Source organism: Cyprinus carpio, chromosome B5 (genome assembly GCF_018340385.1).
Source record: "Cyprinus carpio isolate SPL01 chromosome B5, ASM1834038v1, whole genome shotgun sequence".
Taxonomy (NCBI): Eukaryota; Metazoa; Chordata; class Actinopteri; order Cypriniformes; family Cyprinidae; genus Cyprinus; species Cyprinus carpio.
This window is the reverse complement of record NC_056601.1, coordinates 6,659,649-6,919,981: the sequence shown is the minus strand read 5'-3', so window position 1 is coordinate 6,919,981 and position 260,333 is coordinate 6,659,649. Positions and strand designations below refer to the sequence as shown.

Genomic DNA, 260,333 nt, shown 5'->3' with positions numbered 1-260,333 from the left:
TCACTTTAATTAACCAAATTATTATTTTTTAATTAGTTCATATGTAAAAAGTTAGATAATGCTTTGTTAACAACTTATTAACAATAAATAGTTGTATGATGTAGATGAGGTCATGGAAAATGGGAAAATGTCATTGATTAAGTCCTGTACACCAACCTTTAGCTACTTTTACATAGGCCTACAGTACAGTTTGTACATAATGGTTTTTGCAGTTTATAAACTATATTCTGTCCCTTAACCCTACCCATAACAGAAAGTTGTATACAGTTTGTACTGTATAAAAACACCTATGAAGAGTCCCTGTAAACCACATATGCAAATGTGTGTGTGTCCTAAATGAATTTGTAAACATTTTAAGGAACACTGAATATGAATGCAACTAATGTTCAATAAAGGTTGGTTTATAGCACTTAATTAAAGTAATTTCCCATTTTCCGTGACCTAATCTAAAATAAGAACTACTCACTCTTTATTAGCAATTAACAATTCCTTTACTATTAATAATAAGAAAATTTGTAATAATAATTTTGTTAATTACAATGATAATACATGAAGAACTTACAGCAGCACTTTAATATAGGGACCAATTCTCACTATTAACTATTTGCTTATTAGCGTGCCTATTACTAACATATTTGCTATTTATTAGTTCTTATAAAGCACATATTCTGCATGACCATATTCTACATCCCTAATCCTACCCAATACCTAAACTTAACAAATACCTTACTAACTATGGTTACACTTTATTTTAAGGTGTCCTTTTTACAGTGTAACTATACATTAAAGTACTGGTTAAATACAACCCTGTGTTGGGTAAACTATGGACAAACCCAGCGACTGGGTTGTTTTGACCCAGCATTTGGGTTTTTACCCAATCGCTGGGTTTGTCCATTTAACCCAGTATTTTTTAGAGTAATTAATTAACTACATGTACTTACTATATGGTTAGGGTTAGGATTAGGGTTTGGTTTAGGGTTACTTGCATGTAATTATGCCTAATTTATTGTTATTGTAATAATGAGTACATGTAACAGGTGTAACAAGGACACCTTAAAATAAAGTCCTAATAAGCAGCAAATTAGGAGTTTATAGTTCATGGTATGTTAATGGTGGGAATTGGACCTGAAAATAAAGTGACCGAACTTACTATTTGTATAGAGTCTATTAATGTATTAACTACAGTTTATAAACTATGAATAAACTATAAAACAATAGTTTGTTAATTTATTATTGTATACTTAATAGTGTTACCCATTACATAACTTGCTTACCAATGGATCTTGGGAATGTGTGCCTTCATACTGTTCATACATCTGCTAAAAGCCATCATTTAGACATTTTTAACTGTTGATTCCAGCCTATCCACACTTACATTTACATTTACATTTAGTCATTTAGCAGACGCTTTTATCCAAAGCGACTTACAAATGAGGACAATGGAAGCAATCAAAAACAACAAAAGAGCAATGATATATAAGTGCTATAACAAGTCTCAGTAAGCCTAAACACAATATATGTAGCAAGGGCTTTTAAATAATATAATAAATAAAAAGAAAGATAGAATAGAAAAAGAATAGAGCAAGCTAGTGTCTTTTTTTATAATTGTATAATAAATAAAAAGAAAATAGATAGAATATTTTTAAGATTAAAAAGGTAGTTAATTTTTTTTTTTTTTTTTTAAATAGAATTAGAATAGTGAGTGAAAAAGTTAGAGGGTCAAATAAAGATGGAAGAGATGTGTTTTAAGCCGATTCTTAAAGATGGCGAAGACTCAGCTGCTCGGATTGAGTTGGGCAGGTCATTCCACCAGGAGGGAACATTTAATTTAAAAGTCCGTAAAATTGACTTTGTGCTTCTTTGGGATGGCACAATCAAGCGATGTTCACTTGCAGAACGCAAGCTTCTAGAGGGCACATAAGTCTGAAGTAATGAATTTAGGTAAAAGGGTGCAGAGCCAGTGGTGGTTTTGTATGCAAACATCAATGCCTTGAATTTTTATGCCAGCAGCTATTGGTAGCCAGTGCCAATTGATAAATAGAGGTGTGACGTGTATTCTTTTCGGCTCATTAAAAATTCATCTTGCTGCCGCGTTCTGGATTAATTGTAAAGGTTTGATAGAACTGGCTGGAAGACCTGCCAAGAGAGCGTTGCAATGTTCAGAGCAATGTTTGAGGCTAAGCGTATCAAATCATTTATCATGTTCAGGAACTCATGTTTCCCAAAAGTGCAAGATTTTGAGGAAACCTTTCTAGTTTATGTTAAATTAATTGGATAGTATTGGTAGTAAAATGTAAAGTGTGCATATTGTATTGGAGTAGAGATGAGTCTGTGTATTTTGTTATACTCAGGGCTGGCCCTGGCCAATTTGCTCCCCTAGGCAAGATTTTACCTAGTGCCCCTTGCCTCAGCCCATTCCACCAATAATCATTGTATTTAAACATTCACAGAAACTGCAAGGCTCGATATTTTAAAAATGCATATGAAGAGAGAAATGCAGGAGTATATGTTACTATTGTGTGTTACATTTTCTTATTTAAAAAAAGCTGATGATAGTGAAACGGTAAAACTTACAATAAGGTATCATTTGTTAACATTATTGAATGTATTAACAAACTACTAACAATGTACAATACATTTAAGCCCAGTTATATACAAACATTACTAAATTAGCCAATTCAAATTAAAAATACCATAAATACCCAAATACTACACAACTATAGCATAAAAATATTATTAAAACATGTTATCATGTGACACAAAATATTTCTGATCTCTGGAACTCCAGACCCTTTTTTAAACTTTTAGACTAGGCTTTCTATAAAGTTTGTTCACAAACTTTTACCTCATGTAGTTTATATATATGATCATTATTTATTACATCACATTTCCTCTGTCTTTGGCCCATATTTTTTCTTTCTTCACTGGGCACCAGAGGGTTTCGGTCTTTTTGACATAGTTATTTATTCATGAACATCTATCACAATCAGGTAACTGATGTATGTAGAAGTGCAGCTGTGAGGGGGAATATTGATCATGCATCGAACCGGGGTGTCGGGAGAGCAATAAAATAGTTATGTTTTTGTGGGACGATCGCGTTTTTGTCATATTTTAAATAAGGCCTTACATCTCTGTAATTTATTTATTTATTTATTTTGTGAAGTGGACTATTTTTTAGTAGAATATTTAAGATAATATTTAGGTAAGATCATTCAAAATCAATTCAAATCAATATTTAACTGAATAAATCAATATGCCCACTTATTTATTTATTTGCTGATCACCTTGTTGCAATTATTTAGCAATTTTATTTATTATTTATTATTATCATACATCATTCGTCTCTGTAGTTTTTATGGTGAATTTCTGGGAACTACTGTTTGTTGTTGAGCCTTTTTCTTTTAATTGAACATGATTTTTTTTTACAGCATGGGCCTATGAATGAAGTCCTTTTCATATCTGATAACAGACTAAAAAAATAATGTATACCCTGCATTTTTGTGTAAATGTTTACCTTGAAAAGGTTCTAAAGAAAAATTACTGCATCTTTTAACTCTGAAAAATCTATTGACCTTAGAGTGAATTTTGATTATGATTTGAAGTGATGCCAGGCTGTGTGGGGAGCAGTTCATCAGAATGACACTAAAGAGGATGTGGCCTTAGGCTAAACTCGACTTTGAGATCCTCTGCAAAACAGCAAATATTCCCTTTTCATCAGATAGACGGCCACACATCTGTTCACGTCAAATTAAAATTCCTTTTTAAATAAAAGGAAAAAGATTCATATTGTGACATAATATACCCATCCACATTTAAACATGCCCAACTGATTTTGTCCCTTCTGCTCAACATTGTTTATGTTATGATGTCTACTCATTATTGACATAATTATCTCAATGAACAGTATTCTGTCACTAGTGTTTCTTGATTTATTAAAGCATAAATGCCTGAAAGGCTGCTTTATCCTTGGGTTTTCATAAATGAATGAAAACTGCTCCACTCACTTCCTGTGTCTATAGAGTCACTCAGCCTCAAATCTCATTTTCAGGTCACCATGTCTGGTAACAAGCCAATCCAGACTTTACATGAGCTGTCACACTCTGAAAATGTGTGAGCATTCACTCAACAAGCTTCAAAACCCCACATAAACTGGGTTTGAAAGGCTGTGCTCCAAATTTGTGAGGTGTATAATGTAGGCAAAAGTATGATAGAATAAATGGTGTGTGGCCTCTAAATAAAATGTATTTTTATCCTTCCCATAGTCTGCTAGTTCCCAACTATTGTTGTGTATATACACATATGAACCTGGTATATCTGGACCTTATTTCTTGCCTTTATTGGCAACAATGCTTCCGTTTGAATAAATGGTTTGACCATTTAAAGGGATACTCCAGCCCAAAATGAAAATTTTGTCATTAATCACTTACCCCCATGTCGTTCCAAACCCGTAAAAGCTTTGATCGTCTTCGGAACACAATTAAAGATATTTTGGATGAAAACCGGGAGGCCTGTGACAATAAAATAAACTTACAAGTAAATAACAGTGTCAAGGTCCATAAAAGACGAATAAAAGTCATCGTCAGAATACTCCATCTGCCATCAGACGTGCAATCTGGGTTATATGAAGCAAGTGGAACACTTTTTGTAAGCTAAGAAAACAAAAATAACAACTTTATTCAACAATTCCTTTGTCAACAGTCTCCTCTGTGTCTCTCCATATCACTGTATGCTCTTCTGTATCATCCGCGCCATAAGGACGTGCTGTTTCTATGTGTATTTAGCTTTGACAAAAAGGACAAAATTTTCATTTTGGGGTGGAGTATCCCTTTAAAAAGAACAGACAACTGTCTGCATGGATGAGGAGTGACAAATGTCTTGAGGATTCATTTGTGGACAGATTAGGAGCACAAAACCGTTTGCAACTGACCAGCTGTTATTGCTGTGGTCTGAGTCTCAGACATATTGTTCAAGAACTGAGGCATATACTGTAATAATTGAAAGAGCTGCATATCTAATTTGGTTAAACTTTCCAAAAATCAAAAGGGCTTAGCCATTACTTTTAAAAGATGTTATGTGGGGTTGTTCATGTTCAGTTCAGTCTACACCAGAATACTTTGCAGTACAAATCCCCCATGTTAAATATAATAATAGAAGGTTCTTATATCAACCCAATCATAGCGCCAATAGATTCCTTTATTACAGTAAAAAGGCTAAATCTGAGTTCTAAACCTACTTCTCATTCTCAAAGAAAAAAAAAATATTGTGAGATTCTGGGGAAGGCCTTGGAGAAAAATCTCCTGTGGATTGTATATTCTATTCTTCCTTTCTTTTTCCACTCTTTTTTAGTCTCATAGCGGGCTATATTCAAATTCCCATTGGCTCATTTACATTCTCTACAGGAAATCTAGGTAAATAGGCATCTAGAATTCAAAAGTAGAAGCTGGTGGTTACTGTGTGACTTTCACTGTTCAATGGCCATCTCACAATAAATCACAAAGGCAATCAAAGCATTCACGGTAGATTGAAACGGCAGTGCAGTTTTTGTCGGTTTTTTTATTTTTTATTTTTTTTTCTTCTTCTCTCTGACGTTTCTAGACTGCAATACTTTTCCAGTCCGCTAGGGGCTGTGAGAGCGTATGTGGAACGGCTGAAAAGAGGGGAGACTGAGAAGCAATAAATAAGAATGGCTATGTCCCTTGATTTGTTTTATTACCGTGAAAGCATTATAGTGTGTAGGCTACAGAGTGTGAGAAGGCCTAAACGGTTGAAGCAATTAAAAACTATTTTTTAAATAGAGAAAATAGAGAATGTGGCATAATGTGGTTCATAAATTACGCTAAAATAAATATCCATTATATGTGAAAGGAGATGGCATACAATTTTGTTAACTATTCATCCCACATCTGGTCCATGTTCTGGAGCTGGAGTGAGAAACAGTTTCTTAAAGCCGAAAATTAGTTTGTCCATGCCTCTGCCAGATCCAAATGTGACATGTCAGGACATAGACTTTAGACCCAGCCTGTGGTCCTTACTTTTCATTTTGTCATTTGGGGGTCATTAAAAAGCCAAGCCCACTGTAAAAAAAAAAAAAAAGAAAGACAGAAAAAAATCTACCGATAATTTCCTGCTAATACATCATCCATTACCTTTATAGACATTACTCTAAAACAGCTTGCAATACAAACAAAAGATAAAATAAAAATCATATTAATGCAGTGCATTGTGCCATATTTTTTTACAGATTTTTTTAGAGTGCATCTTGACTCAGTATTGACTAGTTTTGGATCAGGAAAATCTGGTTTTGAGCAATTAAATATTAATTTTATTGAATGTAATTTATTATTTATTTGCTAATTTTAAATGTAAAAGCTGTTAAGCAGGGATAAGGGACTATAACATTTTTTTAAAGCATTTGATATATTGAAGCATAAAAGGTTATAAGAAGATTTTCAGATAAAGTTTTTTTTTTTTTTTTTTTTTTTTTTTTTTTTTTTTTATGAAAATAGAGGTTTTGCCCATTGCACTGACAATGTGGTTACTAAGCTCAGTACCCAGGCATTTATGTCAATTTTAAAAGTAGTTATCTTATGATACAGGTTACAGTTTTCTTGATAAGAACAAGAAAAGAGAAGATAACATGTGAAGAACAGGTTTGCTCTTTCATTCAGGCTTTAGGCAAATGCACCTCAAAAGTTAAGCTAATGTTCTGCTTCACAGCCACTGCACAGCTCACCGCCTGAGCACACACATGCACACGTTTTTACACATGCATGCATATGCACACACTCATACCAGTTTCCATACGGCTGTGGCTGACAGGGAACCAAGGTCACCTACAGTGATGTCACAGCTTCTTCCTTAGGCAACTCCAATCCCCCAACACAAACACAGAGAGAAAAAGAGGAGAAATGGGGGATGGGAACTGATGGGCTATCAGTCCACTGGGGAAATTTTCTATATGGTACATACAGATGGACATGCAGTGTGACAACTGATACAGCAACGGATTTGATCCCATTTTCATCCTTCATGCTTTGTAACTTAGGATGTAATGCAGGATTAAGCAGACTGTTCCAGTGAATATAATAAAGCAGTCAATAATAAAGACACATTCAGCAAACTGTCATTTTACACTTACTTTGACACAAAGGTGTTTCCTATGGAAGGTTAATGAGAAAAAGTGTCACAATTCTTAGTTTATATCTCGCAATTCTAAATTTTTTCCTCACAATTCTAATATATATAAATATATATATATCACCAGTTTTCTGCTGTATATATATATATATATAGGGCCTATATATATATATATATATATATATATATATATATATTCTGAATATAAAAGTGGAAATGTCATACAGGGCACTTTATTTATATACAGCAGAAAACTGGTGAGTGCTGTGACCTCAGGCTAAAACATTGACAGTGATGTCATGTTCAGTGTACCCGCAGGTGTTAATACCTCTTCTTGGTGATGCTTGAAGTGTTTCGGGCTGAACCCAGACCAATTTTGCTGTTTCCTTTTGAACGGTTAATGTCTGGATAAGGAAAGCTAGTCTAAGATAAGCACATGAAGGCAGAATCAACCTGGAGTCTAAAGTGAAATTAATTTAGTTTTCAATTTAATGGTAAGATGTCTTATAGTTGATTCCGCTGGGCTGTCAGTCACTTATGCACAGGTATTTTTAAAGTTTGATAAGTAGTAAGGGTGAATAAATACACCCAAGGAAATGATGTGAGGAGATGTGATTTTTTCCCTTCTGACACCATTCCAAGTGTGCATCAGTAGTGTAGTAGAATCAGGCCCTTGTGAAATTGAGGTCACGCAGCTGCAAGCTCTTGTGTGCCACCACTGGTGATGCTGAGGGTTCTAAAGGGCAAGGACAGCCTGTAGTGCTCTGTGCGTGTGTGTTCAATGCTAATTTAATAAACATATTCCTGTGTTCTTACTGTTAAAAAGAGCATTCATTACTTCCTTTGTCTTTTTACTGACATGAACCGCTTCTAGACATTCTGTTGTATTTTTGTGGTTGAGCACATGTTCAGAGGTGTATTTAGAATTTACCACAAAAATTCCTTTTCTTATAAAATGCAAAAATCTGGGTTATAGTGAGGCACTTACAATGGAATTGAATGGGGACACTCTGTAAATGTTAAAATACTCAAAAGAATAGCCAAATAGCCCTGGATTTTCCCCCTAAGATTTATTCAGAAGTATTCTATGCTATACTTTAAAAATAACAATATAAATATATAGTTCAGTCATGAAACTCTAGATGGCGCAGGCTGACGGGTTGTTAATGTAACTGATGATATTCAGAGAGTTAAACGACTTGGCACAAGGTGATTGGTTCATGCTGCATATGCAGCCAATGAGCTTACTGCCTTGCTGGCTAGCATTCACTTAAGATTCCTGCAGCGCACTTTCAGAGTTTCTCTGAAACCCTCATCCTTCCCAAGCTCCACCTGTATAGAACTGCTATGGGGTTATTTTATATGCAATTTGTGCAGCAGCAGTATGTCTTAAGTACTCATGGCACCATATCGCCATATGCACTGGCAGTAGCAATTCCTGTACTTGCTTGCAGGAGCAGTAGCAATAATCTACAACTACAGCAATAACCAACAGCAGCAGCAATTCAGCAGCAGCATAGAAGATCTATTCCACCAAGACCAAATCCATTAACATTGTCATATCCATCACCATGCTAAAATCTTTAGAGAGTTGTCTTGATTTGTCACTTTTTGCTTGACAATGTCACCCGATCTACTTTTATTATCAGAAAAAAATAAATAAATAATGTTTGCAGGGCCTGCAAATGAGGCAAAAATCCTCCTCTAATCTTGATAATAGCCTAAAACATACCATATGTGTTTTGTATTATGTAGGCCTACTGTATACAGCACATCAACAATACAGTGTGTTCGTATACAGACATCTTTTCTTATAGCAGTATATCTCATCATTGTCTCCATAAAGTTATAAAGAGCATAAGAGAATTGAAAACACTGTGGGCAGAGAGGACCAGTGATATTCGTACAATCTGCCCACAAACACCCACAGATCAATGTGCCCAAGAGCAAATACAGCATCCATCAAACTGCACACATGAGGATGTGCTGGCTACGGTGGAGATAGATTGTGTGTATAGAGATCAAGTACTATTTACAAATTATTATTTTAATTCCTTTATTAAAATGTTACCTGGAAACTGTAAGTTCTTATCTAACTTGATAAACTAAATGTAAAAATTCAGGGCCTTTTCGTTACAATCAAAGTGGGCTGTTGCAAACGATTTTGTCTCCCTCTTGTGGTGGTCTGGAAAAATATTGATTAACTACAGAAAGTAATGACTAATGGTGGTAGTCAGGGGATGAGAGGAGGAAATCTGGAAGGAAGAGAGTAGTTATTGTGGATTACCACAGCTAAGTATAAAGGACTTCCCACTTCGCACTTCATTTCATATAATTTCATTCCAAATAAAAGCTCTCACTTTCCCGAAACCACATTTCTAATCTGACTCCATTTAAAGAAAATCTGGAAAAAAAAATATGAGCTGGAAAACTGAGTGAGGCATTCTGGGAATGCGTGGTGCTTGCAATTAGAGAAGGCAGTCAGAGCCAATGAGGTGCTGGCAGAGAAGTGCATGATGGGAGCCAGCCTTGCCCAGAGGGATGGAGAAGAGCCAGTGACTGTGCTGTTAGTCTTGGAATCCCTCTTCATCACATACTTGAGCTCAGAGCAGCGAGAAGTCCCCATCTTCCTCTAAAAGGGAGTATCAGGTTGGGGTGTAAATTTCCAACAACGTCTCACCTCCTTGCTCACTGGAGATCACAGTAAGTGAATCATAGTGAACAATGACTGCCTCGCCCGTCATTGCCAGACAAGACAATTTTCTGTTCCCAAGTAAGGCAAGTTTGTTCATGGCCTGGTTGATTTTTGAAAATACAGTTTACAACAATATAAATAATCTACACCCATGGGGGTGTAGAAACATTTTTGATGTATCACTAAGTTAAACAGATGTCTCTGCTCACAGATAGACTTGATCTATACAGTCAGTAAATTCTGTTGTAGAAAATTTGAACCTTGAGGCAATTTTGTTCCACAATGAATGTTTTTTTTTTTTTTTTTTTTTTTTTTTTGCATTACTGCAATTCTACGGAATTTTCTATAGAAAGACCATGTATAAAAGTGCACAATGAACTCTATAGTGATGCTGAGCTCGGCTTTTAAGAGTGATATTAAGAGACAAAAGATCTTAATTTTCCTCAGGCTATCTGCATTCTGTGATCTGCTGAAAAGCCATGTCAATCTCCACTTTTCTCCAACAGGGGGAGACTTGAGGCAGACACTACTGTGGGAGTTCTGGCAAGCTTAGGAGAAACTTATATTCTCCAACAGATAAAATCTCCCTAACATTATGGGGTTTTTTTATTTGTTTTTTTAAGCAAGCTAATGTTCTGTCAATTTTAGAAAAATAAGATTTTCTGTGATGGGTTTCTTTCCTCAGTCTCTCTCTGACTAGCCATAGGCACTTGGAAAGATGATAGTTCTCCATCTCCAAGTTGAACACAAAGAAACATTGTCCTGGAGAAAAACGCAGGTATGACTCTAGCTGCTGCTCATTAGTTTGAATGTATTCTGTCCATTCTTTAATAAGAAGGTAATTTTTGGGGTGCTTCACATAAGATGTGTGTTCAGAAATCCTGTTTCATTATGTTCTGGATCCAGCTGGAACTTTGCATGCACAATGAAAAGAAGAAGCAAATTCATAAATTACAGCATAGCTGACCTCATAAAGGGATAGTTCACCCAAAAATCATCCCATCAGTTTAAACCTGTATGACTTTCTTCTGATTAATACTAAAACAGATGTTAGGCAGGACACCCATGATGCTATTTGTGATACAGTTATATGTTAAAATGACCAGGGGCTGTCAAGCTCCAAATACGAAAAAAAAAAAAATATTTAGAATCTTAAACTTAAAATATACAGTAGCAAAGGAGTCACCATTCTCTTCAAGTTATCTCCGTTTGTGTTCCATGGAAGAAAGAAAACCATACCATGGTATTTTACTAAGAAAGAAAAAACGTGAAACTCGATGTGTATAATGCATTAAAATTTCTCAAGCAAACATTTGCATTTCGCGTGTACTGGCAAAACATACATTTTCAATATTTAAATCACAGAAATGATTCATTAATTTTGACAGTCATGAAGATGCATAGTCCTCTATCTGACCCAAAAAGCTATGTAAAAGTAGCCTTTCAAAAGGACCTGTCCATCATTTTTTACCAAAAAAAAAAAACTACACATTACCTACAGTGATTCTTGTGAAAGTGCTGTAGTTACATTACTGGCTCTATACACACAAACTTATGATGACTGAATGATGGAATGAGCAGTTTGTAGAGCATGTACATTTATGGCTCTGTGTGCGCTGTAGTCCGAGTGGGTTTAAGTGTGTTTACAATATGAATAAATGTGTGTGCTGTATTTGCCTTGTATAAAACACATTCTAACCATGACTCACCTCCCAGGCTCCACACTAAAATGAAAAATCGAGCCACAAGTGTGTTTCTGGTCAACGTTTTGTAGTCAGTTGTAAGTGGGAGCTGGGGGAGAATAATAAACAATAGTGGTCTGAGGTACCCCAGGAGTAAAGCTCCCCTTGGCAGATCTGGGAGGCGCTTTATAAATTAGAAATGAGTCTTGTGGCCAGGTGCACCAACAATAGCTGCCTGAGCTGCTTAGCTGGCAAACCCTGTCCTCCCACACCCCCACCCTGACACTCTGAGCACCCCCTCTTTTTGCTGTGTGAGGGGTCCAGGACAGCTTTGCACACTTGCGTTCATCTTAGTCCCGTCAGGAGACACCTCAAAGACAGAAGGGAGAAGTATGTCAGTAAGATATTTAAACCAGGATCAAGCTGATTTTGTATGGACAAGTTTTGTTCAAGCAAAGCATAAATTATATGGCATATATGTAATGTACAATTACTGCACATTTCCCTCAGACTGAAAGCTTTAGTGTGACTCGTTTCAATAAAACACTCAACTAACCTGTACATTTATGTCTCTGCAGTAATGCTACCATTTTAATTTCCCTGGTCACTTAACACTTCATTACTCAATGTAATGTTTATGGCTAATTTCAAGAGACTTCAACCCCTTAACCTTCATTCCCTGTCTGGTTTTTGGGAGGCTTAAAAGGTGAACGTTTCAGGCTGTAAATTACTTTTACTTTTAGGGTTTTGGTATGCCCAAAGGAATCCAACAATAGCAACACAGAACACTGAACTTTCAACTGAAAATCCTGCAATGAGGATATTTCATTTTTTCTTTCTCTTGCAAACTCTACGTCAGTACACAGGAACCTGTTAAATAAAACCCTGGGTTTGCCAAATTGCGTCCTTTTTTCCAGCAACAAGAGACTAGACTGTAACAAATAATGGAACATTATGAACTACTAAAACAATATTAAATAGGTATTTTTTCCACAATCTATAGGATTTAAGGTGGTTTTAAATGAAGTGTCTAATTTTTAAGTATGAAATGCTTTTGTTATGAGGATTTTATATTATATATTACAAGATTGAGATGTTTATCCATTTATTCGTTTTAATTTACACTCTTTCTTTTCACTCATTTTTTTCTTCATATTATCAGTAAGTGACCTACACTGAAAAGTAAAGACCCCCCCCCCCCATCCCAAATCATTTGACTGTGATGTTTCTTCTGTTTAAGCTATACCAATAAGCTGCAGTTTGGATATATATTTTATTCCTATCAAGCAACAATGAACATTTAACATAAAAGTGATTGCCTAAAATATTTTTCACTAGCTAATATGTATTGTGATTAATGGCAATGTTACAGATAGTTTCATGAGTTACATTATTATTTATTCAAGTCAGGAATTAGCAATACAATTTATGAATGTCACAGAAATGGCAACACTTTTAAGACTGACATTTTGTTGGGATCCTCATATTTGGCTTGTCATGGGTTGTTTACCTTTGCTTTATGTGCTTCACCACAAAACTATCATTGCTAATCTGTTCGTAGGCTCCAAAGATTGTCTACATAATTTGATTTAACAAATATGTTGAACTCTTGTCAAAGAAACCGAATGAATGATATACACAAGAGAACACTTTTTTTTTCTTTTTCTTTTCTTTTCTCAGGTCAACTGTACCAAGGCATGACCAAAATCTTCACATCTACAAGAATTCAGTCGGGTCAAATGAGTGCGTCCACTTATCAGATATCAGAGTTGCTGGAAAGATGAGACCTCCCACGTAGCGCCAGAACTCTGTTTTGGATCCATCTTAGCCACTGCATGAAGATAAGTAGCACTTACCGTTTATATTATGTCTTTAAAAATTTGTAGATGGCTTTTCCCAGCTTTATCAGCATTTATTTAATCAAGATGTTGCCTGTTATCTATTCCTGGACATTATGAAGCAAATTCCTATGAGAGGAGTCAGGTACCAAATGGAGATAAAGGTGACTGGGAGATGAAAAGCACCTTAGCATTTTTTGATGCAAACATTTTACAGAAAGCAATCATAACATAATTTCTGTAAGGAATCTAAACCATCATCCTCAGACTGCTTCATGAAAGCACTTACTTTAAAGTATCATTTTGGTTTTGTAAGTTAAGGCGGTACAAGCAGGGGCATATGAACGTATACCTAAAAAGTGTTTAAATTGAAGTTTTTTTTTTTGTTTCAAATTCCATCAGCCTTTCTTCACTACATGACGCCATTTATACAGTTAAATTCATATTTTTCATATGTTAAACATCTGTCAATCAAGCGTCATGAATTAAAATGCATGTTTTTCATATTAAACTGAACATGGGCTGATAGTGGTGTTTGAGACATTATTGGTCATTCTGTGTTTCTTAAGGAGAAAAAGTAATAATGAGACCCACTTACAACAATAGTCGAAGACATCTCTATTTTGCTCATGCCTTTTTCCTCAGGTAGCTCACAAACTGTCAGCAAGCCTGGCTCATGAATATTTAACACGTTGTTCATCAAGCTGACATCAAAACGCGGATGGTAAAATGTGAGCAGTAGCCAATGGGATTACCGTTTGTGCGTTAGTCCCGCCCTCAAACGAGGCAATGCACCTTAGTAGTCTATGTAAGTAAAACTTGTTGCAATAACTTCAAATGACAAAATGACAAAAATTTAACTCTAACGTACCATGTTTTTTATGGTATGTCGAGCATTTTGTATAGTATATAACAACAAGGTAGTTTATCATAATACAAATAATTTAGACGAGAATAAATGTTAAACATACTACACAGCCTGTTTTATGGATTGTGCATCTTGCCCACGTTATTTTTCCATGATGTTTGTCTTAGCATATTTTCATAGCATTCATTATTATTCAAACTCATCTTGCTGATGTTTTGCAATTGTAAACTCTAATAAACCCCACTTGGAGTATGCATATATGGTCTGTTAACAAAATTAATGAAAAGCAGAATGATGTTGTCTGACCTTTGGAAACAGAGAGAAAGTTTTAATCAAAGATTGTTTCCTAACAAGGCAAAGCTGCATCCTGGCTTTTGAAGACAGCTGCAGTAACTATGACGGGGATGGAACCACATCTGAAATACATTTTGCAATACTAGGTCATTTACTAAAACCATATGTCCAAAGATTGGTCTTGGTATTATTCCTGCATTTTTCATTCTTGTATATTTTTCTATTGAGATGCACACCAAAGTAATCTGCTTTTTATTTCTTACCGGCATTAACAGGAACTCTGCATTTATTGCTATTTTAATAATAGTTCTGCGATTGAACATCACACCAATCAGTTTGAGGTTATGTAGTTGTTTTGCTGATTGATTTAACACGTTAGTTGATCGGTTGATGTGGTTTACTGTTACCTTAAAAAGTGAGTCATTGTGGGGCAAGAGTGCTAGGCTAGACCACAAAGAAAGACTATTAAAATGTATTACTTATTTTCAGAGCATGCATTATCAACATTAAAACGCATCACTTCTTATGCCATTATTAAAACTGCTCTGTCAGCACCGCCCGACGTGCGTATAGCTGGTATGGATATGCCATCATCCAAGACCAACTCTGTGAAATCAGTTTGACAGTTGAAACATAAGAGATTTGTTAGAGTTAGCGTTTCATATCACAACCATATTGAAACAAATAAGAAAAGCATGCCTAGGTTGGGATTCTTCTCAAAACACTACATAGATAAAATGAAGCATAAAAACAACAATTAGCTGTATTTGGCAGTCATGTCTGAGGATGCAGACAGTTTGATTAACTCTGACAGTCTATTGTACTCATCCATGCAATCGTTTCCAGAGCATGGCCCATAAATCATCTGTAACACGGCAGTGAAACTGGCGTTTATTGAACTTGTGCTCATTGTTGATATAAGACTGTTGCAACATTCCAGACAGGATTAACATGCTCAAAAAACATGCAGTAAGAATGAATACTGCATTCTATTATATATTTATATATTTTGAAGTAATTTCAGTTCGTGAATAATTTATCTTGGCCACAGTACATGTAGTCTTTTCACTGTAATTATGTACCAGTCTGTGTCTTTGGCCTGAACTTTCCAGCTGCTACCTGTCACGGCATAGCCATCATTATGAAAAGTCCCTCTTGCATCATAGTTCACAAAATTCACAGATCAACTAATATCAACTAACTGACCAACTATACTGACCACTTAAATTCTCTGCATTGGACAATGACTGTAAATGACCATGACATATACAGTATATTCACAACATGTTTTCTGCCTAAAACTTTGAATTACTAGTTTAATAAAGACTGGTGTGCAAAAGACATTAACATTTTTATAGTCTTTATTTTATATTTGTGCTAGAATTTTATGTTCAAAATGATTGCCAACATAAAAATGGGAATTGAGAAACAATCAAACTAATAGTGCTATGCCACAACAAGATTCTAACTTTAAGGAAAACAGGAAGCAACACTTCACACAATTCGCACTATGCATTCTCAAATGAGTGGTGACATGCACTTCAGACAAAACTGTGGACTAAAATATCAAGAGTTTGTAAAACCTCCTTTCACCTGCAACGCTAACAGCGTTATGCACTAATAACAGTAGCAAGTTGTGAGATTACATGGAAAAATGTCTTGTAGCAATGAATATTGTTATCATTATTGTTTATGGTAAATGTTATTGAGTACTGTTCTTTTATAATAATTTTACTAGTCAGAAAACAGTTTGTTCTACAGCAGATAAAGTATAGGCCTATGTATACAAAACTCTATTATCAAGCATGTCTATAATCAACTCAGTTATATTGGATTGGGCAGCTCAATTTGTCATAAACATGGCTTTAGCAGTGCAATAAATGTTATGCATATATATCTTGCCAGTAATTAAGCAAAGCAGACCTCTTATACTTTTACCAGAGTTAACAGAGAACTCCCAAACATGTTTGATGACTGAATGGTTCAGGTCACAGAAAGGCCTGAGACCGATGCACATTGCAAAATAATGTTGTCTGTTCAACTTGGAGTAACTCTAGCAAAATAGACTCAATATGCCTAAAGAAATGGCTTATGTGGTATGTACTTTCACAGTGTGTACAAAATTGTATCAATACATTGCGAAGATGTTTGGCAGAGAACTATGCATCGGAAATCTATTGTAATATTTTTCTTAATTTAAAAGAAATTCAACAATCAATTGCAGGTGAATTCTGATAATTTTACAACATATTATCAACAGTTTTAGATATATACAAAAGTGATTAGTTGGTTGTGGTGGAGAGATTGTCTACTGTATGTTTCATTCATCTTTTCAGTCTTAAACTGCACAGATCCAAGACAAAACACCTCAAGTGTTTGATCTATAAAATACATGGGAAATATATATATATATATAGTACATGAACAATGAAATAAAACAATACTATGCATTGCCTGGATGTGCAAGTTCATAAAGTAAGTGGGCGCTCTAAGAATGTTTATTTGAAGACATTCTCAAAGGTGGGGCACTTGTGGCTTTTGAGATTTTTCATGGCCTTTTTGAACTCCTTGTTGGATTTGTCCCACTTGTGAATGCCGGTGAGAAGGTACTGTTTGTCCACCTTGCGTCCCATGAGAAGGTATGTGTTTCCGAGATTTTCTAGCTGTGTGCAGGGGCAGTCGGCTCCGTTCTTCAGGTACAAAGTGAGTTTCTTCAGCTCCTTCTTCTTCAAAACGCCCAGCTTTACAGGTTTTCTCTTCTTTTGCAGGATCACCTTGCGATCCGAGTTTTCCCGTTGGACTTCCTTGATCTTGGTCCTTATGGCTAAAGAAAACAGAGATATGGATAAGGTTGAGAAATGAATAAAGAAAATAGTGAGAATGGGATCAGCTTTCTGAAATCTTCTCCAGTGGGTGGAGAGGAGACTGAAGATTAACAATCATCCTGCCTATGTTTTTTATGGTAATGTCGAAGCATTTAGTATAGTATAAAAACAAGGTATGGTTATCATAATACAAATAATTTAGACGAGAATAAGGGGTGTTTCAGCATACTACACAGCCTGTTTTATGGATGGATGGCATCTAACTTATTTGCCCAGGCGTTATTTTTCCATGATGTTGTGTCTAGCATATTTTCATAGGATTTATTTATGATGCAAACTCATCTTGCTGAATGTTTTGCAATTGTGTAAACTCTAATAAACCCCACCTTGGAGGTATGCCTATAATGGTCTGGTTAACAAAATAATGAAAAAGCAGAATGATGTTGTCTGACCTTTGGAAACAGAGAGAAAGTTTTAAATCAAAGATTGTTTCCTAACAAGGCAAAGCTGCATCCTGGCTTTTTGGAAGACAGCTGCAGTAACTATGACGGGGATGGAAACCACATCTGAAATGACATTTTGCAATTACTAGGTCATTTACTAAAACCATAATGTCCAAAAGATTGGGCATGAATGAGTTATTCCTGCCTGGTTTTCATTCGCTTGTATGTTTTTTTCTATTGAGATGCCACACAAAGTAATCTGCTTTTTATTTTCTTACCGGCATTAAACAGGAACTCTGCATTTATTGCTATATTTAATAATAGTTCTGCGATGGAGAACATCACACCAATCAGTTTGAGGTTATGTAGTTTTTTTTTGCTGATTGATTTAACACTGTTAGTTGATCGGTTGACTGTTGTTTACTGTTACCCGAAAAAAAAAAAGAAAAACGTTAAAAAGTGAGTCATTGTGGGGCAAGAGTTGCTAGGCTAGACCACAAGGGTGGAAACATACTATGAAATAAGTATTACTTATTTTCAGAGCATGCATTATCAACATAAAACGCATCACTTCTTATGCCATTATTAAACTGCTCTGTCAGCACCGCCGCGACGTGCGTATAGTCTGGTAATGGAGTATGCCATCATCCAAGGACCAATCTGTGAAATCAGATTTGACAGTTGAAACAATAAGAGATTTGTTAGAGTTAGCGTTTCATATCACAAACCATATTGAAACAATAAGAAAAGCATATGCCTAGGTTGGGATTCTTCTCAAAACACTACATAGATAAAATGAAGCATAAAAACAACAAATTAGCTGTAGTTTGGCAGTCCATGTCTGAGGATGCAGACAGTTTGATTAACTCTGCACAGTCATATTGTACTCATCCATGCAATCGTTTCCAGAGCATGGCCCATAAATCATCTGCTAACACGGCAGTGAAACTGGCGTTTTATTGAACTTGTGCTCATTGTTGATATAAGACTGTTGCAAAACATGTCCAGACAGGATTAACATGCTCAAAAAACATGCAGTAAGAATGGAATACTGCATTCTATTATATATTTATATATTTTGAAGTAATTTCAGTTCGTGAATAATTTATCTTGGGCCACAGTACATGTAGGTCTTTTCACTGTAATTATGTACCAGTCTGTGTCTGTGGCCTGAACTTTCCACTGCTACCTGTCACACGGCAATAGCCATCATTATGAAAAGTCCCTCTTGCATCATAGTTTTCACAAAATTCACAGATCAAATAATTCATCAACTGACTGACCCAACTATACTGACCACTTAAATTCTCTGCATTGGACAATGACTGTAAATGACCATGACATATACAGTATATTCACAACATGTTTTCTGCCTAAAACTTTGAATTACTAGTTTAATAAAGACTGGTGTGCAAAAGACATTAACATTTTTATAGTCTTTATTTTATATTTGTGCTAGAATTTTATGTTCAAAATGATTGCCAACATAAAAATGGGAATTGAGAAACATCAAACCCCTAATAGTGCTATGCCACAACAAGATTTCTAACTTTAAGGAAAACAGGAAGCAACACTTCACACAATTCGCACTATGCATTCTCAAGTGAGTGGTGACATGCACATTCAGACAAAACTGTGGGACTAAAATATCAAGAGTTTGTAAAAACCTCACTTTCACCTGCAACGCTAACAGCATTATGCACTAATAACAGTAGAAAGTTGTGAGATTACATGGAAAAATGTCTTTGTAGCAATGAATATTGTTATCAGTATTGTTTTATGGTAAATGTTATTGAGTACTGTTCTTTTATAATAATTTTACTAGTCAGAAAACGAGTTTGTTCTACAGCAGATAAAGGTATAGGCCTATGTATACAAAACTCTATTATCAAGCATGTCTATAAATCAATCACTCAGTTATATTGGATTGGGCAGCTCAATTTGTCATAAACATGGACTTTAAGCAGTGCAATAAATGTTTATGCATATATATCTTGCCAGTAATAAGCCAAAGCACAGACCTCTTATACTTTTACCAGAGTTAACAGAACTCCCAAACATGTTTGATGACTGAATGGTTCAGGTCACAGAAAGGCCTGTGACCGATGCACATTGCAAAATAATGTTGTCTGTTCAACTTGGAGTAACTCTAGCAAAATAGACTCAATATGCCTAAAGAAATGGCTTATACAACAATCAATTGCTTCACAAGTGTGTACAAAATTGTATCAATACATTGCGAAGATGTTTGGCAGAGAACTATGCATCGGAAATCTATTGTAATATTTTTCTTAATTTAAAAGAAATTCAACAATCAATTGCAGGTGAATTCTGATAATTTTTTACAAACAATATTATCAACAGTTTTAGATATATACAAAAGTGATTAGTTGGTTGTGGTGGAGAGATTGTCTACTGTATGTTTCATTCATCCTCGTTTCAGTCTTAAACTGCACAGATCCAAGACAAAACACCTCAAGTGTTTGATCTATAAAATACATGGGAAATATATATATATATATATATAGTACATGAACAATGAAAAAAAACAATACTATGCATTGCCTGGATGTGCAAGTTCATAAAGTAAGTGGGCGCTCTAAGAATGTTTATTTGAAGACATTCTCAAAGGTGGGGCACTTGTGGCTTTTGAGATTTTTTCATGGCCTTTTTGAATCCTTGTTGGATTTGTCCCACTTTGTGAATGCCGGTGAGAAGGTACTGTTTGTCCAACCTTGGCTCGTCCCATGAGAAGGTATGTGGTTTCCGAGATTTTCTAGCTGTGTGCAGGGGCAGTCGGCTCCGTTCTTCAGGTACAAAGTGAGTTTTCTTCAGCTCCTTCTTCTTCAAAACGCCCAGCTTTACAGGTTTTTTCTCTTCTTTTGCAGGATCACCTTGCGATCCGAGTTTTCCCGTTGGACTTCCTTGATCTTGGTCCTTATGGCTAAAGAAAACAGAGATATGGATAAGGTTGAGAATATGAATAAAGAAAATAGTGAGAACTGTGATCAGCTTTCTGAATCTTCTCCAGTGGGTGGAGAGGAGACTGAAGATTACATCATCCTGCCAGTAAATATTAGTTTTTGGTATTTCTTCAAATTAAGCCTTTTGTTTATTTCCATAATGACATGTAGATTTTGAGCTGCCTGGAAAAGCCCCCATAATGTTTTTAAACACTGCTCCCACCTACTGCCTCTGTTGTGGTCTATGATATTGCAAAGCTTTGTTCAATCTTGCATCGTATCCCTGAACTGTGCAGCGCTCTCTGATCTACACAAAGTCATCTAATCCCTCAGGCCATGTGCTAGGTTCAGAGAGGCCAAGAAGGGTTTGGGTTGCAAGGGGTATCGCTGGCGGTTTCCAAATGTCCAAGGCCATAAAAGAGAGATTAGGCTGCTAAGTAATGCAGAGAACAAAAAGAGATGAAGGAGAAAAAAAAATGAGGAGAAGGTGTAATCAATATCAGGCCCGTCTTCTCTGCCAATGGTCTCAGGGCAAAGCCATCATGATACTGGTCTCTCTGTCATGAACTCCGTCAAGTTCAAGAAAAAGCATTGATATCCTTGCAAACCAAAACTGCTCTCATTGCCATATTCTTTTCCCAGGGGGGCAAGAATGTCCCAAGTTGCAGCTTCACTGCCCTCTGCCCCTCTAGATGTAACTGGATACTAGGTTTTGTTCCTTTGAATACCTCTCTTATAAGCTTAGGGCAATTAGTCAAAGGTCAGAATTTTTCTAGATGGATATATTGGCCATAGGTGAAATGGTTCCCCATTCAACTGCAACTCCACTGGAAAAAAGCACTAAAATAACCAGGGATGCACTGATAATTAAAATTTGGGTCGACAAGCTGAAAAAAAATAAAAATTAACAATAAAAACAAAAATAACTCATTTTAACTGCTAGAAATGAATTTAGGCATCACAACTTAATGCAATATGAAAACAGATGTTCATTTTGAGATATGCTAAAGATCAATTATATATAAATAATTAATCTTAAATTTTAAGATTACTTTTAAGTGACCGTTGTTGGATTGCAAAGGTAATCTAAATGTTAAAAAAAAGGAAAATGAGCATGAACAATTAAATCTTTAATACCAATTGATTCTGCTGAATAAAAAACAATGTCTAATATCAACCTACACAGTTAAATACAAAAATATGGCTAATAACTCATATGGTGTATTCATAAATGTAACAGAAAATGGTTGTAAAAACCTCTGCAAAGATTTCATAAAATGATGTACCTTATCAGACTCCTGACTTTGGGGAAAACATGAGGAAATTCTGTCTGACCATTTAACTCCTGGTTTAATCTTACTCCACATTCTTAGATTGGCCTTAATCTGTCTGATCTGTCAGTAAACTCTCTTTAACCTGTTAATCTTTTCATTTCCTTAACCTTCCTATGCACGAGTCAGCTCCATGGTGGTCTTGCCAGAGTGAAACTTCAATGGCTGTTCCTCCCTCACACCGCCTCGCAGGTGATTTTTTTTTCTTCTGGGTTAACGATGGAGAAACATGCAGAGCGTAACATCTTATCAACTTCAACGGTCTAACATCAGTGACCCACCAGTGAACTTCAGGCAGTCTGCCACCTACAGAAGAATTTGGTCCAATTAGCAGGCCAATCCTGAAGACCCGTGGAAATGAGCAGACATCGGGTTTGAGATTTACTGCTAATTATGTTTTAACAACCTGATCAGTCTCCATTGGCTGTCATTGAGCAGACCACAATGAAACTAAATCCTCCTCATATCCTCTTGAACCTTGACATATATATATATCCTCTGTGGCCTGGAACATGAAAAATATAATGCTTGATCATTGCCAAGGAAAGTTAAAGTCCCCCATGGGGACCCCGTTTAAGTCATGAGAGCAGCTCTTCACACTGTTACACTGTTATTCAAAGAGCTACATGATGAAATTTGTTTTAGACCGCAACCTATAACCTCATATCTCACACCTCCTCACTTCTAATTGACTCTTGCAGAAATAAGGCAGTCTTCCCAGTATTATTAGTGCACATGGAAGGGATTACAGCTTGATCTGAAGTCTATAAAGGAGCTTAGTGTTTGATGAAATAAAAAATGGTCTGAAGGTTAAAGAATTATCAAGTCAGGCTGAGTCTTGCCTACCTCCCACAACCACTTTATCTTAGTCCAAATCCCACTTTAACTCCACCGTGAACTCCATTTGCACCTTGTGTTTGTGAATGTAATCCTTACAAATGCAGGTACATGGGTACAGTTGAAAACTTTCAGATGTGGCTTTACAGCTAATACGTGTAAGACCACACTTTCCGAACAATAACAATGGGAAAGCTATAACAGGGTTAGTCTCTCTTGTTCTCTGTAATCCTGAGATTCTGTCTCGAAAAGGGCAAGCCACAATAAAGCACCATATAAATCAAGCCGTTTGAGATGCCTTTCCAATCTCCCTCAAAGTGATAAGACAATATCAGTAAACGAGGGGGTGTTGACTATATGCATACCACATTGCAAATACTTCACAGATAGATCTGCATCAGTAAAACCAGTTTACTGAACCATGTGAGGATAGTAAGCAAATACTGTGCGCCAAGATCGCACATAATTACTGCATTCATACTACAAAAACATGAAGCAGCCACCATTTCCAAGCACAGGCGGTGGATCAGATTCTAAACACAAGCCCAGGGCAGATAATGTTTCAATCTCAGATGGTCCAAATAACTACTTCACACTTGAAAGATCTGGTAAATATTTGATAAATAAGATATAAACAAAGAGAGCATATCTCAGAAATTGTGTGGTCACAATCAGTGTTCTTTCCAAACTGAAATGAATCATTTTGATGAAAAGCTATGAAAGTATTTACATTTCATATGTGATAAACTAAGCTTTAAAAAACCTTTTAACCTTTATCCCTGATCTTTGACCTGGCTTCCTCTGTCATTTTGGAGACATGTCCGCAGCCAGATGTAACGATGCCATAAACCCAGTAGGGAGAGTTTGGGCTGAAACAATTCACAAACATGGCACCTGTGGCTCGGGGTGAGCTCCAGTTAAAATGGTGCTTTTACTACAGTTTTACTACAGGGAAGCTGAGCATGCATCACTGACCACGGGATAGACAGCCAACTAAAGTGTGTTAATACGGTACTGTTTTGCAGAGACAGAAAAACAAAGTTTTTCTTCTGTTTCCATATTCTTCAAATATCTGGGATTCAAACATCTGGAGGGAAACTAAAGTTTCATAGGATTTTCTGAGTATCCAGGAGAGTTTGAAATAATAAAAATATAATAAAATACACTTAAAGCAATACTTCACAGCGTGAACCCTGTCTTCCTTCACTGTCTGTCTCTGGCAATATCCCGGAGAAGTAATGTAGTGCTGAGGTCACAGAGAGAGTGTCAGTGGGGTCGGTTTACAAAAAGCTGACCAGAGAAAGACGGCAGCTTTCCAGAGATAGCTTACCCATTTCAAACACTGAATGAAACTTTACGGTTTTGTCAGAGGCTAACCAAAACCAGCTTTTGTTTTCCTCTTCAGAAGAAAGCAGGAAGTCACTCTCGCACTGCTCTCCTTTTGTTGAGGTAACTCCTGCTGTGATTGGCCTTAATGGCTGCAGTTATAGGCTCATTTAACAGTCATTGTTGTTAACCATCTTCAAATATAAATGTGCAGTCACACTGAAAATCCAATAACAAGAAATTAAACTCGACTTCCTTAAGATTAGGGAAGAAAAGACCACCAATGTAACAAAAGTTTGGGGCAGCATTTATATGATCAGTAACAACATCAATATTGTCAAATATTAATAATATTATTTAAGAAAACATTTTTTATTTTAATATATTCTAAAATATAATTTATGTACGTTTTATAAAAAACAGCATTTATTTTTGAAATATTTTGTAATGTGATGAATTTCTTTACTTGACTTTTGATCAATTTAATGCATGTTAAATGCATGTATTAATTTCTTTTAAAAAAATGTACTGACCTTCTGAATATATTATATAAGAAAAAGCGCTACGCAATGCCAGACAAGTAACGTGATATATATAGAATGGACAAAATCCAGTAATAACGAGAAGGACGCTGTTGGAAATGACAACAAATATATACTGGACACCAGTTTACTCCAGTGACCAAAGACTAAACTCAGACACTGTCAGTCTCTGCCCAGAGGTCAACCCCTGGGCTGTTGTCACATCCAGACAGGAGAGCAAACATCCCAATTTAGAGCTGTTAGTAACAGCCAAATAAAGACTTTAGGGCCTATGTGAATTACCTCAATTCATTAGTTAAACAGTCGTGGCCTCTCAAAGGGTAATCCAAGCCATGACATAGATTTACAAGGGTTAAAACATTCTGCTGCTGTTTTAAGTGTTTAAAACCATTGCATTGTTCTATTAAAAGTGGATTTGGCAGTCAAGACAGTCAAATATGTGCAAAATAACAAAATCGTGATCCAGTGATTCTAAAAGTGCTTGAATCTGTCCCAAAAGCAGCGTTAATGGCTGTGAAATAAAATATAATTCTGGCACTCAACATTCACGGCTAAAGAAAGTTATGACTCAACATGATGACTTAACACTGGTGAAAGGTTAAAACTAAACGAAAATGAAAGATTTAATATACCGGTAAGCAAGTCATTATAAAAAAATGAATTGCTGTGGTTTCCGCTCCTGGAAGAATAAAGTTTTCCCTCATTATTCTAACACAAGACCATGAGAACTAAATTTAAGATGAGCAAAACATTAAACTACAGGCATCTGTATGAGGCTGCTGCTGGGGAGGCTTAAGGAATAGGTGAATACCTTTGGTCCAAGACTGTGTGGTTTTGGCTGTTCTTTCAAACTAATATATATCAGTCTTGGATCTCTTACATGCCTACTCCATTTCCAGAATACAGAAGATGAGAGGGGAAGATGGGCTGCAGTCTTGGCACTTTCAGTGAGCGCAAAATACAATGAATGTGCATTTTTTCGGTGTGTAGGCATGTGTGATGTATGCACTGATGGTCTTACCAAATTCACTGGCGCACATGTGCTCCAGAATCACATCCATTTTCATTTCATTGTCACAAGGAGGACAAACTGGAGAGTATCCTAAAACAGAGAAAATGCTGTCAGGGAAATGCACCATCGATATCAAAATCCAGAGTAATTGTGACCAAATGTTTTTGTCTTTCGTCTACTTTGGTGTTTGTCCCAAATTGTTTTTGTGTGCAACTCTTTGGAAGGTTTGCAACTGGCTTTTAACAGCGGGGAACCAATCACAGTGCAGTTTTCTTTCAAAAAGAAGAGAATCCAAACTTGTTCAACTTTCTTTAATTATCTCCCCTTCAGGCAGGCTACGGGATTTTCTCCTGGCTTTCTTCTATTTTTGAAAGGGCCTGTAAGATACTCTGTGCTTTGAACTGTTAGAATACTTCTTTTGTTTGGCTCGCTTTTCTCACAGCACTAAAACATTAGAATCAAGCCTTTTTACATAGACATACAATTGTTTGCATGTTTCTTTCTCTGCCTGTCACATGGTAATTTGACGTAACCAAATTTGATCTGTAGACTTTACATTTGTATATAAACCATTGTTACAAGTTATGCAGCTTAGAAAAAGGAGGCACAGGACAACACCCCAATAACTGGGGCTGTCTGTAATTAGGACAACTATTGTTACACAGATGCCTTCCTATAGTCATGGAAACAGAGAAATTAACCCTTGAAAGTAAATTCTCTTAGTACCTTTTAAGATTTAAAATGAAATACTATTAAAATTCAAACATTTTAATCTACTTTTCTAAAACTTCCGTCTGTCTTTATTTACGCTATTTGACAAGACTTTTACTATTTTAAAGCAATGCTGCATTTTTGTATGGTGATATCGGCAGTAAACTTAAACTACCATGCGGAGAGTTTAAATTTCAGTGGCTCTTGTTGAGTGTTATTTCTCCACAGGCATTATTACCACAGAATCACAAGAAAAGAGCGGACAAATGGTTGGGGCTTAATCCCTTGTAGAGAGTAGGAAGAGAGGAAATCCTTTCTTCTCTTGAACCCGGCACTGCTTGAAGCTTACAGTGAGTCGATATGCGAGGGAGGGTCTAATGTATCTGTGGCATTGGGTTCATTTGAACGTGATGCTGACAGCATGTGATAACAGCTGACGGGATCTCTGTGGGGTGCTTATTAATTGAACTTCTCTGGTATTCCGACTTCCAAGCCACCATGCTAGTGATCTCTCACTCAGGACTGTGCGTCACTAACAGCAGGCTAGGGCAGATGGCTGAAGTCACAAAAGTATCTTCTCTCAGTGTGGTACATCGTTCTGGTACAGTCTGTTCATTATAAAACACCATGTTGTAACTTTTGAAATGGAAATTCCCTTGTAATTTATGAGCCATCTACATAAGCTAGTTGTACTTTCCCTTGTCTGGGATATACAACTATAGGGCTTGAGTGTTTCCACAGGGAAAGTCTGACTGGTGCCAGATGCCCTGACTTACCTGGTAAAACAGTCCGCATGACTACAAGAAGATACACTATAACATACCTAATTTGCTTTCAATTACAGGGGAGGTTTTTTTTTTTACAGGAGTCTTTTTAAGAGTATGGAAATGAATTTATTTATTTATTTTCTAACCACGGAAAATTTAAATTTTCTGCTTTGGTGCCACCAGTAAATAAAAGCAGCTGTTCAAATCTCTGTCTTTGTTTGAACAAAAGTACTATCCTCCTACATTACCTTACGAAAAAAAAAAAAAAAAGTGTTATCAGGCACAGTGGGGAAGCCTGACAAAATTTTTGCTGGTGTCGTATTGAAATAGCATTACATTAACAGAAATAATAGGCTTACTCATGAATACAGTGACTCATTTTAAGTAATTTTTGCTGTCTGTCTACAGTGTCTTTTTTTCAAAGAGAAACTGCACTAAAGAAAAGTATCTATTCTCCAAATTAGGGGCTGCAGTTGCGAAATAACACCAACTAAATAGATATGTAATGGTCTGTTGTTGGAACACATCCCAGTGTTGTCCTGGAACTCAACTAACACCCTGAAATCAATTGCTACCAGCTGTTAAACAAGCAAAAACTCAGATATTTATTCATACCGAGAAGCCACATCCCCTGCATCCTCTACAGATGTTATTGTAAGGAACATGTTACCTAGACATTTTCCCAAAACTGGATCATTTGTCAAATCAGACACAAACGTGAGGTATTTGAGGGGCTAAGAAGCAAACAAAAGGTGTGATAAGTCTAGATGAAAACCCCCAAATGGACACCAGTCCCTGAAATAACATTGCAACTGCCTTTAAAAAGTCTAGGTGTTACTTCTCACACACAGCAAACGGTGAAAGGTTGTAAAGTAGGTAAAATTATACTAAATGTATACAGTATATATTGTAACAGTCAGTATAACCTTACATGTTTATCAAGATAAAAAAAAAGAATCAGTATTTGCAAAATAATTACAAGTTTTTGCATATCACAATATTCATCTTGGTACATTTTTTTGACAGGTTTTTGATTAGCTACACATTTATTTTAGTGAAATCACAATTGATTTAAATGTATAAGTTTTTGTGTTAAGTCATTTGGACTTACCAGTGGGCTTGGGGGCATCTGTGGCATTGGGCGCACTGATGCACACCTCATCTTGCGGAATCTTCTCGCAAGCGAGCATCTCAGGCCAGGGGAACCCAAACGCTTCCATGATGGGTGTGCAGCCATCACGCACATTTTCGCAGAGCCAGCGGCATGGGTAGATGGGCCTATCCAGGCACACGGGCGCAAAAAGCGAGCACAGGAACAACCGAGTTCCCGGGTGGCAGTTCTTGTGCACCAGGGGCACCCAACTCCCAGCCTGCTGCTTGACCTCAGCCATACTCTCGTGCTCCAGCAAGTTGGGCAGCAGCATCTGGTCGTAGCCCACTCCGTGACAGAGCTTCAGGTCAACTGGGATGGCCACACAATGTGGAGGCTTGTCGTAGGCACGGCTGGTAGGCTTCCAGATCTCATACAAATCCTCAGTTGTCTGGCCCAATGAGATCACTGGCATTATCAAGATGAGGATCCTCCAAAGCAACAAAGATGCAAGGGACTTCATTGTGAACTCCTGGTCAGGATCCTCAGTCAATGCAGCCCCCCAAAGCGGTGAGCCTTGAGTGAAATGAAGTCCTCTTTGTCTAGAAAATGAGGAGGGAGAGCCAAATACCTTTGAATTTTTATAAGACTTCGCAGTCAAAGTATTGAAGTTGTGGAAACTCCACCTCTGAAGCCCCGTAGCTGTTGCTGACTCACACGGCTGAGTTGCTTGAAATGCGCTGCGCTCGAGACCAGGGGAGACCGAGACCGCCTCGGCGACCAATAGGAAACTTTCTGCACCTTTTGCTTCTCATGTGTCAATCAAAGTATTCAATGACCCAATGAATGAGCCAATATCCCCGCCCGCCTGCGTTTCTCTCACTCGCCTTCTGTGGAAACAGATCCTTAATAACTTAATTTCGATAAAATTATTAGAAGCATTGAAATGCATGAGGAGTTACTCGCTGAAGGCTCGAGATAATTGCATTTACCATATTCTGAAAAACCGACAAGAGCCATTACCTGAGTAAAACGTGCACGCATTCACGGAACTATGTGGCTTGCCGTGCATTTTTAATTCCATGCAAGGTAGTCTGCGCGGAATAATCTAGGCTACGTAATACTGATTTTCTTGGTAACCGTCATATAGGTAAATTCTGTTCAAGAAGCGAGCGTTTAAAGGTGTATATAATTTAATAAGACTTTAATTGCTCTATTTTCGATGTCTCATTTGTATTTCAACGAGCCAAAATAAGTTAAAATGTCAGGTGTGAAATTGCCCGACGCATGTTAGCTCTCCTCTGTGCCGTTGTTTTGCTAATCACATTGGTGAGATAATGAAGTCTGAAGATAGCTAAGGGCTCATTACCACCAAACTCCCGTTGTCAAGACATTTTTAAAGCAAGACGGTCATTATAATGTGCTCAGCACCGTTTTAACGTTTTAACATAAACTTAGTGTAAGAAAATGTAAGAATACACTCAAAATATTTTCTCAACTCTCTTTAGAAAATTAGGAAGCTGTCAGGATATATAAAATGTGTATACTTTAAAACACATTCAGTCAAAGGTTATTTTTCCTTAGTTTATTTTTAAAAGACGATTAAATCACCACAAAGCGGGTGATAGTCCTGGTAATTTTTTTTTTTTTAAACAGCAATTAATTGGCGATAACTTAATTTACTTCACACAGCACCATGTTAACCATATAAAGCACACTGTATCGTTTGTTACATGAATTTCTAAGCCCTCTTACATACTTTCTACATATCTTCTGCTTTGTGACTGATAGTTCATAATTTTTTTCTTGAAGTATAATATAAAAATGTCCACCTTAAGGTTGTGGCATGTGTGTTTTTGATGAAAAATCTTTAATAATTTTAATAAAGTAAATGCAAAATAGCTTTTATATTATTTATCAGTATTTCAAGATAAACACAAAACTAAACATTTAGATATCATCTTACTAAGATATATTATTGAGAAATATAAAGTGACAACTTATATTTATATGCATTTTATGCAAGTAATCAGAATTCTCTTCTAAATCTTTTTAGTCATATACAACAACCTCTGCACCAAATTGTATTTTTTTTTTTTTAATGAATTTTTATTATTATTTTAATTTGGGCCTCTGAATATAACTGATTTTTACAACCATGACTGTTATTATTTTATTGTTATTATATGTAACAGTTACTGCTACCAGAATAAGTTCAACTGGTGACACTTTTGATTTTCAACGTTTGACAAACTAATGTATTTGATTAAATATGCTGACTCCATATTTATTTACTTCAACAGGCTTCAGGGAAAAAAAAAAAAGATAAATAAAGATAACAGATATCTAGTTTGCCTAAATGAATGAGAGAAACACCATAGGCTTCATTTCCACAAACACCTCTTATGAATAATCTCTTATAGCCTGAAATAATATATGTTTCAATGAATTTGGTTAAACTTATATCAGCTGAGATTGCACTTCATCTGTGCTAAACTAAATAACATGACATGGGCTACATGAGGGTGAACATATATGAAAGATATGGGGCTAAAACAGCAAAAGTGTCAGGAAAAGGGAGTGCTGCCTTATCGGAAGAATCAACGTGAAGCTCTCAACAGCTTTTCGACTGAAGCATTTTTCAGCCAGCACCTTTCCAAGAGAATTTATTGGCCGGCGGGTTGGCTGGCCTGGGAGTTTAGGGAGTCTCTTAAGCTGAATAAATGAATGCCTTTTCTGTTTGTATAGCCTCTGGTATAGAGGGAAAAGGGCTTGATCAAGCTAATATCACACTGAGAGATGCCTGCATGAATGCTAATTGAATGGCTGTGAGTGGAAAAGTGACCTAACAGTAGGCCTCTTAACATAACATTTAAACTAACAAAGCAAAACTGTGGTGGTTGTATTGAGTGCCCATCGGACCTTATGCAAAGTGGTTTCCTCAGCCACAATAGAGATCATTATCAGTAAAATGCGCATGCGTGTACACGAAAGGTCTAATCTTATACTTACCCCAGCACCTAAACACAGCAACTTTCCTAATTTAAAGGAGAATAGATGGCTAAATGCAGGAATGTGATAATGCATAATGGGAGGTCTTTGTCTTCCGTTTGTAGAGTTCCACACCCATGTGTGAAAAGGAAGAATTCTTAATTAAGTTACTCAACAAATCGCATCAGGACTAATTAAACCTGTGTCGCATGAATTCCAGAGTAGCTCATGTGTTCTGATAAAGTGAAAATACGCATGCCATTTCATTTACTCACAGCTTATCCCACTTTAATATAATTGAAGACTAACGCCTCATTTAAAATAATGTTGTCCTGACACCTCCTGGGGGAATTCACAAGATTGTATACCACATTTCCACATTTTACATCAACCTGTGAGTGCTTGTCTGCATGTGTTGCAAAGCCAATGACTAACATTTACAGATAGCTTAAACTTTCATGTCGGGCTGAGGAAAGAGAGCGAGAGAGAAAAGGAAATAGCTGGTCTTACACTCCTGTTGATTCAAGCTGAGAGATTCATTTTTTATATGTCACATGTCAAGTTATAAAACATGTTCACAGTCCATAATCACTCAGGAGGGAGAAAGCCGTCAGCTTTACCGTAGAGAAACGGATTCTGGTTTATTGCTCGTCTCTCAAGGCTCAGCTGGACTTGAATCGGTTGCTTAATTTGTCTTTGTTAAGGCTTGTCAAATGAGTTGAAGCAGAGTGTCATCCTTGTGCCTTTTGGGGGTTGGCTGCTCTGTAAATCTTTAATTTTATGGTTTAAACTAGGCCCAAATTACAAATTAATTATAGCCAACTCTTTCTTTGTCACATTGATTGCCAAGGTGGATCATAGCAACCATTATATTTACAAACAAACAACTAGTTTATGTGGGAGCTTTGTGGGAGTAGGAAAAAGTAACTGCATAGTGAAAAGGAAATTATGACAGCTGAGTGTTAGTGCTCAAAAACCCCTTGCATGTGAAGCCATATGAATCTTATGAAGAGGTCTCCGGACCCTCAAGCTGCTTTGGGTGATGTATTTTAAGTTGATCTTTGCAGGAGACAGCATTTAAAATATTCGTTTTTAATTGGGCATAGCAATTGAATCCTTTTTCTGTAGCCCACCATAACATCTCCAGGGCTTTTCGGGATAAAAAGACAATATATTCACCACACTGCACCGCAGTCCTTCAGAAAGTTTGGCAAAAAGTAAAAGATGGACTCTCAGACATTCGCAGTGTTCTCTCCAGCCGCCGGCAAGGATGACAGATTGATTTGCACTGAGGAGAAAAGAGGAAAAAGTGAGGAGCAATAAAACAAACATGCTGTTACTTTTCTTTCACAGCTCAACGCCAAGGAAAGCAGAGAAAATCCCTTTGCCTCTGAAAGTACATTAAGGAGCCTGTCCTATGACGGTAGTAACATTGCAACTGATAACTGCTCTAGTCTACCAACCCCGTTTTTTTTTTTTACACAGCAATGATATCATATCTAACCTCACAGGCATGATTCCCAGCTTGCGTTTTATTAAATCAGCTCAGATTAGATGTTGGCGTTTTCTAAATTTTATGTCTGTTTATAATCATAATGCAATGACAGCATGCATTATAAACCACTTTTTACAAATACAAGCCAAATGGAGCAAAACAATATGACTGCATTTTATCTTCTAAGCAACTTGCAAGCCTTACCATCCATTTATTATGATTTTGAATATTTATTTCTAAAACAGCAGTTTTCAGTAAATGGGTTGTATATTGTTAAAAAAGGGTCACAGACAATGGGGTTTAAACAATGTTAAATGCAAATAATAAAATTCAACCAACCAGTCAGGATAGCTAAGCTTATCATAAATAAAGGACTTATCTGAGTTTTGAGTTATTAGCCTACATCTCTCGATCACAGGAGGCACTCATATTGTTCCAAAGAGGAACACCGCAAACTGAGTCTTTACCAAATCCATGTCAGAACATCTTAATAAATATGGGGAATGAGTTTGTGACTGGGAGGGAATGCTGGAGCTCAGAGCCATTTTGACATCCATCTGTTTATAATTACAGGAACCTCATGCCACCAAAGAACACACTTTTTCCTCCTCTGTATTTTACCACCGAAACATATTTTCATCTGTAAATCATATTCAGCTGGTTTGTTGTTTTATTTTCTTCTTCCATATAAGTGCTTCAATATTCCTGAGGGATTTTTTGTTTAATTTGATTTTAATGGGACAAACTTTCAAAAGAGTTTATGTGGTTATTCATATTAAAAAAATAGACCTCCACAATTAGTTTGTCTTTCTTAATTTCCTTCAAAAACTCCGTTTTGATCCATTACATGTTCATACAGTGCTGTCGGCTGTAAAAAAAAAAAAAAAAAAAAAAAAACCTAAATAATCATTATGATCTATAAATGAACAGTATAATTATAAGGCTTACAAATCAAAACCACAATAGCTTTTTCACCCATGGCTGTGAGACCTCCTGCACAAAGAAGGACTTAAGTAAAAAGGGTCAGCTGATGCATGACATTCACCAGACATAGAAACATGTGTTGCAGTGGCTCTGTGACTTCATGCATGAGCAGAGACATTTGCCTCAGGGCTCTCATCTTTCTTTTGCACGCTACTCAGAATAGAGGCTAAACAGGGCTCTTGGGACACCCTGTTTAACATCAACACATATAAACCATCACATAAACAGCATTTCACAGCAATGCTAGCTTAAATGAGTGCCAGACATATCAGCTGTCATTTCAGCGCATTTAATTGTGAATCACTGGTCGCCTGAGACTATTAGCAAGTAAGTAAATTACTACAAATCTCCCCCTGCTAACTACAAGCGCTCAGTAGATTTATTTTCTAATCAGTTGAGATTTGCTGTGAAAGTAGTGCCTTTAATTAAATCAATTATAACCCTTAATGGCCCTCAAATTTAGTGGCTGCTGATTATTGCAGATAAGGCTATTTGTGTGGCAGTTCTTCATTGTCCAATGAACTGAACGGAATGTAACTGGCACTGTGTTCTTTACAACAAAGAGTTAAGTCATTGCCACTGAAAGCAACACCTCACTGGTGACCATTTGTAAACAAAATGGGAATCTGTCCAGCTCTATGCATTTCTTTTTTCACAAAGCAGCCTTAATGTGGTCTCATCAGGAACTCATTGCATTTTAACGAGGAAGGCATGGTGTGTTGCATTTAGTTATTCCAACCACTGAATAATCTGTCCTTCCAGAACCTCCACATTTTACCCACAAGTCCTTCCCCTGTTTACTGCAACATGGCTTTACTTTCTGGCATATGTGCAATAGTTTTTGTACATTAAATTATATCTATATCCCAACAAGAATATTCTCAGATTATCAGGCTTGATAAACATTCACTAAAGTTTAGAATGAAAACATTACTCTTGTTATTGTAAAGTTCTTTAGACATTACTATCGGTCAGTTTGACCATTTTTGTTTTAAATACCTCCATGACTTAATGAACAAACATCAATTTAATAGGTTAAAGACAATTAAATTAATTATTACATTATGCTTAAAAGTTGCAAGACACTTTCATTATTGTCAGAGTAAAACACTCTAAGCATAAATTCAGGGGACCTATTACCAAACTTAAATGCATGGTTGTAAGTGAATTAAAATTTATTTATTTAATTAAACCTTTTAAGTTGCAACTATTTTGATGAGTTCTGCTGACATGATTATTGTTGTGTAATGCATTAATTGAGATTTAATAATAATAATAAATAAGCTGTAGTAAAAAAAGAAAAAAAACAGTTTTGTGAATTTAATATTTTGTCATGCCATTACATTATTTAGAGCATAAGAAAAAATTATGAAAAATGAAAATCTATATTTTATTCATATGTTATGCCATGTCCTCTGTAGAGGACATCAGGACTTTAAAAAGTCCTGTTTTTAAAAAAATAAAAAGACATGAATAGCCATGAAAAGGCAAAACCGGGGGGATTTTTGTTTTAATCACAAATCAATTTTAATTTTTTATACCAAACTTTTTATAAAGATGATTCTTAACTATGTTATGAAAGATATTTTTTAAAAACATTTTTCTTTATGCAAATTGTGTGTAAAATGGCCATAAACGAGTGTTTCCATATACAATTTATCTATATATCGTATCTAATTTGCATATTAATGTGTTTTTGGGGCAACATTGAATGAACAAATAAGTGCAATAATGGGAGTAATAACTAGCGAGATTTTCATAATAATATCTAATATTTCATAGAAATATTGATATATTTTTTTATCTATTCATTTGTTGTGCCTCCCAAAATGTGTAATAAACAAGTTTTAAGTCCTGTTGTCCTCTACAGTGGATGTCCTGTTTCATAACAGAAAGTCATATTTTGATTTGAACCCCATAACATAACAGATGTTGATTAATGATTGATGATTACAAAATATTATCATATTTCCATAAGGGTCTTACACTTGATCACTAATGTCAGCCATTTTTAAAGACCAAGGAGAGGGAGTGGTCATGGTGAAACACCCAATCATTTGCTATCTCTGAAAAGCCCTGAATGTGCTCTGTATACAGGACATCCAGACTTGAAACTGTGACATGTAATGTCTCGCTAAAAAATTATATCCTCTACAGAGGACAAAACTCCATAGCTGGTATCAGGAGGATATGACTGAATAAAGAGTATAAATGTTGAAATAATCAAATCCTCAATGTAGTTTGTTGGTGTTAGATGATGCTCTTAAATATGGATGCAAACTGTTGTGTTATTTCTTTTTTCGTATTGAGCCAATAGATTTAACTAGAAGGCTATCAAGCTAACACATTTGTTTTAAGAATGTTTTCCTAGCATTCTCATATAGTAGTAAAAACATAACTTCTAAAAGTCAATGATTAAATATCCACTTGTTTTTTCTTTAAAGAACATTTTAGTTGGTAACACGAATGTGCAGGACACATAGCCGCGTTTCCACCGCTGGAACTTTACCCAGGAACTAGGAACTTTGGGCTGGTACCCGGTGTGTTTCTACAGCAGGAACCAGGATCTAAATAAAGTTCCAGGTAAAAAAAAAAATGACCCTCAGAAAGTTCCTGCTCGCAAGGTAGTACTTTTTCAAAGGTCCGGAACTTTCGGGGCGGGACTTGGGCGCTAAACATGCTGGTTGATTGAGTTTACACAGCATTGTGATTTCAACCACCATTTATTCAGATAATTTTCTAAATATTACATTTATTGTGGCATGAAATGTAGATATAAAAGTATTTCAGGCAAGAATGTAGTTGTTTAAAACTAAAATCTGTGGTTTATTTATAAAGACAGCGCCTATTTAAAAATGTGTTTCACCGATTTCGGAGACTGTCAGCTCCACACCATCAGCGGGAGCTCAGTGCTCATGTATCCACCTAGAGCAGTCTCAACTCGGCTAGCCCTTCTGACATTTGCCGCTGGCTCTGATGTCTCTTTAGTGGTTAAACATAAAATATAATTTGTTTTGGGTAAATCTAACAGGTAATGTTTGGTCTGTATTCAACTTATCTATATGTTAAAATAAAAATAAAAAGAGGCAATTGATATAATATTTCGTTTCATTGTAATGGTTATATATACATATTTCCCTGAACTAAGTACATTTCTGTGACTATTATTGTTTAAATGAAAACGAAAGGAGGCAGTGGTATTTGATATCCTATTTTGTTTTATTGTAAATATACAGTGAGGAAAATTGCAGTAGCCAAGGCGAGCTGACTGATGTTCAAGTACGTTGCTGTTTGCAGAATTACTGGACTTGCGTCGTCCCGTTCGCAGGAGATCACATTCCCGAGTCGAACTCATTAAGTCTGAACAGTACTTTGTTGTATTGAGAAACGCGTGCAGACCTACGCCACCAGACTATTTGCCTAATCTTCACGGTACTTTAGACCGCGGTGGAAACACAGAAAGCAACAGGTCTGGGGGGAAAATAGTTCCTGGGGAAAAAGTTCCTGGTACAATTGTCCCGGGTAATTTCGGAGGAAACGCGGTAAAAGTTTGAACATAAAGTCGTTAGCTGGGTAGGGGATGCAATGTCTAATGTGCAAAACAAAAGCTAGCAATATAGTGGATCGAACTTTAACAATTTGTTCATATATGTTTCTGATTTCTGGCTTACGTGTATGGTATACCAGTGTGCACGTATGATTAATGATAGGTCCAGGTGCTGCTAAGAGTGAAGGAGAGGCCAGGAAGAGGGAGGTCACCTGCCTGGTGGCAAAGTTCCCAGAGAAAACAGCTCCAGATTCTTGCTTAAGGAGACAGGCTGGATGTGACAGGAAAAGGGAGGGTTTTCCAGCCCACGAGCTTCATGGGAGTGCTGCCTCCACCAGTGCGCAGTAGGTCATCCTGTCGTCTCAACTCACTGTCAAAATAATGTGAGTTTTGGCAGCCCATGGGCAACTTGATGCCATTAAGTGCGGTTCTAATCGGACCTGTCTGGTCAAGAGCGTTCCAATGATTACACTTTACCATGGTCTCTAAATCTATAGGCTACAAGGGAACCTAAAACCATTAGGATATAAAATGTTTGGCAGTGATTTCAAATATTTCTCTCGCCCCCGAGAGCTTAGTCCAGGGAGAGCATTTCAAGGCACTGGAAAAGCAATTAAATCAAACATGGATGAGTGATTACAGGACAAATGCCTTGTCAGCACTTCTCAACATAGCAAGAGAAAGATAGTCTGCTTTTTGAGGGAAGGGGTACCGAAGGAAACCCAAACAAAGAGAAGGAGAGAGAGAAAAAGAGAAAAGGAGAGAGTACGAAGAGGCAGACAAGAGGTCAGTTACATGCTGCCTCGGTTTGAGGACCCCCTTCAAATTTGGGGTCAGGCACAGAGTTTGACCTTTGATCTCACTGTTCATATCAACCCATAATTGCCTTTTTGCAGCAACCCTGCTGCCATCCATGGCCAAAGACAATGTAACAATTTGTCTTTTCAGTTGTCTGTCACTCATTCGAGCCTAGAGTCTTTCAGGGGGTGTATGTGGTTTCTTTCTCCATTCCTATTTATTTATTTTGAATGTTGAATGGCAAAAGTGGGGGTCGTCTGGACCCTGGAAAAATGGGCTCTTTGTCTAAGTTGGTTTCACATCTACCCCCTCCGCTGTTCACTACCACTCTATATTCAGTCCTCCTCGCTTTATGCTTAGGGGTCTTTAAGAGGACTACATAGGCTCTGCCCTTGGGTCATTTAAAGGTGGATTTCAAACTCATCAATAAGGCTTTTCTTTCCCTTAAATCCCAACCTGTGTATTGTAATGGTTTTGATTTTAGGATATACCCTTTTTTTTCTTAGCATTATCTAAACAGACAAACACATTTGTCAGTTTGTTTTCTTCCCCTTCTTGTATCTTCCTCTTCTTGTATACAATCAAACTGTCTTGATTGTGTCATTTGAAGCATTAGGACACCCTGTGCCAAATATATCATTTAAAACTGTGAGGAAAGTTCCTTTGCTTGTTGTTTCAGTCTAAACATGTACTGGAGTTCATAAATCTTCAGATGGTTACATTCATCTCACTTGATGATAAAATGAAGGAATTCTAAAGAGGCAAAATTATATTCATTATTGCTTCACAAGAAAAATATACCTGTCACCCAGTGAGTTGAGATGAAAAAGAAAAAAAAAATGTGTTATTCCATTTTCTTTGCTTATATCAATATAAGTGTTTTCAAGTGAAAGTAATTAGAAGAGAATGAAAGACAACATGATTGTTTGCTTGCTTAGGAACAGCTTGACATGCTGGTAATTGAAACAAAATATTTATCAAGAAATTTCAGCTGGTATTGAAATGGTAGGATAATAAAACACGGATCTGGAGAAATCTGAAAAGTTCTGGCTTCTTTCTTTCTCTTATATAATCACTCATGCAAAGATGAGCTATTTATCTTCAGATATCAGAAGCATGATATCGCTTTTTCCTTTTTACTTTGCTTTGTTTCTTCCCTGTGCTGCTTGTTAAAATCTCTAAGTTCTGTTCTTACCCACATCCTTCCATTTATGGAGATCAGATCTTATTGTAAATATAATCAGAAGATTAAAAGGCCTTGGAAACATGCTACATTCCTTTTACACTACCTACCAAAGTTATACATCAGATAGAATGATGTAGCTTGTCTCTTAAATTCAAATTTGGAAAGGCTGTTTGTATTTTTAGATATGAAACTTCGGTTTTATCTCGGTGTCATCAAATTTATTCTAAAAAATAAATCCTTGTAAAACTACTTATAAGTTACCAATTCAGCATAAATCAGAACAGGGAATATATTTTTGGAAAAAGCATGCATAGATATTTCCTAAAAGAGCCTTATTCTTGATGAAAAATGAATCTTTTTTTTATGACCCTGATGAAGAGGTCTTGACAATGAGCAGGCAGAAAAATGTTGTGTCCTTGTTTGGAGAAGAAATGGCTTTAAGGAATATAAAGGCATTCCAGAGAAATATCTGGTACAGATACTGTTACAGCTGAGATAGAGTGATAAATGCACTCTGAGACACAAAGTCTCTTTGCTAGATACCTCAATGTTTAAACACAGCATATTCCAAATGAAATGAATGTGACTCTACTGAACATATCTACAACCCTAATGCCTTCAGTAATCAAATCCAGAGGACAGAAAATATGTTTTGAATTTGGACTGTTTAATATTTATTAGTTCTGGAGGGGGAAAAAACACACTTTTTATTGAGCAAGCAATATATTTTCAATACCTTCAGCCTTGTTTCTCATAAATCATAACATTCTGAGAAGAACAAATAATATAAATATGATCATTTTTTGAATGTATGGGAGAAAATGGGCCAATAATGTACAAAACCGCGTAAACAACCCTGATTAACAAGTAGTCTGAATTGTCTATATTCTAAGGAATATAACAGTGTGTTACATAGTCTGAAGAATTGTGTCAAACATCAATGTCGGAGGACACATTCAAGGATCCATATTAATGTCTCTCATTAATCATACTGCATCTATCACTGTTTGCCATTTACAAAGCATATATATGATGATTTTATAATTTGCAGCATTGGTCTCACCATGTACAGTTGTAAGGGTCAAAGACAAAAAGGGGTTGTCAAGCATCAAAAACAATAAAAGTTTAATACATCTTTTTTTTCTGAACATAAGACTGTGTCCTATTTGTTTGTTTATTTATTTATTTTTTCCTGAGCAAAGAATAATGACTATCATACATTTTTATCAAGACACCCACTAAAATATCATTCGGTATAACAATAGTTGATACCAAACAAATCTTGTCAGCCATATTTAGAACAAGAGCAAAAAATCACATTGCAGTAATTTGAAATCTTGAAAAATCTTTGCCACTATCCTTCAAACCACTAGGTTTTACCTGTATTGTCAGCAATATGTTTTTAATAATTTAAAATGTAATGAAAATTATTATCATCCCTTTTTCTTTTATATAATATAATAAGTACAGGTAAGAATACATATGTTGTTTCATTTTTAGATAAATACTGTATATATTATGCTGAATGACAATGGAATATTATTTCACCCATATTTTGACGTTTATTTTCAAAGCTAGTTAAAGTTATTTTAAACATTAGAGCAGAAACTTTACTTGCATTTAAAATGCTTTCTATGTATATAAAATCACTTTTGCAAATTGAATTTGATGCAGACACAAAAAGGTACTCAGTCAAGCAGTTTACGCACATGCACACACGCACAAACATGCAGTTTGTGAGAGAGAATAATGAAACTGTCAGATTTCACAGTAACTGTTTGATTAACAGCTTTTATAGAGATGAGTGCAACATGAAGTAATTCACCTCTGGTTCAAACATGCAACTTCAATTAAATTCACTTGTTGGGGTACAACTAGACATGATCCCGGAGTGCCAATGAATGTCATCAGCAGCATGCAAATGCTTTACCTCAAGGTGTGAAACCTTATACTCCATTTCTAGTAAAGATTAGAGAAGTTTTGTTTTGAAGGACAAGGGTCATTATACAGTAAATCAATTTTGATGGTGGCAAGACTTTGACCACAAGTTCATTGTCACAGCTTAAGTTAGAATAACAAGACTTAATGTTACACTTGGTTGTAGGAAATGGAGAGCAAAAGGAGCTAGTGGGTTAAAACTGGAATATAATGACTAAAGAGGGATCAAATGTAACCAAATGATAAAAGAGACTCAAAGCAGGATATTAAACAGCTAATAAACATTAAGAGACATGCTTTGCATCTCTTTAATGCTTACCAGCTTGACAAAACAACATGGCTCACTAGTACAATTAACGTGTTTAGGGAACTTTTTCTAGTAGCCTTCCATGTGTTGCAAAAACAAGGCCTCATTAGTTCCAAACCAATGGTTGAGACTAGCTAAATGCAGGATATGTTAAACACATGTTATTACTTTCTTTTTATATATATATATATATATATATATATATATATATATATATATATATATATATATATATATATATATATATATATAAATAAAACTTCGTCTTCTATAATATTCTATAAACTTCTTCTTCTAGAATTTCTATTTTCTATAACTGTCTGGTTCAGCTCACCTACCAAATCTGACCTCAGAAGACTACATCAGATAGTCCGGACTGCTGAGCGAATCATTGGTACAACCCTCCCTACTCTCCAAGGACTGTACTTATCCAGAGTGAGCAAAAGGGCTGGCAAAATCACTCTGGACCCCTCACATCCAGCACACTCCCTCTTTGAACTGTTGCCGTCTGGTCGGCACTACAGAGCACTGTGCAGCAGAACGGCCACACACATGAACAGTTTTTTCCCGCAGGCAATCCATCTTATGTACACTTGACAATAATTGTGGAACACACAACACTATTTATACACTTGTATACTTATTTATCTAACACACATACTTATTTTACATTTTGAATTTGCACATAATATACCTGTACATACAAAACTGTCTATTGTAATATACCTGTAAATACAATTGTCAATCTGTATATTGTTATTCCCTATTTATTTGTTCTTTTTTTATTATTATTTTATGATCTGTGTTTTTTGTCCTGTCACTGTCATTCTGTTGCACTGTGAAAGCTTCTGACACAAAAACAAATTCCTAGTATGTGTGAACATAGCTCATTCTGATTCTGATTCTGATTATTTTGTGCCAAGTACTGTGCGGTTGCACAGACAGTTGTAAAAATATGATTTATTGAATATAATTTCTGTTACCACTGGACGGCATGCTTGCCGTGTTAACACATGTCATACATCAGAAGATGCAGCTTAAAACAATTTATCAAAACACAAATTTGGTTTGTCAGAAAAAGCCAGGAAGACATTGAAATCCATCAGAACATAAAACAGACTTTTGGTTTATATTCTGGTAAATAAAAGTAAAAATGTGTTCCAGTTGTGTGTCTATATTTATTAGTCTCACAGTTATAAATCGCATTTTAAAAGGAACCAGCTGGCACATCTACAAGGCCACAGGGCAGCAGCCAAAAACCTTGTCTAGAAATCTATCTATACTCACTCCAAATGAAGTCGTCTATAAACAGTTGGATGGCAAGTTTAATACATGGCTTATTCAAGTGTGAAAAATGCTGGGCAGGGAAGCGCTCGAAGGTTACTTTTGTCAGTATTGCACGCACAACTGGATGAGATAGATTGACCTGAGATTCTACTCTATTTGGGTCCAGACCATAATATGAGCAAAAACAAAGGCTGTATTGAAGGTTTACACATTGTTCTGAAATTGTGAGTTATTTGTCTTAGACCAAAATATGTTTTTACTGTTAAAGTTAATGCTCAGTATTTGGCTTTCTGTGAAGCTGACTGGCCTCAGGTAACTCTTTTCTCGCTTTCCAATTAATGGTGGAAAAGACCTCATTTCTGTCACGAGCATTTTATTCTTTTCTTTTCCAGCTTGTACACTGAGCCATCCTGACGTTTGGCATATTGAAGTTTGCTGTTGGACTGGATCCAGATACGGTTGAAGGGAGCTTTCTCTGTGCCCTAAATTCACTACATCTGTTGCCGATTGTTTTTGTGTTTTTTATTTCGCCTGTAAAGCTACCATTTTAAGCGCTCGTACTCATCACTGTGTTACTATGATGTACTGTAACAGTAAGTTGCCTGCCTTTGAGTTACCCAGATCTGAGAGACAGCATAACTTATTTAGATTATTTTAGATATATTTACTATTACTCATTATAATCCAAGCCCAAATATGTTGTTATAGTCTTTCATGGTCACTCTAACATCTGTTGTTTACACCATAAACCAGTCAGCTAAAATGGAAAATGGAGTGGAAGGGTTTTGGTGTGTAAATGGGTGCTTGAATTGAGACATGTGGAGCTGCAAATGTGCTACAAATAAAATATGAGTCACAGTGCAATAAAATTATTTAAAATCCCATTTTGATTTACATCACCGCACTGCATTATTGCCACTATTTCACTTATTTTTGCACATCTCTCAAACATTTACATTGCACTTAGTGCCATCTGTAGCATAAATAAGGTACTGCTTCAATAGAGCAGTCACATCCGCTTGGAAAATGTTGCATTATTACCAGATTGTTGTGTGTTGCCATAATTATGTCATGCCTACCTTAAGTTTGTATTGCAAACTGCAGCTTGAACTCCACTGTAGGGTCATGGACTGTTACTTGGAAAATTCTATACATGTTGATTTACACTTTATTATCTGAAACTTCACTATTGCATTCATTCCGATTCCTCAAACATGCAGGCTTGATATAATAAGGCTTTATGAGTAGGTCATAAAGTACACATACACACATTCACATGCCATAATAATACTTGGATTTCTCATGAAGCTGTAGTTCACATTAAACACTTGAAGTTCTAGAGTGCATTTGGTTGCATAGCTTGTAATATTTTTATATTCCTCCAATAACAAAAACACATGAGCCATTTTGCAATCTAACAAATGTAAGTGAACTGATTTTGAAAGGGGTATATCAGGACAACAGTACTGTCCTTGTCTTCAATTCCATCAGGGCTTGTGGTGGAAGGGGCTGGTGAAAAGCTGAATACATTTACTTGTTTCTCTGTGTTTTCCATTGGCACATCACATCAAAGCAAGAGTTTTATTTCCTTTGCAATTTCATTCATGTTTAAATTTCATTCAGTCTGAACGTTATCCACTCATTCAGACTGGATTTTACTTGCTGGTTGTATCAGTCAGTTCCCTTGATCCTCTTAACATCTCCAAAAACATGCTGTTCCATTTAAATATTGTTACCATTTGATCTAAACTATATGCACAATCCCAAGATATGAAATGTTACCTATTTTTAATTGACTATATTTTCTGTCAAAACTGTAACAAGATCAGATTTTGCTATTTCATTACATTAATAAGAAAAGTGCTGAGCAACCATTAGAAAAGCACCTTTAATTAAGCTACTGCATCTCATAATTATTGATCCAAATGACTTTATCTGGCTACTCCCCAAATAAATACATACATGCACGTGAAAAAAAATGTTGATTTTGAAATCAAAAATTTTTAAATTTGATTTGAAATTTTGAAAGATTTGAAATCATTTAAGTAATTTGAACTGTATATTATGATAAAGCTTCCACTAAGAAAAAAATAATAATCCACTTCAACATACAAAACAATTAGACGAAACCTGCCAATAATAGTAGTAATACTTAAGTCTTTCTACAAACAAAAAAATTTGATACGACACGGTTTCAGTTGGATGTGTGTACTGATTTAATCAAATTTATGTTTTATAGACATTTTCACAATCCACATTCACATTGATTCAAAGCTAACTTACATAAATTTATACTGTATGGACTGATATACAGCATTGTCATGGACGACAAAATATGTCTGACCACTGAATGCTGTGACTGACCAATCAGAATCAGGTATTCTAGAGAACAGTGTAATAAGTGACTCAACAAGTAAAAGATCTGGATATAGAATATGCCTCATCATCCTCCCTGTCCTATAAATATGGCCTTTCATTACCTCTCTCAGGGCTTATTTGTCCTCTGTGCATGGCCTTCTCCAGGATCAAAGCATCATTTGGGATAGCCATTAACATGCCTTGCTGCTTAATGGCTGGTTTTATTGCTCAACCCGTATTAATGCTCTTTCATGGAGGCAGCATATAACACAGACTGACCAGTGTGGCACATGGCCTCGATTTATGCTGGGACGACACAAGTGTATAGCACAGTACAACCTACTTCTCAGTGGTCATTAAGATCTGTCCTCATTGTACTTTTTTATGGATGGGTGCTTAGAGCTTAGAAAAAAAAAACTGAAATGCACAATAAATCCACAGTCTGAGGGCAGTTTTTACATTTGAAATACTAATTCATGGGAGCTGTGCTAAAGTCACACTGTAAATGTAGTATATGCATATACTCAAACCGAATTACAAATCAAAATTAATTTAAAAAGTAGAAAATCTAGGTTTAATTTTAAGATAAAAAAACAGTCAATAAACTGTTATTGTTAAAAAAATATTTTGTAAAAAAGGTACTGAAAGACTATCATTAAAACAACATGACAAAATTGATGTAAATGTGGACTCTTTTCCTTGGATGTTACAATAAATGACATCTTATATTAATTTATATTACATTCTCCCTTATGCAGTAGACAAAAAGCAAAACACTTCTCTTTTCTGACATTTTAAAAATGTCTCCCTTTTATTAATTATATGAACTGCAGTTTCAATTCTGCAATACAAATGTATTTCAATACAAATGTATTTTCAAGACAAAAAAAAAATGAATGTGCATATTTACCACTTTGCCAAAAACAAAATCTAATATTTGAATTTGATGACGATTAAGTTCTAGCATGTTATTATCATTTCTAAACAAAATCTGATATTGTGTAACAAGCTATTGACATGTTATTTCAAGTTGATTTTAGAATGGCCTGCTGTTTATTTTCTCTCAATTTGTCTGTCATTGCCTACTAAAGGCAAATACTCCACTGAGACATTTAGTAATTGTCTGGATTAGGCAGAATGGTTGCTCAATCAGTTGAAATATGTCAAACATCTTTAGGAAATCACTCATCCAAGCAGAGTAACAGTAAAGTCTGCATGATAAAACACCTTGTCTTATTTAGCTGAGACATAATTAATCTTATCAAGTCTATCGCCCATGTTATGCAATGCTACACTGTCCAGCCTTCCTCTCCTAATCAGTGTGGTAGACCACTGTTTATCTATGTTATATAACTTCATTTCTGCAAATAAAATCATTATCTATCATTGTCTTTTCATTTAGGCCCCTATGACTTAATTATGCTTTATGTAACAATAACTCACCATTAATTATACATCTGTCTGTGGTAAAGTTCAGTGAGGACAGAGGATAAAACCCATAGAGGAGTCAAATTGATTATCCATTTTAATGAAGTTTTTTTTGTTTGTTTGTTTTTTTATTTGGAGTCAGTGTGAGGCAGTGAGGCAGTGTGGGGCTACCTAATATCCCTTATTATGTATAATCAAATCTAATTTAATTATATATACACACGTAAGTGCTTATTCTTCAGGAAATTAATAAATAATAGAGAATTAAGTATTCTGTTTTTTTTTTCTTTTCTGTCCTATAATGACTGCTATATTGTCAACAGTTTTATTCATTTAGTCCCCAGCCATTTCATCCTATATTATAATATACATTATATATTATACATTGGTCCACAAATTCCAAAAGAGAAGAAGAAAAGAACAAATGCTCCTTGAGATGAGTAAGCACACAAAGAGATGTTCTGATTGATGATCGCATTGAGAAGTTTTCAAACTTCTTAAATCATTAGACAGAGAAGCATAACTTTGAGTTAGCCTGGCTACTTACACTGCACAAATTCCACATTTCTGCACGCTCTGGTTTTTTTCTCTCCCTACAGACCAAAGCCTCAGCTAACACTTCATCAAAAACAATATTGATTCTCAGTCTGTCTGGCCATCATCTATCCTGCACAAAGTTGGCATGCAGATTTTTCGGAGTGGTTTTAATTTGACTTGCTCTTTTCTTCGTGTGGGATTTGTTTGTTTAAGCTCTGTAAGAGACATGGTGTTCTTCTTTCTTCAACTGTTAAAGGGATACTCCACCCCAAAATGAAAATGTTGTCATTAATCACTTACCCCCATTTTGTTCCAAACCCGTACAAGCTTCGTTCGTCTTCGGAACACAATTTAATATATTTTGGATGAAAAACGGGAGGCTTGTTACTGTCCCATAGACTGCCAAGTAAAATACACTGTCAAGGTCCAGAAAAGTATGAAAAGCATCGTCGGAATAGTCCATCTGCCATCAGCTTTGCCACAAGAATGCACTGTTTTCTTTCAAATCAAAGCGTAAATACACATAGAAAATGTATCTATGTGGCGTGGTTGACACAGAAGAGTGTATGCTGCTTGTGTTCAGCTCATATTCTCCAAAATGTCGCTACGGTGATGTGGAGAGACACAGAGGAGACAAATTGTTGAATAAAGTCATTATTTTTGTTTTATTCGTGTACAAAAAGTATTCTCGTCACTTCATAACATTACAGTTGAACTAATGATGGCAGATGGACTATTCTGACAATGCTTTTCATACTTTTCTAGACCTTGACACTATTTATTTGACAGTCAATGGGACAGTCACAACCCACAAGCAAGTTTTCATCCAAAATATTTTAAATTGTGTTCCGAAGACAAAAGAAGCTTTTATGGGTTTGGAACGACGTGGGGATAAGTGATTAATAACAAAATTTTCTTTTTGGGGTGGGGTAACATGACAGCGAACATGAAATTCTAATATATAATAAAAAAAAAAAAACAGACACTAAGATATTCCTGTCCTACCCAAACTGAGCAATTGGACAAGGATAATTGGCAGAATAGTGACAGATTATAACACTCTGAGAATTTTAGAGGATTTGGCTGAAGTGAAGCCTTGAAGAAGCAAACATTAAATCACGTCAAAAGTTTTCTAGATTCCAAAACATGAAACCTTTTGGAAGAAACTTTTGGTGGTCTAGTGAGATTTAAATTGAGCTCCTTGGCTTGAAAGTAAAGTTCTCCATTTGGTGCAAACCGAATACAGCGCACAGTGATAGAAGAATCTCGATCTGAGGTTCAACAGGAGAAACTGAAAACCTTGCTACCATCAAACCAATGCAGATTGAAACCACTGGCGATGTAATGCAATTTCTTGGCAAAGGTTTTTAGAAGACAGTGGGCCTTTTTCATAAATAATTTTGTACAATTTGCATATTTATGTGCCCAGATAAAAATCTCTTTAAAAAAATTCCTCCAGATTCACAACAGGTGCATGCATAGCTCCAGCATTGGTGCGTCTGGATGAATCCTGAGAAAGAGCATGCCTGCAGCTAGTAATTTGCCTGGAACATGCCAAAAAAGACCCATAAGACATATGCTTTGTGCGTTTTATTTTTCTGTTAAGTAATTATAATTTATTGTTCATGTTCATTCTTGAAATGAAAAAAAAGTATTCTGTTTCCATTCTTTCATTCCATTTCTCCTGGTTGTGTTCTCACAATTATTGTGTGCATGAATGATGAAGCCTTACATTTATTGTAATTATTCTATAAACAGACAACAAACAGTACCACATTAAAACAACAGACTGTGTTACTGGTTCCAGAGAGAGTGCATATGAGGTTGAGAGTGAAGGTCTGTAGCCAGTCTCCATTGTCCTGGAAATCTGATTCAGTAATTAATATACTTACCTCATTCACTGTTGTTTGTGAACATTTAAGCCACTTGTTTTCATACTGTGTGGGTGGTCTTTCTACATTTACCGCTTGAGGTGAAACCAATAAGAACAATGAGCATACTCACTGTCACTTTAAATAGACCTCCAACATAAAATAGGAAAATCAAGGAAAATTATCTGTCATCGAGAGGAAATGGCTCTGTTCCCATATCCCCTACAGCGAAAAACATTAATCTCAAAACTAGCCCTTATTACAAGAATTTTAATACGTTAAACCGAACAGAAATTAAATATGCTCAAATTCAGTGACACCGGTGTATAAGTTTACCCTATGTTATGTATGTTGTTTTTGTAAAAACAAATATGTAATTAATCATCTGAAGCACATATAAGCCTGTTAAATAAACTACTCAATGCTTTAACAAGCAAAGTACAAACAGACATTAATCTTCACATAAGCTGAGTTATATGGTGTCCAAGTAAAACACAAGTTTCAGGTTGCAAGGAGTTTTGTTGTTCCGAATGAAATACTCCTGTACTGCAAACCGGGTGTACAGTATATTGCATTCTGCCTACTAGTATGTGAAACAGTATACATTGTTATATGTTATATGTATACATAGTATATATTGTTCTTTTGATACATACTGCATACTGCACAAAAACAGTACTTAAGTACGGAAGAGTCCAAAATTCCACCTTTTTAATTTTGTTAGAGCACCATTTAGTGGATAAAGTGAATATGGCATTAAATACAACGTGTTTGCCATATTGCAATACACCACAAGAGGGTGCAATACAAAATATCTTCACACTGGAAAACAGCTAAGCGAATTCACCATATATTGTTTTTCTTTGCCAAATAATGCATGTTTATTACGCTACATCGCATACATCCATGATTTTTACATCCATTCAAGTAAGCATAATGTAAAATTAGCTGATATGGTCCCTCAAAAAACAGAGGATAACACTATGTTAGCACCACTGACAGACAACAAATGAAAGACATTCCACATCGAAAAACAAAGAAATGATGAAATAGCATCTGAAATCCCTGTCTTAAAATAAGTTATGTAATGCTAATGAATATTCCCGTATGAATAGTTGGAATGGATCAGACCGCTTGTGATGTTTGCAGTCAGTTTCAATTGAGTTCCCTTACGAAAAAGAAGTTTATTCAAGTGTGCTATTAGTATACTTCTTTTAAACTAAAAATAGGAAAGTATGCTTTTAGTTTACTTTTTATGTAGTTCTCAGAAATGGGCTTTAAGTACTCCTCAGAAATATACTTAAAATGACATTTAAGTATACTTGACTTATACTTACAAAAAGTCTAAATATACTTGAACTTTACTTAAGTATACTTAATAAAATAAACTTGAAGTATACTACTTTTTGGTAAGGGTTAGCATAAATAATTCATGAAGATCCTCCACTGTCGGTTCAAAATAACAATGAGAACAGGGTCTGGAAAAATCCAAAACTAAACTAATATTAGAGTTTTCACAGGTTCACCTGCTCCTAGGATGCCAGTGTTTATGAACCGCTGATCTGAACTGGTAGGCTTAAGGTTACTGGGAATATTCAAAGTTTTCTTACACTGCAATTCATCATGTAACAATATATCATTTCTGAAAATACTTTTGAAATTGGACATAGATAGAAAATATTGTAAGGCTCATTATATCTTTCTAATGCATTGGTTGTTTCCACTACAAACCCATAAAGTACTTAAATAATAACCAATAATATCTATAAGCCGAAGTCATCAGCTTAGTTTTCGAAATGCCAAAGTATATAGCTGAAATGCATGACACTAAAAAAGGAAATGGTCTCTCTTCAGGCCTTTATTTTTGTGTAGATTTGTGTAATATTCTTTTAGGAGACTCATCTGAGAAAAGTCCTCTCACCTTATCAAAACACCTAAACCACAAGTCCTGTCAAGTTAAAAAATATCAAATAAAAAGTGCACCAGAGTTCCTTTCATGTCTGAAGTGAGCTCACTTGAGAGTTATCCACAGTTTCATCTTCAACACCAGCAGCAAACAGAGAAAGAATGAGGTTTCAGAATTGCTACTGGCTCAGCGGTGAGAGGGAATTTCAGTCTGTAAATCTCAGCCAAAGAGCTGTTTTCAGAGTCAGTTCCTGTCTCAAATCTGAGTTCTCAATTTAAAAAAGGGATGTTTAGTCCTGTGATACAGTAGAGGACTGTGCTGGCTATGTGGTGACACTGAGCATAGTAGAAAGAGTACCATGGAATTACTGCTGAGAGATGAAAGGTCCTCTAGAGAGGTGTAGTGGTTCAGGGCTCTTGATGATCTAACTGGTTGGCCGCAGTTTCTGGATGTTCTTCAGCGCCCCTCTTTTACCTATGGGTCACCTGGTTGTTGATCAGACCAGGAAAGGTGTCTTCTGTCTCTGCACTAAAGGAGCCCCCTAAAAGAGACACAGAATCAAAATGATGTTCAATAAACCACTATACCAGGGTACTATACTTTACAAACATTTGCATTATATAACTTCACATTTTTTTAAGGTGTTTCCAAGATTTTCAATGTTTTTGAAAGAAAATCTACAAGGCTGCATTTATTTGATAAAAATTAAAGTACAGTATAATACAGTAAAACCAGCAATGTTGTGAAATATTATTACAATTCAAAATAAATACATTTTAAAATGTAATTTATTCCTGTGATGGCAAAAGCTGAATTTTTAGCAGCCATTACCCCTGTCTTCAGTGTCACATGATCCAAATATGATTGATTTCTTATTATTATCAATGTTAAAAACAGCTGTGCTGTTTATTATATTTTGGTGAAAATTCTTTGTGAACATTCTTGGAAAGTTCAATACAACAGAAATTATTTGAAATTTAAAGCAAACTTCTTGATTAAAAGTATTTCTTAAAAAAAAAAAAAAAACTCCCAAAATATTTCAATGGTAATGTACATTTTACATTTACAAAAAAAAAAAAAAATAGAAGTTTCAAATAATAAAATGTTTAAAATAGTATTTAAACACTTTCTGGTAGTTAAACCTCACAGGAAATATTCATAGTTAAGATGAGGGGACTAGTCACATCCAAAATGAATCCTGCATGTCGAAAAAGTAATTTTCATAACAAGACAATGTGAAGAGACATAAGTCATAAATGTTTGTTTACCTATATGGCAATTATACATCCATATACGGTGACCATCATATCGACATCTGCATTTGACGATGTTATTGGTGTAATCCGACTCAGCAACCTCATAATTGGGGTTAATTACGATCTGTCAGAAAGAGTGAATACAGTTAGTAAAAACAATAAATCACAATGTCCGTTTCCAAGAGCCAGGGTAATACGATTCAAAAGAATTTCTTTGGTACTAAAATGACTACTTCTTTGGAAATGACATTATTACCTGGAATATGTAGTCTCCTGGTTTAACATCTGTAATGTCCACCCACTGGCAGTCAATATCATGTCTGTATGTATCCCAGCATCCCACTGTGATCCCCTGCTCACCAAAGTTTGCACACTCGTACCTCTTTTCAATTCCTAATAAAGATAACAATACAAAGGGCATATCATCGCACTACTGTAATGTAATACCAAATTCAATCCAAAAAAATACACAGTTAGAGTGAGGTGAAATTCTTTTCAGTTGTGAACTACAAAAACTGCCACATGCTTTCATACCTTCATCACATTCCGAGTCCTCCAGACAAAAGCTTGCTTTGTGTCCCTCTGCCACCTTGGTGCCATTGTTGCTAAGTAGGTCATAGTGGGTGAATACTTCCATGCTATGATAGTGCCTGTAACAGTAAAAAAAAAAAAGTTTGTGGTGGGTAACCTTATTTTATGTTTTTGAATGAACTCTTTTGTGCTTAAAAGGCTGCATTTATTTGATCAAGAATACAGTTTACTGTCTAAAAATATATTTCGAAATGTAATTTACTTCTGTGATGCTGAACTTTCAGTAGCCTGAATTTACTCTATTCTTCAATGCCACATGATGCTTTAGAAATCATATTAATATGGTTTCAGTTATCAGTTATCTGACCCATCACCTGTGGCAGTCATGCCAAACCCAGGTCTCTCTGGAGGCTTTGGGTCTGAAGTCAGATTGTCCATTGTTGTGGATCTGGGAGGAGAACCGGAGGAGCCGGCGATAGGAGTTGGCTGGGGTGGAACTGGAAGTGGAGCCCAGGCAGTTCTCTTCATAGGCGCACTGTAACATGAACATAGGACGGTCCTCTAAGTATGTGGTCTGCTCCACCACCTGGGGGTTGAGCACTAGATCTGGGGCAGCTGCAGGGCACAAAAAAAAACACTTAGCTGAAGGTTTAAAACAGATGTTGAAAGTTGTCAGTGCTTTTAAAAAATATTGGTTCATGCATGTTTCTTCATTATTTTTAAGACATTCCATTAATGAAACAATTCAGTTCACATTTATTTGTATAGTGCTTTTCATGATACAAATCTTTGCAAAGCAGCTTGACAGAAAATGAGTGTTTCTCAGAATGTTTATCAGGGGTGACTATGTCAAGGTGATGTCTATATGTCAGAAATGTACAGTAAAAATCATGCAGTTAGTTAATGAAATACAATATACATATTTAAAAACATTTGCATTTTGTTTCTTCCTTTAACATCTCACAGATTAAAGATTTAAAACTAGCCTTGTCAATTCATTTTACAAAGTATCCCATACCAAAAACTTGTTTCCCTAATGTAGTTTGTAAAATGCTGTATAGTTCGTTAGTGTTAATACAACGCAAACACATAACAGGCTTGTATGTTATTTTTAAAGTGACCAGTAGAGGTCAGTGTTTCTCCAGAAACAAATAAGCTGTACATTAGTCACAAGAATTATGGAGCCACTGAATCACTCTCAAAGTCAAGACATAAAAATGTATAGAAGTACTTAAAATATAACAGTAACTGGATCTGAGTATTTGAATATGATGATAATAATCTTACTCTCAGAGCAGGAAACTCCAGCAGCAAAGCGTCCTCCACCTTTAGGGCAGCTGAGATATTCTCCATGGTGCAGACAGTGGGAGAGAGACATCTCTGTTCCTGCACACCTCACCCCACTCATTACCACTGAATCTGCATTCACTGCACCGGGCCAGATCCATGTCTCCTATATAAACACATAATTACACCTCAGTACATTCAGCCAATCCACAGGGGAAATTAAAGGAGGTGCAGATACACTGAATATAAACACAGTGTTTATCATTAGACAGATTGTTACATTATTAAAGATGTACCCAGTCATTTTTACTCATTCAAAAATGTATGTTTAAAACTTATACATTTTTTAACCACAAAGCACTTTTGAATTATCATATTATCATACTATAACTGAAAAAAGGTACACAGCAAAATTACAAAAACTACACTTAAAATGAAAACTTAAAATCTAAAAATAAAAGGTAATTCAACATAAATACTCATCTTCATCTGTTATTGGTAATATTACGTAAATTAAGCTGATTGTGAATATCACTTTCCAATGCTTTTTCTGTGAAATTACATTCAAGTCACTAGGCGTCGTTGTAAGACAAGCAAGCAGAAAAAAATCCATGCAATGAATGTAGCCTTACAAAGGAGCAGATGTTAAAAAACTAAACGGAGGGAAAAAGTCAACAGAGGAAGACGGAATATAACCACAAGATGGCGCTATTGCATGTCACCCTATCAGAACCTAAGGGACGTGTTTGTTCTAACGGAGAAAAGACCTAGACCTAGCTTAGCAAATCAGTGGAAAAGTCAAAACGCTAAATAGTACCCATCGGATAGTTAAACTCAATACCCAGGGTGACAAAATATTTTCTTTGATATTATATTTTACAGGAAGTTATTTACACTTTCAAGTCGTGAGCCTATCCCAACTATTTAATTTTTTAAAAGAAACACAAACACAGTCTACATTTTTTAACCATTTCCAGTCATGAATCACTCATCAACAGTAACAGGAATATCTTCACAAGCAAACCTCTCCTTCTTTTTCCAACCCTGCGGCAGTCAACATTTCATTCTTGCTTATCATCTATTTAAGATCCATTTGATAAGATCTATAATTTCCTCTTGGAACAGAGAGTCTTGAACTCTCTTAAACGCTTCCCAGGTGTAACAGTTTAACACTTTCAAACCAGAAGGGAGAAATGGTTTCTCATGGCAACCGTAAACACAGACACAGACATCAGAAAGCATGTATTTAAGAAGGTTAATCTGAGGAAAACAGACATGTCTTAAACAGCTGGCTGTTCTACTAATTTCCGTTGTTCTCTATCAGAACCAGCATTCTCACAAGCAGAGCTGTGCATAACGGATCAAAGCAACGTGAAAACACATCATACTCTGACAGAACTGGGATTCATTTCAGACTTCAGAGATACAAGTACATAAGTTTTCTTGCAGTAACTCATTTGTCCCAGGCTGTAAAAAGAAAGAATTTCATCTTGGACTCAGAACAAGTCAGTAGAGAGAGTTCACTGCTGGGAGAAACACTGAAAAACAGTTTCTTTATGGACATATTTGACAAACAGAGTCAGGGGACATTCTTTAGAAGGCACACTGGTCGGCTCTGTTTATAAAATCCCATCTGTGAATTGACAGAAACGATGTCATAGACAACGTGCCTGAGCAATGGAACGCTGCGATTTCTTATTTACAACCAGCAGGAAAAGTTAATGTGCACAAAAGAAATCACGTTGACACAAGACGATCAATAAAGGCCTTGAAACATTCCAGAACTGATATGATCTGGTTTTGATAAACCTACTCAAGTAGTGATCTCTCAAGCTTTTGCTTACACGGAAATCACAGTAGGGCGTCACTGAAAATCCCTCAGCCCACACAGAGCTTTGATTTCACTAACAGCAGTCTTCCACCATCCCTGCTTATAAAAAAAGAGCTGAATAGTAGTGTGGAGTTGGAAAACCCTGAAGGACCAACATCCAATTTACTAAGATCAAGGGATGATCTGGTAAGAGGGATAGACATGCCTTACTGTAACCCAGGGTTAAACACAGTGTGTGTTAATCCGTAATGTGAGACAAAAATCTCCATTTCTGATGAGGTTTTGAGAGTAAAAATACCTGGAAAGCATGGCTTGCGAAGCCCAGGCCGAGCTGTCTGCAGACCACCATGGCCTCCATAGTGCCCCAGCCCTCACCGCACACAGTCCCCCACACCAGAGAACCGTTGCGCTCCATTAGAACCTCCACACGGCCTTCAAAGGGGTTACGACCTCCACTCAAACGCAGCTGCAATAATGAAGAGCACAGTGGCTATGTTATGCTATGACAGTAAAAATGCATTTCAATATTTAGTCATTTAAAGGTACCACAGACGCAGTTCTTACCCTCTGTTGGAAGCCCATGGCAGGAACATTGCATCTGACGCCTGCGTCTTCCTCATGACTGCAGCCTTCAGAATCTTTGTCCATATTGAAGGGGCACTCAGTGACAGACTTCTCAAAGCCAGAACATTTAACTTCATTCATATGTACAGGGCCCATTCCTGGAAAAATGTTTTCATACAGAGACACACCCATAAATAGTCATAAACACATATTTAGTCATAAAAACTTCCTAAAGCTCAAACAGTAAAGCATGTTTAAAGGTATGACAAGAATCTTAAAAACCAAAAACAAACATGAAACCATGCAATTTGTCAAACCCAAACACCTTTAACTGCCATAGCATGGTGGGTGGGTGGTACTGCTACAAAATAATGTATTAATTATTTAGGCCAGGGGTCTGAAAACCCCTAAACATAATGATCATATAAATATAAAACATATTCCTAATATATAAAGTCATCTATATATGTTCAAGAACCATTTGTGTGGGAAAAATAGTGTACTTGTTCATACAGGAATGTGTCAAAATGTTAATACAATATGGAATCATAAAAACAAATTTTTGCAGATTTTTTACAAATAAGAGGTCATTGTGCAATAAAAACATACTTTAATTTTCAGAACTCAAAACAACTTGTTTTCTACTAATAGTAAAAACATAAAAGAGTTCATCATGTAATGCTTGTTTCATATGCAAAAATGTTAAACAATCCTTTTAAGTAGTTCAAGAACCCTTTACATTTACATTTATCAGAAGCTTTTATCTAAAGCGACTTACAGTGCATTCAGGCTATACATTTTTTTTTATCTAACATGTGTTCCCTGGGAATTGAACCAACAACCTTTTGCGCTGCTAACGCAAAACTCTACTAAAATGCTCTGTAAATGTTAAAACTGAATAGCGATGTCAAAACTGAAGAGTAGTTCTAACGCCACGTAAAAAAAATCTATATGAAAAAAATAAGATTTTATATATATATATATATATATATATATATATATATATATATATATATATATATATATAATTTTGAGCCTATTTTGACTTTATTCTTAAAATATTTTGATTTTAATCTTGTATTGCTACAACTTTATTGCAAAAATACCTGAAGCAAATGCACGGAAGTCAGAGAGTTTGTAATGTTCTGTCTAGAACCTTCTGATCAGTTCAACTATATTATGCACCTTGTCCAAGTAGACCTCCAGAAAGCGCCTCTTTGGCACTCCCAAATCCAAGCTCACGGCACACCACAGTAGCTGCTACGAGATTCCAGTTGTCATCACAGATCGTGCCCCATTCTCCATTTTTCAACACCTCCACACGCCCCTCTCCAATTACAGCGCCACCTCTGAGGCGCACCAGGTGTTGCTGTGAAGGAAGAGGAAGAGAATAATTCCTCTTAGCAGAAGAGCTGAAATTCTTTGGTTATAACTAACTGAAGGAAATTCATATGTGAGAAGTTTTCCAGAAATTCAGGCAACTCTTATGGCAGATGTACATGGCAAGCTTCAAGAAATCACAAACCTAACATCATTAAAAGCATAACAAAAGTTAATAAAACCATTTCTGTCCCGCAAAACAGTTGTTATGTAAATATTTTTTGTGGAAACCATGGTACACTGTTTTCAGGATTCTTTGATAAATAGTTAAAAAATAGAAAGAATTTATTTTAAATACATTTTTTGGAACATTATAATAGTCATGTAATATTTCATCTTTAAATGGATTGTTCATCCACAAATGATTAATTACTCACTCGCATGTCGTTCCAAAGCCATAAGACCTTTGATCATCTTCAGAACACAAGTTTAGCTTTGCAAAATTATGGCTGAACCACTGATGTCACACTGACTATTTTAACGATGTTCTTACTTCGTTTCTGGGTCTGGGAACATTTGAGTTACATTGCTGTCTATGGAGGGTCAGAAAGCTCTTGGATTTCATCAAAAATATCTTTATTTGTGTTCTGAAGGTGAACAAAGGTCTCACGGGTTTGGAACAACATTAGGAGGAGTTATTAATGACAGAATGTTCATTTTTGTATGTATTATTCCTTTAACCATAAAATCAATGTATATGTTCTGCAGGAATTCTTTCAGGGATATACAACAGGCACCTAAATAGTGCAGATCTGCAGCATGCTAATAAACTCACTGACCTCACTGAATGATATGTAACGGGCAAGCTTCCACATGGACTACTTAAATATATAATTTGGAAAGAGTGATGTCATTTTCGGCTAGAATGTCTGTCATCACAGTGCTTTAGGGATTCAAAAATATCCTCGTCTTCGCTTTCTATCATTAGTATTCATATAATCACAGTTTGCGGCAACTTAAACTCGAAAACTACCACTTTTGCCATATAAACATCTTTAAATAAGTAAGAAATTATTCATTTTAAATTATCCGCTTAGTCTAGCTCAAGATTCACTATCACCATGTTGATAAATTGTGCTGAGCTGAGCTCCGTTCACTTAATAGTCTCCTTAAAGGTGAGAGTCAGAAGTTCAGCACAAAGCAATACCTCATGTGGACATGTGGCTTCTTGTATTTTTGGAAGAAATGCATAATCTGGCCTCACCTCCTGTCTGAAGGCCTTCCTGTATCCTGCCATGGGAGTCGGGGCGAAAGCTCTGCCAGGGACGCAGCTGACTACCACAGGAGTGCCCTGCTCACACGTGCTATTGGTTTTGATGGCGAGCATGTGGCCCAGCTTACAGCTAGACAAATGAGCTTCATTTCCGGTGCAATTTATGGAGTAATCCCAGTATGCTGGCTTTCTCCGGCGGGCAAACATCCTGAGAAATAAAGCACAGAGAACTTAAGAATTAAACTGAACAAACATAACACATAACACAAAACCCATGTATAGGCCCAAGTGGAAGATTCTAATCATAATATGGCTAGTAATGATCCATCACTGCAATGAAGATCTGATGCATATTGAACAGTAAAAAGATGAAGCACTGCTGAAGTGACGTCAAATATTCCTGCAGGAAAAATGGTGATCATCCTACAAACAGAATATTTAACAAGCTTCATGTGAAGTGCCATGATGATTACAGTTCGCTGTTAGAAGTACACTGGCCCTCATTTACAAAAATACACAATCCACATTTGTTTTTTGTTTAGACTAAAGTCTGTTTCAGATCCCTACTGCAACCCCATTGGGAAAACAAATGTGGACACAAACACACACATAGGCTTTGGTAGACACAAAGGAAATGCTAGACATAGCATTTAACTCAAAGATTTTATCTAAAGATGGAAAAAAAGAAGTCTGAACATATAACCAGGCAGTTGATTTATTTTGTTTGCGAGAACAGCTGTAGGGAAAGCTGTTATACTTCCACGCCAGTGCTTTATCATCTGAGAACATCGCCTGCTTGTTCCAGCCAGGGAAAGAGCCGTGTTATTTACAGGGGCCATTCATGCACGGTACTCTGAAAGGATAGTCCAAGTTTTCTTATAAAAGCACAGTTTAAAGCCACAGGACAGACAGAGATACTTGAAAAGAAGCCCTTTTTGGCTCCACGCTGAAAAAACTACTGCCTTTGGCTACGTGTCCCCCCCTCCCCCCAACATCAAGCACCGGTTTAAAAAAACAGACAGCGCCTGCACATTTCATAAGGCAAAGCATGTGCGGGGAAGCACGTAGCTTAGCCGAAGAGTGAGATCATACAAGCAACTATAAAGCTTTAATTTCCATTGAGCCTATGTGATTCCTCATATAGCAGATTAATTACTAACTAGGCGTTTTAGTCCTGATTTCCACATAGTTATGAAAGTGCTCATGAAGATTTATGCAACTCTTGCAATACTCATACAATACGAACACAGTATGGAATGTAATAGCTTTGCAGAAAGTATAAGTTTGATTTGCCCTCTGCAGATTTTCTTATTTATTTGCAGATTTTCTAACAGGAGTACTGCAGAGATTCATCTGCATCTTCAAGGTGTGATTCAGATAGGGTCAATTTGCCTAGTCTTGCTTGAGAAGCAACCAGTGGTTTCTCTGACCAGTGCTGTTGGAAATGCAGCATGTCTATTTTTGTTATTTCCAAAGGAAGGTATTTTCTTTCAGGCTTCCTACCAACAGCTAACAGATTAAGATTAATGTCTGTCAAACAAAAAATGACTGTTATGGTATGACAGTGTCAAGCACTTTTTGGATATAAGCAAGATAGCAAATTAGATAAAGGAAGTTTTATTTAAATTTTTTTAAATTAATCAAAATGTTTTTGGGAAAACAAATTGGAATTGCTGATCAACAGAATCAAACGGAAAAAGTTTTCAGCGATACCTTACTTAAAGCCTTTATGTATAATGCATTATAAAGGGTTATTAAAGTATATAATGCATTATAATTATTCATAATGTGCATTGTAATACATTATATCTTGTTGTAAATAATTATAACCAAATTTAAAACACATAGTGTAACAATGAACTGATAACTGTTATAATGTATAAATTGTGGTTACAATTATTCATGAGACTGTACAATGCATTATAAGGTCCATTAGAAGGCATTATTAATGCATTAAAATTAATTTCATAATGCATAAAGGCTTTAAGTAAAGTTTTCCTCTACTGTATTGTCCAAAAAAGAAATATATTCACATTAAAAAAAGGGAAAAATTACAGCTACATTTAGAAACACTACTAAAAGTGTGAAAATGCACACTTGGACATTCTCTCAACCAATATCATAAGGTATGTCCTGTTTTTTAGACAGTATTTTACAGTCATATTTACAGTCCATCATCATTCAGAAAAAAAAATAGTTTAGTGATAAAACTCTTATATTGGATAACTTAGTTCACTTGTCCACAAAACTAAAACATGTATGAGTCCCTAGAACTATAAAACACTCAATGTGTACTTTCCATTTTGCTGTCGTGGGAGTTGACTGGAGTACGATATTTATTACCACAAAGGGAGTACCTCCATGTAAAATATTACAATTCTACATTTCTCTGAGGTCACCAAAGTTACTTTTGCTTTTATGTAGAAAAAAATGTATATTCTAAAGGAAGATAAACTGAGAACTCACTTGTACAGACGGGTATTGTATCTCTTGATTCCAGGAAAGCCGAACATGCCACAGATAACCCTGCTGTTCATGTCTGTCCACTCATCATCACAAATCTGCTTCCACTTGCCTCCATCTTTCACCTCCACATAGCCCTGTGTCACTGGGATGCGCTTACGATATGATGACAGGACGGGGCGTATACGAACATCCTCCACCTGAATGTTTAGAATCTACGAAAGAAAACAAGTATTTTTACTGTAAAACTTGAGTCGATTTATGATATACAATGATTCTTGTTTTTGCAATAAAAAAATAAAATAAAAAATATTGCAGGGTGACAAACTTCAGGCCAGATTGACATATCAGACATATTTAACAAGGTTCCCTCTGAACGCATAAAGTTTCAATTTGTTCTAAGTCAGCATTATTTAATATACCCACATTGTGAAACTTTTAACTGGACATTTTATCCACAGCTACTATAAAACTATGAATGGGTTTTACAGTTCTTCACTTCATTATAAACATCCTATCAGCAGGACTTGTTGACCTGCTCCACCTGTGAAAAAAAACTTCCAGCCGCGTTTACCATTAAGCCAACTACAATTCACTTCTGTAGCCAGACTGTAAAAATGCACTTAATGGGTTTCTGACGTATATAGTAGACGGAGAAAAAGGCAAAGAAGAGGTTACTGCTTTCAAGCTCACATCAAATAATCCCAGACACCTTGATAATCAGGCAAAGGTGTGTGGTTGAAATTCTTTTCTCAAATTTACTGGAGAGTCTGGAAAATTGTAGCACATGGAGGACATCTTATGCAACACTGAATATCAGATGGTACTTCATCATATAATGACATTAGATTTGTATAACAGTTTTTTTTATTTATCATTAACTATATGGACTAACACCAAATTCTTCCAGGGAGTATAAGGTTTTACAACAACTTTGATGAAAGGTTTTGATCCAATTCAAATGTTGATCAGTGTAGGCCTACATGAACTGTAAACATGTCAGAAGGAATAAAGCTAAATCATTTATGTAGACTCTAAGACTACATGAAGAGCTTTAGCAGTAGATTCCTATGCAATGAGAGCATGTGGGTTGAGTTGAGAAAGACTGTATGAGATGCTGAACTCAGCAAATATAGGGGCCTAAACATTTCAGTGACTTTTTAACCTTATGATGTAGAACAAGAGTCTTCATCAGAGGTTTGCCAAAAATGGTTTGACCTAATATTTGTGCATTTTAAGCACCAAATCAACATATTACTATGATTTTCTGAAAGATCATGTGACAATGAAGACTGGAGTAGTGACTGTGAGAATTCAGCCTTTTACCATCACAGGAATAAATTATATTAAATTAAATTAAAACAATAAACATATTAAAATAAAAAACAGTTATATTTAATTGTAATGATTTTTGACAATATTACAGCTTTTACTTTATTTGTGATCAAATAAATACAGCATTGGAAAGCGCAAGAGACTTTTGCTAACATCAACAACCACAAAAAGATCGTACCGACCCCAAAATCTTGAACAGTAGTACATGTGTAATAACGTTAACTAGAACCAAAGCTAAAGTTGTCTTTTATTGTCTCGAACTATAAAAGACTCAATGTGCACTGTGTTTCCATTTTGCTGTCGTGGTGGGAGTTGACTGGAGTACGATATTTATTACCACAAAGGGAGTACCTCCATGTAAAATATTACAATTCTACATTTCTCTGAGGTCACCAAAGTTACTTTTGCTTTTATGTAGAAAAAAATGTATATTCTAAAGGAAGAGAAACTGAGAACTCACTTGTACACACGGGTATTGTATCTCTTGATTCCAGGAAAGCCGAACATGCCACAGATAACCCTACTGTTCATGTCTGTCCACTCATCATCACAAATCTGCTTCCATTTGCCTCCATCTTTCACCTCCACATAGCCCTGTGTCACTGGGATGCGCTTACGATATGATGACAGGACGGGGCGTATACGAACATCCTCCACCTGAATGTTTAGACTCTAAGGGGCGAAAGAAAACAAGTATTTTTACTGTAAAACTTGAGTCGATTTATGATATACAATGATTCTTGTTTTTGCAATAAAAAAATAAATAAAAAATATTCCAGGGTGACAAACTTCAGGCCAGATTGACATATCAGACATATTTAACAAGGTTCCCTCTGAACGCATAAAGTTTCAATTTGTTCTAAGTCAGCATTATTTAATATACCCACATTGTGAAACTTTTAACTGGACATTTTATCCACAGCTACTATAAAACTAAATGGGTTTTACAGTTCTTCACTTCATTATAAACATCCTATCAGCAGGACTTGTTGACCTGCTCCACCTGTGAAAAAAAACTTCCAGCCGCGTTTACCCTTAAGCCAACTACAATTCACTTCTGTAGCCAGACTGTAAAAATGCACTTAATGGGTTCTGACGTATATAGTAGACGGAGAAAAAGGCAAAGAAGAGGTTACTGCTTTCAAGCTCACATCAAATAATCCCAGACACCTTGATAATCAGGCAAAGGTGTGTGGTTGAAATTCTTTCCCCAAATTTACTGGAGAGTCTGGAAAATTGTAGCACATGGAGGACATCTTATGCAACACTGAATATCAGACGGTACTTCATCATATAATGACATTAGATTTGTATAACAGTTTTTTTTTTATTTATCATTAACTATATGGACTAACACCAAATTCTTCCAGGGAGTATAAGGTTTTAGGACAACTTTGATGAAAGGTTTTGATCCAATTCAAATGTTGATCATTGTAGGCCTACATGAACTGTAAACATGTCAGAAGGAATAAAGCTAAATCATTTATGTAGACTCTAAGACTACATGAAGAGCTTTAGCAGTAGATTCCTATGCAATGAGAGCATGTGGGTTGAGTTGAGAAAGACTGTATGAGATGCTGAACTCAGCAAATATAGGGGCCTAAACATTCCAGTGACCTTTTAACCTTATGATGTAGAACAAGAGTCTTCATCGGAGGTTTGCCAAAAATGGTTTGACCTAATATTTGTGCATTTTAAGCACCAAATCAGCATATTACTATGATTTCTGAAAGATCATGTGACAATGAAGACTGGAGTAGTGACTGTGAGAATTCAGCCTTTTACCATCACAGGAATAAATTATATTAAATTAAATTAAAACAATAAACATATTAAAATAAAAAAACAGTTATATTCAATTGTAATGATTTTTGACAATATTACAGCTTTTACTTTATTTGTGATCAAATAAATACAGCATTGGAAAGCGCAAAAGACTTTTGCTAACATCAACAACCACAAATAAATCGTACCGACCCCAAAATCTTAAACAGTAGTACATGTGTAATAAAGTTAACTAGAACCAAAGCTAAAGATGCTAAAGTTGTCTTGTATTGTCTCTCACACAATACAATTGTAATAAGTAAAATTAAAAAGAAAACAGAATTACTTTGCTATGGCCAGGCGTAAAAGGGCTCCTTGGCCTGAAAAATGTTTAAGAACCATTGCTGTAGAACATCATTTTTCTTTAAATGTATAGAAGAATATGAAGTGGTGACCACTTATCCCCCAACAACATAATGTTTTAGATGAAAAAATAAAAAAAATCAAGCAGTTAATGCAAGCTGAAGTCTGTATTGGATGAACGTGGCAAAACAAAACGGACAACTGAACAACCAAACACTCAAAAACATCAAATGGTATTTCTATAAATGAAGAGAAATGCTTTTTTTGTGAATGGAATGGTTAGTCTTTTTTTCTAATGTCTCTGACCAAGGAGTTACAGCTGTAGATTGAATGGATTTAATGAAGAACTGTGCGTTTCCAAAATCTAAATAGGACTCTCTGGTCAGCAAAAGGCATCAAAATATAGAAGCGGTTTCCATGACTTGGCGCAAAACCAAGTAAACTTTTCATAAACAGTTTTTGTTATCTAAGCTACAGTGTGATGCAACAAAGCATTCCCATCAAAGGCTGAAATAAAACAGCTACAGGAAAACATCAACTAAAATGGCATATAAAGGCAACAAAAATCATCCCAACAAAGCATCATGAATTTTTATATATGTTACATAACACACTGTTTGATGAATAATGCAAAAAGTGATTTTCCATATGTTGTAAGAAAGTAACTTTGTAGTTTTTTGAGGGATTTTGTGACTTGACCAGCGAGTTCAAAGACCAGTGCACATATCCGAGCTACATGGGGTTTTAATTGACTCTTTTCTAAACAGGCAGTGTGGAAGGTTTCAAAACAGGTTGGGAGAAAAAAACACCTGATGTGTGATTTATTAGCACAAAAGAGGAAGAAAAAGATTTCCTAAACACGTGTGGCTGGCTTCCATGGTAACTGGAAGAGGAGGGGATTTTGTAGCTAGGAAAGAAAAATACAGCAGCTGGGATATCGATTTGTGAGGGCTTGTCCTTCTGTGGATGTAAGTAAGCGTCTCAGGAGGCTAGTCTGTCTTTCAAAAAGAAAAAAAGAGAACCCTCCTACTGCTCATACAGGAGAAGGAGTCAGAGGCGCAAGTGGTGAACTGACAGGCGTTCTTCCACTGGCCGGTAGACGGATTGTGAAAAAGAAAATGTTACACAGCCCACATTGTTTTCCCTTTAAATGAGAAGAAGAGTGAGACAGCATGTTCTCCGCATCTAAACAGAATGCAAATAACAAAACTATTCCACAATTGTCATTCAAAAAAGCTACTAAAAAGCTACTAAAATGTAAAACTTTAACATTAAAAAACTTGCAGCAATGATTTTTGCGTCTTTTTGCATCTTTAACTACTTTGAATAACTTTACTGAAGAAGAACATTTTAATGAATCCCGAAAAATCCATAAAAGGAGTACAAATGGTAGATATTATTGGTATAAGCTAAATGGATGAAAGGCATTGTTATAACAAAAAAAGTGTATCCTGAACATGGTGTCTGTCTTAGAAAAAACCCTTTTGTTGTTAAAAGATGGCTATTGTTTTTTTTGTTTGTTTGTTTTTTTCAACTCTTTGCAAAAACATGTTAAAGAATGCCTCCTCTGCAGATGGAGCCCATTTCCTATTAGCAGTTTCCCTCCCCTGACTTATAACAGAACAGTTTGTTAACAAAATGCTTTTACATATACTTGTCTGTTATTGAGCATTTCAAAACAGGGTAGATGGACAGCAGTTAACAAACAACACTTGGACTTTGCTGGACAACTGCCCTGGTCTGTCTTGTTAGACAGACTGAGAGCCAAAGCACAAGTGATGATTATCTGTTTCCTAAAATAGCAAGATTAAAGTAGCATGGTCCATTCCACTGATCTGGTGCCCATGTTTAATTGGCTTTCTATTCTTTTACTGACTGCAACTCTGTGAGCAATTCATGGAGACCTAACAGTCTCCTAAGAACTCTGAGGAAAAAACAACATTGAAATTTGGTGTCGGTTTTCAAGGAAAACTTTTACATCTACAGAAATCTTGGAATCCTCAGGAATGTAAAAAATTTGTTTTTCCACTTGGGTCAAAATCAAAATGTTCTACAAAAAGCCACAAACAACAGCCGCATGCTATACTGAATGAAAGACGACAAAGTATTGAATGCTAGGCTTAAGACTGAAAGAACAACTCTTCTCACTGTAAATGACACTGTTAGTCACATAGCTGTGGTTTGATTTTCAATTTCAGAGATGACACATGCTACTTAAGAGATAAACATCCTACTTAATGGGGAGAGTCATTCCCTTTAAGTACGGAAATTGTAGGGGAGGAGAAGCAGATCAATAAACAATGAAAATTGACTTAAAGAGACAGAAACTAAACTGTTTATGATAGCAATGAAACTGCTAACTGAGCAAATGACAGATCATTGAAATGTAGCATAGTTTGAGGAATATTAAGTTTTTTGTTTTTCAATATGACACACATCGAGCATCTACAGCATGCTGCTCATTACCTCAAATGTGGTTTAGACTCCTTTTAACCAAGAATATTACCCTTTATCTACCCAAAGGTAAGGAATGACATGGTCACATTTTGGACCTTGTGCAGGAAATGTATAGGGAATATACTGCATAACATTTACATAATAGACATGCTTATAGACAGATTAAGAATATCTGTTAAGTATAGGTTGGAAAAAAGGTTGTGGATTCATGGAACCTGCAGAGTAAGAATAATTGTACATGCTGGACCAGACTCCACAGATGAGGAACATATTAGTCACTAGAAAAAACAATGGCTTAGAGTTTCCGAGCTGATCAGCAGCATCTGTCTAAGATTAAGTAGTGGTGACCATTTTTATCTTCAACTGCTGTAAAAGTTTTAACAAAACTTAATGATTTCTAAAAAGCATTTCTTACCTTAAAAATACTAGAATTTTATGTTGTATCACTGTGGATGTTCTATAATCCTCGATAGCTGAAAGAAACACAGTCATCAACTCTTCAACAAATAAATAATGCAACTTCTCCTGAGCTCTGTTGAACCCCATAAATGCGCAAACTCCCTGTGAGTGTAATCAAGGTATTGCATAACAAATGTCTGCATAGTACAGGCTTCCAGCTGCTTCTGCGTGTCCTACTCTTACATGATAATGGTGGACAAGAGCATTGGTTCTGATTTATACAGGGCTTGGACTGCCTGGATTTATCAGAATTAACAAAATGGATTCATATAGTTTTGGTGTATACAGCTAAATAAATGGAGTAAAGGCATCAACACAATAACTGGCTAACCATCCAAAGTTCTGCCATGAAACTCTAGATGGAGCAGTCCGATAGGTCTAACTCAGTCTGACATAGTGACATCATCACATGGCACAGTTGACTGGTTCTTTTTTATCAGCAGCCAATGGGATTGCTGCTCAACATTCAAATACTTGGCTAAAGCTTGCTGTAGCAGTTGCAGCACGCTTCAGAAACCCTCCACCTTCCCCAGCTCCACCTGTATAGATCTGCTATGGGGTGATTCATGTATGCTATGAGGATTATTTCATATATGTTGTATGTGAAGCAGCAGTATTTCTTACATGCTCACAGCAGCATGTTGTGGATGTATTGGCAGACACAAGTCTCGGTACTTGCTCTGCCTCAGCAGCAGCAGCAGCGTAGCAGATCTATTCCTCCAAGACGAAACACATTAACATTGTCATGTACATCACCATGCCAAACCATCCAAGAGTGGTTAAGACAGAAATGTGTTTCTTTCCAAACAGGGAGAGCATCTTGTTTATTCAAAATAAAATTAGGTTGTAAAAAAATATTCACAGATTTGACCAGCCAATCCTCTTAGTCTTACTGTAAACAAGTCTTGTAATGCCATGATTTACAGGATGTTCACAGGGTCACTGGATATTTGAGGCACATAAATATTTGCAGCTTTTTTGGATGGGTTCAGAAAAGTACATTGAATATTTGATCAGGTTTTTTGGTCTAAAACAAATGGACAAGATAATTTGATCTGTGCCATCTGATAAAGTGGATCCGTGTATTATTACACATACTGTAAAAATAGTACACTTTTTATGACAACAGTTATTCCATACCACTACCTGGAAAATGTAGTGTTCATGTATTCCCCCCAAGACTAGTCTGCCTGTTCTTTTGAAGTCTCAACTTTGGACTCTCCTCCACCATTTCTCCACCACACTTACACATTACATCATTTTTCCCATTTTAACCCGAGGAAGGCCACAGTGGGCTGCCTATGAACATTCCCAGATGACTTGAATACGGCTGGCATTATGGTAAACCTCCCTGTGATTTAACTGCCTTAATGTGGAGCCTGTGCAGGCTATCAGTAGATGGAAAAGCTGACTCTGGCTTTCTCTTTAGGTTTCTCAGCTGGAGACCAAATAGAAGCTGATCTAAGATGTCTAGACTTCCCCCTAGCCCTTCCTTGACTCATATATTTCTGATAATACTTTGAAATGAAATTCAGGCACAAAAGGTAACTTTTTAAAAACTGCATTGTAAGTATATTAAAATATTTTCTTGCTGCAAATTAGAGTGGTGATGAATGTTCAGAATGGCATTCATTAAGGTTTCCATTTGGCTTTGACTAAGAATTACAATCAGACTTTCTGAAATCTTATTTGTCACATCTTCTAGAGTCTGTGGCTGGAATTACAATTGTCTTTGTTTACAAGAGCGACTATTATGAAATATTTCACTGCAAGCTTAATGCATTCTTTCAAGATGACACTGCCGGCTCTGAGCAGCTTGTGCATGGAAAGACACAGAGGATGGGGACAAATCCTGTTATTACTCTTAACTGGACACAGAAATGATTTTAGACAGCATAAATCTGGGTATCATAAAAAATGTGCAAAAAAGGCGTTGGAACATTCCATTGTCTCATGACTAGCAACCAAGCTACTTAGCTCTGGGTGAGAAAATAAATGGAAAAAAATTGGAAAAGTGATAAAAGGAAAAAAGCAACAATAGTTTAAGAGGCATCCCACACCTAGTTCCCTCTGCCTGGAAAATGATTTCTTGAGGGGCCCATAGCAAAAACCTGCACCTGGGCCCAGATTGAAAACTTGAATGCCAATAAGACCCAATTATGAATTATGAACCAAATTAAAAACACACATTATTAACACATTTGTTGTTGCTATTCTAGAATATTATGACTTTTAGGCCTATAAGTTCTGCATCGATTCATTCCTCCATGTATTCTATAGTTTACAGAATCAAACTAATTTAAACCTTCAGGACTGAACACAGCAAGGTTAAACTACAACTTATTTTGGTATTTTACAGTGCATTTGTGAATCAGAGGTTGTGTAGCACCTACGAAAGACATCCTAGAATGCAGTTCAGCTGCAAAAGTCATTTTCACAAAAGGGTGACACTTAATTAGATATAAAATACATTTCTCATTAAATGCTGAAACTGGTTGTGTTGTGTTGACAAAGTAATATTTTGAACAATTTTGCACAGATTCTCCTAACCACACACACACTCAATAAGTGACATATTTTGGCCTCAAAACAAGTGAAATTCACCAAAAAGCTTTGGGCCACTATTAATTTTGTACCTACAATAATCGTGTCACATAACTGTAAAAATATCTGTGTCTTTTGGAAGCTGCATTCACAATCCATTTGCCTTAAAAAAATGAAATGGGCATGACGCCTCTGAATAGTTTTTGACAATAACAGAAGAAACACATCTATACTGAATTCACTTACATTGATGTTGTTGGTAAGGGTGTTAACAAACTTGAATCCTGGGATTCTCTTGTCGCTGCAAACCACCCCGACATCCTCAGTATGCTTACAATCAGACACGCCTATGCCATTAGACTCACACTGGGCCAAGCTCTTCTCATTCCCCGTGCAGTGGACGTTGTCAAACCAGATACGGCCTAAAAACAAATAAATTGTCATTGCTGACATTCACTGTTTTGCTAATTCTTTCATAATTATTATGCATGCAGCTTTTATTACCTAAGAGTCTACACAATGTTTGTTCATTAAAAAATTAATTTGTCACAACACTGGTTCGGTTAAAACTATTTAATGAAGTCAAAAAGGTGTCCATGGACATGTTGTACTAACCTGTACTATCATAAAAATAGTTCACCCAAAAATGAAATTTTGCTAAAATGTACTCAACTGTCAGGCTTTTTAAAATGTAGATGAGTTTGTTTCATTTCTTCATTGGAACAGATTTGAATAAATTCAGTATTATGTTACTTGCTCACCAATGGATCCTCTGCAGTGAATGGGTTCCATCAAAATAAGACTGCAAACATCTGACAGAAACACCACAGTAATTCACACGAATCTGAATTATTGTGACGCTTTATCAGCTATTTGGACCCTTGTTCTGATGGCACCCATTCACTTTGTTGGTGAGCAAGCCATATAAAGCAAAATTTTTACAAATCTTTTCTGAAGTAAACTCATCCACATCTTATGTGGCTTGAGAGTGAGTACATTTTGGTGAACTAGCCTATTTCTTAAACTGCAAGTCATTTTAATTGCGAAAAATGCATCATTTTCACATTATATCATTCTGAACACTAGCTTACCTTCTCCCTTTCCATATTTAGATGATGGAGACCAGGAGACTGCTTCAGAATAACCCAGTTCTCTGCATACAACTTGGGCTGTGTGAATGGTGAAATCATCATCACACACAGTCCCCCACTCCCCTTCATAGAAGACCTCAACACGCCCTTCATTGTGCTTGCGTTTCTCTCCTGCCAGACGTAGCTGTATCCTGGGTATATCTTTAGGAAGCTCTGGAGCAGTATAAAGGTCCTGTGCGGGGTCTTGGTAGCCAGGGAGGTAACCCAAGTGCTCATACTGTGCATAACTGAATCTCCATACGCACAATAGTACAAATGACACAGACCAGAGGGTCATCATAATGTTAGAGACTCAGAAGGTTTTTATGGCCTGCAAAAAAAAAAAAAAAAAAAAAAAAAAATTAAAATAAATAATAAAAGAAGTAAAAGTGAAGCAATGGAAGTAGTTTCTATTGTTGTTATTATTTAAAAGGCAGCACAGAAAGACATTATTGATGCTAACAGATGTGATTCATGCATTTTAAGATTTCCAGCTGGTCATTTATCTTTACTTTTTTAATCAAAAGCCCTTTTATCAAAGTCATGAGCTCAAGGGGAATAGCATGGGAATTCTCATCAATCACCAAATCAGCCTACATCAAATATAAAATTCCCTTTGAATATCAAGGAAAAGAATCACGTTCTTATCAGAAAATACAGTTTAATTGCACATAAAAGTTTGACAGATGACACTTTGATTGGGATGTTAGATATTCTCTTTCAGCGACACAAGAGGATGTGCTGATGGAAGTATGGTAAGCATGCGTAGATGAAGTAATTGGTTTCCTGAATGGGGTGACAAACACTTTATGCAAAGTGGAGAACAAAATTCAAATTGAAAAATTAAAAATTAAATTTAGAAACATAGAGTGTTTTAGGATGTTAATTGGATCATAATTATTTAGGATTCTACACTAGTTTTACATCTTAAATCAAGTAAGCAAATTTGTGGCATTGTGAAGTCTTTTGTACAAAAGGCCATTTTCAAATATATACATATATACATACATGTCTTATCAGGTTTTGCATGAGCATGTGCAATGCTTGTTTTCCAATTCATTTAACTCTAATTCTAATGCTGATAATATAATTTGACAATAAATATTATTAATATATTATTACATTTAAAAAGCTAAATACATGCCATAGTTCTCAAATATTTGAACCCAACTGTGCAGAAAAAATGATTAAAAGTGAATCTTCAAGACATTTTGGTTCTACGGTACCCAATGGAACATAAGCATCTGTCTTAAAAGCCAAAAGAGTAACATGCTTCCAAGGGTTCCCTTAAGATTGCCACTCCAAGATAAAAGAGGCACATCTACAAAAGCACTTTTTAAGACTTCCGCTCACTTTCTCAAACATGCTCAAAAGTTATTGCCCAAAAATACATCAAAATGGTGAAGCCTGTAACATAAACTAAAACTAAATGCTTAAACTAAATTACACAAGCATAAATAAATCTTTCAAAATATTTTCAGGGTCTCAGGATTGTCCAAATGCATGTGGCAAACAGACACGGACCCCAGAAGTCCCAATGAATTAGCCCAAATTTCCATCTTCTTATCTATAGCAGCCTATGTGGCAGTTCTTTTAAAAACGTGATTGGTCTAAAGTGAATTTATGTAAAGCCCATCACACAGACAAAGGGGCATGTTCAGAAGTGTATTCTTTTATCTTGTATGTATATATACATCTTGCATCCTATCCCACTGACTCTAGCATGACGTCATATGTAACCATTAAAATCATTGTTTTTCTCTTTTCTATCTTACAAGGAAACGTGCCGTATGTCAGGTAACGCATTTAAAGCATAATATTCAGTACAACGACGATTTTCTTTGAAGTAAGCAAAAATTCGATTATACAATATAGCTTAATAAAGCAAAGCAGAAGCAGTTGTAAACTTACTTTTTCTGCGAGTGCAAGTTTCACAGTAGAATAGTCCTCCGAATGTGAATGTCTGCTTCTCTCAGCTGTTGCACATCCCCTAAACTTTCACTGGTTGATCTCCTACAATTTCAGGAAAGTCGAAACAAAGTTACGCCTTGTTGAACTGCCCCCTCACGCCCACCACTGTGGGCTGGTGACCTCATGGACCTCCACATAACTGCAATTATTGAGGAAACAGACATTATGTACGTGCCTAAAAGAAGTCTGTTGTGTTAAATAAAAAATAATAATTGTGATGGATTAAATAATTTCCTAGCCCGACAAGAGCACTTCGGGTTACTGTGGAGAGTTTTCTGGAGGAAGGGAGGCAAACAATATTTCACTAATACTTCTGTAGGTTGGTGTTGTTGCTTGTATGTTAAAAATACATACAAATAAGTTTTGGTGTATACAAACAATTTTGGCTGGGATGAATGTATTCCAGTAGTCAGTGAACCTCATAGTTATGCTAAATTCTTGAACAAATCCTTTTTAATGCGATCTTCAATGAATCAGTTGAACCGGTTCACAAAACCGGACTGAATGATTCGTTCTGGACTCATGGCTGAATTCGGCATAGCATAGGCCTGCTACTATCCTTCCATGTATTCGTTCTAATATTTCTGCCATATAAAAATAATGCAGCAAAATAAACTATGGTATTTTCCCGTTTTAGCTCACATACGAAACATATTTCAGCAAAGAAATTTGGGCTAAATAAATTGTGTACGATTGCTTATTGCCAATGCAATAAAATTATTTTTGATTCTGTGAACTGAATCATGGCTGTAAACTGATCTGAATAAATAAAAGCTGATCAGGGAGCACGCGATGACCTAATTACGCAATGACGTAAAACAACAGCTGAACATAACAGCTTTTTAAAACTGGTCCTCTGAAACGAACAGTTCAAAAGAATCGTTTCAGTTGAGTCAGACCTCTCATCACTAGAACAGCTGTCTGTTCTCTTGTGGGATATTAATGTATGTATACTGCCATCTTGTGGATAACGGTCCACTTAGGGGGACATTACTGTAAATTAATCCATAAATGCTAATTAGACTTCACTGGTCGGATAGCAGAAGTGTCCTGTGAGAAACACGATTTTCCACCTGCCTTATTTGTTTAATAATAACTGTTAGAATGGTTTCTAAAAGGCCTGATGATTGAAAACAAAATATATCAAAAATAAATAAATAATACATATCCCATAATATACATGACAGCAGTCACAGTCTCCCTCTCTCCTGTATTTCCTTAGGCTCCTCCCCCTAGTCCTACTTCCAAGATCATTAGTCTCACCCTCTGCACTGTATCCTCACGCACTTCTCTGGTTGAAAGAAGGAGGGAAGGTTATTTGAAAAATGTTCAATTACAGGCAACTCTCTCATTAATGGATGAATTCCTGAAGTCTTTGGATATTAAACTCTCTGCAAATGTACCCCGAAGAACGGATGCTTGATCAAAAGCCTTCATTTTTCAGGTTGCAGCCAGAGTAATAGGGACATCCCGGAAGATGGTAAACCAGACTGAAGGTTATGTCTCAGAGCTAATAACTCGCTCCACGACTGCTTGTCTGCTTTTCATTTTTGTGCTCTCCACCTTTCTAGGGAATGCTCTGGTGTGCACCGCAGTGGTACGGTTCCGTCATCTGCGCTCCAAAGTGGCGTATGTGTTTGTTGTATCTTTGGCTGTCTCAGATCTCTTAGTTGCCTCTCTTGTAATGCCATGGAAGGCAGCCGCAGAGATTGTGGGTTTCTGGCCATTCGGCAGTTTCTGTGAAGTATGGATAGCCTTTGACATCATGTGCTCCACCGCCTCCATTCTTAACCTGTGCATCATAAGTGTGGATCGTTACTGGGCTATTGCTATCCCACTGAGCTACGAGCAGAAAATGACAAGAAGAGTGGCATTTGTCATGATTGGAGTGGCATGGGCGCTGTCTGTTCTGATCTCATTCATTCCTGTGCGGCTGAGTTGGCATAAGAGTCTCCGCCATAAAGAAGACCTTGGAGAAATGGCTGAGAAATGCGATGCCAGTTTAAACCGCACTTATGCCATCACTTCATCTCTAATCAGCTTCTACATCCCTGTCTCCATAATGATTGTCACTTACACTCGCATCTTCCTCATAGCGCAAAGGCAGATCCGAAGGATATCAATGCAAGAGTGCACCATTAAGCATGTTCAGTCCTGCCAGAGCTGCAGCAAAGCACCTGAAGAGAAGTTAAAAAGCTCATTTAAGAGGGAAACCAAAGTCCTGAAAACCCTGTCGATGATCATGGGTGTGTTCGTCTGCTGTTGGCTCCCTTTCTTCATTCTCAACTGCATGGTGCCGTTTTGTGACCCTGGCCTCCACAATGCCGGGCAGATCCCATGTGTCAATAAGACGACTTTCGATGTGTTTGTGTGGTGTGGGTGGGCGAACTCTACCTTGAATCCTGTAGTTTATGCATTTAATGCGGAATTCCGCAAAGCGTTCTCCAGCCTCTTGGGATGTGGGAAGCTGTGCTCTCGGAATACGGTTCAAACGGTTGACTTCAGTAATGAGCTGGTGTCTTACCATCGTGACTCCACAAACCTTCGAGATGCTCACCTCTTCGGTCAACCCTGTCTGCATCCACACGCTGTCAAGGAGGAAAGTGATAAAGACGTGTGCTTTGATACAGTGTCACAGATGGCTGAAGTCACTTATGAGGCTGAATGCAACTTTGTATATGGGGAAAGGCCTCCTATGCTAAGTCATGGAGAAACAGAACTATCATTGGATAAAATCTTACCATTTACAAAAGATGTGTTAGTGTCTCTTGAACGTGTGGCTCATAATGAAAGCGAATTTCCTAGTATCTCTGGAATATTGTAATCTGTAAATATGTGGTGTGTTTTGAAAATAATTATACTTTTATGTATTAAACAAACTGAGTCAGAATATGAGTAATTGAACTTGCTTAGACAACTCTTTTTGAGTGCTGTTTCTACACTACTCTGCTCATGAAACTCACTGTGAGGTATCTATAGAGAGATTCCATAAAGAGCTTTACATATAAAGCTCATGATACAGTATCAACTAATTTCCACATGAATAATGTGCAGTCTTTTTCAGTTAAATGTGTTAATGGAGGAAATAATAATAATCATATGTCTGTCAGCTTGAAGATTTGACTGAAAATGAGTAACAGTTGACTTTGAGATGTCCTCTATTCACTCCAGAAGGGAAAATGCACTGACAGACTGACAGGATGTTTTTATTTTTTTCCCCTCCTTTTATTTCTGAGCATGGCATATGAGATCAAATGAAAATATGAGATCAAGTGATTTCATGTAATTATTCTGAGAATTGACAATCTTTACTTATCGGTCTGTCATAACAGTCACATTTTGTTTGAAAAAAAGATTTTGTTCATTGAATGGATTTGTCCACATTAAGTCTTCTCTGTTGGAGGTTGGGAAATTATTAAAGATAATGTAAGTGATACTGAAAAAATGTTAATGTATAAAAGGATAGTTGACACAAAATACAAAAGGGAAGTTGTTGTCGTGCAATACTTTATCTTAAGCTTTTTAAGCAGCATTATGATTGTTCCTTTACTAGCTCATAATATTTGTTGGACTACTTGTAATATTTGTACATTTGCCACCCCACAGGACCATTTAAAGTGAATTAGTAAAGGCAAAAAAAAAAAAAAAAAAAATTTATGAATTGCAAAAAACAAATCAAAATGGTGAAGTCGTCAAATTTCCATATATATTAATATAAATTTTAAGCTAAAATCTTCAAGTTGATTATATATATATATAGCCTATATATATATATATATATATATATATATATATATATATATATATATATATATATATATATAAGGGTCAACCCAAAATATTGAATAGCTTTTAATAAGAAAATAAATTTCTCCTTAATTTGAAACATTAAAATGAACACTAGTGTACATTCTCTTAAGCAGACAAAGAAAACAAATGATCTTCTGATAGCATATTTGTTTTTATTGGGAATTTTGTACTAAAACAGGTTTTGGACAAAATATAGGTTTATGAGTAAATGTTTAGAACAATGGTATACAAAAAAAAAAAAAAAGATGGAATGTATATTGCCTTCGCTAGCAACATTCAACAAACCATTAACAACGAATAAATTAAATGTTTGTTCTGTATTGCTGTATTTACAGGAAAGTCTAGTATAATCCAATACAAAATATAAATAAAACCTGAATCATAGTGACAGTGATAAAACACACTCATCCGATTTAGTCACACACAAACTTTAAACAAACTGTACTTATATGTTAATGTATGCAAATTTTGGACACTTGCCAACCAGCGGACACTTCTGTCTAATCTGTGAAGGATTGAACATCTACACCAAGTAATCGGCTTTGTGCAACAGGTACAGAGGTAGAGACTGTCATGTGTTTATACAAACCGATCTTGATAAAAGTCTTTCATGGCAATATTTGTGCTGCTCGTTCGCGCTGGTGATAATTAGAAGTTAGACTCCATACAAGACAGCTCAAAAAGTGTCACATCCACCCCCAAAACCATTTTCTCAGTCTATCAAAAAGGCATTAACCTTCTCACATGCATCAGGAACATTTGCACTTCTGTGAAGATGGGGTGGCTCTTACAAGAGCCTTTGGTTTATGGAGTGAAGTCTGGCAGTTTACTTCTTCTTAGCGGAGTCTTCTTCACTTTGGCAGCCTTGGGCTTTGCGGCTTTGGGCTTTGCGGCTTTAGGCTTCGCTGCTTTAGGTTTCACTGCTTTGACCTTCTTAGGACTCTTAGCCACTTTCTTCACAGCCGGTTTCTTCGCTTTCTTCGGGCTTTTGGCGGCTTTCTTGGGCGCAGCCGCTTTCTTTACTTTCTTGGGAGACTTCTTCGGGGCAGGTTTCTTTACTGCTGCCTTTTTGGGCTTCGCTGCCTTGGCCGCCGCCTTCTTCACGGCTGGTTTCTTCGGTTTCGCCACAACTTTCTTGACGGGCTTCTTGGCGGCTGGTTTCTTGCTCACCTTGAAAGATCCAGACGCTCCGGTGCCTTTAGTTTGAACAAGCGCCCCCTTTTTCACCAGAGATTTCAAAGCAATCTTGACGCGAGAGTTGTTTTTCTCAACGTCATATCCACCACCTGACAAAGCTTTCTTCAGAGCCGCCAGGGAAACTCCTTTGCGCTCGTTGGAAGCGGCGACCGCCTTCACGATAAGGTCGGACACGCTTGGTCCAGGCTTTTTCGCCTTTGCTGCCTTCTTCTTCGGGGCTTTAGCCGGAGCAGCCGCGGGAGCAGGAGCAGTTTCTGCCATAGTTTCAGCAAACTTGGAGCCGATGTCACGTAGTATAGAGCTGTCAAACAAACAATGTTTACATCCAGCCGAGGGCGGGATTTAAACGGGAGATGAGAACCATATAGACTCAACCGCCTCAACCGACGCTCTCAACAGGACAGAGTCGTTCGTAGATGTGTTTTCTGATCTTGAAAAACACAAGGTTTTCCGCGATAGAGAGCGATGGATTTTAGAGTTTAAACCACGTACCGATAGCTGAGTCTTTCCTCTTTGTGGGCAGCTTGTGTTTTGTGCAAAACATCGCTTGGTTTATTGTAAAATAATAAAAACGCGTCCAAATTTAGTGCGAGTCGCAGCGGGAAATATCGCACTTCCTCTGTTCTTTTGTAGATTATATATTAAAATTCGAAAAGCACAACTAAAATGATGGACATTTTGCATAGAGAAGACCCTAATCTACACATCTGCTGTGGTTTTAGACTAAGAAAGCTCACGGAATAAAAAACTGAAGCGTTTTTCTTTAGTGAAGGTAACACAGATCAGCGCTGTCGCCATTTCAGCCTCCCCTAATCTCACGGCGATTCTTTCGACAAAGATCTATTAATAATCATATCTGTACATCCAGTACATGATTCGAGTAACTTATATATAAGCAACTTTGCCAACATTAAACATTTCAAGACGTTGCCTGTTAGTAATAAAACGGGTGCTTGTGTTGTCTAAAGGGAAAGTGTTCTCCTCAGTCGAGAAGTGCCATAACAGAGGGAAGCTATCTTAGAGTATATAATGTTATATTGATTAATTTATAGCCATTAATGCAACAATTTAATACGTACAAACACCTTACTATTCTTATAATTATATTTAGTGGTTGTAAAAAGGCCACTTAGTCACTTTAATCCGAACAGGCTTAATAACGTCGAGGATTTGATCCACATTCCTTCATTGAGCAGCGGGGAACAATTGCTGCACGTAATTTGTGCACTGTGATGTTGATCGACATAAAACAATAAAACTATTGCTTTTAACTGTCACACGTATGAAATATTTTATAAATTTCATAAATTCGTGTGACAGAATCTTCACTCTTGTTTTAGGTGAAATTTGAAGATTGCGTTTTGTATGTAGCTAGTTATACTTATTCTGATCACTAATGTAGCCTACCTGAAAGCTTGTGGACTCGTGGCTAAATTCATTAGTACGAAATATTAAACATCGACCAGGGCACAAAAAGCTAATTTCTGTGATAAATACTACTTAATAGTTAACTTGCCGTAAAAACAAATTACAATACGGATGGTGATCGAAGTAGTTCCTTCGACTCCTTCATGCCCAGCGATTATTTTTGTTTGCTTTCTGTTACGTCTGCCTGCGAAAGAATGGTATAGGCTACTTAATGAGTTTCCTAAATAAAATGGTGTTTTAATTAAAATTTGTCTTCTTAATTATTATATTAGGCCTATGTGGTACCATTTGTGAATACGGTCAATCCGCTGTGTGTTGTGCCTAACAACGCCATTTAAGCCATGGACACAATTTAGCAAGCCTACACTTTGTTTGTGTATTGAAATGCACAAATTAGGCTATACAGGCCGGTACTTTTGATTATCCAAACTGAATGACTCTTGTTGTGCTTAATCGAGTGTGTTGTTTGAAATTTTATTGAACAATTTTGCTAAGCAAATTCAGTAAACGCAATTCCTCCGCTTGAAGATCAAGTCCAGGATATTACAAAACATTGTTATGCAATTAAATAACCATCCGCTCTCGGTCCTCTGTGCAGTGATATCGGACAGTGTTGTATAATGTAACATGATAGGCAATATAAACCGATAAGCACAGATAGGAACGGCACGCTTTATGATATCAGGCACTATTTTAGAACACAGGGACTTTCTTAATATTCTTTATGGTGCAATCGTTTTATAAAGGCAATAACAAAAACAAGTCACTCGAGATTGTGCCATGTGACAACCGCTTTAGCCATAAATATTAGCAATACGGCACAACTTTTAGTGCCTTATTGCTTATTTATGGTTAAGGACATGTTCATACTTCTTATTAAAAATCTATATCTTATTAAATGACACTAAATATAATTAGTAGTTTAGGTACATTTACGAGAGAAAATATGAAAATATCAAAAGGTTTACTGTCATTTTTTTTTTTACAAATTAATTCATGAACAATCAAATGATAAAGTTTGTTACTAGAACAAGTACTAATTCATGTAACATAATTGACAATTATTACATGACCATAAACGGCTTGCTTTTTTTGTTTTGCTCTTTTGATATTTGAGTAGTGATCGAATTAAAACACGACTTAATGTATTGTGGGGAGCATATTGTATAAAGTAACAATGCATTAAGACACATTAATTTGCCCTTTTAATTGAACCTTTGGGCGGCCCTTAAAAGAGCCTTTTTTGTTTTTGTTTTGAAAATCCGGTCCAGGTGAAATTTAACCGCCAAAACCATACAGCGTACGGCCTTGGCGCTTCAGAGCGTACACTACGTCCATAGCAGTCACGGTCTTGCGCTTGGCGTGCTCGGTGTACGTCACAGCGTCGCGAATGACATTTTCAAGAAACACTTTTAGTACACCTCGCGTCTCTTCATAGATCAGACCGGAAATACGCTTCACACCACCACGGCGCGCTAAACGGCGAATAGCTGGCTTTGTGATTCCTTGAATGTTGTCTCTCAAAACTTTGCGGTGACGTTTTGCACCACCTTTCCCAAGCCCCTTACCGCCTTTTCCTCGACCAGACATGATAGCAAACAGAGATTCAGAGAACGCGAATAGAAACAAAATGGAAGGGTCATTTAGGGAAGTATGGCATTTATATCCTTCAAGCGGACCTAGTGGAAACCACGCTTGCCACAACCCCACTGCGGGTGGGGCTGATGTAATAATGCAGAACAACTATGAAATAGGTCCGTTGAGCGTCAATTTTTAGTACTTAATTATAGATCATGTAATCGAATAAAAGATAGAACAAATATACACGTATCAAGTGCGCTATTCTTTATGTTGTGGTATTTCAGTAATTAGGATTGACCTGCTTATGTCTTATGTTCTAGTATGGTTGTTTGTGAAGGTTTTCTGAATACTCAAGTTACATTACTTTTGGAAAATTGTGCAGTGTGGATTTGCGCTACATCTGTGTTTTAGTGCGTAAATTTCAAACAATCAAAGAATAACTGACTGACTTCGAGCGAAGATATGTAAATTTCAGACACCCCAGCCAAGTGTTCTGATTGGTGCGAGACACCCTCGATTTCTATTGGTTATTCGCTGATGATACACGCGTGGTGATTTGCCCTGGTTTGAATGCCCTTCCCAGTACTGTTACCAAGTCCGTGTTTTTTCCGCGGAATTGGGCTACTTTAACACTGCTGCCGCAGGTGGTTTTTCATGTCCGTGGGTTTAAGCGACACCAATAACGTGATATTTAGCCCCTAAAATTTGCATTTTACAAGGGGAACCCCACCAAAAACGTGTATTTTACCCCACCGGAACGCGATTTTTACCGAGGATCCCCCTCAAAACGGGATCAGAAAACCACTGCAGCGGAGCTCGTGAAACTTAATTCCAAAAACCTAGCAACACACCATCCCAGCCAGTTTGAACCGGTTTAACGAACAAAGAGGAAATACCTGGCTTCGAGTCTTCGACTGACTTCATTCACAGAGGCAAACAGCTTGTTTGATGAAATGATTTTAATCATTTATTATAGAAGTCTTCTCAAATAATAAATAAGCACAAACCACTGACAGCCAAGCAGTGATTTTACATCCGATAATTTGTCTTATGCTTTACAACATCAACAACAGCAGCAGCACAATCAAATCACACATAAAACATAAATTTGCAGCGCTCTGTATAATTTGGAATAGGAAGACGAGCAGTTGTTACATCGGGGGACTTTGATTCCATTGAGTGCAGATCAGTCAGAAAGCTGATCATATTTAGCTTTCAGTCATTTCAGCTTCCATCATACCCCAGTGGCTGAAAATAAGAGCAAAGGAACCATATCAAACCAATCCTGTCAGAAAAAAAAACATCACTCTTTGCATACTTTCTTGACTACTAATTTATGAAAATAGTGAGGTTTGTACTAAAACATTATTATTAGCATTACTTTGTCACCATATTAAGCACACTAAACTCAAAGAATAAAGACATCATGAAATCCTCTGTCTTTTACCTGGTAAACTCCCTCTTCATAGCCTGGCTCAGGACGCTGCCATATCTGATTGGATAAGATTTTCAAAACAACCAATCCAAATGCTACAATGATGACTCCCAATGCATTTGCAGTTATTGCCTCTGGTGGTAATGCGGAATAAGGCAGCGTCCCATTGGTGTTTCCTTTTCTGAGGAAAGAACCAATCAAACAACATATTTGCTGTGACGTGACACTAAATCTATTTTGAGTTTTACATTTACCAGTATGTGTTTTTAACCCTCTTCTTTCTACCTCATACCTCAAAACTTAAAACATACTGATTAAAGCATAATGATCAGATCTAGTCAACACAGCACTGAACACTCCATGAAGATTAATAGCCATGTATAATGAAGTTAAATACAAGTTCTTCAATTCTTCACTGCAATAGCTAATGCATACCACTCAGTTTATGTAGTGTGATCACTTACAGTGCAAAAAAGAGTTTTTCATTTATCCCTGAGATACAGGACACAATGCCTAGTACCAAGATGATTCCTCCCATCCAAACATGAGCTGGCTTTACAAGAGCACGAACCGTCGTTGGAGTACAGGGTAAGAGAAACGCAGTAAAACCCATGACCCACTAGAAAAGAATCAGAAAAAAAGAGATTTTTTTAATACTTGCATCACTGCTGTCCTCTATCTACATATGAAATATGTTAAACTTCATTCCCAGTATCCAAAATGTTTTAAGGAACAGTTTCTTGCAAATATTTGGGATAAAACAATATAGTTTAACATATTCATGTAAATGGTTCATTGTTTATCCACTATTACATTCCTTATTTACAGAAACAACTGTACAACTACACTGTACATGAACAATTTTTAACATGATACTCACCTGTGCAGTAAAAAGCGCAGTGGTACAAATCCCCACCCAGCTGTGGAGGGAATAGAGGTTGGCTGTGTGGTTTGTGTTGTGGTAATCGAACACTGCACAAAGCCCGACAACAGAGAGAACGAAAGAAAGGAGCAGAACCCCAGCGTGTAACAGCTTCCATGGTAGCTTATTGTGACCCCACGTCAGAGGAATACGGTACACTACGGCCGCTGGTTAATAGAGGAAAAAAGACACTGATGACAACTGTCATATAAAAGTCTGTTAAAAGGACAAAAAATAAGCTAAATATTAGAATATTTCAATGTAACATGCCAAACTTAAATCTAACAATAAAGCAACCATAGACTTTTTACAACATATCAACTTTGCAATGTTGTGTTATCATATTACAGCTACAGTAGCATGACACACAAGCCATGACAATACTGAAATCAAACATACCATTCCCATAAAGCACCACCATGCCAGTGACCATGAAGACCGGGTGCCAGTTGAACTGCTTGATTGAGCCGTCCCATGCAAATCCACCTCTATAGCTGTAATTCCAGTAAGCTACTAATGCCACACAGGCGATCCCCAACATCAGGCACAGCAGATAGGTTAGGTAAAATGTAACTATTCCTCTCATCCTGTGAGTGTAACAGAAACAATGCACATGAAAATCTTTAAGCTATTTAGTTTGAGAAATTACCTTTACCTGACACGTTTTACTTACAGAGGTGTTTACAAAGACATTAATAGCCATTTTCTAATATTTGACTTACCTTACAAAATGTCTCAGAATCAAAGTCTAGTGATTTTCAACTTTAATTTTAAAAAGAACAGCCGTTTTTGGAAGAGCAGCACATCTGAACGTACAGTACCTTTATCTGATGCCCTACAAATTTCAAACAACCTCGTGACAGCGTTTTTGGTTGATCTCAGTTCCTCTTTCCATGATTCCCCAAAATGATTTTCGATTTCACCTGCCAGCAGACCAGATGGCAAGCAAACAATAGTAGAAATGAGGAACAGCAAAACGGGACTAGCAATGATAAGGATTAGGTGCCTCAACACTACAAATACCGTACAAATAGAGAACTTTATAAATAGAGAACTGTTCAAAATACTTCCATTACGCAAGGAAACAAATGTAACCAAAATTATTTTCTAAAAATAAGACCCATGGTTTTAATGCAGATGCTAACGGAGTGCTTGATTTTTTTTTTTTTTAAGTTTTGTAGTTTTACATTATTGTCGTTTGTATCGTAAATGTTTTTTTTTTTTCTTTCTTTCTGTGACGTAATACCGGTATGAGGACACTCACAAACAGACCTGCGCAAACTACTTCAATATTGCCTGTTAAAATAATAATATTGACTGTTAACACAAAATAATGTGATTTTACTTGATATCATGCTAGAGACAAAACCAATGTATACAAACTATAACGACGGACGAAGCTCACGATGTTTTTGAGAAAAGCAGCCCTGCTTGCCGACACAATTTCCTGTTTAACCGCAATGCGGTATGGGAACTGTAGTGAATAGCACCTAATTCACGAATGAAAGCTTGTGTATTTGTTAGATTATATTTCGATTACTTTTCTACAAAACAACCCAAACAATTACGACATAAGTATTTAAAAACACAAAAAGTGATATTCTTTGCTCATGAGAATCATGAGATCTGTCTTTAAACTGAAATTAAACTTTGCTGCAGAGTTAGTAGTTGCATTCCAAAGAACCTGCATAATGCAGAAAAAGATCGAGTTTTAAAAGCGACGAAAGCCTTTCAACCACTGCCAACAAACTTGAGAAAAAGACGAAAAACCTGCATTTATTTTAACAGGAGTTAGAATCGTCATTTAGCATCTTGTATTTTCTTTTGCATTGCTGTGGTTTGAAACTTTTCAGAGGATTATATTGTATTGTCTCTGATCGGTTTCATCCACTCAATTCCCTATTTGTAAAGTTTGAGCTTGAAATCCCTATTTTCCAGGAGTTCAGGTGACCTCTGGTGGCGAGCAGGCTGAAATGCAGTTTTTAGAGACTCGTTCTTTTAAAAAACACCCTAGTAACAGACATTTGTGCGCTTTATATTTAGAACGTTAATGTAAAATCAGAATCATTAAAGGAAAAACGAATATACAAATTAATTGCTTTTATTAGTTCACAAAATAATCATTTAAACTTCTTATTCAAGAGCATTAAATGCATCACAATTTTGTATACAAAACGGGAAATAATGCATTTAAACATGTAGTAAGACTACACATTTCATAATATTAGGAGTCTTAAATATATATTTTCCCCAAATGTAACTAACGTTTGTAAACAGCAGCATAGCATCTTATCTAAAGAATTTGCACACAATTGGCCAACCTAATAAATATTATGTCAGTGTAACACTTTCCATTTTGGAATTGTTGGGGAATAATACTGCATAAGGTAAGCCATGAACAAGAAAAATCAAAACAATACCTTTGCCCACTGAGAACATAAGGTGGTGACAATATTTGCATGCTTCCAATCACTCATCTTCATATTTAAAGTAACCATTAATAATTGCCTTTGAAATGATATTTTCTGCTGACATCCTTTGGTCTAAATAGATTAATGCTTCAATTAGACTGTTGAAATCTGCCTTCAGTCCCTCCTTTTCCATCCAGATTTTTAACAGTTCATAAACTCGGTCTTCCGGGAAGAGAGACTCTGCACTTTTGATTGAATTATCACTCAGTCCAATGAACCTGAAAAATCTGCTATGATAGTGGACATCCATTTCTTCAAAGAAATCAAAGCTTTTCTTCAACGATTCTTCTCCTGAAAAGGTGAGACAGAGTGAAAACACTGCAACTCATCATTTTTAGGAATGCTAATTTAAGGAACAGTTCACCCCAAAATGAAAGCTCTGTCTCACCCTCAAGTTGTTCCAAACCTGTATGAGTTTCTTTCTGCTACTGCATTAAAAAAAAAAACTATTTTGAAGAATGTTGGTAACCAAACAGTTGCCAGTAGCCATTGACTTCTATAGTATTTTTATAGTACACTATGGAAGTCAATGGCAACTGCTTGGTTGCCAACATTCTTCAGAATATCTCCTTTTATGTTCAACAGAAGAAAGAAACTCACTGATGTTTGGAACAACTTAAGGATAAGTAAATGACAGGCTTCTTATTTTTGGGTGAAGTCTCCCTATAAGTTCATGTGAAAGTTAACAACATAAAAACTATGTAAGGAAAAAGGTATGGCCTTACCATTTAAAGGAACAAGTCTTCTTATTGGCTCTCTTTCCTAAAAGAGATAGAAGAATTTAACATCTTAAAGGCACAGTGAGACGGTTACAACAGAGATTATTCCAGGCCATTTTAACTAGGAGAAATGTTGTTAAACATTCAGAGCAATTTGATGATGACCAAGATGACACTCAAAGATTGACAAACCAACAGAGCAAAGGTTTATATCTGAGGCTTATAACACGTTTTAATCAATTAACTGTTGTCTACCAAACTTGCCCCATCTACAACAACTACCATCTATGAACTATTAATAAATAGTATTATGAAAAATGTCAGATGCATTGTAGAGAAAAATCTTACTTTAGTATTGTATCCCTCATTCGGTTAAATAATTAAAACAGAACAAATAACAGTTGGGCTCAGGAGATACATTCAGAATTTATAGTTTCTAAATCAAAATCAACATATGGTGTTCATTAATAAATAAAGCAACACCTATTTTCCAAACCAGCACACAGATCACTTTTCACTAAAGTGCTTCAGGAGTTACAAGAGACATTAGGTCCAAAAGAGCTTAACCAAGACAAAAACGATCACCAGTATCTACAGGAGCTCGTCTCCTCAACAAGTGTGGAAAAAAATATTGCGACACATGAACACAGCATGTAAATTTCATGTTAAGAAAGCCTGAAAGTGAAAATACTTAAACTTGGAATGAAAGCAAGCTTTGTTATCTTGCCCCCACACACCACCCAAGGCAAAGTATTTAGGCTTAGGGGCAGAGACGGTTTGAGATGGTTATGACAGTAGAAATGGTGTTAAGACAAAGAAAGCTGCAGGGCAGTGGCAGAGCTTGGAGGCTGGTTAGTGTGGGAGAACTGGAGATCCCTAGGCACAGCAGACATAACCAGGCTAATTTGTGAAGAGTTGGTGGTGTTGGGGAGGACGTCCCCTAGTCCCCTGTCTTTCTCCATCTCCACTGAAGCAGGAATGTTGGTACCCACCACATAGTTTTGCTCAAGGAACGGCTGGAGCTGAGAGGAGTCATCCATCTTAGAGTTGTGGGCATTCTGGCTCTCCTCTTTCACCTCCTCACTGTCACCCTGCAGGACAAGAAAGATCTCGTCTGGTCGGTCACATGCACAGTTTAGTTACATCCAAATGTATATGAGTTTCTGTGATTTCTGTGAATCTGAGAAGTGCACTAGCTACGTTTTGTTGACCTACCATACAGATCCTAACCATTTCCCTTGGACTTCTTGATGTTACTGTAATTGAAGAAGACTGTGTGATAAGCAATTAAGAAACAACTGAAATAAGAAAAAATATTGAAAGAACTGAGGAAAGACTTCAGGATTTGTCTACCTGCTTTTTTACTTGGTTTTGATTTTGTCCAGTACGCGATACCCAAAGTGAATCCAAGCATTGCAATGAATGCAGGAACAGCAACAACAACAACAACAACAACGAAAGTCGCTGTAGGACAAATAAGATGTAATCACTATGTGAAACAGAGTATGGATGTTTTTATACAGAACTCAAAAGAAAATGTTGGGATTAAGGTCCTGGTGAACAATTATAATATCCTTTACTTGTGCAAATACTACATTTGATCAGCTGTAATCATCTAGTACAGTATAAAAGTTAATTTCATTGGGCTATGGGTTAGAAAGGGTTTTCTACTACCTGAGTTAGAGCTGCCTGAAGAGCTTCTCTTTCTACAAACTGTGTTGGAAATGTTTGTACAGCTTTTTACAGCCTCTTCATCCACTTTGCATCTGGTTGTAAAAAAAGAAATGATCTTGAGTTCACCCAAAAATTAAAAACTGGTCATTAAGTACTCAGCCTCGTGTTGTTCCAAACCGTTTATTCATCTTTGAAACACAAAGAAAGATATTTTAATGAAACCTGAAAAATTTCTGTTCTTCCACTAAAGTATGTGACATTTTAAAAGCTTCCTAAGACATCATAAAATAAATCCATGTGAATCGGGCTGTTTAATTCAATTTAATTCTGAAGAGACATGTTTGCTTTATTTGATGAACAGATTTAACCTTTATTCACACTAAAACATTGATAAACACACATATATAAGTAAAATACATCAAATATGGTGGAAACTCAAAAATGAACCAGTGAGATTTCTTGCACATTTTACTTTTTTTTGGTGAACCATCCCTTAAACATTCATGGACAACTAGTGATCCAGCTTGATTAACACATTTTTGACCAAATCCTAAAGTGTTAATGAAATGGTACATTTAGAACATACCCACTGCATTTCTTGCACACCTCACATGCTTGGTCAGGTAAACAAAATGAACCCTGTTTGCACTTGCACTGTGTGTCCTGGGTATTTGTGCATTTCTCTGTGGTTTCCTGATCTGCAGAAGTAATGGAGTTTAAATTTAGAATTAAATATGCTTAATGGAAGTCAAACATTGTGTGAACACAATATTGATTTGGCTTGCATAACCTTAGAGGTTGTCTGTTATAAGAATTTGCATAAAACTGTGAGACAAACTATGGGACAATATTGATTGTTCCAAATAACAAAATTACCTATACGGCACTTGGTGCATGATAAACACTTCCGCAGTCCATTGTCATGCTCAGTGTACTGGTCAAACTCGCACGGCTCACACACTCCTTTTTCTGAAGGAGCAAGACAGGCCTTTTTCACATATGTTCCTGCAAAAGATGAGACAGTGGAATGTGAGTACACATACAAGAAAACATCATCTAATCAGAATAAAAGGATTTAAAAAAAATTGTCATCCACCAGCAGGGCAGTTCAGGCAGCAGATGTTATCATGTTCATACTCAATGCCCTCTCTGCAGGAAACATCCCGGCTTGATCTGTTTTTGATGGATCCTTGAGCCCAGGCCAGATCCAAGTGACTTTTGGCAGCATGTACGGCATTTAGTAACAACAAAATCTACACACGGAAGAAACATAAAAAAAAGATACATGCAACACACAGAGTTTCAATAAACACTGGCTTTTTGGTTAATAATTGTGGTCTGGGATGAACTGGTGTTGGATTTTATACTGACGCCTAAAATGTATGTCTCCGGCATAAATTTGTTTATATTTGTTAGAAAACTAAAGGCTTGGTTTCTATGGGTCTATAGTTGAAGGTTTTGCTTTTGTTTTATGAAGACATGTTCATATACTTTTGGTATAGAATAGACATGTGCCGGTGTTCGGTATTGCGATATATCACGGTAATGAATATGCATGATATTGTTACAGTTTGCACTTCTAAATACCGTGAATAATTATATATTACAAATTATTCAGAATTTGGGATGCATTTTAAGAATACTATTCCCATCAACTGGTCAAAATGCATAACACTGCTGTATGCTGCTTGAAAGACGTGTGTGCGCTCTGATGTAAACAAGTCCATGAGAAGCACATGGGGGAACCATAGACTGTATAAAAACATGGACGTAGTGTCCGTGACGTCATCCATAGACTCCTGAAGAGCGCTTTTGAAGCTCAAAGTGTGCAGAGCGGGCAGTCGCCATCTTGGCAGCGCGTCACCGCGCGACTCTCCCGGGTAATCGAAAATGGGCAAAAAGGTGGGAGATGGTTGCTGAAGCCACACCCACCTAGCTCAACGGCAGTGTCAGCAGCGGCAATCCACCTGTCACTCAAGTGGCCACGCCCTTAATTATGTAGAACTTTAAGGCTTAATATAATTTAAACGGATGAGTTATAAAAAAAATTCACCCCCTCACAGTTGTCACGAAGGGCAAAATCAGCTATATAGACCAAAATCCTTTTTTGAACCAGGCTGTAAACATGTTTTTTTCTGCTGTAAAGTTGGGCATTTTAACATGGGGAGTCTATGAGACTGACTCCCTTTTGCAGCCAGCCTCTAGCGGCCAGTCGATGAATTGCAGTTTTAGTCACTTCCTTTTTCATTGTGCATGTTAATGCATTAACTAAGATTAACTAATGAGGTCTTATTGTAAAGTGATACCTATGGTTCTTTATAGTTCTTTTGCACTTTAATCAGTGTAAAACTTTTAACTTTATATATTTTTCTGCATTGCTTTATTGTATTTAAATATTCAGTTATTTTTGTTATAAGAAAAAGTTATTTAACCTGTTATACTGTATTATGACAACAGTTTTTGAAACTAAATTTCGATACCGTGATAATACCGTACATTAGCAATTAATCACAACAGGAAAATTTGATACCAACATATCCCTAGTATAGAGATGTTTTGGAAATTATCCTCAGTATTTAAGTACTTCAGTATATTCAGACATGAACGGTCCAATTATTTCTAGGTAAATGAGATTTTATTGCCATTTTATGTCAAAACACTGTATCTATAATTGGTCGAATCTTATTTTTTATAATTTTATTATACACATTTAAATAATTTTGTTAAATAAAATCAATGTCATTCTATGTTAAAACAGTATAATCTGTGGAGATAGAAGTTTCTCTAAATCTGGATCCAGAGATACTGGTCTGAATGTAATTTATATTTTAAATAATTGTCTAATTATTTAAAAGTTACATTTTTTTTCCTATCGACAAGGATCTGTAGTGCCAGGTCGTTTATCGCCATCGACTAGTCAAACACGTCTCAATTTAAAGCAAACTAAATAATTAAACTTTCTCTACCGACATTCACGGAAGTACACTGTATAAAACAAATGAAATAAATTTTATATTCACTTACCAAGAAACTTATGTATCTCATAGTAGTCAAATTATTGAGTCACGTCCTCCGGAAAAACTGAAAGGAGCTCATGTCCCATCCTACTGATAGCGCACCTCTGAGGATTTAACTGTTTAAAACTTCCGGTCTTATACCATGGAACTGAGCGCTTGTTTCAACTAGAACAAACCACAAGCGAAGTTACGAATCCTACTATGGTCGAGGCCTAGCTTATGAGTATTAATTAGTTTCTGGTGACGTTGTTTTTATAAGTTTCTTAGCGTCCAGTCACGTGACCTATTGCTATAGTGGGATTCATAAATTCGCAAAACAACCTGTTGGCACATGAATCGCCTACAAGCTTCACTTTGTGTTGATTAGCTCCTTAAAATGTTTCAGTATTTTCTTTTTTATTTCTTATGAGGTAATTAGTGCCATATAATCTTTCTCCGCGTAAACTTTGGTGTCAGTCAGATAACCCAGTGTGAGTGAATCTCCCAACAACCACGCGTCTGAATTTAGGATGTCTCACTCGCGCTTTGCTCTCTGAACGCACACACATTCGTAAACATTATTATCAATTTCCGAAATGCGAGGGCATTTCTGTCAGTTTGGCGCTATCTAGCAGACAGTTGACTGTGACAGCGCGATACTATGACTGCTGAGTGACACTGTAAAACAGGAAACTGGCAGATACTCCGGTAATGCGCGCGGAAGAAGGTGGGACTCCTGTTTGTTTATTCGTTTACCAAGTCTAAGGGGAATTTCATACGGCTGCTTCAGAACGCGGACAGAGTTGAACTCCTTGACTTCCAGCAAATACGCTCAACCACGTGATCCATTCATTAGCTGTATTAGATTACACTGATTTTCAACAGAGTTTTAATTGTTTGTTTGTAAAATATTTGTATGGTCTGTTGTAAGGCATTACTGTTTCTCATTGAAAGCATCTTTCTCTCAGTCTTTGCTTTCAATAAATCTAGTCACTACGTTGTTTTGTTGCTTCCTGGCAGCTGATTTAGTTTAATTTCCCCCATCCTTTTTCAGCTAGAGAAGCCAGACAGCCAATTATGTATACATTTACTGACAAAAGCACTTTTCTATAATGTAATTGCCTGACAAGACTATAACTATACAGCATATTACAATACCTGGTTGTATAATCTTTGAAATTGGATTCATTAAGATGTATTTTTGATTCAGATTTCTGAATGTTGCTCTTAGAATTGATTGCGCATTAATAACAAACAAACATTTTTGTTACCATGGTTATGAGGGCTGAATCGTTAGTCACTCATGTGTCCTTTGATAAGAAAGTTGTGAAGGAGGAGGGGCTGGTTGAGATAAGACCAACTGTGGACTTTGCATCAGCCATTTATGATCCTTAAATAACTGCATTTCATTTGAGACTTTCAAGCATTGCTGAAATTAACATATTTATCATTAAATGTGTATTAAATTAAGTTTTGTGAGAAGAGTCGGCTGATTCTTTTCTCACACGCAGCAGTGCATAATCACATTGCTTTTGTTAGGAAACATCAGGATATTAGTTTAATTTGTAAGAACTATACATTTACAACAAAGCAAAGCAAAAAATAAAATAAATAAATTGCAGATATTCTATGCTAGTTTTGTAAGGGACAGAAAAAGTCAGGCATGCAGTGTATAACTGTCCCATAAGAGTGCCTGCCTGACACTAAATGAAAATAAAGAAAACCATCAGCACTTGGAAATAAAATAAAGCCATGAGGCATGTTTGCTAGAGTTGCAGCTCTCTTCAGCTGTACATTTATTTCCAAAAGACTGCATATACATCAGCAAACTCTACTGTACAGAAAACATCCAAAATGTTCATAATCATAGATACAGTATACCACAAAGCTGGCCTGGCGATACCAAACAAGTATATTTAGCACTAGAAAAGCTCTTAACCCCTGCATATCAGTGTAATATAGTGTTTTTTTTCTTGTTTTTTTTTTTTTCCGTTTTTTTTTTTTTTTCCGTTTACTGATATCTTACAGTACATTTGCATGATTCAGAACCATCTTAACCTGTACAACATTCATCATTCACAGAAGTTATACAAGGCACAAGAATCATAATTTGAAGCAAAGGCCTAAATATAACATGAATGTGGGACAGATAAACATTGTTGACTTAACCGTTCAAAGGCTTGAACGTATCGCTATAAATGCAGTCCACAATAATAGGGCAAAATCTTAAGTTTGGTTTGTAGCCATTTCTAGAATTATGTTTTTTTCTTTTCTTTTTTCTAGAATTATCTCTGTAAGTTTAACATCATGTTCCAATATTTGGACATAAATGTGAACATTAAAGTTTAATGAGCACCAAAGTGATTTTTTAAAAAAATCATTAACATGACAACACAATTACCTGTTTGAATTAAATTTTAGAGGAGTGACAGCAAATCTGCTAATAAATTAAAATAAAGGAAATATAATAAAACATTTTGGGGGCTATTTAATATAGTTGTGGACAACTACAGTAATAAAAACAGCAAACAGGCTGCTGTTCTCAGTGCTTCTCAACATAAAGTGATCAGCAAATCATTATATCTTTCATTAAACTTATATTAAAAATACTAAAAAGAAATATTTATATGAACAGAATATCCAGAGTAAGAGATAAAGCTTAACATTTTAAGCCAGTGGCAAGCATTGTAGTGGCTAGAACACTGGAAACCAACTAAAATTAGCTCTTGGAGGCATTTCTGTTTGAGAGAGAGAAGGTTAATGAAGTAGATGACTTGGAAAAGGAGGACAACTTTTTTTCCCTGCACTTCTGACAGCATTTTTCCACACAGCTCTTTTTCATTTATCAGACCTTAATTATAACTCTCACTGCTCACCCATTGTGTTTTCCACCGCACGGTGGAATTTGGTCAGAGGAGATAAGAGAGGCTTCATTTCACAGAGGTCTCTTGGAGCTCTTCCTTTTCAGATGCATTTCAAAAGAAAGCTATAAGTTTTAACAAAAGGGATGTGCTGCCGTTTGCATGGCTTAAGTAAACGCTTCTTCTGGTCAATAATAGTCTCAGGCCTAACACTCTATAAAAGGCATGATACCATCCTGCTGTCTGCCCTGATGACTCAAACACGGTCACAGGAACAGAGTAATGCATTTGAGCGAGCAGGTTATGCATTGAGGTTTTTTTTAAGCAAAAAACTTAATGGATTTTTATCCTCCTAACCTGCATAAATTAGGTTCTTCTCTAATACACAGTGCTCTGCCATAGCCGAAAACAAGGTTAGAATCTTTATATTACCATATATTATTCAGAATTATTCTTCAACCGATCCCATTAAGAAGGAGATAAAAGAATATTGTGAGTCACAACCACAATGTGTGATGAGCAAAAAAGGCAGTTTGCAGGAGTGTATTTTCCTCTCTTCCCTTCTCTAAACGTCATACAGTGCAAACAAAGCACACGTCAGTAGTAACATGCAGAAGGAATATAAATAATTTGCCAGTCTGGAACACTAGTGAAAAAAAGGAAAAGAATGAATCAATAGTTCAGCCAAAAATAAATAGATTCTTCAAACAAAAGAAGATATTTTCACAGTTACGGATTCCATTGTATTTTTTGTCCATATAATAGAAATAGAAATACTGAAACTGTTTGCATACCAACATTTTTCATAATATCTTCTTTTATGTTCCTAATAGTGCTGTCAAATGATTAATCGTGATTAATCGCATCCAAAATAAACGTTTTTGTTTACATAATATATGTGTGTGTCCTGTGTATATTTATTATGTACTGTATATATATAAATACATACACATGCATGTATATATTTAAGAAAAATATGTTTACATATTAACGATATTTAGATATAATATAAATGATATGAATATAAATGAATACATGTAAATATTTTCAAAATATATACTGCATGTGTATGTATTTATATATGCATAATAAATATACACAGTACACACACATATATTATGTAAACAAAAACTTTTATATTGGATGTGATTAATTGCAATTAATCATTTGACAGCACTAGTTCCAAAGTCATACGGTTTTGGAACAACATGAGGGTGAGTAAATGATGATAGAATTTTCATTTTTGGATGGACTATTCCTTTAATTATGACGCTGACACAAGGAATGCTCAAGAAAAGCCCAGTCTGGCCACCAATTAATCCCACACAATAATAATAGTACTTATAATAAAATCATAAACACCAAGGAAAGGCTAAGGCGGAATTTTAGGAAAGTTGTGATGGCTTGGCACTTTTAGAAAAGCATTTTGAAGCTGTTGAATCCGTGCCAAATTAATACCAATCATCCTTCCTTCGCACATGTACAGATATGTGAAACCTTCTGATTGGTCGCATCTTGTCTGAGTCTTCTGTCAGACTGGATATGCCTCAACTGGCTCCGCTTGGACTCTAAATTGAAGATGCTAGGGAATTGCACCGGGTGGAGTACATGTTGTCTTCAGTAGTCCCTCAAAACGTAAAGTCTGTTTCTTTGTCATCTGGACTCTGAGGCAGACTTTTACAGTGGATCTTTCCGATCTCCTCCAAAGCACTTGCAAGGGAGTCAAGATCTCCACTGTCCTGATGCCTGGCCTCCCAGAGACTGAGAATGACAGCAGAGGGACTCTTCTGCTTGGTAAAGTAGGACAGGTTCCTGTGCCAAAAGGAAATGCAGGTTTCACAAGAGAAGATGACATTATTTGAGTACATAGCAAGATCATATTATATATGTCAACTTTCTATCCCATAGACAATGTTTGCAAACACATCTGGATAACCTTTAATGATATTTTCATTAAATTATATGTGCATTATAGCCTGACTCTGACAATCCTTATGTATCCTTCAGCTGTTTTTAAGGACTACAGCTGAAATGAATACATGACGTGTGTGCTGTTACTTGTAATGTGCCAGTAGATGGCAGTGTTGTAATATAATTCTAAACTCAAATGGTCATGTGACATAGGTTCAAGAAAAGGTAACAAGATGTTTGCTTTCTAAATAAATATGAATTGTCAATTATGTGCATTTATGTATTAGTAGCACAAATGTATTAGTAGGAATGAAAAACGTCTTCAATTTTAACAGTTCTCTTTTTATTTGCATGGTTTCTTTTTGTAGAGTTACTTGGATGCAAATCTTGTTAAAATAAAAAAAAATAATATAATGAAAACTAAATAGACCCATTTTAGACCCATCTGACAAATAAAATGTTCAGATTTAAAAGTAAAGTTTAGGGTTTGTATTACATTCAGCTCATAGATCATCTACACATAAAAAAAAAAATCTGTATAAACTATCAATGTGCCATACAGTGGCTTCATAGATAAAGGGAAGGTGGTGGCTCTTATATCTCTCAAATCTCTAGTGGTTCTTTAACTTCTAACCATTGTAGAATCTGAATTCAATAAAGATGAAAAGCCTGAGGAGTATGAGTTCTGAGTGAAATGATTGAGCAAAGTGGAGTGCAGTCTCAGCTTATTATTCAAGGGCATTGTTAAAGTGAGCACTGCTGCAATAAGTTTCAATCAGTCCTGTTGCCTTGGCTACATCTCTCTCCGGCGCTCACCTTTGAATGTGGAGTTTCTGAGCTAAGAGCTGCCAGTCCTTGCCCTTGGTGTTGGCAGTATCGAAGGTGGTGCATATCCGCTGACGTATGGACAGGGGGATTTTGAAGGCTTTGGCCCCCGTCTGTGAAGTCACTGTGCAGTCTGCCTGCATAAAAAATGGGACCGTCTCTTTCTCACTCTGAAAGAAAAAAAAAAAAACATGGTTTTGACATGTAATTTTTTCACCTACAAAGCAACTTGAAAAAACACTTTTTACCCATGTACTAAAAAATTGTGGTTGATCTACTGACAAGGAGCATGCGATGGTGCAAATTAGCTATTATTGCAGCCATGGCAGGCGCAAAATGGGTTGAAACAAATTTTGGGGGGGCATTTAATAATGGCAGTAAATTGACTACTGAAAACCTTAGTATATCACACTGCATGACTGCATAAATACTCTCTTCCCATATATTTTGCAACTAAAAGGGAATCTCTTACAAATACATGTGCAATAAGTCAGCTGCAAAAATAACTGTCCACACCTTTTCATCACAAATTTTTTTTTATTAAATCCTGACAGTAGTTTTTTTTTTTTAGGCCAAAAGCTCACTGGCACAAGCTTTAAGTAAATCTGGCCCCAAATGACAGTAACTTTTAGGGGAAGAGTTAAATAAAATGAAAACTGCCATTTTAACTCATTGCGTTATTTCAAACCTGTACACTGTTTTTTTTTTTTTTTTTTTGGAACAACTGTAAATTCATTAAAAGCACAATAGAACACTACAAAAATAGTCCACACAACTCGTGCACTATATTTCAAACTTTGAGTGAGTAGGAACTGAATTTAAAGTCATTATTCACATTATTCTTTAACTGTACTGTGATTCTGAATCCAAATAGGCACCTTCTCAAGCACTGATGCCATAGAAGAACTATTCTTGCTCCCCAAATAACTTTTCAGTGAGCAGTTCTTGGCATGAGCATTTCAATAAACTAAAGAAACTTTTTCCACTGTAAGAATCTTCTGCACAATGGAACGTTTCCATGGATGTTAAACGTTCCTCATGGAACCATAGATGCCAATAAAGAACCTTTATTTTTAAGAGTGTATGGTACAGGCTAGATATCAATAGCAGCATATTTGATATGAGAGCTGCACTGAAATCATTAATAATTTGTTCATGGTGCTCCTTTTTAGAGCTTGACAGCCTTTCACTAAAAACTGTCTTTGTTTGTAAGATGTCAAGACTCTTTAAAATTCCTTTTTCGTTCCAAAGAAAAAAATAAACATGAGGCTGAGACACAGACAGACCGAGATGTTATTAGACCCAGTGACATTATCAGTCTGACCTCTCCCACTGTGGTGTAGACCTGCAGGATCTGCTCGTGACCTTTGACCTGCCGCACACTGATCTTGCAGGAGAGCTGGGTGGTTGAGGTGCTATGTCTCTGCAGTGAGAAGGCACAGTGCACAGGCTGCTGGTTACTATACCACACTTGGGTGAAGGAGAATTCCTGCAGCAGGATGAGGACACCAGAAATAAAGAGAAGAAGAAGAAAGAGAGAGATCAGAGAGCTGAGTCAGCGAAAGTGTCTGATCCATGAAAAATGTGGAAGCATGCGTGTTAAGAGACTCGTCTTTGAGACCATCAGTACAAAAGAGACACCAACTCTAATCCCTGTTAATTCTGATGATAGGGGTCGGTGCTGGGTTATGTACAACACACCGTATCTGGAAGCAGGACAGCAGAAGGGAAAGCAATTGCCTTTGATGTATAATTAATTTCTGTGAAGCAGCACGTCTGCAGGGAGTGTCCTTGACCTCTTCTGTACTGTTTCTCCAGCACTGCATATTGAAATGACCTGCGAGATGCTCCATGTCAACAGTGATAGGAACCCTGAGCAGAAGAGATGCTTGATGGGACAGCAGATGCCTTAATGCCGGGATTAATTTCTCCCTCAAGTAGGCATACTTAAAGCATGTTCCAGGAGGCAGAAGCACCTCTGAACTGATGAAACCTAGAACCAAACACTTGTCACTCTGTATGTGCACGCTAGGTAGGACAGTGTCGGTCTTCAGAGTTGAAACTTGTAGTGCTGTATGAATGAAAACTAAAACTATTACTCTATGCTTCCTATAAGAAGTTCACATATGCAGACTAGATTTTTTTATTTAAATTTATGGCTTACTGCTCTTATCATAAAAGCACAGAAAAGTCAGGAAAGTGTATTTAAAACCCTGTATTTTTGTCTTATTTTGCATTGGAAATTAGAAAAATGTTGAAACATGACACAATTACTTTGCAAAATTGAAGCATAATTGCATATTAAGACTTGTTTTCAGAGAATAGTTTATTTTTCCTTACCTCACTTGCTAATTGTTTTTATTAAATAATAAAAATGAATAAAATAATATTAGCCAGTAAATACATCTAACATCAAGATGGCAGTTTAATGCTTAAAAAAAGAGAAATATTTAATTGAATTTATGTTCTCAAAAAACAAGCTTTAATATCTTGCTAAATGACTGAAAAAAAACCAGAAGAAAAAAAAACAGAAAAAAAAAAAAACAGAACAAAAATCTTGATTGCATAAAATTACCTCATATTATGTGTACTCTACAAAAGTTCTGGGTTATTTTTTCCCTTAACCCAAATGCTGGGTACAGCCCTTCAGGTCATTTCATTGGGTGATTTGATTGTTTTTTACCCAAGTGCTGGATAGTTTTTGGTTAACTCCGTTGCTGTGTAACACAGTGTTGGGTAGCCAAACTGGTCAAAACCAGACAAATTTTGTGAGGAATCTTCTTAAATGAAATTATGGTTTATATTACATTGTTTTCCTATCAAACTATTACTGTAGAAACAGGAAAATGCATTTAGTCTCACATGATACCTTTTTTGTTTATATTTGCTTTGCAGCTAATGTCTGCGGGCTTCTACAAATGCAGCATACACTAGAGCTACGAAGAACTAAGGCTGGACGATTTATCAAAAAGTAATTGAAAGCGAAATTAAGAACCTGTAACCGATGTAATTTTCCAATGTCGGTTATTTCAGTTTTTTAATCCTATTAATACTTTCCCCTTGAAAACATACTACCGCGTCAGCGCTATACAGATGTGTATGACCAGTGTGTTTTGCAGTGTCTCACACGTAAGTTGCACGTTAAAAGAATTTAAACTTTTAGACGCAGTCACGCAGCACCGCTCATCAATGTCAGTTCCTAAACAGTGGACCAATCAGAAGACCCCGGAGGCAGGCAAGCATTGCGAGCTTTTGTTTACAGTAGCAGGTTGACATAACACAATGGTGTAGGCATTCTGCGCTGTGCTTTTTTAAAAACCATTCCTGAGCACTGTCTTGCAGTTTTAGACACAAAGACGTGTTCTGTGTAAACAGTCAGTTGGAACCTAAAGTATACACATATAGATTGAGAGGACAAGATCAATGAGATGGTGCCATGCTTTTTCTCTCAAACAGCAGTTTTCTATTTGCATGCATCCATTATTAAAAACATTTGTACTTTTCACATTGCATTATTTAAAATAATATTAATTTACAAGAGAAGTTCTGTTTTTTTTTTTTTTTTTAGGAAACTTGCTTTTTAAAATAAAACTGAAATGTCTCTTTTTTTTCATAAGACGTCTTCTTTTCAAGCCAGCATTGATTTCAATTGTTCGAAATATTCAATAAATAACCATAAATAGTTTGTTTCCTTCAATTATTTTAAAATCACAAAGATAAGAAATGCACTCTTTCATTAGAAAAAAAATCCCACATTTAATAGTGGAGTATTTTTACGCTACAACCCTTTAATGAACCATGAGGACAAAAGAATAATACATTTTTATTTTTTTAGAAAAATAATCAAAACTGAGGTAAAGTGTTCAATTAATCGAGGTTTTGATTTTATGTCAAATCGCCCAGCCCTACGAAGAGCCACCATATGTAAGCTTCACTTCCTGCCAAACAAATGGTGCAACCACTGATGTTGATCTAGTATGCTATTTGTTTGACATATTGAAATGTATGAACTGCCCCTGTCCATAACAGAGAACAGATTACATTAATATTATTTGAAATGATTAACCTTCAGCATCAGGTTGTTTAACCCAGCACTGTCAAAATACAACCCTGAAACTGTGTATAAAACCCGAGAAAATGAGAAAACTCATGTATAAAACGAGTTGGTTCAAAACAACCCAACATGTGTTCTGTCCATTTTTTACCCAACACTGGGTTGCCAAATAGCCTGGCAGCGGTCATTTTTTAATCCATCATTTTAGAAAAAATTTTTTTTAGAGTGTATAAACTAGCTTTACCTCGGATGTCTACAACACAGTTGTGTACATTACAGTACTGGTCAGGGCAGGTTACCAATTTTAGCATGTTACCTGACAGGTGGTGAATGGTTTGATGCTCCACAGAAACTGGGGGATATCCTGGATAGACACCTGCAGACTGAGGCAGTTTCCTTTGAAGAACAGCATCTTGGGCTCCTCAAGAAGCTGACCTCCTCTACTGGTTTCAGCAGTAACCACTCTCTGTATAAAATGGAAGTACAGGAAAAACAGAGTGAGAACACTGGGGGAAAACATAGGGAAGGGCAGAAAGTGGTATAGAAAGAAAATGTGGACAGACTAGACAACCATAAGCAAGAACCACACTATTGGAGCTACTCCGCTTAGGAGGTGCTAAATGTTTAACCAGTTCAGAAGAGAAATACTGCAATGGCTAAAAAGGCTAAAACACTAAAGCCAAGTTAAAGTGTAAAACATCTTGTCAATCCATTATAGTTCAAATTCAATATAAGAAATATTATCTGAACTTGATTTTGAGTAGCTAAAAAAAGGTACAGTGTTTGGAAGGAACAAAAGCTCTACAGCTAATAAACATTCAGAAATATAAAAAAAGAGCTTTCAAACAAAGTGCTGGTTAAAGCTTTGAAAAGAAAATTGAATTTAAATTGATTACTGGCTTCTTTGATTTCATGCGTGGCAGTGTTCATCTGTCAAAACTGCTTTGTGTTTCACTGCATTGCAAAGATGAGTGTTCTCTTTGTGTGTGTATGTGTGTGTGTATCACAGGAATCCGAGCACTCATGCAAGACAACAATAATTGACTTTGACTTTTGTATCCTCTGGTTGTGTGTCTGAAAATAGCACTGACCAAAGCAGACATTCTGATCACACAATTAAACCATAATTCTAAACCCACTCTTTCACCAGTGGTCTCAGACTTTTGGACCCTACTGCAAATGCAGTCCAGCATTACTATGATCTTCTTGTGATGCACCACAGATTTACATTAAAATACATAAATGTTCTTATAGATATTTAAATATAGAATGCTACAGTACCTGCCTACTTTTTCAGCAGCCAAGTTTTCCCCATAGGGGAAAAAAAACGTCTTTAAGAGTTATAAGCCATGAACCAAACCACCCTTGCTACAAGGTGAAGCACAATTTAGAAACTTTGATTTGAAGCAAAAAAGTATTTGAAAAGTATTTTAAATGATTTTGGATGGCCTCAGGATAAGTATATTCTCATAAAATTGGTATTTTTGGGTGAACTACAATCCCAAGAAGCATTTTCAATGATATCCATATTAAAAACAACGGAGCACTATATAAAACTAGAATCATGGATAAATGTGGTTTTCACTAAGAAATCAGTTGATAACATGATGAATAATAAATAAATTAAATTAAATATGTTTAACAAATGTGGCCTAACAAAAGCCTACATTACTGACTATCTTGGGGGAAGTTGTGGCCTAGTGGTTAGAGAGTTTGACTCCTAACCCTAAGGTTGTGGGTTTGAGTCTCGGGATGGCAATACCACGACTGAGGTGCCCTTGAGCAAGGCACCGAACCCCCAACTGCTCCCCGGGCGCCGCATCATAAATGGCTGCCCACTGCTCCGGGTGTGTGTTCACGGTGTGTGTCTGTTCACTGCTGTGTGTGTGCACTTTGGATGGGTTAAAGGCAAAGCATGAATTATGGGTCACCATACTTGGCTGTATATCACGTCACATTTTCACTTATTGTAGCTCAGTAAGTTATCATTAATAATCAGTTCCCCTACAGAAATGAATGGGATTTTTACTTTCAGATTGTTGCACTCTATTAAAGTAATGTGATTACAACCACATTCACTGTCCTGCTGTCACCTGAAAGGCATGCGGTGTGTCGTCTACACAGTGCACTCGCAAGCTGTAGTCAATGGAGGAGGCCTCCACACTGCCGAACACAGCAATCCTTAGTCTCTTTATGGCAGCATCAGTGATGGGTTCCCCCACTAGTGCATAACAGCCCGGCTGATCCAGCAACAAGTGACAGCTATGCGAGTCCATCAGGCAATAGCAGGAGGTTGATTCATCGTCTACTGACATTATTTCCTGTGAACCAAGAAAGAGGTGATCAAATCATGGTAAAGTGACTCTTTCAAAATATTGACCTTTTTATAAACTTTCTAATGAATACTTGTATTCATTGTATGAAATATATAGTTCACAAGATGTATGAACTTTAAAGGGACAAGTTATAAGTTAAAAAATAATTAAATATCTTTTTTTTTTAATTCTCCGACCATCATGCATTATAACCTGCATAATTTTTTTTTTTGGTCCATACAATGCAAGTCAATGGTAACCTTCTTCAAACACAAGACAACAAGATTTTAAGTAACTTGAGGATGTAAATGATAATAGAAGTAAATGATGATAGAATTTTCATTTCTGGGTGAAATATCCCTTTAAGGAGATTTTATGCCAGTTTTGAAGCTTGAGGCTTGAAGCTTATCGTAATTCCATGGAGAAGAGCCACCAGTACATTATTTAAAATATACCCTTTTTTGTTCCATAAAGGGGAAATTCATCCTGGTGAACTATCCCTTTAACTGAGCAGCCTTTTCTTTCTGTCACAATAAAAACGTAGTAAACATTAGCAATAAAAGTTAATTAACCTTGTCAGTTCTTTATCAGTTAACAAGATTATCAGACGCTGAGCACGTCAAAGAGCTGTCTACAAAGTCTAATTCTAACATAGTAAATGAGACTATAATATGTAATGGTACATATGATTTTTTATTTTAATGATAATTTCACCAAGATGTAGGATGCAGTGAATTTGTTTTGGTGCCCAGTGCTATGAAAAAGTTCAAAGTGAAATGATACTCCCCAGAAAACATCTCATAAATGTAGCTTTAAATTCTAAGAGGTTTCTCATTGGAATGAAAGCCTTCAAAGAAACCATCTTCATACAGACTACTGCAAGATTTTTTTCTCACCTCAGCATGTGAAATAATCTCAGCTCAGCCCATATTTTTGCCAGTGATCAGTGGAAAAAGCTAAATTCATTCTGCCACACTGACTTAGAATCACTCACAAATCACGCATCAGCGAGGTCACCTCTGTATTTCTTTGACAAGGTTAGGCTAACATCAAGTCAAGCACAGACATTCATACAATACAGGTTCTTTTCATTTTTCTGACAGACGACCATTTATTTATGTGACTGCAGCTCTTCAAAGCAACATAAATATCAAACAGAATGACATCATCAGAAAAAAAACACTCTTTGTCAACTGATAAAGTATGTGGCGCATGTGGAAGGGATAGAAATTCGTACTACTGCAGTCTTTCTTTGACAAGTGTGTGATTTAACCAGCAGTTTTTATGTAATTACTTCAGTCATCACCGACACTGGAGCTGTCACTGGTTCAAATAAAACTGTTAAAAGCCAGGGAAAAACTGTCAGCAAATGCATTTTCGTGAGGACTGCTGGTTGTAATCTCAAGGATAAGTACCATGCTTTGGAACAATGTGAAATTCATCTAAATAATGACTCAGGCTGGTGGTCTGACACAAAAAGAAGGTTATTATCTAATCACCTTCAATAATGCTAGTGGCTCACAATAAACAAACTCTGTGCCGCTACGGTAAGCTTTCATTAATACATCAACTTTCAAACCGTGATGACAGTTTTAGGTTTTCAGAGGCTGACACCAGAGTAAAACACATGAGACTAGGACAAATGTGAGTGATTGTAGTCGGGTCAGGAGGGAGGTCCCGTCCATGACTCCTGTCCTGATTGCCTCGTGTCAGCTCTTATTTCAGGTGGTCCTCTAGCACAACCAGATCGATATATCTTGGGTCTGATGGGACGCCTTGTCCCGATGCTCCTGCTGTTTGACTGCCATGAACTGTGTGTCTCCCCAGCTATTACAGACTGTAATTGTTTTTTCCTTGAGCACTTCACTGCCGTAGCCTCCTCTGAGGAACTGCTGTCCCTGGATCTCTTGTTGTCAAGAGCGCACAATCGCCCTAATCAACACATTTTAAAACATGCACGCCTCAAAGGCTCCCATGAGCTTTTACAGGATGTGGTTCAAATGAATTTCACTCATAATTGGTTCATGGCACATGTTGCCAGGTTAACTGTATCAAACGACTTCATAAATGTATCTAAATGGCAACATAAACGTTTAATCATCAGGGGGTGGCGGTATATATTTAACTGAGTAAATTGTCAAATCATTTTTTAAATGTTATTTTGACAAAGGTTGCCAGTGCATTGTACTATATTGGCCCATCGCTAATAATTAAGAATGTTTTCAATCTGGCATGCTTATGACAGGCTATCACACAGAAAAGTATTTAAAATAAATTTGCTGTAAAAAAACACAGAAGTCATGTCTTTGTTCCTACCTCCCACTTGTTGTCCTTGGTTTGTCTCTTGAGTTTAATGTTCCAGTTTTCAGCGCTGACTTCAGCACAATGAGCTATCGTCATGGCAACAGGATAGGACAGGTTTAGCCCCGGAGGTCCATACGTGATCTCTGGCCCTAACAGAATCTCACACCTTTCCTCTGATTGGGCACTAGTAGACAAAATGAAAAACCAAAAAGATAAAAATGTATATATCATTGATAACTGCAAGAGAAACCACACCATTATTTATTTTGATACAAATAAAATATATTTAGGGTCAGTAGATGTATATATATATTTTTATATATATACTTTTATTTTATCAGCAAGGATGAATTAAAATTGATGCATGTGACAGTATGTACAATTATTTTACAAAATATATATTCTATTACTATTTCAAATAAATTTTCTACTAATCAAAAAATCTTAAAAAAGTGTTTTCACAAAAATATATTAAGCAGCAAATCCGTTTTCAACAAAAATTATAATAAAAAAAATGTTTCTTGAGCACAAAACCAACATATGAGAATGATTTTCTAAAGGATCATGGCACTGTGACACGAGTGTAAAGGCTGTTGAAAATTTAGCTTTGCCATCACAAGAATAAATAACATTTTGAAATATATTATTTATTATTATTTAAAGAAAACTGGGTAACCCTTTAGAATAAGGTTCCATTAGTTAATGTTAGTTAATGTATTAATTAACATGAACAAACAATGAACAATACATTTATTACTGTATTTATTAATCTTTATCAATGTTAGTTAATGAAAATACATTGTTAGTTCATGCTAATTCACAATGCATTAACTAATGTTAACAAGCACAACTTTTGATTTGAATAATGCATTAGTAAATGTTGAAATTAACATTAATTAAGATTAATAAATGCTGTAGAAGGATTGTTCTTGCTTAGTTCATGTTAACTAAAATAGTTAACTAACATTAACTAATAGAACCTTATTCTAAGGAGTTACCGAATACTGTTATTTTAAATTGTAATACATTTTCATAATATTATTTTAACTCTTTTTGATTAAATAAATGCAGCCTTGGTTAGATACTTCTTTCAGAAATATTTTTAGTGGTAGTGTGAATAAATAAATAAATAAATTTAAACAAATGCATGCATTTGGCAGATGCTTTACTCAAAGCAGGTTACACTGCATTCTAAGTTATCAATGCATGCCATTCTTGAGAATCAAAAAATGATATCATTAGCATTACACTAGACTGCTTGAGATATACACTAGACCCCTTTGGCCAACAATTAAAATAGTCAACACATTTAGCTAAATCAAATAAAAATGAATACAAAACAATAAAAAATACACTGACAGAAAAATGTGCTCACAACTCTTTTTATACTGCATAAATAATACAATGATGAAAACTGTCACGTCTGCAGTCTACCGAATCATTAAAAACACGACTCAGAGAACCTTGATTTAGGGGAAGCTACTGATTCTCTGAGGACACTGGAGTCATTTAGCAGCTCCTGCATATTCATTAGTCATTGCTTATGATCTTCTGGCCATTATCTCTACCTTCCATCTTTTGCTTGTGGTGGTAAACCATAACATAAAATGCATTAATGAGAAAGAGTTAATGAAGGTTTTGGCCTTTTATGCAAATTTAGGAAGGGGAAGTCTTTCGGCTATCGGCTATCAACACTGCATAGTTTGTACAACATGAAAAAATTTATACATATTGTTGACCTTTTGATTTTATTTTCTAGCAATAAACATTGGATAGACATCAACATTTAATAGGAACAACTGAGCCAATTAAAGCTGTGAACCGTGAACAAAAGTTGTATATTTAGCCAACACTGAGTTAGATAATATTAATAAATAATTCTGTTAGGTAAATAGTTTATCAAACTTATCTGATAAAATAAAAAAGCTAAAAAAAGTGCCTCTCATACTTTAAATAAAGCATTAAAATTGCCATGCATATCCAAAGTTTTGTTCTTTTTGTCTTTCTAACCACTTTGTAATAGAAAATTCACTCCAAATTGAAAATCTAGGAGCACCACAGCAGCAGAACTCGCTTTAAGGACTTTTGCATGCCCAAAGGACGCCATAAGCTTTTACAGTTTATCTGAATTTTTATTAATTCAGCTTTGCTGAAGAGGGAATAAGCACTAAAACACTCTTTACAGCCAATCAGTCTGTCCTCTTCCAAACTCTCTTCAAGTGTTCTTCTATTTACATCTAATTACTATTCAGGCATGTCAGGTCTGTAGGAACTTCAGTGTGATTCAAAACTCATTCAGGTTTAACTAAAAGAGGCTGTATGAAGGACAATGCATGATGAATGTCTGAAACATCCTTGAGACACAAACATTGTCCTTCAGTTATTTTTTCATTTCCAGGGTGTATTTGAACATCAAGCAAAAAACACAACCACTCAAGCGAATGGTTTATTATCTTTACATAATTCAAATGATGTTCTACATACACAAATATATATATATATATATATATATATATATATATATATATATATATATATATATATATATATACACACTCACCGGCCACTTTATTAGGTACACCTTACTAGCACCGGGTTGGACCCCCTTTTGCCTTCAGAACTGCCTTACTTCTTCGTGGCATAGATTCAACAAGGTGTTGGAAACATTCCTCAGAGATTTTGATCCATATTGACATGATAGCATCATGCAGTTGCTGCAGATTTGTCGGCTGCACATCCATGATACGAATCTCCCACTCCACCACATCCCAAAGCTGCTCTATTGGATTGAGATCTGGTGACTGTGGAGGCCCTTTGAGTAAAGTGAACTCATTGTCATGTTCAAGAAACCAGTCAGAGATGATTTGAGCTTTGTGACATTGCATTATCCTGCTGGAAGTAGCCATCAGAAGATGGGTACACTGTAGTCATAAAGGGATGGATATGGTCAGCAACAATACTCAGGTAGTACAAGGCAGGAAGGAAACACTCAATCACTACTAAAGGGCCCAAAGTGTGCCAAGAAAATATCCCCCACATCATTACACCATCACCACCAGCCTGAGCCGTTGAGACAAGGCAGGATGGATCCATGCTTTCATGTTCTTTACGTCAAATTCTGACCCTACCATTTCAGCAGAAATCGAGACTCATCAGACCAGGCAATGTTTTTCCAATCTTTTATTGTCCAATTTTGGTGAGCCTGTGCAAATTGTAGCCTCCGTTTCCTGTTCTTATGACAGGAGCAGCACCCGGTTTGGTCTTCTGCAGCTGTAGCCCATCTGCTTCAGGGTTGGACGTGTTGTGCGTTCATAGATGGTATTCTACATACCTTGGTTGTAACGAGTGGTTATTTGAGTTATTGTTGCCTTTCTATCATCTCTAACCAGTCTGCCCATTCTCCTCTGACCTCTGACATCAACAAGGCATTTTCGTCCACACAACTGCTGCTCACTGGATATTTTCTCTTTTTCGGACCATTCTCTGTAAACCCTAGAGATTGTTGTGCATGAAAATCTCAGTAGATCAGCAGTTTTTTATATACAAAGACCAGCACATCTGGCACCAACAACCATTCCACGTTCAAAGTCGCTTAAATCCCCTTTCTTCCCCATTCTGATGCACGGTTTGAACTTCAGCATGTTGTCTTCACCACATTTAGATGCCTAAATGCATTGAGTTTCTGACATGTGATTGGCTGATTAGCAATTTGTGTTACCAAGCAATTGAATAGGTGTACCTATTAAGTGGCCGGTAAATGTATATATATAGAGAGAGAGAGAGAAAATAAAGGTAAAATGGCAATGCGAGGTAAGACCTCTCTGGTATTCACATTACAAAAGATCAAATTTCTCTATGTAAACAGTTCTTCATTGTAACAAAACACTGGTTTGCATTTTTGAGTCAAGGATGGGGGCAGATGGGGCTTGCATAAGGAACTGCACTTTTTAATGAGTTTCCACTCTAGTACCTTAAGTAGCTTGTCATGTTTTTTACTACTCTCCTCCTCATCATCAAGGGTCTTACCCTGCAAGCTTCTAGGCCTATATTGAGAAGCATTATTCAAAAAGACTGATGAGTCACTGCTAGAGGGTCAGACGGCAGAGTGCTGGAGCAATTGCAGACACTGTAGGAGGCAACAGGCAAACTTAATACTTCCATTATGTATTAATTCTTTCATTTGGGCATCTGATCGTGACTTCAGTGTGGCACATTGATCAGTAACTTGACTTTCAAGGAATAGTTTCACAAAAACGAAAAGTCCATAATCACATACTCATCCTTATGTCATTTGAAACATGAACACAAAAGGCGTTGTATCACAATGTCCAAACTGCTCTTCAAGCAAGATGTCTGTGAATAATGACCCAAACTGGCATGACTTACACAGGCTTTGACTTAGCCATGACTTACACAGGCTTTGAAATACAGTGCATTCATTTTACAGTGAACTAATTTTTCGATGTTTTTATAATGCTTTTTGTCCTTTTGGGAGCCTGATTATCCTGATCCACTAGCACTGAAAAAAAAGAGCAGCTACATGATCAGTTTCTCTATCTGTCATCCACAGAAGAAAATCATACAGGTTTGGAAGCAGCGCTGGTTTGTCATTTTAGACTGAACCCTTTTAAGATACAATTTTACAATGCTGCTATTATCATTAATCACAAGAATCTTATAAAATAGTATTCAATACTGTGCAAATCTATGCAAAATCGCATATGCAAAATTCCAAGATAAAATCATTGTAGATGATTTTATAGACCAAAAACCAAAAATAAGCAGACCTAAAAACACAAAGACACATTAAAAATGTCATATAAAATATTGAGCTCAAACATGAGATAAAAATGCATATGCTAAAGCAATCATGCCATTTTGCTTCTACAAGTCTTTATAGGAAAGGCCATACAAATGCTGCTCATGTGATGCAAATGTGAAAATGTGTTAGTTTACAAATCACACACTATGTTAAGTGTTTTAAAGTCATAAAGAATTATTTAAGGAATTGTGCAAAAATAAGTCTTGATAAATCGATAATCTGTCCACATACTCATAATTTGTGTGAAAAGAAAAGGGAAGATGTTGTAGCTATACTGCAGTTAATTGTATATGCAAGTTTTTGGAGTTTTGCAAAAACAGGTAATGACGCGCATTTACAATAAGCTTATGTTGCACACCTAAAGTGATCTCATTAAGTCACAACCCATTCCATGTAGGTCACTGATAATATCTGAAGCCTTCACCTCGTGTGCATCATTTAACATAATTTGTAAAGAGTGTTATACATTTTATTTATTTATAAGTAAAACATTTTTAGTGAGGATAAAATTACTGAGTGCACCTTGAACTCAAGGCTCCAGGCTAAATCAGTGTTCTGCCACAGACTCATAATGTCCTCATTTTGCAATCATCATTTGTTTCCTCCATTATCCGGTGTCATTATGAAGATGTATTCAGTCTGAGCAATGACAGGAAGTTGTGTTGGATCTCCTTCAGGTTTTGGCAGAGTGCAACAGTCATATTGTCTCCAGAGACACATCAAGGCTCACGCAGGGTCATTACCTTTTACATGCTGAGAATACATAATACACAACGTGTCAAAATCTAAGACCTTCAGAAACTCTCAAGAAAGTTTTATGGGGAAAGATTCGGGTGGGGTTGTAGACCGTGACCTGTAAATGCCAAAACAACGCACATAAAATGATCACTCAATGATCAGGATAAAAAAGACTCACATCTGTGAACCATGTTCTATGTGATAAAAGAAAATCAAGTCACAGCTGGTGACATAATCAGACTTCAGCTTTTCAACTAAAAGAGTTCAATAACTCATAAAGTCAGAATTCTGCTTGTTTGACAGTGCTTTTATAGCATTACATGTTCCAGTGTGAAGTCAGAATCCATCTCTAATATTTATAATCAGGCGAGATCAATTTAAGGCAAGACAGTCTTGATGATAAGAGTAAATTCTGATATCAGAATTCTATATTCATTTGTTCCAACTAATGGAATTTCTTCCCCTAAAACAGACAACCATACCCATATACCACAACCACTTATAAAAACTTATAATGCCAATGTATCTGACATTTTCATTTACCTAATTAGAATCTATTTCATCTAATGTGTAACTAAAGCAGAAGCATCTGACTTTAAATATGTAACCTTTCAAAGCAGTACTGTTAATAAACCACTGTATAAACTAGACTTCATATTGATTTAATGATACACAGTTAAGTGCATTAACAATATAGTCACATTCTAGCAACACTCTACCACATATTTAGCTATTCTATCTGAACTTACTTTCATCACTGGTGTAAGTAGCAGTGTCATTTTCATTTGTGCTACAGCGAGAACTACCCTACAGCTGTATAAAGGTATGTCCTTGAAAGACAAAAATTTAATGGTGGAAGCTGAAATTAAATGCATAAAAAAAAAAAAAATTACACATTACACATTCTTTTTATCAATACTGTATTTTTCAATATCAAAACCAAAGTATGGAGACACTATAGCCTGAAAATTTTTAACGATTCAAATTTTTTAAACCTGGATCTCTCTTTTGGCATGATATGCAGGTTATGTGAATGAAACATTTTATGAAATGAGTCCATCATTTTGTTGTGATGGCTGGCTGTTTATTGTATAATGCCGGGTCTAGTATAAAGGTTTTTGAATAATAGAAATTTGAAGTGTTTTAATATATATTTTATATATATACATATATATATATATATATATATATATATATATATATATATATATATATATATATATATGAAATAGTAAGTTTACGATGGCACATGAAGACAGCAGAAAAGCGCTCTCGCTCAGCACAGTGGAGTGCATCGTTGTGTTAACTTTGTGGTTTATTTTGAGTCGTTTGGGACACTGTAACACACAGCCCTATAACAATATATTGCTTTATAGATCATTCACTTTTTCCGCTCAAAAATGTTAATGCAATCATGCTGCACGTATTAGAATTTCTGCACTCCGGCACTCGGGCACGGTTAAGATTGCCTAGTGTGAGTTAGGGCTGTGCAATATGGACAAAAAAAACCTATCACGATTTTTTGATCAATATTGCGATTTCGATTTTAATCACGATTTTGACACACACAGACATGCTTTAGTCATAAATGCATTCAGTATAAATTTGAAACATATTTCCAAAAGAAAACCAATGAGAGCTTTATCAAAAAGTTGTGACATGCCTCTAGAACAGACAGAAGTCAAAATAATCACGAAGTAAAGATGTCAAACAAAATGTCTAGACATATGGCAAAAAAATAAATAAAAAAATAAAACCCGTGTCCAGAGCGTTTTTTTTTTTTTTTTTTTTTTGCCATGCATTGTTCATAGAGCTCATTGTAGCAGTGCCTCAGGTGCTGAAATAAGATTTATTGCCCAAGGTTCACACGTACTCCGTCAGCAGTGGGTATACAGTATGTGTATGCGGTTCAGAAGCAGCAGCGAGAACGCATTATTGTAACGCGAAAGCACATTAAAATAATGCGCGAGCGCAAATCTCTCCGCTCGCACGCAGATTTCCTTTGCTTTGTCACAAAACCAGACACGCGTGCTCAGATACACACTGCTCTCGTCCGGAGAGAGTGCGCACACTTAAAACATGTCTCCTCTCACTCACTCACTCACTCACTCACTCACAACTCTCTCTATGCTCATGCGCTAGATATTCATTCTTTTCGCACCTCTCGATTTCTAACCTTTTGTGTTCACATCTTTTACCGCGTGCAATGTGAACGTTCTGATCCATTAACATGGGCTCGCAAAAAATACGCATCACAGACAGAGTGTGTGAACCTGGAGTTAGGCATATGCCCAGTCTGTTCTGTTCTCACGCTCCACTTAGGTGCGCTGCATTCTGATTGGATCGGATAGCATACTGCGGGAGGTCGGGACCGTGGAAAATCGTGCAATAAAGCGATTTAGAAATCGCGCACGCTCAAATCGTGATTTTATTATGATTTCGATTAATCGCACAGCCCTAGTGTGAGTTCACCCTTATTCTCCCTCATCCCTCACACACGCGTCTCTGTTGCGTTGGGTCCCACGAGGGTCTCGGAAGGTGCCTGTTATAATATTATGATCAAGGCTCTGGACTCTGAGCATAACTTGTTCTATAACAAACTATAAAATATTTTCTATAAAAACGTTAATGCCCTGGCAGTGGCAAATAGCGTTGGTTTTATATATAATTTGATTACATTAATGTTTAAGTTAAGATTTACAAGAAATATTTTAACTGCTACTTTGTAAAAGGAATACTGCTGCAAAAAAACAACTTATTTGTTTAAAGTGTTTGCAAACCAAATATTATTGCACCTTTGTTCATATACCAGTACTTTTAAATGAAAAAGTGTGCATAAAAATGTGATTAATCACAGAAAAATCATGCGATTAATCACAATTAAAAATTTTAATCATTGCCCAGCACTAGTGAATATATATATATTTTTCTTTTCTTTTTTGCCTGAACCTTTGAGAAGAAACGCTAATGCTTATCCAACAATATGAAAGTGATACAGATGTCACCTACAGTCTTACCTAGACTCTTCTTGATTTATGAGCATGTACATTTCCCAAGAGGTGTCATCAGCAATCGCCCCGTGAGGTACCAGCAAGCTTACTCCTAGAAAATCAACATCAACATTAACAGTGAGATATTATTTATGTGTAGCTACACAATACGCATTGATTCCTATGCCCCATGAAATATTTACCAATATGAGCATTCATTAAAACAGTAAAAGGCTTAAAAAATGATTCCATGTTCTTATATTTACATATTAAGTGCTTATATATTATATATGACTACAATCTTGCGAAAAGTTAATATGTACACAATACCCTCAGCAGCAGATATTTTTAATGTGTTTAGAAGACAAATACTTTGTAATCCCCCTCTTCGTCTTTACTAATTTATTCAAGTCAGTCTACAGATAATAACAGTACTTGTGTATTTTAATAACAATAGTTGTTTTATGTAGTCTGCCTTTATTTTCCTCACTTCCTCTTGCCCACTCAAAAGTAAAAATAACAATAATTGTGTTTTATGTAAACTAATAAAATCCTCTTGTTCTCTGTAGTTTCTCTGAATCTGACATGAAACAAAGTGTTTTTCTTTGGCCCTAAGAACCCTTCAACACAAGGACCTCAGAGAGTGGGTTCAGTGAATTGTTGACCTTTACAAGCATCAGCCAAAGAGAACATTTGGTTTTAGTGCACTTATTAGATGCAAACAGATGATTAGAGATATTTTGCATACTGTTCACAGATACCAAAGCTACTGTTTAAGGGTGTGGAAGGAAATGAGGGTGAACAAATGACAGCATTTTCATTTTTATTAGGTGATCTCCATCTAATCCAATTGCTAACAGAATACAAATGACTACAGCTGTACTGTACCTTAAGATTAAATCCATTCATGCTCATGACTGAATAAAAATAACTTAATATAAAATACTTAATACCTAATACGAACACATACTTTCTCTCACCTGCATTTGGAATGACCAAACGGCCACCCAGGTGCCCAAACACAGCGCTTGTCTTAAACTGAGTCTTCCTGAGTGTGTGAATGCCATTAGGAGCAATCATAGTGGTCTTCTTTCCTTCCACAGTGCTGTACTTTGGGTGAAGGTTAGCTGGAAGGGTCTCCTGATGGGCTTTCACATGGTACTCGGCCCGGTCCGCCACACCTAGTGAAACCATAAAGGAGCTCTGAACTTTGACCTTGTCTGGCAGGGGGTCAAAGAGCTCTTTGTCTATGGAGTCCTGAAAGCAGATCGGGCTGCTGAACGTCTGGCCAACAGTTATATCGGGCTGCATGGAGGAATTCAGCAGAAGTGGATTGCCTGGGAAGATGAAAACACAGTCTGTGATATTTTGGGGGTTTTATAGGAGTTGTCGATACAGCTAAAAAGAGACGAATACAGTTAGATGTGGTCTTGACAGACCAGCTCCAGTGCAGCAGACCATGGCCTGAAAATCAAGGCGTGCAAGTAGAAAAGGATTAAATATTTAATTTGCTGTTTTGGCTAAAATATTAATCTAAAGAGTGCTGGAAAAAGGAAAAAAATGTCTAATCTTGAAAAATACAACAGTGAAAAGGACAATTTTAAGTATGTGAGATAAGAAAGTGCCTTGGCACCCACTAAATTATTTATTTAGGATTATTTTTACTATTAAATCATTGGCCCTTCAAAATCTAACTACCTGACATATGGTTTTGAATAGGTGTTAGATTAGTATAGAGTTCTAAATCCAATTTATTTTTATTTATTTTTTTGGTAGTATATTACATTTTAACTGAAACAAAGTCAGTGAACTGGTTTATTAGCGAACTGCAGAGGGTTCAAGAGTTTAAGAAAAGCTATTATAATATTTTTTTTATTTTATGGTACAAATGTAATTTACAATAGTAATATATTTATGTCTACATTTTTATAATAAGAGCTAAAAACTAATACTAATAAAGACCATGAAAAAGGTCCTATTTGGTTTCAGCAGCAGAAATATGAGACCTTTCATATGAAAAGTCATTGCTGTTAAAATCACGATATATGACAAAATAACTAATTATTTCTTTACCTGCATGCCATTTGACAATGCAAATATGTGTCACTGGCATATGTTTTGTATATGATTGAAATATTATTTCAAGTAGTATATAGTTTAAGAGGTTTGGATGATGAAAAAAAAGTTGGGTACACTGCATTATTCCCTTCAAAATGGACGCATTGTTAGCTGGCATTTTAGATTAAGCAAGCGGACACAGGCAGCAAATGTACTTCTTTTTATAAATGTTTATCAAAGATACACTGCAGACACTTTTGACAGCATTCAGCTTAGTTTCTCCCATGTTACTGTTTTTTTTTTATTCACAGTAGATTGTTTGTGGATTGACTCATTCTAATAGTCACATCCTTAAATTGCTCATCATTACCCATAAACACAGTTAGCATTAGTTCTCCAGTGACATCATGAGAGATTTATGCTTTCCTGTAAAATGAATTAATTTAGCTACTCAGGAGGACATACATATATGAACTACGTCTAAATGACCTTTTTGTTTTTCAAGTTTTTAAATCTGTCACCTCCCAGCTTGAACTCAGTACAGCTCTTGGAAGGGGGTCTTCATCCCTCGCTGTTGCTCTCTCACCTTTTCCTGTCTGAAGCAGGCACACACGGTCACCGAGCCCCCACGAATCATCCCGGTGCCAAAGTAGCTCTAACACTCGAGTCACTTAGTCCTTGCTGGCCAGCTGCTGCACAGTGAGCGGTGGGAGGCAGGAGGCTAATGGGTCTTTATTTTTAGGAAAATCGTTAATTACCCCAGGCTGGGCTGATCGGTGTCAGGCGTTTGGGATATTTCTAGTCGCCATGCTTGGGCAGGTCAAGGTTTTGCAATAGGGTGATGACATGTGTGCCTTTAGAATTTGAACGGTCCCACAAAGTTCTAAGGTGTCAGAATGGAACAGATTCTGTTTGAAAAATGCTGATGCAAATGCATGTTTGGAATTATCAACTTCACCATTATCCTTTTAATATATATTCAGCCCAAACTTAAAGTTTTGTCATTGTTTACTTTATTTCTTCTGCAGAATATTTTAGATATTGTGGAGAACATTTCAACTGTTTTTGTCCATACACAAAAAAAGTCAATGGGGTCCAAAGCTATTTTTACATCCACTGTATGGACAAAAATAAAAAAATAAAAATAGTATGAGACATTTCTCAAAATATATTATTCTGTGTTCCACAAAAGAAACTAACTCAAGTTTAGAATGACATGAGGTGAATTAACCACTACTTATAGCACAGAATTGAAACTGATTTAGTTTCACCAGACATATAAAGAAATTAAAGCACATTAAATGGTTTAACTTCTTAAATTCCCATCCACAACAAAATGGTTTTTCCCCTCTTCAGAAGCAGGATATGATCACTGTGGGACAGAAAATCAAAAAAAAAAAAAAAAAAAGACAGAAAAATGAAAGGAAGAGGCAGCAGGATGATAGGAGTTAATGAAACAGTCATGTAGTGGGCACCTTACGGGGAAAGATCTGGAATTAGAGTTGTGATTAAAATGACTCAGTGGCTCAGATTTCAAGAGCCGACTGGCGGGCAAAGGTCTGGAGTGTCATGCTGTTACCTGTGATTTAGAAAGTCAGCTGGAATACTTCAGAAACTTATCATAATTACATACTGAGAAAAACTGCAATAGATATAATGCAGCGAATTAAAAAGAAAAGTGATAGAAAATATAATGAATAACACAAAACCTACCTTAATAAAAAGAAAAGCAATCCAAAAAAACTGACATCAAATGCATTCAAATTTGGAACTTCTGAACTTTTAAAACAAACAACTCTTTAGAGAAGCTTCTATTGTCTCATTCTACATCCCACATCCTTTAATGAACATCCAACATGTTCTCGTTTCCATTGCATGGGGTTTGGTCTTTCCCATGAGCTCTGATGGGAACCGGATTGGCTGTTGAAATAAGGCACAGCGGGAGTCTGCAAGAAAGTTGGCCTTTTTAAATAGGATTGATGACTTGACAGATGCGGCTCAGCTGAGCCTTGATCCCCTCTTTCCTGTTGCATGCAAGTGTCGGGGACGGGAGGGGGGTTTCACCATCCCAAGCCTTGAGCACAGTAAACACAATCTGCTAGTCGCAGCCTTTCACTGTGCTGTCACAAGCAGGCAGGATTGATTACCCCTCGAGGCGATGGCTATCACTTTCTCTGACCCAGAAGTGTCTGCGATGGTAATATGGACGCATGTAGCAGAACCAAATGTGGGTCATGTGACTATAGTCGTGGTCTTATCAACAAAAGTTATCTGCACAGCTGACTAAAAGACAGAATTGAAGTCAACGTAGCATGCCTTCCACATTTACTCGTCAAAGGATTTGGAGTTCTTTGTGTGCGAATGTGTGTTTGCTCAGGGGAGGCTGTTTGTCTGAGTGAAATATGTTAGTGTCTTACTGTGGAATAAATGACTCTTATGGAATGTTTGTCTGTATGCTTTTACAAGCAATTAATTTATTTGGGATTGTCTAAATGTTTATTGTGGCCTGGCCTGTTATTGTGACAAGCGGCACATAAACTTCAGTAACACAATAAATCAATTAATCCAACCGAACCACTTCATCTACAGTGAACTCTTACCCTGTCTGGTGGTTTTGAAGTTGAAGGACTGGAAGCCCCCAGCAAGAGCAGATGAGTCAATGACGTCCACTCCATACTCACTTTGACTCTTCCTGTAGAGGGTGATGGCCACTATGAGGACGACCACAGCGATCACCCCCGCAGCCAGACCAGAGTACAGCGCAACATCAATAGAGTTCTCCAAGCCTGGGACACAACCATAAACATACACATACACACACGCACATGCACACACACACACACACACACACACTTAGGCTTCATCATTTATTGTGGAAAAATGTAAGAAAAATATGCCAAATAGCACATACATGCTTTGATAAAATACCATTGTAATAATAATTATTAGTAGTAGTATTAGTATTTCAAAATATAAAATATAACTTCAAAGATAACTAATCTTTTATACTGTCATAACACTAATATTATTACTACTATTATATTGTGTATGCATTTATATTATTATTATTATTATTATTATTATTATTATAAGGTGTGATGCAATAATATAAATACATTTATATATTTATTATATAAAATATATTTGATATTTTTATAAAATATATTTATATATTATAGTTTTATATCATTATTTAATTATTTATTATTATTATGATTGCTGCTGTTGTTGTTGTTGCGCTATGAAATAGTAAAACAAGATATGGTTCATGTGATAGTTTTGATTTGTGCAACTGTAATGTTTTCACAGTGCCAGATAATAAAAGACATATTAATATAATAATAAGAAGAATTGTATAGTTGTAAATTAAATATGTTATATTTAATATAATATCATATAATATAATAATATTGTTATGAAATAGTAGTGTTAAGAAATCATTTAAAACACTAATTATTACTAATAACACTAAAATACTAATATTATTACTGTCATTATTATTACTATTATTTTATGAAATACTATATTTAATTATTACTAGAATACTATATAATACTATATAATAATTATTATTATTATTATTAATGATGATAATATCAACATCATCACTACTGTTACTACTATTATAACCATTATTATTGTTGCTATTACATTGTGTTAAGAAAATCACAAAAAAAGATAGTAAAATAAGATAATGAAGATAAGATAAATTAGATATAGTTCTTCTAACAGTTTTGTAGCTGCATGCAAGTTAAATGTTTTCACAGTGCAAAAAAAAAAAAAAAACTTTTGGTGACAGGGAACCATTTAAAGACATCATGCCTGCATGCCTGGTCATTGCGGTTAGACTTGCAAATCTTTTAGACACCTGTGTAAATGGAACAGGTGCAATATGCACATGTTTAGCAGTGTATAAAGATATGCTTGGCACGTGAGGGCAGTTTGGGAGGTGTGAATTCCAGGGCTCTTACTACTTTAATAACTGGCAGGGTGGTGTGCCAACACCCCACGCAATGATGCATCTGTTCAGCTGGCATCTACAGCACTGGCCCAAGTGACCTCTGCAGCAGGAGGGTTGGGCAGACAGAACTCGCCAGATCACAAAGGACACAGAGGACATTAATCATGCCATGAGAGGAAGAATATGCTTATAAAACTACAGCACTGCATTTCAAATATCCTGACGCACTACAGAAAGTTGAACAGGATTACATGCTGCAAGCTGGAAACAAGTTTCTGTCCAAGGGTAAAGGTGAATTAATTGCATGTCCATCATGGAACAGATTTAATAGATTAAATTAGAAACATTATAACCCAGCTCACACATCAATGCACACGGAGGAGTCACATCACTGTAACAATGCAGAAGCACCTGGTACTAATACATATTTAAAATCATGTTTTGCAAAGTGCCTCAATATGGTTAAAATAATACATGGGGAGAAATTAAGACATAATATGCTTGACGAGGTGAGTTAATATCTAATGATTACACCTCGTTGCTTCCTCTAAATATAGCACGTTCAAATGCCACATCCAATCACTCACTCTCTATAATCATAAAAAAAGGACACAATACATTGACTAGCAATTCTCTGAAATGGATACGCAGAAAATCTTGATAAGGACACCAAAATAATATTTAGGAATATACTGAGAATCATCATATTTTGTTCCACTGGCAGAGAAAAATTGGTAAGATAATATCAAATTTATTTTATTGTTTCACTGCCAATGAAAATATAATGTTTTTAGAGAAAATTTGGTAAAATAGTTTTTTTCTTATTCTTTTTCTCTAATTATTTTATGTTTTTATACTTTAAATTTATAATATAAATGTATTATTTGATTTTATATTTTCAAAGAACTATTTTTGCATAGTAAAATTTACTTGCTGTGGATGCTTCAGTTGGCTTGCAATTTCCATACTAAAATTCAAATTGAGAGACAGATTGGATACTTGCTAATTAATCTTCTGCATCTTTTTTCCACTTTGTTGAAAATGACACCTGCTGTCAGCATAATGATACAGGTAACCAAGCGTAGAAGTGAAGACATACGAGGGGTTTGAGCTTATCTTAATCAAGGAGGAAGAGAAAAAAATAGCTATCACAAATTCTCACAAATATTCAAAAAAAAGGATATTTAAGATAAAATAACTCAAACAGAAGTTCACTCGACATTAGCAACAGCTTATTTCGTTAATTTATTCCCTAATCTGTATGGCAATTATGAATTCACATGGAGGAGGGACTCACTCTGTGGCTTAACATCATGCATCAGCTTCCCATCTGCAGGGAAAAAAAAAACAGAACAAGAGAGAGAGGGAAAAAAGAAAGGGAGAGAGAATTACAGTCCATCTCTGTAATACTTATTACAAATCTGCTCTCTGATTCACATCACGGGTAGATGTCCAACTGCTGGCTATGCCAACATCATTTGTGGATACTGTTGCTTGGCATTGTTGCCACGGGAAGATACTGGCAGATGGTTTTAGATCACTTAGGCTGCAGGATGTTTCCATCCTTCATTAAGGAGGAGAAATCAGAGAGGGTTCTCATCATAACAGCTACGAGGGAGATATTGAGAGGGACACGGGGCATGATGCCGTCTCTTTCATCCACTTTTAGCAGACAATTATAACAGTACCCGAAATGCGCAATTCACACACTTGAGCTTTGTGTCAAGTACCAAGTGAGCAACATCATGACCAACATGTGATGATGACGATGCTGTTGTCATCGATGAAATGACTGTGTTTATGATGTATCACGGCAGTTGCACATACTCACTTTGCGTACACAGTCCTCCTGTGCAGTTCTCCGTGCTTTGACCTTCTCCCTCACACATCTTGCCTCTGTGACGGGGCGGTGGCGAGTTGCACTCCCTCCATCGCTGCCTCTCACACTGTGCACTACACATCGTCCACTCGCTCCACTCCTCCCAGACTCCATCCACTGCAGAGCACACAACGGGGTTGCCGTTTAAAGAAGGTGAACAGCTGCTCTGTGCATTAACTGCACTCAGCGATGAACTTACAAGATTCCTAGAGACTTCATAAACTTAATTAAAAGTGTTGTAATGGTCCAACTCTTGACCACACTGGTGGGATTGCATACATTACATTAGCATATTTTTAGCCAACTGATCAAATTCTCAATTTTATCTATAACTTGGACAGTTTCAATCTGTTCTACATCTTATTTTTAAGACAGAAAAAAAAGTGTTCAGGGTCAGTAAGTTTTTGTTTTTTTTAAGAAATAATACATTTATTTAGCAAAGATGCATTAAACTGATCAAAAGTGACATACAATGTTACAAATAGTTTCTATTTCAAATAAATGCTATTCTTTTGAACCTTCTAAGAAAACTGAAAAAAATAAAATAAATTATAATAATCATGGTTTCCACAAAAATGTTAGTTTTCAACTGTGATGAAAAGAAATGAGAAATGTTTAAGAACCAAAGCATTTTATAATGATTTCTGATGCCAGGCTCAAAAACAAAAACATTCAATTCAGAATGAAATCCATACCAAAAATGTATGTGGTGAAGAAGCAGCATGGACTCATTGTGGTTTCACACAGGACGCATTTTTATTCCACTCCTGATCCATGGATGTTTACCACAAGCAAAGCATTTACCTATTATTTTGATTTCAAATCCAAATCTTGTTATTGAAAATGCTTTTTCAGCATTGTGATTTTTTTTTACACAGTACAGTAATACAATCATTCATAGACGTATTCATGTTTAAATGCAATAAATATAAGCTACGTATTATTCAATGCGTTTTACTTCTAGATTTATATATTACGTTGTTCAAGCAAGTGGCAAAACATTTAAACAGCCTATAGTCTACTTTTCTTATGTTATCCCAAACATTTCAAATTAAAACTTACCACTGACAGAAACAGTCAGCTCTCCTGCCTCTTCTTTTGCATTTAAAACCAGCAATCCTGCAGTTCATAAAGAACTTTGTTTTCTACCTTCACCAGTGTCATCTATTATTGCCTTGTTTATCTAAAAGTGCTCTTTTCCTCTATTTAAACCTAGCCAAAAAGCCATACGTGTTGACTGTGAAACACAGAATACTAATTATGCGTTTAAGGTGTAAAAAGTACATTTTTGTGTCAATCCATGTTTATTTTTACCAAAAACAATGCACTGTCACTTTAATTCAGCATGTGTAGCACAGCAAAAATACACTTGGTGCAGAAATGATCACTGCACTGCTGCAGACCCACCACTCTTGGAAAGCAACCTTGTGCAGTGTAAATGTTCTAATCCATTAACATGCATACAGAAAAAAATAAGCACCCCATATGCACTGCAAACAAAGTATGTGTGAACCTGGTGTGAATGATCATGTGGCACTGTGTAATGGCTGCTGAAAATTCAGCTTTGTCATCAAATGAATAAATGACATTTTAAAATACATTAAAATAAAATAATAATAATAAAAACATTTATTTAAAATTGCAATAATATTTCACAATGTTACTGTTTTTACAGTATTTGTGATCAAGGATTTGTGAGCGCAAAAGACTTTGAAAACATTAAAAAATCTTATGAAACATTAAACTTTTGCATGGTAGCGTAATACTGTCAAGCTGAATATGCAAAGGCACTTGTGTTGCTGATATTGTTTTGCTGCTTATACAGATGCATTTCCACAATATGTGAAGAAAATAAATACTGTGAGATTTAACTCTAATTGGACAGATGCTTAAGAGGTTTTAGAAATTAATCAACATGGTATTTTGTGTCATTCAATTAACATTTGATAAATAAATTACCTATATAACAGTAACAACAAATTTCATACATTCTCTACTAATAACTGACAGGATTTTTAATCAAAAGAATGATTTTTTGCACCACAACCTAACAGCCAATTGAGAATACTATGAACATGTTTTCCTATTTAATTTAATTTCTACAAATAATTACTTGATTGTAATCACATACCATATATAAACTCAACGCGTGATTAATTAAGAATTAAGCCAATTAAATGTGTTTCACTCATTTGAAGCTTAATTGTGAACAAATTGTTAAAAAAATGAAACTATTAAAACTTATAATGCAAACCAACAGTAATCATGCGTGGTCAGATAAAAAAATTCTGCTTCGCAAATTGATTTAAATATCATGAAGACAAGAAAACAACTGAGAATAACATGAATAACTCCTCTAATAAAATTACACTAGCTAGAGATTATTTCTTCATTCTCATAAGAGAACAAAAGGTCTCATTTACATACATGAAGTAAAGCCTCAGTAATACCCATAATGATACTCTTACATTGAATTATTTCAGAATGGAAAATGCACTACGATGTCTGATGTGTTCTGAATGTAAAACATGGCTGTGACGTGCTACAATGAAACTAATAACTATGGTGAGTTTGGATGTAGGAGGACAAGCTGCACCTCAGGGGTGTGCTGCGGTTGATGAGGATCTGACCTGGGCAGAGTGCACTGCAGGTGATCTTCTGCACAGACATGCCCTCACAGAACGCTCCCCCGTTCAGAGGAGCCGGGTTAGTGCAGGTCCGAGATCGCTTCTGAACTCCTCTCCCACAGTTCACGCTGCAAGGAGACCACTCTGTCCACAGAGACCATCCACCATTCACTGCAGAGACAAAGAGATACTCCGCTGAATAAGACAACAACAGACCTTGAGAGACAACCTTTCACTCACCCTGCCAGAAAAAAAAAAAAAAAAACACCCAGAGGTCAGGATGACTAACCGGCTAGAGGAAAATCTTCTCTTACATCTCTGGTGTGACTTTTTGTAGTCTAGCTTTGATATGTCTTATCTGTATAACCCGTAATACTGTCGATATTTTAACACCAATTTTATAACAAATTTGTTGCAATAAGGTCATGTAGCAGGGAAAATAGAATGCTAAATGCAATTAATAAAATATAGCTAATCATAAACACTACCGGTCAAAAGTTTGAAATCATTAAGGGTTTTTTTTTAAAAGAAGTGTCTTATGCTCCCCAAAGTTGTATTGATACAGTGAATACAATACAACAAAATACAATAATTTGTAAAATATTTAATTATTGTTTTCTAATGTATTCCTGTGATGGCATAGTTGAATTTTCAGCATACAGTACCATTTAAAAATGTAGGGTGTGTAAGATTTTCCAAAGAGACATTTCAAAAAAATTTTAAAATTTGAGCTTTTGACCAGTTGTTTAATCATGCATAGTTATAGAGGCAAAATTAACAGGCTTATCGACTTTTTGTTTATGTCAAAAGTCTCTCATTCTAATCAAATTCAACTGCACTCTGGCAAAAAAAATTATCTGCCACTTTCATACAAGCTAGCCAAATACCAACATGGACCGTTTGAGTGGCACACACTCATGCTCAAAAACCATAACAAAACTACTTAAGATAAAAGAAAATAGGACCTGCTGCAAAGAATACATACTTCCTAATATCAGATTGACGTTTCCAACCTTGTCCTCACTGACTGTCTACCTCAAAAACCAACACTGGAATAGTAGATAATTACATATCTGTCTCACTGCATCCTTTCCTCTACTAAAGTCTCGAAAGATCTAACTTCAATCATCTTTCTGTGTTCCTTTTACAGAACATCCTAATGGATACTGGGCTTCAAGAGTGGGCATTTCCCTAAGGCTGCTTCACTGGTGAGAACTTTCTCAAGATTGTCTTCGACCAGGTGAATCATCTGATCCTCCTATCAGCACTTTCGGAACGGGGTATCGCTATTAGTGTTTTGCACTAGTTTGAATCATTTTGTGGTATGTATGAATCTCAGCAAGCCTCTTAAAGTAAACTAAAGCTTCTTTAGGTGAAAATGTCTTAGCTTGTATCTTTAAATGTCTAGTTTTTCTGAAACAATGCTTCAACTGTTTTTGTCCATACAATCAAAATTGATGGGATCCATAAAAACCAGTTGAACCCCAAAATTACATTAAAGTCATGAGAGTAAGTAAATAGTTCACCCAAAAGTGAAAATGATCATAAAGAGGTACATAACCTAATGAGTTAACAGGTAAAATGTGATAATTAATGACTTCACTTGCAGAGAGCTATTCAGAAGTATTTTTAGCAAAAATGAGGAGACACCACATAAAGTCAATGAAGCATATCAATGTTATCTTACCAAACACAACTACAGTAGCTGTAGCACTGCGTCTTTTTGCGACTACGTTACTGGCGAGGCAGGTGTAGTTGCCGGAGTCAGAGAGTCTGGCTTCATTGATGATCAGATTGTGGTCAGCACGAGTGTCAATGTTATCGTCTTCAAAGGAGCCAACCAATTCTTCATTTTTCAGCCACTCCACCTGACAAAGAGAGAATCATTTATTAACCAATGCTGAAAATAGCAAAAGAGATATCAGTTTCTACACTCATTCTACAATTATCTTTGTCACTGCACTGCACAGTGTGCTTATTCAAAGAAGAAACAGTTCCTATCCCACACAACTTGGGTCTGTTTGTAATTCATTAATTCATAACCACGGAAGCAACACAAGGGCTTTTTTAGGTAAATTACCACCTTAAATCCAGCTGATTTGGTTATTGCTTTCAACAGAATATGGTTACTAAAATATAAAATTACAGTTACATTTATGCTGAGCAGTTGCTGCAGTGATGCCCTCTTCGCCCTCTCTTCCTCTGCTTTCATCACAGCACTTTAAACTTTGCTCTATTCACAGATTATTTCTCAGAATCACATTAGCCCTCATGTTCATAGCTCATAACATGCTTTAATTATTTTGTGAGCCACATGACTAACCCACATGCATAATTAGAGTGACTGAGTTCGTGATGCTGCACTATAAATCTGTAAAATACAGTCTGTGAAGTCTAAAGTCAAATGGTAAACTATAAAAAAATTACAGTTTTAATTCCCTTACTTTTCTAATTCCCTTACTTTTTTAGTTTCCCTTACTTTACATGCTGAAAAAATTGTAACAGATCAAATGGGACAATTTGTGTAATCTTTCAGTAAAATACTTTATATATATACTTAAATGTATATATTTTTAGAAGTGAAAAAGAACAAAGCATTCTTACGATTTACGGTGAAAAACATTCACATTTGATGATTTTTCACAGAATTTTTTTCCTTTCTTTCCCTCTCTCTCTCTCTCTCTCTCTCTCTTGTGCGTTTTTTTTTTTAACCAGCATCACACATCTCAGATTTGTACATTAGGTTTTTATGTCATTTTATTTTAAGTTAATGCTTATTGCATTATGTGTCTGTGACAACATATACCTTCTATATTTTAGAATTTAACTCGGCTTGTGAAAAAGCTATTGATAAAAAGCTTTCATTTACAATTTGACTTTTTCATTATCGCCCTTTGTTTCTCAGGCATTTGTCAACATATTATAAAGGGAAAAAATGTGTATTAGTAATTTGATATATTATCATCTAAGTGAAATATATGTTTTTTAACTGTACATGTTTAATCTGTAAAACCTAAAAATGTGGCTACAGTATTTTCTGGGCAAGTTTTGACAACAACAGCTGCCTTTTTTCTGCCGCAAATGTACTGTATTACTAAAAAAAAATCTTAGCTGGTCTCCCAACTTGGACAGCCTTATTAGCATGGTATATTTGGCTAGTATAACAGGGATTTGGGGCGCTTTACAGTTAGTCAGACTGCGAAGACAGCTGGCCAACCAGTTTAACCCAGCTAAGAACAACAAATCAAGCAGTTTAAGCTGCTTTTTCAGCAGGGAATAATACTACTTGTGCATGGAAGTGAAGAGCACACTTCTCCTCTAATGTATTTACTCAAGTTTTCTGGGAAACTTGGGAGTTGAAATAGGCAATTAGCACACAGTGAAAGCAGACCTCTCTTTTGAGACGTTTGCCATGCTCTGCATTCTTGAGCACCACTTCCCCTCAGCCTTTGAAAAGGTGTAGAGCACAGACATGAAGAGGGGAGGGAGAAAGAGAGAAAGGGGGAAAAACAGGATAGAAGTAGAGAGGGAGTGAGAGGAGGAAAGGTAGGGGACAAATACAAATTAGCTGTGTAAATGTGCGGCAGACAGTGTGAGAAATGAATGGCCTAATTGGCACATTTGTTTCAATTACAGCGTGGCTAACGGTGGCAGGGCTGACGGAGGAGGTTCCACAGTCTCAAGAGGATCCCATGATTTCATTAGTGCCTCCATCCTGCCTGATTAAGGTCCTTTTGACAGGAAGAGATCAGTCGAAGTGAAGACCTCGCTGTTATCGCAAACACAGGGGCTATTTGGCTGTCGGGACAGGAGGTCAGAGCCGCATAAAAACTCAGTACACTTTTGAACTCAGTAAAACAAGGTATCAGAAAATGTTTGGATCAGTTTTGATCACGCGGTGTTAGATTAGGTTTTTACCTGTGAAGTGTGTGTATGGTGGAGAAGAGGCCGTTGAAACTGCTTCATATTTCAGCAGGGTAATTACTAAGATTAAACAGCTCTGATAGACGGCCCTCAGGGAGCAGAAATATAACGCCACCTCACTGACTGTGAATTCAATCAAACCCACACGTGCACAACACAATGACAAGACCAACACCAGCAGACACATCTACAATCGCTTTGAAAATGCTTTCGACACGAACCTTTGATAGCACAGACAGGTAATTCAAAATTTATGCAACTACTTTAGTTTTCATCTTTGCTAAATAATGAGCATAAAACTCAAACAACTTTCAAATAGTACTCAGTTTAAACAAAACACTGCAGTTTCATCTCTAGAATATGTTTGTGTAAAATAATTCACATAATTAAAATGAATGCATTAATGCATATTCTTGATAGTTCTTGATAGCTGCCCAAATATACTACAGGTCTACTAATAACAAGGTTTCTTTCAACATAGGGAGTGATTTACACACTGTTTTTGCAACTGTACCTTTAAGACTTCCATGTGTAAAAGATGTCTGATTGGATCATCTCGTCACATGTAAAATTATATCTTTATTAGATGAAAATGAACCGACATACTGTGGTTTATTTATGGCAACAGAATCTTGCTTGGGGACCCTTGCAAGAGTTTGGCAGAAAGGGCTTACTCCAGTCTTGAGAATAACAGACAATGAGCTGGAGAGTGTGGGCAACACAAAGTGTCTGCTTTTGTGGAAAATGGTCCAATTTTTCAAGTAATTCAAGGGCTGTCAAGTTCTCAGGGTGAGTAAACTGCTGTAACGCTACAGTGAGTTGTGATTCTAATGTTATTAAGCTCAAGTACTCAACTGCAGAAATCCCACGGCTGTGGAATCATTTTTCTGACCCCTAACCCTTCTCTATGCCTCAACATATGCAAGAGAAATCACTATTAACTTACAGGATTAGTTCACCCAAAAATTAAAATTCTGTCATTAATTACTCGCCCTCATGTCATTCCAAACCTGCAATACCTCTGTTCATCTTCAGAACACAAATTAAGTGTTTTTGATGAAATCCAAAAGCTTTCTGACCCTCCACAGACAGCAATGCATCTACCACATTCAAGGCCCAGAAAGATAGTAAGGACACTGTTAAAATCATCCATGTGACATCAGTGGTTAAACCTTAATTTTATAAAGCGACAAGAATAATTTTTGTGCACAAAGAAAACAAAAATAACGACTTTATTCAACAATTTCTTCTCTTCTGTGTCAGTCTTCGACGCGTGTTTACAAGAGCGCCATGATGCATGCGTGTGGTTTTACAGGTTTGGAACGACATGAAGGTGAGTAATTAATGACAGAATTTTTGGGTGAACTATACCTTTAACATCATCCCTGTAAGTGGTCAGTTTCTCTTTTAATCAAACTTTTTTATTACATTTTGGATATCAAGCCCTACTTAGTTCAAGCTATTTAAATTATATTTGTATTTGGGATTTACATTTTGGTACATATACAATTTCTTTGCAGCATCTTGACACTACCAATTTTACATTATTTTACTCTTGTCTTGATATTACTATAGTGTAAACTATGGTTTGAGTAATATAATTATCCGATTTTGCAATTCCCATTGCCAACATAAAAAAAATCACTAGCATAGATTAGCTTTACATCATGCAGGACAATTTTATTTATTTTTTTGTAAGAGTGTGATTAATAAATGTAATTCCAGTGTTTCTATAATAAATGAAAACATGGCTGATTTTCTTTTTAGTTGTACTATATCTAAATATTTAAAAATTTAAAAGTTTAACATGGTTGGCCTTTCACATGCCAGTATATGTGACCCTGGAACACAAAACTTAAGTTTCTTAAGTGTCCATTTTTGGAAATTGAGATTTATACATCATCTGAAAGCTGAATAAATAATCTTTCCATTGTTGTATTGTTTGTTAGGATAGGATAATATTTTGCCGAGATACAACTATTTGAAAATCTGAAATCTGAGGGTGCAAAAAAATTCTAAATACTGAGAAACTCACCTTTAAAGTTGTCCAAATTAAGTCCTTAGCAATGCATGTTAATAATCAAAAATTAAGTTTTGATATATTTACAGTAGGAAATTTACAAAATATCTTAATGGAACATGATCTTTACTTAATATACTAATGATTTTTGGCATAAAAGAAAAATCTATAATTTTGACCCATACAATGTATTTTTGGCTATTGCTACAAATATACCCCAGTGACTTAAGACTTAAGTGGTCCAGGGTTACATATGATTTCAAAATCAATATACATTAACAATACATCTATCAACATATAATAAACAATACATCTATGAACTGGATATGTGAAGAAAATATGCAACATAAATAGTCTTACCACTCAGCCATTATATCTGCAATATTATGCAGTATAGACAGACACTTTTTTCTAATGAAAAGAAATATCAGTGGGCAAGTTAAGTGATCCCTGTAATCCAAGCCATGTATGTTAAATTACTTCCTGCAGCCTCAAACACCAAAAAAATAAATTCTGACACACTGTTTTAATATTCTCATCAACTCAATTTCCAAAGTTAGAATTCCGTTTGATTCCCAATTCTCGAGCATTAATATCCCTTGACACACTATGAATTCGAATAACAATCCTAAAATAAAAAAGAAAGAAAACACACACACACACACACACACACACACACACACACACACACACACACACACACACACACACACACACACACACACACACACACACAAGGAATTAACCCCATACCTGGCAAACCAAACAGAGGGAAAAAGGCAAACACTTCTATGACTATTATGGTGTTGGTCAATCACGCAGAAGTAAAGGCAAACGAAAGCATAAAGCACAGGGCTGTCATCCTCTCCTCTCCTGAACACACAACCACATTACCATTCTTCCCAGATCAGTCTTATCACAGCTAAACACATAGAAACAGGATACCACCCAGCTTCAACAGGCCTGTAATTGGCTTGTTAGATCATGAAGATCATCACTCACTTTCATGGCGGCTGGAAAAGGACAGGAGAGAGAGGGGAAAAAAACAGAAAAAACAGGTAGGAACACACATGAAGTGAGCACTGAGCAATGGCTTTTTGAATGGATAATCTCCTGATGCATATTAAAAAGTAATTTATTTTAAAAAAGTCAAAGAAAAGCTAAAGAAAACAATTTAATTCAAGTTTCAACTTTGTGTTCAGATGTTTCTCCAAAAATCCTTACAAAAAACTTTAGACGATGATTGTCAGGCAGTTAGGGTATAGAGCTATAAAAATGGAGTCAGCTCAGATCATTTGGCCTTGGTGGAATTGATTTGAGCTCTATCAGATTTTGCAATTCCCATTGCCAACATAAATACACATCACTAGCATAGATTAGCTTTACATCATGCAGGGGACATTTTTATTTTTATTTTGTAAGAGTGTGATTAATAAATGTAATTCCAGTGTTTCTATAATAAATGAAAACATGGCTGATTTTCTTTTTAGTTGTACTATATCTAAACATTTCAAAATTCAAAAGTTTAACATGGTTGGCCTTTCACATGCCAGTATATGTGACCCTGGAACACAAAACTTAAGTGTCTTAAGTGTCCATTTTTGGAAATTGAGATTTATACATCATCTGAAAGCTGAATAAATAATCTTTCCATTGATGTATTGTTTGTTAGGATAGGATAAAATTTTGCCGAGATACAACTATTTGAAAATCTGGAATCTGAGGGTGCAAAAAAATCTAAATACTGAGAAACTCACCTTTAAGTTGTCCAATTAAGTCCTTAGCAATGCATGTTCAATAATCAAAAATTAAGTTTTGATATATTTACAGTAGGAAATGTACAAAATATCTTAATGGAACCTGATCTTTACTTAATATACTAATGATTTTTGGCACAAAAGAAAAAAATTATCAATTTGTCCCATACAATGTATTGTTGGCTATTTCTACAAATATACCCCAGCGACTTAAGACTTAAGTGGTCCAGGGTTACATATGATTTCAAAATCAATATACATTAACAATACATCTATCAACATATAATAAACAATACATCTATGAACTGGATATCTGAAGAAAATATGCAACCTAAATAGTCTTACCACTCAGCTATTATATCTGCAATATTATGCAGTATAGACAGACACTTTTTTCTAATGAAAAGAATATCAGTGGGCAAGTTAAGTGATCCCTGTAATCCAAGCCATGTATGTTAAATTACTTCCTGCAGCCTCAAACACCAAAAAAATAAATTCTGACATACTGTTTTAATATTCTCATCAACCTCAATTTCCAAAGTTAGAATTCCGTTTGATTCCCAATTCTAGAGCATTAATATCCCTTGACACACTATGAATTCGAATACACACACACACACACACAGAGAAAGAAAAACACACACACACACACACACACACACACACACACACACACACACACACACACACACACACACACACACACACACACACACACAAGGAATTAACCCCATACCTGGCAAACAAACAGAGGGAAAAAGGCAAACACTTCTATGACTATTATGGTGTTGGTCAATCACGCAGAAGTAAAGGCAAACGAAAGCATAAAGCACAGGGCTGTCATCCTCTCCTCTCCTGAACACACACAACCACATTACCATTCTTCCCAGATCAGTCTTATCACAGCTAAACACATAGAAACAGGATACCACCCAGCTTCAACAGGCCTGTAATTGGCTTGTTAGATCATGAAGATCATCACTCACTTTCATGGTGGCTGGAAAAGGACAGGAGAGAGAGGGGAAAAAACAGAAAACAGGTAGGAACACATGAAGTGAGCACTGAGCAATGGCTTTTTGAATGGATAATCTCCTGATGCATATTAAAAGTAATTTATTTTAAAAAAGTCAAAGAAAGCTAAAGAAACAATTTAATTCAAGTTTCAACTTTTGTCTCAGATGTTTCTCCAAAAATTCCTTACAAAAAAATTTAGACGATGATTGTCAGGCAGTTAGGGTATAGAGCTATAAAAATGGATCAGCTCAGATCATTTGGCCTTGGTTGAATTTGATTTGAGCTCATGATGAAATATTTGCCTTTTGACTACAAAGGCTGGTGTTTGACAAATCTAAGCACACCCCAAGACATTTTAAGTGTCCATATAAACCTTTAGATGAAGAGATCCATGTGAAGGAGATTTAAATCTCCATTTACACAACTAAGATACAGAAGAGATCTTATTTGTTATTTTTCTTTCCACTTAAAGCTTTACAAGTCAATAGCTAGAAAAGAAAACCCAATAAAAGGGAAGGTGAAAATATTTCACAGAAAGTTTTGGGAGCAAAATCTCCCTCCAAATGAAGACTGTGCCTCAGTAGCATAACTCAGAGTGCATAATCTCATTAAAAAGATTTTTATGATAACACAGTTTAGACCAACTATGCAGAAAGACTTGAGAGGCTCTCTGGGGAAACTCGTTTACATTTTCAGTTTCGCCCTAAAACAGGAAAATTGTTCTTTTCTAAAAGGTCATTTCACTGTTGTGCTGAGAAGCCCCCCTGCATAGACACAGTATCATGTCACTGTATAACTCACCATTTAGATTCAACACATCAATACTGCTAATATTCGAAAGGACAACACGCAATTTTAAGGTAACAGATTCCCCCTAAATTAAAGTTATTACTATTTATGTAATTCCATGCAATTCTTACCCAATGATATTTTCTTTCTTACATAATATTAGCAACTGCACCAAATTGCAGATTTTTGCTCACTTTGGGCCTCTGAGTTTTTTTTTTTTTTTACTACACGAGTATGAGCTCCACATAATATACTATATAAGCCATAAAAGCATGATGCATCAAATACATCATACACACACACACATATTTTTTTTCAGTTTGTTTAAAAGGGTCAATCGACTGTTCAATTCCAAAAAAGTATGATTTTTCATACTATTAATTTATGTATCAGGCTGGATAAAAAAACTATGAAAGTTAGACGTATGATTTGTGTGCTCTATTACTTCTATATACAGGTGCATCTCAATAAATTAGAATGTCGTGGAAAAGTTCATTTATTTCAGTAATTCAATTCAAACTGTGAAACTCGTGTATTAAAAAAATTCAATGCACACAGACTGAAGTAGTTTTTGGATCTTTTAATTGTGATGATTTTGGCTCACATTTAACAAAAACCCACCAATTCACTATCTCAAAAAAATAGAATACTTCATGAGGCCAATAAAAAAAAAAAAACATTTTTAGTGAATTGTTGGCCTTCTGGAAAGTATGTTCATTTACTGTACTCAATACTTGGTAGGGGCTCCTTTTGCTTTAATTACTGCCTCAATTCGGCGTGGCACGGAGGTGATCAGTTTGTGGCACTGCTGAGGTGGTATGGAAGCCCAGGTTTCTTTGACAGTGGCCTTCAGCTCATTTTTTTTTCAGTATTTTTTGGTCTCTTGTTTCTCATTTTCCTCTTGACAATACCCCATAGATTCTCTATGGCTCAACAAGAGGAATACAACAACTGTAGCCAAATTCCTTGACATGTCTGTGTGTGGTGGCTCTTGATGCCTTGACAAGAGCCTCAGTCCATTCCTTGTGAAGTTCACTCAAATTCTTGGATCGATTTTGCTTGACAATCCTCATAAGGCTGTGTTTCTCTCGGTTGGTTGTGCATCTTTTTCTTCCACACTTTTTCCTTCCACTCAACTTTCTGTTAACATACAGCACTCTGTGAACAGCCAGCTTCTTTGGCAATGAATGTTTGTGGCTTACCCTCCTTGTGAAGCGTGTCAATGATTGTCTTCTGGACAACTGTCAGACCAGCAGTCTTCCCCATGATTGTGTATTCTAGTGAACCAAACTGAGAGACCATTTTGAAGGCTCAGGAAATCTTTGCAGGTGTTTTGAGTTGATTAGCTGATTGGCATGTCACCATATTCTAATTTGTTGGTGGGTTTTTGTTAAATGTGAGCCAAAATCATCACAATTAAAAGAACCAAAGACTTAAACTACTTCAGTCTGTGTGCATTGAATTTATTTAATACACGAGTTTCACAATTTGAGTTGAATTACTGAAATAAATGAACTTTTATGTCTTTTTAAGTCATACAATAGCTTTGTATGAAGAAAACTGAGATAAATTAAGCTATCATATGAACAGAACATAGTACAAAACACTTAGATTATATTACACACATCATTTCGATCACTTTTATAGTTTTTTTTATCTGTTTTGAAACTGGGCTGTATAAAACATCATATACTTTTGTTGTATAAGAGAGCAGCTCAATAAGAATGCATGTAAATTAACAATGACCAACAGCATTTATTCCAAACCATGATGGTATATGCTTATTCATTAAAACAGAGATCAGGCTGGTTAATTATCCAACAGTGATGACAAACTGAATGTATCTAGAAACACGTGAGTTTCATTAGCTTTGTGACCACAGAAATCTTACAGAGCATTTCTCAGAGGGGGTGTTTATGACCATTAAAAACCACAAACACATTCTACTAGGACAGACAAAGCAAGAGAGAGAGTCAGCATCCAGCATGCTGGTAAAATGATGCCGTATAAATCTTTGCACTCTCCCTCTCACAGCTTGGATTTAAATTTTTTATGACGGAGGTGTGCTGAAATGGACCTTATCGCCAATTGCTGGTCTGCACTCTACATTATTCACTAGCCCCTCTTATAGCTGACTTCATTTATGTTGACAAAGTACTTGAAGGGAGATTCTTGTCTTCCAGTACTTCCCAGATTTCCTGTGTTTCTGTCAACTGCACTCTCCAAGAGACAGACGCTGACAGAGCTCTTCCATTTCATCACTGAATCATTCATAAAGCATGGTGGCGGCCAAGAACCAAACCCTACTATAATAACAAACACATGTACACGGCATATACTGCCTGCTCATAATCTATGATATATGGACCTGTCATTTTTGTCCCTTACTTGACCCTTGACTACACGCGAATACATATTAAACTGAAATCAGTTTAATCAAATTTGATGACAGCAGTCAGTGCTCAGTCAGTTGCAGTTCTGTTTAAAGGGACAGTTCTCTCAAAAATGAAATCCGGCCATCATTCACTCTTCTTATCTTCCATTGTGTTTTACACAAGACATATTCTGAAAAATGTCCATACACTGGAAGCCAAAATGGTTCCATGTTCTGACCTTCATTACATGGATCAAAATGATTTTCATTTGTATGTGGAACACTTTGTATGTGTTACACTTTGTAACACTACTTTGGAAAAATATCTCAGTTGTGTTTTTTGTTTATATAGTAAAAATAGAAGAAAGAAAGTGATACTGGTTTGTAACAACATGAGACTGAGGTTGAACTATCCCTTTAAGCACAGAATTAGTATAGATGTTATACACAGCACTGATGTTCTTTTCCAGTCAGCAGAGAGCATGCACTGCCCTTCCCTGATATCCTCCCTGTGGCAATGATGTCAGAGGCTGAGAGGACAGGTCTTACCTCTGCCATGGGCACTCCCTCCGGGGGACGGCAATGCAGCACAATCATGCCCTTGATTGGCACTTCCTTCCCTTGAGGATCCTGCTCGAAGTTCTTGCGGAGGTCTGTTTGAAAAGATAAGAGGCAGCTGTCACAGCGGGCAGAGTCCGAGCCGATATTTGGCCTATCTACGCCAATCGCTTTCATCACTCCATATCCTGCTCTCTCTATGCCCCCTGCCCTTCGTTTTGGCGACCTTGGAAAGGCAGGGCAAGAGAGCAGGAGAGTGCAGGCATTCTCAACGGTGCTCCAGCCATCTGCTAGAGTTGCAGGTGTCATGGGTTCAGTTCATTTGGACAGTTCTGTCTCATCCCCACTGTGCTTGTACAGCAATGGATTTTTTTTCTTCTGCGCACTGAAAATTCATTCAATTCGAAGAAAGAAAGAAATACAAAATGTCCAAAAATGAATAAAATCAATGTTCCCTGTATTAAAGTGGAACAAAAAAAGTTGTTATTTGATAACAAATACTAATGATAAAATAATAAAGCTTAATAATAACTTAATAATGATAATGAATGATAATTATAATGATAGCAAATGCTAATCAAAAAACAAGCTGTCAATAAACTATGAAATGTATTATATATATATAATATTATATAGATATATATATATATATATATATATATATATATATATATATATATAATATATATATATATATATAATATATATATATATATATATATATATATATATATATATATATATATATTGGTAATAATATTAATAATTAAAACTTTTAATATGCTTTCAGATTTAAATCATTTAGTGCACTGTTTAAGGAAAGGAATTAAGAAAAGTAAATACATAAATGGACTTCTCACAGCAGTCCAGCTGTGTTTATATCATGTATTTCAATTGTAGGTCATGTTTCATGTAATTCAATGTTTGTTTTTTTCTAAATCATTTTTAAAAATGTTAAAAGAGAAAGAAAAGTGCAGATAATTTTAAAAAGTTTAAGTAAAAAACAGATATTTTTGATGCCCATGACCCCAAATATGTTGATCCCGTTGTGAGGGACTCTTTTAGTAAAATATAAGGACATCTATAAAAAGAACCACTGACACTTTGTGTAAAAGTATACAAAAAAATTATCCAAAAAAAAAATAAAAAACTATTTCAAATTATTAACATATTATATGGAATATGTATATTTTTATTTACCATAACTTTTTTCTGCACAGATGTTAGGTGCATAAACCTTTAAAAAATGATTATTATTATTTAACAATTAGGGCTTTCAATACAAGAAAATAACAAAAATAACCATAATACAATAAAATAACCAATGAATATTCTCATAATTTCCAAAAGCAGTCTTTGCAAATTTTATAATACAGTATTTTAAATTTGGTTTGACAGCCTTAAAAATACATTTAGTATTTTTTTTCCCACTCGCAGACCACTAGGCTTACTCATTAGCTAGCATACTCACAGGCTATCCTCACTGTGGCCTTACGGCTCTTTGAGGTTCCTAGGTGACTCCAGGCCACACACAGGCACCAGTAGTCTTCTGGACCATGGAAATCCTCCACCTGCTGCCTGGTAACATTGATCGTCACTTCACGGATTTTCAGCCCTATATAGCAAGAAACACAAAGCACGAACATCTGAATTCACTTCAGGTCAATGCCCATTAAGTATTGATTTTCAGTGTTTGGTCTCTTCAGTCAGGGTCCTTAATGGCAATTGACTGTAAGAATATACACTGGGTGTAAGGATGAAGGATGAAGGATGAAAGGGTACCATAGCTCAGTCAATTCTGAGACTGAAGTTTAAAAATATCTCATGCATTGTTATATAAAAAAAAATCTCCACGACCAGTGAAAAATTTAATGGCCTCGGGTTGCGTTTAACTTCACGAGCTGCCCTACATAACTCGAGTTTCATGTCTCTCTGCTCAAAGTTTTTGAGTGCATTACTGATAAAAACCTTTTTTTTCTCTCCCTCTCCCAGGAGGTCCTTCCTTGTTGTCTGTGCCACAGATCATTAGCAAGATGAAAATAGCAAGCTTAAGTCGCAATAGCCTAAAAGCACAAGAGCCAGGAACACTTGTTACCCCTGAGGCTTTATTTAAGACAAATATCTTCAGATGAGATGGTCACAACCCTAACCTTTCAAACTCTCAAATCTACGATCATTAAAACTGTAGAGATGCAATTTAATGTTCATAGATTTTCAAAATGTCTGACTTCCCTGCTGTGAGCCAAAGTCACTTTTTGCAGGTTTGTTGCATCAGTAAACGCTTTCACTGTTTAATCGGATTCATCTTCTGTTTCTTCAGAATCTCTACCTTACAAACTTAAAAAAAAAAAAAAAAAAAAAAAAAATATGAGGATTAGAAGCAATATATTGAGAACCATAATAAACAATTCATATTGTTTGCTCCTCCACTTGAACATTCTCTCAGACACATACTCTGTAATCTGGATTGCTCCTGTACCGTGAGTCTCCTAACAGCAGTGCCAGGAACCATATCTGAACACTTTTATCAGATAAATATAAAATAAACCTGAACGTGCCTGGTAACGATATAGGGATTATTATTGCGGCTCCAAGGTAAAACGATGGCATGAATTTTATGTAAACAGATCAGTTCTAGAAGGCACAGCTCATTTTGAAACAATTTTTTTCTTGTGAGATTAGGATGAGCCCCATTGTGGTGGGATAAACAGAAGAACTGATGCTGACACTGTATTTTGAATTTCGCTCTGGAAAATGGCTGCAAAGCCCAAACAAACATGATAGTTCTTGTTTGAAAGTGTTCCGTTTCGTATCCTTAGTTTTACTCTCATAAACTATAGGGCGTAATGCGGCGCAAAGCACGGTGCAAGTGTTTTTGATAGTTTCAGCCCAATGGAGTTCTCATTTTCCCGTCCTGTGCCGCATTGTTTAAATAGCAAATGCATTTGCGCCCATGGGTGTGCTGGTCTAAAAAAGAGGCGTGTTCAGTCACATCGTTTGCGCGTTGCTTTTTTGAGGAACTGAAAATAGACTGCACCATAGACCAACTCAAACTTGGTCTAAAGTCTAAAGTCAATGGCGCAATATTTATTTATTTTTTTTGTTATTTAAAGAGCACATTAGTAGAAAATGCGCCGCTACAACACGCGTTCCCTTTGCTTATTACAAACAGGAACACGCAGCAGCACACAAACATGCCAAATATTACAAATTAAAGGATTACAGTGTAAAAGAATATTACTGTTTAGGCTACATAAATATAAAAATGTCATACATGTCATAATGGATAGTCATTGCATGTATCAGAATAAGCCTACCTATTTGTTTGCGCATGAGCAGATACGTTTGCTCTCTGGAGCTAGCAAAAGTGGATTAAAATGGGGCCCTTGAAGTGGACATTGTGGTTCTCCATAAAATCTACAATACTGTTTGAAAGTTTTGGGAAGGTATGATTTTGTTGTTGCTGTTGTAAAATAAATTAATATTTGTATTCAGAGAGTTTTTAAAACACTAAATTGATGTTCATATTGTTACAAAAGATTTCTATGTGAAACAAATGCATCTTATATTCTCAAAGTATCTTGGAGGAAAAAATGTATCAATGTGTATATATATATATATGATTCAATTCTATGATATAGAAATGTAGCCTTAGTGAGCATGAGACTTTAAAAAAAACATATATGAAGTATATATATATATATATATATATATATATATATATAAATATATATATATATATATATATATATGTACACACACACACATAAAAAAAAAATAATCTTACTGACCTTAAAATTTTGAACATTAAGGAATCCAATGAAGAGGATTTCAGATCTGATAAACCATAGTGTGACTGCTAAGGAGAAATTAAGCAGTTACTGAGGCAACTAAAACAATGCAAATTAGAAAGGACCTCTGCCTCTTTGCTAGTGACTTTTCGGCACATCTCGGGGTCACTTTGAACAGTTAAATGCTGTTGCAAAAATCATTATATGGTTGGTTGTTTTGGGAATAAATATTGCAATATTAATGGGTCAGAATGGTTGACTAGTCTGTTAGACAAGAAGAAAGTTTTAAGAAAGAAATCTTTTTTTCTTTTTGGAAGAGATGCAGCATTTCAGAGAGCATGCTGACAGAGTGCTGTGCTTCAGGGTTCAGTAACAGTATCTGTTGGACTGTCAGCGCACAGAAACCATCTCTGAACAGCCATCTCTAGATCCATCCCTTTTAAAACACCACTGCTCTAGCCATCAAAGCACCACTTTTTCAACAAATTCGCCACCTTCAGCAAAAACGGAGATAATTACTATTTGATTATAACTGTTTTTTTGTTTTGTTTTTTACCTGCTCAAATGATGGCTACTGGATCGTCTATTGTTGTTTTTCAATGTCTCACACTGTGTTTTCAACCATTTAATGCATACAGTGAGGAAAACAAATATTATTATTTTTTTCTTCTTGTTGCTCCTTGGGGCAATAGCCACAAAATTAATCAAGTTGTGTATTGATTCTTAACTGGTTTGGTAAATATATTGTCTGTGATGTATTGATCCAGAGATCCATCATGTATATAGAGAATATCTGTTCATACAATCTGCTAAACAAATAATTTATTGATTAAAAATAAAATGTGCAAAATTATGCAACAATTGCAATAGCATATTTTAAAAGATAAAACCAAGTTTGTCAATCAATTCAAGAGCACTTGAATTACAATGTCAATCATGGCCTGTTGTAGTTATTAACATATACAAACTAATTAATAAATGTAATTTATAAATATGAAAAAACAGGCATTTTTCAAAAAAACACATTCTTTTGTGTTCCATAGAACAAACTCTTGCTCAGAAGAAAGAAGAAAATCAAGTAAATCTCTTTTAAAAAGCAACTAGTCATATAGTCATTCAGTCTAACCATTTTTTTTAATTATGTAGTTTACTGCATTCCTATAATTACTCTGTAGGTTTTCCAAAATTCACCTTCTGTCATTATGTGGTTAACAAAATAAAGTTTCGCTAATGATCACAAATCTTTAAAGACAGAGCCTGCTGAGTGATGACACAAAATGAATGTTGTTCAGACCACATACAGCACTTATGTCTGCTTTAGTAGAATTGGATGTGATGCTACCCTTAATAAATGAGCAGCTCTCAGCCACTGCGGAAAGGAGTCATGGGAGAGCAGGAAGGCGAAACACTAACATCTCATTTAATCAAGTGCCCTCTTGAATTGGTTTTCTCCCAAAAATGAATGACACCGCAGAGAAAAAAGCAGAAAAGAACAGTGTGGTGCATCCTGCCTGTACCACAGGTTTATTGATCATGAAAGCAGACTGTCTTCACTTCTGAGCTGACTCTACATGGTCCTGTTAGTCAGGGGTAAACAAAGCAAGACAGACGCCTGTGTTTCATGGACACTCTGAGAGACACAGACATTATTCATTATTCCCCAGCTGAGATGTTCCATCGACAGCATAGTGTGGGGGGTAAAATTCAGCAGCAGGCAAGAAAATCATGACTAATGATGGCACATAATCCAGCCTGATAGATGAAAATATGAGTAATATGTTAATAGGTGGTGGTCTTTCTCTCTGTTATAAAGTCAAATTTCTGGCAGGAATGTTGACAGCTGACGCCTGACAGGTGATAGTCCTGAGAGACACAGCTGACATGCTTTCATCTGTCACATCATTTTTTACAAAGAAAATACTGTTGACAGCAGAGTGGTAAAGTGGTCGTCACTTAAATTCACACATCTTTGCTTAAATTTTCATAGGTGGGCCCCCTTATCACTAGGCTCTGGTGGGGAATCAGCAGGCACCTGGAAATACAATGTTGATTTGATATCTGGCATAATACAATTATATCAAGACTATTTAATTAGTGGGCATTCAAAACATATATATGCTGCAATTTATTACTCTAAGTTTCTAATTCATCTACAATTGATTGATTTCCTCAACCTACACAACTTTCAAAAAATGTAGGATCTGATTATTCTTGAAGGAAGATTCTTATTTTGAAAAAATAATGTTTGCATTTGAATACAAAAATGCAAGTTATTCAAGCCAAATTTTAAGAAGTCTTTAGTGTCACATGATCCTTCTTAAATCATCCTAAAATGTTAATTTGGTGCTGAAGAAACAATTCTTACTATTATCATTGTTCAAAACAGTTGTGCTGCTTAATATATTTGTGGAATCCGTAATGCATTTTTTCATGATTCTTTGATGAAAAGACAGTTCAAAAGAACACTGTTTATTTGAAATCATAATCTTTTGAAAGTTTTAAGGTAATCTTTTAAAATGTCAAACATTATAAATGTTCTGTCGCTTTTGATCTTTCCTTTCTGATCTTTTCATCAGTCCATGTGTTCAATGGAAATCATACCCAGGACTTTGACTGTTCTTAACACCTTGCTCTAGGAGTTGAACTACAGGAATTGAAGTCACCCCTAGTGGAATAGTGTGATTTCTACACTTCAGAATCTCATCTGCCTTTTGGCAATGACCAAGATGATCAGGAGGAGGCCTAACTGTGTCAGTAATGTAAAAAACATGCAGCAGCAGATTTTGGGTCTTCTCAAAGCTTTATTTAGAGTTAGTTAATCCAGTTTGCCTCAGCTACAACATGTGGCACTGCCATGACACAATTTAGGGGCCAGAAACTGAAGGGACACAGCAACCTTTTGAAGCTTTGGCTCAACCAGTATTAGATTTACTAAATGGAGGCTTCTGTTGCTCTGTGTGCAATGGACTGCTAGAGGAAAGTCTTAAAAGAACTGAGTGAGCAGCACCAAGACAATAGGTGTGCTCCATCAACAAGACATTAAGCATAAGTTGATGCTAAAATAAATGCACCTCAGAGCTTAATAGGACATTTAGATTGGTGACACATAGTTGTGACAGCAGAGAATATGGAAAGCAGTACTCAAGAAGAATCACACTTTCAAGTTCACAATAGCTTCACATCAATCAACAACATTTGCAAGGCACTTTTAATGCGCTTTGATTTACACCGGTTCATTTCGTAACACTTCACTAGCTAGATTTAAAGAAAGCTGCTTACATTACATGGCAGCAGCCACGGGGAATGACTGTAGTAGTATTTTAGTGTTTGAACAGACATAGAACAGAACATGGCACAGCGGAAACAGTGTAATGTTTCATTCCATGTGATTCCTGCAAAGGCTTCCAGCAATTGATTTTGCAGCTTTTGTCTCCCCTGCTGTAGCAGAGAGAGATTATTTCAGCACCATGGAGAGCGACAACCACTGGAGAACCAGCAAGTCAGATTTTCCAGTTTTTGCTTAGGTGAGAATTTGGACAAGACAGTAAATTCAATTAAAGTACTTATAATAACTAACGGCAGCTTAGCACCTAAACAACCAACGGAACTGAAAGTAAACAAGATTTTTACCTCATTATCCTTTTCCTGAATGACTGGATCTCAAAATAGTTTCAACTGTAACATTAGTGTGACATGCTATACTCTAAATTACACTTGAGTCTAAACTTGAGCTTATATGAATTAACAGATCTAAAATTTTACTAGTAGGGCCAGATTTACTAAACATGTCAAATTAGCTTTAGAGCGTAATTCCATAAAAGCGCCAATGAGAGGGGAAAAATCTGTGTGATTTACTGACAATGTGCACATTAAAGAACACAGACGCAGCCAGATCATTTCCATAATGACCAGCGCATTCTACCAAGAGCAGCGCATATTACTGCCTGCTTTAAGACATGCTTTTTTTGGGCGTTAAATAATGATGCAAATACCAGTAATTTGATGTTCACAAACATTAGTAAATCGCGTTGCTTTATTCATACTCTCCTTTGCGTCTGAAAGGGAAACTCCTACAAATGCATATTCTAAAAGGTCAGGTGCAAAATAACTGTGACCAGGCCTTTTCAGTGCTAATTATTCACTGTGTGTCTAGTAAATCCTGACAGTACTATTTTAATGCCAAAAGAAATCTATTTGTCATATACAGAAGTACAATGCCCATTCAAAATAGAAGAAGCCTTAGACACATTCATTTAACCAATTTTCTCATTATCAGCAGATATTCAAACTAGGAGCTACAACCCGTTGTGCTCTTGAACAGAGTATTTAACCCCAGCTTGCTCTAGGGGGATTGTCCACATAATAAGAGTTGCTTTGAAAAAAAAAAAAGAAAAACATCTGTTAAATGACTACTTGCATTCATTACTAATGTGGAATTTAAATGCTGCATTCTTCCTATCAGGTCATTTCTCAACTAACTTACACAACATTGGTATGACCTCATCCAAATGGCTCATCTCATTATGTGCATCTGTGCGTTCTTGAGCTCACAGTGGCAAATGTGACACTTTGCTCAAGGGGTAGAAACTTAATCACACATTAATGTCATCCTTCATCACACGCTCATGTACACCCCACCCGCTCTGCAATGTAGCTCCCTCCAGCATAACTCCAAATAAATAATTATCATAAGAGACCACGGCACAAAGTGCTATTACACAGATGAAGGAAAGACTTACTTCCTAAAAATTCAAAAATAAAAAATTAACTGAAAGACATATATATGCACAAATTCAATGATGTTTCTGTAAAAGCACTATTGTATTCAAGGTTTGAACAATTATACAGTAGGTCTTTGAACTGTTATACCACTTTTTCATGGTCAACATTTTTTTTATTCTCTTTAATTATGTATACTGCACTCTGTTTGGCAATTGTACCTAAAGAGGTCACTTTCAACACCTTTTTTTCCTGCAGCAATATAAACCATAATCTAGTTTTACATAACCACTAGACACACTGTTTTTCCATTCATAGAATTAAATAGACTGATTTTGTTATTGTACCTTTAAAGTCGCGATAAAGTGAAAGTACTGTCAGGTGTTTTCTTCTATATTTTAACATACATCCAAGTGAAACTTTGTCAAAAGAAAAAAAAATTAGGGAAGAGTCAGATCTACCTCCATCCAATTAAAGGGATAGTTTACCCAAAAATTTATTGTATTAAATTATTGTACATTTAAATGCTTTAAATACATCAATATTATACGTTTTAGTGTCTGTAAAAATGTAAGTAAATGTTTTGTAGAACCATTTTTTTCATTTTACATAAAATACATACAAATTCTCATGAGATCACATTGGATATCTTGATAAAAGCTAAAAAAAAAGTTTATTGAAAAACTACATTTCCATTTCTTGCTGAATTTAATAATAATGTTTTAAATAATTTTTAATTAACCTCATATTCTTAACCAGTGCTTCTGATTAAAATATTAGTTGTTTATTGTAAAACAACCATGGAAGCTAAATTAATGGTTTCTGCATATGTACTTTATACATGAGGACAATAAAATATGTTGATTATTTCTTCTCAGTCTTTTAAGAAAGATCAGAAACTATAAAAAGCACACTGTGTGACAAAAAATAAATAAAATGTTTGTTGGGTCACGGTTTTAAAGCTTGTCAATTAACAACATTTAAAAATTCAATAGTTTTAATGACACATTGTTTAGTCCTAAATGATTTGCTAAAAGGTAGACATCAATAAGCAGTTGCAAGATTTACTTGGTCTCAAAGTTGTCTTTTCCAAAAACAAAACTCTTAAAACACAATGATTACCTCACAAAAAAGTGGGAACTAACTTAAACATTAAAACAATATATGTCAGGGACATGTTCCTTCCAGTTACATGCTTGCTTTTGCTAAAACTTTAAAGGCACAGGTTTAGCAAATCCTATTTACACATGTAATTTTGCATAATATCCTTCTTTTAAAAAAAAAAAAAAAAAGCTACTGCCCCCTGTTGTGCTCTAGACATGTATGTTGCAGTGCGGATGTTGAGTGTGCAGTTGTCTGTGATAATGCTTTTATAGGCCCAGAGAAAGGAACATCAACACTAAAATGCATCTGTTAGTGAAATGAAGGGTGATGCCCTGTACTTGTATTCTTTCTTTGCCCTTGGCTTGCAGTCAGTTTCCATTTGTTGTATTGCAAAAGTCCTCTCTCTTTCTCTTTCCTTCATTTGCAGTCAGTTTCCATCTACTGTAGTGTAAAGGCAAAGAAGCTTTTTTTTCTGAGAAGCTGTCGCTAGCAGATGTCAACACCACATCACATGTCAGCTCTGACATATCATAACTATACTCGTAGTGGTCAGCTGGCTGCCTCTTCCATGACAGAAAGCTGGACTGAGCCACAAGAGCTACAAGTGCCCTGAAGCTTTGCTGTGCAGTCAGTGGAAACTGATTCCATCAATCTGAGACAGAAGAGAAGAAATGAGTATAAATAACAGAAGTGACAGAGTAACAGGACTTTACTCTAAGATTGTTGTTTAAGAGCACTAGTAGCACTAAAAGAAAAAAGTAATGGGTACAATCAAACATGTTTTTAAAATATGTAAATCAGACAAATCAGAAAAAGAATAATGTAACAACGAGTAAATGCAGTGCACTTTAACAATTTAAATATAATATATTTATGTACAAGCAGGCAACAACACAGAAAGATCATCTAAAATATGTGACCTGGCATATGATAAAGGATATCTTTTAGTGCACATAAATGACTTAAACTTTTTTTATTGGATACAATTTACTAAGATGAAAAATTGCTAATAAATATTTAAATATGTTATGTGAAGTTACCTAACGACAACATAAATAAATATGGCTAAAAGGCAAAAGATGTTAAGTGAGCGCTAATAAACAGGCAAATGAACGAATCCATATGGTGAATTCTACTAAGGTTACCAAGCCACTTTATATTTTAGTAATAATCATACTAAATATAAAGTAAATATGAACATACCAATATATGTAATATTAATATTCATCATATAATTATGTATAATTCTAGACAATTCATATTTATATGCCTCAATTTGCCAAGCTTTTGCAGGCTTTCTCTGTTGACTTGGAAAGGAACAAAACTAGGGATGCATGAAATTGGATTTTAGCCGATATCTGATATGCCGATACCGATATGTAATTATTTTTATTTGAACTTATTTGTTAGAATTAAATAAACAATAATGAAGTTCTTTTATAATGACAGTACATTGATGATTTGAAAATAACTATAAAAAACTATATATTAATCACTTTTTCAGAAAGATGCATTGGTAACCTTAAAATTTTAATTTATTATTTAGCATTTGAAAATGGTCTAAAGCAAAAGAGTTGCAAAAATTCTGAAAATCTTTCAGAGCTCATAATTTGTTTAAAAATATAACATATTACACATGATTACTCATAATGAATAAATCAATATATATAAAATTATTTCATTTAGGTGTCATGTTTGTGATTTTTTTCCATGCAAGCTATGGCTTCTGACCATTTAAATCATGGCATTAATTACAGCTTTATTTAATCCGAAACACATTCTAAATATTATTTGTGTATTTTGCTTTTATTTTATTAGAAGTAGGCCAACAGCGCCCCCTAGGAATTAAAACTTCTTACAGAATTGGCATTAGGATCCGGGTGTGGCTGCCGCTGCTGCCACTGCACATGTGATTACGGTTTACTCTATCACATACCGAACACATCATTCTGTACGTGCATTCTCAGTTTAAATGCAGCGATCCAAAACAGTGAATCCAATCACCATTCAGGCAAAACTTTGCTTTAAGAATGAGCCACAATACTGACATGATCTAATCATACTGTTTATGTGATCTAATAACTAGCACACACTGATCACATATGAGTTAATGTATTCCTCATATTGGCATAGTTTTTCATATAAGGCCGATGCCAATATTTACATTTAAAGCCATTATTGGTCGATTCCGATATTGGTCCGATAATATTGTGCATCCCTAAACAAAACCTCAGCCAATCGCAGTGTGAAACAGTGTAGTCAATCTACAATGAAAGTGAACAGCATGACACAACTGAATCACTCTCTTTATAATCAGTTAGGCCACACACTGCAAGAGCGGCAAAACATACTATATATATATATATATGTATATATATATGTGTATATATATATACATACATATATATATATATATATATAATTTCACATGTTTTGACTGGGTGAAAGCTCTCAAAAATGCAGTTTTGAGCAGGTAACAATCATTTCTGTTTGACAGGTGCATGATGATATTCATGTGGTGAGGAAAACAAATAGCAAAATAAAAAATAATGACTATGACCAAAACCAAGACCAAAATGGTTTGAAGGTTTAGTTCACCAATAAAATGAAAATTTACAGAAAATGTACTCACCGTCATTCCATCCAAGATGTAGAGTTTCTTTCTTCATTGGAACATATTTTGATCAATTTGGATTTGGATTATTATTATTATGACATTAATTTTCATTAAGGACTCATTTTGGCCAGAAGTGATGTTTAAAGTTAAAATGCCTTGATGTTTTTATCAGGTGTTAGACTGTCATTCTGACGGCACCCATTCACTGCAGAGAATCTACTGGTGAGTGAGTGACATAATCCTCAATTTCTCCAAATCTGTTCTTATTAAGAAATAAACTCATCTACTTCTTGGATAGCCTGAGGAGTAGTAAAATGTACATTTTTGGGTGAACTATGCCTTTAAAAATTTTATTTTAAAACTTTTAAGTGGCAAACACCACAAATTGTATTCTAGTTCCTAGTTAACTCTCACTCATTCAAATCACAATACTCCAGGAACATACTGACTTAATTCCTGATGATAGCAGCCATTAGAATGTGACACTCCATAGCAGAGAAAAAAAGCATGCAGACACAGTGCCAGAGGAAAGATCTTGTCATTGTTAGTTTGTCACTGCTGCCTGGTAGCGAGGAATCAAGGCCTTCACTTCAGGTATGACGGAGACACAGAGCTCATTATCGGGTGTAGGCAGCATCTGCACCCCCTATAGTGTTTGAAACGTGTCTGGATCTGCCTCTTTCTATTTGCCTCTAATCTGTAGACAGAAAGCAAAAGCACCATCTGGTTTTAGGTCACAATCAATATGATTCCCTCTCCACCGACACCTACAGTACACTATAGCAGAGACTTCTTTTTTTAACCACAATCTACAGGTTATAATCCTAAATGGAGCAGTCTGTGGGGCTTATTTGTGTGCTGCTGCATAGAAGTTTCAGCTTGTCATTTATCAGTAAAGGACAATAATAGAGCCACAGTGAGCAGCACGGCAGTCGTTTCTTCCTCCTTTGGCAAAACCGTGATAAATGACTTAGTGGAGGATGATTTTTCATATAATGGTTATGCTCTATAACTGTCCTCATGGGCTGATATTGCAGAGCTTGGAACCAATAAAACCTGAGGTAGTGCTCCAGGATGGGGTTCGACAAACACCGTTGAAAATTTCAGATCTCTTCCCCAGTCAACACTGAAGAATAAAAGGAAAAACATTACAAGCATTTATATATTGTTTCCGAAAGCAGTGTTAATGCTTACAGTATGTCGGAAGGAAAGCATGCATCTTGCTGTTTTATCAGTCGCTGAAAGACCAGCATAAATGAGGTGCTTTTCAACTCCTGCTGAGCTACAATTCAACTGAGCAAATTATTGAAGCACCAGGGATGCTCAGTAACTAGTTATCATAAACCACATTCATCACCTTAAAGGTTGGATTATTAAGGCATTCAGTTCATCAGCAACTGATTTACTGAGGCAAAAACCGTAAGAGAGCATATAATAAGCTGATGTATTAAACATGTTTCTATAACTGATTATGACACTAATGTGCAAGATATTACAAAGCATAGATAAATCCATCCATTCATGGAATTTCGGCAATCATGGAAATCGCAGCAAATTCTCAAGCACCCTCAATCACACTGTTTGCCTATAAGTAGGAATAGATGAAGGCATAAACACTTCGCTTCACATTATTAAAGAGAGAGAGAGAGAGAGAGAGAGAAAATGATAAAATATATAAAAAAGGAAAGAGACATTTTGGCATAGGACGTTTTTAAAAGAAGTCTCTTTTGCTTACCAAGGCTGCATCTATTTGATCCAAAATTCTGTAAAATCATTTTGAAACAACATATTGTGAAATATTTATATAATTTTACTAACTTTTGAATGGTAGTTTTGCCCGTGTGATCGGGGAAGCTGCTTTGACACCATCCATAGTGTATAAAACAACTATCTACCTTTTTTTTTTCAACACGGAAGTAAGCCATTTTCTGTGAATGTGTGAGATTTTTGGTTCATTAGCCACTGTCAGGAAATAACGAGAAGAATAACAAGGTGAAGTAAATGGTAAACCTGTTTGCACTACAAACCAGTGTGTTCATATTTAAAATAATACATTTAAAAAAATGGTAAGAAACACCAGCAATATCAAGCAGTAAAATATATATATATAGCCTTGACAAGCATAAGAGACTCCATTAAAAAAAACAGTACAAATCTTACTGATCCCAAACTTTTGAAAGGCAGTGTACATATAGGAAATCTGTTGCTTGGAACTATAGTCAATTACACAGTTTTATGGTCATTATTCAAAATCTGACTGCAATCAGAATCAAGTATTTCATAGACCCATTTAAGAATGATTATTATAGTAAGATGGATTGGTCTATATGTGTACATGTGGTCTATAAAACTGACACTAATAGAGGACAGTTTTCAGGATTCTTCTCATTAAATTGTCTAATTTTTAGAGTGTCTTAATATAATGGCTTCTGTAGGCATCTTAACTGTTCCAACCAATTCTAAAACAGACACTGAAAACGGTTTGACAGCCAAAGTGTCTGCAGTATGATTGTGTTGTAATATGATCTTTATCTGCAATAAAACACTGACATTTATGACAAGAGTAAATTAATAATAAAGTAAACTTTCTGCCATTAAAAACATTTTCTGTCACATCCCTATTGGTGCCTGAACCAATTTGAGAACAGTTTTAGAGAAATATCCATTGATGCACCATGGGAAAACTTTAAATGAATTAGATAAAGATACGCATTTCAGCTGATCAACAGTGTCACCCATTTGTTTATTCATGAAGGAGAAAATCAGCTATATTTATCAGCTATAAACATGACAGCCCCTTCTGCTGCCCTTCTGTCGACTGTTTTCTGTTCCCAACATAATAAAAAACAAAACTGACTCCATGATCTTAATTTGTTGCCATGACGGCAAACAAAATAAAAAAAAAATAAAGTAAGAAATTATAAGTCCAACAGGTTTGGACTGGTACCTCTCGATCTTCACCTGGTCTAAACTCAAGGGCAAATGTGTTGCTGCTTATCTGGATGCCTGGTAAATAAGAGATCTTATCTTTTGCTCACGATGACATTGAAGACCCAGGCTCTAATCGATAAAATCCAATTCTTTGTAGATCTGTGGCTCTGATTAGCGTCCCTCTAATCCAATCCCCGTTTTTGTCATCCATTATGGTGGCATGGTGGGGCGCTATAAAGGATGTCGTTATCGCTGCTTATGAGTTTAGCACTGATGTAAAGAAGGCAATGCGATTGGCCGAACGGAGACTTCCTCTGGCTCTTCTAATTGCAAATTCACTTGGGCCCAGACTGATACATTTCATCGCCTTGGCAACACTGCAGGCAGTAAACCTGGTAATGGGGGAAGTATATTCTCAGGGGTGGAAATTACTGCTTTCCATATTGTAGCTGGACAGAGCAAAAGGGGAGCAGGGAATGGTGAGCAACCTGTCCTAAAAATCTGTTGTAAATCTATTGTACAACAGATAGCAAGCTAGATAAAGGAACAAAATATTCAGTGGAATGAGGAGGAGACATCCAGAACCTTAATTTCTGACCACTAAACCTGACTTATATTTGTAATGATGATGTGTCCTTGGAGGCCTATTGTATGATGAATCTGTGTACAAGAATATGTGAAATGCAAATGCTCAAGGGTGCAGAAATAGGCACAAGAAGACATGTTGCGAAGTCTTTAAGCATGCATGTACAGTATTGAGATCCACATGCAGATAATCTGTGACAAATCGGTCTGGCAGATCACCAGATAAAATCACCACCTAAATTAGAAGTCACCTCATTCTTTACTGTGGATAAAAGACAGGAGAGATGCATGGTGCAGCTTTTCAGACCAATTTAGGAACATATGATCAACACATCCAATAAATCTGTTATTAAAGCAATTTTGTATACATTTGGTTTGGCAATGCATCTACAGAATGTGACAAGTGACAGGCAAGTTTGCCTAAACTTCTCTAACTCTTCCTATACATAGACAGGAAAATAATTTGCTGTGATTTTTCATTTTCCCATTATCATGCCCACAACAATTTCACAGCACAGCAATCACACAATAATGAACTTCCAGAAGCAATTAAGAGGCTCTTTCTGGCACATAGCCTTCATGTGAGGAAAACACCTATGTGGACTAATCATACTGTTCTTCTGAGAGGCTGGTGGATTAGGTTTTAATTTTTTTGGTAATACAAAAGCTGAAATCATCTAATCAATGCACAGTCAAGTGTGTACCTCTGACAGTTCCTGTAATTCAGCCTAATTGTGCTGGACATTAAGGAAACATGAAATGAATGTCACAGAACTTCACTGCTCTGGGTGTGTGTTCACAGTGTGTGTGTGTTCACTGCTGTGTGTGTGCACTTTGGATGGGTTAAATGCAGAGCACGAATTCTGAGTATGGGTCACCATACTTGGCTGTATGTCATTTCACTTCAAGTAGAGTTGGGGAAGAAAAAAACTCAAAAGGTGATATTTTAGCTATATTTTGATTCATTTTATTCATATTTTAGGAAAAGAAAAGATTTTTGCCATATTTTAGTACTGGTCAGTGGACACTCAACTATTTAAATTCAACCAAAATCTAGGCTCAGAACAGGCTAAAAAATACAATTGGGCAAATCACTGACACCTAGTGAAGTGGAATGAGAAAGAAGTGATCAAAAAGACTGCAACACATCACAGTTCCGAATCACAACAGCCATGGTGACAAGAATCTCCATGTTATTGTATCATGACAGATGTTGTTATAATATCGCAATGCCAAATCACCCCAACCGTGAACTTATTTATTCATGAGAATATCACAATGGGCATCTAAATCTCTTGTGTAACACAGTCTAACTGGGAAATAACCATCTGTAGTGTGAAGATGGCGATAAATACTGAAGCAATTTATGGAATAAACTTCTATATAACAGTGAATACAGTTTACCAACTGGCCAATTTTATCATATTCATTCCTGACTTTTTTAGATGGTATTTTCATAATAGAACAAAAACAGAATATCTAAAGGAGGCAAAGAGGAAAAGGATCCATTAGGGATCTAATAGGTAACAGATTTCAGTGAATTTGAACTACAGAAGAAACAATAGCCTTGTATGGACATACATAAATTATTTATTGAAAAGAAATGATTAGGTGAACAGCAGTAGCAAGATCATACACGTCTTACCAGTGTTTTGGTCCATGTACTCTTGTGAGGTATGTTGGTTCTGATGCACCCATTCCCCATTACATTTGAAGAAGATCTGTAGGGCAGGAGTTGCTCGACAGCGCAATTTGATTGGGTTGTTTTTGATTATGTAAGCATCCTCAGGCTCTTGCAGGAAGTGAGGTAATGTCCCACCAACTGATGACAGAGAATCAGCAAGGGCGTCACTGACGGTTCCTGTGAAATCAATTAACACACGTAAGAAACGAGCACACTTCTCTAGCACATTTACTCAGAATTTAAACTCATAAAATCTTAATTTTACGGCCAATTGTTAGATCCATGAACACCCCAGATACATAATTTTCACATGTAACTTGTACGTACAATTATTTGCTAAAAAAATAAAATACTGTCACAATCATATCTAAATGTGGTCTGCATTTAATACAGCTTCAGGTTTGTAAATATGGTGCTTTTCCTCTGGGAATGTTCTGAGCTTCCCATTGATTTTAAACTGTGTGCCAAAGAGACAATTCCACTAAAACAATTCAAGCCATTTTCTACTTTAAAAACGCATTAGCTTTCCCTGAGTGCTTTTGTGATGAAAAGAATAAAAGAATTAGCAATGGAAGAGAGTTCGACTGATTGCTTTGTGTTTGACTGATGAGCTAAAATGCATCTCAGTGCAGAAAACAAGTGAGAATGCTCTTCCTTGGGCCTAGTGTGTTTTATTTTTCTTTCTTTCTGCCATCTTTCTTTTAAACGGAAGGAAGAATAAAATAGCAGACAGGTCAACAGAGACAGAGGGAGGAGAAATAAGACAGATAAAGAGGTGTAAAGGATGAAGGGAATTAAGAAAGATTTTATTTGGAGATATTCACATGAATACCATTTTAATAATTGCAATTGCCTACACCATCTCTGACACTCTGGAATAAAACACTCCACCCATGAGAGACCGGCCATATACTGCAAAGTCTGTCAGATGTGTAAAATCCCATGAAAGCCATTAAACTAGCAGCTAATTCAGCTCTGCCCACTGAAATCTAATAGACTTTCATTTTTTACCACCTCCCACATTTGCTGTCATGTGAAATGAATAAAGAATGTATGCATACACACACTGAAAGCAGTTCACTGCTTTAAAAAAAAAAACCTCATACTCACTTCATATTCTCTTTTAACTGAACTATACGAAGTCTATAGAATCTAGCGAACGTGTTGGGAGTCGCCCATCCCACAGCTCTACAAATATCTGTCAGCGAGGTGCCACGAGCCAGCGCCCAGGATTATGCAACACTTCTAGCTGAGTGAGCCTGCAACCTGAATGGGCAGGGCATACCCTATGCCTGATAAGTCAGGGTGATGGCATCTCATATCGGCTCTACTGATTCCTTCGCCAGTAGGACTGCGTTCTCTGCCCGCAGAACATGAGCATCGGCCGCCTTCACTGTAGTGAAGTGGATGGCGCTGAACTTGGGGGGACGCCGGGTGAACTGAACCACATATCCGAGGCTGATGGTCCCCAGAAGCCAGCGAGATGGGCCGGGTAGCGCCGACCAGACGCCCAGAAAAAGTGGCCATAGGCCACAGCCATTGGGGCAGCGAGGGGGAGGGGCCCAATCGGGTGGATGGCGCTGAGACTTGTGTGGAGTGTGGGTTGTAAGGACCCACATATCCGGGTTGAGGGTGCCCGAACCACATTGATGGGCCTGGAATACCCGCCGATGGGGCCAGCGCCGGGGGCCCAGAAAAAGTGGGACCAGTAGAACCACAGCCATACCCGCAGTGGGGCAGCGAGGTGGAACACAGGGGCCCAATCGGGTGGCTGGTGAGCGGGCCAGAGAAGGGTGTGAGTGTGGGGTGTAAGGCTCACCTGGTTCCACAGGTTGGCATAGGGTGCGTGAGTAGGGCCTTTGTTGATGCTCTCGAACCACCCGCTGCTGCCATCTGGCGAAGGAAGAGGAAGAGTGCGGTCTGGTGTTTGGCCGTCCACAACTATTCGAGCCCTCCTGGGACCCAGAGATAAAGGAAACTGCTGTTTCATTGAGAATTTGGGTAGCGTCGGCTGTGAGGAAAAACGAAACAAAAGATTCTCCACCCGGCCCTCCTCCGGGGGAGGGAGTGGTGCGTTCACCATCTCCCAAAGAGCAGAACCCTCCATCTCTGGGTCACCTGTTTTAGGCTGCTGCGGCACTCAAGAGGAGTGATGGTCCCCCGAGGGTTGGTTCCCTGAGGGGTTTGCCACCACTGTAACCCTCAAACCGCCCGCGCCACTGCTGGAAGTGATTCTCGTCTGTCGGCCGCCAGAACAGGCCCCAGATTGCATCAGCGGCAATGGGACTCTGCCCCCCTGGAGGTAGCGGAGCCTGGTTCGCAGCTCAGAGATGGTGATCTTCCCGCAGTGGGAACATGACTCATCCACAAATGCCACCTCAGCATGCTTAATGCCCAGACATGTGAGGCAGCGATCTTGACCATCACCCAGAAACGCACAGGTGAAATGATCTTTAAAAAGACGATTCCATCATCTTTACAAAGATGCACCTGTGGAGCTCTTTTAGAGAAAATTGCTCTTTAGGAACTGCTGTTTTAGTACTGAGGCGCACAGGGGAGATCAGCGGGTAGTGCAGCCTGAAGAGCGCAACCCACTCGACTCTGGAATGACCACCACTGAAGCGCCGTCTCACCAACACACAAAGCTTCCGAGAGCTAGGGCTGGGCGATATATCGCATGCAATTGTCACGCGCATTTCGTCAGTAAAGCCGGTTCCTTGAATACCGCTAAATTGCCATCACCTGCTTTCAAATGGAGCGGCATTTAATAGACAGAGCGGTAATCAGGGAACCGGCTTTACTGACGAAATGCACGTGACATTGTACCTAAAGTATACATATTACCACACAGAGAGTGCGCTGAACTCGTTGTTCTCGAAGACACAGTAGTGCAGAACGATGTTGTTGCTCGGCTCCGAAGTGAAAAGCTGGTATGCATTATTACTGGTATATCCTTATTATACTCACACTCTGATCAGAGGCAGCTGGTTGCAATAATTGCATGCCAGTGTGCATTGGCTCGTTTAGTTTACACTCGAAGTAGATTGGTATATCTCAATCCCAAAAGGGAACAGGACAGTAGGCCTACTGCTATTAAATTATGTTTTTTGATGTAAAAATCTTGATAACATAACTGGACCTCAGAGAACAGTACAAAATAAAAAAGGCAGTTCATGAGCCCTTTAAATAAAGTAATACTTTGATTTAGCAAGGATGCATGAAATTGATCAAAAGTGACAGTAAAGAAGACACTTATAATGTTACAAAACTTTCTAATCAAAGATGTTTTCACAAAAATATTAAGCAGCTTAATGGTTTTCCACGTTGATGATGATAATAATGAGAAATGTTTCTTGAGCACCAAATCAGCATATTCGACTAAATTTCTGAAGGGTCATGTGACACTGAGGACTGGCGTAATGGCTAATGAAAATTCAGCGTTGCCATCACAGGAATAATTGACATTTTAAAATATATAATACACAACAATAAAACAGTCATGTAATATCCCACAATTAAAAATCTTACTGTATTTTTGATCAAATAAATGCAGCCTTGGTGGGCATAAATGACTTTTTAAAAACACTAAATAATACCCTAAACTGAATCCAAACTTAATTATAACATGAGACAGACAGTACATTTAAAAAATCTAAAAAAACAACAGAAATGATCAGACTATCATTGGCAGTGCAGACAGTAACCCACTATTTCATATTTAAAAAAACTAGAAAACAACCAATAGTAATCCAGGAAGTGCATACAATAACCCGCTATTTCATACAGCTGGATACTACCGCATAGTCAGGTCAGCTGCTAAGTAAATCACTGCAGAGTGACCTGGTGACCTCCAGCAATTTAATTGCCATCACTGTGCACTCAAGTATAATCTGTCTAGCTTGTTTGTAAGTGTTACAGTTGCCTCTGGTCTTCCCTACTCAGCTACTATCTTTAGACAAATGCACTGTGATTAAGAGAATAGCAAAGAGCACCATTCTCCTCATCTTACATGATTTTCTTGACAAGCTTTTAAGAGGGGCAAAATTGCTGAAGAGTGGACATGTTAATGATGCATAAAACAAAACATGCCAACAGCACTTTGACCTCTAATTAAAAATCATTCGTTGTTGAATGCTCTATTTCTGGGTATAGAAAAACAGCTTTGAAGAAGCACCAAAGAAACAAATGTTATCATTAAGAGTTATATTCCCAGGTGTGTGATACCTAGTTCACGGAGAAGTGCATTCTGGGCTGTTTGCAGAATCACCAAGTGGAAAAGCAAAATCACACTAGGGATGTCAGGAGAATGTCACAGATCACCCCATGGGTAAGGAGGCAAAAGCAGGAAATCTTAGATGCACGATATTACACTGGGTTTCAAAGTTCAAGGTACAAAACATGGAGCTCACTCTAAATAATTCAAAATGAAATGTTATTCTGCCTCTGCAGGTGTTTGCTGGCAGTCTCAATGTGGACAAGAATTTGTCTTGGTTGCACAGAGCACCACAGATTCCCAGGAAAACAACACAGAATTACATCAGCATATTTAACTTCCGTTTTTTCACGAATTCTGGTTATTTTGTCACCTTTGACTAAAATCTCAGCTTCCTTATGGAGAGGGCGATAAGACCTTGGGTGATCATCTTTGGTGTAAAAATCAGTTCTCAGCTATTTTCTCGGTTCAGTATAGGGGCAAAAACAGCGCACAATTTTAGAAAGTATCACAGCTCAACCCTTTTTCTGTTCATTCTATGCATAAGCACTTCCAAAAGTTTGGTTGGGAAAACAAATGGATTTTAACAAAACAGGCATGCAGCTTCAATCCCATGCCATCAGGTCGCTTCCATTGTGCAAAACCATGAATATCCTGTTTTCTACTCCCAAGACAAAGGGAGAAAGAAGGACACAATCCTGCTGTGAAGTGTTGCAGATAGGTGGGTGACAAGATGAAAATTGTATCATGAGCTGAATACGACGACATTACTTCCCTCTGCTACAGAGGGTCAATGGGAAAAAGGCAGCTGCAACCTTTTGGACAGAACTCATTATTCTTCCTTGTAGATCTGCCAGTCTTTAAACCCCATGTTCAATACATGCATTGCCCTGCTGAATTTGCTTGTTTTCCATTCATGCAGATGTCCAACCTTAACATTGCATGGTATTTCTCTAATTTGAATTGTAGTATTAGAAGTACAGTTCCCTATGAGTAGTCTGGTCCTTCCTTTACCAGCAAAAATTCCCAACATCCTTTGCACAAATTTCAGTGATGAATAGAAGGAACAACCTGAAATGACTCCAGATCCATCTGCCATCTGTTGCTGTGAAGAGAGCCTAAACTTTATTTCACCCAAATTGCGTTGAAATGAATTAAACATGAATCAGACACAGCATCGTACTAAACTTCAGTAACGATAAGAATATATATATATATATATATATATATATATATATATATATATATATATATATATATATATATATATATATATATATATATATATATATATTAATTTACAAGCCATTAGCAGCAATTATGCTGGAAAGAACAGACAGTTGCAAATAGGAATTATTATAATAGAGTAAATGGAACACAAGGTGAAGGTTAAAGCTAATTCTTATCAGTATGTTTATGTTTCTGACCTCATGCTCTGTTATCTAAATGCAAACCTGTATTGATCTGTACAAAACTGATACCATCAATATATTAGTTCAGCAGAGTGGCTTAAAAATGCCCTTTTACATTACGGGCCAATAGGTGAACAAGCAAGATCACTTTGTACTTTGACTTTGTCAGCGTATATAAGCAATTGCATGACTAGTGACTGCTGCTGGTTCTGTATTGAAGGAAAAGGCATTTAAGGGTGTTTTCACACCCAGTTCGCTTGAGCTCTGCAAACGCTCTCGGAGCGGATCAGCTCGTATATGTGAACAAACAAGTGATCTCAGACCCCACTAAAAGGACTCAAAAGTGAACCGTTTGGTTTGTTTGTGGGTCCGTTTGTGGTTCGATTTACTCATGATTTGTGAAAGCAATGAGAACCCAGTATGCTTTGTATGGACCAACATAACAGTAATGCTTGAGGTTGAACTAAGCAGTTTCATACTTGTATAATTATATATAGGCTATATTTATTATTATTTTATTGATGTCATTTCAGATTTTTCAAAAATCAATAAACGAGTAAATAAATAGACCAACTGTTAACTAGTACAATACAAAATATTTCTGTTGTCATTTATGTAATCTACGGCTAACTGTGCATTAAATTATTTAATGCATGCATCAGTAAGTATTCTTGTCATGACAGAGTCAAAGAACCACCTGAAGAGCAGTGGAGATCTAGCATCCTGCCCACATTAAATCAGACACAGAGATGAAGTAGTGTGGTAAGATCATGTGTATTTGAATGCATGAATTATATTATTGATTTAAATTAATTATCGAGAGAGAGAGAGAGAAAGAGAGAGAGAGAGATAGAGATGAAAATTGCATGTGTGAATTGTGTCTGTGCATCTCATTCTGCAAAAGTGAAGCTGTGAATTTTGTTACTTCAAAATATAAATTTTACCCCCTAGCTGCTAAGAAATATAATGTAGCGATTCAGTTTTAAAGCTACTATATTAATACAACTTGCATTGCAGCGTTGACAACAAGTGTCCATGCTTGTGAATATTTCCATGTGTGAGCACGATCTCCGATCTGTATGTCTCTGTGAGTAATGTGTGTGTGTGTATGTGTGTGCGTGCGTGCGTACGGCGTCTCATGTGTCAATGGAAGCAGCAAAACAATATAGTACCAATATTAAGTTGGAGAGAAACATTTTAATACTATCTTATCTGAGAGAAAAAAACAAGATGAATTAACTTTATACATAATATTCCCTTGTAATTTTAAATTTGACTTAAAGCCATTGTTAAAGTTCTGCAAATGTCTTGACTGGTGTCATGAACAGGGATTGCTAGCTCTTTCTCACCCGCTTCCCTGTCCACTTCATCTTCCAAAATTTCCAGTAGGTCAGACTCCAGAATTTCACTGCTGCACAAAATGCTGGAGTCTGTGTTCTTATGAAGTTGTGGTGTGAACAAGAAAGGGTCTGAGATCACTTAAGTGCTGAAAAGGACCAAGAAAAGAACTGGGTTCTCTTTTGAGTCCACTATATTGTGAACACTAAAAGGACTGAGGTCACTTTTGACTGGTTCCTTTCTGGTTCACTTTAAGGGTGTTTTCACACTTGAGTTAGTGATGTTTAGGTTGTGAACGAATTATTCTTTTTGAACGAATATTTTAGGTGAACGAATCGTTCTCGTTCACGTAATCCAGTGACTCATATTTTTCATTCACTGAAATTCCTCCCTCCACAGCAGCTATTTAACACTATTACCAGTGCATGTGCAGCTCGGTGAACCGGGTAGCTCTGTGAACTATTTAATCCTGTCAAAGAATTACTCAACCTCGAGTCAATAGCCTTTGAGTATGAGATGTGAAGGAGCATGTGATTTGTTGAATACAGTGAACGAATATGCCCTTCACTGAACGAGTTTCGTTTGAGTCTGAATGAGATCGAGAGATCTTCTCGTTCGTGAACGAAATGACTGAACTAGTACATGTAGTTCGTAAATGAGCTGAATGAACTGGTACATCTCAATTGTGAATGAAATAACTGAACTGGTACATGTCGTTCGTGAACGAGTTGAATGAACTGATACATCTCATTCGTGACTTAAATGAACAAGGACATAGCCTATCTCGTTCGTGAATGAAATGAATGAGAGTATACCGGATCAGTCGGCCATTTAGCATGTCAATCTCAATCAGCAATCAGCAGATACAAAGCACAGTTATAGGTACTAGTATGCACATACGCTTGTTTTCATATTTAGCATACAGAACATAACTACTCGATTAATCCCCGATTTATGAATGTGAATATATTATATATGAACTGTCTGACCAAACAATTAAAATGTTAATTATGCAAGAAAACATTGTGCTTTGTTCATCTGAACAACGATTATGTACTCATTTTAATAAAGCCACATCAGTTTTTGTAACCAGTGAACATGAACGTTTGTACGTTCGTTGACTTGAGACATAACACATAAGACACTCTTTTTCGCCACCTACTGGTGTATTTGTGTAATATGAAGAAATGGTCACTGAACGAATCAGTGAACGAATCTGAATAAATCATTTTGGTGAACGAACTGAAAATGAACAAATCTCTTGAAAGAATCAAAATTTCCACCATTAATTTGAGTCCTCTTTAAAAGAACCAACCCCAGACCCCTTAAAGTGGACCAAGAGGTGGACCAAGTGAAAATGGACCCAGTTTTCTTTGTGTTCACACTATCGAAGTTCCTGAGAGAGGACTCAGATCCTTTTCTGGTCCACTAAGCAGTAATGGTGTCTCAGACCTCTTTGTGTTCAGACTGTTGCTTTTTGGATCTAGTCCAGTTCAGTGTTTAATGGCTGACATTATGGCCTCCAAAACTGGAATATTCTTTTTCTTTTGCACAAAAAAATATAAGTTTTGTACACCTTTGTAATATTTATTTTGAATTGTTTTCCTTGTCTATGGAATCATGTTTATTTTATAGCACACAGGGTTTCTGCAGGAGTTTTAAGCCCCAATTTAAGACTTTTTAAGACTGTTTTTAAGACCTGCACAGATAGAATGTATGTCATATGAGTGGGGTGGGGCAATGACTGTAAAATGATTTACAGGTTTTCACAAAAAAAAGGAAGAAAATGTCAGCCTTTCAAATTTCAAACCATTTTTAAGAAAAGAGTAAAAAATCAAATGTATCAATAATTATATTAATGGTTTAATGGCTGGTCTAATATAAATTATTTTAAACCAGCAGAAGGGCTGTTCAAAAATGCAAATTCATTCTCTGCCAGCAGGTGGAGATTTCAGAACTGCATAAAGATAGACTTTGAAACCTGCAGCACTCATATTTATCCAATAAAATCATAGCCTCCTTTTTTTTTTCATTTTAATCATAGCATTAAGCTATATGACAATTGTCTTTCCGTTCCATTGTACTTTTTATGGCCTTAAAATTGATACAATAAAATTTAAGACTTTTAAAAGACCAGTGGAAAAGGCATGCTGACATTGAGAAAAAAAAATTTATTGGACAAATAAAATAAAATAAAATATAATAAACTGCTTCACATTTTTCAGGTACAGTACATGTATCCTTAAATGCAGCAGTTAAGTAATAAACATATTGCATAATATGCATATTATTAATTGATTGAATAATAGATTCTACTGATTCTCATATTAGGCTGCTGTACTAGAACTACATACTGCACAGATCAGTTACACATGCTATTTCTTTCCCAGATGTTTACATTCGATTGAGACAAAACCAACTTTGTTTATGTGAACCATGGTTTTTTTTTGACTTGAAACAATAAACGCTAAAGAGAGTGTAGTTTAGCCCCTGCTGGTATGTGCGCGTTCGTAGCCTATGTCAAAAAAGTTTAAACTGGCAAGGCGCACAGCCGTATCTCTCTTACACAGTTTGGAAGCAGCAGAAATTAAAATGAGTGTACATTGTGAATGAACAATTTGTAGTGATCTGCCAGAAGAAGCAAACACTATGAACAGCTGATTAGTACAGAAAATTCTGATGGCCAAACTACATTAGAATTCGCAAATGGAAAAATCAAGTGAGCCCGGGCCTATTTGTGTTCACAATACACGCTTTTAGCGAACCGTACCTTTAGCCGAAAGCGAACTGTACTCAGACCACCTCCTGAGATGGTCTCGGTTCAGTTCGCTTCTGAGGAGTCTGAGATCATTTGGAGTGTTCAAATATGGGCCAAAAATCATGCGAACTGATCTCAGACTCCTGAAAAGGACCAAGTGTGAAAAGTGAACTGGGGTTGGTTCCTTTAAAATGAACTATATGTAAAAACACCCTTAAAGTGACAATTCACCCATAAATGAAAAACTTCATTATCTACCTATTCACCCTCAATGTTGTTGCTGTCTTTTTTTTTTCTTCAATGAAAAACAAAATAAATTATTTGTTTAAGTAAATTTCAGTCTATTTCTCACACAAAACTTTTCATCGACTTCGGTGCATTTTTGTAATTTGTATGGGAAAAACCACATGAGGATGGGTAAATAATGTGTAACTATCCCATCTTCTAGGATTTAATCCACACCAAGTTTAATCCAACAGGAAAACAACAATACAGTCGACCATCATAAAACACATCCAATTATTAACACCTTGCCATGTGCAAATTCAATGAGGAACAGCAATGAAGTATAAAAGAATGAGAGGGGGTTGTAGAGGTTAATGGGTCTGTGGACATCTCTAATTGGTTTTGAGGTCACACTAATTCCTAGATTGCTAATTGTTAGCCTTATCCTTTTAGCAGTGCCTGCACACTTACTGCAATAAAAAGTAATGGATAATTGGAACAATCCATGCTCTATAAAAACAGCAGAGCCAATTCTTTCTGCTCCTCCTATGATAGATGAGCATAAATGCAAGTCCTAATGACTCTAACAAGCAAGCCACCAATAAGTCATTCATTTTCTCATTATGCTAGTTAATTTTAATACAGCCGCTGCAATGAAGGTCCACAGCCAGTCCAATAGTTAGCAGACAGAGAAGAGGTAGAGTTATATAATATACCAATATACTAACCCTAAGGTTGTGGGTTCAAGTCTCAGGACGGCAATACCACGATTGAGGTGCCCTTGAGCAAGGCACCGAACCCCCAACTGCTCCCCGGGTGCCGCTGCATAAATGGCTGCCCACTGCTCCGGGTGTGTGTTCATTGCTGTGTGTGTGCACTTGGATGGGTTAAATGCAGAGCACGAATTCTGAGTCACCATACTTGACTGTATGTCACATCACTTCACTTAATCCAGGTGTTTCAATGATTTACTTTTCAGTAAAGACTGTAAAAAAACTGCATAATGATGTGTATCACACTCTTACAAAAACTGCGAACCATGAGGTGAGACTGCATCACGCCAGCTCCCTAGAGCTCTAGGTGTTGTTTCTTTAGTGATGTTTATTTTGTGTGTTTTTTTTTCACTTTCAGCTCATTAATCAGTTCATTAAAACACATCTCTTCCTTCTTTATTTGACCCTGTAACTCTAGCAATCTCTATTCTAATTGTATTCTTTAAAAAAAACTGGCCCCTGTTAGACTTCCATTCTATTCATTTACTAACTGCTTGTTTTCTTTTCTTTTTATTTATTGTACAATTAACAAAACCAAAAAGGCCTCTAACACTAACTTGCTCTATTATTTTTCTATTATATCTGTTTTATTTTTATTTATTATATAATTAAAAAAACTTTGCTAAATATACTACGTTAAGCTAACTGAGACGTGTTATAGCACTTGCGAATCATTGCTCTTTTGTTGATTTTGATTGCTTCCATTATCCTCATTTGCAAGTCACTTTGGATAAAAGCACCTGGTAAATAACTAAATGTAAATGTAATGATATCCTGTATTATGATTGTTAAATGGCAGCGGTGGCTTTCCCTTTGTTATCTTTCCTTGATTAGCTGGATTTCTGTTTAAACTCTGCCCTATTCTCCATGACATAATCAAGGTTGGGCTTGATTCTTGTTTTAGGCTGATTCATAAAACTCATAATATTTACCAACCAGTTACTTTATCTTAATTTATTTCATCCACCAAAATAGGCTAATTATTATTAAAAAATGTTAAAATACTGTTAAATATGTAATATTCACGTGTGTGTGTGTGTGTGTGTGTGTGTGTGTGTGTGTGTGTGTGTGTGTGTGTGTGTGTGTGTCATTTCTTATGTTTGTTTTTTCTAATGTTCATGTTTTTCTTTACCCAAATTAGCATATAAGAATGATTTCTGAAAATCATGTGCCATTAGATATGGCTGAGATATAGCAAGAATAAATTCTTTAAAAATTTATTTTAAATTTAAATGTGTAGCAAATAGCTCAAAAGGGAAATATATATAAATAATTACAATTAATTATAGTAACTGTAGCAGAATTAACATTGTCATCAACTACTCTGTTTGTCCAGCGAACACTCAGTGTAAGTTCATATCAACTCTAAGAAAGGATATTTTTGTGGCTACAGAAAATATCTTTCCTACAGTATTAATGCATTAAAGCATGTAGCTGGATCAGAATCGTAAAGGGACATTATTTAGAAGCAGAACCAGAAACTCATGTAATTTGTGCACCCAAGTTTTAACTAAATGCTAACACACATAAATACACTAAACAAACAAACATACAATCACTCATACATAGGGAAAGGGCAAGTGAGACTGGAAGAACCATTAGAGAAACAAGAAAATGCAGCTATGGAAAAGGAGTCAGTTAACGTTTGAGTGAAACCATCAGCGCCGTTTTACAACAGTCTATAGCTTATAGTAAACCTCTGTTTTGTTTAGTTAAATGTATGATAATTGCATTGCCTTGGTCATTGACGAGAGTCCAGATGCAGTCTTGGATTAAAGTCTTGATGGTTTCAAGGTTTGGACTTACGATCACGGTCTTCATGGGTTTGAAAAGTGATGAACTCCAAAGATGTTTTAGAGAGAATTGAGTAGTGAGGAAGATTCTCTCTACATACTTTTATGTCATACAGTTTATCTGATCTGGCTGAGGTGTCCTGACCTGGAGATCGTTCACAGACATATACTGTAGGCACCAAGTCTGGTGTTGGGTGAGGGGTCTGTGATTGTTTGTTAATCTAATGAATAACTGATTTGTTAAATCTAATGAACAATTGTTTGTCTGATTGGTCCAAATGCTACAAATGTTTCACAATACTACTGTTTGGCTGTATTTTTGATCAGATAAATGTATATTTTAAAAACATTAAAAGAAAAACAAAATCTTACTAACCCCAAACTTTTGAATGGAATATACAGGCATAGCAAAATCCTTTATACATCTATGTATGGTAACCTAAATTTTTCGCAGTTTTTCTTCTGTATAAGCAAACTCAAAATGTTGATCAATCATGCTTGAATTCAGTCATTATATTTCAGTGCAACACTAAACCTCCAGTTCTAATAATCTCATAAAGCACATTTCCAAATAGCTCATAATGTGTCAGCAATTCCCATGTCAGCTATTTTGGCCTCTCCGGCTTCCTGTAATGAAAGTGCATGGAAAGCAGCTTGGCTTGTGAAAGTGGGTTACATGGAAATGCATTTGACACATCAGTCCTCATCACCAAGTAGCCACTTGATGTAGTTACACATCACTGTCAAGTTTCAGCACATGCACCAAAAGCTCCTGTCCTTTAAAACCATGTACTTTACTTTCACACCAAAGCCTCTCATGGATTTCTGAAGAGGGTTTGACATGGGAGGAGGAGAGTGTGTGTACAAGTGAGCATGTGGGGGTTACATGGTGAGCACTCTGTTGGATTTCAGCAAGCTGAGAATTTTAAGCCAGAAGTGTCAGAAAGTGTCAAGATAATCCCAGCTAAGGTGAAGGGATGAGTGAGAGAAAGAGAAAGGAAGTGTGAGAGAGAGGAAGTGAGAAAGAGTTGGAAAGGAAGGGAGGCTTTTGGGTTATAATTGATGTCTCATATATCCCTCCTTCTGTTCACTCAATCATGTACACACACGTTTTCTGCAGGGAGCAAGGAAAATATGGAAAAGAGTTTTGCTACCTTTAATTAACAGTTAAGAAAAAAATACTATTAAAATGATTAAACCAGACTAAAATAAAATTTTAGAATCACTTACTGAAGCCCTAAATTTTTTAAACCTAAATTCAACCTATAATTTTAGCCTGCACATGCTCTTCTTAGATAGTGTTATTATGGTTCTGTAACATACAACAAAAATACAATATTGGTATATTTTAAAGAACACATATTATGCCACATTTTACAGGCCCCGCCCTGAGTGAGCCGAACATAATCTACCATGTTTATCTTCACACTAGAGCATTCAAGTAAGAAATGTCTTATTATTAGAGCTACAGAAATTATTCAAGAAAAATGAGACATTCTGGTTTTATTTTATTGTTTGGGTCATGTTAACAGCGTAGACAGGAATATAGGTACTGTATATTACGCTGTTGTTACTTATACACAGATCTAATATAAACATGCGATTTCTTTTCCAGCTGATTACCTTCACAGACATAACCAACTGTTTTCTGTAACTTATATGTGTTTTTAACATAAATTTGTGTATTTTTTGAGCTTCAAAGCTTTGGTAGTAATCAACACCGAATATTCGAAGCTTCGAAGGGAGGGGGCTGGACATATTCTTCTCTCTAACACTGTGTCTACACCGGACGCCGCGCCGCGACAAAAAACAATAGAACCCATTATGCTATCTACACTGGATGCGGCGCGGCTGACAAATTCCGGACAGTAAACTGCTGCTGGGTTCTATTTATGACGTACTGACACAAATTTCAAATCATTTTCAATGGTCACTTTGTCGCGTCCCTTATAGACAGACTTTAGCTGTCGCATCCGATGTAGACACGGTGTAATAAAGGCAGGAATCTCTGTGTGTCTGTCTGTCTGTTCGCATTTTATTATGTCGAGAACCATTCATTCAATCGACTTCACGTGTGGCGGGTGTGGCGCTGCAGATCAAAGGGAGTGCAATGTCACATTTTGGTGCAATATGGACATGGGACATGTTCAGAATGAATAAACTTTAAGAAACAGAGGTGGGCAGTAACAAGTTACATTCACTTCGTTACATTTACTTGAATAAATTTTTTGGGTAACTAATACTTTTGGAGTATATTTAAAGATGGGTACTTTTACTCTTACTTAAGTAAATTTTGGAAAAAAAAAAACAAAAAAAACATTTTTTTGTACTTTTACTTTGTTACTGTGGGTGGCGCTCCTTTCGTTACTTCATCTTAATGCAATATAAGTTATAAATGCTTCAGTTTATTCCAAACGCGCCGTCTACTTTTCTCTGGGCAATGAGCGATGCTCATTCGCGAATTATTCATTCTTTTGAGTCAATTCTATTCAAAGGCTTGATCAAACCAGTTGGCTAACCAGTGAATTGGTTCGTGAATCAGTTTGAATGATTTGTTCAGTTCCCTGCCATGCGCGCCGTCTGAAGCGGTTCTCACTCAGAGTTGTAACAGAAAGTTTAAGAACATCAAGAGCGTTGAAAACGTGGCTTTGGATCTGCACTGAATTGAAATCAAACATGCAAAGGCTATTGTTTGCTTGTGATGAAGATCTTTATTAGATGAACACCCCCTCAGGCACGTGCCCCCTCAGATTTTTGAGCCAAGTGGATTTTGAATGCAGCTTCCAAAAGACAAAAAAATAGCCGATTAATATTTTCTATATTTGATACAATCACACCGGCGTGAGAACGTTCAGCGAGTCATATCATCAGCTGCTAAATTCAGATCTGCGTTCGCTGACTGGCGCTGAGCCAGAGACAGACGCGTTTTTACAGCGCTGCGCATTATAACCAATCACACAAGATTCTGTTGAGCTTAAGAAAGCAATGACCAATCAAAGGTGTTCCGATGAGTCATCGCTAAAATGCTGGTGCTTCCTTCACTTGCTCGCTTACTGAATACCTCTTTCTGGCGAATTCTCTCATCAGTAACAACAAAGTGCAGATGAGTGTACGAATCTATAAATAAGATATTGATTTCACACTGTTAACAGTTTCAGTGATTTTAATAGGAGTTTTTGAGAGTGATTGAACTCTAGACTGTCAGTGAAAATGTTCTTTGATAATGTAAATGTTCTTTGCTCTCTTTCTGTACAATGAAAGATTAGTAGCCTAACTTACAAAGTTTTTATATCAAATTAACTTTAAATGTTATATTCACATTTAATATAAAGATATGCAATATTTAAATATGTTATGGCATGACACCCATATCTGTTACTTAAGTAAACAGACAGGTTTTTATGCATGGTTAATAGATTACATTATTAGGCTACTTTGAAATATCTTGATTCTCACCATCATAGATTATGTTAGATAATATGCGATCTTATCTAACATAATCTATGACAGTGAGAATCGAGATATTTCACGATATAGTTCATGCTTCTGGAAATGTTTCTAATAAAAAAATAAAAAAAAATAAATAAATAATGCTTAATAATAATTTGCCAATATGCTGTTGTAGCTCCTGTGTCACATGACCACCCCCCCAACAGAGCACCAAAAAAAAAAACTACAAAACCACACTACCTCTTATACATTAAATAAAATATTATTTTTACATTTAATAAGCTGTCACAGAGTATGAAATAAATACCCTCCAAACCCGCATTAGCTCTGTTCCAGAAGGAATGCCTTTGCCTAGACACAATTAACATTGATATTTCCACAATATTTACGCTTGCATAAATATACATATGTTTACATTTTGCAGAACAGACAGAAGAAGATCCGTCAATGTGCATTTGGTTCATTAAGTTCGGTAACTTAGCGGTCATGTGAGGAGTTTTCACTCTTCTCCGTGTCAGAGGTTATTTATACATATATAATACATTCTTTAAAATATAATTTATTTCAGTGATGCAAATCAGAATTTTCATCAGCTGTTACTCCAGTTTTCAGAGTAATGATCCTTCAAAAAATAATTCTAATATATTGATTTATTACCAGTGCTGGAAACCGTTTTGCTGCTTAATATTTTTTGAAACATGTGGCATTTTGTTCTGAAGGATTATGTGACACTGATGACTGGAGTAAAGGCTGATGAAATATATATGTAAATATTTCTATTTCTTTTACTTGAGTACAGATTTTGGGGATTCTACCCACCTCTTTTAATAAACTACAGAACAGCGCAAGCTGGAAGCAGCTCACCTCATGCGGGCAGTGCTTATATGCTCCGAGAACGGACACTGCACTAGTGACACAAAACACACAGGTCTGTTAAGAGCAATACTTTTAATAAAGACAAATTATTATTAGGCTGGGCTACTATAAATTTTTTTAGACTGCCGTATTCGCAAGTATTTTCCAAGCAAATTAAGTGCACATTTTTATCATGTGTAAAATTACTGATTAACATGCCGGATAAAAGCAGTTAATTTTTTTTTACACCAACAATATACTATAGGCGTACTACTTACAGAACTGAGGTGATTTTTCAAACTTGATGTGCTGTTGTGGTAGGCAGTTTTAAATCGCATATTTGGCACACTGCCTTTGTCTTGTCCTCACTCAATTTAAAGTGCTCCCACACAGCTGAGGTCTTCGGCATTGTTGTCTTCTCTTCCATATGAACTGAATCATTAATGGACGATTCATATTCAAGTGCGAATCAGAACCGTTTCGTGGGGGATGCCAGGTGTTAAAAAAAAAAAAAAAAAAGAATATTCGAATCTCAAAATTTTAAATCAAATGCCAACCCACCAAACGAATATTTGAATAATCCAATATTCTGGTCCAGCTCTATTAAACATAAGTTTAGTACTTACAAGCCATGTGACATCTGCTTTCTGTGTGTATGCTTCGGATGTGTGCGCTCAGAAAACCGTATATCAGAACTTTAAACTGATATGGCTTTAAAATGCATGATTTCAGCTTGATAGACATCAAAACCAAACTGATGTCATTTGATAGAGTATCTGAGGTATTGGCTGTAAAGGCACAGCCCTCTTCTAAAAAGTGGGCAGGAAACAGCAGCTCATTTGCATTTAAAAAAGACATGCAGGAAAACATCATAATGGTTCTTTTCCACTCAAAATAGGCATTTTCAAAATGTTATTAAATAATCTGTGGGGTATTTTGAACTGAAACTTCACAGACACATTCTGGTGACACCTGAGACTTATAATACATACTGTAAAAAGGGGCACAATAGGTGCCTTTTAAACTTTTCAGCTAGTCTTCACTGTTACAGCAGTGATGTAAATTAAATCTAGGCATAAGGTGAAAATAAGGTAGTTACACACAGAAACTGCATTGAATTATGAGTAAACTACACCTTTAAAATATAAACATACATTTAATTTTAGGCGATTTTTTGGTAGCAAGACGTGCTGTTCCCAAACTTGCTCAGGACTGGACAAAAATGACAAATCCAAGATGCCTTTTCATTCCCAAATGGCACCCTTAACCATCAAATTCGTTGACGTGCTACATGTGAAGGGCTTGGTAAAGCTAAAATCTTAACTGACAAGATCAGATGAATGCTGTAGGGCATGTCAAAAGGTATGTATTTAAAAAATTTCAAAACTGTGAAAATCTAGCTGGGCAGACATTGACCATAGCTATAGTAGCTGGGTGAAAATCCCACAAATCAGGGGAAAAGTTGTCTTTTTTGCTTTGATATTTGCTAAAATATATACATTAAAGTGTCCACATCAGGAGATAAAAATCAGGGTTGGGAAATACTTATGGAAGAAAGGGTATAGAATCATCTTGTTTTGAAAACAGAGATCATGTTATAATGAATTAATCGAGGGACCCAGTGGATTCTCTCAGTATTTGATGAAGATCTTTAGAGCACACAATATTTCAAGTTACTCTATGCATCTAAGTGCAACAAACTTTTAGACTTATTAACATTAAGGAAATATGCTTTCATGGCAATTAACATCATACTCATGCTGAGATGGTGATCCTCTCATAGATGAGAGACACTCCATTTCCATTTAGATAAGTATCAATATTTTCAGCTGGTTTCTGGCCAGGCCGTGACAAGCTGTATAATTTCAACATCTTAGGAAACAGAACTATAATTATCAAAAGCACTGCAGTCAAACTAAACAGTACAAATTAGGATTAAACAAGAGTTAATTTGAGCAAAAGATGGAATGGACCACTAATGTCCACCAAAAAAAATTTATCAGCTCAGACAGGGACTTCAGAAAGGACTGACTAACTTCTGATGCAATTTCATCTGTGAGTTTGGAAGATAAGTAAGTGTAAAAGTTCTGTCAAACAGCTACTGTTCTGCATCCTTCACTAATGTGACAAGGAGCAAAAAGGTTGCCACTGCAATAAAATGACTGTGATGAACATATGGACCTAGTGGACGAAACTGACATGCTGTCTCTAAGTTACTGACAGTAAAAGCAGGAAATTGTGGAATGCTACTAAGATGTCACTGTTTTCACCACATACTTTCTGTAGGGCCTTTGATTTCCACGATGCAATAAACACGGATGGAATCGTGGAATCCAGTCATAAAAACAGAATTTACAGTTTAACGTGGAATGTCACGGAATTTGTCAAATTTTGTGTGAATTAATCAAAAGTAGGTAATTACATTTAAATCAAATCGCAATACGGACTAATACCTGTAAATATTAAGCCGGAAAAGTCTATTTAAATATGAATCCTGCATGTTCTGCGTGTCTCTGTTAATGAATGGCGCAGAAGCGTGACTTCTTTTATTACACACATATGGAAGTGCGTGTGATGCTGGCGGTGATTTCAGCGTCTGCCATCTCGCTAAATGAGAACGTAAACACATGAACAACAATCCCAGAACTGCTCTGAGAGTGACTTCATGAGCTTTTGACCATTTGATTTGAGTAAAAGTAGCGTCATATCCATAGACTGTATAAAAACATGGACGTAGTGTCCGTGACGTTACCTGTAGATTTCCGAAGTTTGTTTTTGAAGCCTAAAGTACGCGCAGGCGGCCGTTGCCATCTTGGCAGCGCATCACTCCTGGATAATCGAAAATGGGCAAAAAGGCGGGAGCTGGTTGCTGAAACCACACCCACCTAGCGCGACGGCAGTGTCAGCAGCCACCAATCCACCTGTCACTCAAGTGGCCACGCCCTTAATTATCCAGAACTTAAATGAGATCAGGCTTAATATAATTTAAACCGATGAGTTATAAAAAGTATGCACCCCCCTCACAGTTGTCAATAAACCAAAAACAATCTATAAACAACAAAACAAACATTTTAACCATTCTGCAAACAAAATTTGGTTTTACCTCTATAATTATTGGGCAGTTTAACATGCAGAGTCTATGGGATTGACTCCCTTTTGCAGCCAGCCTCTAGCGGCCAGTTGACGAATTACAGTTTAAGTCACTTTCTTGTTAGCCTCATGAGAGAGAGCGGGAGGTTGCCACTTGGTCATATCACATACACAGAACTGTAAATGGTATTCAAAGCAACCCATCAAAATAAAAGTCTGTTTTAATTTAAAGACAAGTATTTGCCAGAAATTTATTACTATTGTTCAGCAGAATGTACATAGCCTACTACTACTACTACTACTACTACTACTACTACTACTACTACTACTACTACTACTACTAAAAAGAAACAAACATTATTTTTTAAGGAATAATCACAGAACATTTCTTCCATGTTTTAATTTTAATAGTAAATCCCGTTTTAACTTTTAATAAATTGATGTGAAAATGCATAAGTTTTATGATTTTAATTAATTAGACATGCTTTTTGATTAATACAATTTAATTTAACCAATAAATTGGAGTCGAGAAAAATTAAAATGGAAAAAACGGAATTTGGAAAAAAATAAACATTTCATACGGCCCTATTTTTGTATAGAAAGCAACAGCCAAATGACAGGATGAATTTTCCAGTACCTGTTGGTGAAGGTACATGATTGGTGAAGGGCATGATAGGTTTTAATGAAGGACAGAGACTTAGAGCCTGATAGGAAGAGACAAACCAGGCTCAGCTCTTGAACACTCTACAACTAAAATGACCAAGACAAATGCCTGCTCGCTTCTAAGCTTTAATACAGATTCTGATGACACACACACACACACACACACACACACAAAACAATTAGGCCTAACTTATATTATATTATAACTCTCGTACTGTATAATGACAGCAGACCTTTCTTAGCCGCTCCAGCAATGGATGCAACCCAAAAAATGATCAGTATGGATTTTTTCTGCTGATGACTAATCAAACGGCTATTGGCAAAAGCAATTAATCAGTCAACCACTGTATCTTACTACAACATCAGCTTTGTATTTGTACAAACATTCACTTTCTCTATTCCTCAGTGGTGAAGCTTTTGACCACTGACGAAGTCTAAAACGAAAATTGTAACATCCAATGACTCCTTTTTAAACCAAATAACAACAATATGTGAAAGAGTAAGTGAAAATGTGAGCAAGACAAAGACTGTTGCATAAATTAACAGCTTTATAATGAGTCTTTATATACTGCATGAATGTTCCACTACCATTCAAATTGTCAAACATAATTTTTCTTTGAAAAAAAAAATTGTTAATTCAAAATACAAAATAACAAAATGTATAATTACAAAATATTTAACCCTATAATAATTACTTTTTTAATCATACACATATATATAGGACCAATTTAAACTTGCAATTGCTGCTTTAAAGTGTGGCACTGCATGTTATGCAATAGGTTAAACTCCCAATCACTTAGAAGGCTTTGATGAGAACTACAAACTAAACCTGTTGTCATTTCAAGTTGTACAAGTACAACCCACAGGAACCACAAGCAGTTCTACACTTTCAAATGAGCCTGGCAGACAACATTTCCTCCACAGAATGGGTTTAGAACTCCTTTTATGACTTGAAGATCTTTGTAGAAGGAGTTTTTGTTATAGTTCCAGTTTTGGCTCATTTAAAGATGTGGACTGCATGTTAAGGAAGTTGTTTCACTAGCTGAACGTATGGTCAAAAAAAGTGTGAAAAGCAGCCTGTACTTAAAGCTCACACAAAAGCGTTCTCCTTCACACACTTGTTTTCTCTCTCTCCACTTCACAGATCTGACTCTATTCTCAATTCCACACATTCAGCACTCCGGTCACACTTTTTCATTGTTGGGCATTCATTACAGGTGTCATTTTACCTTATCAGCAACATTAGCTCTCAGATTTGTCTGCAGTGACAGAGAGGAGGATGCTGGCTCCCTCAGCCCATCTCACATATACCTTAGATGGCACTGATGCCCATCTGCTCTCCAGACGCTAGAAGCCATCAAAACAGGCTAGCAGAAGAGATCTGGGAGAAAAAACTCTGCTGCATCAACAAAAAGCACAGTTAAGCCAGTGTTGGATGTGCCTTTAGTGCATTGGTTCTCAATTTCAGTCCTCGCGCCACCCAGCTCTGCATATTTTGCATGTCTCTCTTTGTTAACACACCTAATTCAGATAATCAGCTTGTTAGAAGTGAGCTCTGTGCATGAACTGTGTTCCGATTGATATGGTCCCTACACAGTGTTCATTGCTCCCTACTCCCTGAGCAGGGGAAATCTGTTGAAGTTTACTTCACTTCGGAACATTCATTCACAGATTTGCGCTGCGCAATGTCTTTACACACGGGCAAGTGTGACATCATATACCTCTGTAAATAAATACAATTTAAATTAACGTCTAAATAACTGCTGTTCCATTAGTGCCACCTGCTGTCAGAGAGTGAAATTTGCGTATCATTCACAAAGCTAAAATCAGACCATTCAGTTTATGCTTCAAATTTTGAAATGATACAATCCAAATAACATGTATTTAGCATCTTTTTTGGATAGTAATTTAAATACAGTGGTTGCCTCTGATTTTAAATAGAGCACAGGCAAAGCCTTTGTTTATATGGAGAGATTTCTTTTAGTTGTATAACTTTTATTTGATTTGGGATTTGTTTTAAAATTTCAAGCTGTTTTATTTAACAGTTCAGTTTCACAAAGAAACATGCAGCATTTTGTCTGAGAAATAATAAAAGCACACCTTTTCATTTATAATTTGTCTTAAATCTCATTTTGTAATATATATATATATATATACCAATATATATATATATATATAAATAAATTGTAAGAAAATTGAATTGTGTAATCTGTATCATGAATTTAATTGCATCGTAAGTTGAGTGAATCATTACATCCCTATATGCTACTAGTTTTTGCTGATCATGCTGATTTGTCCACAGTAAAGTTCAGCCGATGTCTTTTTTTATTCGGGCTAGTTAAATTAATTTTGGGCTACCAAAACCTGAAGAATGCCTGCCCAAAGGGCTACAAGGGATTTTAAAATTTTGCGAGCCCTGAAGGCATTCCAGCAGATGGAAGCACTACAGGAGGCCACCCTCTATTTCTCTAACTAATAAAAATATTACGTCAAGAGTGTAATTTAAAGTTTATCTGTGGTATTCCTACACAGGTGATTACAAGGAATAAGTGGGGCCTGAGAACTCTCAAAGTGGGGCTAGATTAATTAAATTTTTGAATGAGAAATATCTGATGATTGAATTTGCGTTCTGCTTCATGTTGCATACTGATATATCACAAATGAAATTCTAGATAGAAACAATATGAAATAGCATCAATTAAATAACAAATGACTTGCATATCAAGATATCTCATAAAGTAGCAATACATGAGAATGAATCTTTAGCTTGAGCCCTCCAATTGCTTTCATTTTTCATCCTCTAGATAAGACTATACTCACAGTAGTTCAATACAAGACACTTGAACAATAGAGCTTAAAATCAAATGCTGTAATGAGCAGTATTGTACGACATTGCAAATTCAGATGCAACCCCACCATACAGACTTTCATTCCAATATTGCATTAGTACTCCTCTAAAAGTGAGATTAGATAAGAAAATTCATTAAATTGAAACTACTGTCATTTGCAGTAAGAAAAGTGAATAATAAATTAAATGTTAAGTGGTGAAGAAGGAAAGCTGTATTCTAAAAGAGGCTCTCTCTGGAAACAATTACACTCATATTCTGCTTCATGCATAACATTAGACATGTTTTATATTAGCACAGAGAATATTATTACAGCAGCTACTGACTTTCTTTCCTGTGGAAAAAAATAAAGAGTAGAAAAATACTATGGCAAATGTGTGCAGAAATATATTTTGGGCTCTTTATTCCGACTGCCATCTGGGTACAGAACACCAATCAATAGCAGTTTGATATCAAATGAAAGAATTTGTAGGGATTTTTAGAAACTAAATTTAATACAATCTAATCTATGAAATACAATGTAGTAAAATTAAATACCAGGCATTTAAGATACCCTTGCAACAAAAAATAAATGAGATGAAAATAAATGAGCAAATGACATACAGTAGCGACTATTATCCTATCAACATAAAATCAAAACAAGAGTCCTCTGGCTTATCCTAATCTTTGCACACACACAAATTGAATTTGAATTATTTTAACCAGCATTCTTATTCAGCCCTCTTCCAGAGAATTCTGTTTGAGTAATAATCGAGCGGCAACCTCGCGCTCTCTCTCGTGAAGCCAATAAGGAAGTGACTAAAACTGTAATTCATCAACTGGCCGCTTGAGGCTGGCTGCAAAAGGGAGTCAGTCCCATAGACTCCCCATGTTAAAATGCCCAACTTTACAGCAGAAAAAAACGTTTACAGCCTGGTTCAAAAAATGATGTTGGTCTATATAGCTAATTTTGCTCTTCATGACAACTGTGAGGGGGGTGAATTTTTTATAACTAATCTGTTTAAATTATATTAAGCCTTAAAGTTCTGCATAATTAAGGGCGTGGCCACGTGAGTGACAGGTGGATTGCCGCTGCTGACAATGCCGGCGCGCTAGGTGGGCGTGGCTTCAGCAGCCAGATCCCGCCTTTTTGCCCATTTTCGATTTTCCGGGAGAGTCGCGCCGTGACGCGCTGCCAAGATGGCGACGGCCCGCTCTGCACACTTTGAGCTTCAAAACCGCTCTTGAGGAGTCTATGGGTGACGTCACGGACACTACGTCCATATTTTTTTACAGTCTATGGTAATAATACAAAGAATTGCATTTATTCAATATGAAAATGAAATGGGTCACAAAACTTCGAAAATGCAATCAGTACACACAAACAATCCAGTTCCATCTCAATCTCCTACTGCCTACTGTAAAATACAGTACCTAAATTAAAAGATCTGGGAAAAAAATAATGCCTTAAAGGGGTCATATGATGCGATTTCAAATTTTCCTTTCTCTTTGGAGTGTTACAAATTCTTGGAGAATAAAGAAGATCTGTAAAGTTGCAAAGACTAACGTCTCAAATCCAAAGAGATATTCTTTATAAAAGTTGAGACTCGTCCACGCCCCCCTGAAACGGCTCGTTCTAACACACCCCCACATCTCTACGTCATATGTGGGAAGATTTACATAAAGCTGCCCAGATGTTCACGCAAAGAAAGAAGGCGTACCTTTTATTCTCATTGTAGTATTGTACTTGCAAACAACACAATCACATAAAAAAGATTTGACAATCACACTCAAAACGAAACAACTTCAATTGACATCCCAAAATAAGAACATAACCTTAACCTCGACCTTGGGGCTGATCCGTGCTGGTCGCTGAGGAAATACATCAACTTTGCACTGTGGATCGCAGAATCGGCTTTCACCGTGAACGAAGCGGAGTCCACCCCGGGGTCGTAACACGTGGTTGCCGCAAGCACAAGGTATGCTCCTTCGTAGAATCCACCTCAAGCTGACCGCCTCTGTTCACTCAAGCCGGCCGCGGCTCACTCTAGGCCTCCGGCCTCCACTCACTCAAGGCCGCGGTGTGTGATGCTGATTCGTTGAGAAAGTGAGACTACTTTGTTTGGCCTTCCAAAACAAGACACGGTTAAAAAGGCGGCGTTTCAGAAGGCGTTTCAGAAGGCGGGGCATAGAGGAGAAACAATAATGTACAGTATGAGGAAAATAATGTGTTTTTTTTACCTTAAACCGCATAAACACATTTCATTACACCAAATACACAAAATAATGTTCTTTTTAGCAGCATCATATGACCCCTTTAAAAATCCCTCTGTACCATCATCAGTATTTGTTTGATAAATACAGCCAAATACACTGCGTTCCAAATTATTATACAAGTGATATATCAATAGGATTTTGGTACAATAAAGAGTCAGATTTTTGTTTGTGTGGTTTTTCACATCTTTTTAGATAACTGTATCAATCTCAGACAGGTTTGGTCAATAGTTTGCCAGGTCTTCTTGGGTAAATGGAAACCCTACTTGAAGAGGTTGTTCCAAAATATTAAGCAAGTCTCATGCAAGTCAAAATGCAATGTCTTGCAAAAGGCATCAAAACAAACAATATTTTGTGAAGAGCAAATAGAGTTTATTTAACTGTCAAATGATTTGTGAGTGACTTGGAGCACAGAAAATCTTGGTCAGATAAAGATTTATTAAGGAAAGTTTCTATCAAACAAATTAACTGTATTGTAATACCAGCTGTAAAAAAGCCACTGCTGAGCAGCAGACAGGTGTTTGAAGCTACTGGAGTCTCAAGATCCTCTCCATGCAGACTGGCAGCCAGTGTGCAGGTTTGTGAGGTTTGGTTAGCAGTGACTGAAACGCAGCTTTACACACAACTGTCAGTCTGCATGGAGAGGATCTTGGGACTCCAGTAGCTTCAAACATCTGTCTATTCTCATTTGTTTGACAGAAACTTTCCTTAATAAATCTTTATCTGACCAAAATATCCCCTGCTCTAAAACACACACAAAAATCTTTACACATTAAAAACATCTATATTCTCTCCTCAAAAAATATTTTTTATCTATACGCCTTTTGCAAGACATTGCATTTTTTCATACTTTTTCATCTTCAGAAAGATCTTTCTTCCTCACCATATTTCATGAGAACTGTGACTTGCTTAATAATTTGGAACAACCTCTTTAAGTAGGGTTTCCATTTACCTAAGAAGACCTGGCAAACTATTGACAAAACCTGTCTGAGATTGATACCAGTTATCTAAAAAGATGTGAAAAATCACACAAACAAAAATCTGACTCTTTATTATACCAAAATCCTATTGATATATCACTTGCATAATAATTTGGAATGCTGTGTAAGTTATTGTCTATATATTTTTCCAAAAACAAAACAAGCTGGAATGCCTTGTGAAAGAAGAATACAGACACTTGGTTTGGCTAGGCACAGCTAATGGAAAGGGAGGACAAACGTGTCTTTTCTGCAGAAGCTGAGAGGGTTTGACTGGCTCATTAATAATTACAAAATGTTCAAGCAGTTTTATGTGAATAATGAAATGATGTATTTGGTGCACTGGCTGCTTCATTTGTTCTACAAATACTAGGCATAACTTTTGTCTCTTGTATTCTAACCTCTGATTTTGACTTGTTTTGGATGACACAAAGAGCAAAAACAGGATTTCTAAATCAGTTAGAGTGGATGCTAACCTCAAAAGACATTACTCCTTTCTTGCTTCCTTTCTATCTCAGTTGATTATTTTGCGGCTACAGCCTCTCTTTAATCGGCAGGTGAGTAAAACAGCACTCTCCAGGTTGTGAGGTAAATTAAATTTCTTCAGAGGAAAGTTGCACAGGCTGATTTATTTAGCATGTGGTGATATGGGGGCTCTCAAGGGCTAGTGAAAGATCCAGGGGATATGACATATAAACCTACACACAGGCCCACACTTATCAATCTTCTTTAATGCTATGCTTGAGAACGGAGAACGGACAAATCTGTTTTAGCTATGAAAATAGCCAATGAGACAAATTTTGTGCCAGTTCTACAATGTAAACGCCTTGCTACAGAGTTATCATCACCACAGCATGCTCTCCTCACTTCTGAACAACACCATAAACCAAATTATGTGTGCATTAAGGAATGAACAGAAAAAAAAAAAAACTGAATCAAGTGTGCTAAAAAAAATAGCTAACCATGCAAATGCACTTACAGTATTTCATGAGTCACCATTAAAATGATGATATACATACACAGAGCCATTTCAGACCCATTTGCCGCATTGTAGCCAATTGTAATTCTTAATTCTGTCATTAAAGCTATCATGTATCAAAAAATATGAATATAAGCCACTTAACCCACCATAATGTGCTAAGTTCTAAGATAGCAGTGGAAGAAATAATGCAATGAACTTTAAATGAGGAAACGTTGTCACTTCATTAATCTGCTAGTTTAATGTAATAAAGTAAATTACTTTCTCCTTTCTCTCTCAGACAATTATACCTTCCAATTTCAATACGTAAACAAGTTGTGGTACAGAGTTTCAATATTGCAGCACTTTAACATCACAGTTGAAGCTATTATTCAGAGAAAAGTAGCTAAACATGGCCCCATGTTCACTGAGCAGTGAGCAGAATATCAAAAAAGGATTTCTAAATGCAGAGCAGATCTTGAAAACAAATCCTCCATCTAATGGATGGACATCTAGTAGATGTAGCCTATTTGTAATAGCACAAAAAGGGGCATAATACAAGCAAATAGAGTCTTTTGTCTATATATTTTTCCAAAAACAAAAAGAAGCTCATGCCTTGTAAAAGAATAATAAAGACACTTGGATTGGCTATTTTGAAACAGCTAATGGAAAGGAAGTACAAATTTGTCAGTAACACTGTGACAGATGTAAATTGTATAGTATAGTTAGTATAGACTGTAGCCTATTTGTAATAGTACAAAAAAGGTGCATAGATAAATTTAAACAAAATAAAGAAGATAAAACATAGATATTTTAACAGATGCACTCAAATCAATTATTAACATCATAGCTTTTTAAATCTTAGCTTTAAAAATAAAACATTGTATACAGGCCTCACTAAAAAATGTGAGAGAAAGTGAGAGGTCAGCTGTCCCCTGAGATCTCATTAAAGTTACTAAGACAACATGTGTGCTGGAGCTCAGGCGCTCTAAAGTAAACCCTTTGTGTGTACAGAACGGAAGAATGAATACAATCGCATCTCTTAGCATTGTAATCCATTTATGCTCACCATTTAGGTTATTAAATATGACATCACCCTTGATGTCTCGGTCAATGTTGTGAGCAGAATCTTGTTTGGAACCATCAATCATTCAAAATATTTTCCCCAGAAGACAATTTCCATAGGCATATCATATTTATGGATAGTGACAATCATGACAGAGCAGACATGCGATACCGAAACTCTGACACATCTGCTGTGCATCAGTTGCCAAAATGGCAAAGCTTGAGCAATCTCATACGTTTCAGCCCAACCTTAATGCATCTTTCGCTTCATATCCCAGTCCACCTGCCACCACTCATCGACTGACATTTTACCGCAGAATTGTAAGTCAACACTGCAACAGATTTTTTCCTCAAAGCACATTTAACCTTGTGGAATATGATGTCTAACCACAACAGATGAGAGCACCCAGAATGGTATACTGGCACAGCTGGACATCATTTTCTCAGAAACTTTCTTCAAAATGGCACTGTTATCAGATATAATGTTGTTTCATCGTACAGATGGCAAGCAGTGGGTTTTGTTTTTGCATCAGCTGCAAGATAGTCCCTTCTAACATGTAATTCACAAAGTATAGGTGGGTTAAATGCAGACTTTGAGATCAGTGGTGGCTTTTCAATCTAATTTTGACCTTTTCAAAGTGGTGAGTTTTCAAATAGTATTTTTAGTGCTACAGTGTGTAATACTAAGATTTAACGTTGGATTTCATGATATAAACCAAGGTATAAACCAAACTCAAGAACTATGGCCAAAAAGGAAAAAAAAAAAAGAGCTTTTCAAAGTTTTAATTTGGACCCCAGAATTATTTTCTGTGTTTTATAAAATAAACTAAGGAATACAAATTTCAAGAGGAGGAATTTTAAAAAGGCACACTGACATTTCTTCTATGAAAGAAATCAAACAAGTGTGTCTGTGACTAAGCGTCAAGTACTGTAGTACTACAGAACAAGAAAATGAGGGTGAGAGATTAAGAAAAAATAATCCCTTGAAACATCCACTGTATTTCAGAAGATTTCATCTGAAGGACTAGAGCGAAGTTAAAGATTTGTTGAACCAGTTCACTCTTAGGTCAGTCCTTCTTTATTGATCCAAACTTGGCATACGGCCTTGATGGAGCTCAGTCATGGATTTAATTAAAACTAAGAGAGAAGATTGACTGACATTCAAGACAAGATAGTTGGGGGAAAAAAATCAATTATCTCAAATGTAAAAGGGTTTTAGTGTCTTGAATACTCCATAATGTCTGATAGTTAGAAATATATCTCCAAAACAAACTAAATGTAAATAAATGACTAGGAGAAAGACATACACAGACCATTTCTCTGAAAGTATTGACAAGTATAAATCAGTTCATATGGCTGATGGTAGCTAATTGAGGGCTGTGCTTTCAAAAGAAAGAAAATAATGAACCAGTCCAGACTCAACTGCAAAAATTTTGAACCACCACACAAAACTACTTGGTAACACTTATTCACTATTAAAGGAATAGTTCATCCATAAATGAAAATTTTGTCATAATTTACTCATCCTCATATTGTTCAAAACCTGTATAAGTTTCTTTATTATGCTGAACACAAAAGAAGACATTGTGAAGAATTTTGAAGAACCAAGCAGTTGGTGTCCCCATTGGCTTCTATAGTAGGGAAAGAAATACTTTGGAATTAACTGGGGACCATCAACTGTTTGATTACCAACATTCTTTAAAATATCTTCTTTTACATACAACATAAAGAAACTCATACAGGTTTGGAACAACATGAGGGTGAGTAAATTACAACATTTTTATTTTTGGGTGAACTATCCCTTTAACTAGTTTTCCCTTAATAAACTCCTAATTTGCTACTTCATAATAGTTGGTAAGGTTATTGTTATAGTAGTTATGTTTAGATATTGGGTATATTGGGTATGGATAAGGGATCTAAAATAGGGTTAAGTACAATAAGGCATTAATATGTGTTAATAAGTACTAATGCACAGCCAACATGCTAGTGATTTGCATGCTAATAAGCAACTGTGAATCTATTCACAACTATTCCAATAACCTGAAAGAAAACCATGGCATTCACTCATCGTATTTGAATTGTGAGAAATGTATATGTTCAGTTTGTTTGAGCAGTGAACACTGCGAAGGAACCCTGTGAATCAGAATGCAACTTTTGACACCATGTCCCCTCCCCCTACCTAAATGAGAATAATCACTGATAATTGGCAGCTGGCAGCTTTTACAAGGCGAGAAGTATGAGAAGTGATTAATGCTAATTAAGGCTGGTGGAAGAAAGAGTGAGGGAGCCTTTACATGACATTCACTAGAAAAACCTCTGGCAGATATGTAAGAATGCATGCTCAAGGAAAGACACAAACTTGAAAAATGAAAATTTGGTCATTTTCTCACCCTCATGTGACTTACTTTCTTCAGTGGAACACAAAAGAATATGTTAGGCAGAATGTCCGAGCTGCTTTTCTCCAAACCACAAGGAACAAAGAAGCTCATATAGGTTTGAAACTTGTAGATAATTATAGATAATTATTTTTATGCCATGATATTTAGATAAACTAGAAAATAAGAAAATAGAAAACAGAACAATAGAAAAAGAACAGGAACAGGCAAGGAGATGCAAAGGAAACTGACAAGGAAGGAGAGAGTGATAAGGTGTCAATTCTGCAAAGTCTCACATTTATGTGCTGGATTCTCTGATGGATGAAGAAAGTGTGTTGTCAGCTGAGCTGCAGGCAGAGAGCAGGAAAGGGTGAGCAGTCCACAATCCGCTCTGCATGCCAACAACGCCTCAGCCCGCAGTCCTCAAAATAACAACTGCTTAATAAGCAACGCTGTCTGCTAATGATCCCTAGATCTGGATTTACAATGAATTATGACAGTATAACAGCTTGTTACTGCATGACCAGTTTAAATAAGACAATGTTTAAAGTCCCCCACAATCATTGAGGGTTTGTTTAAATATCTCTGCACTGGGCTAGACAGTATTGATCTGGAAAATCAATTACAAGGTGCATAGCTGATTTTGAACCAGGGTTTTAATAGCTCAAGAGGTGATTGTACAGCACAAACTACATACATAGCAGGACGTCCTTAAAGATCCACAACACCTTGTGAGTATAACTAAAGCACATGGTCAGATATTTTCAGTAATCCCACTCCTAAAGGATGCAAAATATATCCATAGTGGATATTTAAATGTGGATGGTCATTTATAAAAAAAATCTTTTAAGACACTAGTAATTTAATAATACTGTTAAAAATATTTTTTTGAGAATTATTATATATAAATATATAATTATATATAATATTTGTGCATGATTCATAAAATTATTAATGTTTGGGATATACACTGGGCATAAACATTCCTACAACCAAAGATATCGCACTCTGTGAAACAGTTTATAATTAGGCCTACTGGAGAAATGTTACATTTTTTATTTTGAATTTTAAAACAAATAACATTTTACTTTTGTTTAAGAAACGTTGCATGCAGTTGCTGCTTAATATTTCTGTAGAAACCAAGATACAATTTTTCAGAATTCTCTGAAGAATAAAAAGTTCAAAAGAAAAGCATTTGTATATTTATATATTTCTTAAACAAAATCCTATAATCCCAGATATAATGTGACAGAAACCAACATGCCATCCCACTTTACCATGCATCGTTTGCCTTGCCTTGAACACAACAGAGTAACGAGTATTTTGGTTTGGTATTGTTTTTCCGTTTGTGTCAGAAGATGTTAAGGAAAGTGCCCTAAAAGCCATGGTGAAAACACGACATTTAGTGCCTGTCTATGCTCCTCACATTGTTATGGCACAATGAATGACATTTAACAATGGCCAAATGGAAAACTGACCATCCTGCTCAGACTCAGTCTGAAACACTCTCATTATACCTAAAGACATAGTCTAAACTGTCAGCCTGAAGGGTAAAAGCAGATACTTTAACTAGAGGGGGTGGTATAACAAGACAGTGAGTCTGAAATGACAATGACTTCAGAGAAGTTTGAACTTTAATGGTGCAGGGTCATAACAGAGCAGGACAATGGCCTTCTGCTCATTTAGAAAGACTCACTGAAAGATTCAATGAGGAACACAAGAAATGCTAACACTTTAGTGTAGGGACCAATTCTCACTATTAACAAATTACTAACATATTGGCTGTTTATTAGTACTTATAAACACATTAATGCTTTATTCTGCATGACCATATTTTAGATTGCTTAATCCGACCCCATATCTAAACTTAACAACTGCCTATCAACAATAAACTATTAATAAGCAGCATAACACAAGTTTACTGAGGCAAAAGTCATAGTAAATAGTTAGTTAAAAGTGAGAAAAAGTGAGGCCTAAAATCTTTTTATCTCAGTAAATCATGCTTTTTATCTACCGTACGAAAAAAGTACAAAAACCTGACCTGATGACCAAGAGTTTAAATACACAGTCACATCTAAACATCTTATGCTGTACACGCCAATGCCTTCCCATTTTTTATAGAGTAGATAAATAAACCTACTCCTCAACTGATATTGTGTTTTCATCCAGCTTTTAATGGCCGAAGTCATCTCTTGAAATATTTGAAGACAACAAGGTCAAGGTTTTATTACCTACAATCAGAGAGGATGAGAACACAACATATTTTAAACAGAAGCAAAATTGAAAGCTTTATCCATAATCATGAATTTCCAAGCTTTAAAGCCATTTGTACTTATATTTCATGTACACAAATTGTACATGCAGTGTTGCAAATTATTAATTAATGCCTTAAATATATACCAATTCAAAAAGAAAATACTAATGCCACCACCTAAAAAAAAGTTTTATTTTAAATATGAAATAAATAAATACATCTAATTTGTTAATAAATATTTAGAGGAAACTGTAATCTCTCGGATTCTTTTATATTCATTCCTCCCTGACCAATCCTGTCTGGGGGGAATTAATTAATCCTTAACTCTATTTGAGTTTGCAGCTTTCATAGAAAAAAAGGAAGGGGGAAAACATAAACTGTGGTCAGCATCCACACAAATGAATTAAACAACATACCATTATCTCCTGCTCTCATCTCCCTTTTGTCTAAGCTGTTCCACGCACAGAAAATGCTGACTTCTTTAAATGCACTCTTCAGCACTAGAAACAAAGAAAAACTCACTTGCATGCCAAAATAGAGGTAGCTAGCCCATAATGGATTTACACCACGTCCTTTTCCACTATCCTGCTACAAGCAATATAAAAGTTGTGGCATCAGTTTAGTGTAGCGTTCCATGCAATTATATGCACAGCATTTGATTCAAGTGCAATTAAAAGGAGACCAAAAGTAGTTGCCTAAAGGGTCACCCCATCATAGACATCATAAACACACTAGGGTTTTCCCATGAAACATGGAGTATAAATAATGTGGATTATGGAAAGAAAAACAGCCTTCACCACATTGTGTATTGAACTTCTACAAACAAACAAACAAACTATAGCTAACTAATTAAATAATTCATTAAATAAATAAATAACAACAACATATATTGTATTATTACCAGCAGGTCTTTTATATAATGCAGCTAGATATAAACTTTTTAGTAATTTTTGCAATTAGTCTGAATTAAACTATAAATATTATTATTTTTTAAGTACAGCTTCATTTAATTCATATTAATTATTCAATTTACTGCAATGTTCATGTCACATAACAACTTCGCACTGTAGCTTTTTATTCATTCTTTTCAAATGGATGTTGACAGAACAAAAACTTGTATGAAGAAATAATCTTAAAACCAATTAATAGATAATAGATAATGTTCACATAAATCTTTTAACAAAAATAAATTAACAAAAATAACGTCTGACAACTACCAGTGCTTACAGCACTTTTTTTAGAAGACAACCACCGTAGAGCCAGTACCAGCTTAATTTCAACAAAAATGTGCAATCACAAGGAACCCTTCTGAAACTTAAAATGACTTCAGAACTTCATGGGCATGGGTATGAGGGAACCTACAGTTCTCAAGATTTTAAGTGCACATCAAGTGCGCCATTTGGGACAAGGCCAAACTCAACAAAACGACATTCTTCATCACGTCAGGCATTCTTTCTCCCTCTTTCTTTCCACAAAAACATTTGCCAAACCTATTACTCTAAGCCAAAAACGGTTCTCTCCGTCTTTTTCTCTATATGTCTTTATCTCTCTTTCCTGTCTCACTTTCACTCTTTATCTGACACACACACCTTTTCACACAAACCATTGTCGCTGAATAAAACCTGATTAGAGAGGACAGAGTGAGACACCACCAAGAGTAGAAACAGCCACACTGCTGACAGACAGCAATTCCTCCATTCATGGTAGCCTTTGCATTCTTATAAGAAAAAAGCCCATAGCAGTCTGATTATTCAGGGCTCCAGAAAAGCCTTTCGAAGGTTTAGGAACCAAAAAAACATCTGATTCCATTGAAATAAGCAGTTAAGTTGAAAATAAGTTGAAAAAACATTCTCTAAAACACTGAATATTGGTTTAGAACAACATGAGTATGAGTAAATCATGACAGAATTTTCATTTCTGGGTGAACTATCACTTTTAAAAAATGGCAGAGCAGAAGCCGTGCCATTTCTTTAATGCCAGCCCAGCATCCTGTACGTATTGAGTTAAGAATGGAGAATCCATAGCTGTGAGAGAAAGAGAGTAATAAATGTCAGTGCATCTCCATCACTCAACATATAATGTGCCATTTACACTGACAATCTGAGCTTCTTCTCTCTCACACACGCACACACAGATATCCAGAACCTCTGTATCATTAGCCTGCAGAGAAACCCGAGGAGCAGACCTCATAACACGGCTGCTCTGGGACATCACTGGGGGAAAAGGAAAGAGCAGGACATCCACTCATTTTCACTCTCACCTTTAGCTATTATTGATGAGGTGAGAAATGTGTAGAATATAAATGTGGAAAAACCGAAACCATTGTGTATTTTTACATGATACGGTGCACTGCAGGATTTAAAAAAGACACATTACAGCAAGAGACGTTATGGGTTAACCGTGCATAAACCAAATAATAAACATGTTTTTATGAGCTTTCCTGAAACTTTGTTATGCTTTGAGGGAAAATCTCTCATTAACTTGCTCCAATATGTTTAGTCCCTTAGCAAAAGGGGAAAATCAATATGCTGTCTTCTGCTGACCTATAATAACTCTAAAGTTTACTTACGCAAAGTAAGACTGGTTCCGAGATCATAGATTTCAATATGCATTTTATACTCATAACTGTAGATTGGCAGATACCTATTCCATCATTAAGTTAGTCCTTCTTATGATCCTTGATACCCTGACAGTCTGTATTGTAATGTGTGATGTTTAATTTAGCACTCCTTTTATCATTCAAGTAATGGATCTGTCAGAATAAATTGTAAGTTATGGACAGACTCCAAATAAGTCTTTCGTCTTACGTAAAGCTTTTTAATATACTTAAAAAAGGTTCAGCTAGTATTATTAATATTAAGTTCAACTTTTATTCAAGTTTTCTGAATACATCAGATGGTACAAACATTTGTTGAATGTTTACCTACTCAGAATGAATACACTGAATTTACTGAAGAAACTGTAGCAGATCTTGTCCATCTGACCTGGAAGCACTCATGAGATAATCAACAACAAGAATAAAAATAATATTAATTGTTGTTGTCGTTATAGGCCACAGGTGAATAAATTCAAAAAACTGAAAAAAAGAATCGGAAACTACCGCATTCACATAAAGGCGCAATAAAATACTTTCTTTTTCTAAGAACTTTCAGTTAGTCAAGGACATAGGAAAATGATAAATTCAAACAGTGATAAAAGTTGCTGAGCAGCCTTTATTGCTCTATATTAAAAGCTTTATTGATGGAAGTAAACCATTACAGAGTCAGACCACTTCAATACCTTAAGTGCCACACAGAGGCTAAACACACTAGTTCATAGCTTGCATACACTGTCGTTCAAAAGTTCAGGATCAGTTTTTTTCTCCCCCAGCAAGGATGCATTAAATTGATCAGACGTGGAAGTAAAGACTTTTATAATGTTAAAAGTGCTGGTCTTTCTTTCTGTAAATAAAAGAAAATGTATCAGGTTTGTAACAAGAATTTTAAGCAGCACAACAGTTTTCAACAATGACAATAGCACCAAATCAGCAAATTAGAATGATTTCTGAAGGATTGTGTAAAACTGAACACTAAATAAAAATACTGATTAAGAAAACACTTTTGCAATTGGTGAAAACCATACAGAGGAGACCTACGGCTTGCTTGAGTGTGGACATAATTAGACTAAGATAAACTATGTATGTGCATTCAACACCTTTAACACATTGTTGAGCCGCAGTGAGCTGTACACAAAGGGAACAGGTGTGAACCTGGCTGTTTTGGGTAAGCATTGTCATAAGATTGCATCATTGCCCCGCTATAACTTACAGATAAAAACCAACTGCTTAAACCAGAAAACAAAAATGAGGATGGATAATAAGAACTGAATGCTTCTTTTTTTAACTGACACCTGCACACTTGAGCCTCAAGAGACCACAACGACAGTTCTCGTCTTTGCTCTTGCACCAGACCACTGGCAAGCTCCCTAGCTTCTCTCGACCACAGCTGCAGCACCAGGGTCTTTGAAAAGTTAGCTGTTTTGTAGCCTGTTGAGCTGGAGAGTCCCAATTAAACAGTCCCACCTGTTTCTGCTTCAGTGTGGACCCATCTGTAAAGGATTGTGTAAACAGCATGCACTTTTGCAATTGGTGAACCATACAGAGGAGACCTACGGCTTGCTTGAGTGTGGACATAATTAGCTAAGATAAACTATGTATGTGCATCAGCACCTTTAACACATTGTTGAGCCGCAGTGAGCTGTACACAAAGGGAACAGGTGTGAACCTGGCTGTTTCGGGTAAGCATTGTCATAAGATTGCATCATTGCCCCGCTATAACTTACACAGATAAAAACCAACTGCTTAAACCAGAAAACAAAAATGAGGATGGATAATAAGAACTGAATGCTTCTTTTTTTAACTGACACCTGCACACTTGAGCCTCAAGAGACCACAACGACAGTTCTCGTCTTTGCTCTTGCACCAGACCACTGGCAAGCTCCCTAGCTTCTCTGGACCACAGCTGCAGCACCAGGGTCTTTGAAAAGTTAGCTGTTTTGTAGCCTGTGAGCTGGAGAGTCCCAATTAAACAGTCCCACCTGTTCTCCAGAGGTTCAGCGACCCATCTGTCAGCATGCTGCCCTGCTACAGTCAGCTCACCTGCTGCAAATGACTTGTGGGAGGCCCGTGTGAGCTCTAGGTCTCTAAAATCATTGCAGTTTCCAAATGCTCCCCATCTCCTGCTGACAGCACTTTGCTCACTCTCATATGACAGAAGTATTTCTAAGTATTTAACATCTGTTAAGCAGACAAAAAAGATCCCCCCAAGGGAGCTCTTTAGAAACTACAGTAGATCAACACTCTGGGATTCACAGAGAAGTTGTGAAACAGGATTCATTCAGACACAACAAGCGGATACAGTTAAAAAAAAAAAAAAAAGTCCTCTTAGAAAAAGTCAGAAATAAAAATAACACTGTACTGTAGAGGCCATAAGCTTTTAAAAAAGTGAGAAAATGCAGTTCAGGTCAATAGGCCAGCAGGAACCACAGAGACTTCGGCTCTGGACATGACAACACAGCGAGCTCAATCCCACAGGCTTACTGGACAACCCTGTTTGATGACATGATGTATGAGTACCCATTAAACTCCCCTCTTTCTCCTTGCTCTAAGAAGCAGGTGTGCAGATCGGTGCCTTGTGATCTGTCAGTATAAATACAAAAATAGCCCTTACAAACCAGCCGAGACTGAGGCTCCAATGAGCAAACCATTGAACTCCAAACTGACCTTGACCAGCGTTTCAAGGTTCCTGACATTTATAATTAAACTAAAAGCCTCTCAAGGTGAAACTGGCCAATGGTAGTACCCCAGATCTCTATTAGGGCTGTGCAATTAATTGCATGTGATAGTCATGTGCATCTTGTCAGTATAGCCTGATTTGTGATTAGTAGTAAATATTCATATTCTTCAATATAATATAATGTTACATGGGTGAAAATGTATTATATTACACATTTATATTGAAATATATTAGAATAATACTAAAATTAAATATATAAAAATTATATTAGAACAATATTTATTACATTTTCTGAAGTTGTTTTTCTCTAAGATATATTATGCTAAGTATTTAACCTGCTAACCTGCTCCCCTCATTTTGGGACTCACAGCTGAAAATGACCTACCTAACTTAAAACGGTAAAAGTTCCTGACAACAGTGTGCTACACACAAAATTTAGGTATCTTTGGAAAGACACTTTAGGCTTTACTATCCATCATCCTGAGTTGATAATGTTCAAAAAGACAAAAGGTCATAGACACTGAAGTGCCTTGAAAAAACCTGTACAACACTGAATGTTTTTTTTATTTCATATACAAATACAGGTGTATCTCAATAAATTAGAATGTTGATTAGCTGATTGGCATGTCACCATATTCTAATTGATGAGATTTGTTGAATTGGTGGGTTTTTCATCACAATTAAAAGAACCTAAGACTTAAACTACTTCAGTCTGTGTGCACTGAATTTATTTAATACACAAGTTTCACAATTTGAGTTGAATTACTGAAATAAATTAACTTTTCCACAACATTCTAATTTATTGAGATGCACCTGTACATGCAACCAGTCCTTGAGTAATCCAGAAAAGTAATGTGTTGAAAGTCACATGTCTCATGAGTTTATGTCATATTTGAAGAAACAACCACCAAATGTATTCCTGCAGCCATTTTTCTGAGACTATGTCTAGTCCCCCCACCCCCTGTTTGAGGAAAAATAGCCACCAAATGTAACCCTTACAAATGTAAGGGTTCTAAAAACTATTTTAGTTATTGTACATACCACTGCATACTTTTCAATTATAAAATAATAGACTGAATCTTAGACATCATATAAGCAATTTATTTGAGCACTAGAAAAATACAATAATAATAATTTTTGAGTAATAAAAAGAAAAAAGAAGAGATAAAAAAAGAATTAGCTTTGTATGTCAAGTACATACTCTAATTGCCAGACATACAGTATTCACACTGATTGCTGGTCATACAGACAGTAATCAAATGCTGATGACCAGTCATACAGATGGTAATCATACAGATGGCCAGCCATATAGTCAATAGTCACATTTTTATGGCCATTCATATAGACAGCATTCACACTGATAGTTGGTCATTCAGTCAGTAATCACACGCTGATGTTCTGAGATCCCTTCACTGGCTTCCAATTAATTTTAGAATTGATTTAAAAATTTTATTACTGGTTTTTAAGTCATTAAATGATTTAGCACCTTCTTATTTGTCCGATCTACTTCAACCCTACCTTCCCACCAGAGGCCTTAAATCCAAAGATAAGCTCCTCCTTCAGATACCCAAAACCCAGCTAAAATCGAGGGGTAACCGAGCCTTTGAAGTGGCAGGCCCGACACTGTGGAATAAGCTCCCACTCTATATTAGATCTGCTTCCACTTTGTCTGAGTTCAAGTCATGTCCATCTTATTTATTCTCTGTTGCTTTTAGCTTATAAGAGTGTTCTTAAACTGTTTTAAACTGTTTTGCTGCTATTAGAGTATTTAATCTTTTATTTTATTCTAACTTGTACAGCACTTTGGTCGGCCTGTGGCTGTTTTTAAATGTGCTTTATAAATAAACTGAACTTGAACTTGATGTGCAGTCATACAGATGGTAATCATACAGAAACAGCCACATTCCCCACAAAACACACACATATATATGAAAAATGTTGAATAGGGAAAAAAATAATTATTTGTGCAAAAAGCTGATCACTATGTTACGCCCCCATCAGGTGACAGGTGCGTCACAGTATGCATCACGAGCAATCACAAAGGACACCAGAATTCAAATAAACAAGATTCCATGCATCTTTGACTTTTTTAGTGGATGGTCTCATTCTGTTTGTGACACTGTATGCTACAAAAACAGTGATCTATCATCGATGCTTTAGGCTTAGACCTTTAGAATGACATATAGTTTGTCAAGATTAATTTTGTTCCTTTTCATTTAATCTATCCATAAACATTGACACGTGCAAACAAAGAACGTTCAGTGTGCCGGCGTCCAGGTGCGGGTTAACAGGTTGAAGAAAACTATGATAAATGCATTTTGGAAAAAAAAAAATGTTTTTAAATTGATTCACTGTTATTTAGACCAAAACAAATTGTGTATTGAAAAATAATAAATTGTTGTGCTTACAACAAAATGCTTTTAAATTGAATTAAAACCCAGAAACATTGAATAGATTAGATTCATGATTAATTAAGATTCACACTTCAGTATTTCTTCAAATGCATTTTTTATTTTATTCTTTAAAGAATGTCAACCCCAAAATTCACTGTCCTGGTAACTGGTACCCTCAAGGTTAAAAAAAAAATGCATGATTTTCAATAAAAAGAAAAAAAGCACTTTTGTTACTTCTTTTGTTCTTTTTGAAGCTTTGAGTCACCATCCACTTTCATTGTGTGAAAAAGTTAAGATAATTGTTTGTTGCACATAAAAAAAACAATCCATTCATATTTCAAGCAACATCATGGTGAGCCGACTTACACTTGGCCACAAATATGTGTGTCTCTGCAAAAGGGATATAAATCCCATCCCAGTCATCAAAAGCAACAGATATGTGATGCATTTTATTTATCATCAGCTGATTTCAAGATCGAAGACTGCAACAGTTGAGACAGCAACATCAGCACTGGTAAGAGAATTTATACTGAAGATGCAATGCCAAACAGCGAGTTCAATTTTTGGTTTAGGAGTTGTTGCTGAAGAGATATCTGTGGAAATATCTGTGGGGATGAGGGTTGAAGTAGCGCTGTGGTATCTGACTACTGGGAGCCGATAGCCTACAGTATGACACATTCTCACACCTTTATTTTTTGCTATTTTGGGTGGAGCAAAATTTACACCTGGTCTTAGCTATCCAATCAAAGAAAATGCTTCAACTGGCCAATAGGCCCAGAGAGGGCTCCTTTTTGGTTGAACTATCCCTTTAACAGATCTAGGCTACTACCTCTCTGATATCCTAGCTACTTTTGCAGAGCTACCAGTCCATTGAAAACACACACACACACACACACACACACACACAACAACAACAACAACAAGAAAACAGCTGCAACCCAATTATTTCCCCTTATCTCAACAACCCCAGAGTAAAAACAGAGACAACAGGAGCACCTTCAGATATCCAACTCTCTTCAGTGTATTCCCTCTATCCCCATTCTACTGTCGTCAACATGCTTGCTCAATGTTCTCCGTATCAGATATAAGCTCCAGTGAAAATGCATAACTGAGAGTTTTCCATTATGGTTTGCTGCTGGTGGTGTTGGTGTGGGCATGCAGTGTCAGCATGTTGTGCCGTAATGAGGCTAAACAACTACACAGGACCTATCACCAACCACCAGCCCATGTTCGCAAACTGCTGCCTAAAGTAATTACCCCTTCAGCACTCTGGGTCTGCCCACCTAGCTCTCACTGTAAACACACCTCCCTCACCACTCTCAGAGAAAAAAAAAGACTGGTCCGGTAGTTGCTGTTTCTCCTGAACATGTGACCTGCAACTACAGAATATTATTGACTGGACCAACTTGCCTTTAATGGGAGCAGTTTTCTATTTTTACTCAACATCCTCCCTTACTAACACTATCGCAGGCACAAAAGGAGACACGTTTCATTAGGTAGCAGGTTCGGTCTGGCCCAGTGCAGTAACTGTGATGAGACCAGAGCCATTATCCCTATGGAAAGGGGAGCAGGGCACAGATAGGGGGAGCTTTGGCAAGGCCCCTTGGCACAGATGAGGGTGGCAGAAGATAAAATCTTATTAAAATACAATGCACTGCTGTTGGCTCTGCACTAATTATGTCTAGTGAGATTAGGTTATTCATATAGACCACTGTTCAAAAGTTTGGTACCAGTAAGAGTTTTCTAAATGTTTTAACAGAACATAGTAATTACAGTATTTGATACTGTATTTGATAGAAAATACAGTGTAAAAATGTAAAAAAAAAAAAATTTTTTAATTTTTTTTTATGTATTTTAAAATGTAATCTATCCTCTGATGGCAAAGCATGATCATTAAAAAAAAATGCTCAGCATATTAGACAGATTAGCATGTTGTTTTTAACACTGCTTTCAATACTTGTGTGGAAACTGTGATACATTTTTCTCAGGATTCTTTGATTCTTAAGACCATGTCTTACACCATATAATGTACAGTCACATGGATAGAAATGTCATTAAAATAGTAATTATTATTAATAATTATCAATGCTGTCTTTGCCAGAATCTTGACATACAAATTTCTATATACTCCACGGTCCCAAGCATGTTTTTAAATTAAACATTTTGGCTAATCTGTAGCCAAAGTAGGGCTGCAAGATATATAGTTTCAGCATCGATTTCGCGATTTGTGCATCCATGATAGACAAAATCGCGGGATATGCAATGTTTACTTTATTTAATTTATACTGATCATTTTCTTTGAACACACCGGATGTGACACGCTCCGTGTCTGTCTACACTGGACGCAAAAAGCAACCACACATCAGTTTAATGTTCCGGAGGCTTTCTGTGTCATGAATGTTGATCAAACAACAAAACACTTTTGTAGCTTTAACACAAATTTATTAGATTAAATTTATACGGTGAAGACTATGCAGTGTTATTTCACATTTGATTATTCAATTTCTTTACCTGAATACTATTAGACTTACCTGAAAAATGTAAAGAATTACCTGTTAATTTCATTTGTATTCTTTGTTCTAGTATTTATCTATGCTTGTAATTTGTTTATTTTCTATGCTAATTTACTCACCTACAAAATCACCCCAATCATCGTTTATATTTTTTCAGATAGAACTACTCAAGTCATCTGGTGATTTTTTTTACAATATCGTGTAGCCTTAAGCCAAAGTGTTCTCAACTCTTTTGAACACATTTCACAGTGTTTAAATCCATTCTGCCAATTTTCCCCAAAAGCATTGCAGAAAAACAACTCTGGTAAATTCCTTCTGGGCCTGGACACAAGACCTAACATAATGGGCAGAGCACAATGTACTGCAATAATTTGAAAGAATTTTCTCTCTCTATCTACATATACATGTACTTTTACAGGGGTTTACCTGAATTTTACACTGCATTGCGTTATGTTTTAAGAGTTACAGAAATGTCTAAATAAATGAATAGATAATATCCTGGTAATGAGCTGCCAGGACTTTTTGCATCACCTCTACTCCAAAACATCCCTCTCTCATAGCCTAATTCAGTGGTATCATTACAATGCAAAAGAAGCATTCTATGTGTGTATGGTTGTGGGGTATATCTAAACTACTGCCATGGGTGCATGCAGAAAGAAAATAGGAGGGAGGAAACAAGACAACGATACAGAGAAGAAGAAAAAAACTGAAAGACAGTGATAGCATAAATTTAGCTGAAAAATAAACCAAGCATGGCCATTTAATTGGCCCCTCTAACTTGGCCTGTCACAAATCTCTAAGGAGCCAGCAAGCTCCTCATCTGGACAGTCATCAGAGAGAGAGGGAACTGAAGCTCAGTTGAGCTGGAAAACATCTGATTTACTCTTCACAGGCACTAGCCAATGTTCACATGCAAATGTTACATTTATAAGTTAGTTCTCTCCTGCAACCAAAGTGGAGGCTATTGCTAGTCACATCAGACAGATACTGGCTTTCAAGCAGTCAATCTTTAATACAGATAACCTGATTTCATTTATTTCTCTAATTTTATAAGACTCATGATTTTCAACTGGCTGATGATAAAACAGGCTCATCTCACAGAATCCCGCTAAAGGAATGAGCTTTTTTGTCTTGGGCCGTTGAGAAACCACCTATCAATAAGCATTTAAAACACCACAGTTCCCCTTGGCATTGCAATTTTTTCTTTATCAAGGTTTTGAACAACTGCGAGCATGTCAAGGATGTGAGAAGTCTTTCCTGACTCTCTAATGTTAAAACAAACAATGTTTTACAGCTGTGAACCGCCAGCAGATTTACTTTGAGTGAGTGTTGAGGTATTACTCTTGATTGGGTTTCATTCCTTGCCGTGTTTCTTCTGAGTTCCCCACATTCAATTCCCCAAGCCCTCCTTAGATTCTGTAATCTCAAGACACCTAATGCATTTCTTTTTCTCTTATCCCAGCAACTAAGAATAAAAAGAAAAACGACTTCATTGGCGATAAAAGGTCGCTGTTCAGCCATGCTTGACTCAATATTTGGACACTGCACAACAATGTTGGACTGGATTGGTGAAGAAATTCAAATGGGTTGTGCTCATTTATGCAAGGGGAAAAAAAACAGCAAATTTGATAACGAGTACAGCACACTCATTTTCATTAAACATCATATCAACTTAAATGCAATACCGAGATTTACACCACAACCATTACAGAACATTTGCCAAAAAAGGTGCAGCTTGAGTGTGGACCCAATGTTGACATACTAACTTCAAAGTGTGGGTCAGTCTCTCTGGTTCCTTAGGTGCCTGGTCAATTATAACCATTTCCAGAATCTGAGAGGCCCTAAAAATGTAAATCTCACTTATACGAATATTTTATGTAAATTTCCTTGTCTTTTTGTTGGCTTCTGGCCCTAATGGAGTCTAACGCTGTTCCATCGTGCCATCCACTGTGAAACAAGATTTCCTATTCCATCTGTGAATAGAGGAAGTTGACTTATTGGCATTCAAGTGTCCCAAACATTATCTTTCAGCTGGCACAACCTCATTCTCACTTTTCCATGGCAAGGCAGATCAGACTCTTGACTTCATTAGTTATTCATTGCTTCTGATGTCCAAGCAGCTGGTCAATCATGATGAATGTTTCACGGTTCACTAAACTCTCTGTGCAGCACGATGCAAGCAAAATGATTATGAAGGCTTGAAGAAAATCCCATCTAGCTTTATTCTAAGAGCAACAATTCATATACAGTGTCTGGCACTGCTTCTGAATCCTCCAAGAAGAGAGTATTTGAATAATGCAAAGGAATAAGGAACACAACAAAAACAGAAGATGAAAAAAGAAATATGGAGGATGTTTGAGGCATGGTGAACTGAAATATATTTCTCATTTTCTGTCATGTCTCAACTATCTGATATTACCATCTGATTGATATGTAACTATCTGAAAATATACCGTTCAGATGTCTGCAGTGCACAACTCAAGTGTCATAGAAGTGTGAAAATCTCAAAGGTATGAGATTTTACCAGAGCAAGAAAAATCCATTAGACTCATCAAACTCGAACACTTTCCCCTAAAGCCTTTCTCAGAGCAGTGTGAACAACAAAAAGGATTAAACTTTAATTATGGTGTCGCACTCCATTCTACCTCAAGGTTTTAAACCAGCTCTACATCCCTCTTTCTCTCTCTTACCCTCTTCTATAGGCAACACAGTACAAAATATGTTAATATACTGAAATAAGAGAGCGATGGACTGAACACCCTCTCTTGATTGATTCTCCAGTAGCACATATGCCTCTCATCAAGGAGAAGAAACAACAGATGGATGTGGTACCACACTCTATGACAGAATGCTTAGGAAAGTGAACAGAGATACTAATAACCTTGAAAAAAGTAATTAGAAATCATAACTGTAGGTGTATAAAAGAATTGTAGGAGTCTTTGAACCTCTTTATGATGAAAAACACTTGATTATGATTCAGGGAAGGTGCAAAAAGAAAGAAAAAAGACATCTGCTTCAATGTGCTGATTTAGTCGTGGGGCTCTCCACTGGCAGTTTTCTTAGGGGTCTAATGAAAACACACAAATAGGCCACTATCATTACAGATTTGTCAGCAACCTCTGTCCTGACTTATGTTATAGCCTGATGCCTGGAAACCTGCTACAATAAGATTCAATAAGATTCCTCCATTAAATCTGAGTTAAGACGAAGTGGCAGGAGGGCAAACCAAGCATGGTCAGCTAGACTGATTATATTACAGCGTAATCATTGTGGTTTAAATCAATCACTCCCTGCGTGATGAGTTCAATTACTTTGTCCATACATTTGTATGATATTGCTTAGCAGGAAATTACATATTTGCAAAATTCACCCAGACAGCCAGACAGTGTTTTATTAAATCAATGCGAGAGCAATTATTTATGAGGTTTGAAGGACAAAGAAGACAAAGACAATAAAAAAATGCCCATGTAAAACTCACCACCATAAGGCTAAGGTGTTTTGTTTGCTAGGGTGTTCTCTGTGGTTGCTACAAAGTCAAATTAGGCCAAGTGTGTGATATTATGGACCCTACATATGTTCGGGTGTCTCTTTTAATTGTCGGTTTTATTGCTTCCCAGGCACTGCTTAGAAAAGTATCAGCAAAGCTCTCCTCAAAGGATTAAAACTTATGGTTTGTTCAAAGTATGAGCAACAGTAATACTCTTAGCAGGCACAGATTATATGTACACATATAAAGAAATCAGTTGCTGTTACATACCTAAAAAAGAAAAAGATAAAATAAACCATTAGTTCATTATAGCATTAAATCAAAATGAAGACCTCAGTATAAACGAAACTGTCAAAAAACCCCTGAAACATCAAAACGCATAGAGAACAGAGAAGCGTCTGCCTGTGCTTCACTCAAGCCTACGGAGCTCCATTGAAGAGCTGTCAGGAATTTGCTCAAATGAACTTCATCCGTCTCTTCACCATGTCACAACAAAGTTTGTATCAATAATTCATCTGACTGCTTAACTCTCTCTTCGGTCACGAAACAAAATCTTGTTAGCTGGTCTGGCTTTAGGTTTTTTTATTATATTCTCTCTGTGCAGTCGCTGTGGGTTATGGGGGAGATCATTTAAATATATCTACATGAGTGTCTCCTTCAAAAAAGGAAGGGAATCAGGGCAAGTGTGGCAATGTTCCCGGGAGACAGGCGATCTGACAGGCGGGTTCTGTCCCAGCTCCCCTGAGCTGTTCCTTTTTAAACATTTGTCACAAACATGGTCAGCCCTCTTAATACTCCTGGTTTGTATCTACATCTCAAAAATATATTTAAACAGCCCTAAGCTGTCAGAAAGCATATCAGCGAGACAGCAATAAAAATAAGGAAAATGGAGAGGAGCCAAAAGACAGAAAGTAAGGGCAAGACATGCCAGGAGTATCCTTATTGCTCTTAGGAATGATGTGCAAACTTCTTGTTAATCAAAAACACGTTCTCAAGCGACTTGGTAGAGCTTTGTGACCAAAACTCATCTGGTCAAGTTTTATTAAACAACTGACGATTAGTCTGTCTCCTTAGATACTGATTAGTTGCCTAGTCAATGATATAAATGTTCTGCAAGTGAATGACGCATTATTGTGCCATCTCAAAGAGGCATAAAATCACTGTCACAGACTTTTTCATTAACTGTTCCCTCCTGGTGGAATGACCTGCCAAACTCAATCCTTAGCCATCTTCAAGAAACAACTAAAAACATCTTTATTTTGACCCTCTAACTCTAGCACTGTCTATTCTGTTATCTATTTATCTTCTTATGTAAAATGTAAAAAAATAAATAAAAAAACCACTATCTTTCTTTTTTTTTATTCTATCTATTTGTATATATATGTATTATATATATATATATATATATATATATATATATATATATAGGGCTGGGCCATGTGGATAAATTATTTATCAAAATAATTATGTTTCTTACCAAGAGATATCAATAATAATCACGATAAATGTCAAATCTTTATTTCAAGTTTAAGACCAGATTTTTGCTCTAAAGTGAACGTTGTAGAAACCAGGCCATTAATTGTTACTTAACAAAATAAATATCTAAATAGAAAAATTCATTTCTTAGTTTCTGCATTTTCAAATGAGTGATATTGTTTCAAATCAAGAAACAGGTTTGGGTTGCCTGATAATAATAATAATAATAATATCACTTTTTGTCTCTTAGAAATGCACATTTGGTGGTAGCTTGAGTTAGGATGCAGAGATACATTTTTGTTCATCATCAAAATCGATAACATCTGTAAAAATTGTAGCAACCTCAGTTTTTAGGTAGCCTATTTGTATGAAAAACAGTAATCTAAAAACATTCAGTATAAATGCACACATGCTATAGCTTAATCACAAATACGTACTACAATTATATACCAATTTATATTTAATTATTTAATTTAATTATATACCAGTTTACATTTACAATATGTAAATGTAAATGATTGTGAAAAAAAAAAAAAATTTAGTTTTGGCACTAAATTAATCTTATATAATGTAAGATAGTAGAACATAATGTAACATTATACAACTACACACTACAGTTTAAAAGTTTGGGGTCAGTAAGTTAATACTTTTATAATTAATACAGTTAATAAAATAATATTTTTTTAAAGCTAGGGTGTACTAAATTGATCAAAAGTAACAGTGAAGTCTTTTATAATGTTACAAAAGAATTCTATTTTAAATAAATGTTATTTTTTTATTATTAAAGAATCTTAAAGAAAATGTATCGCTGTTTCTACAAAAATATTAAGCAGCAACAATATTTTCAATTATGATAATAATGAATGTTTCATAAGCACCAAATCAGCATATTAAAAGTATTTCTGAAGGATCAAGGGATACTGAAGAATGGAGTGATGGCTACTTTGCCTCCACAGCAATAAATTACACACATAACAATTTATTTTAAATTGTAATATTTAATAACATTAATCTCAATTTACATTTTTGATCAAATAAATGCAGTCTTGGTAAGGATAAGAGAAAAAAAAAACTTCTCAAAAAACAACCCCAAACTTTAAACAGTAGTGTACATTTGAAAATACACATAAAAATATAATTTATTAAAAATGCATTTAATAACTAACAGGCCTCTGACTTAATTAGATCAGATCAGATATGCAAAGTGGAAACTTCAAGCAATTGCAGGACAAATGATGTTGTGAGCAATAAAGTACTGACTATTAAAACCAAATTGTTGAACCTCATCTTCGGTTCAAAATCACTTAAGAGTCATTCAGCTTCAACAGCAGTATAACTATTGGCCCATTAATAAAATCCCAGCATGCATCAGTGTTAATGAATCTATCAAGTAGCTCAATGGACTGTAACTAAACATAAACAAATGAAAGTGCAAATGCAGACTCCAGATCTTATCTGTTTTTCTATTTATCTTTCATTTCTCTCTGAATATGTGCATTAATTTTTTTACAGATTGAATAATGGGTATAATTAGGATTGCAAGACATATGTTGATTGGCACAGTCAGTCTAATGCTGACTTAATGTGATTGTTATGACACACCTCATTCATCTTGATATGGCTGCTGAAGCAGTGAATGACGCTTTGATATATTGGGTTCAAGATTTATTATTGTAAAGAATAATGTTTAGATGTCTGGTAGAAGTCATTTATCTTTGTTGGCCATGGATTGTCTCTTTGCATGAAATTTAGTGCCACAGCTCTGAATAGCACGATAAGAGGAGTAATTCAAGAGGTCCTTAAGCATGGCTGACACATAGTGAGAAAAAGTGTCCATTCGCTTTCATACCGCTATGGCTGCCATCGATTGACCCTAGTGAACAAAAAAAAAGTAGAAAATGTAACATATTTTTCTTGCACAAACATCTTGAATCTAAAATCACTACTGATAGGACAGTGACACTACAGTCTACCAAATCAAATAAAATGGTTAAGAAACATCTACGTTATGTTTCCAGTGCATAACGCTTATATAAGATCAGACTTCAAAAAGCTTAGGCTATTTGTCAAAAAATGTTGTGCTCTAACAGCTCCAAAGCATAATTCAAAAGCTGCAATATCCCTTCATTCACATACACCACCCAACTTGTGCTGGACTGCGTAAATCACATGAGCTCTTTAGCCAGGTAAAGTGCCACCCAGCACAGCTCCAAAATGAGCCCTCTGAGAGGACATAATTTAAAACCTAACAATTGGTGACCTCTGGAATAACCTGAAAGGAGCCGGAGAGCCCCACTGGCAGCAAAACACAAATGGCAGTGTTTCTCCCAGGAGGAACAGTTCATTCTTTTGTGCAAATCAAACAGGGTTAGAGCGACGGATCTAAGGTGGTGTGGAAATCAGAGACTATGGCAAGTCCAGGAGATCGTAGGATATGCAGAGAGGAGATTGTTCCTGTGATTGAGAGGTTGTCTTGGGCTAAGCTGGAGCTCCAATTCAAACTGTGTGTGGATTACAGACAAGTGTGCCAAACAGCCAATTCACTTTCATAGAACAGCTCATTGAGCAGCGATTTCTCCCAGTCTCTCTTTCCTTTTCATTTTCTCTTTCTCCCTTTTGTTCTCATACCCAAGCCTTATTCAATTTGTCCTTATCCATTTGGTCTGCATGATGCATACTGTACCCGTAAGAGGCTTCCAATAAGCATAAATGGGTGTCCACATTCTATGCCTCTAATTTACTCATTCATTAAATGAGTGATAATTAGCTATGGGTAATCAGTTCAGAGGTAGGACAGAGGTATCATCCTGCACTTTCAATGGTCCATTTGTTTAGAGCCATTAGGAAGAGTTGGTTGTAGCTTGTGGTACAATTAACTCTAATGCCCTTACACTCCACAGCATATGGCAGGGAAGCTCTACAAAGCTTTGATAGTGGATAAACAGTTTCAGGTCCATGAGAACTACTGGGTATATATCAGCATAAATATTCAATAACGATCCCACACAGCAGTTCTTTAAAGCAAAGTGCACCACCGTATTCAAGGTTTAACTTAATTTGACAGGAATGAAAATGAAGCTCCGAGGGATGTACTTACAATTTCTCTCAATGGTTTATAGCCCACCACTAATTGGTGTTGATTATTCAGCAGAAAAAGACATTTTCACACCTTTTTAGTAGACAAAAAAACCTCCAGAAAACACAAGCCTGTCTGGATTATATACATACAGTATATACTTACTACTGTATATACAGCGCATGACCATTGAAGAGGCTGTAAATCTATCCACAATGGACTCATTATCAGTCCCATCATAAATTAAATATGGTGCTACTTTCAATAAGGCCATGTCAGAGCTCAGATAAAATGCCTAGTTTTTTAAACCTTGTTTTTAATTTTGATTATGAATATGAATATTTTTTTCCACTTACACCACTGTTTAAAAATTTGGAATCTGTTGAGTCTGTTTTTAGTGTTTTGAAAAATGCTCTTATGCTCACGAAGTCTGCATTTATTTGATCAAACATATAGTAAAAACTGTGTAAAATGGTGTTCTCTATTTTACTATATTTCTGTGATGCGTTTCTGGTGTCTCGTGACTCCAGTGTCACAGGATCCTTCAGAAATCATTCTAATATGCTGATTAGCTGCATATTACCAATATTGAAAACAATTGTGCTGCTTAATTTTTTTGTGGAAACTGATCATTTTTTTTTTCAAATGTCTTAATATGAATACAAAGTTCAGAAGAACAGCATTAATTTATTAAATAGAATAGTATTCACTCATTTAAAAAAATAATTTGTTTCTAAATGGCACATAGAATGTTTTCAAAGATGTGTGTAGCAAAAGTAGGCAAAGTTGAAAAGCCATAATTATTACTCTTTCTAGATTATTAAATGACTCAATTACATAGTCCACTGCTATCTATGTGTGATTACTGCCAACAACTAGTCACTAATCCTTTAGGGGAAATGAATTAGAAATGTGAAAATTGAATCTCCACCTCAGTAACTGCTGGGGATTTACCATGGATTATTGAACTTCTTCCCTCACCACCAACATGGTGTTTTAACTGTCAATCACTTTTGAGACCATACTTCTGTGTTTCCACTCAGAATCTTAAAGTCAAGCCAAGTTGGCCTTGGATCACATGCTTGTCACCCAGAGAAAATGGGATTTCAAAGCAAAACAGACTTTGCATGTACAGCTCTCTCTAATTCAATGAAAACAACTTCTCATTTTATCTGTGCAAATGAAAAGTAGCTTATTTATTAAAAGGCAGTCTCTGGGTGTTAAGATAGCCTGCTGTTTGAACACTGATAGGACATAATGAGCAATCCCTAAATGAGACAGAAGCCAGTCCAGATGAGGAAGGAGGGCTGATTAAAACCCTTTCTCAGTGCTTTCTACTGTAACTGTTTTAGTTGAGTAGGTTCTTACAGAGCATTTGAATTGTCTACTCTTAACCAGACTTCCTCCTCACCCTGAAGCATTCTGTGTTTCTGTCGCATTACGGCTGCATGGTTCCTATACCAAGGCTGGTTAAACCTGAGAGGGAATTTCAGGCAGCTTCCTGGGAACCTGAGGAGCTGAAAAACATCCATCATCCCCTCAGCTACTTTAAATGCAGACATCAAAAATGTAACCTTTTGCAATTGATCTCTCTGATCACGTAATGGATTTTGTGTCTGCCTGACTGACGGCTATAATGGGATTCAGCTCTCCTTTGGCTGATAAGACACCTCACAGTTCCTCAGGCCACCACTGAAAAGTTGCACACAATAGTAAATGGGGCTCCTTAAAACCTCAACCTCTTAGGGCACATCAGGTAAAATTGGCGAGAGACTAGGTCAGGGGGAAAAAAATCCCACTACCACTAATAGAGAGTGAAATACCTACCAACCTACCAACCTACCTACAACCTACCTACACCCTACCAAAAAAAAAAAAAACATCTGTAAAGACACTCATTATGCATAGGACTTAGTTGCATCATATCTGCATCTGATGCTTAAAAAAATAATACATCAGTGTTTACTAACAGGTACTTTACACTCTTTGTAATTATTATTAAAGTTTTAGTTCACCCAAAAATGAAAATTAGCCCATGTTTTACCCATCCTCAAAACATCCAAGGTGTATATGACTTTCTTCTTTCAGACAAATACAATTGGAGTTATATTAAAAATTATCCTTGCTCTTTCAAGCTTTAGAATGGAAAAAGGTGGGGTGTTTTTTTTTTCAACAGTCCAAAAGTAGTCAAACAAAGCACATACATCCATTATAAAAAAACGTGCCTCACACAGCTCCAGGGGGTGAATAAAGGCCTCCTGTAGTGAATTGATGTGAGAAGAAAACACAGACACAGAACAGAGTCTGCTGTTACTCCCCCCTCCCGGAAAGCGCATCCTCACGCTACACAACATCCAACGGGGAGGGGGAGTGGGTTCTCTGGAGGTCCCTCAGGACAGACACGGGATGGCAGCGTCAATTGCGGATCAGGCAGTTTGGGGCACCATGGCGGAGCAGGCAGCTCTGGGAGCCATGGTGGAGCAGGGAACTCAGGGGGCCATGGCGGATCAGACAATTCAGGGCGCCATGGCGGATCAGGCGACTCAGAAAGCCATGGCAGAGCAGACAGTTCAGGAGGCCATGGCGGATCAGGGGACTCGGGGAGCCATGCCGGAGCAGACAGTTCAGGAGGCTGGAACAGGGTCATGAGGGTGCTCTGGAGGCACGGGGACAGAAGGGCACATTCAAGAAGCGGGCTCTGGAGGGCGCTCTGGAGGTGCGGGCACAGGAATGAGATCTGATTCGATGTGATTTGAAGCCACTTGTAGGGCCCTATGAAATAATTTTTTTCTGTTTTCATTTTTGTGGATTATGGTTTTTTTTTGTTTTTTTTCTGTGTTAATTTTTCTGGATTCAGTTTTTTCCCCATTTTAATTTTTCTTCACTCCTTTTTAATAGTTAAATTAAATTTTATTAATCAAAAAGCATGTCTAATTAATTAAAATCATGAAACTTATAAATTTTCACATCAATTTATTAAAAGTTCAACGAAAATGTTAAGGGCCCTATGAAACGTTTTTTTTTTATTTCACCTTATTTTTTTATTGAAAAGTTGTGATTATTCCTTAAAAAAATAATGTTTGTTTCATTTTAGCAGTAGTAGTAGTAGGCTATGTTAATTCTACTGAAAAATAGAAATATGCACAATGACTTAAAATCAAATCGAACTTTTATTTTGACGGGTTGCTGTGAATACCTTTACAGTTCTGTGTATGTGATATGACACTAGTTTTACTCAAATCAAACGTTCAAATGCTCATGAAGTGACTCTCAGTGCATTTCTGGAGATGTGCTTCATGTGTTTACGTCCTCATTTAGTGAGACAACTGACGCTGAAATCACCTGCTGTTTGTGAAATTATGTCTCACAGAAAGTTTTCAAATGACTTATAATATATAAGTTATTTAATAAAGAAATATGAATGGTACCCCCCTTATATATATATATATATATATATATATATATATATATATATATATATATATAAACACATATCCCCCACATCATTACACCATCACCACCAGCCTGAGCCGTTGAGACAAGGCAGGATGCTTTCCATGCTTTCATGTTATGCCAAATTCTGACCCTACCATCTGAATGTCGCAGCAGAAATCGAGACTCATCAGACCAGGCAACGTTTTTCCAATCTTTTACTGTCCAATTTTGGTGAACCTGTGCGAATTGTAGCCTCCGTTTCCTGTTCTTATGACAGGAGCGACACCCGGTGTGGTCTTCTGCTGCTGTAGCCCATCTGCTTCAGGGTTGGACGTGTTGTGCGTTCAGAGATGGTATTCTGCATACCTTGGTTGTAACGAGTGGTTATTTGAGTTACTGTTGCCTTTCTATCATCTCTAACCAGTCTGCCCATTCTCCTCTGACCTCTGACATCAACGAAGCATTTTCGTCCACACAACTGCTGCTCACTGGATATTTTCTCTTTTTCGGACCATTCTCTCTAAAGCCCTACAGATGGTTGTGCGTGAAAATCCCAGTAGATCAGCAGTTTTTGAAATACTCAGACCAGCCAATCTGGCACCAACAACCATTCCACGTTCAAAGTCACTTAAATCCCCTTTCTTCCCCATTCTGATGCTCGATTTGAACTTCAGCAAGTCGTCTTCACCACATCTAGATGCCTAAATGCATTGAGTTACTGCCATGTGATTGGCTGATTAGCAATTTGTGTTACCAAGCAATTGAACAGGTGTACCTAATGAATATATATATATATATATATATATATATATATATATATATATATATATATATATACATATATACATATATATATATATATATATATATATATGTATATATATATGTATGTGTGTGTGTGTGTGTGTGTGTGTGTGTATATATATATATATACATATATATATATATATATATATATATATGTATGTGTGTGTGTGTGTGTGTGTGTGTGTGTGTTTGTGTGTGTGTGTGTGTGTGTGTGTGTGTGTGTGTGTGTGTGTGTGTGTCTGTGTTAGGGCAGTGTATTGGCAAGAATCTGGCGATGCGATATGTAATCACGGTACAGGGGTTGCGATACGATATGTTGTGATACATTGCTAAACTGTAAGCGAGGCGATATATTGGGATATTTCTTATTTTAGGAAATTTTGGAAATATTTTTAGGAAAGCTGCCATAAAGAACACACCACCATATGCAATAATAAATAAATACATAAATTAATAAAATAAATAAATAAATAATTTAACCAGAACACAGTGGCATCTGCATTTGCAATAATCAGTCCCTATTAGGGCTGCACGATATTGGGAAAAAATGACATTGCGATATTTTATTTTTCTGCGATATATATTGCGATATGAAATCTAATCTAATTTTTTACAAACAAAAATGGGGTGAGCACACTTACATTCTCATTTTAAATGATTTAAACATCAGAGTATTATTTAAATTAGAGTAAATTATTTGTTTGTAACTTTAGGATATGGTTTTGAATTGTTAACATATTAACTAACATGAACTTACCACGAGCAATACTTTTGTTACTATATTTATTAATCTTTGTTTATCTTAGTTTATAAAAAACACAGCTGTTCATTGTTTGGTAATGTTACTTCACAGTGCATTAACTATGCTAACAAATACTGTACAACTTTTGATTTCAACAATGAAGGCTATAGTCTAAATGTTGAAATTAACAAATGTTGTAGAAGTGCAGTTTAGTAATAGTAAATGTTAAATAATGTAGTTAAATAGTTTAATAAATAGAACATTATTGTAAAGTGTTACAGATTTTTTTATACACCAATTCAGACGTCTCGTGAGTTCAGTGTTGGACAGGTCAGTTGTTTAAACCATTCATTAAATTGAATCGGTTCAAAGGAATCATTAGTTCGCGAATCAGACGTGTATGGCACGCGTTGTGTAATAATCTCGGCAGTTTAGGATATCGCACAAGATTTGACAACACAGAAAACATTTCATCACTGGATAGTTTTTTTTTCTTTTTTTTTTTTTTTTGACACCATCGTGTCAATTGATTTTGAAAAATATTTGCGAGGGAGAGAGCAAGACAGCGCTCATGTTGTTTGAAGACGGTGAAGGTGAGCGCGCGCGCTGCCGGGGCTCTCTCGCTCTCTCGCTCTCTTTCTCTCTCTGCTCGTTCTTATATGCGCCCTGTTAAACTGACAGGACTTAAAAACACATGCAAATGATAAACTTTCACTCTATGATGGTTAAGCTGTGCAATTAATCCGCGAATAATATTCGTCAAGGGCCGGGGAGCAGCTGGCCCGTACGGTTAATGAATAACGGATCAACTACGACAGCCTACATCGCACATCCTGCGATGTGACTATCGTGGATTCGTACATCGCGATATCGATGCTTAAACGACACATCGTGCAGCCCTAGTCCCTATAACATTCCAACGTTATTGAACCACTTTTTGTGTAGTACGAGTCAAGGGGGAAAAATTAAAGTGCTTGTAGAATCTTTTAGTTAAAGGTGACCTAACACACAGTTTGACCCAATCTCATGTTAATCTTGAGTATATATAAAGTAGTATTGCATCCTTCATTTCTCCAAAAAGTCTTTAGTTTTATCATATTTATAAAAGAAAGATACAGCTTTTTGATTCTCTCCGAAAACAGATAAGCTCCTGGAGGCGCAACGTGGGTGGAGTTAAAGAGTGACAAGCACTTGAGTGTGACTGCCAAAAAAACAGACACATTTGATGCAGTTTGTCTTACTGTCTGCAGTTCCGAATACTGACTGGTAACTTTTATAGCTGGGACAACTCCATCTTTCAGTATCAAACGATTAGATTAACTAATTACAAAATTCCTTCATTACTTGAGTACATTTAAAAAAAAAATCTACTTTCTTGAGTATAATAAAATTGTGGTGCTTTTCCTTTTACTTGAGTAGAATAAAACTAAAGTATTAAACTTCGCTACATATATTTTTCACCAAAAGTACAAAGTACAAAAAAAAAAAAAAAAAAAAACTGACAAAGGCGCCACCGATGAAGAGGAGCAAGTTGGGATTTGACAGGCACTTTTCAAACTCCTGGGGTGGAGCCCTGCGCTTCAGCCAATAACAGACAGGTTTGGCTCAGGTGCAAAACCAATCAAAACTTCCAGTTTAACTGTAGGGGCAGGCCGTTATGCTTTGACTGTTAATCACCTGCATTGTCGTTTTGAATCAACATCATTAGCGTTTCAGTATTTTAGTGAATGTGTGCTATGCTCTGATTTTAAATCGTAATTTTGTCAGCTCCTGAAATGGGTCATACCGTCAATATTACTCTAGGTTGATGGAAGGACGCAGTTATTGCATGGATGGAGCAACAACAATGTAAGTGACTAAAATACATGCACATACCGTTCAGTTGAATGGTAAAAATCGCCCTCTTTAACAGTGCAGTTAAACTAAATGTACAAAGCTAAAATAACCTCAACATTAACATCAACACTTTTCAGGTTTTCAGGTAATTTCGAGGTAATAAAATATAATATATGAATGATCCAGTGCTAATTGACATAACATTTAATACAGCACAGAAAATATTCTGCCTTATTATGTGTCTATATAAACCAATCCTAAAATTGTCATTAGGAAAATACAGAAAAAAAATATTATAGAATACAAATTATCGGTTATCATCCAGCAGTGTATTTTAGGGGGAAGTCGTGGCCTATTGTTTAGAGAGTCGGACTCACAATCCAAGGGTTGTGAGTTCGAGTCTCGGGCCGGCAGGAATTGTGGGTGGGGGGAGTGAATGTACACCGCTCTTTCCACCTTCAATACCACGACTGAGGTGCCCTTGAGCAAGGCACCGAACCCCCAACTGCTGCCAGGGCGCCGCAGCATAAATGGCTGCCCACTGCTCCGGGTGTGTGTTCACGGTGTGTGTGTGTTCACTGCTGTGTGTTTGCACTTTGGATGGGTTAAAAGCAGAGCACGAATTCTGAGTATGGGTCACCATACTTGGCTGTATGTCACGTCACTTTTTTTTTATTATTTGATTTCTTATCCAATTAAAATACATACGAAAAAATAAAGCCTGTCAATTTGACAAAAGTCACAAGTTTTTTTTTTTTTACATTTCTGACCCCATTTCTGTGTGACACACATCCTTGTGTAAGTGTTCTTTAGCCTGTTGATTTTTATTCATAGTATTCAGCTAACAAGGAAATATTTTGCAATAAGAGATAGAATAAATGTGAATGATATCTAAGATTTTTCATTTATTTATTTATTTATTATTATTATTATTTACCTTACTAGAATCAAAATTAGGAATTGACAAGAATCAAAATCATAAAAATTCAAACGATGCCCAACCTTACCCATACACTACGTTATTTTTTACTGGCACATATCAGTTCACACTGTTTTAAACCCTTTCTTTTAAACCCTGACTTACCCTTCTTTGCTTTTGCCCTTCTTAAAAACAACCACATAATCTTATACGTGAATGTACTTTTCAAAATTAGTTATAAAACAGTTGCTCCTGGCAACAGAGATAGGTAGTATATTTGCTTAACATAACGTCAAACATGACAATTTTTTTTAGGGATGCACTGAAATGAAAATTCTTGTCCGAAACCGAAAACCGAAAAAGAGGAAACCAAGGCCGAAAACCGAAACACCGAAAGAAATTATGCCGATTATTAGTACCATTGCATTTATGGCTATGACTGTGTACTAACTTTACTAAAATCAAGGCATTGCAAATGCATAAATTAATATTAAAGTTTCAAAAAATAAATCAATTACAAATTATGCAAATATTTATTTAGCACATTGCAACAATGCACAGTATAAAATAAAATTCAAACTGAAATGTTTAACTTGACCCTACTCATGTGTACATTGAAAAATAATGTACAGGCCTACTGGCCTGCAGAAAGGTTTTAAAATTAAATGTTCTCTCATAAAAACAAAGTGCATTTAGGTCAAGTGCATTTGAAATTTTTCTCTGTAGGACTACTACAAGAAAGTGCATTACTTCTCCAGAAGGCAAGAGGGTTATCACTTCTGGGTATGGGGACTTCAGACAGATAACAATCTAGCTGTTGAGCGGTTGAGCTTGTCATCTGCCTGACATTTGAGAAAGATTTGAGAAAGAGTATTTAAATAGGGCCAGGGCATAAATAAACATTTATATCAAATTAAAAAAAAATATCTAGCAGAAATATGGCTACAATCTGATAGTCACATATATAGTAGCCTAAGAACATAATAGCCTACCTATTATTATTATTTGAGGCACTTTCTTGCAGGATTTCACTTAACATATCAGACAACGAGAGTGCAGAGAGACGAGTCTTTTTTTCTGCGATCTGATCTCCTTCTCCGTGCGCTGCTCCGTCTCTGTCTCCACGCGGGTTCTTCGCATCCATCGCGGCCTGGATAATTTCTCGTGCGCGGCTGCTTTATTTCCGCATCCAAGTAATGGTCTTTATAACGCGGATAAAGTACAGTCGCGATGAAGTGCAGAGGATCCGAATAGATCTCATTGTGAAACGTGTGCTGACAGACTTTAAGAGTATACTTTTCTTTGTTTTCACTCCGTGGTCCGTCTCAACCTCTTTGCTTAGGAGACGCTTTAGTGCTGCGATTAAAGGAATAACGTCCGCTACAGATGCATCAGAGGAGCTGATCTCTTTAGTTAGCTGCTTAAAGGGGGCAAGAAGAGAGAGAATGTTCTCTATTAAGACCCACTGGATAGAAGTGAATGTCGCGGGGAGCTCGTGGTCTGTGCTATGCAGTTGCACCTGCAGGTCGCGGTTTCTGTTTGCGTCATCACAACATTTTGGCCGTATTTTTTCGGTGATAAAAGTCTTTCGGACGAAAACCAAAAAATGCACTTTTGGGCCATTTTCGGCCGAACAATTTTGGTGGCCAAATATTTCGGTGCATCCCTACAATTTATGAGGCTAATATCATGTTTTGCTCCAAAATCACTATATAACATCATGTCATGTTTGAAACAGTTAGCGTCTGTAGTTCCATGTTGCTTCTTATCACAGTGAGACAGAAAACATTCTTTATAATAATCTTTACTGTGATACAAGCTATGTCAATTACCATTGTATTGCAATTGTGTGTTTATCGTCTTCCACATTTCATCAGTCAAAGCATCTCTATCTGCATGTTATTCAGCTGTAGTGATATCTGATGCATTTTTCCATATAAAGGATTTCCTGGGTCTCACTTGTGAAACAGACATTAAAGTACATGAGTGTTAGGGTTAGGGTTAACCCTGCTCCATAATGCTCACATCGTCTCATTTTGGGTAAAAATAGAAAAATAATTCTAAAGTACTCACACATGAACTCTGTTGTAAGTTGATTTGTGCGCACGGATTTGCGCTCGTTGATAAATGAGGCCCAATGTACATAGGTGCTTGAGTTCAAAAAGTTTAAAGGATGTGAAAGTCAAACCTTTGGCTTGACTTCAGCTATGCTGCAGCTGGACAGTCAGTGTAAAACTCTGAATGACCCTATCCATTGAGGCCACACTAAATGGAGGAGGCAGGATTTATGGCCGCCTTCGCTACTTGTGTCCTCCATCACTCAGCACAATGTCTGACCTTGTGTTATGGCACGGCTTCCCTCTTCTAGCATCCGGAGACAAATAGTGTCTCTACTGCCTCAAAGCCACTCCACTAAAGGTTTCTACTGACACTAACAGCTTCACCCTCATTGTCAGAGTGTCAAGGCATCATCCACTTCAGCTTAATCAAAAACACAAAATGGAGGAAAATACGATAAAAATCTGAAAATAAACATGTAATGAAATAAAAAAGTGAAATTAATTTATTTTGCGAAAATGGTGGCTGGACTTAAGGTTACTTTGTTTTGCTTTCAACTAACTTCCTAGGTTCTTATATGATTCACAACCACACAAAACAATATTATCGTAATGTAAACCTTGACGTGCAGTGTTTGAATAAGAAATACAATTGGAAATGCCCTTTAGGTAAGCTTGATGGAACAGATGGCTTATAAAACCAAGAGAAAACTGTGAGACCACAAACTAATCAATCAAACCAGGCTAGCAGTATTATGCAAGCAGCAATTAGAGACAAAAAAAATGCTTACCGAAGCTCTAAGCATTTTAAGCATGACGTGAAATAAAAACAAATGAATATGATGCTGCAACAAAATCACCACGCTGTAATCCCTTCAGGACAATTGAGCACTTTTTCCAGATAAGATGGGTGGAATTAGTATTCAATAATAGGAGCATAGACAGTGCTTAACTACATCAGGGAAAAGGCAAAAGGAAATCTCATTTACATTGCTTCAAACACAGTCCCCTAATAGGCTAAAGTAATTCAAATTCAGAAATACTGTAGTCTCGCTGGCACTCGCAGGCTTTGGGGTTCTACCATCTGTTTTTGAGCCAGCAACAGCAGATCGATTATGATTAGGGGGATGCGATGGAACCTACGGCAGAGATATGGGCATATACTGCGGCATACTGTGACACATGCAGTGTAAAGTGCATTACGAAGAGTAAAGTTTTGGTAGGAATGGATTGGATTATGATGTGTCAATGAGCATGATTCCAGGGGGAGGTGAAACAGCTGTTGCCATTGATTTGCATGATAATTCTGGCACTAAACAGTCTGCAATGAAACAGAAATAAAAAGCTTTCTACACACAGCCGACTCTTAAGCTTCCCTGGCTCCATTTTCAACATGTACATCATAAGAAGCAGTACATCAGTCATTTTCTAGGTTATTGCTTTTGGCTGGCAATTACCTAAAAGGCGGCGATGAGAGAAAAAAAAAAAACACAGATTTGCTTTGTTTTTAAGATTGTCATTTATGATAGTTCAACTAGAATGACAGTCTAAGATGCCAATTTGAAGTAGCTTTTGATCATTTCATCATATCTTTCAGCATCAAAGCTGCTTTGTCCTGCATTCTTATCAACAGCCAATAAAGGCAGTTGGGTCCATACCACAGGTGCTAAATAAAGATACTGTGAATGTCACTTATGCAGTATGCTTAACAATATGAAAAAAGTGACATCCTGGTGAAAGAAATTATAAAAACAAAAATGCTAATTGCACTAATTCTTTATCTGCTTCATCCCTTAATCTGTCTCTGTAGCTCTGTTGATAAATCCAGCATTTTCAGTAATGTGTTTAGAAAAATAATCACTGTCATATATTGAAAAATATATCTTGTCCTGAGAAGTTCATCCCACTCTTTATTTTCTCATTCATGCATGTTTCTTTATCAGTCTTAGGCGTATATAACTTTTAAGTAGTACAGTGCTACATGGATATATTTGCATACGCGAATTAGCTATCTCACGAAATAAACAATATAGCAAAATCTCTAACAAGAGGCACTTATACCATAGTAACGATATATACCGTCCTTCTGCCAGGGCACGCAAAATCGGTAGCCCGACGTCCCGGGGCTATTATATTTTCCAGTCGGGCTACCAGAATGTATCACCATCCTGCCTGACAGGCTATCTCATGTAGTGAAATAAAATCACTTCCTTGATTTGCATTGTTCGTTCGCTTGTAGGAGTGAAATAGATAGTAGCTGATCATTTGCATGTGTTTCTAAAGCCAGGCATACACTGTGCAATTTTCGGCTGATTTTGAGCCTTCATATGACTCTTTGTTGAGTCGGGCTGAATTTCAGCTTTGTCTGGCGTCTTTGGACTTGCAGTGTTCAGGGGGTTAATAAGAGGTGATTAACCTCTCCTGACTAGCAAACGTATGGTCAGATGAATTTCTGGTTTGTGACACTGTTTCGTTGAGAAAGAAACTACTTTGTTTTTGCCTTCCAAAAGAAGACACCACTAGAAATCATGTTTATATCACATTTATAATGGGTTTTATGTTTATGTCTCGTCGCTCCGGCAGGACAAGGCATCACAATATGTTAAGAGGCGTAACATTTCCATCACACGCTTGAGGCATTCACCCAATCACAACGTACTGGATAGCTGGCCAATCACAGCACACCTCGCTTTTCAGAGCGATGAGCCTTGTAAAAATCGACGCATTTCAGAAGGTGGGGCATAGAGGAGGAACAATAATGTACAGTATGTGAAAAATAATGTGTTTTTTTAAACTTAAACCGCATAAACACATTTCATTACACCAAATACACAGTGTTTCTGTTGCTCAGTGGTAGAGCATTGCGTTAGCAGTGCAAAAGGTTGTGAGTTTGATTCCCAGGGAGCAGATGTTAGGTAAAAAATGTTAGCCTGGATGCACTGTAAGTTGCTTTAGATAAAAGCATCTGCTAAATGCATAAATGTAAATACACAAAATAATGTACTTTTTAGCAGCATCATATGACCCCTTTAATATTACATTACAGTACTAATATTTATGGCTGTCTTAATTTTTAAACATTAAACCATGAAACTTTTATTTCAAGAGAAAACTGCAGGGATAAGCACTTCTCATTACAACTATGGGATGATAGTTGGTGCATCTTGTGCTCCCAAATGCAAATTAAATCAACCCAAACTAAGATCAGATGAAGAGATGGAGTTAAATTTACTGAACACAGTGCTGCACTTCACTCTGAAACACACAGCACATATATTCATTTAATTAAATCACAGCCTTTGCAGTTTGATAATCACACTAAGCTTTATAATGATTTTGGATTTATTTTGATTAATTGTGTAGCCCTAAACACACATACCCTAATCTGATCTCATAGTGTTTGTGCCATTCTTAAGCGCAATGTAAACACAATGTGCAGATAGATTCTAGAAAGCATTGTCATGCATGGGTAATCGTATTTCCCATATTTAACTTACTTACTGAAAACTGGTGCCATTAGTTCAGGTATACTATCCTGTTCTTATATGCAGATCATTATTGCAGATAAGCATAGGAGTCTAACATGAACAGAAAGTACAATTTGAGGCTCAAACTAAAGTGTTTCAGAGCTCCAGGGTTAAGAGTTGGTTAAGATTCCAGCATGTTTCTTGCCAAAACTCTGACTGAGAAGCAGCATTAATGTGATCAGACTCAAAAAGCTCACAGGAGTCTAAATGTAATTTAACAATCCCCCTTTAAATGAGCCCTTTTTTAAAACTTAACTTTCTTCTTGGCTGCCGGCCCACCAAAAGTCTGTGAAAACAAAACTAAATTAGCTTTAGCACTCTCACACATCTCTTCAAAATGCAGAGTTAACCCGTTTACTGTAGAAAACTTTTGACAAAGATTGCTTAAAAAAAAAGCTCCAAAAGGCAGCCGTGAAGGCATGTAAATGTCATACTAAGAGGGACCACTGCACCATTTTGTCATTAATGTAATAACACCAACCTCATCTCACTCCCTCTAAATGATCTAAAAAGCATTCAGACCAATTTCCAATCCCACAAGTGGATTTTGGTCCAAAGGCTTGCAAGGTGCATTAGCAATACCTCTCATTCACTCAAGTGGACTGGCATGCTAATGTGACTTGCCAGTACAGGCAGTGTTCAGGGAGCGCAAAGGCAGCACTGTGCTGAAGGCCTTTTATTAGAAATTATACACGTACGATTAATAAACATCACGTTTGCACTATCCCGTGGGATGGGGTGCCAGAAAAATTGGCCACTGATAATGGAGGAGTATCCATCTTGTTTGCCTGTCATTTTGCCTCCCAGAGCCACATCTGCATGAAAAAGTGCTGAAGAGATGCAGAATCAGAATGAAAAACTCAAACATAAGTCCATAAAAGCTGAGAGGAAAAGTTTTAACTAAATTGCACAAATTAGAAACATTAGACAAAAGAAAAGACTAGTGCTGAATTAAGATCACGGTCTTGCCCAATTAGTCCTCTCTTTTAAAGTGTAAAATGTCTAATGAAAATTGGGTTAAAAGAAACGAGAATGCTACTTTGCTGTGAAAAATAGAGCTGTTGGACTAAATATCAGAACTTATAGAACACTGCTTGTGAAAAGCAAACTAGTGGACTGAAATTAATTGTTGCATATAACCATTCATAGCTTAGCACATAATTGCAAGCATGCATATTAGAAATACTGAAACAGATGCAATGAATAATGAATAAAAGCTTAAATTAAATCTGTTCATCATATAAAGCAATCGTGTCTCTTCAAAAGACCAGTCGAATAATATGGATTAGCCTATATTAATAAACCAGTCGATTTATATGGATCATCTTCACAATATCTTTTTTTTGTAGTTTTTGAAGTGTCATAGGTTGAAGTTACATTTTGAGTGAATGTCCCTTCAAGGCACCAATAAACTCTGGAACCTTACGAACTTTCACTACATTTCTCAAGCTCAAATAATGCTGATAGTATTCTTCCCTTGTAACACTGAAGACACATGCTGTGTTTGAAACATCAGTGAGGATTACAGAGAGAGGTGCCCTGTCAGAAACACATGATGGACAGGTTGATGGTTTCATTTTGAGTTAGAACACTTAGAAGCTGTTACACACAAGACATGTGCTTCAATTTAAAACTGCACAGCAAAATAGAAAGGCCCAGAACATAGGGGAAGACAAAAGTTCAACTTGTTTTAATTTTACATGGCATCAAAACAAGGCATTAATGGACTGAGACACTGAAGAAAAAAAATTCAGTGATCCCAAGATGTCTATCTAGCATGTTTGTGATCCCAACATGATCTAAATACAGATGGAACTGGCCCAAATTGTTGGGACTGTTGCAAAGCGTACTGTTTTCCGATATGCCTTGAATAAAAACAGAGCAAGTAATGCCTGTAGCCTTGCTACATATAGAGCTCAGGGATTGTTCTCCTTCAGCAGCCCTGTAGCACACCAATAGAGATAAATGTAATCACTGCACTTTGTTCTCCCCTGTGATATCACGCCTTCTTATTACTTCTCAACCAGACTGCCTCTCAGTCCAAGATCAAAATCTTATTTTGTTGCACATTTGCTTTGGGCTTCAACCCTCTCCGATTTCAGCAGGTAATTACAACTCAGTGTTGCTGCCCTTAGACCAAAGACACATCAAGTCACAACTACCTTTCCTAGGGATATGGGATGCGCCAATATTGTTGTTGATTGTCCTTTTAAGATTATCTAAAAATAAACCATGTCTAATGAGAAGTTTAGGACTTGAAGCCAGTCTTAGATCAGCAAAATAAGTTAATTCTAGCAGTGCATGTGAATCCTGCCCTGACATTTATGTCTCTGTATTTTTTTAAATCCCTATAACTGTGGCAAGTTTCAGCTCATCATAAGGAAGCAGTGATGATGACAAAGGTGGCCTTTAAGAAAGGCCTTTGACTGAAGACAAACCAAGGAAAGTAACATTTATCAAACTCTAATACCAGGGCTGCTGAAGCAAATAGAAAATGTCATTTATCAAGATATGCCACAATGCCAGACAACCCATAGCATTATTATGGATATTTCTGCTAAAACGGTCTTGCCTAAAATGCAGATATTTTTAGAAGTTTTTTATTAAATCATGTAATGCCAGCAATAAAAATCATGCCTAAATAGAGTCTGTTCTTTAAACATGTCTTGAATTCAATCACAACCCAGAATTGACTAAAGAAGATTTTTAGCAAATAATTTTACGTGTGTTTGGATTCATGGTGTCAGGTGACCCTTTTGCAGGTAGCTTAGTAATTTTTTTATTTTTTAATCAGTTTTGCTAGTTAAAAAACTTATCACATTTGCTATTTTTTATACATATTCTGTATTTTTCTATATATATAGATCTATAATTTTCTATAGAGACTTAGCCAACAAGAAAAGAAAATCCAGATTATCCCCTTTTTTCTACCTTCTAATCCAAATATTTTTTAGAATTAATCCACCAGTATTCATACTTTAGGTCAGCCTAAGTGTTTGAAATGTAAGAAAATTAATAAATTAAAAATGACCGTAGAGAGTAAAAACACACTACACACCACCCAAGAAAGCGCTTTGTAGTAATTATTAAAATAGCTACACCCTACTACGTCTAAAGAGTCAGTAATACTACTGCTGGAAATTAATCACAGACCAAATAACCCCAGCTAATTTCCTCCCTGCTTTCTGTGCCTTTCCCTCTACTGATCCGAATGAAATCTGAGCCACAACCATAACCACCAAACTCATGTGGGGATTCAAACCGATGAGCACAAATGGATTGAGCTGGCTCAAGTGCCACAAATGACTGGTGATCCTATGCTATCTGGCAGCCCACTAAAGAGGTTTCAGCTAAGAATTCTTCAAACTAAGAATTAGATGATGTAAATGTTAAGACCGCTCACACTTTGAAAAACAGAAGACAGCAACATGATGCAAGGAAATTTGGACATAATTATCCATTTACCAAAAAAAGGCTTATACATTCTAACTGCTTCAATTTAACTAAAAATAAAGTTAGACTACTTAAAAACATTTTCATAAAATGAAATGCCAGTGATTTTTCCTACCATTTTTTCAAACGATAATGTGCTAGTTTTCAGAGATCTCAAAATAGGCCTGGATGTAATAATCACTGTTAAGTTGACAGACCCTGTACTGTACCTCATCTAAGAGAGTGATTTAGTTTTTAAGTGACATCTGCTAAATTACGGGCATGCAATTTTAGCAGTTTAGCAGTTGCACTGAATTATAGGCTTTCAGTCCTGCAGATACAAGATGTGAAGGGTCCAAATATTTCATATTCAATAAAACTTTTAGGAAAATGTGTTGAAAATCATACCTTTTGTCCTGCAATAACAAGTGGCAATAACACCAAGCCTATTGTATGTCATGAATATATAGCCTCAGACATTGAAATCATTATGACTTTTGACCTCAGACACATCATAATAATCTTATGACAAAGCACTGCTGTTCTCTCTAGCGGTGAACATAATTACTTTGATTCGGGTCTGATATTGTCCCGAACCCTTCACTGATGAAAAGCAAGCTTACATATTGATGTTTTGTTTTATATTAAGTATATGGGCTGCAGTTTACTTTTCAGCCTGACTGCTTTCAGTGAAGCACTTCATTTAGGCTGCATAAATATTTCAAAGTACCTCATCAATTATTTGAACCCTGGATGCAGAATCAATGTGTTTCCATTAATTACAGTTTATTCAAAATTCATATTCGCCCTCCCACTCATTGATATATTTACACAAACAAATTACACCATTAGACATATACGCCCCATTCTGTTGATGTAGTGGCTCGTGTTTCCCTGATAAAATGTCACAGCCATTAACGCTGCCATTTTTGCCAGCTCTATATTCATGCGAACAGTCTCTTAGTCCTGACCATAAGACATTCTAAGGACAACAGAAGGACAGTTTTAAAATTCCTCTCTGACCTAGAGTCAGTCTTTACATTCAAGGAGCTCAGGTGTGATTTTAATAGTATTTCCTAATTTGATTTTTGCCCTTTGGATAGTAGGTAGTTTATTCACAACAAGGACAAGCATTATACACATCATATGGAAATGGGAATGGAGGGGATCATTCAGATGGGATAGATGGCTTTTATCCGCATGTCCTTCTACTGCATGAGACATTAAATCACTACAAATCTGCTGCACCTATGAAGATGAAGTAAACCATGCAGTAAACCTCACTCATGTGTGCAATCAAAAAAAAAAAAACATGCTTATAGATGTGCACATATGGTGAACTGCCATAATGAACCACTGCTTAAATGCATAAAATGTTGCAAGGCTAGCATTCCTTTAAGCACAGAAAACATAAGCTGAGAAAGGAAATGCCATTTCATTAAAGCTTCACTGCTCAAGTGAAACTTTACTTGAAATCTATAGCTTTGATTTAAAGGGAAATGTTAAGCAACAGAAATGCTGTACCTACAGTACAGCAGAGTCAGAAATGAAAGAGAAATACAAAATATTAACCTGAACAGTTGAATTTGTTCTACATCGTCAAAATGTAACCTTGGATGCCAATCTGATAATAAAAATGATTCCTGTCAAGCCAATGACCAATTGGTCCGCAGCCAAAAATACAACCAAAAACAAAAAAGCTTCCTAAGCATTTTTTATGATATGAATTTAATGTCTGATAACACTATGTATTTATATGGTCAGGAAAAAAAGGAAAAACACTAAAAATTGAGTTATCAAATATTGCCCTTTAATAAAAAAAAGGTTATTTCTGGCACTGACCTAATGTGTAATGTGATATTGTAAAGCACTTCAAGGTGAGAGTGTTATTACCCAGAGGGTTTTCCATTTGATCCAGCTTTCTCCTGTTGTCCCATTGCTGCGTAAGCTAAATCTCTTCTGGCCCATCAGCTGACCCAGTGCTCTGACCCTTATTCTATATATATGGATGTGAGCGTATGTTTCAAGGTTAAGAGCTCGAGTTGTCTACAACACCACTGTCCCTAAATGGTTTCTGAGGTTTTGTACACTGTTATAACTCACCCTTGCTGATTTACATATCCCTTTGACCTCATAAATACCAATATGAATATTTTGGACTACACATATCTATGCTGAATAAAATATCTATTCAAAATTTAGCTTGACAGTCATTAATTCTGGTCACCTTTGGTTTAGTATAGAAACATTGCTTATATTTTAGCTTGATGTAATCAAAAGTGCTTAATAATTCAATAGTAAGTGTTGTCATGGGGTCCCTAATCAGTTACTTGTGATTCAAAAGGTAGATTAACCTCTAAATGAACATGTTACACTTCTGGCATGAATAGAGAAACGTTAAGTGAACTGGCTGGTATTCCAATAATCAACAGTTCTACAATAGAAGAAAAATCTGAAGCCTAATACTGTACATGAAAAACCTGTAGAAGAAGTAAGAGTTTTAGAAATAATAATTTAATGTTGGAAAAAAAGTTCAGCATCATTTTTATTGCAGTATAATGTTTATGACCTACTTCATTCTCCTGGATCAAAAGCGTGGATCTCCTGGAAATGACGACAGAATATTCCTGAACTCTTTTGTCCTCTTATAGTTCTATGACTCCTAAATGCAGCATCAAAAGCACCAGAATTAACATGACCCTTGGTGTAGGTGCAGGTTAAATCAACAAAAAAGCTGCCGAGCATCCTCCTGAGATAGATAAGAAGAATGTAGTGTCAGTGAGAGGCGGGTGGAGCCCACTGTAGGTCGGCTCAGAAAAACGTTGGCACTAGAACAAAAGAAAAGGGCACTTATGATCAAACCTTGGAAAGCACAAAAAAGAGAGAGCAAAAATGGCTTGAGGCACTCCAAAAAAAAAAAAAAAACAATGATTTTACACCACTCACAGCAGATCGGAGAAAGTGTGTGTGCATAATCTAGAAGTTAGTCAAACTGAAAATAGAAAAAAAAATCAATAAATGCCACCAGAGATTATCAAAGTTTGGTTTCTTCCCCCACACTTATTGCTTCTTTTGATCTCCTGTTATTCACTCCTACATAATTGTGAAACAGCGATACTACACGCAACTTATCCAAAAAGTCTGAAATTTAGCCACTGTATTTCTATTTCCAGATTACAGGAAAAAATGCTTTAAGGTTTCCATCAGAGACAAAATGGCTTCTTTAAGCTGTACTTTCGAATTACATCATTGCATTTCTAATGCCTTGGGAAGGCCTGTAAACTGTACTACACTGAATATAGCAGTAAAATAATCTGTAAATGAGAGGAAGAACACTTTGAATATCTCATGGTTCTCTTTAATGTGTGTGAAAAAAAAAAATTAACTGGAGGACAGAGAGTGATATTCTTGCAGAGCAGACACAGATAAATCCTATAAACCTAACAACTACCCGTGCAATAGGGACTCTATCATAAAACCAGCTTATAAAAAACTCATTTGGTCTGTGCCATCTGTAAACAACACTGACATGAAAGTGGTTCCTGAACCATAAATACAAGGTCTAAGCATTAAGGTATGATACAAATCCATGTTATGAAGATATTCTGTGAACACACATTACATAAATGAGGGAACTACATATTAAATCTAAACCTCAACCAAGAGAGAAATCACTTTCAAGGATGCCAACAATTAATGCTATTTGATTTTGTTTCTATGAATATCAATTTGTTTTTTCTCAGCAAGTCTGCGAAAATAAACAACTCACCACCTGTAAACCAAACACTTGTCCTTGCAGGTGGTTTAACTTGTGCATCAGTCACTGTTACAAAACAGAGTGTTTCTTTTTTCTCTTTTTACCTCTTTTGGCAGAAGTGACTTACAAATGGCATCCAAATGATGAAAAGCATCAGTAAGAGTGATGCAGGGATGACGTAATTATGTAGAACCAGCAACTTAGCATTACCTTAGCTCCTTCAACTATTAGTTTCTGTTCCTATGTCTTTTGGATTACTGCAGAAAACAAGCTCCATGGCCAAAAAATATTGACTATTTTTTTATTTTTTGTCTAGATAATTAACCTTTACAAATTTTGAAGCCTAAATACAATTACCAGAAGTAAAAAGCAAAAGTTAAGCTAAAAAATGAACTACACAACAGTTGCAAAGTGACTACTATGCTAGCAACAACTCTTTTAATCTAAATTTAAATTGTACAAGTTGAAAAGTTTGAATAGTTTGAAAGTGAGCAAATATAGACAATAACACTGTAAAAGCAGACTAGATGAGTTTGACCTCAGAAATAGGGCTAAGGCTTTTTCCAACAACCACTTTAGTCCTATGTAGCCACTTGTTAGCAACCACATTGTATTAACCACAGACATTTAACCAAAACCCCATTTAAATAAAACACTGACTTTTTTCTTAACATTCATTTAATCACACCACATTGCTATACCACAGTTGCCTACACCACAGTGACATAAAAACAGTGTTGTGTGCTTATTTGCTTTTTATTTTGGTACGATTGTAGAAAGAAAAAAAAATGATGTATGCATTGTCGAGTTTGGTCCTGTACACAAAAAGAAATGGGTAAATGGGGACATCTCTGAGGACTGCAATCTGCAAGGTCCAGATTTCATCAGCAATGGCATACAGAGCATTTGTGTAGATTATTGTATAAGAAGATCTGTGTTATTCTCCAGTCAATGCAAAAAAGCTGGTAAATATTCATATTTAACCTTGAGGTCAAAACGTATTATGCATCTCTAAAGAGAAAAAGAGTTTGCATTTTCCTGACACACAACTCCTTCATTGTTGTTTTACATATGGCACTACCTTCATGCCTGAAGGTATTTTGCTTCTGGGAAAAAAAAGGCAGATTTAAGATCATAATTCTCTAAATGTAAATATTTTAGTTAGCTACCAATTAAATCATGCAATGATGGCAACAACAGTATTTTTTTTCTGATCACAATGCTTCTGAAGATCTAACACTTATGACTAATACATGATTTCTCACATGTTCAGATGTTATCGGAAGTGATCTTGCAAATGTTGTAGAATGTGCGAAAGCTTCTGCTGAGCCCAGATATTATATTGCATCTTCAAACATAAGCTTAAACATCCTTAAAATAAAGACAATTTGAATGACAACAATGCTGAAAATTGAACATTATTACTATATCTTTTAAATATATGTCTATGTTTATACCATGCAAACACATTTACAGACTTCACGTGATTAAACTAAGAGGATAGGCACTGCACTGATCATTCTGAAGAGGCCGTGATAAAAAGCAGAAAAAAAGCCTGATGGTGGATCAGCCCACATTATTTCTACTTTAGACTAATGAAGTTAAAGTCACTCTTCACCATCCAAAAAAATAAATATTTACACACAGGTCTGAAGAAGAGCATAGCGAAAGCAGTAACAGCATGCGAATATTATTTTTCTGCACACTCATAAGTGTATCTATGAGCTAATAATGCTCAAGGTTACACTCTACTTTCTCTTACCAGATTTATTCCTCTGAAGGCCCTATATGAAAATTGTTTTTCCTTTCACAAAAACAAGGATCGATCATGTAATTTCCTTATTTACCAACACAGATCCCATTAGGGCCTAATAACAGTTTCAGGTATCGTACTTTCGCAAAAAAACAAAAAGGTTGTGCTTTTTTTACTGACTCTCATCTGTGAGTATTCAGTCATTTGGTTTCATTTAAATGTAAATTTTAGCAGTGAACAGTACTGCATTGGCACACTGTTAGCAGATCCAAGCTGGTGATGGATTTTTATAACTGCGAGGAAAATACACAGAACCTCTGTCGCTTCCAGACTGGCTGCTTTCTCTCATTGAGCAGTCTACTGGTGGAGTTTGGCGGCTAGACAATTTCACTGCTAAAATTAGATTGTTGCTGCTAAAACTGCATTGTATATGTGTGCAATCATTTAAATTCAATCTTAATCCTTAAGCACAAGGCAAAAAAAATATATGTTTACACACGCAGTTCTAATCAAGCAACAGTGAGTTTTTATTTATCCATCTTCCCAAGTATACATCATTCTTATACAAAATGCACAATCAAATATATGAACAACTGAATAAACATTGTCTGTCTTTTGGATCAAGTGCCAACTGTAGTCCGACTAAGTTATATACAATATATGTAAGCAATAACCACATTAACTAGGTCGGTTACAAAAAAAAATAAACAGACTTGTATGATTTCAGTTGAACTAAAGGATTGGATTTACGTGACATGTAAATAAATGTATTATTATTTTAGTCTAACTGAAATTGAACTTTTAAAATGCATGTAAATGTACTTCATTAATTAGAAAATTAAAGTAAAAGAGTAGCCATATTGGACTTCTAATGAGGGTCATCTGCAGAGAGATCTCACTGAAAGTGATTTGATAAAGGCCACGCATTGTCATATCACAGATCTTCATATTTTTGCTGAGGTATATGCATGTGTGAGAATGAGAAACCATTGGAAATATAGCTACCTTTTCAATAGTTAGAATGAGTTAATGCACCTCCGCCAACTAATAATTTTAAAATGATCTACAGAGTTGCATTTTAGCTTGTTTTTAAACTTGTGCTAACAGACCTTAATTTACTCATGTCTACGCAGTCTGTGCCACCTTCTGCTAGGGAAAAAAAGAAAGTCTAACCATTGCGTGCCGATATGTGTGTTTCAAGGAGCATACACGCTTGACTGGATGTATTGAGAAAACTTTTAATGTTTCATATAAACCCCACTGGGCTTGCTGAGAGCATTGTAGCACGCAAGAGGTCTCAGTTCCTGACCTTTTACGTGAGTTGCACTCATTGTGAAGATATGATGTTCATCCACACTGATCTCTGTAAAGCAAAATCTGGCATCTCAGACAAAAATAACGAGCTGCCGTAGCTTAAAAGCTGACCATCTGTACACCTTACACAGGCTCAAGGCATCTCCAGTCTTTTGTGACAACTGGATAATCTTAAATATAGGCTAAGTTTTAAAAATAAGACGGCACTCACGAAAATCAATGTTTGATCAAATATTTTTGAAAAATCTATCAACATGGGACCCTTCAATAGTAATAATAGCAATAATAATACATGTTTTATATTATCTGTGAATAAAATATAAAAATATAATATGCAGCTACACCATTGACAATACTTTCTTAAACTTCCCCATCATATTTTTATTATATATTATTATTATTATTATTATTATTATTATTATTATTATTATTATTTTGTCTATGAATAAAATACAAAACTTTAAAATCAATGTAATTACTGCATTACATCGCCTGACAGTCCATCAGCTTCACCTTAATCCACACAAGTCAAGCGTACAGTATGTATGAAGGCAGCAGGACAACACTGCTGAACACAGCATTTCACTAGGCGTTTCGAGTCGGCTATACATGCGCTCACAACTGATGTCAGTACAAGGCTAATAACAGATTTGCATTTAGTGCATTTAGGTTTCGCAATAATGACATTTGGTACATGTGAGCTAGAAGAAGATAAGTGGCCTACTTAAATATATGGTCGCCTGTTGAATATTTACTTTCTACTGAAACGCTTAATGTACTCCAGCGCAATGTTCCCTCTAATTTTTTTTCTTGCTGAGCAAAACTTTTCTCTATTGGGCGGACATTTCGGCCACCTGTGCAAAAACATTCTTTATACCAGACATGTACAGCATGCACAAAAAAAAGTGTGTAACTTTTAACTTTAATGTGCTATTTGTATTTAATTTGACCCGTGACTAAATGATGTACATTTTAGATTACCTGAGAAAACTTTATATTATATATATATATATATATATGTACACAGTATAATACACTGCCATTCAAAAGTTTGGGATCAATAATGTTTATTAAATAAGTTTCTTATGCTCATCAAGGCTGTATCTATTTGATAAAAATATTGAATATTTTTTCACAAAATAATATTGTGAAATATTATTGCAATTTAAAATAAAAGTTTTCTATTTTAATATACTTTAAAATACAATTTATTCCTATGAAGCAAAGCAATTTTCAGCATCATTTCTCCAGTCTTCGGTGTCACATGATCCCTTCACTAATCATTCTAATATGCTGACTTATAATCAATGTTGGAAACAGTTGTGCTGCATAATATTTTTTTTGGGACTTGTGATATTTTTTCGGGATTCTTTGATAAATAAATTAAAAAGGACAGTGTTTATTCAAGATAGAAATTTTGTGTTACAATATACACTACTAAAATGTTTGTGGTCAATATTTTTTTTTTCTTTTTAAAAGAAATTAATACGTTTATTCAGCAAGAATGTGTTAAATGGATAAAAAGTGATAATATAGACATATTTTTAGAAAATATTTCTATTTTGAATAAATGCTGTTCTTTTTAACTTTTTTATTAATCTAAGAATCAAAGAAAAAAGTAAAACGTTCAAAAAAAAAATAAAAAAAAAAAAAGTAAAAATATTAAGCAGCACAACAGATTCATCACTGATAATAAATCAGCATATTAGAATGATTTCTGAAGGATAATATAACACTGAAGGCTGGAGTAATGATGCTGAAAATTCAGCTTTGCTCCACGGGAATAAATTATATTTTAAAGTATATTAAAACAGGAAACCAATATTAGAAATTGCAATAATGTTTCACAATTTTTTTTTTCTGTATTTTCGATAAAAATAAATACATCCTTGATGAGCAGAGACTCCATTAAAAACAAAGGTCAATTATTTATTAGGTGAATAATGTAGGCCTAACATAATATAATATCAAAACAAACTGAAGCATTTAAACTGATAGAATAGAAGAGAATAGAATAGAATAGAAACTGAAGCATTTAAAACTGAGATCTGTAAGTTAAATCTAAAAAAAAAAAAAAAAAAAAAAAACCGTGAACGTCAGTTCTTCTATAGCTATCTAAACATCCCTATGATGTACAGTTTGCACACTACACCTGTGTGACTGTAAATGTCTCTGAGTTTTGTTACCGTTCTGTGCCCATCATCCGCTGTTTCCAGCACTTAATCAAGCCACTCTTCTTTAATACATGATGACGTTTTATTTCACATGTCATTGCGTTTGCGTCGGCTCTCGAGTTGAGCTATTTCGTAGGCTACGCAACCATTAAAATATTCGGTTTCAACAGCGACTCATTTGGCGCACATCATTCCCTTTCTATGAAACTGTAAACCGCATTCACCGGTACTAACTCTATCGTGATATCAACTCTATAGCGGTTTACCCGAGCATTGCAATTCATTCGCTTTCGCAAATAGCTTTCCCAACTCATTTATGCGTGTGCGCGGCACATTATTTCTTCTGCGCGGCAGCGGTGGAAGAAGTGCGCGGGCCGCGCGCGCGCGCAGCTTAGAGGGAACATTGCTCCAGCGCTTATCAATTTCTTCAGTTTTCTTTTGATTTCCTAACAATCCTGACAGGGATGGTGTGAAAAATCTGCTGCTCCGGTTCATAACAGAATGTTACAAACTTTTCATTTCACTGTCAGTCTCACCTCAGTGTTTACCTCCCACCGTTAAAAACGGAAAATATACAACCAAAACACCATTAAAAACACAAATACTCACTTAGTAGCTATATATACGTATTATTTAAAAACTGCGCTGTCAGCGTCAGTCGTTTAAATAAACGCACAGACTGGATAAATTCTTAACGCTGCCGCGTGCAAAAACGCGTTGGCAAAGCGGGAAATCAAACAGGTCTCGTAAGATTCTCTATCCAGTATAAAAGTTTAACTAATTTCAGCAGGATATTTAGTGCGCATATAATACTGTAAATATCACAAACATATTTTCTCCTATGTACAGCTCTTACCTCGACCGCTGACGAGGGATGCACAGAGCGCGAGAGCCAAGATGATCTCCAAAAAGCGCCGACTTCCCTTCACAGTAGTTCCCATTTCTATTTTGTTTCTCTCAGTCATTTTATGGGGTAAATTCGCCCGGTTTTATAATGTTGTGACAGTTCCTTGTTTTTTGCTTTAACGGCCTCTCTCACTTTAATGCGCTGACTTCTTTGCGAAAGCTCAGCGGACATCATTCCTGTGCGCCGAACTTCAGACACCGCGCCGGCTTGTGCCCGGCTTCAGAGCCTAGTTCTAGTGCACTCAGACTTGCAGGTACCGCACGCTCACTAGCAGAACCAGCCAATGGCGCATAGTGATGGGCGGAGTCACGTTCACCACACGCATCAGCACCAGTCAGGTGGGAATATTCCTGAGCTCACTTACACTGGGAAGATATCGCGTGGTCTTATGATTGAATTTTGATGTTGCTTTTTGATGTGCGTCTGGAATCTAAAGTTGACCAGTAAAAACAGTTTAATGCTTGGCAGACCTTGGCAGCTGCTGGATTTCCTCAAATTAATTAAAATCCAAACTAAAATTACAGTATATTGCAAACTCTATACTAAAAAAACTTTAACCCCTTAACTGTCACCCCCCATTTTTTAAAATAGGCATTACAGTGCACTATCCAAACTTAAATTGTTGTATTTTATGAACACTTTGGAATATAGACGTAAGGTTGGTCTCTTTTTAAAGAAGAAAATTAGCATATTTTGGCAAAAGTGGAATTTTTTCAAAAAATTAAAGTATCAAAAAGTTATAGAAGTTTAAATGTACAGTAAATAAAATGCGCTATAATAATTTTATTTTATTTTATTTATTATAAATATTTTACATAACAGGTTTTACTCTAAAATTGGTATAAAATTAAAGCCTTGTGTCTAAATAAGTTATGTTCCAAATCTGAAGTTGATATGAAAAAAATTGAGGTTCCTGTGAGATTTTATTTAGGGCGTCATACCACAAACAGCCACTGGGAGCCATCAAAACTCCTTTGAATTTTGTTTAATGAATTTTTCCCTAGATTTCTCTGTCAATTTTACTTCAGTACTCAAAATAACCACCAAATATGGAATCCTGAGACTCAGACCTTTCCAGTGATATGTTTGTTGCCAAGATTATAAAAAGTTTTGATTCTAAAAGACTAAGGTAATGCATTTTGTAATATGACACTTGACACTGCCCACTAAGGGGGAGGAGACTGCCATAAGATTTTAAAGTACCATTTCCATGGTAACGCAATGTCCGATTTCAAAATGGTTTTCACAGGATGAATCTTGGGCTTCTAAGCTTTCGAATGATATATAATTTATCATGATTACTAAAAGATTTTTATAGAGAAAAAGGACAACAAAAAAAAGAGTACAAGAAAGTTTTATAGCCTGCTTTCTTTTTATACAACTATTAATGGTACAAGAAAGTTTTATAGCCTGCTTTCTTTTTATACAGGTGAGCATTTATAAACAGATGTGAGCCTTTAATTAATATTTTATATGGGAATCTGGTCTTTATAATGCATATCTTAAAAACAATACTAGCCTACCTGTAGTTATTTAGCTGTACGCACAAGGTCACAAATAACAACCCTTTCGATGAATTTAGTACTACAACATGACGTGACTACACAAATTCGGTACAGCTAAAGAATTAATATTGATTAAAGCATGTTTCAGATAAAAACAGCTCAGATATTTTATACATTTCTTAACTGTCAATGAAAATAGAATTAAAAGAAATCAAAGCATCAAGGATCCATGTTACCAAGCAATGCACTGGAATACACACTCCATTTGACTCCAGCTCAACTCCACTCCAGTTTTTCCAATTCATGCTCCCAGCATCTAAAAGAGAGAAAATCAGCATTTTTATTTGCCAGAAAAAACACAGATGTTTTGACTTTCAAAAAACCTGTTCCCTGCTTTAGGCAAACTCCATTTCTACGCTGTAGCATTCAATTATGTAGTCTGGAATGCTGTTAATATATACAATCAGTGTGTGCAAAAAATCCTAATGCTGTTAGACTAACCTTTGGGAACATGTTGACAGTCAAACAAATCTGAGGACCAGAATGAATTGTTGTACTCTATCATAATTTAATACATGCTAATAACTTGAGTCTTCCATTGCTTGTTTGTTTGTTTGTTTGTTTTTTGTCTAGCAAATATTTTACTCTGCAAATAGCAACATCTCAAAATCTGTAGAACTGTAGAATCACTTAACACAAATAACATATATTATAAATACTCAAATAGCATTTAAATGTGTAATGTAGCCCACTGTAATGGAGAAATGTGCACACATGCAATATGGTTTCATGCTATAGATTCACAATAATGCAGTAATCTCCCCTTTAGTCAGATAGAAACACTGAGTAAGAAATAATTTACATATCCAATAGACATAAATGATGCACCTGAGGGGGCAATATTACATTTGAGAAAGCAATTCAAATGTATAATGTGAATAACCTTTCATAGTGGGCGGCATTTAGAAACATAAAATTTTTTCTCTAAACTGAGTTATGCAAAAGGGGAATATCATGCATTGTTTGTTTACTACCAGAGGAAAACTGCATTACAAAGTTTGACGAAAAACAGTTTCATGATTTTTTAGTGGGTATGAGTATTTGTGGAAGTTTGTATAATACTGTGCTTCAGGGAAAGTTTTATTTCATATGAGGAAAGGTTGCTGTAAAGGAAAATGTCAATATTTAAATGGACATCTATATCTGCAGAGAAATGTTAATATTTAAGATTGTTCACGTTTAAAATCACAAAGTTATTGTCATGACTTAATAATGGTAACACAACTCCAGGCCTATTTCCTGCACATACACAAGCAAGTCAAGTTATATATACCTTGCATAAAACTTAATTAATAATTAAGATTCATAATATAAGCTTGTTGTTTGGATGTTCCTGTGGCGACAGCACCATATGTTTAACAGCATGATAAAAAAAAAAAAACTCCAGAAGAAAGAGCTATTTGTGATAACTGTACATGATTCCTAGAATTAGTTGCCTTAAGTTCACCTGAGGCCAATGAAATTCTTGCTAGTCTCTCTTTCATTGTTACTTTTTATTGTTTCAGTGATGATTGTTTCCAGCAGGCTCTGAAATGTCTTTGTTTTTCTCAGCTTTTTATGGTAAGCTGAAATTTAATCTTTCAGAGGATGAATTACAGAGTGAGCTGTATAATTCACCATTTTTTTCAAATTGTAAAGATGAGTAGGGCACCAGAAAGCACTGCTTCCATAAGCATGAAACAGAGTAGAATAGTGTTGAAGAACTACTAACAGCTCAGGTTCAGGGGTCAGTTTCCATCATTATACTGATATCACCGAAGATATACATATACAGTATGAATCAACCTTCAGGGCTTTGAAGTAGCTCTTTGAACAGTTCTCTAAACAGCAAGCTTAATCAGTAAATACTTTTTGGGAGTTTCTTTCTTTGTTCTAGAGGGGCTCTGACTGGCCCACATGGCTTCCATTCGCAAGAGCTGTAACCACCAAAATGTTGAGAATACAGTAGGAATACACAATGGAAAGCATCAAATGAACCATGAGCAATATGTTTGAGATAGAAGAGATTTTAATGAGCAATGAGGCAGTGCTTTTGGCAGTCTTCTCATTCATCAAATACATGCACAGAAAATGTACTAATTTTTCCATTTTACTGCTGAGATTAAACAATTGTTTTTTGAATCCCTTTAAACTTGATACAGATTTAGACAATACAAATATTATAATAAGTTTCCTCTCTTTGCATTTAGCCAATTTATTAAGTGGTCTACGGATTATTGTGTAGTTTTGCTAATGTTGTTGTTTTGAGGAAATTGTCAGATTGTTTCAAACCGAGCATCAGAATGGGGAAGAAAGGGGGTTTAAGTGACTTTGAATGTGGAATGGTTGTTGGTGCCAGATGGGCTGGTCTGAGTATTTCAAAAACGGCTGATCTACTGAGATTTTCACACACAACCATCTCTAGGGTTTACAGAGAATGGTCCGAAAAAGAGAAAATATCCATTGAGTGGCAGTTGTGTGGACGAAAATGCCTTGTTGATGTCAGAGGTCAGAGAAGAATGGGAAGACTGGTTAGAGATGATAGAAAGACAAAAGTAACTCAAATAACCACTCGTTTCAACCAAGGTATCCAGAACACCATCTCTGAACGCATAACACGTCCAACCCTGAAGCAGATGGGCTACAGCAGCAGAAGACCACTCCGGGTGCCGCTCCTGTCAGCTAAGAACAGGAAACAGAGGCTACATTTCACACAGGATCACCAAAACTGGACAATAGAAGATTGAAAAAACATTGCCTGGTCTGATGAGTCTCTATTTCTGCTGCGACATTCAGATGGTAGAGTCAGAATTTGGCGTAAAGAAAATGAAAGCATGGATCCATCCTGCCTTGTCTCAACGGTTCAGGCTGGTGGTGGTGGTGTAATGATGTGGGGGATATTTTCTTGGCACACTTTGGGCCCCTTAGTACCAATTGAGCATCTTTTAAATGCCACAGTCTACCTGAGTATTGTTGCTGACCATGTCCATCCCTTTATGACTACAGTGTACCCATCTTCTGATGGCTACTTCCAGCAGGAAAATGCACCATGTCACAAAGCTCAAATCATCTCAGACTGGTTTCTTGAACATGACAATGAGTTGTGTGATGGAATGGGAGTTTCGCATCATGGATGTGCAGCCGACAAATCTGCAGCAACTGCGTGATGCTACAGTATCATGTGACGTGACATACATACAGCCAAGTATGGTGACCCGTACTCAGAATTCGTGCTCTGCATTTAACCCATCCAAAGTGCACACACACAGCAGTGACCGCACACACACCATGAACACACACCCGGAACAGTGGGCAGCCATTTATGCTGCGGCGCCCAGGGAGCAGTTGGGGGTTCGGTGCCTTGCTCAGGGGCAAGGGCTCAGTCGTGGTATTGTCGGCCCAAGACTCAAACCCACAACCTTAGGGTTAGGAGTCAAACTCTCTAACCATTAGGCCACAACTTCCCCACAATATGGACCAAAATCTCTAAGGAATGTTTCCAAAATCTATGCCACGAAGAATTAAGGGAGTTCTGAAGGCAAAAGGGGGTCCAACCCGGTACTAGCAAGGTGTACCTTATAAAGTGGCCATATATATATATATATATATATATATATATATATATATGTGTGTGTGTGTGTGTATGTGTATGTGTATGTGTGTGTGTGTGTGTGTGTTTTTTTTTTTTTTTTTTAATGTGTGTGTGTGTATGTATATGTATGTATGTATATATATGTGTGTCTATGTCTCTGAAGGCATGCTTGTGTATGATTTCAAAGCACCATCTGGTTAGTAAGCAGCTAGGAAGCTAAATATATATTAGGTTACTGACACCAGAGACTAGACTAAAACATGGATAGACAACTCACAGGTCTAACCTTTTGTCACAGAGATTCTCCATATGGTAAGTCTGCTGTAAACACTTGCTATTGGAGAGGTCTAGCCTTCGAGTCTCTTAAGCGGCCTTGAGCTTGCTCTGTGGTTAACCTCCTCAGGGTAAGTAAATGCAGTAATCGACTTGCAGCTGGCAGAACAGAACAATGTAATGAAAATCTGGCATCCGAGCCATACCCCTGAGCGGAGGAGGCAAACTGATAGTCAGCACTTAGAGGTAATCCAAGGAGGCATCAATATCTGCTTTAGTTCTGATATCTCTGTGAGGTCTGATGGCGATTTAGCATTGCCTTTCCACATGTTTACGCTGTGATTCCTTATACAGTATTTAGTTAAAGCAATAGTTAATCCACAAATGAAAATTCCGACATGGTTTACTCATCGATATCATTCAAAACTTTCTTTCCATCCTTACTTTCTTGTGGAGCAAGAGTATTTTGAAAAAAATGTCTGGGTTTTTTTTTCATACACTCTCAAAAAAGTGGTTCAAAAGCCAAGATTATGAGATAACTTATAGTACAATGGTGTATTCTGTAGGCACCATGAATGACCCCCACCCAAAGTAGTATATATAGTTGGTGGCGTTAATCGAAAGACACAGTATATTAATTTTTATATATGAGCAGCAGTGAAGCTACCCACTTGCTGACCTTCCATATGTAATAGAACATAAAGACAATTTCATTACAGTGGCATCTGTTTCCACTGTCCTGTACTGTAAAAAGAAATATTTATTTACTTTTCCTTGCATTGTTTTTACAGTACTGTATGTACTACAATATATGAGCGAATTAAACAAAGACATAAACTTTGAAAATTCAGGGTTAGTTAAACATAATCCTTTCACAATGCAGCCATCAAGCATACTTAAATTCAATAACCTGTACTTCATCTGAGAAGTGGACCACAGTCTATCATTCTCTACTAGCTTCTAATGTGAACACTGCCTCTGCCTTATATACTGCTGACATTAATGATCTATTTAAGCCGGAAAATGTGTCATAGGGTGATGCACCATACAAGAAACTCAGCTGTATTAAACCTTTCTTGCAACCGTCTGAAATGCAAAAAGTAAAAACACAGCTATTTTAAAAACTGATAAATCTTATTTATTTAGATGCTGTGTATTTGTTTGCACTGATGAGAGAAGCTTTTTTCAAAACTTTGCTCTTAGAGAGATACTCAACCACTAATCATGAGCTTCACTGTAAAACAGCAACTACGTTGACTGACTAATGAATTCCCTTCTCAGCACGCAGTGGCCCAGATCTACAGTAATGCACTGTTGTTAGTTTAGACCTCTGTATACTTTACTCTAACTCACTGTTAGCTTTGCATTACTAGAATTCAGGGCCATCACAAATGATGACCATTGACAGATATTATCAATGGCTTGAAATGAAATGATGAAGTGTGATAGCAGCATGGCGTCTGTTGGACCAGCTGCCACTGGGACTTGATCAGACCACCAGTCAATTATTCAGCACACAGCATGTTCACAAAGAGTTAGCATAGACTGGAAGTTGGTTGACTCTCAGCAGGGGAGCCAGTGAAGTGCATCAAAGAAATTAAAATCACCAGAATAGCAATGTGAACAAATAAATGATTTTGATGAATCTGTTTGACTTCCTCAAAGATCATCATTATGCACTCTTCATTAGTGCACTTCTATTCCAGAATCAGAATTTGTTATGACAATATGTCATGCATTCAAATTGGAAAAATAATATGGAAGCATTCATTTATATACACATTTAATTTGCAATTGCAATAAACTGCAGTTTTTTATAATTTATGCATATCTAACAAAAAAAAAATTTTGCATAAAGCAAACTGTGCTATGTGAGTGATTAACTTTACATTTATTGTCAGTAATTAATATTAATGAAACACAGCACAGCTGCAAAATCATCTATTCCCACTCAGAAAAGACTTGGATCACATGATCGACCTGCTGCCCCTTTCAGAAGTTTTTACTGTTATTAAAAAAAAAAAAAGGTTGGTAACCATCAAGTTGAAGGCATCAGAATAAAGAGAAAACGTGTTGACCTCATCATTGTTGTCATCAGTAAATCCGGCCAATTGTAAAATAACTGTGTTGAGAAGCTGCAAAGAGTAAGCCAGCTGACTATTGTCAAACTGCAATTACGGTACTTTGATGGTACACGTCACAGTGACGTGGTGTCAGTGCTGTCTCAAGTTGGACAATATTTTTTTACTGGCATGCACTGCTTCAAGTAAGATGCTGATCAGTCTGTGCCGTACGGCATGAAGTCAAACACACCTACAGATAAGTGTCTGCAGTGTTTCTAATCGACAAGCCAGATTATTGAGTTTTCCACTTGTAAATATATCTTCGCTTGGTCATTCATGTGCTTGGATCTCATTATAATGATATTTTAGAGTGCATCCACTTGAAGGCCAGACTCCAATTCTCAGTTTCTCACTTCAAAATACAACTTGGAATGTGTAAACATGAAATTTCTGAGTCTGATTCTAACTGAAGGCCTCAGCGCAAGGACCGCCCACAGTTTGTTCACTGATAAAAAAATGGCAATCTCTGACTCAGATCGCCACTTCACATCAGACTGTCTGATTTTTAACTTATAAGAGTAATGCTACATTGCTGTGTTTAATGTCTAAGCATTGGAAATCATGAAACATGCTCAACTAAATGGTTCTCTGTCTCATATGTAGCAATGGACACTCATTCCTAAATGATTTGTTCAAAATGGTCCTCCTTACTCATGTGTAACTTTGTAAAGTCCAAATCATTCCAGTGAATCTGTTTGTTCTAAACAATCCTTTCTCTTAGTGTCGGAAAGTCTGATTCATTCTAGTTAATCAGTTCATTTGGACCATACATGTAAATGAAAACATTACAACTATGTGAAAATATAATGCATGCAAATTACACAATGAATAATCTAAAAGCAGTTCAGCATCCAGTTTATAGTTACATCCATATTTCAGCATCCAAAAAGCTAATGGTCAAAAATGCTTCCATATTCTGAGCATAACTGCCTTTATAAATCTTTCATTTGCATAAGACCAACTTTTATTATATAAACTATGGAAACTTCTGTGAATGCTCCTGATATTTTTGCTAGAGGCCCCACTTGGAATGCTTTTCAGTTTTGCATATAATTGTCATCAATCTTGACTCTGATATTAGCACCAGCAGTGTGGTGTATTCCACCTCTCACCCAGTGGAGGAGACACTGGGCTAGATGAGCCATAGAGAGTTATTGCCTGTTAGATATTAATTTGTCTAAATCAAGGACAAGGCTATCCAAAGGAGCTATAGACCTTCACTCATACCCGTCATCAGTCTGGCTCCCTTTCCATGCTAGTAAATCAATCAATGAATCAATGGGCCGCAAAAGAGTCACAACTGCATCAACAACAACAACAACAACAACAACAAAAAAGCCATGTAACAGTCAGCCAGCTCAACATATGTGGCACTATATCTCTAGGACATGATAGTCATGAATCACATAGGAACACAACTAGTAACCTTAACCCTTTTGTAAAATATTAAATATGTGATTGGGGTAAAAAGGACAAATAAACCGTCACTCAAATGGCAAATGCTATAAAATGAGAACCAGGCTTACAAAAATATGTTTGTTAACAACATTTTTCTAACTGTCTCATTAAATTTTGAAAACATTATTTCAGAATGTTCTCTGAATGTTCAAACAGTCTTTTTTTATGCAAATGTTAATGGAACATTCCATTTTTAACACCATGGAAACACTACTTTTTTGAATGTTTTCTGAACATTCTGAATCCGAAAGTGAGATGTTGCAATGTTAGATGGACATGAGTTTTCAGAGCACTTTCACATAAAATAAATAAATGGTTGTCTGATATAATATTTTGATGATATTTTTATGACAAAATCAAACCCACTGGCAAGTAACACCTGACCTGTGATAAATGGCTAACCCACTGTGACATTAAGAGGAAAAAACAGAAACTGTTTCTCAGATTCAATTTTTCCCCAAAGAAAATTACTTGATCAGTACTTAAGCACTGCAAATGTGGACATATGAGTGCTATGAAAGTGGTCTATTTGAAAACAAAAAGAAAAAGCCCCAAAGACAAACTCTAAATTTGAAGAGGTTATTGGAGACAGAAATGGGAGACTGGGAAGGACGTAGGGAGAGACTCTATAATCGGCCCAGAGATCACGTCAGTGTGTTTTATCAGCCTGACTGCCTTGTGAATCAGCCATTGTGCCTCGGCTCTGGTGATAAATACACAAGCAAGGGGTCTAACATACAAGATAGGACTCATTGTTGGGGGAGCTCATCCTGTATTTCATTGGGCAGGTTCAGCTTGTGATGGATGGTGTGAGCCTTAGCCATATTTCTCCCACCGTCTTGTCCCTGGCACGGTGTTGAATCTGGGGAGTAGAGACAAACCAGAAAGTACAGGCAAAGGTGGAACGTGGTATTCTGGGATAGAATGTCAACAGAACCCCTATGCTATTCAGCACTGTACTAATATTGTATAAACTAGTAAAATAAATTATACACTGCAAACAATTTAATATTTAATAATTAATTCCATTGATTTTGAAAAATGTTAAATTTTAGCTGTAGATCACTGGCATGCAATCACATTTTACAATTATTTTGAATTATTTTGAAAGATAAATTGAAAAATATAAAGTCTATGAATTAATGAGTATTCATTCTCTTGTACGGCATGCTAAATATGTTTTACCTTCTGAACAATTTATATATAAATAAAGCTGAAAGTGCATCGTTCGAGACCCGTACCATAATCAGCTCTAGTTATTTTTAGAACTTGAACAGTAATAAAAAAAATGCTTTACAAACATAAATGAACATTTATTTTTCAGACAAGAGAGAAGCATCGTAAATACAAACACAAGTATAAAAACCTGGAACGTTTAGAAATGGTTTTTCTAGTAGGTTTTTGGCATTTTTTATTTTCTGTTCTTATTCAGAATGACGTTTTGTTCTGTTTAACAGTGCAGGAAGTACTAGTAAAATATAGTCTGACTACAGAAAGAATGACTCTTAGTATTCAGTGTTTTTAGTTAATTAACAACCTACAGTGCAGAGTTATCCAGTTCATGAATAAATGGTTTTGATGAGTTGGTTGGTTTTAGTGAATCATGACTCACAACTTTCAAAACTGCTTTGTGGAGTTCTTGTATGCTGAAAGTTATTTTCAGAGAGAGGTTTCATTGGCTGAACAATTGTTATGTTTCTAAAAAATAGTACAATCCACGGAACACACTGTACTTCTGTCCCTCACAGCCTCATTTTCATTCCTGTCAGAAATTAAATATGCTGCTACCCTGACTAAGGGCTATTATTGGATTGCTTTTATGCCACCTATAAAAGACTGTGAAATGTTATTTAAATCTGTTTAAACAGATTTATTTATTTATTTATTTATTTTTATTACTGGCACTAAATTGAATTTCTTTTTTTCCAAATGTTAATTCTTCACAACACAAGTATTAAAATAATTGTTGAGTAGAACTGCTAAAACACCCAGAATTAGTTTACAGTAATCTAAGCAGTACCTTTCTAGAGCAAAGTTTTGGAAAGAGATGTCTAATTCACGATCTGAATTTACAGAGCTTCACTTACAGCATTTTTAAAGTGTTCTGTTTTAGAGTGAGCTCTGTTTTTTATCATTCAAACGCAAGCTCTATACTGTTCCTTCTGCTTCATAGTCACCTATAGAGCATGAGCACAGAAGCAGAGCAAATTGAATAAGGTAGCTGATACGTTTGCCTTCATGGAAGCCTTCAGAGGACAAAAAAGGAATGTAGTATGAACTAATGGAACAGTTGTACAAATTAAGTGTGTTTTTAGGTGTGTCATAAGGCTCAGAGGGGTGTTCAGTACCCTCAGGCTGTCTTTGATGAGTGTGCGAGTGAGCCAGAGTCCCGCGGTGTTGTCGAACAGCAGTTCATGCATTAACCATCTCCTGATGAGCATTTGAAGGCAACACTGCTGCGTCCAAATCCTTCTATATAGCTGTTACCTTTTATTTCCTCCTCACTGCGACTGCTTCACCAAGTCCATTCACTCTTTGAAGAAGCAATTAAAACAAGAAACTCTTTTGCGGCTTGACAGGCTTCACATTCCTGTTCAAGGGATATAAAAAGCTTTTTATTCTGGTAAATCACTCAGTGGCTTATAAGAAGAGGTCAGCTTTACTTAAAGGGGTCATATCATGAAATGCTGGAATTTATCTTGATTTTGAACTAATGCTGCATATAAACCTTCTGTAAACTGAACTCAAATCTCCCTGTGCATTTTTCTAACGTCACAATAGCTATGTTTCCATCAAAGCTGCAAATGTATTTTATGAATATATTCAGAATCATCAAAGCAACATTTCAGATGCAAATTTAATTTTTTTTTTTTAAGTCTATTTACATTAACATCTTTTCACTCTCCATTCTAAGTGCTCCTTTTCCTGTTTCCTCACGTCCTTGAAAGACAATGAGCACGTTGTCTGTATTTTCAGTATAAACAACCCCCAACAACAAGCTTTATGTTCTGATGATTATAGTTCAAGGCAATTTTGCAACATTATTACCTCACCGGCACCTTACTCTCTCTCACACACACACAAAGTATCTGTGCAAATAATTTCTAAACAAAGCACGGTAATAGGTCTTGGCGCAAATAATGTCTAACGAGAAGGAGTCAGCTCCTCAGAGCACTTTGATTGGCAATTATGATAAATTCCTTTAATTACTGTATGCTCAAGGGAGAGTTTAAATCTTGACTTTGGCACCAACATGACAACTTTTTGTGTACTTAAAGAGAAAAATAGCATCTCCGCGCTGTCCTACAGAGGCCATTACAACTGGTAGCGCAGCTGCTATAGGCACGTGAGAAATGGCTTTGGGACCGGGCCATCTATCACAATCTGGCCCTTTTTCCCTCCCTTTTTTTTCTTTCATAAGAGAATTCATCAGGCAGGTTTGGCCTGGGGTCACTTCCTCATGCAGGTAATCTCAGCTGGGCTGCAGCACGGCAGTGCTGGGTCAGGACTTTACAGCAGCTTTGCTCATAATGTTGACCTGAATGGAGAAAAAGCAGCGTTGATGCAGAGGTTTACTATATATTAAAATCACAGGAGGCTAATGCTGGTCCAGAATGCTGATCAATCTCTCTTTACATTCTTGTAATCTCTGGAAAACGTCTCGGTTACGTATGGTAACCCTCGTTCCCTGAAGGAGGGAACGGAGACGCCACGTCGGTGACCGACGAAAAATGGGATATCACTTCGATAGACCAATCTACTTCGAGTGTAAACTAAACGAGCCAATGCACATTGGCATGCAATTATTGCATCCAGCTGCCGCTGATCACAGCGTGAGTATAAGAAGGCAGCAGGTGCAATGCATACCAACTTTTTGCTGAGGAGCCGAGCCGGAGACCCGGCAGCTCAGCGGCAGTACAGCAACCATGGCGACGGGACGTGGCGTCTCCGTTCCCTCCTTCAGGGAACGAGGGTTACCATAAAGGGTTACCATATGTAACCGAGACGTTCCCTTTCAGTCGGTCACTCTCGACGCCACGTCGGTGACCGACGAAAATGGGATCCCTACCAAAGCGCCATGGGTGCTGCCCCTTCCAGTGCCCTCTGCGAGCCGACTGCACCCCTATTAGGTGTAGGCCGGGGCTCGGAACAAGTAGTTCCACTCACCATTCTCAAAGCACTACCTCACTGGGTGAGATTGCATAACACTGGGAAAACGTACCCGTTCTGCTTGGAACAGGGACGCTGCGGAAGCCCCATCCTTCCCGAAGGAGGTCTCGGGAGCAAATACACATATAGCATCCGTTTAGGTGTATATGGAGAAATTTGAGGTGATTAAAACCCTCTTGGGAAGGCAGAAGTCTGCCGGGGAAACACGGGCTCTAAGGCTATACCGTGGACTATACACATATGAGTACCGTTTAAGTCTCAATATGGAACCCAGCCTTCCATGGTTCTCACGGATTCATCATGAAGGCCTGGCACCGGACGTTCCACCACGTCCAGCTGCCTAGGGTGATGGAGGATCTCAACAGGGTCTACAGGAGCGGTTTTAGCAAGCCGACACTAACCGGGGCCTCTCGGTGCCACTACCCGTTTGAGGTGAGAACACAGGAAGGCTATAGAACCTAGCGAACGTGTTAGGGGTCGCCCAGCCCGCAGCTCTACAAATATCTGTCAGCGAGGCGCCACGAGCCAGCGCCCAGGAGGATGCAACACTTTTTGTTGAGTGAGCTCGCAACCTGAACGGGCAGGGCACACCCTGTGCCTGATAAACAAGGGCTATGGCATCCACAATCCAGTGGGCCATCCTCTGCTTAGAGATGGCATTCCCCTTCTGCCGGCCTCCGTAACAGACAAAGAGCTGGTCTGAGGTCCTGAAGCTTTGTGTCCGGTCTATGTAGCATCTCAATGCTCGGACGGGACAGAGCAAAGCTAGGGCTGGGTCTGCCTCCTCCAGGGGCAGCGCTTGCAGGTTCACCACTTGGTCTTTGAAGGGTGTAGTGGGAACCTTGGGCACGTAGCCGGGCCGGGGCCTCAGGATTACCTGGGAGTCAGCCGGCCCAAACTCTAGGCACGAATCGTCGACCGAAAATGCATGCAGGTCCCCTACCCTCTTGATGGAGGTCAGTGCAAGCAGGAGCAGAGTTTTCAATGAAAGAAACTTTGGCTCGACTGAATGCAAAGGCTCGAATGGGCCCTGCTGTAGTGATTTCAGCACCAGAGTCAGGTCCCAAGAGGGTATGGAGGGGGGCCGGGAAGGATTTAACCTCCTGGCCCCTCTAAGGAACCTGATGACGAGGTCATGCTTACCTAAAGACTTCCCATTCACGGGGTCATGGTATGAAGCAATAGCGGCAACCTGGACTTTGAGGGTGGAGGGAGACAGCCTTCGCTCCAGCCCTTGCTGCAGAAAGGAAAGCACAACCGCAATCGGGCACCTTCGGGGGTCTTCTCGGCGAGAAGAACACCACTCGACGAACAGGTTCCACTTCAAGGCGTAAGGCGTGTCTCGTAGACGGTGCTCTTGCCGAAGTGATGGTGTTCGCTACCTCCTGGGGCAGGTCACCTAGAACCTCCGCGTCCCGTCCAGGGACCAGACATGGAGTTTCCAAAGGTCTGGACGCGGGTGCCAAATGGTGCCCCGTCTCTGAGTCAGTAGATCCTTCCACAGAGGAATCGGCCAAGGAGGGGCTGTCACGAGGAGCACTAGTTCCGGGAACCAGGTCCGAGTGGGCCAATACGGCGCCACTAGCAAGACTTGCTCCTCGTCCTCCCGGACTTCGCACAGTGTCTGTGCGAGAAGGCTCACTTGGGGAAAACGCATATTTGCGTAGGCCCCGCGGCCAGCTGTGTGCCAGTGCATCCCTGCCGAGAGTTCCCTCGGTCAGGGAGTAGAACAACTGGCAGTGAGCGGTCTCTGGAGAAGCAAACAGGTCTACCTGAGTGGCTCCGAACCGTCTCCAAATCAGCTGGGCCGTCAGGGGATGGAGTCGCCATTCTCCTGGGAGCATTGATCGAGACAGCTCGTCGGCTGTACGGTTGAGCAGGCCTGGAATGTGAATGGCACGAAGAGACCTCAGAACCTTCTGACTCCAAAGGAGGAGGGTGGCGGGCGAGTTGTGACATGCGACGGGAGCGCAGACAACCTTGTCGGTTAATGTACGCAACGGTCGCTGTGTGTTGTCCGTTCGGACCAGCACATGCTTGCCTCGTAAGTGACCTTTGAGACGGTTCAAGGCAAGGTGCACTGCTAACAACTCTAGGCAATTGATGTGCCACTGCAGCTGCGGGCCCGTCCAAACCCCTGAGACTGCATGCCCGTTGTACGTGGCCCCCCAGTCGGTGGTGGAGGCATCCGTGTAAACCACAGCATGCCTGGAGATCTGCTCTAGGGGCACCCCTGCCCTGAGAAATGCAAAATCTGACCACGGGTGAGGGTTTTGGCGACAGGCCGGTGTAACTTGGACCCGGTGAGTGCCGCGCTTCCACGCCCACCTCGGGACTCGGCCATAAAGCCAGTGCTGGATCGGTCTCATATGTAACAGGCCGAGCGTTGTAAGTGCCGCTGCGGCCGCCATATGCCCCAGGAGCCTCTGAAAGAGTTTCAGTGGGACCGCTGTCCTGCTCTTGAATGTATTCAAGCAGGCTAGCACCGACCGCGCACGTTCCTCTGTGAGGCGTGCTGTCTGTTCGACCGAATCCAACTCCATACCGAGAAAAGAGACTCTTTTCCCAGTTGACCCGAAGGCCCAACAGGCTGAGGTGCCGGAGCACCAGGTCCCTGTGTTCGCACAACTGATCCCGAGATTGTGCTAGTATCAACCAATCGTCTAGATAGTTGAGAATACGAACACCCTGCTCTCTGAGGGGAAAAGAGCCGCCTCCGTGACTTTCGTGAAGACACGAGGAGACAGGGACAGCCCGAAGGGCAGGACCTTGTACTGATATGCCCGTCCTTCGAACACAAACCGCAGAAAAGGTCTGTGGCGCGGAAGGATCGACACATGAAAGTACGCGTCCTTCAGGTCGATCGCTGCAAACCAATCTCGGGGACGGACGCTCTTGAACGGTAGCCGATGAGGGGCCCGGTTCAAAACTCGCAGATCCAAGATCGGTCGTAACCCACCGCCTTTCTTGGGTACAATGAAGTAGGGGCTGTAAAACCCCGTCCTCATATCGGCTGGAGGGACCGGCTCTATCGCGTCTTTCGCCAGTAAGACTGCGATCTCTTCCCGCCGAACAGGGGCATCAGACGCTTTCACTGTAGTGAAGCGGATATCGCTGAACTTGGGGGGACGCCAGGTGAACTGAATCGCATAGCTGAGGCTGATGTTCCGCAGAAGCCAGCAAGATGGGCTGGGTAGCGCTGACCAGGTGCTTAGAAACCGTACAAGCGGGACCAGCGGGACCACAGCCGTACCCGCAGTGGGGCTGCGAGGTAGAACACAGGAACCCATCTCGGGCGGCTTGTGAGCAGGCCTGAGTGTGGTGCGAGTGTGGGGTGCAGGGCTCACCTGGTTCCACGGGTTGGCAGAGAATGAGTAAGAAGAGCCATTTCCGACGCTCTCGAACCGCCCGCTGCTGCCATCTGGCGAAGGAGGAGGATGAGTGAGGTCCGGTGTTTGGCCGTCCGCAACTCTCCGTGCCCTCCTGGGACCCAGAGATAAGGGAAAATGCTCTTTTGTCGAGAATTCGGGTACCGACGGCCGTGAGGCCAACGGCGGGAAAAAACGAAACAAAAGATTCTCTGCCCAGCCGTCCTCCGGGGGAGGGAGTGGTGCATTTGCCATCTCCCGAAGAGCAGGTCCCTCCATCTCTGGGTCGCTTGTCTCAGGGCCGCTTGCTCTTGCGATTGCCACCAGGTATGCCGGGGGCCTGGACAGGCGGGGCGGCTCTCCCACGCCCGGCTCCACGACGCTGCTTTGCTGGAGGCTGCTGCGGCTGCGGCGCGAGAGCGGGGGCGGACGCGGGTGCTGCGGCTGGCGGACGGGTGGAGGCAGCAGCTGCCCGCCGGGGCAGGATGTGTCGGATCGCCTCAGTCTGCTTCTTGGCGGCCGAGAACTGCTGGGCAAAGCTCTCAACCACGTCGCCGAAGAGGCCGGTCTGGGACACAGGGGCATTGAGGAACCGGACCTTGTCGGTGTCCCTCATGTCTGCCAGACACAGCCAGAGATGGCGCTCCTGGACCACAAGCGTGGACATCGCACGACCCAGGGAACTCGCGGTGACCTTCGTCGCTCAGAGCGCGAGGTCAGTGGCGGTTCGAAGCTCTTTCAGAACTTCTGGATCGTGACCACCCTCGTGCAGGTCCTTCAGTGCCTTAGCCTGGTGCACCTGCAGTAACGCCATGGCGTGTAAGGCGGAAGCAGCTTCCCCGCAAGCCGCATAGGCACTGCCGGTCAGACCAGACGAGTGCCTACAGGCCCGGGAAGGAAGCACCGGGTCTCCACGCCAGGAGGAGGCGGACTTAGGACACAATTGCATCGCTACCGCCCACTCCACTGACGGGATTCCCGAATACCCCTTCGCTGCACCGCCATCAAGGGTGGTGAGGGAGGAGGAGCCCACTGGCCGGTTTCTGGCAGTGAAAGGTGCCGTCCACGACTTTGTGAGCTCATCATGCACTTCCGGGAAGAAAGGCACTGGGGCGGGGCGCTGAGAACCAGCGCGTGCCACCCCGAGATACCAATCATCCAGCCTCGATGGCTCGGGACGCGGTGGAGGATTCCACTCGAGCCCTACCATCTCGGCGGCCCGGGAAAGCATAGCTGCCATTTCGGGATCCGACTCAGGCTTTGCCACCGTCCCTGAGGGCGGCAGCGCAGCTGAATCTTCTTCCGACAGCTCTCTCTCCGATGCTGAGATCGACACCCGGTCGGGGGGAGGCCCACTGGATACCGCTGGTACGCTCCTTGTAGAGGGCCCAGCGCGTTCCGTGGGTTGCTCCACTGGATCAGAGGTGCAAGAGGAGCGGTGGTCCCCAGAGGGTTGGTTCCCTGCGGGGTTTGCCACCACTGTAACCCTCAAACCGCCCGTGCTACTGCCAGAAGTGGTTCTCGTCTGTCGGCCGCCAGAACGAGCCCCAGATCGCGGCAGCGGCAGCGGGACTCTGCCCCCCTGAAGGTAGCGGAGCCTGGCTCGCAACTCTGAGACGGTCATCTTCCCGCAGTGAGAACATGACTCGTCCACGATAGCCACCTCAGCGTGCTTAACGCCCAGACACGTGAGGCAGCGATCGTGACCATCACCCGGTGCCAGGTAACGACCGCATCCAGAAACGCACGGGTGAAACGGCATCCTTATAAGGACAATCCGTCGTCTTTATAAAGACGTACCCGTGGAGCTCTTTTAGAGGAAAGGAAAATACGCTCTCAGGAAATACTCTTTTGGTGCTGAGGCGCACAGGGGAGCTGGCCGCTTGCAACACGACAGGGGGTAGTGCAGCCTGAAGTGTGCAAACCACTCGACGCTGGAACGACCGCCACTGAAACGCCGTCTCGCCAACACAGAAAGCTTTCCAGAGCGTGCTGAACTCGCAGTTCACGTCGACAGTTGAGGTAAGCAGAACGATACTCTCGCTCGGCTTCGAAGCAAAAAGCTGGTATGCATTGCACCTGCTGCCTTTTTATGCTCACGCTGTGATCAGCGGCAGCTGGATACAATAATTGCATGCCAATGTGCATCGGCTCGTTTAGTTTACACTCGAAGTAGATTGGTCTATCGAAGTGATATCCCATTTTCGTCGGTCACCGACGTGGCGTCGAGAGTGACCGACTGAAAGGAAACTATTATATAAAACTTCTGTGCTTCATATGACAAGCGAAACTCACTTTGCAGCTAACAAAAATATGTTTTAAGACTGACTTACAGACTTTTTCATTTTAAATGTTCAAAAATGTTTAAAAAACGTTTTTTTTTTTTCATGGTAAAGTGATCATTAAAACATAGCAAAACGATGTGCCATTTTCACAGACTGTGATGACACATTTCCATTTATTAATATTGTAGCAAAGTTACACCTCATGTTAAATTACTTTGGCATTAAATTCTTGGAAAATAGTTGCTGTGTGAAAGTTTTTTAATACAATGGCTAAATATTGGCAAATCTTTCTCTCCTGTGACCAAAATAATCAATCTCTTGATATTTCTTGTAAAGTCATAAGAACGGTAACATGGAAACACATTACATATTTTGTAGTTTCCATTCAGCACTATCGAAGTTTACCCAACTATGCTAACATCTGCTTCTGAAAACCTCAGAAATGTGAAAAAGGTCCATTGTTTTCAAACAGGTTTTCCAAAAGCTACTACTGCCCCCTGTTGATTAATGTTCAGACAAACAGGTAGTGTTTCGTGTCGGACCCCTCAACCATACTAAACTTTTTGGGATGTCAACTTATAAGTGCTCTACTTAGTTGTCTCTGCACATTAAACTGGGATAAAAGAAAGTAGGTTGACATCACCGAAATTGCACACGTCACCTTAGAAGTTTGACAGATTGTTCTGGCTTTATTTCCTATTTGCCCACTCAATTATGCGTTTTCTGCATGCATCTCCAGATCCTACTCATTAGAACAGATGCATGTCGTTTCCTCACTCTGTTTTTTAATGTGATAACCTGGTAGCAGAACTCATCCTACACCCCTCTCCTCAGTAGTCTCTAAGCAGATGACAGATTCCAATGACAGATTGCCAATCAGAACAGTTTGGCTTATGCTGGAGCCTGCAATGTCAAACAAAAACAACACAGCTGTTGTTCTAATATCAAACGTGTTACTCATCAGCCAAAACGAGATGCATCTTGCTTTTATCAGCCGTCACTAACCTGATCTTGAGTCAAGGGAACAGTGATTTACTGCCTCAGGGGCTGACGTGCAATCTGAAGCTGCTTATATGGCAGATGAAATTACTGAACAAGTTGTGAAGCTACTTTCATCTTATTCTTTATCACAGTGTTCAATAAAGCACCTAATGGACGTCAGCAGCCAGGCCTGTGTTTATTTATTCACTTGGTTGCTTTATCCTTAATTATGTGAACATATTCCTTTTAAATTATGAATCAGAACACAATGTATTGCATGCATATAAATGGAAGAAAATGGTATGCGAAGTCTATGTTGTGACCTTTAAAGTCAGTCAATGCCTATTTGTGATGTTTTTTCTGAGAAGAAATTTCAAACAGTCTTCTAACTTGAAGCAGTTTACTTTGATACTCAATAACTCATAGTTTACAGTATGTGCATTTCACAAACTGAACACAACAGATTTCTCTCATTTCTGCTCTCCTGCATTTGCACGCATATGAAACAAAAAAAATTATGTACACATCTTCTATGCTTAAAGTTAGTCAATGCCTGCCATGGTGTTTTGTCTTTAGCATTTCACAAGTCTTCTAACTCTTACAAAATATGAACTCTGAACTTTAAGCAATTTGTTTTCTGTTCACATTTTTGTTTTCTATAAATTGATATTGTGTAGACTTCTGTTTTTTATTGCCTATAGGAAGTACATTTACCTCTTTTCTTATTCTATGGGAGAGCATTGACAATAAGCTGTGACTTGACATGAATATATTTCATGGGACACGTTGTGTCCAAATTTGGTTATAAATTCAGCAGAGATTGGTATAAAGTGAATTATTTTCATGTTTGTACTAGTGGAAACAACAAAGCAATCAGATGTAAACAAAGTTTTATAGGTGGGGCACTGCAACAGTAGTCAATCATGTAAAGTATTTCAGCAGTGATGACAGAGAGCAGCTAGACTCATCTTATTCACTCTGCTGCCATGCACAGGAGCAGGACACCAACATCCATCATAGCTGTCAATACCACTGTTTGCTGGCAGGGAGAACTGTTGAAAACTTCAGATTGACTTAAAGTATGACTCTATTTACATACAGTACAGTCTCCCCCCAAAAAGCTGCACTTAAAGCAATAGTTCACCTAAATATACACATTTACTGAAAATGTACTCGCACTAAGACCATCTGAGATGTGGATTTGAAGAAATTTAGCATTAGATCACTTGCCCACCAATGGATCCTCTGCAGTGAATGAGTGCCGTCAGAATGAGAGTTTTAAAAAGATGTTAAAGGGGTCATATGATGCTGCTAAAAAGAACATTAGTTTGTGTATTTGGTGTAATGCAATTTGTTTATGTGGTTTAAGGTTCAAAAAACACATTATTTTCCATTCAATGTACATTATTGTTTCTCCTCTATGCCCCGCCTTCTGAAATGCGTCGATTTTTACAAAGCTCATTGTTGTGAAAAGTGAGGTGTGCTCTGATTGGCCAGATATTCAGTGCGTTGTGATTGGCCGAATGCCTCAAGCGTGTGACGGAAATATTACACCCCTTAACATACTATGCCATCTCCCAGGCCAGCAGCACAAGACTCAGTCCAGCTGCTCTGCTCGTGCACATCCCATCATCGGTTATCTTTTAGCAGTTCATTCAATGTACTGTTATGAGTAACTGAATAACTCGGGATACTGGTTTATTTCCTGTCAGAGGGAGTGTAAGGCACGTTTATAAACTGAATAGCTTAAGTAATTTGTGGATTAGTGCCTACTGGAGACCTGAATCGTTGTAAACGATTGTTTAGGTTGTATAGGTTACCAGCCTCTCTGGTTTGACCGGTTCACTAAGAAGATCCGGTTAAAAAGAAAGTTTTGTTCGTAATCCGGACATCACATCCGGACAAGACAAAACAAATAAAACTCATTAAAAACGAGGCATTTGTTGCATCCAGTGGGGACACAGTTACTGATTATAATGACTTATACTGTCATTTTATGAGTTGCATTACGTAACGCACTGCGTAAACAGAAAACCATGTCTGCATTTGTGATCTGAGAAACAACAAACAACAAGCCTACTCTGCTGCTCAAAACACGCGTTTAAATCATCATTGGCAAATTATTTAAATATTAAAAAAACGTACTTACAGGCTGTGAGTCAGAAGCGCCAGACTGTCCTTGCAAAGTTTGAACTGCCCCACTTTATAGAAACAGCCATTGTGCCACAGATGCATTACAGGCTAATGGTTCAGGAAACAGTCCTCATCTTCCATGTGGGGGTGTGTTAGAACGAACCGTTTTAGGGGGGTGTGGTTGACTCTTAACTTTTATAAAGAATATCTCTTTGTATTTGAGACTTTAGTCTTTGCAACTTTACAGATCTTCTTTATGCACACTCCAAAGCTTGTAACACTCCAAAGAGAAAGGAAAAATTTAAATCGCATCATATGACCCCTTTAAAAACATCAATAATCCACAAGTAATTCACATGATTCCAGTCCATCAGTAAACATCCTGTAAATTGAAAAGCTGCATGTTTGTAATGAACAAATCTGTCAGTAAGGTGTTTTAACTACAAACTGTCGTTTCTGGCCAAAATATGAGACCAAAATCCATAACAACGCTTCATCTAGTGTAAAAGTTCAACCCCTGTTGTCTTTTCACATCAAAACCCACCAACATATTTGGGTCGTGTAGTTTGTTGTGATGTTTTATGAGACGACTCTCATTTTGATGCCACCCATTCACTGCAGTGATGTAATGCTAAATTTCTCCAGATCTGTTCTGATGAAGAAACAAAATCATCTCACAAATAAAAAGTGCAGTTTAATCACTTCAAATAACTACAAGATGACAGTCCAATGATTATTATTTAAAGAAAAGATTCCAAAATGTGTTGTATTACACAATTCTAGACTGCATATTTTAAAATATGTTTTATTGACCAAAACAATTGCTGCAGTAGTACAGTATGTTATTCTCACCATCACTTTACGCATTTTCAGTTTTCAGTACTGTCATGGGATAGTCTACAACTCAGAGGATGAAGAATCATAAAATAACACACACCCAAGGTCTTGAATTTATGAACTGTAGAATCATTACTAAAGCAACCTTAGCTAACTGAACCAGTGAAGAATCAAGGTTTCTCATCAACTCCTTTTAAGAGTCATATCATGGCACAGTGATTTCAGCTTTATTATTGTCCATTGTGCTGAGCTTGTATATTTTCATCATATCTAACACAGAATCAGTTGATATTTAATACATAACTCAGCAACAAAAAGCATTAGCTACTTAAAACCTAAATCTGCTATACTGTTTGATTTTTAACATTTGCATTTATAGATGAAATAAGTAATCTGTTTACTTACAGGGGTTAGAAAAAGCAATGTGAACACCAGGCAGTATTTTTATTTTATTTTATTATTTATTTTTGCTATTTGCCTTTGATACAGCCTCTAACATTCTTAGAAAAGAGTCATACAATGTTTGAATAGTCTCCAGTTGAATGCTGTCAACATCTGCCCACAGTGGCTAAATAATACTGAAGTCAGGTGATTGAACTGGAGAGAGCAGCTTTTGCACAAACAAGTTCAGCTTGGTGCTTCAACTGTCTAATTTTCAGATCATGACACCACCTTCTCTGCATTTTAGGATTGTTGTCTATGATTAAAATTGTAACCATTACAGCTCTTTAATGGATGTTGGTTTTCTCTGTTTGGAAACAGGGTCTTCAAGGTGAGTATTGAGGTTTGCTGTCACTTTGCTGCAGTTGCTCTGTGTTGTTTACAAAAAAAATTCTTCTTAGTGTCCAACAGTCCCTACCCACTGACTTTAGGTTTTTGCCCACTATTTACTACTCAATTTATTTACTCGGTTTTTCGCCCATTACTTAGCAGATAAAAGTCTTACCATGCTTTGCCTACACAGTCATAATCATAAAAATGTTGTTCTTAAAACGCAGAACAATTGGGCTGTTAAGGTTACAAATGCTCCTGAGAAATAATAACACGGAAGTGACATCAACACGACAGGTCTCAAACAAACACAAAGTTGAAATTCAATGCAAGTATGTCAGGTGACATAACACTTTCTGATGGTGTAGGGATTGTGTGCAGGAATAAGTATGTGTGTTAGAATAGAGGAGGGCACGCGACGTGTTGCCCTGACATTGACAAATAGGAGTAATCTAGCACAGGGCTATTATTTACATATTTATGTTTCAACTTTGTCCTACTATTCCTTCAGGATTAAATAAGCTTCCATTATCAACTACCGTTTCAGTGGTGAGAACATTAATAAAATAAGGCTTTGTAGTGAGTCTGGAGTCTGGATTTTTCCCCGTGTGTGCATTATTTATCACCTGTCACAGTTTTAAATGCAAATCTTCAATGAACCTGGCTTTGGCTTTGAGTCAAAGCTCTCAGGTCTTTTTGGGTAACCCACAAACGGTGCTGATACGGTTGCACGACATCAGCAAAATTACCACTGAACAAATTTCAGAGTTTCCTAGCAATTAATCATATAATGTACATACACATGTATATGTTCCTGGGTTAAGGTCTTGATGTTTTCTGTGTTTTCATTATCTGAGAACAAATGTTTGCTATTAAATATGTGTTCTGGTGCTATACTTTATGATGTTTTATTAACAAAGTTCAGGAGGAGCACGTCAGATACTTAGCCTAATTAACACAAGAGGAGCACACTCGAGGTAATCAATACCAAGAGGTATAAATACAGCAGACTTACCTCTATCCATCAACGGTTTATCAGTATTTTGGTTTACCCGTCTGCTACTATGTCTCAAAAACAAATCTCCCTGTCTGACTACGACTCTGACTCTCCTCTGGTCCCATCGCTGCAACCAGCTGGCCCCAAGACCACTCCTTCCCCGCTTGCCACCGCAACCGATCCCCAGGCTCCATCTTGTGGGCGCCGTACAGCTCAAGCAGCCACTCACCTCCCAAGATGCCGATGCCTACCCTAGCCACCTCCGTCGAGAACCCCAGTGGACTCCCCGGCGTCCTCTTATCATTCGGCCAGGCCAACAATTCCGCCCACAGGGAAGTGGACTGTGTCAAGTATGAGGCAAGTGCTGACCAACTCCAACATCCAGCCTTCATGCTTTAGGCATTTCACCTTTCATATAACACGTTTGCAGATTTTTCACTACTTTCAATCACTTTGTTTATCTCTTTCCTTTCCAATGTTAAGGGTCTCGAAGTTAGGTCCATCAAAGGTTACCTGAGCGGCGTCAAAGTTTTCCACAAGCTGATGTACAGCACTCCATTGCTGGAAATAATCGGTTGCTGCGAAAGCCTCCCAACCACGCAACCCTATTTTTCAGACAGTCGGCGAGATTCAGCAGTCAGAAGAGCCCGTCCACCAATGGCACGAACAACTCGGGCCTTCCTGGTCAGGCCTACAGTCACGCTGCTCCTCCTTCACCGGCCGGCAGGGCTCAACCATTCCAAAGTGTGAGCTGCACCCATTAAGCATTGGCATGAGCACTCGGCATTGGTATTGAGCACGACCAGGTGCCCCATACCACGTAGTTCCATACCAGCAGCCGGTAGGGCCTACCCATCTGAAGCCATAAGTCGCTCCCATTGGAGTACGTAGGCTCTTACAGGCTGCCAACCAGGCGTCTTCTCGAGGCATAAGCCCCTGCCAAATCTCAGTGCATATTTTGGGGGGTTCTTTATTCTGGCAGCTGTCCTTTACTCATTTGCTTTTTGGGGAGTACTCTGGGTTCGGGCCATTCCTGAGCTCGGAGCCCTTCCCCGGACAGCACGCTAAATATGCATTACTATACTTCATCTTATTATATGTAAGTGTGAACTCATGAAATTATGTTTTATTAACATAGTTCGGGAGGAGCATGTCAGATACTTAGCCTAATTAACACAAGAGGAGTGCACTCAAGTTAATCAACACCAAGAGGTATAAATACAGCAGACTTACCTCTATCTATCGATGGTTTATCAGCATCCCTCCACCACCCCATCTCCTCACTTCGAGTTCTAACTACACTTATACAGTGTAGTTAGAACTCATGGCACTCCGAGCCACTTTGACAGCACGCCAAAATACGCATTACTATACTTCATCTAATTATCTGTAAGTGTGAACTCATGAAATTAGAGTAAAAGCGTCTTCTTTCGCAGCATGGTATGGAGTAAGAGACTTTGATAATGAGAATTAGTTTGCATCATGTGTTGCATGTCTGCTAACGGAGGAAGCGCCAAACAGCTCCTTTGGGATAATATTCAGTCTGTCTTACACAGCATGATAAAAAAACAAAAACAAAATATAATCTGACAGATCCTGACAGGGATTCAGCACTACCATAATGTGCCAAACAAATGTTTAGCTCTTCACGCAGTAGCTGAATGGGGACTGATAAAGAAAAAAAACTTTAACATCAGTGGTAGGCAATAGCCCACTTTAAATAACCATTATGTGTTTGTTCACAGCTAGAATGCTGTGTTAGATGTTTGACTTCCCCTTCTGCTTTTATAACTGAAACATTCATTTTAAAAAGGCTTCCAATTTTATTGGTGAGTGATTTTATTGAGGTGAATTTTAGATCATATTGTGTGCATATGTTGCACATTCCAACAAATGCATCTCATTTACTAACCACTTACACATATTTGTGTTACAATATGAATATGGACAATACTGAAGCCAACTGAAGTCAATCTATGTAAAAATCATGCTTTTAGTGGCTTTAGAAAAAGTAATCTCTTATATCAGTTATTTTCTAAAATAAATATTTTAATATCAAAATGTCAGTGAGGAAAAGGGAAAAAAAAACTTTTATATATCAATATGCATATATGATGGACAAAGGTTATGATCATCTTTGGTACCCAAAGTAAAACAGCTCCATATTTAACAAAGGATCAAACTTTATTTTTAGGGTCCAGTTCTCACTATTTACTATGACATTTGGCTCAGTTAACTCTTAATTACTGCTTTTAAATTGTTATTAAGGTAGTTGTTAAATTTAAGTATCGGGCAGGATTAAGGATATAGAATATGGTCATGCAGAATATGTGTTTTATAAGTACTAATAAACACCCAATATGTTAATAATTATCATTCTAATAAGCAACTAGTTAATAGTGAGAATTGGTCCCTATACTAAAGTGTTAACTAAGCACATAAACTAGAAGCGACGTGACCTGTTTTACAGAATACAGACATTTGTTGTGCATAACCCCCATTACAAGCTGTGTATGCGTGGCCTGCCAGACATCAATATTAGAACGAGGGTATAAGTATTTCATGTACGCACCAGTTGTGAATCTGACAGAACTTTTTCTGGGCACAAAAACACTCAGATTGTATGAAATTATTAGTA

The 260,333-nt window shown here is 36.8% G+C and overlaps 8 protein-coding genes across 18 annotated transcripts; 1 reads left to right on the top strand and 7 right to left on the bottom strand.

The window, feature by feature from the left end:
- Positions 1-15,857: 15,857 nt before the first annotated feature.
- Positions 15,858-29,221, bottom strand: LOC109090573 (secreted frizzled-related protein 1-like). Its single transcript, XM_042723971.1, has 3 exons — positions 28,383-29,221; positions 25,803-25,883; positions 15,858-17,338 (listed from the first exon to the last, which is right to left on the bottom strand). Exons 1-3 carry the CDS (start codon positions 28,882-28,884, stop codon positions 17,013-17,015), a joined length of 909 nt encoding a protein of 302 aa, XP_042579905.1. The 5' UTR covers positions 28,885-29,221; the 3' UTR covers positions 15,858-17,012.
- A 21,707-nt stretch (positions 29,222-50,928) lies between these two features.
- On the bottom strand, positions 50,929-73,629 carry LOC109052274 (lysyl oxidase homolog 2B). Of its 3 annotated transcripts, XM_042723960.1 has the most exons (14): positions 73,483-73,629; positions 71,533-71,902; positions 70,688-70,863; positions 63,315-63,526; positions 59,048-59,264; positions 57,649-57,832; positions 56,464-56,621; positions 56,198-56,365; positions 54,069-54,234; positions 53,156-53,396; positions 52,785-52,900; positions 52,507-52,643; positions 52,263-52,374; positions 50,929-51,535 (listed from the first exon to the last, which is right to left on the bottom strand). In XM_042723960.1, exons 2-14 carry the CDS (start codon positions 71,870-71,872, stop codon positions 51,465-51,467), a joined length of 2,298 nt encoding a protein of 765 aa, XP_042579894.1. In that variant the 5' UTR covers positions 71,873-71,902; positions 73,483-73,629; the 3' UTR covers positions 50,929-51,464. The 3 variants fall into 3 exon arrangements, with proteins under 3 accessions (XP_042579894.1, XP_042579896.1, XP_042579895.1); XM_042723962.1 differs by lacking the exons at positions 70,688-70,863; positions 71,533-71,902; positions 73,483-73,629 and adding an exon at positions 67,854-68,312; XM_042723961.1 differs by lacking the exons at positions 63,315-63,526; positions 70,688-70,863; positions 71,533-71,902; positions 73,483-73,629 and adding an exon at positions 61,523-61,736.
- A 1,251-nt stretch (positions 73,630-74,880) lies between these two features.
- On the top strand, positions 74,881-76,705 carry drd7 (dopamine receptor D7). The gene has a single exon (XM_019086455.2). The coding sequence runs from the start codon at positions 75,020-75,022 to the stop codon at positions 76,364-76,366; it is 1,347 nt and encodes a 448-aa protein (XP_018942000.1). The 5' UTR covers positions 74,881-75,019; the 3' UTR covers positions 76,367-76,705.
- A 779-nt stretch (positions 76,706-77,484) lies between these two features.
- On the bottom strand, positions 77,485-78,876 carry LOC122137437 (histone H1-like). Its single transcript, XM_042723969.1, has one exon. It carries the CDS (start codon positions 78,808-78,810, stop codon positions 78,157-78,159), a length of 654 nt encoding a protein of 217 aa, XP_042579903.1. The 5' UTR covers positions 78,811-78,876; the 3' UTR covers positions 77,485-78,156.
- Positions 78,877-80,924: 2,048 nt separating this feature from the next.
- Positions 80,925-81,624, bottom strand: LOC122137438 (histone H4). The gene has a single exon (XM_042723970.1). The coding sequence runs from the start codon at positions 81,565-81,567 to the stop codon at positions 81,256-81,258; it is 312 nt and encodes a 103-aa protein (XP_042579904.1). The 5' UTR covers positions 81,568-81,624; the 3' UTR covers positions 80,925-81,255.
- An 878-nt stretch (positions 81,625-82,502) lies between these two features.
- Positions 82,503-85,373, bottom strand: LOC109068050 (lysosomal membrane ascorbate-dependent ferrireductase CYB561A3-like). Of its 5 annotated transcripts, none has more exons than XM_042723965.1 (7): positions 85,188-85,373; positions 84,638-84,838; positions 84,315-84,502; positions 83,874-84,082; positions 83,458-83,612; positions 83,006-83,174; positions 82,503-82,806 (listed from the first exon to the last, which is right to left on the bottom strand). In XM_042723965.1, exons 3-7 carry the CDS (start codon positions 84,499-84,501, stop codon positions 82,783-82,785), a joined length of 744 nt encoding a protein of 247 aa, XP_042579899.1. In that variant the 5' UTR covers position 84,502; positions 84,638-84,838; positions 85,188-85,373; the 3' UTR covers positions 82,503-82,782. The 5 variants fall into 5 exon arrangements, with proteins under 5 accessions (XP_042579899.1, XP_042579901.1, XP_042579902.1 ...); XM_042723967.1 differs by having other exon boundaries at positions 84,737-84,838; XM_042723968.1 differs by having other exon boundaries at positions 84,737-84,838; positions 85,321-85,348.
- Positions 85,374-86,000: 627 nt separating this feature from the next.
- Positions 86,001-92,445, bottom strand: hdr (hematopoietic death receptor). Its single transcript, XM_019084939.2, has 10 exons — positions 91,804-92,445; positions 89,876-90,032; positions 89,656-89,784; positions 89,366-89,477; positions 88,780-88,871; positions 88,459-88,569; positions 88,321-88,361; positions 88,098-88,196; positions 87,112-87,148; positions 86,001-86,677 (listed from the first exon to the last, which is right to left on the bottom strand). Exons 1-10 carry the CDS (start codon positions 91,822-91,824, stop codon positions 86,385-86,387), a joined length of 1,092 nt encoding a protein of 363 aa, XP_018940484.2. The 5' UTR covers positions 91,825-92,445; the 3' UTR covers positions 86,001-86,384.
- A 3,340-nt stretch (positions 92,446-95,785) lies between these two features.
- Positions 95,786-233,520, bottom strand: unc5db (unc-5 netrin receptor Db). Of its 5 annotated transcripts, none has more exons than XM_042723956.1 (17): positions 233,113-233,516; positions 154,949-155,164; positions 139,028-139,171; positions 137,548-137,651; positions 126,808-126,988; positions 125,124-125,291; positions 122,446-122,610; positions 121,912-121,944; positions 119,254-119,439; positions 115,576-115,776; positions 114,623-114,707; positions 106,058-106,229; positions 103,520-103,747; positions 101,743-101,892; positions 98,697-98,861; positions 97,364-97,542; positions 95,786-96,448 (listed from the first exon to the last, which is right to left on the bottom strand). In XM_042723956.1, exons 1-17 carry the CDS (start codon positions 233,219-233,221, stop codon positions 96,265-96,267), a joined length of 2,670 nt encoding a protein of 889 aa, XP_042579890.1. In that variant the 5' UTR covers positions 233,222-233,516; the 3' UTR covers positions 95,786-96,264. The 5 variants fall into 5 exon arrangements, with proteins under 5 accessions (XP_042579890.1, XP_042579889.1, XP_042579893.1 ...); XM_042723955.1 differs by having other exon boundaries at positions 115,576-115,932; positions 233,113-233,514; XM_042723959.1 differs by lacking the exon at positions 233,113-233,516 and adding an exon at positions 225,832-226,586 and having other exon boundaries at positions 115,576-115,932.
- Between the last annotated feature and the right edge of the window lie 26,813 nt (positions 233,521-260,333).

Bases quoted from the DNA above. Each gene is read 5' to 3' on its own strand.
- drd7 (XM_019086455.2), top strand. From the start codon at position 75,020: ATGGTAAACCAGACTGAAGGTTATGTCTCAGAGCTAATAACTCGCTCC.
- LOC122137437 (XM_042723969.1), bottom strand. From the start codon at position 78,810: ATGGCAGAAACTGCTCCTGCTCCCGCGGCTGCTCCGGCTAAAGCCCCG.
- unc5db (XM_042723955.1), bottom strand. From the start codon at position 233,221: ATGACTGAGAGAAACAAAATAGAAATGGGAACTACTGTGAAGGGAAGT. The intron at 119,440-121,911 runs GTGAGTCCCTCC...GTTGTGTCCCAG, and splicing joins GCATGATGTTAAGCCACAGA to GCTTGGAGAACTCTATTGAT. The intron at 98,862-101,742 runs GTAACATGCTAA...ATCCTGCTGCAG, and splicing joins AACCATTCACCACCTGTCAG to GAATTCTCCTTCACCCAAGT.
- LOC122137438 (XM_042723970.1), bottom strand. From the start codon at position 81,567: ATGTCTGGTCGAGGAAAAGGCGGTAAGGGGCTTGGGAAAGGTGGTGCA.
- hdr (XM_019084939.2), bottom strand. From the start codon at position 91,824: ATGAGATACATAAGTTTCTTG. The intron at 88,872-89,365 runs GTATGTTCTAAA...TTTTACAACCAG, and splicing joins GTGTGCAAGAAATGCAGTGG to ATGCAAAGTGGATGAAGAGG. The intron at 87,149-88,097 runs GTGGGTACCAAC...TATCTCTTTTAG, and splicing joins TCCTTGAGCAAAACTATGTG to GAAAGAGAGCCAATAAGAAG.
- LOC109090573 (XM_042723971.1), bottom strand. From the start codon at position 28,884: ATGAAGTCCCTTGCATCTTTGTTGCTTTGGAGGATCCTCATCTTGATA. The intron at 25,884-28,382 runs GTAAGTCCAAAT...TCTCTGTTTTAG, and splicing joins AGATGCCCCCAAGCCCACTG to GATACTCTCCAGTTTGTCCT. The intron at 17,339-25,802 runs GTAAGACCATCA...TGTTTTCTTTAG, and splicing joins CATGTGCGCCAGTGAATTTG to CCATAAGGACCAAGATCAAG.
- LOC109052274 (XM_042723960.1), bottom strand. From the start codon at position 71,872: ATGATGACCCTCTGGTCTGTGTCATTTGTACTATTGTGCGTATGGAGA. The intron at 59,265-63,314 runs GTGAGTTCTCAG...TTTATTTCTCAG, and splicing joins TACAATACCCGTGTGTACAA to GATGTTTGCCCGCCGGAGAA. The intron at 52,644-52,784 runs GTATGAAAGCAT...TATCTTTATTAG, and splicing joins GGACTCGGAATGTGATGAAG to GAATTGAAAAGAGGTACGAG.
- LOC109068050 (XM_042723965.1), bottom strand. From the start codon at position 84,501: ATGAGAGGAATAGTTACATTTTACCTAACCTATCTGCTGTGCCTGATG. The intron at 84,083-84,314 runs GTATGTTTGATT...TCTATTAACCAG, and splicing joins GGTGGTGCTTTATGGGAATG to CGGCCGTAGTGTACCGTATT. The intron at 83,175-83,457 runs GTAAGTGATCAC...TTCTTTCCTCAG, and splicing joins GAAAAACTCTTTTTTGCACT to AAAAGGAAACACCAATGGGA.